Here is a 288,358-nt window from a genome sequence, read left to right as displayed (position 1 = left end):
AGCTTTAGCAGAGGTTACAGTTATGTCATCATCAGGACTGATATTAACTGATGGTAAGACTCATTTTTTATTTGAAATGTAGAGTTCTAACGCGGTGACCAGTTAACAGAGCACTGGGGAGTTATGTTTGGATGCTTCGTTGTTGTCGGTGGAGGATGGTATTTGGCTGTTGTAAGCTGTAAAGTTATAGTAGTGGCCAATGTGCTAACAGGCTAACAGTGCTAATGTGAAGCTAATTGTTTTTGTTTAGGAGTTTAATGTGGGTGTATATTGTGTAACTGACTGTGTGTGTAAGGAAAAGCATGCAGCTTTCATTTTGATACTTTTAACCACTTGCACAAAGAAAAATAAGAGACAGTCTTTGTGCAGTCATTTCTAGGGTCTAATCATGTGTACATGTCTACCAGTCTGTAATAACAGGGTAGTAATTACTCAGGTTTACTGTTGGCTTGGTTTCTACTGTCTCAGTTTTGGGTAAGGTCTAGAAATAAAAATGTGTTCTCAGTCCCGTTTAGTGCAGACTTGTATGTATCGATGTATCACAGAATATCACATTTATGCATTTTGCTGCTGTTAAAATAATGTTAAAGCAAATGTCCGGTAGTTGTTTTAAATGACAGAAATTCTTGAGGACTGCCAGTCATTTTGACTGGGGACAAAAATGTCTAGCGAAAACGCTGATTCGACGGTTAGTTGACTAAAGGCAAAATCTGACAAATCAGATTAGACTATGAAAATCCTTAGTCGAAGATACCTCTAGAAAATAGTATAAAAAGTGGAATGGGTGTGATTTTTGGCCAGTTTTATAACAGTTTAATTAAACATACATGGCATGAATCAGTTTTTATCTTCTCTCTGATTCCTTTAGGGAGTGTCATTAGGTACCTCAGAAATAGTTATTTGTTAAAAATATTTTATATTATTAGCATCTTAACCCATTGAGTGCCAACCCTTTTATAAAATGGAAAGTGGCTTGTGCCAGCGTTTTTGGCCATTTTGAGTCATCTTTCAAGACCCACAGAATCTTTTGTACTATGACTTTGAAAACACCAAATAGCTCAAATAAAAGAAGAAACTCTCTATTTCATCATGGGGAAAAAACGCTTGTTTGCACTAGGGCTGTCGCAGTATACCGGTATTGACGATAATCGTGGTATTAAAAAAAAAAATTCCAATATCATGTTAAAATGTGCATATGATAATATCGTGTAAATGATCCAGTGCTACTCCAGCGCTGTCATAAGCCCTGAACATTTTTAAGAAGTCCATCAATGTAACAGATCATCAACTCCTGCACTCCTCTAACCTCTGTGCCCCCCTTGTTCTGAAACCATTCCTGCTGACTGGGTCATATTTACAGACAACATCCTTTGTTTTTAAGCTGTAGGTGGAATTATTTTCCTGATCATTGTTCGCGAGTGCCAAAGAGCGCAATGCTCTGCCTGCTCTCTCTGAGAGTTCGTTTTTACTTTGTTTGCCCCTTTCTGTTCCTGTCCTTGTCCGTAAATTAAACACTTTATGAAAAGAGGCCAATTTTTATGGATAGAAGGAATTTCCCCTCAAATAACAGTATTATGGCTCAGTATCTCTGTCCCAATCCCTTCCTGTGTGTCATGAGGCGCATCAGAGCAGTGGAGACGCTCACAGGTCTGCAGCGCTATGAGGAGCGTTAAAGCTTCTGTGCGCATTTAAAGAAATTAGACTGAGCTATGTTTACTAACTTAAACAGTTTTAGTGTGAGCAAAAATTAAATTCAGGCCTGATCCCAACACAGCCATCTAACTTGGTTCTTTCAGTAGAGCTAACAGGAAAAGTCTCATTAAAAACTGCTGCAGCTGCTCTTGAAATATGTCTGTAATTAATTATTTCACAATGTGTTTATAACCCTACGTTTCTGACACTGTTTTGGCATTATGATATGTAAATCTTGTGTGGTGGATAAGTTTATCAGTCAGAGGTGGAGCCATGGGGGGGGGCCTGTGGGGTCTATGCCCCTAATGTTGTCTCCAAAGCCCTGAATCTTTAACTTTGGTGAAAGTACGTTATGTCTGATTGCTGATGAATGTAAAAAGAAATATCTTGGATTTTGATAAACAGATTGACCTTGCTGATCACAACATGGAAATTTCATTCTTGTTGCCAAACTGAAAAAAAAACCCAAATCAGATGTTTTTTTGTTTTTTTTTTTAACTTTGAAAAGCTTAAAAGCACATGCTACAGAATAAATAAAAAACCTTGCTATTAATTTTTCTGCATTTTTTTTAAGAAATATGACCCTCTGCAACGACAAAGCAGCTGCAGTACCTCCTTAGACAGGTATTTTGAGTGTAATTCATCTACCAAAAGAGAGAACAACATAAATAAACATAAATAAATAAAGTTAAAGATAAATTTGATTAATTGTCCCATTATTATTTAAATTTTTATTGATATCTTGATAATATCGTTATCGTGACGTTTTTTGCCCACGATAATCGTAAAGTGAAAATCTGATATCGTGACAGCCCTAGGTTGCACCTTGTTCTGTTCTCGATTTATCTTAAGTTGAATAGAGGCTAGTTTCACCAAAAAGACCACTTTTTTCTAGAAAGCTGAGAAAAATACATTTTTGTGAAAGAGAGTCTATCAAGTAAAACAGTGATTTGAATATTATAATATTGCCTTCAATGACATAAAAGACATCTGAAAATTGTATTACATATGTTATTTTATTGTAAAATAAATAACAATGCTTTCAGTCACTGTCATGCCATTCACACTCTGGAACTGGACAGCCTCCACAGAACCTCCCTATACGCTCACGTCCTCTCCTGCTTGCGTGTCCCCTGGCACTGCCTGTAAATTATAGAAGTAATATAATAGCTATATAATATGTTTTATAAAATTAATATATAATCTATGATATAGAATTTTTTTGTTCTTACCTCTTTTTCTGCCAACAGATGGTGTTGTAGAACTGCATGGGGCTTGCTCTTCTCTCAAGTATGCTTCTGAAATCACAGGAGCATGAGTGATGGTTTCATTCGATAAATTTGGCTGAATAATCAGTGAATTCCTAACGTTAACTTACCTCCATCGCTCTGGGACAGAGAACAAGATCCGCTCACTCAGCAGCCATTCCTCAGAGTTTGGGTCAGATAAGTCCGTCTCTGAAGTGTCGTCGCTGTATGCATCCAGCTGGCAAGAGGCTGCCTTATTTCTCCAATGCACGGGGGAGACCTTGTGGCATTCTTTAGCCTCTTGGCCGGCCGAGGCAGATGAATGATGCGCTGATCCCTGGATTCACTGTCATTAAGTTCAGTGTCGGTTTCAGTGAGTAAGCGATTTCTCAGGCAAAAGTTTAAAGTTTCTTCCAGCATCTATTTTTAGAACTTTTAGCTTAGATTACCTCCGTTATGATCGCTCTGCTCTTTGACCCCAGGGCCTCCACCTCTGATCTCTGTGGCTTTGATCTACCGTCTCTTCCGACTGTAGTGCTCCAACTACGTATCCCAGAAGCCCCAAAATTACTCACAGGGAGCGTGAGAGCGCCCCCTTGTGCCAGCAGCCAAAAAAACACTCGCAGGGAGCGTGAGAGCGCCCCCTTGCGCCAGCCGCCAAAAAAACACTGACGTACAAATACATCAATGGCACTCAATGAGTTAATATACATACATAATTTGGATTTTTCCAATTCTTTCTCTTCACCATAGATGGGCATAAACCACATTCAGCCTTGATTTGCAACATAATAATGAAGGGGCAACAAGTGGCAATGGGAAAAAAGTCTTGTGACATCTACCAATCATGCTCTAGTGTTTAAATTTTGAATTTCCAAGTATTTCAATGAGAGCCCTATAAGTTGTTCATAATTTGTATATCACCACATAAAAGTGGAATAAGAATTTTCTCTTAGTTAATCACACATTTTGCACTGGCAATCCTGAAAGATATATATATACAAAGACAGTCATGAGCATAAGTACACAAGTAAACGAGTCAGAGGCCAAGTCTTTATTGTAATCTGCCTCAAAATTCAAATTTAAAGTGAACACACAAAAACCATAAGAAAAAAACTATATATATATATATATATATATATATATATATATATATATTTTTTTTTTTTTTTTTTTTTTTTTTTTTTTTTAATGTGACATTATCTCATGATCGTTTCAGCTTTTGTCAGGCAACTTTATTTGCATACAGTGGCAGCCTGCTTTGCATGTAGTATGTGCTCTATATGAGGGCAGGCTCATTCCTTCGTAACAGCTCTGTCAGCACAGGTTATTGCATGTTCTTTGTGTGTGAGAGAGTGTCTGTATGTGCCAGGCTATGGCAGGTGAAGGTGTATTACATAAATTTAAGTGTTCAGGGAGTGGAAGAGCTTAAAGATTGGGGATATAATGTGAATTGATCTTGCACAGAGTGCATACCCCCAGCTTCTAACCCTGTACTCTGCAGACAGAGCTTTGTTTCAGGGCGAATAGATGATTTTACGGTGCTTGTAATGTTGAGGACTCTCAGTGAGTGTTTAGATTCTATATGTGGATGCAAAAATGTCTGATTAAGCTTGTTTCAAAGTATACTTTCATTCATAATTCTCACATAGTTGGTATCAGTTTCTAACCTCTCACCCCGCGTCTTACCGTGACTCAGGGAGCAGCAGTGGTGGTCTTGACACAGTGCCCTGACTTCAGTCCTCTTTAGCTCTTATGAAAGCTTTTCTCTCTGCTATAATGAAGCCTCACTTTGCACCTGATGAGCACAAACTGTTCTATTCTCCTGGGATGTTAGCTCATATGACCCCTTCTAAGCCATCTACCTGCTGCAGGTCTAAGCAGGGATTCCCCTCATAATGCCCAAGTGTAAATCAAGGTAAGTGTTTAGGGGGCTTAAGTGGGTCTGTTCATGAATGTGGATGCGTGCGTGTCAGCATACACATGTCAAAACCACAGGCAATAGAAAGGATAGTAAGGTAATGACAGGCTGGTCCTGTAGTCATAATTCTCCAGCTGCCTCAGGGTGAGGTGTGTGAGTGTGGGTGGGGGGAGATGTGCCAGGAAAAACACTGATAGGAGCCTCTTTTTTCACCTGTTTGCCAGCAGTCTCACTTTACTCTAAAACCTCCCTGTGTGATTTTCCTACTTCTTTCCCTACTCTAATATCTCCACTGTTATATTCTGAAGGTAAACTTATATTGAAGTACAAGGACAACTATGAAAAATACTCAATTCTAAAAGGATATTCATGCAAAATGATAAAAGTACTGTAACAGTCTTTCCTTTGAAAGCATTAATTCATGATAAGAATATGAAAATATATCCTTTTTAAACAACTATGCTGTAATTAAGCTGAGCATTTGTGCAAAATGAGAGTGCACTTAAGTTATATGCCTGTCTGCAGAGATGATACATATAGTTAAACTAAGGCCACATTTACATGCATACAACGCACTGTAAACAGGACTGTTCTCATTTTTAGTTTAAAAAAGTTGCATGGTCAGGTGACATTTTAAGAACAACTCACATGAATACGTGTTGATAAAAATGACTAAAAGCGTAGTAAACATATCAGGCCAGTAGTTTACAGTGTAACTTTGTCATGAAACAAAGTGCACATACACTCCGACAGATTTATTGTACTTATTACCTCCGCCAAGGAGGTTATGTAATCTGGTGGGTTTGTTTGTTTGTTTGTTCATTTGTTAGCAACATAACTCAAAAAGTCATGGACGGATTTTAATGAAATTTTCAGGAAATATCAGAAATGGCATAAGGAAGAACTGAGTAGATTTTGGGACTGATCGGGATCACCGTCTGGATCCAGAAATTTTTTGAAGGATTCTGTACTATTGGGAGATAGGGCTAATGGCAGAGGTCTGTGCTGTTACCAATTTACACCAGGAGATGGCGGACATGAGTAACATATGCAAAGTTTTGGAGTTTATAGAATTTGAAAGACAAACGCCTGGTCGAGGAGATGAGTCGGAGCGTAACAGAGAGAATGACAGCGAATTCTAGCGAGGATACTCACAATGCTGGGAGAAATAGAGGAATATTCACCCTCTGCCATGACTTCCACATGTAGCAAAGCCAGTGCTTTGCCTCACCGTGTCTCCATCCCATTGGGGAGGGAGTAATCAGCTAATTAGATTTTGGGAGTGATTTGGATCACCATCTGGATCCAGGAATGTTTTTAAAGAATTTTTCACTATTGGGAGATAGGGCTGAGGGCGGAGGAGGTCTGCGCTCTCTGAGTGCTTTTCTAGTTTTCATTTATTTATTTACTTTACATTAATGAACATATGCATAAAAGATGACTGTAAACATACCAGAGATAGCAAAACTGCTAATTTACATCCATATTCCCGTAGCAGGTAACAATAAATATAAAGAACAACAATCTCCATACATCAGGTTCCTCATCACCTCTCTTACTAAGGCCCTTCTCTCACAATTACTCAGTTTGGATGGAAGACCGGCTCATGGAAGAGTCCTGGATGTGCCAAACTTCTTCCATTTGAAAATGATGAGGGCCACTGTGCTCAGGAAACCTCAGTCCAGCAAACTTTGTTTGTATCCTTCCCCAGATCTGTGCCTTGCAACAATCCTATCTTTGAGCTCTGCAGGCAGCTTCTTTGACTTCATGGCTTGGTTTTTGCTCTGATATGTAGTGTCAGCTGTGAGGCCTTCTATGGAGAGGGGTGCACCTTTCCAAATCATGTCTAGTTAATTTATTTTACCACAGGTGGACTCTAATCAATTGAAACATTCCAGAGGAATGGGAGGCAGCTGAGGTAAATTTCAAGCATCAAATTCCTACAAAGAGTCACAAGATTAATTCTAGGGGTTGTCAAGGCAACAGAGGAGGGGAAAAAATCTCTTAAAATGAAGTTGGTTTTTACTCTAAAATCCAGAGTCTAAGTTGCACTGGTTAGCCTAAGTTTGTATTTGAAATCTCCCATAAGGAAAAAGGTTTAAACTTCCCTCTTGTGTGACCAATCAAAGTCATTATGTGCCGTTTCTATGCAGCTTTTTCACTCTGTCAGTACCATCTGTTTTCATTGTATGGAGTTTGCACCAATGACTAGCTACATTATGGTAGTTAAGCTCTCAGCCTTTAGTGATAAGACAGACTTACAGGCTGCGAGACGCTCTGCCCTCCTCCGCCTGTCACTTGTTGAGTATTCTCAACCAGATCAGCACTGCATAAGGTTTATTGACTCAACAGTAAACTTCCCATTATCTTTAAATGCATGGTTATGACCTAAAGAGAATGGAAAAGTGGTTAAAAGTTGTGCAAAGAATGGGGATAGATTTTAATCCGGTTACTGCACTTGTGGTATTGATATTGTGTGTCTCAGCACGTTATGCTGGTACAAAAGTTGCCCTGGTATTTAAGCTGCAGGTAACTTTTAAGATGATAAATGGTATTAAAAGCACCCGATTTCACAGTAATTTTGCATGCTTATGAAAAACTAAATAGTTGAAATTGAAGGGAGTCAAAAAAAAATGAAATACTTGGGTTGCCTTGTTCATTCCTCTCATCATAGATAAATGTAGTTATAAAAAAATTAACTCTCAGAAAAAAGACAAGAAGAAGTAAGTATGAAAAATAAACTCAACTATCCTCATCTTTTACCTTAACACAACCCTTGAATGAATGTACTCAGTTACTTCACTGTCTTCTTCGTCCTTCCACCTCACCTGCTCTGGGCTCCTACTTCCCCTGGCGTTCACTAGTTGCTTGCATGAATGAATAAATGAGAAGGAGAGCAGGTAAAACAAACCCAACATACAATCTGCTGGGGGAGAAAAATGCAGACTTGCATATTTTTCTCACAGAGATTTGTCAGGGTGAATGACTGATGAGTGGAAACAGACAGGAACATGACAGCAGCAGCATGTGTGCATATGAGCTCTGAGCATTGAGCTGTTTCTCCATTTATTATTAAGAAGCTTAGAAATACAAAGAAACACAGGAGCTTGTCTAGTTTAGCAGGGAATTTGTTATTCTTTTATGAGGCTGTTTTCATATTGATGACTATTGTGAGTCAGTGATTTGTAGCCAAATAGAAATAACTTTGATTCTGCTTCATGTGTTGAGAACTTAAAAGTGACCTTTCAGATACTTCTGTGTAGAATGTTTTCACAGTTCGACAGATTAAACTGGATTAGTCAGACTTGCAAGGTAGCAGAAAAAATGCAAGAGTGTGTTTGTGTGTGGCTCTGAGGAGTGGCAGATCTAGGCAGTTGATGGTTGTCACGTCTAATACCGTCACATGGCTACTGGAGCTCTATTATTTATGAGATCAATCCTGAGACTAAGGCAGGCCTGATATAGTAGGATCTGTCGCCCCCTGAGGCTCTTCCCCTCCGTCCCCTCCATCCTTCCGCTTCAACATTTCTCAGAAGATTATTTTCCCCTCACACTTCTCTTTGCTGCTGAGATTGACTTATGGGACTTGTGAACATGAAAACAGGGAGTGTTCACCTCTAGGGGAGGACAGCCGGTGAGAGCATGAGGGAGACTTCTGTCATGACAAGGGAGGCGTGAAACTGTGCTGCATGTCCCATGATTCCTTTCACCTATTTCACTCATTCACACCGATAAGCACTTTGTGGCTAACCTTTAAACAGGTATTGATTATTATTATTAACTGTGTGCTATTTATGCACCACGGTCAAGCTGCCAGGGCAGAGTAGCAGTAGATGCTACTCGCATCTCCCTGCTCCCACAGTTGTGTAAAATAAAGGCTCCGCTGCAGCTTTGAATGTCTCACCTACTTCTAAATGCCTCACTTACATAGTGGACCAGTCAAGTCTGCACAAACTTTTTGTGCATGTTTCAGCTAATGTTGTCACCAACCAGAAGTTTCTTACTTTTTTATCAAAATAAAGCATGGGGTTTATCCAACCAGAAGAAATTTTAGTTTAACCCTTTGATGCGCAACATGGGTCAAAGTGACCCGGATGGGTTTCTATTATCTACTAGTATATCTTTGGAATAAATTAATTTCATCATTCAGTCCTCCAGGTATTCCTCAATTAACTTGTTTTTAATCATCAAACATCCTTTTTTAACTTTCTTACCTTTTGAGTTAAACCACTTTTTTCATCACTACCCCTCTTACTCACAACATGGGTCAAAAATGACCCATATCCATTTCCTGTGTTATTTCATGTATCCACCTTATTCCTAGTCCCCATGAGTCTTTGCGTGAAATATGAGCGCAACTTCCGGTCCCTTCTATCTAAACGGGACTTTGCATTGAATACGAGATGTAAAACCCAATTTTTAGAGCAATTTGGACATTACAATATGCAACTTTCGACTGCTTCACCTCAATCGAGACAATATCATTATTTTTCTGCCCTCTACTAAACAGTACAAAGTGACGACATTACCTGGGATAACCTAGACAAGCATGTTTAGCTAACTTTATTAGCTTCATATCAGTATATTAATAAACGATCACGTTTTGTCAAATGAGTTTGGACACCACATTCAGATAACATTTCTAGTTTGTGGGGTTGCTGAAATCCTTATTCCACCAAATAATCCCTCTTAAAATGTGGAAATTATATTAAATAAAATTATCCATGACTGAAGTTGTCAGGTCTTCAGTTTGGTAAATGTCAAGTTTTGAATTAATGATGAATTAATATTGAAAGAATCACATCCCAAATGCATTTTAACAGTGAACGGCATGTTTAAAACACTGTTGTTAAAGACATATTTAACTTTGTCACGTAATTAGTACCACAACCGAAGCAACAGGTACCGAGCATTACAGAAAATATTTTTTAAACATTCAGCTCATTTAACTTTATCGAGTTAACAAAAATGAAGCAGTATTTATTGCAGCAAATATTTATTTCGGAGCAACCACTGTTGACACTAAATAACTTTAGTAATCCCTTGGAAGACTCGTGTTTTGCTATTATTGCTACTGTAGGGGAAGTTCCAACCACATTTATAGCAGTAGACCCCCCAGGAGTAATGTAGTATCCACCTTATTTACTTACTTACAGCTTACAAAACAAATAATGTGAACGTGTGATTTCAAAAATACATCAGTATTTACAAATTTGCAGTGAATTTCTATCACATAACTGTCGTTCATAGTTAGCATCTATCATTAGCAGCTGTATTAAATTACATGTAATTATGTTCTTCCGCCTTAGCACCGGAAGTTTCGCCCATATTCAGATTTACAGTAGTGGACCCAGGAATAAGGTGGATATGGCTGAGAGTTCCTATGATATTTCTATAAAGATTATTTTTTTTTATCAGTAACTATTCCAATTATGCAGTAATCATCTTGTTTTTGTAATGTACTAATCATTGAGAAATGACCCCCACACATTGAAGTACTTTGTGGGATACTGTAATGTGTTTCACACACTTCACAGCTCAATACAGCTGCCCTTGCACATCTGGTAGATTTATGTATTTGTTATTTGTTGTTTACAATTGTTACAACCTTAACCCTGAAAAATAAAATGACAGTTCTGAAAGATAACTGTAAATAATGTCATTATTTTTAGGTTACCTTGAGAGAGAGAGTACATTCCTTGTCAGAGAGTGACAGGAATAACTATTTGCTAGCTAGCTAGCTTACTGTTGACATAATCCATTTTATTGATGTTTTATTTTATTTTATTATTTAGTTGATAACCTTTGTAGTTAGCATTGCCAGGCTGCTTAGAAAAGTGGCAAGCTAAGCTGCATTAGCTAAGCCAAACAATTAGTTAATACATTTTAGTTAGCTAATTTTAATTTAGTTGCTAACATTTGTAGTTAGCTATCTACTTAGTTAAGTTGATTGCTTGGCTGCTTAGAAAAGTACTGTAGTTAGCTAAGCTATTTTAGCTGATCAGTGCTAATCTATCTTAGTCAAGTGGTTAGCTAAACAATTTCAGCCAAACAGCTAATCTACCATACTGAAGTATTTAGCTAAGCTATCTCAGACAGTTCATCAAATTAAACTATATAGGTGTATGTATTCTGATGTGTCTGGTGTACTGGGATGTGGTGTTCCCAGTGCACCAAGCCAGTGTGCAAGGAGCACAAACAGACTGTGATCCTTTGTGAGGCATGCAAAAATTAGGATGACAGTTTGTGCTTTACTGAAGTGCTATATTTAGTCGAACACAGAACACAATTCAGCAGTTTTCTGTTATAAAACAGTTCAGCTCAGTAGCCGCTTTATTTGTTAACTGTGTTTGTGTGACAAAACTACAAATAAACAAGTTGCAAATAATGATTACAAAAGTGTTTGGCCCCACTTACTGCTAAAGAAATAATAGCCTACAAGATCAAATCATTCAATTATGAATCACACATGGAAGGATGGGTCATTTTTGACCCATGTGTGTAAACTTGATGTCGTAATATAAAAACTAGTTCTTTTCATAGCATAAAGAGGGAAAAAATAAAATAATGTTATATGGTAATAAAAAAAGCATATTGAAAGAATACTTGTCGCAATCAATCATAAGATGAATTTATTTAAAAAGATAGAACAAAGATAAACTCAGCCAGCATTAAATAGCCAGGGAAATGAATGCGGGTCATTTTTGACCCATGTTGTGCTTTGGTGGGGGTACTTATGTTGCGCATCAAAGGGTTAAGACAATTGAAATAAAGTAAACGCATACCAAAGAACAGTTTGCTGAGAAACCTCTAATCTTAATTTTTAACCTTGTATGGGTTTCTTATATGGAGAAGCATAAGCTCACTGTAAAGTGTAAATGCTGTCACTTAGACAAAGGTCTTAGACTTTAGTGAGTCATTTTGTACATGCACTCCAGCTTCTTTCATTTTGTACAACACTGTATAAAATTGTAAGTCACAAGAAAAAAAAAATTTTCAACTTCATAAAATACACCATTTTGCATTCAATAGATTCACATATTGAGGCATTGGAACAAATTGGTTCATACCATCTGTATAGGCTAAAAATATTATTTTGAAATGTAAAATATTTAAATTTTAAACACACTATTAAAACTGCAATTCACCATGATAAACCATTAAAATTCTGTAATTGACTTAAAAAAAAAAAAAAAAACTATAACAACTGAAGTAGACAGTTTCATGGGAAGATTACAAAACTTCCAGATGTTGTCACATCTGAAGTCCAGACCAATAGTTGTGTTTTTCTTTCATTGTATGCATTTGGAATGGTTGCTTTTGGTTTCACACTGTAATTATTGCAAATAGAAAAACAGCCTTACATGACAAACCTATGTGATATCGTCATCAACTACGTTGGTTGCATGTCTCCATAGTTCACATTGATTGGTTAGGTGACCAGCGGGTGTCTGACGTCAGCACGTTCATTAATGCTTGTATGTAGGAAAAAAATGAATGAAATAGTAAATTGCCCCATCATGTTATTGTTGATTTACTACTACCAACATTGTAAGTTCACCTTATGAGCTTCCTCATTTGATGACAACTTTATTGTTGTAGACAGGAAGGAGAATACAGTATGCAATCCTGTGAACCATGGCAACGCTGACTCATGAGAAAAGGTGAGTGGTGTTTTATGGAAGCAGTATTGCACACCTTCATATAGCTTAGTGCTGCTGCAGTTTCTTTATCTTCCAGTAGCACTGTTCTCCCATTATCTTATATCCTCTCTCATTCATCTTTTCGGAAAACAGTTAGAAATTTTCCATATTTGTGGGGTTTTTTTTGTAGTTGGTCCCTAAAAACATCTTCAGACCAAATGTCAATAAGACATCTGGTGTCCTCTTCTTCCCGTGGGCTTTATTTCATTTGGTGATGGATTTCCTTTTTCTGGTTCTCATGCCATAATTTCCTGTCATTGATATGGAGGTCCGAACCTTTCAAAATAATGTTCTTGCACCAGACTTTGGTTTGGTTTGATTCAGATGGGGACCACCTCTTTTGGTCGGACCAAGGTCTGGCTGTGTGGTCTAGACCATGGAAGTTCCAGACTTGTCCTATAGGTTCAGATCAAATGAGGTAAGTGTGAAAGCACCTAAAGTTAATCTAATGGTGTTTTCCCACATACATAAAACATACCCAGACTTTTCCCTGCTAGCACCAAAGTAAAATTTCATTGAGTGTAAGGGCAATCTGACACGGGAAGAAATATTCAGGAAGATCCACTGCAAGCGAGTAAGTGGATGAGTATGAGGATATAATCCCGATCAGATATTAGGGACAGGCTTTCATGAATTTTTCTTGAAAATTCATTAGTGAATGTGTGAAAGCAGCTTTATTTTACTTTAAGAAGAGTATTATGTTCTCTGTTTGCTGTTACATAGTACTCAAGGTTAAAAGTGAGATTCAAATGTTTAAACAAACAATTGTGTAAATGTATTCTTTAACATAAGTTTGTAGGAAAAAATACAAGTTTTAATGTGAGAAAGACAAATGCTACATGTTACACTTGATCCTGATGATGCTTTCCACACATCCTCCAAACTCAACATGCAACAATTCCACCCACACACAAACGCACATTTGTATTCTGCGGTGTGGAAAACGTGACTGTTGTGCCGGGAGCCAGAGCCACTGGGATACAGGGGCTACCCATGCATGCTGATTGGCTCCTCAAAGGCTCATCAAATATGCAGTTACAGCAAAGAATCACTAAAGGTACAGTATAGCACAAAAAAAAACTTAAATTGTGAACCAAGACTCAATCAGTCATTTCCTACACTCACCATGGTTGAGTTTTTACAAACTTGAAAAAGGTTAATGATGTTTTGCAGCAGGTCCCTGAAACTGAAACAGTCATCCCTTGTATAAAGGCCTGAATAAATGTAAACATGCAAGCTGTCTGTCTTTTACAGGTAAAGCAAATGAACCAGGGAGCAAGCAATATCAGTAAAGCAGAGAGCAGGTGCTGTCCATAAGGGATGTAGTCAGGCAGCAAACACATATGAAGGGGGTGGAGCCTTACAAAACCGACCATATCAGTAAAACAAAGGCAATGCCCGAAACCACATAACTTTAGTACAACATATTCAAACATGCATAGTATACACTAGATACTTAGCACAGGGCTAGTATGCCATTCCATCATACTTAAAAGCCTGGCATCTTCAAATACCCTTATTTTATCACTGATACAGTCATGGACAAAAGTATTGGCACCCCTGGAATTTTTCCAGAAAATACACCATTTCTCCTAGAAATTGTCACAATTACAAATGTTTTTGGTATACACATGTTTATTTCCTTTATGTGCATTGGAGCAACACAAAAAAGCAGAAGAAAAAAGGCTTAAATAAAACAGATAAAAAGATCAGAAGTCTACTCTGGGATTAAATTATGTATAGACCCGCTTTAGAAGTAGCTACACAAATGTTGGCTCACTTTAGCCCTGTTAGCTTTAGCTAAAGCTAACCTAGTTATGCTAGTTACTTAATTAACATTTCTACATAAGTTAATGTAGCTACATTAGCTTTAGCAACTTGGGCTTAAGCAAATTAAGATAAAGCTAATGTATCTAGGTAGATAACATACCTACGTAGTTTCAATAGCTGCTTTGTGGGGCACAGGTGGCCTAGTGGTTTCAGGTGTGCCTCACATAGGCAGTGGACCTGGGATCAAATCTGGTCTGTGGCACTTTCCCGCATGTCTCTTCCTGCTCTCTTGTCCTTGTTTCTGATTATATCCACTGTCCTCCTCTATCATTAAAGGCGTAAAAAAGCCCTAAAATAAATCTAGAAAAAAAAAGTAGCTGCTCTGTGAGCTTAGCTTTAGCTTTGTTAGCTATGTAGCTACATTAGCTATATAGCTCCTTTATCTATAGCTAAGTTAGCTATGGCAAGGTGAGCTTTAGCAAGCATAGCTAAAGCTCACTTAGATATGTAGATAAGTAGCTTACAAGATGCTCTGTGAGCTTAGCTTTAGCTATGTTAGCTATGTAACTACATTAGCTATATAGCTCCTTTATCTATAGCTAAGTTAGCTATGGCAAGGTGAGCTTTAGCAAATATAGCTAAAGCTCACTTAAATATGTAGATAAATAGATGTTTAGTTTACGTAGATGCTGTGTGAGCTTAGCTTAGAATGTTTTCATTGAGGATGGGCTTTTTTCCTGTAAGCAGACTGTTTTCTCAGCTTTATTACTTTTTTTTGTTTGTTTTTTGTAAGTTTATACGTTTTACAGGTCAGGTTTTTGACTTTTAATTTCTGGTATCCTAACTGCTACCTTAACCCTTACACCAACCCTAAATGACAGTATATCCTGATTTTATTTCTTAAGTTTTATAGTTGTACTTCTGTTCTGAGATAAACTAACCTTGCAAAGCAGATAAATTCACCTATTTCTGTGTTTCTTACTGGAGAATCCATCTTGCAAAGCTCCCATCTGAACCATTTGGGCCCGGTTAGAAAGTGGCAGGACCAATCAGCGTTGAGGGGCAGTACTTTCGGTTGCAGCAGAGTCGTGATGTAAGAAAGCAGTAACAAGTGGCCTGTGCAACTGTGGCGGAAGAGATTAGCGTGGATGCTGCAAAAGCACCAGTTCCATCAGAACGTGACAACATTTCTTCGTTAAATGAAGAACAAAGAACAGCATTGAGTTTTTTTCATTTCAAAAATGACAAAAGTTGTGTACTGACATGTCTACAGTTACATGGTTCGTGTAGTTCTCTATTGAGATTACTCCTCGGTAGGGGCGCACCTTGGTAGGGGCTACGTCACATGCTTTGTTGCTCTGATTGGCCCTTAAAGATGTGACAGACAGAACGTTCACCCAATCACCCTGCGAGTTTTTTTTTCAAAGGCTCTGCCCTTTCCCAAACAATGTGTATTGAAGGTTTTCCAGATGGATGTGTGTAACACATCGTGCCAGGTTAGAGATATACAGTGTCTCAGGTGAACGGTCTGTAAGAGTGGCCGTCAGATATGAACTTTCTGAAGCCAGACTGTCTTGGGGCCTTGTTATAGCCCCCTCTAAAGAAAATGCACCACCCGCTGCTGCATGTAGGATATAGTAGTAAAATAATAATATAATGATAATAATCAAAGAGACCAAAAAACTTTCCAAGAATTTAGTGTCCTTGTTTTGATAATGCTAGTTTTTTGCTGTGGATATTTTTAAAAGAACTAATGTTAAGTGTTCATTCATTAACATTTGTGTTTGTTGGCCTGAAGCCACACATCATGTGCTTTTAAAACTGCAAATTAACATAGGCTAAGACACATTCATTGATACATTCAATGCTCCCACCCTAAAATCAGACTTTAGCACTTTATAACAATGCAGACAAACTTTAACAAGACCTCTCTTCTTCCTCCTTGTCCCACTAAACATGAGTTTCATAACTCCAACATGGTTCAGTTTGAGTGCCTCACCCCTGAGAACTACAGCTTCCACAGAGAGACGTCAGCATGTCTGTCAGTCGTCTCAGCTATGACGTCTCTGCAGGAGTGCGTATGTGCTGGTTGGAGCTGCATGTAGGTGGACGCCTGTATCGTGATGTCATCACACACAGGACTGCGGCTGTGGTCAGTGAAGTGGGATTGAGGTTTTGGGAGCATGCAGCAGCTGGAGCAGACTCCCCAGGGAGAGCTGGGAAAGTGGCCACAGACCTCACACCCCCCCAAGAGAGGGATGGCCCTGAGTAAAGCAAGTTCACAGCGGATGTATTGTGATGCTGTTTTCTCTTTCTGTGCACCACTTTGTTGAATGTAGTCACTAAAATCATCTCTTGTGTTTTAGTGTGGGTGTTTGACACTCTCACACACCACCCACGACACATATAACAATAAAAAGCTTGAGATATCAAGCCTCCAGCAAACACATGGAAAACTACCCTGGAGTTGTGCTTTGGCTGCACTGGTGAGTAAACTACCTCGATATAGGCTGAGTCAGGACACTTTAGCGTGTGTGTGTTTGGGGACAGAACAGAGATGATGGCAAAGCAAAGTGTTGTACGCACACTCACATGATCCCCTCTTGACACGTGTGAGGATAAACATCGATTTCCTTGACTGACGTTAACACCCTGTTGAGTAAACACACACCTCAAATTGCTCCACGGCAGCCTCGTACGATGGCCCCTTCACATTTAGACAGGCGCACTTAGACTGCATCCACAGTTGCCTGGTTCACAGCAACAGGTCCAACAAACAGCGCCAGTTCAGGGTTCAGAGCAGCTCGATACAGCTCTCCCTCACCGCCGACCGCTAAGCACAACAGCACATACCTGTATTATGGTTTAACAGCCTCTTCACTGTCATGCCCCACAGGGAAAGACACAGACAGCCACAGGTCACACATGAAGACCCACAAACTCTGCTTTTCACACAATAAACGCAGAGGTCATTCTACAGTATTTAAAGAAAGAAAGAACACTATAATAATAAGCTAAAGTTAAAGACAGATGGGGCCCTCTGTTCTGCTTTGCTCCAGGTTTTTTGTCATAAAAACACTGAAAATTATTCAGCCATTATTCTGCCAAGAATTAGACTCCAAATGGGTCTGGAACCCGACCCGAACTGCTCATTTGGCTATCCAGGAACAGTAGGTTCATTGGTACATGCTGTATAGGAGTGTCCAGGAGTTTTCAGTTTGAGGAAGATCATCAGTATACTGATGATTTACACCTAGCTCTCTGGAAACCTCCTCATGATATCTCTAATACTCATTGGCTTCAGAGCTTTTTGTACAATTCTTATCTGGAATTATCAAAAGAGAGAGTCACTGGTACAAAGCAGAGCACAATTTTAATACAGACTGTTTTATATCTGACTCCAAGGATCTTATATCTGAATAGGAATACTTGGACTGAGAACTGGTTGATACCATGTTGACTGGTGGTGGTGGCATGGGTTAGGGGCGGTGGGTTTATTGTTCTAAACCAGTGTTTTTTTCTTTGGGTTATTTTTAACATTTGCCCAAGCAAATACATTTTTATCAGCTGACTACACTTTAATAGCAATAGAATTGACTTTACTGTTAATTTCAACTATATCAGCCAAAATTGTGATCCATTGTCAAGTACAGGAAGATGTAAGTGGTTTCTTTTGTCTTTTTTCAATCCATGCAGCCATTTTTACACAGAGTGGTGTTAATTTGTGCCCCATATGAAAATGCTCTATGCCTATTACATGACATACATAATGTATGGTGGATACCTGACTTCTGTGTTCTAGATGAACACATTGAACATTCAGTTACTTTTGTGAAAACAGTTACAGTCCTGTTTAGGCACAAGACCACCTGTGCGTTTTTAAGAACTGCATCAGTTACATTGCTCAAGATAACCCATGTACATCACATCATAATGAAACACAAATGAAGCAAAGGGACTTCACTAAAGTAGGTCAACATTGACTTTAGTGGTTTGATGACACACGGGACTGGTCTCCATGATGAAACTCTTGTTTTTAGTTTTGCCAACCTGTCCACGCCAACCCTCAGCCAAAACAGGCCTTCTCGATAGTTATGTCGCCTAACCTCTCTCTGTAGTTGTTAAATGACTACAGCCACAGAGGCTACAGTCTCATGACCAATGGAAGAATACTCTGCTTGCAAAGATCACCAATTCAGCTCCATTTTTGATTGAGGTGTTAGTTCCTATTAATAATGTGAGATGACCGAAATGACCAAGATGACAAAAATGTCCAAACAGAAGATTTCATTCCAACTAAACTAATGAATGTAAATGAGGGCTGCACATAAATCACAGTTTTATTGTTATTGCAGTATGAGTATTAGCAATACAAGTATTGCAAAATTCTGAATTTCTCACAATATATCAGAGAAAATTCAGACAAGTAATGCTTTCTCTCTCAGTATGTGTACTTAACATTGTACCTGCTGAATGGAAGCCTGAGTATCATTGCCAATCTCTTAATAGAGTTTTATCAGCTACATGCAGGTTGGATGGCAGCAGTTTTATAGTAAACAATTAAGCCTTTTGGATCTGCTCTGGATTCCAGAGAAATAAACATTAAAAGCTAAAATCGAAGCAGAAAGATCCATTTTCTTTATGCCTTATACCATTGCCAGTCGCGGGTGGGCTGGAGCCTATCCCAGCTGGCACTAGGCGAGGGGCGGGGCACACCCTGGACTGGTTGCCAGTCAGTCACAGCACTGACACATGGAGACAGACAACCAGGTACACTCACATTCACACCGACGACCAATTTAGAGTCACCAATTAACCTGGTGAGCACGTCTTTGGTGATGGGAGGAAGCCAGAGTACCCAGAGAGAACCCATGCATGCACAGGGAGAACATGAAGGGCCTGAACCGGCTACCCCCTGTGCCGCCGTGCAGCCCTCAAGGCAGAAAGATGACTGCAAATTGTTACAAATGCTTTCCAATTCCCTTTCACGTTATTTGAATAATATGGCCTTTGTGTTTCTTTTCTTGCCCCAGTTTAACTTCGGTATAACAAGCTGTTTTGATGAAATGTTTTAGATAATACACAGCAACTATTGACGCAGAGTGAGGCAGAGGTTTTTGGTCCTTTGGAGGCCTGCTCATTTAGTCTGGTTGGTTATTCAACATTAGCTGTATCAGTCACATTCCAACAATTCCAAGTTTTTACTGAAAGAATCCATTGATGAAGTCAGTGAGATACAAAACAACCCTTATTTGTTTTTTTTTTATTTTAACCATATTTTGAATAAATAAAAATGTTTTAAACTCTTATTACCTTCCAGTAAATCACAGTGATGTCAAACTATATCTATAGTTAGTATATTTCTCATAGACTTTATAACATGCTTAAGCATGATTGTCCACCCTTCCCATTCCCCACTCCATCCCCTAACCTGAACTCACTCTGCTCCAGCCCCAACCTGGACTGAGCATGGTTACCTTTTGTGCAAATGTAATAAAATGGTAACACTAGAAAAGCACTTGGAGAGCGCAGACCTACACCATTAGCCCTATCTCCCAATAGTACACAATCCATCAAAAAATTCCTGGATCCAGACAGTGATCCGGATCACTCCCAAAATCTAATCAGTTCTTCCTTATGCCATTTCTGATTTTTCCTGAAAATGTCATCAAAATCGATAACTTTTTGAGTTATGTTGCTAACAAACTAACAAACCCTGCTGATCACATAACCTCTTTGGCAGAGGTAATAACACATATGACTTTTTTTTTAACAGGAAGCATGGTCTTAGAATTAGCACAGTGGGGAACAAAACAGAGGACATGACCACAACTTTGTGGCTTATTTTTGAAGCATTTTGGTCAGATCCATATGGCACATCATGATTATTGAAAGGGAGACTAATTATATGTCATGTCCATGTTGCGCAGCCAGTGCTTGTGAACATGCAAAAGCAAATATACTGTGCTGAAGCACACCTCATCTATCCATGCAATGCATAATAAGGGGGGGGGTAAAGGACAGAGCTTTTTGGGGCCCAGCCAAATCCAGGGCCCATGTAGAGCAAAACCATGGTCCATTGTACGGTTAAGCCTTCTTTAAACGGAAACACTTTTCTTAAAAAAAATTAAAATGGGATAAAAAAAAAAATGGCAGAAACGGATGGAAAAAGTGGCTAAAATGGGCATGACAAATAGTGAAATGCAGTAGAAATTGGAAAAATAGTGAAGGGGTAGTAAAAAGGGTTAATAGTGGCATACAATGATGAACAAAGCTAACCTGACATGCCAGATGGGTGTGTTTCACACATCCATCTGGGAAAGCCTCAATAGGAAACATTTGAGAAAAGGCAGAGGCTTTGAAAAATACTCGGAGGGTGACTGGATCAATGTTCTTTCTGTCACATCTCTATGGGCCAATCAGAGCAACAAAACACGTGACGTAGGCACTATCGAGCTGCGTGTGCGCAGCTACTGAGGGATAACGTGAAAACGGTGACTATAGACATGTAAGTACTCGACTTTTGTTGTTTTTGAAAAGAAAACAACTCACTACTGTTCTTCATTCTTCTTTTAACAAAGAAATGTTGTCAAGTTCTGATAAAACTGCCGCTTAAGCAGGATCCACGCTAATCTCTCCTCCATGATTGCATTTTAAAAGAGTCCACTGTCTGTGGAACCCTAAGGTGCTCAGGGGGGGCGTTCCAAAGACGGGGGGCCGCAGCGTGGAAGGTCCTGTCCCCCATGGTGCGGAGCTTTGTTTTGGGTGGACAGAGGCAGTGGCTGTCGGTACTGCGGAGCTGTCTGCTGGTGGTGTGGGGGGTCAGGAATTCTGTGAGGTAGGGTGGAGTGGTACCATGGAAGCGTTGGTGTGTGAGGAGACAGATTTTATAGTCGATTCGTTGTGGTAAACGAGGACAGACAAGGTGGTGAAAGGGTAATTTGAAGGTAGCAAACTGGGAGAAGATAGTGGCAAAACTGGCTGAAAGTGAGGTAAAGGGGTTAAAATTGGACAAAAATTGGTTTCATATGGCAAAAATGGGTGAAAACTGAAAAATTGATTAATATTGACAAACAACAGTGGCAAAAATGGGCAGAAAAGGTTGTATATAGAGATTAAACGTGGCAAACATTAAAGTGGCAGGAATGGGCAGTAAAGGTGGTAAAATGGGATTGAAAAAGTGGCAAAAAAGGTTTTAAAGGGGCAAAAATTGGTTTAAAATGGCAAACATGGACAGAAGATGTGGTGAAATAGAATTTTGAAGGCAGCAAAAATGGGCAGTGGTAAAATATGGAGGAAGAGTGTGGCTAAAATGAAAAGTGATTAAAAGCAGTTTAAATGTGAAAAGGGGTTTAAATTTGGCAAAAATGTACTAAAACTGGCAGAAATTGGTGGTATTGTTGGTGAAATGGGAAAAGAAAAAATGGCAAAATGGGTAAAAAGAGGCAAAAAAGGGTGCAAATTATGCAAAATTGATGAGTTATGGCAAAAACGGGCAGAAAAGTGGTTTAGAGGATTAAAATGTGGGTACAAAGTAATAATTTCAACATCAGAGCCCAGTGATAGTTTGACACTCTATTTAGCTTCAAAATGAAGTAACTGTTAGCCAGGATGCTAGCACCAACACATCCACAGATACTATCACTAAATCTGACCTAGGGAGGGCCCATTGTCTGAGTTTGTCAGGCGCCCAGCCAGATCTGTGGGCAGGCCTAATCCATGCCAGGACCAAAGAAGTGTACCCTGCTTGAGCACAGTGGGGAGCACTCATACTTACACAAAAGTCCTGAATCAAACACAAATGTTGCTTTTTACTAGACAAGGGCTTCTGTTTGAATTACATTTTGTTGGATTTACATCCAATTTACATCATCAGCCAGTGTTATTTCAAAAGGGAACATATTTATCTATTGAGGGAAAAAAATTCTGGCAGACCTTTGGCCAAGAGGGAGGGGGGCTATTTCAAATCCTCTGAGCCCCCTTGGTTACAGGTCTGCTGTCTTAGGGAAATTATGCTTCTGGTTAAAAATGAGCCTTCTAAAATGATAAAAATTCTTGAGTACGTATAAATTCCAACATTCACCAGTTTTGTCTTAAAATCTGATCCAAACCTTGTCTGTTGTTTATAAAAACACTTCCAACAACCACCAAAAAATGCCTCTGGGGGTGAAAGTCCATTTTTGTGCAGGCAGGAATTAAAAAAAAACTTAATCTGAAAATGGCCTATTGAAACAATTTAACTTGAAGGGAGAAAAACCTTAAATGTTCTCACACGAAGACCACGCAGGAACCTCAGCATGTGTAAAGGAAACTTAAGTTTCAGCAGTTTCTCTTTAAGCCACAGGCTGTGAAAAAGTCTGAGCTCAGGACGTCACTGTGAGTGTGAAATTGTGTCTCTGAGCTATGTGTGAAGTCGATGTGCGTGCTTTGTTAAATTCTTAGTATTTGGATTTTTTGGCCTCCTTTTATAAATAAATGTGATCAATTATGGAACTGGGCTTCTTTCTGAATAGTGAGTGTGTTTGTGTTGTTTATGCCCCACATGATAGCAACAGTGACATAGCGAAGCAGTCCAGAGGAGGCCGTCATCACTCTATGAATGAATCTGTCTCCTACACCACAAACCTGAGAATCAGGAGTTTGTTTACGCAGAAGGACTTCATAAAATGCAGCATGTGAACAGGGCTGGTGTCATGAAGTTGACTGGGATGGCATGGGCCCCATTGTGGCCACCCCAGATGAAAACTATTAAACTATTCGCTGTTGTCATTTGTTACTGTGTCTTACTATTTTGATAAGGAAAAAAAAAAACTTGAACAAGGTTCTGTCTTTAAAGTTAAGTCCTACTTTGCTGACTTTATGTTTTTAGCACCATATCCCGAGTCCCAACAAATTTTAAAATAACACAAAAATGCCCTACTTTTGAAGACTATTGCTGTTTTCAACAATAGAAAAGAAAACATCATTAGGCTGGACAGAAAGACCTACTCTAGCTGAAGTCTTTCTCTTTGTTCATCCTCATTCTTAAAAGATTAAAGTTGGTTTCAAGAACTAAAGTTTAAGGTCTGAACTACATTTACATATTGTATTAGTATCAGCTAAAATAGTATCGTGTATCAGCAAAAATCCCTTGTTATGCATTCTTACTTTAAATGTGGTTAGGCAGTTGCTAACGCAGCTGAAAGGGGGTCGGCATCCTTTGCAGCCAGAGTCTCAGGACACAGGGTTTTCACTGCAAGGACTGAGGTGGCTGAAATGTTGGGAACGCAGTTTTCCTGTAACCTGACACACCAGATGGATTTGTTTCACACATCCTTCTGGAAAACCTCTCATAGACAGCGTTTGGGAAAGGACACAGCCCTTGAAAAAATACTTGTAGGGTGATTGGGTGAACGTTCTGTCTGTCACATCTTTACGGGCCAATCAGAGCAACAAAATACGTGACGTAGCCCCTACCAAGGTGCGCCCCTACCGAGGAGTAATCTCCATAGAGAACTGCATAACACGAACCATGGCGACTGTAGACGTCAGTACATGACTTTTGTCATTTTTGAAAAGAAAACAACTCAATGCTGTTCTTTGTTCCTCTTTTAACAGAGGAATGTCACCAAGTTTACGTCACGACTCCACAGCACCCAAAAGTACTGCCCCTCAACGCTGATTGGTCACTTTCTAACTGGGCCCTAACTGTTCAGATGGGAGCTTTGCAAGATGGATTCGTCATTGAGAAACACAGAAATGGGCGAATTTATCTGCTTTGCAAGGTTAGTTCTCCTGGGCCAAAACAAAGATCCAGGCATTTGGGGATGCCTTGGATGCTGCCATTGAATCTGTGTCTGTGAGAACATGGAAGTTGTAGAGCAGTTCCCCTACCATTGCGGCATAATATATCAATCTGCTGACTGCAAGGCTGAGATTAACCACAGACTTGGACTTGCGCAGGGGGTGATGGGTTTGGGCAATTCAGTGTGGTGTTCCCAGTATCCAAGCATCCGGATGAAAGTCGAAGTCTTTTGGTCCTTGATACTCCCAATCTCATACCCCTTTCCCACTAGCCGAGAAACCCATTTAAACATGCTAACAATCGGCCCCTGTCGATAGTGGGAAAGGCTCTAATCAGCATTCAGACCTGCGTCAACTGACCCTGCAATGGACACAGGTTTTTATCAGCTCACATCCAATCGGCTCCAGTGGGAACGTCACACCCTGGTGAACGCCGGACGTGCCTGCATCATAATATCACGCCCGTAACTTGGGGCAACAAAAAGATGCCTTCAGCTAAGGGACGAGCATTGTTGTTTTTTGGAGTCAGCGTGTGAGATTTATATTTGCGAGATGGCACAGCACTGGCAAGACAGCGAGATCATAGAGCTTCTATTGATCCATGGAGAAGAGGAGATTTGGTGCCAGGTCACAGGAACTGTGCGAGACACAACTGTATACAACAACATAGCTAAAATGTTGTGCGAGTGTGGCAACAACTCTCAGTCACTCACTTTAAAAAGGTTTATCTAAGTTAGAGCGCAATAAATCTGTTTCTTAAAGAGGGAAAGTACTGTACATTCACTGTTTATGTGTTTTGTTGTTGTCGTCATGATCACGCCTTTATTTCACACGCGGGTGCATGAGAGCGATTAGTCCTCCTTGTCATCATCATCGTGCACCTGTGTAATTTCACGGCACATATGAATACTAAAATGCTTTGCTAGATTAGTCTTGCCATAATGAAGATATCCGATGAGATTTTTTTTTTTTTCCTCGGACAGATTTAGACAGCCTTGCTGACTATCTTACAAAGTGCAGTGCATCCTGTCCATGCGCAGCTGGAAAGAGAGCCTTTCAAACAATATAATCTAATAACCTTTCATTTATTTATTTATTGCATTATTTGCTTCTTGGACATGATCACATGGATCCTCTTTTTTTGTTTGTTACTACACAAAAACCAACCTGATGACATCAGCTTGACGCACCAGAGGAAAAAAAACAGCCACGCAGCTCGTCTGCTGGCGATCAGACCTGGGTCTGCTGGCAATGGGAAAGGAGTCACTTGCCGATTGTTAGCGGGTTTACCGTATTAAAAAACCCGCTTTTAAATGCTAATTTTAGTGGGAAAGCGGTATTACTATACTCTTGTGAGGCCTGGACAGTGATTGATGGCCAGAGGCAACGACTTTCACAGGAACCTGGGGTGCATTTTTTTTTAGTAGTAGTCTTCTTGTTCAGTCATCATACAATAATCATAGACAGTATTGACTGTCATTGGCAGACTGCACAACCTGCATATAAAATCATAGGAATTATTCTGTTCCAGTTTTGGCTGCTTTTAGGGGACATGATTTTTTTTGTCTGCTGACGCACGTTATGTGGCGTTGAAAGATGTACTGATGAAAGATCCAACTGTACCATGAGCTCATATGTGTGGGATTACAGTAGAATTAAAGTGACCCTGTTTGGAGATTTGAAAGATGGTCAAGCCGAGGTAAAATGCAAGAGTTGATGGCTTCATTGACAAATGTGTCTTACGCAAGGCTGCATTTACTGGAGAAGAGGAAGAACAGTGAGAGGAAATGTAACACAAGTCACTGAAGTTTCTTTTACTTAAAGTGTCTGCTTGAAATAGACACATGAATTTGAGTCTTTGATATTTATCAGCAAGTCAAATGTATGTTTGGTTAATAGAAGGGGTGAGACTTTAATGCTGCTGCTTCCCCAGCTGATCCCTACTGTGGAGAATTCAGCGTAATGAGGCGCCCATGTCTGGAAGTATTTTAGCTTTACTTTTGTAAAACAAGAAGAGTTGGAAATGCCTCATACATACAGTCAGTGGTGTGGTCACACTATTAGACATACCCTTGAACATTGCATTGATACCCCTTCACTTATCTTGCCTGTTTATTTCCTGTCTTTATGTTTTAAAAGTTGAGTAAAGTTGTGACACAAATCCAGGTCAAGCCGCCCTTTCTTCTTTAAATCAGACATCTTTAAAGACGAGGAAAGAAAAGACTGGAGCAGTGAGGAGGGAATGTCCAGAATGTGCCAGTGTGATGGGGTGGAGGGTGGCTGGATTGGAGCAGGGTGAGGTTGGGTTTGCATTGGAACTTGCTAGAGGATAAGGCGTGTTCCCTTTGGCAGCGGGATGTGGCGTAAATCCATCGGTGCCATCTGACGCCTGCGTTTGTGACGGTGCAGCAGTGTGCGGTGGGCGCTGAGAAAAGATCTGGCAGCTATAAATAGACGCTGTGTTAAAGAGGTGTGTTGTAAATATAGTGCCCTGGTGTGGTGTCACTTTACACCCCTACCAGCCAATCCCACCCCATCCCACTCCACCCGGTCCAGCCTCCACCGGACTCCTCTTAACAGTTTCATTATGCCAAAGTGCGTCATGAGTGCTGGAAAAAAGGAAAACAGACGGAGACAGAAAGAAAAGAAAGAAATAAAGAAAAAAAAGAGGTCTGGCAGGATGGCGGTAATAGGACACATTACACTCAAATGTGTGTGCGTGGTTTGATGTAACTGAGGCCGGGCTCCAAGAATCCTCCGGTGTCTGCAGGTACATGAAAACAGAAGAGAGAGACTCAGAGAGGGGGAAGACCCCAACTCTCCCCCATCTCCTACCTCTCATCTCATGGATCAGCTTCCTTCTCATCCTTTCCTCCTCTTCATCTTCTCTCCTCTTCTTCCCTTCCTCCTGTTTCTACCCTCACCTTGTACTTTGCCAATTCTTCCTTTGTTTCCTCTCCTCTCTTCCGTCCTTGTTTCCACAGCTCTCCTCCTGAAGTGTCTTTCCATTCCTTTTCTTTCCCCTTGCTCCTTTCCTCTCCTGATTCCTCTCCTCCACCTTAAGCCTGCAAGACTCTTAAAGACTTTAACAACATCTTGTATAATAAGAGAGACCCCACACATGGGGACATATAATAAGATCTAATTCTTTTGTTTGTTCAGTGTGCGGTGTGGAGCAAGATGATCAACACTGTAGATCTCATATTTACAGGTTTATTCACCAACTATCAGAGTAGTGACTCTCAAAACTTCAACTATTGCATGGCCAACTGCAACTTTTTTCACATCTGTGCTAACAATTTTGGTTCGGCTCCCTTACTTGTCAGCTCATTCGTGGTCATTCTAAAATTTATGCTTGATGTTTACGAGCTGTTTGTTGTGCTTCCTCCTCAAGTCAGTTTACCTCCTGACTGGCTATTGCTCTTTTCCACATGCCCCCCTTTGTGGCTTTAGCCAGTGCTACTTGCCTTATATCCTCTGCTTCTTTTACCCTCCCTCCTCTCCTCTTCTCTCCATCTTCCTGCCTCACCTCTCTCTTCTTCTCATCTTTCTTTTTTCCATCATAAACCTGTTGAGAAAGTGCTCCACTGGGTGTGGTGTGGTCTGCATGTAGGTAAAGTCCAACTGCTGTGCCCACTGTGTGTGTGTGAGTGGTAGTGTGTGTTGGGGGGATGAATTGCTCCTATCACATATAAAATCCTTCCTATGACATCACACAGTGACGTCCTTTGACATTCAAAGCTCCACTAAGCCCACTTTCAGGGTTACAGTGTTGGAGTGTGTGCTCTCCCACATCTGGCAAAGATTTTCAGGAGCTTTTTCCTCTTTGTTCCTTTTCAGTCTGAACAAGTGACTTCTTTACAGGACACAAGTCGGATACTCTCTCTCTCTTACTCACACAGAACACACACATACACAGACTCACACATACACACACACTGTGACGCAACAGCCACTGGTCATGTTCCCAAGGTCCTGTTCTCAGAGCGGTCTGACTGGAGGCCTTTGTCTGAGCTCACTTTAAAAATAAAACTGGAGCAGGGTTACCACACACACATGCATGCTAACACACACTCACACTCACTCACTCTTTGTGCTTGAACTAAGCCTGACCTGAGGTGGAAAAGGAGCCCACTGCCAACTCATGATGCTGTTTAAGTAAAGTGTGTCTGTGTGCACGTATGTGCTTGGCCCTACTGTATTCATGTGTGCATTATTCCACAGCCTCCTCCTGACAGAGTCATTACAGACATTATAGACTTGTGTAGACCCGCGTTTATTTGAGCACGCACATGAATGAATATGTACCTCGAACATGATCAAACCACCTGTCATTTTACAGCTGAAACCCAATCCCCTAAAATCCCACAAATTACATCACCTGGATTAAATCTCTTTATAACACCTCATAAATTGAGGAGACATTCTGTTCTCACAGCGTTCTTTAATAACCCTCCACCCCCAAGTGGGTTAAGGTTAAACTCTATAACACCAAAACTGAGAACTTCTTCATTAAACCAAAAAAAGTTTTTTTTGTTGTTGTTTTGTTTTTTTGTTTTTTGTTTTTTTTTGTAAAGATGAAAGTCAGGGTGAAAAGTGGGCGAGTTTTGCCATGTTTCAAAATAATCCACATCTTTGGGGGTTTACCGAGCAGCACTTATAAGGCTAAAAGGGCCACAGTCACGGCTAACAAAGCCACACATATGTTGTTTTCCCCTCCAGCTGTAAAAAAAGTGCCAAACATACCTTTACACAATCGATTTCCTTTTGACCTATAAAAGCTAAGATTTGAGCGTTAAACAGCTCATTTCAAAGGGATATTTTGCCGTTTTCACCTTGGATTGTATGGATTGGCCTGATTAGTGCCATTACCCTCCAGAGATTTCAGTGTGTATTGCACCTTCAAACTGCACCACAGATGGGTATAGCTGCTCCACGTAATTTAGCTAGTTTAAGGTAAAATGGGTCAAAACACAATGCTGTCTCAATTGTACCCTACATCGAATATTTTTAAAGTATTTTTCACCCAGAAAGCGACACATTGTTTTCAGAGGGTAAACATGTCACTAATCAGCCATTAGAAATATAAAGCTACACCCATAAACTTACCTGGATGACACATTTCTATTCAGCTTTTCTGGTCAGTGTTTCCAATTTATCTTCAGAAAGATGAAGGACCATAATCCACCGGCATTCAGTAAGGCAGAGAACTCTGGATGGGGAGTGATGCAGGCTGCAGGCATCTGGTGGGGCTTTTCCAGTTTTCTGGCTGAGACCATCCAAACCAAGCCGTGCTGATTTATTTCTCCATCACCAGTTTGGTCCCGCAGTGCTACACTGAGCTGCGCCTAGACCAGGATCCAAGCCTGCCGGAACCGCCTCCAAGCCCACTGCGTAGAAGTCACCGCTGTTCGTTATCATTTGGGGATGCCACACAGACGTGTTTAAGGAGCAACTGACACACAAAACTTTTAAATACCTGCAGGATTACCAATAGAAGAAACTTTAAAGTAGAAAAAAATCGGTGATTCTTATGCATTGTAGCAGAACAAACATAGCGTACTGAAGTGCAGCTATGTAACGTCATTGACTCAAAACGCAGCATCATAGACTGCCCTCAAACTGATAGCTTGGTTGTGGTGGAAAAGCAAATCCCCAGCCGTGCTGGGCTACCATGCCGAGTCAGTAGAGTCAAGCCAGCTGAACTGGTCAGCCTTCTGACATTTTTCGATACAACTATGCAAATTATGCTGCACACGCTGGGATCAAATCCTTCATTGTGCCGTGTTTTATTGATAAAAAAAAAACTCAAGACACTCTTAATTACTTTTTCAACTAACACCAGATCTATTTCCTTCTTCATTATGCATCTACTTCAAAATCATCACAGCCACAAATGAATCACTTCCATCCAGAACATTTGAAGGGTTCATGGTGCCAGTAAGAACAGCTGATCCCCGATGAAAGTCCTCAAAGCAAATAAGCAAAGGTTTGATACAACAAGGCCCCTGAGTTCTTCATTTAAAGGTGGCAAATTGAAAGTAAATCAAAGCTCTTTGAGGAGTTTCTATCTGGTTAGAAAACAGACTTGAATAAAACTTAACTATGTTTATGAGCTAGAAATGCCATAAGTGACCATTTTAATTCTGTTTCTGTTATAATTTTTAATGGCTGTAAACACTTCCGAGTGGTAGGTGTCAGATGAGACATTTTCCAAAAACACAGCTTGTTTATATTTCACCACAGCAATTTTTCACAATGACTGGTACATTTGGATGCAAATAAAAGGCAGTGTGATCAAGATTCTGTGTCAAGGACATACTTTCATCTGTACAGGAGTTCACAGGAGCTGTAAACGCTAGTCTAACAACAACTAAAATGGAAAAGAAATGGCATTTGGCATGCAATTTTTTATGTTAACTTTGTCTTCTCAATATTTTTTTTCTGTTTTCATACAACAAATAAATTATAAGATGGAAAATTATCTCTTCAATAATACTGTAATTTCAACTTTTTGGACCATAAAACTTTAGCTGAAGGCCATTTTGTATCTAGTGTTGAAATGTTTTGCTGATCAGAAGGAGAAACTGAAAGGCTCCAAAAATAAAGGTGAGCTTCAACAACAGGCCAAACAGAAAGACTTAAGCTGGTACGAGTCTTTTTGTGTTGTTAGTCTTTTTTTTTTTTGTGCACATGTTTTGTTTTATGATTAAAGGCCTGTCTTATATTGATGCCTGTCCTAAATAATGGCCAGGTAATGTGACAGACTGAAGTGAAAACAGCATTTGCTATAACAAATGTTATTAAAGTTCAGCTGGTTCTACATTTGGAACTTTTAATCAACTAAACTGAAATGTGGCTACTCGAACAAACTGTTCATCAGGGCTAGAAGCCATGAGGTTATGTCTGTGCTGCATGTACAAATTCTTAAGCAAAACATTTCCCCCTAAGCCCTTGGCTATTTTATACCACAGTCAGGACAATCTGGGCTTTAAGAACATGTGTGCTGCATGTCACTTGATTCAAAAAAAGGTTATGTGGCTTTAAGACTAAAGAAAAACTAAACCGAAATTAGAACTCAAGAATTTTGTGTGACACAGTAAAAAATTATGACTAAGAACTTTCTGCACAAACTTGTTCCCCTATCCCTTGGGACCAAAAAGTAAATAATAATCCTCCTGAGAAAAAAAAAAAAAAATATCGACATATTTACAAAACAGTCCTTGCATTTCTTTGTGTTGGCACTATTTGTGCCATCATTAAAGCAGTTCCTGTCTGCAGTGACACAGAGGGACACATCACAGCTTCTCCGTTTCTCATTCTCTCCATTATGAGCTGGGCGAGCAGGCTGGCTTTTTTATGATCAGCGCAGTTTTTCAAAGCGTGGTGCGACGACACAACAGCCTGCCATTGGTTGTCACAACCCGTCACAAAGCATTGTAGCGTACAAAATAGCATTTAGCATTAGCCACTAGTAGTAAAAACAATCAAAAATTTATTAAAAATTTGATTTTAAAAAATGTTCAATATCGGACATATAGGTGTGGATTTAATCTTTAAAGAACCCAGAAAGTCACCTAAGCTCCAGGCTCTCTAGAAAAGTGGTCAGATCCTAACTCATTAGTTACTGTTTTTCTCTTCTGATCACACTGATAAATACCTAAGAGAATAAAAGGTAGAAGAGACAAAGCAGGGTTACTGACTGCTCAGTGGAGCCAAGGAAAAAGAGTAGAAACCAGGCATACGTATAATGTTTTTCATGCCTGGAGTGCTTGACTTCTTCCTTAATAGGGTTGAGGTGAAAATGATCAGATTTATGGTGTTCATGTGTATCAACACTAATGTGATACCTATTCATCAGCAATGAGTTCATAGATCATGCAGTGGTCGTGTCCTCTCTGAGACCCTCTGCTCCCCGGCCTGTCACACGTCTCCAGCCTCTGCTGCCTCATATCTAACAAGCAAAATGGTTTTGATATGTTGAAGTGATGACTGATAGAGACAGAACAAAGCCAGGTCGCTATGTAGGCACCAAAACCGTTTAGTAGCCAACTGTTATAAAATAAATGCAATGATAAATCAAAATAAACATTCATACGAACTTTGTAGAGTGGCTGTCTCTCTTGTTTTTAGCTTCCTGGCTAATCAGGTGTTGTTCAATAGCCAGCAGTAACTTACTCTAACTGTACTTCAGATGAATATTTTCTAAAGCTAACATGCTAATTTGAAAGCTGTAAATGCCAACAAGAGCCGTACTTCTACTTTTAATTTGGTGACATTAGGAGTATACTTACTTAAAAATGAGACAAATTCCTTTGATTCATGGAGGAGTGCTCCTCTGAGTGGTGTCCTTTCAAAAGCTGTCTTACAAATGCCGAGCTCTCAAAATCACCTACTCCAGCTTTAACTTCCAGGAAAAAGTCAAAACTGTTATCTATTTATGTAAGATAGGACAGCAGCGGTTTGTAAACGATATAAAGTTGGTTTACAGAATGTGGCTAACATTAGCAATGTTGGCACTGCTGGCCTTCAGTTCATTTGGCAGGTTAACATCCACATTCTTGTGCTGAATATCATTACCTAACAGTCCAGTTGTTTGTGAGTATAACCTGACACAGTCTGTGTTCAACTTTATCCCATTTTCTAGATCAAAATAGTGCTAAACAATGCTGTTCCTATGAGATGGAATCAGTGCTATCAGTTTACTGTTGTGTACACTGGATCAAAGAGCTTTATGGCAGCAAGTCAGCAGCCATTGAGCAGAGCTGTAAGGGAAACTAGTAGTGGGGTCCTATTTGACCAGGATTGTGTGCCTGAACCAATAAAACTATATTGATAATTAGTTCAACTGTCAAGTAATTCTGGCACTGACCACCAAGGAGGGGTCTGACTTTGATTGTTTAGCCAGCTAATCGCACGCATCCCTAGTCCAGAGGCTGTTGTCCTCATAGTAGACAGCCCAGTTTTAAATCAGGCCTGTGGCTCCTTTACTGTCTGTTATTCCTTACTCTGTCTCTCCATGTTTTCTGACTCTATCTTCTATTCTATCGGCTAATGAAGGCATAAAAGCCAAAATCACAAATCTTGATTACATCTGTATTAATTAAACAGATTTAATATCAGTAATTACATGATTTATAGGTATTTCTAAGCCCATCCCATATAACAGTCAACCCCCCTTTGACTAAAAGATATCACTTCCCTGGTTTCACATGTTAGGTGTGAGGTTGACCCCTGACAGGTCAGCCGTCTGGCGGCATCACAAGGCAAACCCTCCTCAGGACACCGAGACCCTTTCCAGGGAGCCAGAGAACATCGAGGACATTCAGGGAGGGGGGACACCTGCTGAATCAGGCGCTTCTACGACACAGAGTGTGATGGAAACTGATCCACTAGTATCAGCCATGTGGCTATTAGCGCCCTGTACAAACACACTGCCGTCTATTAATACTGTAACCACACACGCAGCGCTCTATATATGCACACTCACGCGGTGGCTGTCACACATAGCTGATCTGGTTTCAGCAGCACAAACCTTCCCAGCAACACATTATACAAGCGAGTACATTGGCCCACACACACTAGTTGGCTGTGGCTCTCAGTAGTGTCCCGTTCAGCAGACACTTGAAAGGACACCCAAGAGAGGGGTCCTTTTCACGGTAATAGTGCCCAGCAGCACTTAGTGCGAACCTCGTAGCTCACTCTCAATGTAGTGAAGGAGGGGTGAGGGTTCTCAGTTCCATGGCAGCCCACTCCTCTCCTGCCACTGAGTGGGGGGGAGAAGAGTCTTTCATGGACACAGCACTCCAGCGGCTCTGTACTCACACACACTCCAAAGCACTCACTCAGCCACCGTCCACTGTAGAGTGCGAGATCTCCAAATTGAGTGAACGAACAAGTGGGAATTGTGGATGAGTGTGAAATGTTTCTGATTATATTCAGATGGTTCACACTCAAAGCACCGAAACTCAGCTGCCAGAACAGAATGAGTGAATGATAAAGGCCTCGTATACACTTGGATATGAATTGAGGGAAAAATATTAAAAATGGTGTCACTGACCAAGCCAGAGATCTGGGTGTAGTCGAGGACTCAATTTACAAACTCAAAAATTGTCCATGAATTTATTTTCAGTCAACTCCATCAATGTGACAGTGACTCTAAACGTCTGCAGCTCATTTAGGACACTGTTGCACAAGTCCTCAATAAGTATGCAGTCACACCTGAGCTTGTTAATTCATTTGAATCAAACTCTGGTGCACTTTGTTGGAGAGTTTGTTTGACTTGTTGTGGTGTGAATGCTCAAAGTATGGTGCTGACCAAAGAACCAACCTGTGGCCCATTTGATCACTGGGGTCTCCACTTACTTCAAAATGAACCAGAGTTTGGTTCACTGTATGCGAGAACGTGATCCAACCCTTAGAAGAAGGGAAGGGGAACAAGGGAAATGAATGAAAACGCATTGCATAATGAGTTGAACTTGGACACATATGTAAAACACTGTCGGTCTTCAGCACTCATTGAAGGTTAAAGGGATATTTCAGTATTTTTGAAGTTGGGTTGTATAAGGTACTTGGTGATAGTAGAGGCATTAGCCACCAGTGATTTCAATGAGTGCTGCCGCTTCAAACACTTTTGGAGTTACTTCTCTTTGCAGAGCATTGCTGACAGAAAGTTGACTGGATTTACCTTTGACCTGTTCAACCCCAGCTGGCCAACAAGGAGGGGTTAGTTCACAATGGCAGAGAGAAAAGCAACAATACTAGCAGATAAGCTAAAGTGAAGATTTAACTTGAATTTTTTGGTTTTATGCCTGGTGCCCTTGGCCCTCTTCAAATCTTAAGTCATTGGCAACTGGCCAGTTGTCTTAATGGTTAATCAAGCCTTGTTTATGTACTTAATGTGTTCTGAATGATAAAAACATCATAGCCCATGTGCACAGCTACATATAATTATGTGCATAAGTTTCAGGCATGTAGGGCACTAAGGATTCAATGTGCCACAACCCAGGGCGAGAGAAAGTGGGGAGGGCAGCCAGAGTCAAGCTCACATGTGAGCTGCTCGGCAGCCAAGGTAAACTCACTGGCATCTCTTTTGTTCGGGCCTTTTGGCTGTTTTCGGGCCCTTGGGACATCCACAGCATGACCAGGGGCTCACAGAAACCCTACTACCCACCTGGATAGTACCCTAGGCCGTGCTTCCTTGGCATATCCACCCTTTACTTGGCCCTAATGGTGTGGATTAATTACCTCCGCCAAGGAGGTTATGTGATCGGGTGGGTCTGCTCGTATGTTAGTTCGTTGGTTTGTTTGTTAGTTTGTTAGTTTTTTTTTTTTTTGTTAGTTTGTTAGCGACATAACTCAAAAAGTCATTGACGGATTTTGATGAAATTTTCAGGAAATGTCAGAAATTGCATAAGGAAGAACTGATTATATTTTGGGACTGATTTGGATCACCGTCTGGATCCAGGAATTTTTTAAAGGATTCTGTACTATTGGGAGATAGGGCTGCGCTGTTACCACTTTACACCAGGAGATGGTGGACATGAGTAACTTATTCAAAGTTTTGGAGTTTATAGAGTTTGTATGACACACGCCCGGTCAAGGAGACGAGTCAGAGCGTAACACAGAGAAAGACAGCGAATTGTAGCAACAATACTCACAATGCTGGGAGGAATACAGGAATATTTACCCTCTGCCATGACTTTCAGTCGTCCGGTGAGACCATGGGTGCTTCTGCCATGACAGTCCACACGTAGCGAAGCCAGTGCTTTGCCTCACCGTGTCTCCACCCCACCGGGGAGGGAGTAATCGGTGAGTTAGATTTTGGGAGTGATCCGGATCACCATCTGAATCCAGAAATGTTTTTAAAGGATTCTTCACTATTGGAAGACAGGGCTGATGGTGGAGGTCTGTGCTCTCTGAGTGCTTTTCTAGTTATTATTTTGTCAAAAGTTTATTTTCCCATGCCCCTGGTAATATACAAGGACATCCAGAGCACAACCTGGGTTGTGCCAGTCCTGCTTTCTCACCCAGTGGTGCTCTCAGGCAGCTGGCTTGCCATGTCTATGCCTTACTCTGGCCTCAGTTTATAGCCCAAGCATGCAAAAACTGCAGTACTGCATGTTATATTAGGGTTGGCATAAAAGAGGAACTCACTCAACAATGCTGTCTCACATGGATCCCTACAAGTCCTCCATTAACGCTGCCTCCATACTTCACAGAGCTGTTCTGTTTCTGTGTCGAGGGTAATCTAACATCATATATTGTAGTTTCTAAAGAAATGAAAATGTAAATTACCTACTCTTTATTATGCCAATTCTTGCATCTGGCTATTGCAGGATTTTCAAATGTTGGTCTGTATGCCAGCATTTTTTTTTTTTTTTTTTTAATGTTTGAATTCTGATATTAGCTGATGTAAAGGCCTTTTTGACCTTTAGAAAAAGTGCACTGTTGATCAAGTTTAATTACTTACCTAGACTAAGATATTCAAGAAATAAACATGGGTAATGTTTGAGTGTTCATACTTTTGGCCGTTTTTGGAAACTGCCACCCCTACTGGAAGAAAAACCTCTTAGCCTCTAGGCTCTGTTGTCTAAACACAGCAGAGGGCAGACCCTCACTTTACACTTGCAGAGTAAAAATTGACCCTTGAGCAGCATGAGGGTGAGATAAGTGGTGATAGCCCTCTCATCTCCATAACATGCACTTCACTTAAGTGAAGCACCTCCTCTCCTTCTGTCTTCCATCTTCTTATCTCTCCTGAACATATTCTGCATACTCTGTTTCCTCTGTGGTATTCCCATGTGTGCCAGCTCAGCATCATCAGTGGAATTCCTTCCCCGTGGGTTGGCACGGCCAGGATTACAGCAGCATTCCCCACTGCTCAGTCACTAAGTAAATTCAGCTTATCCAAGAGAATATCTTGGACTGTTGGACTGTGAGTGTTTGAGTGTGTTTCTTGGCTGAGTATCTAGACAGGATGAGTATTACGCTAAGCCTTCAGGAATCAGGAAGATAGTTCCCCGGGATGCTTGGAATTCCTTCCGGAAACCTCTGTCTGACACGGAGGGTGAATTAGAGTCCAGTGTGTTCGGTCAGAAACAGCAATTGGAAGTTAGAGTTACGGCGGCTATCTTCTTCATCTCGGTCTTCCTTTTGAGGCTAGAGCCAATGGTATCCTCACAGGGAACTAGAATTATGGGACAGTAATTCAGAGAAGCCTATTATGGTATGAGGACGCACACAAACACACACTCGTAGACAGTTACACCATCGCAGGTGATAGGAATCAGGCTGTTCCAGAGTTATCAGACCAGAATGTGGTGATGCTGCAGATTCCTCAGATACCTAAATGGTCAGGTTTATTCCTCACAAGTCATGCAGACGATCGTCTAATAGCGATCCAATAAAACTAAATCTACGATTTGTCGTAACACTCATGAAGTCATGCAAAGGAAAAAGAAACAGGTTCACAGATGAAAGGAATGCAGAGGAGACCCAAGAACAGAGCAGGGGCTGAATCTGTCAGGACAGTGATAAACTTCAAATACTTACAGGATTTCTCTGTCCCATTAACCCATTTTTTCCATCCACTTTACAGTATGACGACATGAGAGACAGGCCAGCTTTTACTCAAGAATGTGAGGCCAAATTACAAAAACATGCCTTGAGAGATGACTACAGTTTATGTTTATATCTGGTCATAGTTTTTGTAGTTACAACATCATACACACCAGAGTAATGCTGAAACTGAATAGTTTAATTAAACTCAGGTTTACAGAGACATGGTAAACCACATTATGTAATCCTTTTTTATGTAGCAGGAAGAGAGCTGTGTGCTACTACCTCTTTCTTTTAAGTCAGGCTTATTGTGTCTCATATTCTTCTTTTTTTATTATTTGAATTACCGCTTTTTTTTCAAAAGGCTGTAAAATTAAGTTGTACTAATGAAAAACAGCTGGGGGAGCATTAGTCCACTAATGAGGTTAATTGGGAACAGGCCAGTCACGTGGCTGGGTATAAACTGAGCATTTTAGAGATGAGTAAAGATGGGTAGAGATTCACCAATCTGCAAAAAACTGCTTATAAAATTGTGAAACAAATTCAGAAAAAGGTTCCTCAATGTACAGCTGTGAAGACTTTGAGTATGCCACCTTCTGTAGTACATAATATCATCAAAAGATTCAGAGAATCTGGAGAAATCTCTGTGGCCAAGGTAAAAGTTTAAAGTCAGTATTGGGTGCTTGTGATCATCAGGCCATCAGGTGGCACTGCTTTAAAAGCAGGTATGCTTCAGTACTGGAAATCACTGCATGGGTTCAGGAACACTTCCAGAAATCATCGTCTGCCATTATAGATCACCGTGCCATCCACGAATGCAAGTCAAAGCTGTATGCTGTGAAGAAGAAGCCCTATGTGAACACAATCTAAAGACACAGCTGTGTTCTTTGGGCCACAGTTCATCTAAAGTGGACTGAGGCAAAATGGAAAACTGTTCAGTAGTAAAATGACACCATTTGATCTTTTTGAAAACCAAACACGGCGTGTACCGCTGAATAAAAAGGAGAGGGACCGTCCAGCTAAGGCTGTTAGGCAGCTAGAAACCAACATCAGAGAAGAATGGGGCAACATTCCCCTCCCAAAACTTCAGCAACTGGTCTCCTCAGTTCCTTAACATTAACAGAGTGTTTTTTCAAGAGGCAATGCCAGACAAAAGCAAACATGCCCTGTCCCTATTTTTTTTAGATGTGTTGCTGCCATCGAATTCAAAACGAGCTAGTATTTTTCAACATCTGATATATTTTTTAATGTTTTATTGTGAAAAAAAAAATATGGGCTTTATGAGATTTGAACATTATTGCATTCTTTTTATTATTTACATTTGACACACTGCTCCAACTTTTTTGGGTTATGTTTTATTTAACTCAATTTTGCTGAGATAAGCGCATTTGAGTTGTTAAGATCTTGACTTATTTGTCTTGATAACTTTGGACAGCAAAGCCATAATAATGTGTGAATTTCTCAAGATCTCTAGAAACAATAAAAAATAGTATAATAAAATTTCTTCATGCATGTTCTCCCAGGGCTTCCTTTTTCTGTCACTTTGTTCAAGCTTATGTTTTGTTCCACCTAATGTCCAAACTACAACAGTTTTCATCAAATATGTTGGGGTTGTGATGGTACATGATTTTCATATTGGATATGACTTCAGAAAAAATTTAAACATAGCCTATGGTTATCCATTTCAACACCACAACAATAAAAAAAATCATGGGTGCGGTGTATTAGATGATACCTTACAATGAAAAAAAATGCTGGAACTCCTGCGCTCTAACTAAATATGTTTGTTTTATTTGGTACTGACAAATAAAACAAACATGGGGCTACCTTACTCAACCCACCTTAAAAAATACCAAAATATCCCTTTAAACAGTGTTGGAGGCTCCTTGCTGTCTTTTATCATGTGTCTGTCTCTCATCCATCATGATTTCTGTCACAACAGCTGAGACAATAGACATGGATCAGGTTCACCTGGCAGGTACAAACTCATATTAACATGATGGCAGTGACAACAGGGAGGCACACCTTGCTGGATGTTAAAAAGAAAGAACATGATACTTCTGTCTTTCTGTAGCACACACAGGGCTCATGGGAGATCAGCACTGATCATCTGTTGTATGGGAATCCCTTGTCAGATAGACTCACCACACAAACACACTGGCACAGACACACATCCCTGAAACATATCTGGAATTAGAAAAAAGACATTCATACAAAATTTTGGCAAATAAAAGGTTCATCTGTCTAGTTCTAATTAGTTTAACATTATTAAATAACTACACACTCATGCTTCCTTCTCACCACTCAAAACTTGCCTCAGAGAGTAAATCTGCCCCATAACTGTATCCCTCTTTTTCTTGCTTTGTACTTTGACACAGTTTATGCCACTTCCATCTAAGACCAGCTAGTTTCTTGTCTCTTTCATTCAGAATAAAACCCACCATCAAATTCATGTTTCACACCCAGAACTCACTGGAAAGAATCCCTTCGTCACCAGTTCCCACACCTCACCTACAGCAGTCCATGAGGGACAATGGATGCATTCAAATATGAATAGTTGGCAGCTTAATAAAAACTTTCAAACAGGGTGAGAGGATACGGCTTTAAATCCACAGTCAGTCACAGCAAGAAAGATTTAAGTTGATCTGAAAGGCCTTTGTTCATTTTTGTTTCTGCTTCTACACTAATATCAGGCCTGCGTTAGCGCAATAGCAAGGTGATCTATGAGGGCTGCAAAGTTGCGGATTGGCCAGATTCCATTTCTGTCATCAGGAAAATCCATCTTGCAAAGCTCCAGGCTGAAAGACTTCTACCCTGTTTGAGAATAGATGGACCAGTTGGCATCACTTGAGGAGAAAGAGACAGTGGCTTGATTTAACTGCAAACCGGTAAACAATGGCAACTGGTGAATCATTGACTTAGATGGAGCTATTGCACCAAGTTATTAGAACTAGACAACTTTTTTTTCTTCTTTTTTTAATTAAAAAAAAACTATTTAAGACTGAAAGCACTACTTAGTGAAAAAGATCTCTCTGCTGCTCTGGAAATCAGCTTGTTGATCAAGGTGATTTTTTTTTTACCAACTTGTTCAACCAATAGTTAACAGCAATGTGTGGTGTGGTATGCAGTGGGGACATGGCGTCAATTAGACGGCTCCACTAGTCAGCTCCAAGACAGTCTGGCTGCAGACCGTTCATTGCTGATGTCCACTCTCACAGAACATTGATTTGGGATGCGATATATCTCAAAACGGAAATACACGCTTAAAGTTTTGAAATGAAACTGGAGTAAACTTCTGTTTAGGGCTAGGGTAAGAGTTAAAGTAACAGTTAGGATAGCAAAAGTTAAAAGTCAAAAACCTCACCTGCAAAATGTTTCATAAAGCTGATTTAACAGTCTGCCTACAGTGAAAAAGGTCATCAATTAGAAAAACATTCTAACACAGCAAGTGTAGCTCACATAGCACCATTAGCTACGTAAACAGATGTAAGTTATTTGTGTATGGTACGTAGCTACGTTAGCCTTAGCTATGTTTGCTAAAGCTCATGTTGCTCAAGCTAACATAGCAGTAGTAACATTAATTGTATAGCTAGCAGAGCTTTGTCAGCTTTAGCTAAAGTGAATAAAGCTTAAGCGAGCCACCATTGTTACTACTTCTAAAACAGGTTTATACATAATTCAATCCCAGATAAGATAAGATAAGATAAGATAAGATATTCCTTTATTAGTCCCGCAAGGGGAAATTCCAGTTTACAACAGCAAAAAGTGTCTTAGACAAAGCAGGACAAAACAGGCCACTGGCAACAGAAACACAATAGAAATAGAATACAAATAAAAGTAATGTTGCAAGAGCACTAATAAATACAAATACAGAAGACAAAAACGTTGTCTTACAAAATATAAATAGTATTTACAAACAGTTATACACCTATATACACACACACATATATATATATATATATATATATATATATATCTACAAATATATATATACAAATGTGTACAGATTATACATATAAATATGAGTTACTGCACAGATTATTTTGAGCAATTTCTGTTGTAGAGCCTAACAGCAGCAGGGAGGAAAGACCTGCGATACCTCTCCTTCACACACTTCGGGTGTAGCATCCTGTCACTAATGGAGCTCCTTAGTGCAGTGAGTGTGTGTTGGAGGGGATGGGAGTTGTCCGATTGTCAGATTACACTTCTGGCATTTTCTCAGTTTTATCCGTGAAATGTTGCTTAATCTGTAATGATGTTTGCAATGTGGTTACTTCATAAATGTCACAGTCAGACTTTGTTTCTAAAAAAAGTTGAATAAAAAACAAATCTCATACTGGAAAATTGTGGCACTACCTTTCTGAGATATACGGTGTCTCAGATGAACAGTCTGTTAGTGGCCATCAGAAATGTGCAGTAGGCGCCAAAACCCCTCTTGATGGCTCGCTCCTGCGCATGTTTGCCTCCAAATTGCGTCACCAGCTCTAGGTAGTGTATTTTGGCTTCACTTTTGTGCAACAAAGGGGACTCAGGCATGTTTTCCATATCAATATTTAGTCAATGTTTTTTGTGGACAAAGAGTTTATTTTAGAGCATCGTAGAAGTTTTGAGTCGGGGAAAGGGATTTCAGTGTCTTACAGCTGAGTGAGAGGATGCTTTGATAATGAGGTCATTTTCTGTTTCTTCTAATAAATGTTCAGTCACTTGTGATGAATGTTTTCATCTCAAAATGATCATCCATTGTGTATGTGTGTATGTGTGTGTGATATCTGTCACTCGAAGGCTCCCAGCTCTGTTATAACGAGCATACGGTTGGCGTCACACACAGCTCACATTAACCCGTTGGCTCTTTTTGTGTCTGAAAGATTGTGTGTTTTTGCATTGTCCTTTCCATCCTTGCAAGTGTACATGCACATTTCTACGTAGGCGTGCAAGCATCCTCATCCACTAATGGCTAATGTAAGTGTTTTACTCATGTTTTAATGTCTGATTATGTGCAGTGAGTCAGGCAGAGGATGAGGCAAAGTCTTTGGCTCAGAGCTACGACTTGAGTACCGCCTCACTCTCCTCGCTGAGTCTCATCATCCGTCTCTATCGGGCCCGCACCCTCTGGTCGCCGTCCTAAACTTTTTTTTCGCAGTCAGTGCCCTGAGAGAAGTCAGCCATGCACCCGGAAAAACTCGCTCACATACTCCCACAGCCACTCAATGCAGACTATTCATGGCCGATACTAAAGACAGAGACAGAACAGAACATTATGCCTGCATAAGGGTGAGCCAGAGGTGAGAGAGAAACCCAGAGAAGTCCTGATTCAGTTTCACAGAGATTTTCAAAAGAGAAAAATTATTACAGACACAATGAGATGTTTCAAGTGCAGCTTTAGTCTCTGAAGGACTGCAGAGAAACATCCTGACAACACTCCCCTCACTGCCCTCATCCTTCTCCTGCTACAACAAGATCCATGAGTGGCTCCTGCAGATATCTAACCTGGCAAGCATATGAATGTGTGTCTGTGTGTTCCTCGGGCCGTCCCACGGGGAATACGTGCGTCTCGTCTGTGAGTCACAGGCAGGGTCTGTGTCTGTGTAAGAGTCCATCAGAACACATCAGCATCAACATCCGCTGGATCACCTCAGGCGGACCCACACACACTCACACACACTTGTATTGTACATTGTCAAACCTCCCCAGGGCTATGTGCTACCCCTCCCCACACACATACACATGTCCCCTCAGGCTCAAACCTTGGTTTCTTTCCTCCCTTCACTTTCCATGTCAGACAGCCCGTCCCTTCACGCCGGACAACTGCAAGCATATGCTGGCCGCCAGAGAGCTGTCCAATGCTGGATGATACACTTCAAAATATAACAGGGGCGGGACAAAATATCAACATACTGTCCTCCTGACTTATGTGATTAACTATCATATTGTAGGTCCCAAATAGCATTTTCATTACAACATATACATATACGTATACAAAAATACATATCCACATGATCCATCCTGGTGGAAATTATGAGATAAATGAAGGCAACAAACCAGGAAGCTGACAGGGAATTAAAAGAGGAGAAGACAACAGGACAGCACAGTGGGGGCAGCATCATGTTGTGGGGATGCTTCTAAGCAGCATGCCCTGGAAAGGTCATAAAAATAGAGGGTAAAATGAATGCAACAAAATAATGGAAAATCCTGGAGGACAATCTTATTCAGTCTGCAAGAGAAAGACGGCTTTGGAGAAGATTTATTTACCAGCAAGACAATGAACTGAAGCATACAGTGAAAGCTACACAGAAATGCTTTAAAGACAAGGATCGTTTTCCTGAGTGGCCAAGTCAAAGCCCAGACCTCAATCCAACAGAGAATTTGTGGCTGGACTTCAAAAAGGCTGTTCATGCCCAATCCCCATGCAACCTGACGGAGCTTGAGCAGTTTCCCAAAGAAGAATGGAGTAAAATTTCAGTGCCCAGGTCTGATTGACACCTATCCACACAGACTCAGTGCTGTGACTGCAGCCAAGGGTGCGGGGGGTGAATATTTAAGCAGTTTTTTATTTCCTTCAACAAAAAGCTGAATGATATTGACAATGATTACCATATTTTATAAAATCAATAAAAGGGTAAAACATCCAGAGGGGTGAATAGTTATTATAGGCACCGCATCTAGGGCTGGGTACGAGTATTTGAGTACTTGAATACTTGAGTACTGTTGTTTAAAGCTGCAACATTTGAACTGATTTGGAGTTACATGTGTACTCAGCAGAGAGACAGAGAGTCTGGCCATTCAAATAGACTGCAGATTGGGAGGACTTTAGTCAGATGATTGAATAATGATGCATGTCAGGTGTGAAATCAGCTCAAGTTCTGGCTGAAAAAGCTGCAGTTTCTAGTTTTGCAATATAAGCTTTTTATAGACTAATTATAAAAATGGAATTTTCCATCCACTTGGATATCTGACTTTGTCAGTTTTGAAGGAGACAAATCACTGTTGAGATCTCTGAGATTCATTTTTCAATATCATCCCAAATTTTTGTTTTTGCATGCACAATATGAAGATCTTCATTCCACTTGTTAAACATATTTGTAATAATTCTTTGTTGCATTAAGCCTTGGTAAGAGTATCACAGTGCCTTTAAAAAGTATTCAATCCCTTTGATGTTTTAATTGATTTTATAAATCTATCATGGTCTATATGATTTTGCTTTTTTGATGAAAAAACCTCTTTAATGACAAAGTAATTCACTTTACCCTCTGTCTGTACAAGCCTTCCTGGGCCAGCTGCTTAGAAGCATCCCCACAGCATGATGCTGCCACCACCCTGCTTCACAGTGGGGACAGTGTGTATTTGGGGTGATGTGCAGTGTTTGGTGTCTTGTCTGATGACCGTAAAATACCCTTTTGGTCTCATCAGACCAAATAACTTTCTTCCACTTGACCATGGAGTCTCTCACATACCTTTTGGCAAACTCCTGAAATCATTAAAGATGACATATTTTACCCATTTAAGGCAAGTATATATTGTTCTCGGAGGTCCCCAAAACATGCGTGTGAAGTTTATTGTTGAAAAAACACTCCAGTGTTGTTTTTTTTTTTTTTTTTTTTTTTTGTAATTAACTGTCTGACTCCGCCCCTGACCACATCCCTCTCAGGAAATGGATGCAGCACACCTGATTACAGATACTTTTTTTCCAAAGTTTAGACTGGGATTTGAACCATCAATCTCCTAGATTGTAGTCAGTAGGGTAACCCATTGAGCTATCCAGCATCTCAGCTGGAGGATCAGTAGAGGAGGGCGGGACTTTCCTCCAAGTGGGGGAGGGCCAACAAAACCTGGGGGTGGGTGCTTAGGCCCCTGGTGAGGTCACTAGATGTAAAATCTGAGAATGGCTTGTTTCAGCACACATTTTCTGAAAGGTGAAGAAAGAGAGGGAGAGAGGGAATGTTTTTTCTGGTACTTGAGGGGATTGTGGACAGGCCAGGGGCACATGTTTGTGTTAGAAAAGCCTGAAAAAGTGATTTTTGCATTATATGTCCCCTTTAAGTCCTGATTTAATGAGTTTTCTTCAATGGTGGCTTTCTCTTTGCCACTCTCCCATAAATCTTTGACTGGCAGATGTAAATGTGCTATATTATTATATTCCTTCCATTTCTTGATGATGGATTTAACTACTAACTGTGGAGATGTTAAGTGCCTTGGAATTTTTTCTATATCTATCCTTGTCTTACACTTGTAAGTAACACTTCCTTTGAGTTGCTTTGAGTGTTCTCTTATCTTCATGGTGTAATGGTAGCCAGGAATATTGACTGAAGCTTCTGGTTATCCAATTTTTTAATCGTAAATACTCAAAAATTACCATAACTTAATTTAATGTTACATTCCTTGATAATCTTTTGTTTCTTCTAACAAAATAACACTAAAGGGTATACTTTGTCCCCATTTTTTCTAAAAAAATAAAAAATAAATAACATGCAGAAACTAAAATTAACCAGACAAGAAGTTAGCATTTAGATAAGAACACAACCTCTAGAAAGAGAGCTTCACATACAGTTGGAAATCTTACAGTAGATTGTCACACTGATTTGGGATTAATCTGAAACACTGTAAACATTTATTTACAGTTTTATTTAGTTATTTACCCCTCCCCAACCATGAAATAAAGACAACAGAGTTTTTCATCTAGTGTTGATATTACTCCTTGTAAATATATGATATGTGATTTCTGGGTAAAACAAATTCCGCTTGCAGACGAAAAGACAGTAAGCCAACATTTGCTGAGCCATGAGGATATAGACAAAGAACAGAGACAAAGGTAGACAGGGAAACAGACAGAGAATCAAAAAAACAGGGAAACAGACAAAAAGAGGAAAGTGGAGCCTCAGAGGCTGACTCGCAGAGACAGGGAAATAGCGAAAACGGAGACAGTCAGACAAATAAAAAACAGAGAAAGAGACAGAGAAAAGGAGGTGTAGAGTCACATAAACAGAACAGAGCGTGCTGACTGTGAGTGGACAGTTGAGCTTTATGTGTGAGTGCTTCAGTGAGGCTCTCTGTGCTGAGAGTCATTGTGGCTTTATGACAGATGAATGGTACATTAGCATAAGACACATGACAGACACAACTTACTCGCTCTTGCTCTGTCACCTTTTCTGACGAGCTTTCCTTCACCTGAAATACAACCTTGAATTTGATTTCCTGCCTTTGCAGTTTGTTTGTTGACGTTTGATCGTATGTGAGTGAAAGGCTTTAGCATCCACAGCACAGTTCAGCATGTTCAGAGAGGACAGGCCATTGTCTTTAACAGAGACAGCTGTTATTATGGTGTTCAGGGGGATATAAAAGAGAATATAACAGCTCTGCACAGCCTCACTTCACTCTGAGTGTTAGGTAAGAGCCTCTGTATGGACTTGTGGCCTTGTTTGGAGTGTGTTGTTCACAGAAGAGGCTCTTAAAAACACACATGCACTCACTCACTCGCTCTGTCACTACAAATGGTATCAATGGCTTTCTAGCACATGGAAAATGAGCGCATGTTTGGTGGTTGAAGGTCTTCCATCCATTGATTGTTCTGCATTCCTGTTAATAATTTCCAGCGTGTGTCTGTATCCATGATGTTTCCTGGCACGTGATGAGGAGTTTTGCGTAGAGGGAAAGTCTCTTACTCTGGCTAAGCTCTGGGTTTCCGGCTCACTCTCTACATCTCTGCTGACTGCGTAGAAGTCACTTCTTGGCTTCTCCCTCGTCTTTGCTGACTCATCGGGCAGGCAGAGTGTTTGTGTGTGCATGCTGCCACAAAAATAGCAAGGGGATCCTTTGTGCGTATGAGGTGTCCTCCTGTTGCGGTGGCAGAGTGCCAGTTAAGCACCTTTGAGCTGGGAAAACACCGGGATTGCCCCGTCTATCCATCCAGTAATAATTGGATCAGCGTGTGTCCGAGGCGGCCCGGGTGAGTCTGCCACAAACTCATGTCCTAATTGGATTAAGGAGTGTGGCAGTTGTGTGAGTGTGTGTGTGGGAGAGATAGAGAGGGTTTCCCCCGCCTTACCGTGTCCCAGTGTGCATAGTAAAGCTGCTAGAGTAAGACGTGCAGTGTGACGTCACTCCCTGAGGCAGATGTCCGGTCCATGTTGTGACCTGGTGACAGGCTTAAACCTCCAGTGGAGACAACCCCAAACAGGAGATTCCATCAGCAGGAGAGATGCGACGTCACTGTGCACGAAAGGGAAGACACAGACAGGAAAAAACTAATTTACCTGACGGGATTTGACCAAGGCTGTTAATGAGCGGCTAACTCTTCTTACAAATCAAGTCAACAGATGGTGGCAGAGTCATCTGTGGGGGTGTAGCCCCAAAACACCAGAAAGTCAGAAAGTTCTACCTGAAAACATAAAGTACCTGTCTATTTTTTAAATTCAATTATGTATTTTTCACCTGGAAGACAACAAGCTCCATATTTTGGAGAAATATACTATACTCATGCACAGTTTTGGAGCAGTGAGAGCAGCATTTAGTAAATGAGGAAATAAGTGTGTTTTATTACATGTATCTTTCCGAAGGTCCACAAAACCTGCTTTTCAGAATATCCCATCATGCACTGTCCCTAACATCATATAAACACCTGTATAGAATATTAAGAATAACTGCAAATACACAGGTGAGTAGAAACTGTGTATAACCATCAGTGCGGCAAATATTATGCTTATAATGAAATTTTCAATTTTTCTTTCCTTCGTTTCTTGTTACAGAATTATTGTATAAAAAGTATTTTTAAAATTTATCTTTTTATTTCTTGTGGATCCAAGGTCTCAAACTTTGAGGTTTAATCATTCATCTCATTGGAAATACACACCAGTTTTACTTTAGTTGCTGTTGAAGCCATTGTTTTGTTTGATTTGATTTTTGTCATTCGACCAATGCAGTTCTCCGCCCTCTTGCCTTTCTCTTAGGCCTCCTTGAACCTTGCTCTGCCTTGATCTATCCCTGATCTTCAATCCACATGAATTGTTGGAAGTAGCGTTTTTATCATTGTTCAACTAAGTTTCTGCAGCGGTACCGGCAACTTTCTGCAAAGTGCTGAGTTTACAGCTGCATCTCTGTCTCATTTAACGCCACAGCTCACTTCTAGGACTGAACATGGACTTATTAAGCAAGTCAGGGGTTTAAACACATTTCAAACTGTTGTTTAAAAGGAATCACTGCAGCACTGAGCTAAAAACAAACAGAGGCAACCCAACTTGTATTAAAGCCCCAGACAGACTGACAGATCAGCTCTGCAAAGTGAACACGGTCCTTATTATTACAGCCATTAAACTAAGAGAGGAAAAACACAGGTTTAACCTGTTTACTGTATTACAGTTTAAATACAGCGGCACAAGTTAATAGTTAGTTACGTGGCTGCTTTTACTGCTAGAGCAAAACTTACTGCTGATTGGACTCAGACTAAGCCGTTTCCCATCACTTTGCTAGCTAGTGGCTGTGTCATGCCTTGCTTGGGCTCTACAGCTGAACACACCCCATTTAAAAACTGGTAATCAAGGCGATGCAGAAGTTCATTCCATGGCAGAATTTTTACAATTGACAGTATTGATACTGGTTTACTGTCCAGTGCCCGCCACAAGGTTTCAGTGCTACTGACTTCTTTAAGTGTGTGTTTGATGGATGTAGTGGTCTTTTCAATTCCGTAGTGAGACACACTTTCACCACTCGGCTGCATGTCTTGGATTGAGGTGTTGACATTTGCCATGCTGCTTCCTTTAGTTGCCACAGCTTTTAAACAAATATCGCAGCGTGATGTGGTGTCTTCATGGTCCAAAGCTGCAAAGCTGAACCAGGTCCAAACAGCTGACGAAAGTATACAGTTCTTATGGGATGAAACTCAGCATTTGCGCTGGTAAATGCTGAATTGATGTGTACACACCTGTGGTGAAGGAGGTGGAGGGTGTAAACTACGGGAGCCCCAGGGGAAGTGAAAGTGAAGCACGGAGGAATATTGGAAAATCTAGATTTTTATTTTTTAATTCTTACAAAAAAATTAAAATTAACCGATATATCGTACAGGCCTGGTTTGTAGCTCTAGGCCAGGAGGGACTACTCAGAGGAACAGAGAGATTATGCTGGGGTACAGGGGATTAAAAGGTCTCATAAATAGGAGGGCGGGTAAACCATGCAGACATCTAAAAATGAGCATAAAATTTTAAAATGTATTCTAAAATCAACAGGGAGCCAGTAAAGGGAGGTCAGTGATGTGCCCCCGTTTGTGTGTAGTTGTCAAAAATCTGGCTGCAGCATTCTGCATATATTACAGGTGAGACATAAGCTACTTTCACACTGCCTCTCTTTTCCGTGTCTGTTACACCTTCGTTCTGCAACGCCATTATGTATGAAAACGACCATTCCGCAATGGGGGGTCGATCTCGCCCCACCTCTGATCCGGATCGAGAGGTAGTATCAGAGCCATAACAGACTTTTCCACAATGAGTGTGAAAGGACGTCATAGCAATCCGCAACGGCAAGTGTGTGCTGCTGTCTCCATAAACGGGAGATTTAAAAACCAGCATGGTTTAATCGTGCAGCATTTCATCGGAGAAAACGACAGGGGGATAAAACAAAGAATAATGTAGATTAACTGGAGAGACTGCCAGTTTATAGAGCTGATCACACTCTGTACAGGAGAGGAGAGAGCAGACACATCTCTGCTCACAGCAGCGTCTGAAAAGTTCCATGAGCTCGGTACTCTGAAGTTTCTGACCTCCGACGTAAATACGTGCGCTGTGACACTGCTTAAAGTCCGACCTCCAACTCAGAAACATGGAGGAAAAAAGTCTATTGGATCTAATTGATCAAAATAAATGTTCATGTTATTTTCCCCATATTTTATTTAGAAAATACATAGCTTTGAACCAAGAAATCCAGAGTTTCGAGTTTCCTTGAAAGCAGCAGTTCGGGCAGCAGCTGCCATCTGATTACGGGACACCAGAGTGTGTATGTAAGCTCAGGCATGCATGGCTTCATTACACCTTTGTGTGAACTGCTGGTTGGAGAACAGAGAAGGGCATTCCTTTTCTGCGGATCTCTGTGTAAAAACGGCTATAGAGGAATTGCTGATCCCCATATAGAGGAAGTTACAGTAGTCAAGCCATCTATCCATGCCATGTGATAGCATGGATAGTCTGTCTGTGTCTGTATATAGAAAAAAGTTTCTCTTTGGCTATAGTTGATCAAAACAGACTTTCACAATGATGTTGAGGTGTCTGTCATTTAAAAGCAGAATCAAAATTCACACCAAGATTTTAGCAGACTGCTGAAGGTAGAATGATAATGGCCCAAGGTCTTTTGTAGGGAACTAATAGTCAGGAGGGCCAAACAGGACTACCTCAGTTTTTTGTTCTTTTAAAAGTAAAAAGCCAACCAGTCTTTGATTTCTTGAAGCTAGTGGAGTAGTGATTGTTGTAACTGTGGGCTGTGACTTTGTAGTGATAGAACTGTAAGTCATCAACATAACAGGAAATCTAAGCCATGTTTCCCTATAAGAGTACCAAGTGGCAGCATACACACTGACAACAGGAGGGACACTAAAACAGTAACCCCACAAGCAAGGGGGTACAAGGAGGAGGATGAATCATTAAAAAATACTTTATAACATCAATTATCTGGTTATGATTTAAGAAGGTTCTGTTCTTGCCTAACAGCCTGACATGGACAGTGTTGTCTGAATGCACTCAAGGTGAATAGTGAACAAAAAAGCAGAATTCCCCCCTGTAAGTCAATAACAATAAAAACCACCACTGCACAGGTATGCTAAACAGCCTGTTGAATGAAGATTAATTAATATGCATGTGCTTCTGGCACACACTGATTATCATTGGTTTAGCACTCAACTCTTCATCTAGTCTTTATTCAAAGAGATGCTTAAGATATTCTCAAACAAACATTTTTGTTTGTTTTATGAATGTAAAGTTTACGGCCTTAATTTGGGTTGGACTTTCAAGTGAGTGAAGCGAGTGAGTGACTTTCTGAAACCAGTAGGTTGGTGCAGCGAAAGAAAAAGAAAAAAGGACAGCAAAAGTGCATAAACTCAAAAGTTAAAACTGTGACCAACAAACATGTACTAGTTCATATTTTTCTAAGTGTGAACTGAACTTTGAGCTAGCTCATTTTCAGTGTGAACTTGCACATTACTTAGCATAGATGCATGCTTACCTTCTCTTTGTACAGCCTTTGTCTTTATTTCTTGATGTTTGTCTGTTGATTTACACCCCCCCAACCTTATGTTGTCTGAAAAATCTTGCATAAAAATATTTGTTAAAAAAGTAGTGAAAAGGTAGTAAAAGTAGCCTCTTACAGTTCATAAACTGTCTTTCTAAAGTTGCTTTTGCTTTTCCAAGAGTTTGAGAGCCCTATTAGGGATTAAATGGAATTAACTAAATAATTTAATTAACTGATTAAATGCACAACTGTCATTTTAACCTCTTAACCTCTTTATTGAAAGTGTGTCAGTAAAACCAAGCCCGCATGTTGGAAAAGCTTCTCAACCCACAGGTGACTTTTAATCCTCACAACAAATGTTAGAGGACAGTGTTTCCCACAGAATGACTCTGTACTCGAGTGGTAGGGATGGCCATCCCGCCCTGCCTCATTCTGTGCGTTACATTTTTGTTTCTGCTGTCTTAGACAGTATTGATCAGGAGTATTAAAGTGCTCAAATAACACCACTTGCCATATGAAGTGTTAATATTTCTACAACATAAAATACATCTGGAAGTGCCCCACTTGTTAATTTTAAATCTCCTCCTGTCTTTTTTTCCTTTTTTATAAACACATATATTATTCACAATAGGACATGAAGAACATATCCTATGTCCAGTTTAAAGGCCTTTGCATGCTGAGTCAAAATTTTCACACCCTTTAAAAAGTAAAACAATCTTATGTTGTGCTAATCATCTTTGCACATTAGCAACAAAACTTTTGCCCGTCATTTTTTTCAGTTTGATTTTTGTATTTTTTCGCATCCCTCTTAGTCATTTAAATGGTTGATAATCCTTCAGCATCGGCAGCTCCCCGCTCTAAAACTTCACTTTAAACACTGATTTACCAATGTATTATGTGGATATTAGCCATTAATCATTAAAGAGCTCAACAGTGTGGTTCCAGAAGTGAAAATCTCATTTTCTCCTAAGCAGATTTGATTATTAGCCATATTATCCAAAATATTCAAGACAGACTTACCAAAAGTTCCCTAGTGTAAAGCGATCGTATATGCTCCTGTAAAAGACAACAGTTTGTAAGACATTAACCTCTTTTAGGGAAAACATAGTTTACTCACAGTCTCTGCAAAGAATACTGCAGTACCCACAATCCTAGAGTGTGACAGTGACATCTCTCATTGGTGGGGTCTCTGGTAAGTACGGAAATGTTTACTGTGCCCATGAACATTGACTGTTGGCTGGTGATGACGTCCATTTATGTCCATATAATTGATAAAAGGTAATGATGTGATTTTAAGCTTGATAAACTGTCATAAACAACAAACAAAATGAATCGCAAATGGACTGTGGGACCTATAGTCCCTTAAGCTTCATTGAGAACTTGTACTTTTGCCTTCTCCATTTTCAAAGGACATTTTTGTTCAGAATTTAATTTTTTATAGCCAAGAGTGTACAGGTAGCTGGTTAGCTCAGTTCATGTAGTCAGAGCATAATAACAAGGATTTTACAAAATATCTATGAGGGACAGGGTTGCCAGGTTTGGGTGACAAATCTAGCCCAATGGCCAATAAAAACTAGCCCAAAACCAAGCCCAACGCTGAAATTCAACATAAGCCGTCAAAGCCTTTGCCACACCACATATACTGCTTGTGTGCGTACAGGTGTGCTGCTTGGGTATGTCTATGTGCCAGTGTGGCACAGCAGATCTGTCCACAGTAGAAGGGACATTGAGATGGTGACATCTTATAAGTGACTGGGTATTCATCTGAACCATAAACTGGACTGGACTGATAACACCACTGCACTTTATAAAAAAGGTCAGAGCAGACTCTATCTGCTCAGGAGGCTAAGGTCTTTTGGGGTGAAGTCCTGAAGACCTTCTATGGCTCTGTTGTGGCGTAGGCCATCTTGTACAGCATGGTCTGCTGGGGGAGCAGCATCACAGCGGCTGACAGGAAGAGGCTGGACAAACGCATAAAGCAGGCCAGCTCTGTCCTGGGATGCCCTCTGGAACCTATGGAAGAGGTGGGGGAGAGGATGATGACAGCCAAGCTGTCCTCTATGATGGACAAAGACTCCCACCCCCTCCAACACACACTCACTGCACTAAGGAGCTCCATTAGTGACAGGATGCTACACCCAAAGTGTGTGAAGGAAAGGTATAACAGGTCTTTCCTCCCTGCAGCTGTTAGGCTCCACAACAGAAACTGCTCAAAATAATCTGTGCAATAAGTAATACTTATATGTATAATCTGTACATGTTTGTATGTGTGTATATATATATATATATATATATATATATATATATATATATACATGTGTGTGTGTGTGTGTGTGTGGGTGGGTGTGTGTGTGTGTGCATAGGTGTACATATGAATATCTCCACCACACCTAATCTGTAATATATCCAACCTGTACATAACTGTTTGTAAATACTATTTATAATTTGTAAGTGGACGTTTTTTACATTCCATATTTTTGTACTTCTGAATTTATTAGTGCTCTTGTAATACTACTTTTACTTGTCCTCTATTTTTATTGTGTTTCTGTCACCAATGGTCTGCTTTGTGTATACTACTTTTTGCTGCTGTAAATTGGAATTTCCCCTTGTGGGACTAATAAAGGAATATATTATCTTATTTTTGGTTGTGTACCATGTTCTGTGTTTTCCTGCTTCGCTGGTTGATTTAGTTGTATTTGAGAGTAGATAAAGTTGTTTATTGTGCTTTGGATATTAAATACACATACATAAGACATCAAAAATGGGTCCACTCAACCCGAGACAAAAAAATTTACCCCTGGTAGTATGTAAAAAGTAGCCCAATTCAATGGGAAAACTGCACGCATGGCAACCCTGATGGGGGTTTTGAATGGCAAATTTTACTTTCAGAACCAGAGCCGCCAAAAAAGTGGACAGGCACTGTTGAGCTCTATAGATACAGAACAAAACTTGTACTATCAGCTACATTACAAAGACTGGATTGGAAAGTTGTAATCCATCTCTCCAACTTGACACAGCAACATAACGCAGAAGCATGTGTCATCTGAAGGCCTCTGTCGGTGTGGTTGGAGCCACTGTGATTTTTCAAGAGGTTAAAGGGCCACAGCAACATCTTCACTACTTTTTTCACTTTTGTACAAAATCCCTTCCCATTGTATATGAATTTACACAATGAATAAAAAATAAATAAACACATGACTCAGAATGCACAGCTGGAGTGTGTGACGTGTTTTATCAGATTATGGACCCAAAGAACATGCAAAGACTTTTACGCTGATTGTTGACGCTCTAAGAAAATTCTAAAAAAGTAGTGTTCATTTGTGAATATTATCTTAATGAACATAACAAAAAGTGTCAAACTTTATTCACCACAGAGCATATGTGTATAGAACACCTCTTGTCTGTTACAGTATGATTCCCTTCACTGGTGGCCAAAAGTCATTTGAAATGAAGACGGAAACACAAAGGCTCTTCTGATGTATTATTAATAATGTGTGACGTTACCATAAACCATGCTACTTAAGAGACAAGATGTTCATTTAGTCAAACCTAAAGGTCATAAGAACATTCAAGTCTTGCATCTTTATGGCCTCAGGTTATTTTTATGATCCTGTTAAATCTTAAAGAGATGCAGTTTCTCTTCGCTCTTGTTTCTTTAACGTGCATGATGCTCAATTTTTCATACAAAAGAGCTCTGTGTGTGTTTGTCCTTATATTCTCTACCACAAAACAACAAAGTGGTCAACATGACTCCACTATTGTCCAGTTAAAATGGTGTTAAATTTGAACACAATAATGCTCTATCTCAAAAAGTACTCCTGCTGTCACCAGACCAGTGCAACAAAATCTGAACGTGGCTTGCCCCTATGTTTGCATGTGTGGGCGGGCGAGTGGGGGCAGGGACGCTGAATGTGCCGATCCATAAGCCCCATCGACAGTAAAAAAAAAAACTACTGTTCCTCAACCGGAAAGAGCATTGGAGGAGAAACACTCAAATTGGATGTCCTCAGAGCAGTTCATACGCACACAGACGCACACAAAAACACAGCAAGCAGGCAAAGATGTCAATACTGAATTTTGGCAGAGGCAAAATCGGATGGTGGAGTGAGTGGGAGACTGAGTGAGTCAACTTGAGGAAAAAAAGAAACTTTAGTCCATGTAGTTTTATTAAAATCTAGCTCAGAAGCAAAAATACTAAAACACAAGAATTTACAAAGACAATCATGACATCACATATAAGCATGCAGTAATAAAAGATAACAGAGTAGTGGATGGTTGTGTTTGTTGTGTGGTTGCAGCCACACAGTTAGGGCAAAAATTCATTGAATAGGTCAATTCACAAACTTAATATACACATATTTTATCACACAAACTGGCTAAGTGTGTTTGCTGGAAATTTAAATAACATCAACACCACCATGCTAAAGTGTCCTGACTATGATTGTGAGAAGGGTTGGGTATCATTTATTTTCATCACACTACTGGTGCTAAACTGATAACTTTTAAAAGGTGATGATGTCTAAATAATGCCCTAATCAATACTTTTAACAGAAAAGCATTTTTAAAAGTTTGCAGCTCAATAAAAAGCTGTCTCTTATCAAAAATGGTTCAGAAATAAGATGCAAAGACAACATATAAGTAAATGAAACAGGTGTAACTTCTTCACAGAACATTTTTCATGGCAAGGTACTGAAATGAAGCACCAAAATCTGTCTTGTAATTCAGTACGGTAGGTATCAGATGTGTTGGTATCGGATTTCAATACTCATATTTTTGAGTAAGTGTCAGGGAAGAAATCAGCTTGATTACATTAATTCCTATTGTAGTATCTTCCTGACAGCATGCAAGTGATGCACGCACAATGTGATGCAACATTTACTTACAGTTTTCTCAATGTCAGCCTGTTCTCTATTTTTCTCTGTAAGGGGAGAGAAGATTTGGCACATTTTTCATGGGCGCAACTCACATACTCAGCTCCGCTGCTCATCCCACAAAAGCATGTTCCCTACAAATTTTGCACCATCTGAAAGGGAAGTAAACAGGCTTTCCAACAGTATAAGATTTACTGCCAAGAAGTGTTGTTACAACAAAGAAATAATCTACCAAACACAAATTTCCTTACTTTATGTTCTAAGTTTATAGATGTGATATACGTAAATGTGTTATGCTCTGTCTTGTGTCAACACAGAAAGAAGAATTTGTCTTCTGTGATTGATTTCTCTATCAACTCAACAGAAAACAACTGATCTGAAGGTAAGAGAAAACTATATCTTGTGCAGTTCCTTCTGTTTTGTCTTTGCAGATTCGCTGCATCTGCTGTCAAAGCAAGTGTTGAAAAATGTAGCCTGTGGAATTCCTCAAATGTCTGCTTGAGGCTTGCTGAAAAAGACAGAAAACTCCAATTACACCCATGCTGAAATGCCCATTTTAGTCAGGACCACTTTGTCAAGATACACGTGTGATATGCACTTATTCATATTTGATGGTGTGGCTTTTCTGTTATCCCCCTGCCTTTCCATGAGCCTATGTGGACAGCATCAAACAAACAGCAAACGTTCCTGCCTCTCCTGTGCTTACAAACACTCAGCAGGAAGCCTAAGGCAGGGAGAGAAGCACCAAAAAACCCAAGAGCAGAGCAATGACAACAGAATGATAGAGGTAGGATAAAGGAGGAGCTAGGGTGGAGGACGGTTGCAAAAACTGGCTTGTAGTGGGAGCAGCAAAGCATAGCCAAGCTAGAGCAGCATAAGCGTGATCAGCCAATAGCATGCTTAGAGCGAATCAGCTGAGCGTGAGCTGATGAGAGCTTACATGAGATCAGCTGATTTCCTTATATGGCAGCACTTGACTAGATGGGCTGCCTGACCTAATTAACATGCTTAGATTTTACTGCAGAAATAATTTTGTTATTTCGTGCCTGAGACGACCTGAAGGGGGAGTCATAGGAATAATTCATGTTGACTTGTCACAATACATAGGAGATGTGAACATAATTGTGCCTAAGTACTGGGTGATTGTCAACAAGTAGAGTCTTACAGTATATTTTAAACATCTCTTCAATAACCATCGTTACCACCCTTCATGGGACAATTTCATCCTCTGAGCTACACAGCAGATGTTGAAGTACCAAAATAGTTGTTGTTTGTGTCCTACAAATGATAAAACATCCATAGTAGCAGTGGACCCAAGTAGGTGCCATGGTTGTTTCTTTTTTCTTTTCTTGGCAGATTTGTAAACCAACCACACGCTTTCCTTATCTATAGTATCAGACAGGATACATATGCAACTGTGCTTGGGCACATAACATTACTAACGTTAAAGCAGGCCAACGGCAGAAAGGGAACGGGGAAGTAGGGTGCGGTACAAAATAATCAAGCCCAATTTGAAAACGCTTTAAGTATCTTCAAAAAGGGAGGGGAAAAATCAATATAAAGAGTGTTTGACAAACTTGAGCTAACTAACCCTTTAAAATGAGATCACAAAGTACACTGAAAGCTACAGTTTGAGTTTCCACAAAGCAATGCAGTAATTAGTACAGGAAACACACAAAACAAACAGAGGAGAACCGCAGCAGAGCACGTGGTAATTGACCGTTTAGCGACCGTTTATGGCAAAAAAAAGCTGTTAGAATTTCGGGAGCTTTAATGTGAAAGTCTGCAGGTGGGTGCTTGTGCTTACTTGTGATTCTGAGCTCTGGATGCGGCTTGTGACTATAGATCTTTCATAGCAATGTAATTAAACATTTAGCGCTTCATGAAACCGTCATTAAAGCAACAATAACACTAATGTGAAATCAAACATTAGACTTTATCTTTCAGCAGGCTACTTTAGTCAAAGTGGTACAACAAACAGATCCAGTAAAGGCCTCTGACATCACACTGCCCTCTGGTACAGCCTCTTTAATTTTGAACCACGACCCAACAAGCCATGCTCATTCGCACATCAATCACACATCTCTTTCACTTACACACAATTCATGCGGGTATTTAAAGTCCTAGGGTAATTTGGTGCAGGACTGTACAAGTCCTCTGATTATACCATAAAAAAATACATCCTTGGGCACTGTATGCATAATCTACACTGGGGTGGATCCTTTTTGAGTATGTGAGCATATCGGCCTTCCACCAACAGTCCATGTAGGTGTGTTACAGCTTATGTGAAAGTGCTTTCTTAAGTACTTATCATATAATAATAAAGTATTTCCATGGTGCATTAAAGTTGAGGAATAAGCCAAATAATGTTTCTTTTGATCATTTTTTAATATATGTGGAACATACAGTATGATTAACACAATACATATATATATATATATATATATGGGGGGGGGGGGTTGTGTGTGTGCTTTTAACGTGAAAACATAGCCAAGAAATGAAACTTAAAAATACAAGCAAGGTCAAAAACAAGCAAACACAGAGGGACTAATAAAATATTTTTTCTGTGTTTAGACATGAGTTCAGTTTGTTTAAGGGGGAGAAGGGGGCTGTAGCACCTAAACATGCATTTAAATACATTATCACTTTTAATTTTGTAATACCACAATGAAATACCACTGACGGCAAAAAAAAAAAAAAAAAAATCCATGATATAAATTTAAGTTCCAGCCCTGGCCCCAGGTTGTGTGAATAGTAACAGCTGCTTTTGCAGTCATGAGAATCCAGATTTCAAGAATTTCACACCGGTACTGTATATCACTTGCAATAGTATATAGGGCACAACAAACTTTTAAGATGAAAAAATGGGTATCAAAATTGAATAGAATTGATTTTATAGTAAATTAGAGGAAAAAGATGGAAAGTATTTTAAAAAAACTTCATAAAGATAAGAACACCATTACATGGAAATGTTTGAAAATGTGGAATGTCTTTGGCAAACAGACTCCATCGTTTTGTCTTTATGAACTAGTAGAGGTAGTGAGGCAAGACAGCAGGATAGAACACCCCCCTTAAGGAGTCTACACACTGGTGGTGGTGATGGAAGGAGAAGGATTAGATGAAGAATGGACTTCTGAGGAGGAGCTTCTAAGGAGCTTAACCCAGACACCGATGAGATGTAATGAGGAGGTGGCTGGGGTGGGGGAGGGTTGCAGCAGTCACATGCAAATGACTGACTGCACAGGAAAGGAGGTTTTAAAATACTACAGCAGGAGGATGATGAGATTGAAAGAGGTTGTGGCAGACAGGGATTGGCTCAGAAATACCAGCTCATTTCTAGAGCAGGAAACAGAGCAGGGAACAAAAGACACACGGTGGAGAAATTATTAATAAATGAAAGGATAAATGAAAAAGAATCAGTCTTCCTGCTTGAGGTAACATTAGGCTTCATTTCAATCCAAATTTATTTTGTAAAACATTTTTTTCTAAATATTTCCATTAAATTGCAACCAAACTTAAATTTTTCCCAAGGCAAATAAAAAGCATGAATAATGTTTCTACTTCAGGTTTTTGTTGCACAAATGAGTGACGTAAAGTTTGCCACTTAAATTAACACTTCTGTTCCCCATCACTAAGAAAGCTGTGAATGACTTATCTGTGAACATGCTGCTGTCATATTTCGAAATACGAATTTGTTCATTTTGACGTGGGCTGTGTGACATCTTTGGAAAATTAAATCAACTGATTCTCTCCTGTCTTGGAAACAGGATGTTTTTATCTATTATCTAGAGGAGACCCACTGAGACCCCTCAACACTCTGGCCCACATGTAAACACACAAGAAAAGGCATACTGTCGCAACTACCTCGAAGACGCACAGCTTTAACCAGAGAGAGGAGAGCTTTAGCCAATCAGAGAAAGGAGGGTGATAGAGGAGGAAGTTGGTGGTCACACTGTATGTGTTCATCATCATCACTGACAGAAATAGCTCTGTCAGAGTAAACAACACATCCCATTCATAAAAAAGAGCTGACGCCTACCTCACTATAGAGCATAGGGGGCAGATAGACATGAAAGAGACTGAGACAGACAAATACAGAGAGACATACAGATACAGCAGAGACAGACACAAAGACAGACAGAAATATAGACACAAACTGACAAGAAAGAAACAAAAGAGTAACATGAGACGCGGGAGCGACAGCCTGGAGATGACATCACGTCCTCGTCACTGCTGGTTCCACTCCTTTGGTTTGGAAAACACCAGAAACCTACGTCACGTAGTGAGACACCACTTTCCAAGTCACACTTTCTCGAGCTATCAATCAGACAGTGACACATAGACATACTGAGACACATGTAAAAGTAGACACAGATGTAGAATAACAAGTGAAAATATACTAAGTGATTCAAAAGACTTCACTTAATGCATCCATGCATGTTAAACCAGCTGTTTCCCAGCCCACACATTGTGCCATTACACCCAAACCACTTTCCACTTACACACACAGGAAGACACGCAATACCAGATAAGGAAGTTGTTAAGCGTTGTTAAGTTGCATGCACCTATACATGTGCATGTGTTTGCACAACGTGTCAGAAAGAGGAAGTTGTAATGGAAGATGTATTTTTAGAAAAGAGCGGAAGTGTCCATCTCAGTTCTCTTTCCAGGATTAGCAAATAGACATAAAATACAGACAAGCAAACACACATGAGCAGCCAGTGAAAGTGCGCACTTCCTCGCCACAAACATTAGCACACTCTTCCAGCGGTGCACGATGCTGGATGACGAAATATGCAGTCATTTAAATAACAAAGGTATACAGTCATAACTTTAAGGCGCTCTATTATTACCTGGGCGTGCAGCCAAGAAACTTTCCTTACTCCTATTCAGATACACAGTAACACAGTATGCATCACCTTACTGACTAATCAGCAACTTTAAAAGTAACCACGTCCACTCAGGTGAGAATAAAGCTGTGTCATTTCAAAACTGATGTCATCTGATTGCCGTGGCACTCAGTGGAGAGTGGGTGTTCTCACTTCCATTTACATCACATGGTCACAGCATGAAACCAGCAAGTGAGACTCGAGTGGGTGATGTTGTTTCTACCTAGATCACTGGGCTACTAATGTGCTCTCGATGTGACCAGAGGAGTCAGGGGTGGCAATATCTTGAAATGGCACAATGGTGAAGTGATACCAGCTGTACAGGTTAAACCCCAGTTCTCATGGGACAGCGTGAATACAGATGTAAGTGGACCCTCAATTTGCTCTCACATACCTAAACCAAAGCATGAAAATGTCGGTGTTGACCTGTTAACTTCTCTTTAAATGGAAATTGAAATTTTGGTTACTGTTGTAAAATTCTCAGAAATTTTTTCAGTGGCCATGTTTAGCTAACCTGACATGCCAGATGGATGTGTTTCACACATCCATCTGGGAAAGCTTCAATAGTAAACATTTAAGGAAAAGGCAGAGGCTTTGAAAAAAGCTCAGAGTGGGATTGGATGAACATTCTGTCACATCTTTACGGGCCAATCAGAGCAACAAAACACGTGACGTAGCCGCTATCGAGCTGCGCATGCGCAGCTGCTGAGGAATAACGCGAAACATGTCGACTATAGACATGTAAGTACTCGACTTCTGTTGTTTTTGAAAACAACTCACTGCTGTTCTTTGTTCTTTTTTCAACGAAGAAATGTCATCAAGTGCTGATAAAAATGGCGCTTAAGCAGCATCCACGCTAATGTCTTGCGTCATAATTGCACCAGCCTCTTGCTGCTGCTTGCATACATCACAACTCCGCCGCGCCTGAAAGTACTGCCCCTCATTGCTAATTGGTCCTGTCACTTTCTAACCGAGCCCAAGCGGTTCAGATGGGAACTTTGCAAGATGAATTCACCAGTAAAAAACAAGGAAATGGGCGTATCCATCTGCTTTGCAAGGTTAATGTTTCACTCAGTCAATGAATGAAGCAATTCTTATCATTCATTTCAATAAAGAATCACACTTCAGCATTTATTCTACTTATAGTGATTATTCCCAAATTCATTTTACATTCAGATTTTACCTCAGCACCTTACTGAGGCTCTCCTGTCAACGTGCCTTTGCAGTTTTACATTTCACTCGTCAGGCAAATTATTAGCACACTCGTTTGTCATTTCCCGTAGCATTTCTGAGTTGCAAGAGAAGGGATTCACAATATCAGTATGCAAACATGCCATGTTCAAAGTCACTTAAATCTTCTTTCTTCACCATTCAGTTTTTCAGCAAGTCATCTTGACAACGTCTGCATGCCTAAACGCATTGGGTTTCTGCCATGTGACCAGCTGACTGGATATTTAAATATTCAACATGTACTATTTGGTTTGCCAGAAAGTGAGAAAATAAACCCAGACAAAATGTTTGTAATCAACCTTCTCATAATTATAGCCAAATTTCATATTCACTGTTCCAAATTTGCTGACCAACGACCAAATATTATTATTTTTAAAGCCATATTATTATCTTATTCGGAAAATATTAAGAAAAGTTTAAAACCCAAAGCAACCAAGACAAAAAGTTTGTGTGAGAATATATTGCCTGAGCTTTATTCAACCTCGAGCCCTTTTTACTTTGTTTTTCGTTATTTGTTGTATTTCTGTTTCATTGCTATAAGGTTTGTAACTGCCTTTCATCCTGATCATTTCTGCACTTGTTTTGTATAGATTTTGTCAATTAAAAAAAAAAAAATTATAATAATTTTAAAAAATAGCTGACTGGATATTTGTATTAACAAGCAATTGAACAGGTGTACCTAATAAAGTGGCCGGTGCGTGGATATGTTCAGTTCGGTTGACTTCCTTCACTGTTACCCCCCAACACCCTGTGATACAGTAGAACCAGCCAATCAATGGAAATCAGTCAACATCACAGAAAGTTACATCACACCATCTGACCAATCAGCAGTGGCCCAGAGTGTCTCAAACTTCATGTTTACTCCAGAGCTTGCAAAACACAGTTTAATATCTCTTCTAATCCCAAACAAATGGCCCTAAAATCTTAAATCATCAAATAAATGAAACTCACTAATTATAGAGGTGAATAGCAGTGTTAAATGTCATGATAGGTTTTGTGTAGAATAAAGGAACTACAAATGGACATACGCCCTTTTAGGGGTGTAAAATGCTGTCTATATTAAGGCATAAGGCCGTTTCATCCAGCAGCTTTTCTCCACTTTACTCCACTTTTTTTTTTAGGTACATTTAGGGGGGCTCCAAGGGAAAATGGGTGGGAAACACTGCTCTATATTGTCTTTAGATGTTGCCCAAGGTTTGTAAAAAAAAAAAAAAAAAAGTTTTTTAAATTTTAAAAAAGAGTGATGAGTAAATTTTACTAGTTTATAGAATTTTCATGGTGTAAATCGTAAAATAGGTGATTAATGGTTTTATAGTTTTATAACAGTTTTATTATACTTGTGCTGTGTACATCAGGGTTTTTTTTCTTTTTACCCTGAGCTTTATTCCTGCTTAAATCAATTTACACATTTAATATTTGTCATTTTTTATGCTTTCTGATGGAATTATCAAGAAAAATAAGTGGTAGACATAGCAAAATATATGTAATTTAAGTCAGTTTAACATCCATATAACATTTTTATTAAACTGAAATAAATCTGTTTTTATTTTTATCCTGAGTCTCATTGCTACTAAATTCCTTGTTATTCAATATTTTTGATTATTATAGGTGTCCTGTTAGAATTACAAGATAAAACTGGTGGTATAATTATCACTCATACAGTATTCTGAAGCCAGCCACGTCTAGCCGCCAAACAATCTGATGTCCCTGAGTATGTCAGAGAATGCTGAAACCATCTCAGAAGGACCCATGAGGTTTGAACAGTCCCTGTTTTATGCCCCCTGCCCAAAGTTTTATTGAGAAGCAGTATGACTGTTTCCCTTTCCAGTTTCATAATATACCTAAAAAATGATGCATATAAAATAAGTATTTTGTACTTTTCAACATTTTCTTAATGTGAAAGGAAAAATATATTTGACTTTATATGTTTATTTTTCCATTGTTAACATTTAATGTGCATACACTTTATGGATTATGGTCTTTTGATGTCTACCAATACAAGGCCTTGATTCTTGAATTTACAAGTAGTTAAAAAATGTGCCCTTTAAAGGGTTGGATATAATTAACCGATGACCAAATGCAGTAAGAAGAGGACAAACTGCAAGGTTTTCTGAAGTTAAGATGAAGAACATCATCACAAAGAAGTCATGGAGAGCGATAGAAGATGTTTTTCTCTTCAAAATATTTTTTTTTCCTCCCACATCAAACTCCAACCTTCCACTACAGCAAAAGCAAATGCATACAAACACAAACACACACTTCGCCCAAGTACAAGGCCCAATCCTCTTGCCTCCCCACGGTGTTCCTCTGGGGGGGTTAATGGACGCACTCACTCACCCTGATACTTTCCTTCTTCCCTTAAGCTCATCTTCCACTGCCCCCTGTCCTCCCACTCCCCTCTTTTTTCCCACTTCACGAGTGTTTTCCACCCCAGTGGAAACAAGGAGGGGTGGGTGGCAGGGCTGCACATCAGCTTCTGCAGTAAATGCAGGGAAAATGGGTCAGATGGAGGAGTGAAGGACGAGAGGAGGGGGCTCTATCTCCATCATGGAGCAGTGTATGTGATGTTAGGGGCAGGTGGTGCATGTGTGTCTGTATGTGCGTGTTTGGAGGTGACAGGGGTGAGCTGGTGGTGAGAGCCCCCAGGCTTGCTTCACCTTCAGGCACATGCTGCTGGTACTTCTCTCTGCAAGATGCACTCTGATGTTTTCAGGACAAACAGTCGATTCCACCTTAAATAAATAAAAGCATACAATCTGATAACAAGTAGGTTTTTTATGTATTATTTTCCAAATGTTTGCATCTCAAAACAGTAAAAAGATGCACATACATTTTTAAAGAAGCAAAAATCATGCGTCTGATGATTTCTGAGAACATGTTGGTTTCCTCCATACATCTGAATCAGGAACCAGCACACTAATTTTATCTCAAAAACAAGTAAGCGTATTTTGACAGTGTTTAAATCTGTCGTATATGTCGTTGTTCCCGTGGGCGCCTTTGTGTGTGTGTGTGTTTGCTTGAGCGCATGTGTGATGTTGATGCGTAGGAGACAGTTACGTGTTTTGGCTTGCAACATGGTTGTCGATGACTTGAGTTGTCATGACGATTTTTAGTAGGACTTCACCATGGTGACCATGACTGGACACACACACGCATGCACACACACTCACACACTTTTAATCCAGTTCAATGGAATATTTTGTTAAATATGTGAATGACACACTTTTGTCTATTTTTTATTCTTTATACATGCAGCTCAGTCTGACCCACTTTTTTAGACAGGAAAACAGGCTCTTAGTCAAAAGACATCAGGATTGGAATTGGATTTATTAACTGGTCTGCTAAGACCATAAAGGAGACCAGAAATACATGATATACTCCCAATATACTTTTAGATCTAATGATGTTGTATCCAGGCTCAGACTTGCCATGAGCTTTTCTCAGGTGAGATGGAGAGTGATGTCAGAGAGCAGCAGAAATATATTTACTGGTGCTTCTTTCAACTACAGCCACTCTGACTCGATCTAATACTCCTCAGATCTGTTGTGACCATGCCTGACTCCCTTTGGTCCGTTTTTGATCTCCTTTCCATTAATAATTCATGCATGTCAAGATGAAGAAGTTAATCAGATTTCTTAGTAGGACAGTCCAAATGAATTTGACCTTGCATAAACTTGAAGGCACTGCAGCATAGTTTAATTCATTTGACCGGTTCATATTTTTTATTTGAATAACCAAAATTTGGAGGTTTTAAACAAACTCCAGAGTAAGCCAGGCTTTCTGAGTAAAAATAGGAAGCTAATAGAAAAATATTTTACAAGACAGTCCCATTTGAACATCCATCAAACTGCCCAAAGAAATTTCTTGGTTAAACTTGGACCTACTCTGCTTGCCATAGTTGGGCACACACAATAATCCAATGTTTCTCAACTGGTAGGTCAGGACCTAAGGAGGGTCAAAGAGCCTTTATCAGTAGGACGCAAACATGTGCCTAGGAAAAGATGGGGTAAAAAGTCTGAGATTAACACAAGCCCTAGATTCTGGTTGTCTTCTCAACATTCTGACTAATATATTCTGCTACCTTGAGAAAACAAAGCTGGGTTGGAAGAGTTGGAAACAGATCTGCATTTTCTAACCACTTGTCCTTCATACAAGAAAAACACTTTTTGTAAACCTTCTCCCTGTACTGATAAACCAATTTCACACTGCAACAAAATGAAGTTTGATTACAGAAGGGGTTTTCAAATTTTTCAGCCCACAACCCCAAAAATTAAAGTGCCAGAGACTGGGGACCCCCAGTGTACCTGAAGGTGGTTTAAGAGGTAGTTGAACACAGCCATGCAAATTCAAGAATAGTGATTTGCAGACTCAAATTCTATGGATTTTTTTTAACATTACTTTGATTACAGCATAAATGTCACCAAATTACCATGATTATATTTAAAATTTAAAATAAGGACACCTCGACATGTGACTGGGGATTGAACACACAGCCTTCCAGTTATGGGATGACCAACTCAACCTGCTGAGCCAAAGTTGAGAACAAAATAGTGCTGAATTTCTCTGTTCCTACGGGATGAAATCGCTGCTATCAATTCCCAGTTGTTTACATTGTTTTACAATTTGCATTTGACCAGATTGCGGGCCAAAAATATAGTAAGAAAGGATATATATTTTTAGAAAAAGTTTAACTGACTCATAATTCTGGTGCAGATGACAGAGGAATATGTTCTGCACAAATAAATTTGACTTTATTTGATTAAATGCAACATTTATAGGGAAATGCTGGCACTTTGCATTGTGGGTTATGAAGGTCCCAGGGTTTATATTTGTTCTGCTGCATAAATTGTATCTTTTTAACTATTCATTTTGGGTCTGATGCTGTTTTATGCCTGGACTGCTAATCTGTTGGCCTAACTGATGGCAACTTAGATACCCTTGTGGCTCCTTTTTTTCACACCTTCAGCTTTAAACACATTCCCATAAACCCCAATCTCATGGATATGATATTATGACAAAATTGAGACACAAGTTATTTTACTTAATAATAACACAAAAGTTCAGCCATTCTTATTTTTACTTTGATACTACATATGCTTACTGGGTGAAATTATAAAGAGTAATGTTTAAGGTTACATTTGCCCACGTGTTCTCGGTCCCTGGTTTCCCAGTAGCAGTGGTACTGGCCTCTGTGACACAAATAAAGCAATTTCACACTGTGGTGACAAGGCAGATGATAGTATTTTACTGCAGTTGGAGGTTCACAGGTCAGTTGAACATTTTGACCACAAGTTGACGTTCCGTGGCACATTGAGCGAAAGTCTCCCACATAGTATCTCCCACACACACAGGTCGCACTCAGACGTCAGCCAATCACACACAACAAAGCTCTGACATCATGGCTGACATGACAGCTAAGCAGTAACAGCTGTGTAGTAGTTACAGGCCACACCACAGCAGAGTGACGCAACAATGTGTGTGAGCGTAGGAGAGTGTGCGTGTTGCCATGTGTGCACTGTGCGTGACAGTAGGTCAGCGCTGCGTCTGAATGGGATATAGGACAGAGCTGGTGTGGTCAGTGTGGGAGAGATGAGTCACAAGGTCAAACTGAAGTTAAATTCCAGTGAGGGGGGGAGAGAGGAAAAGAGAGAAAAAGTTCAAGTGAGATCAGACAAAGTGGAGAAGCAGACATGACAGACAGAAGCAGTGTATGTTTAAGCCATTTGGTCACACATCAACATCATGTTAATCAACTTTTGGCCTCCAAGCAAAGATCTCACGAACTCTGCCATGAGGCTAAGCCCATGTGTTTCCATGCTTTGCAGTGTTACGTGTTCATGTTGCGCACAGATAGCTGTGTTTGAATGGTCGGCTCCACTGGGGAAAAAGAGGGAATCCTGCCCAGACATTCCACGGCACAGATTCCCAAAGAGTTTCCACTACAAGTACGAAACTCACACACATGGATTTCTGTCTGATGGAGGATGGGAGATGAGGAAAAATGCAGGAGACCAGGACTTAGAAGAGGGACAGCACCAGAAAGCTGACAACTAATAATCTATTGGTTTATTAGTGTCATACAGAGATGCATTAAATCAATCAATCAGGCTGGTTGTTAAAGTGAACTCAAATCCCTACAGATACTAATTGAGTTTTCCATAATGCAAAGTAAGGGCAGTCCTTCTAATGTAAAAGAAAGTGTTGCCTCGGCACACTGTTTTGTTCTTTTGGTTTTTATTAATGCTCTCAATTGCAACATAAAACATCAGGGAAAATTGAAATAGTCCAATAAATATTTGATCTATGTGTCAGTCTTAAAACCTATAAATGCCTGTCGATTGGCTCACAGACTTTAGATCATCTAACATCCAAGGCTTACTGAAAAACCAGTGCTACTTTTACTACATGGATACAAGTACACTTCAAAAAGGCAAATCCAGTCTAATGCTGACATAGTCGCTTTTTTATGCAGAATCCACACAAAAATTACATTTTGATCCACGATGTAACATGAATTAAAAAAAGACTTTGAGCAAGTGTTGTACAATAAAGATGACATCGAATGATCTGATTTAGGAACATCAATGCTTTTGGTATGGATGAGGCCTGTGCCATGCGAGGTAAATCTGCATGTCATTTCACTCTCTCATCTAAGTTTCCAACTTTATCCACTGTCCTATCCCTCAAATAAAAGCATAAAAAGCCCTAAAACCAAACTTGAAAAAAAAAACATCAATGTCAATCTCAATGTGACATAAGAAAGTAGTAAGGGGGGATAATCAGTCATTCTGAGACTTTTAGCTGGTAAATGCAAACATCTAAACCAGTGTTTTGCAACCATTTTTCCTTGGAGCCCCCCCTACACGCTCCTCAGAAAAGCGGAGCCCCCCTAGGACCCAAGAGAGAAGAAAAAGTGACACGTTGCTGCTAAAAATCAACATAGATTTTAATTGTTCCACTGATAAAACCCTAAAAAAGGTCCATGCATACTTTTCTTAACAAAAGACCTCTGTATGAACTACTTTATAACTGCTTTATCATGGTGTTGGTCAATATTTGCAAACCTATTTTTGGCAGCCTCAGAGCAGACAAAGCCTCGCACCCCCCCTAAGATCTCTGGCGCCCCCCCTGGGGGGTCCCAGACCCCAGGTTGGGAACCAAGGATCTAAACCAACTTTGAGCCATTTTTAAAAATTTTGATATAAAGTGCCTATAAAAAGTACTTACCCCTTGGATGTCCGCCATTTTATTTATTAATATATAAATCATAATAGAGATATACTGGCTTTTTTTATGTTAAAGTGAAAACAGATTTCTACCACGTAATGTCAATTCAATAAAATTATGTAATTTGAGATAGTGACAGCATAAGTATTCACCCCCTTCAAGTCAGTATTTTGCAGATGCACATTATGTGGAACCCTGACTGAGTCTGTGTTGATAGGTCTCAGTAAGGCTTGCACATCTGGACACTGCAATTTTACTCCATTCTTCTTTGCAAAACTGTTCAAGCTCTGTCAGGTTACACGAGGGTCGGGTGTGAACAGCCCTTCTCAAGTCAAGCCAAAAAATTCTCCATTGGACTGAGGTCTGGGCTTTGACTCAGCCACTCCAGAACACCTTGTTTTCTTTAAACCATTTCTGTGTAGCTTTCTCTGTGTGCTTTGGATCACTGTCTTGCTGGAAAATAAATCTGCTTCCAAGCTGCTGTTCTCTTGCAGATTGAATAAGATTGTCCTCCCGGATTTTACTACATGTTGACCCATTCATTCTACCCTCTACTTTTACAAGCACTCCAGGGCCAGGTGCTGAGAAGCATCCCCACAGCATGATACTGCCACCACTGTGCCTCACAATGGGGATGGTGTGTTTGTAATGATGTCCACTTGACCATGGAGTCTCCCACATGCCTTTGGGTGAACTCTAGTCCAGATTTAATCTGAGTTTTCTTCAACGGTGGCTTTCTCTTTGCCACTCTCCCATAAAGCTTTGACTGGTGAAGAACCTGGGCAACAGTTGTTGTATGCAGAGTCCCTCCCATTTCAGCTGCTGAAGCTTGAAACTCCTTCAGAGTAGTCAGAGGTGTCTTGGTGGCCTCTCTCACTAGTCTCCCTCCTGCATGCTCACTTAGTTTGTGCAGACAGCCTGATCTATCAATCACTAGAGACATATTCACTGCACTCAGGTAATCCCTGTTTCACTAATTGTGAGACTACCAGCACCAGTTGGCTTGATCTCTGTTGAATTAGTTCAGTCACTTTAAAGAGGGGGGGGGTAAATTTACGCAATCACTTATTTTACTATTAATATTTTACTATTATTGCAAAATTTCAGTGCAGCCAATTCAACAGATGTGTAGATTTTTCAGTGTGACTAAAGTAGCTCACAATAATTGGAAATGATGATGGAAAACCACTAAAAAGGAATATCGGAAGCTCCATCTGCTTGTTTTGGTGGTGAGAAAGCCATCAGTTACTCTGCTCAAATACAACAAAGATAAAGAAACATAATTAACTGTGGCTATTTGACATAAGCCCATCACATCAACTCTGCAGCCATGCAAAAAAAACAGAGGGTCTGGTTTATGTAAGACTGAAGTAGGCACAACTTTTCCCCTCCTCTTCTGCTCTCTCTGTCAGTACTATTTAACAGCTCCTCTTCTTCTTCTTCCAACCATCAGAGCTCCCACTCCCCATTCATCCATGTGTCCGTCTCTCCACCGCTGTCCCCACTGAGAAGAGTGGGGCAGTGGAGCATTTCCACAGCTGCATCCAGGAGAGCTTCCAAGGCGTCACAGACACAAGTACAATCACACAATTGTAGCTCCGCTAGCTTTCCAAATACACACACAGAAACTTAAAGCGCCAGGAATTATGTAAGTCCCAGGCATACCTTATGTAAAGACCAGATATGTTCATGGAGAAAGGGAACATCGTGAATATGGAAAAGGCTTCTTTGACAGCCACACACATGCACACACACAAACAAAGGCTACTGGTCGTGGTCATTGTTGAGGTAATGGCTACTGCTTACGCCACTGTGGTTACTTCATGTATTCTGTTTCTATTCCTGTCTGCTTTGAATATGATAACTCCCCCAGTGTTTCCTCTGAGTGTGAGCACCAAAAAACCTCCAACGTACGTATCTCATCTGTCCATTTATGCTGATAAGAAGTCAATTATAGCAGCTGTCTTTCAGAGGATAATCAGCAACAACACGCACATGGTGACAGATATAGAGCTGTGCTTTGCATGTGGCTCTCCTTTCAAATGTCTGCAGGATGTTGAGCTGCAATTTGAATAGGACTGCCGCTAATGATTGATGGAGGGTTATAAAGGATATTTCTCTCATGCATGTGCTGTCAGGCAATCATTTGTACGGTATTTGTATGGAAGCAGGTAAAAGAATTAAGGTCATTCCTGCATGTTGTGAGAGAGCAGAGTGGAAACCGGCGTGCGTGGATGGTGTGGAAAGTGAGCCGGAGTGGTGTTTCCACAGTGGAAGTCTGTTCCTGGATAGAGGCTGCAGTGGAAGTTCCCCCTCATGGAGCGAGGGAACACAAGAAGGGAAAGACAAGAGGGGAGAAGAGGAAAGATGGAGCAGAGGAAGGACTGAGTGTTGAGTTTAAGGAGAGGGCAAATGGGAGAGAGAACATAGAGAGACAGCAGGAGAGGAACAAAGAGTCTGATGCAGACAATGAAAGTGGGGGTGGAGGAGGGGGTACACAAGCTAAGGTTAAGTGAGTCAGTCTGAGGTCCTGACCTGCCATTGACCTGAGTCTGGTGTGTCGACTGTCTGTGAACTTCAAGTATGACCTTTGTGCCTTTTTGAGACAAAATGCTCAGGTAAAAAAGCTCCTTAAAGGCCTCCTATTTAGGTTGTGGCTTGTTTCGATTAGCATTTTGTTAAAAACCACACACATAAGGATTTGGTGGGTTTAATCTCTACATATTTACAGATTCTATATGAATTCAAACTTAGGCATGTCAAAAGTTTAGGGTACCATTTACAGTACATCTGTGCTTCCAGTCATATTGACTAATCATTTATCAGCAGGCTTTGACAGCAAAAGCAGGCAGAGTACAAAATGTGCTAAAGACATAGCAGCTCCTAATGGCAGTGGTCTGACAATTCATTCAACTCTATAAAACATCAGAGATGTGAATCTTTAAGTATTTCATGATTTGATCTGATTCCAATTCTGAGGTTCACAATTCAATTCAGAATCCATTTCCGATTCAGACTGACTCCTGATACAAAACACATTCCCTATTTCTTATGAAGAGGCAATTATTTCAGCATCTAATCCAGTGTGCATTAAGAAGCAGTAAATAATTACTTTACATTAAAAAGCTTAATAAAATGTGCTCATATTTGTAGCATGTATCAGCTGATTACAGTAACAAAAAAACTGTAATTTGTGCTGAAAGGTCACATATGTAAAATCAGGCTTTTCTAGCAAAAATATATGCCCCTGACCTGTCCACAATCCCCCCCAAGAATCTGAAAAATTCATTTCCTCCCTCCCTCTCTTTCTCCACCTTTCAGAAAATGTGTGCTGGAACAAGCCGTTCTCAGATTTTCCCCTCATGATGTCATATGGGGAGTTAGCACTGCCCTCAGGTTCAGTTGGCCTTCCTCGCTTGGAAGAAAGTTCCCCCCACTTCTCCTGATCACTGAGAGGAGCATCAGGACAGCCACGTCCACTACGCCACATCCATTTCTTGCGAGAGGTGGAGTCAGACAGCTCATTTAGACACAGAAACAGCTCGTTCTAGGGCTAGAACAGAGGGTTTTTAGACATGCAAAAATCCAATACTGGAGTGTTTTTTCAGCAACAAACTTCAAAGGCATGTTTTGGGGACCTCTGAGAACAATATAAACTTGTCTTAAAAGGGTAAAATATGTGACCTTTAAATTGTGAAACATCTTCAAAGGAACCTTGCATGATCAGACAAGTTCATCTTGTTGGGCAGATATTTGTATCTCTCCAATGTGTATTGAACTAAAAAATACTAGATATCTGCATTTTGAGTAAATTTGAGCTTATAAACTCACCAGGAGGTCACCATGTTTTGGTCCGTGCTGATAGTGTGACGTCACCGTTCCCCAACACTCCCTGTGAGTGTCCCTCGCTGTTCCAATGCAGTAACCATTTCTCAGATGGTTTTTCTGCTTGCAGCTGTTGCTGACATAACAGCTTTCATGCCAGACACAAGTTTGCTGCGTGTTGGTTTTGCCTCCCTGCTGTCAAAGCTCTGTCATTCCTCCTAAGTTTTACCTCAGTAAAACTCCCTACAAGTGACTGGATTCAGTATATAGTTGAAGCGTGACGGAAGCTTTTCAAAATAAAAGAATTATGTACATACAAAGGGAGTTTCTCCAAAGAACTGCTAAAGGGAACTTTTACTTTGAAAAGCACAAAACGGAAGTGCTTTAGTACTGTGTTTACCTTTACCTGAACCATGTGGAAATGGAAAGCTTAATAAAGAGTCAAAGTTTGGGGAATAACTTTATTAAACATATGTATTTTAGCTCGTGGCCTTCATCTGGTTCATCAAGAAACTGATTTCAAACATATTCTGCAGATGTGGATGTAAATATTTGCTACAAGAAGGTAAATATGTAAATATGGCTCTGTATTTATTATTTTCCTGTCTCGATGGACAGACAACTGCTCATGGTGCAAAAAATAAATAGAAAAGACCTCAAATTTTATAATTCTCCATGCATAAGACGTGCTGCGTTTCTGAGATGCAGCCCTCATGGGCTGCGTGTCTAAAACAGCATTGCATAAAAATGGCAAGGAGCGCTGTGGAACTGTGACGTCACAGCGTCAGCGCACATCAAAACATGGTGGCATCCTGGTGAGTTTATGAACTCAAATGTCTCAAAATGCAGATATCTAGTGAGTTTTTCAGTTCAATATATATACAAGAGATACCAAAATCTATCCAACAAGATGAACTTGTCTGATCATGCAGGGTTCCTTTCAATATGAATAATATATGTGGGCTTATGCAGGGAAACGTATTAATCAGAAACTCGGCAGTGGAAAACAACAAAAAAGAAAGATCATAAATCCAAAGCCTTCACAGCAAACAGTGCTGTAGGAGAGCAGGTGTTATGTTTTAACAAGTTACTGTGTTATCTGGTGACTTTTCTGCTGAAAATGTCAATGGTTGTAGTAGTTTCAACATCGTTAAAACAATGAACCCTTCTGTTATGTCTTATATATGCTTAGATGATATGAATTTAATAAAAAACTAAAGAAAGGGGACTTCTTAAGTCTGACGTATAGTCACCAGTTTACATGGTCACCTGTTAAACCATGACACCAGTTTTTGACGTTAAACAGGCAGTAGATCCTGTTATTTTTATCAACTGTGTCGGTCAGCAGCTGTTGGCTGATAACCTACTTATTTTCTTCCCGGATGAATGTGTCTGTATGATTTGATCTCAGGCATAACAACTGTTACTAAAGTAGTTCAGTAGTTCAGCACACGCTGATACAGTGAGTGTTAAAACTCTTCAAGACAGGGTGAGTAACTCAGGGCTCCATAAACAGTGTAGGCAGAACTTGAAGTGGGGGTATTATGCCTTTTTTCAAAACTTTACACCATCTCTCTGATACCCACGTAGTAGCTTCACATGCTTTACAGCTCAAAAAACTCCTCATGTTTCACTGCTGTCTCTTTAACACCGGATTTCCAGCTTTAGCAGAAGTTTCAGTTGTCATCATGAGGACTGATATTAGACAACTGATGGTAAGACTCATTTTTCATTTGAACTGTAGAGTTCTGAGTGTCCAGTTAAGAGAGCACTTTTGTTATGTGTTTGGATAAGTCGTTGTCAGTGGAGGATGGTTTTTGGCTGTTGTAAGCTGCTAAGATATAGTAGCGGCCAATGTGCTAACCGGCTAACGGTGCTAATATGAAGCTAACTGTTGTTGTTTCTGACTGCGTGTGTAAGGAAGCACGCAGCTTTCATTTTTAAACTTTAAACCACTTACACAAAAAAATAAGAGAGATTTATACATTTTGCTGCTGTTAATGCAGCAAAATAATGTTGAAGCAAATGTCAGGTAGTTGTTCTAAATGGCTGGAATTCTTGAGGACTGCTGGTCTGGGAACAAAAAACGTCTAGCGGAAACGCTGTTCGACTATTAGTCGACTTCTGTCCTGTGTCTGTGTTTTATTGTTTGTTTTATTGTTTTTAATTTTTACTGTACAGCACTTTGGTCAGCATTTTGTTGTTTTAAAATGTGCTTTATAAATAAATTTGGATTTGATTTGGATTTTGGACTAAAGGCAAAAACTGACAAATAGGATTCGACTATGAAAAACCTTAGTTGTTGACACCTCTAGACTTTATATTTATGTTTTAAAAAATCGGAAAAGTATAATACCCCCTTTAGGTATGTCAGATGCAGCAAAATAAACATTACCAACACAAAGAGCCAGCACTGCTAGTGCTAACAGCTAATGGGCCACACATTCTACTGCTCTATCAGTGATGGAAATGGCACATGTACGAAAAACTTGGAGCAAGTCAATAACATACATTTAAAAGTACTGATTCTTGGAAATTTTGAATCTTAGTAATGAATATATGTGATTCTGACATGAATCGATTTTTGCTCCAGGACCTTTAATATACAGATATCTACAAGAAAGTGCAGCAAGAACTCAGTACAGATTAAACATTCCAAATTGTGCAATTACCTGCCTGACACTACTGTCAAAGACAAAAATTATTTTGATTACACAACTACTTGAAAAGCACCAGAATGATTTATTCAACCTCACTTTAAATAGGGATGCACGATTATGGATTTTTGCCAACATCTGATTTGCAGATCTTTCCAAACCTTTTCTAGCCGATAGCAATACCAATATATACACAACTTTTCTATTGTAAGAAAACACCAAGTATCTCCTGTGCAATGAATCTGAGTCAAGCAGAGCTGAGAGAGGAGCAGGGGAGTAGACAGCCTGACAGATGTTTTATGATGGAGCCAATATCTTGGCTGTAAATATCACCAGAACTTTTGCACCGGCCTCTTGTTGCTGCTTGCTTACATCACGACTCTGCCGCACCCGAAAGTACTGCCCCTCGTCTCTGATTGGTCCTGTCACTTTCTAACGGGCCCCAACAGTTCAGACGGGAGCTTTTCAAGATGGATTTGCCAGTAAGACACACAGAAACAGGCGACTCCATCTGCTTTGCAAGGTTAATGAACGCTGCTCCTGTAAACTGAATTGTACTGTTGGTTTATTCTTGCCTTATTTGTATTTTGATTTTTGCACTTTGTATGTTTATTACTCACGCCACAGTGATTGTATGCACCAATGTCCTGCTGAGCTGTTTTGTTTTAGTTCTTTCTGTTATTTGTAAAAGGAAAACAACAAAACTCAATAAACATACTTGAGAAAAAATTAAATCTCACTTGGTGACTATTAACTTACCTCTTTTCATGTGGATTTTTTATATATATAATGGGTAAAATACACCCTTTGAAATCTTTTAGAAAATGTTCAAGGTAGCTCTTGACCCCCACATTGGGAACCACCAGTTTATCAGACAATGACAGGTGTTCATTTCCACAGGGTAAGAAAAAAGAGTAGAGGAGGCACACTGAGGAGGATTCTTTGAACAGCAAACTGTAAATCTCCAAAGCAAAGAAACCAAGGCAGATATATATGAAAACAGAAGTCATGAAGTGTGTATAGCAGTGTCAAACAGTCATGTTGAACTTGCAATGGAAGATCATCTGTGTGATAATCCTTACAACTGGGCACACCTTCAGACATTCTCTACTCACAGGGATCTGTGGTTAGGCACTAGACACAAAAATGCTCAAAATTTTGTTTCCATCTTTTATGCAGCTGCAAGAAGGATGGAAAAAATAGGGATTTAGTGAGAGGATGAAATCCTGGAGAACTTTCTTGCCTACAAACATCCTGTCGATCACTGGCTGACACAGTTGAACAACTGCCAAAATTGTTAAGTTAATAAAAAGTTTCTAAAAGTATCCAGATCCTCCAATGGCAGCACCAAACCTGGAAATATAGAAATGTGCTAGTGAAAAGAAAAAGGCAGGATATTTCAAAGAGGGATGAAGGCTTAGAGTTCAAAAAGTGGCTTTTCCATTTTTGTTCAAAGCAGCAAATTGTTTTTAGTTCAATTACACTTGAGCATACACTCAAAATAAAACAGTCCTTTCAGGGTAAAAAAGGATTTAGGACCATGAATGATTATTCATAAAGCATTATCATACAGCACTTAATTCTAATTATTGCATTTGTCAAATTAGGACTAGGGTATACAGATACATCTCAAAAAAACAGAATATCATGAAAAGTTCAATATTTTTTGTCACTCATTTCAGAAAGTGAAACCCATATATTATATAGACTCATTACACACAGAGCAAAATATTTCAAGCCTTTATTTCTTGAAACTTTGATGATTATGGCTTACAGATAATGAAAACACAAAATTCAGTGTCTCAGAAAATTAGAATATTGTGAAAAAGTTCAATATTGGAAAGTCATGGTGTCACACCCTAAACAGCTAATGAACTCCAAACACCTGCAAAGGTTTCCTGAGCTTTTCAATGGTCTCTCAGTCTGGGTCAGTAGGCTACACAATCATGGGGAAGACTGCAGAATTGACAGATGTCCAGAAGACAGTCATTGACACCCTCCACAAGGAGGGTAAGCCACAAAAGGTCATTGCTAAAGAAGCTGGCTGTTCACAGAGTGCTGTATCCAAGCATATTCATAGAAAGTTGAGTGGAAGGAAAAAGTATGGTAGGAAAAGGTGCGCCAACATAAGGGATAACCGTAGCCTTGAGAGGACTGTCAAGCAAAATCCATTTAAGAATTTGGGGGAGCTTCACAAGGAGTGGACTGAGGCTGGAGTCAGCGCATCAAGAGCCACTACGCACAGACGAATCCTAGATATGGGCTACAAATGTGGCATTCCTGGTGTCAAGTCACTCCTGAACCAGAGACAACGTCAGAAGCGTCTTACCTGGGCTGTGGAGATCATTTTTGACATTAACTGTATTTATAAAAGCAATATTGTCATCTCCTTTGACGATATATATCTTTAAAACTCAACATGTTGCCCAGCCCTAGCCTGAATCAAATATTCCAGCCTAAACCACAGCCTGTTCTAAAGCAATACAAAAACAGTCCAAGCGCTTTTCAACATATTCAAATTCAAAAACTACACTTACAAAAACAGGCATTTTGTCACTTTGAAGGATTAGATGATTAAGAAACTTTATCCTTGAACCAACTGTAGATCTCATAGTCTTAAAATTTCAAAAGATACAACTGTAGAGTCAAACATACTCTGACTAGTCAGAATGAAGTATTCTCGGCTGTCACAGTGAATCCCAAACAATAACGTCACTGTGTGTGTGCAAAAATATCCCTCACCTCTTAATGACCCCCTCAGCCACTTAATGGATGAAGATTTCAAAGCATGCACAGCAGCCAGCCAGACCTGGGCTCAAACCAAGTTATTTATCTAACAGGCTGAAACTTTCAAAACATTACACAACATTACGGACCAAACATTTAGACAACACAACCCTCTCTGGAGATGAGATAGTTAGGTGAATCACATCCGGTGAGTCAGCAGATTATTCAACAGAGAGAGGAGAGGAGAGCTGTCTCCTTCGTCCCAGTGACAGAGCTGATGGTCACTCCCACTATCACCACAGGATCAATGGTGCACAATCACACATAGAGACATCAACGCACTGGTGACTTATAAGGCACCGCTTACTGTAACGACACTTTTTTAATAATAGCCCTCAAAAGGGCAGCTTGTTTTTAAGGTACCTTGGGTAAATAGGACATCATTTCTACATAAAAAGTTAAGGAAATATATCCTTTTTTGTTTCAGAGGATGGGCTCCTGTTCAATCTACACTTCAAGTTGCAATTTTCATTTTTTCAAACAGGGGTACAGATTCTTAAATTAAAGGGACCTTTTACTATTCAGTGTATTTATGGTAAAGGGCCTCTCAAAAGCTGTGAGAACAGCATTTTTATTTACTATGATTGCAAAAAGACATACTCTGACTTTTTCATGTCATCATATTATTATCATAGACTGTACAAAATACTAGGTTGAGTTTGAGTGACATTAGCAAATTGGTTAACAAAGGAGGCCTTTGACGCCAATCTTGGGAGGCCGCCATATTTCAAACTGCAGCTGAAATTGACTTTTACGCATAACTACGTTCACCAAAACTGTTCTTTGAACCAGGGAAAAATTCAGTGCCTATAAAAAGCATTCCTTGGATGTTTTACCCCTTTTTTGATATAACAAATCAATCATGGTCAATATAATTTGAATTTTTGACTTTAAAAAACTCTTAATTTTAAAGTGAAAACAGATTTCTACAAAGTAAATTCAAATTAAATTAAAATATGTAATATAAAATAAGTGATTGCAAAAATATTCACCCCCTCTAAGTCAGTTTTAGTAGATTCACCATTGGCTGCAATCGCAACACTGAGTCTGTGTGGATAGGCCTCAATCAGGCTTGCACATCTGGACACTGCAATTTTCTTCCATTCCTCTTTGAAAAACTGCTCAAGCTCTGACAGGATGCAAAGGGATCGGATGAGAACAGCCCTGTTTAAGTCCAGTCACAAATTCTCTGTTGGACTGAGGTCTGGGCTTTGACTCAGCCACTCCAGAACACCTTGTTTTCTTTAAACCATTTCTGTGTAGCTTTCTTTGTGTGCTTCTGGTCATTGTCTCACTGGTAAACAAATCTTTTCCCAAGCTGTAGTTCTCCTGCAGACTGAACAGAATTGCCCTCCTGGAGTTTCTTAAGTTTTGACCCATTCATTCTACCCTCTACCTTTCCGACCCTTCCAGGGCTGGCTGCTGAGAAGCATCCCCACAGCATGATGATAGCACCTCTGTGCTTCACAGTAAGGGATTTTGTTCTTGTGGTGCTGTGCAGTGCTTGGTGCCTGCCAAACATAGTGTCTTGTCTGATGGCCAAAAAGCACAATTTTTGACTCATCAGACCAAAGGACTTTCTCCCACTTGACTATGTAGTCTCCCACAATACTTTTGGCAGACTCAAGTGGAGATTTAATATAAATTTTCTTCAACAGTCGCTTTCTCTTCGCCACTCTCTCAGAAAGCTTTGGCAGATGATGAACCTGGGCAACAGTTGTTGCATGCAGAGTCTCTCCCATTTCAGCCGTTGAAGCTTGTAACTCCTTTAGAGTAGTCGCAGGTGTCTTGGTGGCCTCTCTCATTAGTCTCCGTCTTGCACGCTGACTCAGTTTGTGAGGACGGTCTGATCTAAGCAGATTTACACATGTGCCATTTTCTTTCCATTTCTTGATAATGGATTTAACAAATCTCCAGGGGATGTTCAGTGCCTGAAATACTTTGGTATCCATCCCCTGACTTATACTTTCAACAACCTTTTCTCTGAGTTGCTTGGAGTGCCTTTTTGACTTTAAGGTGTAATGGTAGCCAGGAATACTGATTAACCAGTGACTGGACCTTCCAGACACAGGTGTCTTTATACTACAATCACTTGAGACACATTCACTGCACTCAGAAGATCCCCATTTCACTAACTGAGAGACTTCTAGCACCATTTGGCTGGACCTCTGTTGAAGTAGGTCAGTCACTTTTAAAGGGGTAAAAATTGATGCAAATGCAAAGCTTGACTAGAGAGTGTGCGATTTTCACCAGAGTGTGACTTCTTGTGTAGTTGCTGTGGAGGCAAGATATGTGGAATTTGAGGGTAAACATTGCTACAGGGAAGGTGTCAGAATCAGACAGTTAAAACATGCTGCAGTAAACTTTATTTTTTATTTTATTTTTTTTACATTTTCTAAAGCAGATATTCATGGCTAAAAATAAGCATTTGACTGCTGAAAGAAAGCTAGATTGTTTTTTTTTTCTTTTGGTAAAAACACAACTTAAGCAAATGGATGACAAAATCTGCCAAAAGGTAAAATGCTACTTTGACCACAGGGGGCTCCAAAATCAACACACAAACCAAATGTTCCTCACAGCAGCTTTAAGTAGAATGAGAGGATGTACATTATGCAACAGACTGGCTTCAGGCTGCCCTAAGCAATTCACAGATCTCTCACAGATCTATTTATCAGGCAGTTAAAGTCATTAATAAGACTTCTTGAATTTCAAGGTTTTACATTATAGATTGTGAAAAGTCTGAGAATGCAGTACCATAGAAATCCCTGCATCAGCTTCATTACTCTCCACCTGTTTAACATTTTCTAATGTATTAAAACTATTACAGAAAGGTTATCTAACAAAGGCTTTTGGGCAGGGTACATTTTTGTATCCTGCTTACTTGATATTCCGATATTTCACAATTCCAGGAACTTTAAGCTGCAGATCTCAGGAATACAATCAAGGCCTTTTGCAGCAGATCATTATGTAGGCCATGCACCACAGCTCTGAGCACTGAAAAGTAGGACCTTTGTGATCTCGGCCTTGGCAGAACCCTGAGCCTCAAAAACCTCCACTCTGTAATGTGGGCATCTTAGTGTGTGTGTGGGAGGACATGAGGAGCGTAAGTGTTCTTCAAATGATGCAAGAAAAGGTTTCTTTTTTAATATAATTGCACTTTTTGTAATTACACAAGCATGTGGACGTCTGGGTGCTGGCATCCTTACAAACAGATTTTTTCATTTCCAATATTCCTGAAAATTATACATGACGCTGGAACTCCCTGCGAACAGCTTGCATCAGCAGCAGATTATGTCAGCATTTTTGGGCGCTACACTCCCACTCAACAAGTCAGCACTTCCAGTCATGGGGAGCGGCACGCGTAAATACTCGCTCTTCAGGTATGCAGCAGGCCGAGCCATCAGGAGAGAAATCCTGATGCTCCACTTTCACCAGACCAAATGTGTCTTGTGGAAATATCTGGGAGTGTCTCCGTCTCTCTCTGCGCACAGAAGGCTTCTGGGAAGATCACAATGATACATGTGGGTGGTTTGTGATTATTGCCAGTAGCTGCCCACACAGTATGTGCCATGTCACATAGGTTTGATTCCCGTACACAGGTAATTGCTGTGCCTAAAGTTTCAATCATGAGAAGCCAATGAAATTTAAATGTCAGAGTTGAGATTCTGTGAATCATCGGAAGTGAACTTTTTAAAAGGAAAGGTCAAGGATGAGCGGGTGCCATCTAAAAAAAAAGGAATCCTCTTGTGAAACTGACAGTGAATTGTTATACAACCATGTTACCATGTCGGAGCACAGTGATTTATAGTTTCTGCAAAACAACTGGTAAGTTTAAAAGACAAGGGCTGACATGAAACTATGACAATATGAAGAAGAAAAACTTTGTTAGAATTTTAAGAAGATTCTTGTTGCTGTTGATGTGGCAGGAAGGAATGAGGTTACTCAAGGTCAATCCAACAGGAACTGAAAGGTGCTTCTGATCTGCTGTAGAGTACAATGTGCATAAATATACATTTTTTGTAGGGACACATAACAAATTTAGAACTTAGAATAGTAAAGGAGGGCCCAAGATTAGCTCAGCTGTGAGAGCAGGAACCCTTATAATGAGGCTATAGTCCATAACACACTAGTTCCTGGTCTTGGCACATGTTAGGTGCATGTTTTCCCCAGCTCTCTCTCCCCATGTTTCCTGTCTCTTTTCAGCTGTCCAATCCAAGAAAGTGCCCCCCAAAAAAAAAAAAACTTTTAAAAAATAAAAAAAGAGGAGTAAAAGAAACACTGCTTACACCATTTATTGTATCTCATACTGTTATTTTTAACCATCACACCAGCTCGTGTTTTTGCTAGCTTCAGCACTTCTGTTGAGAAGTTGCTATGGAAAATACTGATTCATGCTTCATTAAATGCTTTGTAGGTATCTGATATGGACATGTAAAGCTTTCAGCACTTTCGCTGGACAAAATGTACTCCACAAAGATTAGCATGTGTATGGACAAGACCTTATTCCACCTTATTCCTTGGTGCTCTTCAGTAGATATGATAAGGGGTGAAACTTCCAGTGTTATAGAGCAGTGGTTCTTAACTGGTTGGGCATCAGGACCAACCACCGGCTCCTTAAAAAAAACTCAGTACCCAATTTTTTTTTAATTATTAAATAAAAAAAAAATCAGTTTGGACCCCAAATGAAACAAACACAATTGAACAGAGACACGACAAAACAAACATGTTTAAGAAGCACATCATTACAGATGCATGCATGCATTCATTTTATTGTCCTTCACTTTCCAGAGACAGCATCAAAATTTGGTGGTTGCCTCCGCCAAGGAGGTTATGTGATCTGCAGGGTTTGTTAGTTAGTTTGTTTGTTAGCAACATAACTCATTAAGTTGTGGACGGATTTTGATGAAATTTTCAGGAAATGTCAGAAATGGCATAAGGAAGAACTGATTAGATTTTGGGAGTGATCCGGATCACCGTCTGGATCCAGGAATTTTTTGAAGGATTCTGTACTATGGGGAGATAGGGCTAATGGCGGAGGTCTGCGCTCTCCGAGTGCTTTTCTAGTTTCTTAAGGAATTTCCTTCTTATCTTGAGGAAACCAGCTTTGTTATACAAAGAAAAGGAGATCAATAATTAAAAATCTTGATAAAAATATTGAAATTTGTTCTTCATCATAGGATAACTTAAAAAAACACATGTATGAATTCAGTGTATGTCAACCTAGGGCTTCTGTACAAACATTTGACTTCTGCCAATTTTTTTTTTCCTGGCACACATTTGTGACGCACTGGAGGGAGCTTCGCCGCTCACTTTTGGGTCCTGATCCACCGATTGAGAACTACTGGAAATATGTTTCTATCAGGGACTAACTGTAGTAGCTAACCACCAGTGGTGGTTGTATCAGGAAGAACTCACCCCCAAATTTTGCAAAAACTACTTCATTTTTAAAATTGAACTTTCAACTGAACTATTGTTTGGTTACAGTACCAATACAAAGTATTCACCCAGTTATAGTTTATAAATCAATCATGATCAATATAATTTGGCTTTTTTTAAGTGAAAACAGGTTTCTACAAAGTAATGTATAAACAAAAAAATGTAAGGTAAAATAGGTGACTGCATATTCACCCCCTTTAAAGTGACTGACCTACTTCAACAAAGGTCTAGCCAATTGGTGCAATGAGTCTCACAATTTATGAAATGGGGATCTTCTAAGCGCGGTGAACGTGTCTCAAGTGGCTTTAGTATAAAGACAGTTAATCAGTATTCCCGGCTACCATTACACCATGAAGTCAAAAGAACACTCCAAGATACTCAGAGAAAAAGTTATTGAAAAGTATAAGTCAGTGGAAGGATATAAAAAAAACCTTACACTGAACTGAACATCCACCAGAGTTGCACTGAATACGTCATCGAGAAATGGAAGGAATATGGCACAAGTGTAAATCTGCCTAGACCAGGCCGTCTTTACAAACTGAGTGAGCATGCAAGAAGGAGACTAGTGAAAGAGGCCACCAAGACACCTATGACTTTTCTAAAGGAGTTTCAAGCTCCCAAATGTGGGAGACTCCATGGTCAAGTGGGAGAATCTGAAGAGGCCAAAATGGTGCTTTGTGGCCATCAGAGTAGACACCATGATTAGCGGACACCAAGCTCTGCACATTGCCACAAACACTGACTGTGAAGGACAGTGGTGGCATCATCATGCTGTGGGGATGCTTCTCAGCAGCTGGCCCTGGAAGGCTAACATTCCTTTAACTAAAAGCCAGGTGTGGTGATGAATGATGTTAGGCTCTGAATGGACTCTAAGACTGTTTTAAAGGGCAGATGTCTCAAAGGTACAGAAGTACAAAACATAACCCACCTCATTTAACAAAACACTCCTGAACATATTACTATGTAAATACTGATACTGGGTTTAGAAACTTAGCCTTATTCTTTGAAGACTTTATCAATGAAAACATTTAAGATTTACAAAATTTTTCCTGGTGGAAGCTCAGCTTTTCTTACATACAAAAAGGGTAAAAGGGTTAGAGCTGCTGGCCTAAAGTGTTTTATGTTTTACTGCTGACTGCAAAACAAATAATCTGTGTACATGTTAATAAAGACAGCCTTTAACTTTACTCTGGTGAACTGACAGCAAAATTAAGACGAAATAAGAAGTGAAACTGTTTTGTTTCTGTTTTTAAGTGACTAAAGCATCATGACAGGAGCATGGAGATGGTCAAATACTCATATTCAGATAGAACTTACAATTTTTGAAGCAGTAGTTGTAAATTTGTCTCTGTTATCATTTCAGTGGACTTATGAAAGATGATCACCTGTAGATAAATCAGTAGCCATTATGGGGGAACTATCAGCAAACGTCATTTCCATGTTAATATGCTGATTTTCTGTCTTATTTCTTCTTTAACGCCCACTCAAGTCTCGTTCAGTCAAAGTGAGGTTTCACTGAAACTTCATGTCATGAGGAGCTCTCTACGAACAGGAACAATCAGGTGAGAAAACTCCATGAAGATCAAAATTCAGCTTTAAATCTGACAAGGATGCTCTTGTAAGAGTTCCTTTGATGATCATTTTTTTTTCTGTATATGTAATCAATTGTGAAAGTGACTGTGTGCATTCCCAAAGGCCAATTATGTAAGTTGCCTTTAACTTTTAGAGATCATAGATGCTAAAAGGTTAAACTATACAACTTAATTTAAACATATTAACCACATCCACCCACTTCATATTAAATGCCAAAAGGTTCAGGGGATTTCAACAAATGTGAGTCAACTTCTTTAAAGAAAAGATAAACTTTTAAACTGCATGTACAAGCAAGCTCTGATGTTCTAACACACGCACACAGCCACAGGCAAAGGCGTGAGGAGACAAGTTCCCCCTAAAAGCTGAAATTTGCTGTTCACTCTCCAAGCTTAGCTGCACATACCTGAAGTTTATAAAGCATAAAGACATTATGTCTCATTAACAATAGTCTCTGCAAAGCTTTCCAAGCACTTCATTCATGCACAGAGAAAGACCGCGTCACACTGTGTCAGTGTTTGTTTAGCCTAGGATATTTAATCGAAAATAAATTCACAAAGGTCTTAGTCTGAGTCTTTCTAATCCTACAGAGGATATACAAATATTTAAGTCAGTGACAGATTTAGATAACTGCAACACAAAGACTAACAGATATTTTGTAAATCAACAATCAAATATCAGCATTTACCATAATAATTAAGGAATACCATTATGACTACTTTGTTTCTTTTAAAGTAAATAAATTCACAAATGCATTTATTTTTTATTTAATTTGCTATAGCCGGGGAGTTTTGACTGAAAATGACTTCCCCTTTCATAAAGAACACATTCACTTCACCCGGTTAGATGCATGCACACCTGGAGGCAGCAGCTACAACCACGGCCTGATCAAGATCTCCTGCTTTAGGACACCACAGTGGAAAAAAAGGGTAGGGAAAGACAAGTTTATCTCTTTCTCTTACTCCATGAGATCTGTCCAAATCTAATTTTATCCTGCATTAAAACAAAGGCGATAGCTAACTAGGTTTCAATTATCTTTTGACCAGCCAATTATTAATCATCTTCACAACATTCACACATCAAAAGTAGCTAAAACAACTATCCCAAAAGTCTTAAGCCCAAAAAAATAATTTATCATAAATGATCAAGATAAACATTAAATTCTCATCTCTTAATAGGTAGAACAGCACTTAACATCTGGCACTTTCTTTAAAAAAAAAAAAAAAAAAATACATAAAGATGTAATTCCTAAAGTAAAACACACTGTAAAAATGTATATGAGGGCCCAACATAAAATTAAATCATTGCAACTATTTGATTTGAACCCGCAGAAAATGTTGGATCAACATCATATAACTTGGTTTATATTCAACATAATTTAAGAAACTCAGTATAATGTATCAACTAGTTAGCTTATTAAAGGTGCACCCAATACATGATTTGTTCATGTAACATTATTACCCACGCCAATGAAATTGACAGAGGGTTATGTAAAGGATTCTGTATCTTTGTTTGTTTGTTTCTTTATTTGTTTGTTTGTATCTGTACAAGATAACTCGAGAACGGAAAGTCGGATCTTCACCAAACTTTCAGGGAATATTGGGATAGTGACAGGGAAGAATCGATTACATTTTGGTGATGATCCGCGCACCCGTTTGGCTTTTCTCAGACTTCAAAATTTTGAACACCATAGTAATCAATGGGAGCATGAGTTCCTCGGTGGCTCTGCTTAGGCGTGGGTCTGCCGACTCAGACGGCCTTTCTAGTTTAAGTTGGATTTTTTACAGTGCAAATTTGGCATATTTTACTTCAAATAAGAAATTGATTAGTTAAAAATAACTGACTCAAATTTAATTAAAAAACAGAAAGAATCATTCAAATACAGACTTTTAAAATAAACTTAAATAGGAAATCCCTCTTTCGAAGCAAAATATGAATTATATTTCTAGTCTTGTATAAGTGCTTTTATTGGTAAAATCATGTTTATCAAAGTATCAAAATATTATTATTGGTAGTAGTTGTGTTTGTGGAAGCATTTGTAGAGATAGCAAAATTCGATATTTATTTTTTATGTCTTAGCAAAATATGGGACATAAACATTTTATATTTTAAATTATGGAAGCACAATATTAGATTTTTGCCATTTTCTGACATGAGAATATTTTCACATTGATTTCAGCTGATATGAATAACGATACAGACCTATTTATAAAAAAATCCAAGTCTGTCCTTTAAAACAGTGGTTCTCCAAGTGGGGGACGCATTACAAAAGAAACACTCGAAGGGGGTCACCAGATGTGTTCCAGAATATATATATATATATATATATATATATATATATACATATATATATATGTTTTAGTAATTTTAATAGTATATTTTACCCATTTTTTAAAATAAAAATCTATGCATAAAATTAGTTAAATGGAGAATAAAAACACAGTCATCTGGTGGGATTTATACTGAAATCAAAGTAATGCTTTTACGATCATTAAAATGTGACATGACTAATTTTGAATGTGGACAGCTGGTTTCAGTTATGCTTCAACCACATTCTCTTCACTGTCACTGAAATGCTGTCAGAAGTCTCTCTGTGGTAAAGTGCCTCACCTCGTATGCATATTTGCACTAATCAACTATCTTAAACTATTGCATGTTTTATTCTCTGATCATGTCTAGCCAGTAATCTTGTAACCACACTACCGTTGCACACAGACTTGTATATACTACAATAATACCTAAAAGAGCTTGTACATACCAATTAGTGGGAATCCACACTATTGATATTTATTTTTTTTTAACCTTTCAAGTTAAATTTTATTGTATTTAATATTTAATTTCTCTATCCTGAGGGCGAAGCTAATCTGAGTCAAATTCCTTCTTATGAAAGCGTACTTGGCCCATAAAGCTGATTCTGATTCAGGAGCAGTGGAGTCCCTGAGTCTCTGGCACCTTTATTTCAGGGGTCAAATGCTGAAAACATTGAGAACCCCTGCTTTACAGGAACTGACCTGTCATTAACATTTATGATTGTCTTTGTTTTTTAAACCAACATTAAACGAAATAAACCAATATAATTTCTGTATGACAATTCATTTATTCTCTAATGAATACTGAACTTTTTCAAATAAAATTGAAGTCATCTTGTTGGATTATTTGTATATTATATGTTAAATGTATTTTAACAGGAGAAGTAAAACCAAACTTAATTTGTCTTTTTAAGAAATACAAACAGCTCTGTAACAACTTGCTGACTGACAGTGAGCTTTCTAGTGCTCTAAACATAAATGTGCTAGCAGTTTTGGCACAGTTAGCATGCAAGCATGATAGCTGATGTTAGCATCCTCAAGCTAGCTAACATGCTACTAGCATATTTTTAAAGTATAAGGCTTTAAGGCAAAATAAGTTCATTTTTTCGAGTGAATAATGAATAATGTTAAAATAACTCTATTTACCCTTTTTCAGCAATGCTTATCCCATTTGGGGTCGCAGGGGGTTGGAGCCAATCCCAGCCGTCATTGGGTCAAGAGGTGGGTACACCCTGGACTGGTCAGCAGTCAATCACAGGGCTGACATATGGAGACAAACAACCAGGCAGGCTCAACTCATACCTATGGGAAATTTAGAGACTAGCAGGCCTGGTAGTCATTAGCTGGGACACAACAACTCATTAGCTGTATAACAAGTATCCCTTTCCCTGTAACTATCACACAGTCATGTCAAAGCGGGATGGCAGAAGAGCGACAACATTGTTTTCTTCCTCAGAAAACTTTCCATGTTACTCTCAGCGCTAACTGTGATGAAGAAATGTGTTGGTCTGGCTAAGGCCGAGCAAACGTTCTGCTAGCAGCCATAAATACAAGCACAAAAAGCATCCCTTTCCCCATTTAACTATCACACACTGAAGCGGGTTGGCAGAAGAGCAAAAACACCCTTTCTGTTACAGAATGCTTTTAGTGTTGCTGTCTTCGCTTGTTTTAATAAAGAGTCCAGTTTTGACTAAGTACTGCTGTGACCAATTCAGAGCTAATCGCTCCAAGCAGCCATTGTACACAAGCATTCACACAAGAAATTACCTTTTCCCCCTCAACTTTCACATAGTCATGCCAAAGCAGGTCAGTGGAAGAGTGAAACATCTTTCCCAACATGAAAAGCTTATATTGTTGTTTTATTCTTTGTCATACAGAAATGTGGCCCAGTTCTGCTTAAACAGAGGCTAAAGCTAAATCTGAGGTATTTAGAGCAGTGGAGGCAGCCATTAAAGGGCTTTCAGTCCCACTAAACCCTGCCCATAGTGCAACTCTGTATGTATGGCTCTAGTTAACAGAGTGGAGGCAGCCAGTAGCAACGGCATTCAGTCCAAACAAGCCCAACTCTGTTACGGCCCTCAAAGTAACATCACTCAGTCATTTAGTCAGACACGGACAGAGCCATCTGTAAGGCTGCCTTCAGCAGTCAGCCAAAAATAAGTAGAAGTAAGTGTAAAATAGTTCTGCGTGATCTGGGATGACACTGACCTATGTAGATTGGAGCTGTGTACCGCATTGAAGTATACTGCAGTAAAGTATATTAGCAGGAGTATGCGATTTGGAATACCATATGTGTTTTCCAAATATAAGACATGCACACAGGTAAAAAATACATATCCATGACCAAACAGGGTCTTATGGCTGTGCACTTTCATTTTGATTTCTACAAAAACAGAAATGTAGAAGCTTTGTAAAAGTACAGGGAGTTATTTTGACTTGTATTAGATTGTACAGGTGGTCATAATGTTACGTCTTATCAGTGTATGAGTGCACTGAGTCCACGGTCCACTATAAAGTTCCCCTGTTATTAGAAACACATCAGATACTTCAAAAACTATCAAAGTGTCAGCAGGGGGGAATAGCCCAAACAAGGAAACTTTCCACCTCTGCCCACGGCTGTGACTCATTCAGAAATGCAACCACTTGTTTATCTGTAAGTGTTAGTGCATGCGTGTGCGTCTGTGTGTGCATACCCACGTGGTCACCATTTGACCCCGAGTGACTCGTAGCAACCGCAGCAAAAAGCGTCAATGGCCGAGCGCTTATTTAACCCTCCCATACACTGATTAAAGTCACAGATCAAACACACGCACGCCTGCTGCACGCACACACATTCTGCTCGGTGTTGAATATCTAAAGGGCGACGAAGACACTGACTCAGCTCCAGAAATGTCATCACTCCTTTATATGAAGTAAGCCTGAGCTACAATTACAAGCTGTCAGGCAGATACCTGGGCAGGAGCTGTGGGAGTGGACCAAGTGGAGGTGAACATGGCGTTCAGCCAGCCGGCATTATGGGATGTCTCCACAAAACAAGGTCGAGGTGTGCAGAAATAAAGGGCATTTGTTTCTCACACAAACATCAATTTACTTCTGCCAAACCATGACTGATACTCACCGTTGCATGCAAAAAAAAGCCCCAACTTCATCCACTTTGTGATTTTAGACCTTTATCGCCATATCTGTTTATTTTTAAACTGCATGGGGCAATTCGATTCATCCTTATCACTGCTACACCACCCACCTCCCTACATCTCAGCCAAGAGGAGAGTCTGCCTGTTTGTTGTTTGATTTCTCCATCTAAACACCTCAAGTGGGGGAATCCTGCAATGTTTCAACTCAAAACGATGAACCACATTACACATAACAGCGCACACACAACCAAGCACACATAAATACATGTCCCTGTTTCAGACATCTCCTAGAAAATGGCATTTAAACAACAGCCTACACAAAGGTGACTCATGCACCTACTGTTCACATATTTCCACACGCCATCTTAAAAAAAAATGACACCCACGCACACTTAATTTCAACACCGAGTTAAGTTGTAAACTAAATACCTGCAATAGTCACACTATCAGTGGCTTCCAGTAACCTTAAATAACATGTTACAGGCTTGCCCTCTAATCGGCAGCTGTTAGGTATCGATTGAAAGGATTTACTTTTGCTTCAATGCAAGATTATGAAACTAGCAACACACAGGATGGTAAATGAAATTATAAGAATCTGCATTTTTTTTAAATGATGATTAACCAAGTTCTGAAGCATTTTGATGCGATGTGACTGCTCGAAACATAGACTCAAAATTCTTTTGGGTTCAACATCCTCAGGGGGTTTAAGAGCGTACTATGGCTCTGCTGCCTGCCACTCTATTGTAGTCAGCACACAAAGTTTGATTTGGAGAAAAAAAACAAGAATATCATGGATTTAAATATCCTACCCATATGTTTTTTTCAGATTTTTTGGGGCATTTTTGGGGCCTTTATTTGATAGATGAGGACAGTGGATAGAGTCGGAAACAGGGATCTGATTTTTTTAAACTGAAAAAATCTGTTAAAACTAATAAAATTGCATCATGTCCTTTTTCATAAAAGATCTAAATCCTACAGTAATGCAACATGAATCAATGTTAGATATAAGATGTTTTTCTTGCATATTAGACCATGTTAAAATTCTAAACTCACTTTTAAACTTATTATTTACTTTATATACAGTATCTTTAAAAGTATCCAGCCCCTTGGATCTTTTACTCTTTTATTGATCTTATAAATCAATCATGGTTAATACAATTTGGCAGTTTCACACACAAAAAAAAACAAAAAAACTCATTAATGTAAAAGTCAAAAACAGATTTCTACAAGGTAATGCCAATGAAATAAGAATATGTAATGTAATGTAAGTGATGCATAATTATTCACCCTCTGTAAAGTGGCTGGCCTAATTCAACAGAGGTCTAGCTGCTAGTAGTTTCACAATTAGTGAAATGGGGATCTCCTGAGTGCAGTGAAAGTGTCGATTGTTGTACAAAGACACCTGTGTCTGGGAGGTTCAGTCACTGGTTTATCAGTATTCCTGGCTACTTTTACACCATGAAGACAAAAGAACACTACAAGCAACTTAAGAGAAAAGGTCACTGACAAGTATTAAATCTCGACTAGAGTTCATCAAAAGGCATGCAGGAGACTCCATGGTCAAGTGTAAGAGAGTTCATTGGTCTGATGACACCGCAATGGTGATTTAAGGCAAAATGCTGTTTTGCAGACACCAAGCACTGCACAGCACCACAAACACACCATCTCCCCTGTAAAGCACAGTGGTGGCAGCATCATGCTGTGGGGATGCTTCTCAGCAGCGGGCCATGGAAGGCTCGTAAAGGTAGAGGGTAAAATGAATGTAGCAAAACACAGGAAAATACTGGAGGGCAATATGATTCATTCTGAGAGAGAACAACAGCTTGGGAGAAAATGTATTTTCCCACAAGACAATGACCCAAAGCATGCAGTAAAAGCTACATAGAAATGGTTTAAAGACATCAAGGTGAATGTTCTGGAGTGGCCAAGTCAAAGCCCAGACCTAAATCCAATAGAGAATTTGTGGCTAGACTTGAAAAGGGCAGTTCACCCCGATCCTTGTGCGACATGACAGAATTTGAGCAGTTTTGCAAAGAAGAATAGAGGAAAATTGCAGTGTCCAGATGTGCAAGCCTGATTGAGACCTATCCACACAGACTCAGTGTTGTGATTGCAGCTAAAGGTGAATCTACTAAAACTGACTTGGAGGGGGTGAATATTTTTGCAGTCAGTTGCTGGCATTCCCACTCGCTTCCACTTTGTTATAATACCACTGACAGTTGACTGTGGAATATTTAGGAGCGAGGAAATTTCACAACTGGACTTGTTGCACAGGTGGCATCCTATCACAGTACCACGCTGGAATTCACTGAGCTCCTGAGAGCGACACATTCTTTCACAAACTTTTGTAGAAACAGTCTGCATGCCTTGGTGCTTGATTTTATACACCTGTGGCCATGGAAGTGATTAGAACAACTGATTTCAATTATTTGGATGGATGAGTGAATACTTTTGGCAATATAGTGTATTTCTAGTCAACTGACATTACTTTGTAGAAATCTGGTTTCACTTAATCACAAAAGGTTTTCTTGTCATTTATATCGACCATGATTAATTTATAAAATCAATTAAAGGGTGAAACATCCGAAGGGGTAAATACATTTCTATAGGCACTGTAGATGTATTTGTTATTAAAATTAAATTTGAGCAGTGAAAAAGATTTGCCATCAACAGACTAGAAAAAAACAATGTCCTATCCTGCCCTTTATTGTCCTGCAACATAATTTAAGATAATCGTTTATCGAGGTGGTTCTCAACTGTTCAGGCATGAGGACCCATCAACCCCTCCTCATGAGAAATTGCGACCCAAATATATTGAATGAAAATATAATTAATGAACAAATATCTTGTGAAAATTTTTGCAGGTTTCCCAAGGTAGCATAAAAATCTAGGTAACTTTATGTGGAATTTCTCTGGAAAACAAGCCATGTTATGCCAAGAAACAAGATAAATAACTTAAATCTTGTGAAAATGACTGAAATGTTCCATTATCACAGGAAAACTAATAATAAAAAGGGGAGATGTATGTCCACTTGGGGTTCCTCCACATTACAGGCTTTTTACCCCAAGCACACTTTCGCAGCCCTCTGGAAAAATAAATATCTTTGCAACTCTCTTCAGGGTCTCAACTTAGCAGCACCACTTCTTTGTTCAACTATAAGGGGGGAATCAAGTGTTGCAGTAGCCTGAAGACAAAAGAAACAACTAAATGCAAATAAAAATCTAAATATGAATAGTTAAAAATGAAAATAGAGGGAAAGTACAACTGCTACTATTATGAGCAAAATAACCTATACATTCATGCATTGCCAAACAACCTGAAAGTGATCACCTGTATTCAAACAAAAAAGAAAGACATATTTCTGAGTGCAGGATGATTTTTTTTGTCATTGCGAGTCATCGTCTCTGTCAGTTCTAGCAGGATGTGAATAAGGAATCTTTACATTTGTCTTGATGTTCAAAGCACGGTCTGTTTCACTTTAGTCAACAGTAGCACCTTATAGACGCACCATCACCCTCATGAGATCCTTAGAGTTTACAGCCTGTGTGAGCTGTCTGTACCTGACATGAATGACGAACCATCCATCAACAATCCAAACCCCCACCATGCAAATCTGACTTTAAAGTACTAATGTACCACTCCTACGGTGTCTCATTAAACCAGGCATGACTACTGGTTGCCACTTGGTTGAAAAGAGACGGTGTCTGCAACTGACAATTGTTCCACCCCTGCACATAACTGCAGACTTTCTAATAATGGAAATATATGCCTCGTCTGCCAGCAAACATACAGTTTGAAGGATGTAGGCATTTCCTTTATTCACAGCAACAATGATTACAAAGGAGTCTGGCCTGTTTCAGAAGCTTTAAATCACAACCCCTGACATAAACAAGTTTGATTCCATTTCTACACTACAAAGTTAGATCACATCCAGACAATGCACTCTTGTTTCTATTAAACACCAGCTTAGGACCAATCAGAGGAGATTCTTACTGGGGGAGTGCAATATTCACACACTTATAAAGGTATGAATTTCCACTTGCTCTCATGCATTGAAGCATGTCGGATCCTGCCTGACACACACCTGCTGCTTCAAAAACATGTATGTGTATGATGTGTGTGTGAGAGGGTCATGCACTCATCTGAAGAAGCTTCTGAATTAGCCCTTCAGGAAAGACAGAGTTGTTGTAAAGAAGGGTGCACCACTTGACAACACAGCACCCTTCGACTTCACAGTTTTGCCATAACAAGTCTCCATCCTGAAATGACATATCAAACAACAGCCACACTAATCCTTAATAGGAAATAAAGTTACGAGGTGTTCTGCATATGAACACATTCCTGGTTTGAGCTGGCCTCCACCAGGGCTGCCCTTAATCTCTGATTCTGTTCTCTCAACAGGATCTCAAGGTGCAGTCGGGGGGGGGGGGGGGGGGGATTGGCCGGATGAGGGCTAGCACCTCCAAGTCTGTGGCCATGGTTCTCAGCCAGAAAACGGTGGATTTGAGGGGAGTGAGTCTCTGCCTCAAGTGAAGGAGTTCTAGTATCTCGGAGTCTCGGAGTCTTGTTTACCAGTGAGGGTCAAATGGGCCGTGAATTTGACAGTCAGATTGGTGCAGTACTGCAGACACTGTAAGGGACTGTTGTGATGAAGAGGGAGCTGAGCTGGAAGACAAAGATCTCAATTTACTGGTCGACCTTCATTACGACTCTCACCCGTGGTCATGAACCGAAAGAATGAGATCGCACGTTCAAATGGTAGAAACGAGATTCCTCTCTAAGGTTGGACTCAGCCTTAGAGACAGAGTGAGGCGCTTGGACATCCAGATGGAGCTTGGAGTAGAACTGCTGCTGGCCTGCTTCACGCAAAAAAGAGCTAGTTGAGGTTGTTTGGGCGCCTGCTTAGGATTCCTGTTGGTAGCCTCCCTGTGAATTCTTCCATGTGCACCAAAGTGGGTTAGAGACTCCAGGGTTGGCCCAGAACGTGCTGGAGGGATTGCATATCTATTCTGGCCTGGGAATGCCTCAGAATCCCCCAGGAGGAGCAAGAAAATGTTCCTAGGGAGAACGATGTCTGGGTTGACTTGCTGAGCCTGCCCAGGATAAGCGGAGGAAGACGGACAGATGGTGGTGTTTTGCTCATTTTTATCAACTGTATGCATTTTTACATTTACTTCTATTTTTGCAGTCAAAACCATGTCTGTATATTTTTTTATTTTTTACTGTCTTAAAGGTAATTAATTTCCTTTTTTGGATACAGTCTTTTACTCAAAAGAAAATAAGGAATTAAGAGTAGATCAAAGATTATGAGATGAACTTAATCATGGAAAAAGGAACTTCCTATGGACTGAAAAGGGCATAAATGAATAGTGCAGGTGACTTTTGTCTTGTCCAATGAGCTGTCTGCTCTATTTGCCCTAATTGTCAACCTTAATTAATCTTGGTTAGTGCATTAATGCTGACAACGCTAGAATACACATTAAATTCTCAATTCTGATTGACTGCAGGGTGTCTATTTATTCATGGTAATTAACAGCCTATGAAGTAATATGTTCGCTATGCGTCAGCCTGTTTCTAAAGTGTGTAACTATGGCAAGAGTGATGAGCCTCTTAAAGCCTGTGCTGACCATTAATGCGGCTTGTTTACAAAAAAATCTAGTCTGGGCTTCCATTTGTTATTTTCTTATAATGAACACCTTGCTGGGCATTAAACTTGCTTTACACACAGTCACATAAAGAAAACACACAAGCGACTCTGTCAATCACACTAACACACAGCCTCTTAAATTTGCTCGCTGCACTGAATCATGCTGTCAGCTTTCATTGCAGAGTAATAATATGAGTTGATAAATCTGCCATGATGAAACAAGCGAGGGAAACTACAGTGTTCAGCACAAGCTGCTGCATATCAGCCTCCAGACACACACATGCACAAAAATGCAAAAAAAAACAAAAAAACTCCATGATAGCATCATATAATGGCCCTCGATCCCTGAGTGATATACAGTACACCTCCTGTGCTTCATGGAAACACTCCTCCACACTCGTCTCTCCTGTGTTTGGGCACTGGTGTGATAAGGTACTGATGGGTTGTATTACTTCACTTGGGTACTCCCAGGGGGAATCCCCCTAGTGTGGCTGTGTGTGTGTTGTCTGTGTGTGTTTGTGTGTGTGTCCCCACAGAAAGGGAAGAATGCCACCATTGAGCACCCTGCCATTGCGCCAGCAGTCCTCTCCCCCGCACCCCGCCCCTTCCCGTCCTCGCTTGCACTCTGACGTACAGTTGGAGCAGATTTGGTGACATGAAGATAAAAGCCTTCCTCTGTTTCTCTTTTTTTTCCTCTTTCTCCAGTGTCACCAGAGCGCTGAGTGCTGCTGCCCCGGCCGTACACATAGAGAGCTCATTCAAACTGACACAATCACTTTTCACTTCTGCTGTGTGATAAGCCAGAGTTCAGAGTGTCTCGCTGCAATATGCCCACCACACTGTCAGCGGCTCAGTACAGGAGGTCTAACGATGCTGGAAAATCGGCATAAACACAACAACTGTTCACTGATGAGTGACAAACAGCACCACTGACACTCTTTTTATGCAAAGGACCCCACTTCCTCTTTCATAAATCTGACAACGCTGACAAGCCTGCAGAGGTTTAACAGTTCTGCACAGAGGCAGCAGACACTTAACCTGTCAGAGGAGTACTTTATGGCTGGATAATTAGTTTTGGAGGGAGGAAGAAAAAGAGGAACATAAAAATATTTATTTGATTTGTAAAATTCAATTTGCCAGGCAGGAAGAGAGAGTACCAAAGTTATATGGAGGCAATAATGACTGTTTATGACTGTTTACATGCAAAAACAATCCTGATGACATTTTGTACTTTTTGTCTCTCTTTTTGTAGACCTGCAAGGTGTACAAATAAAAGCAAAACGTTAAAAATGAAACAGCATAAATGGCTGTGAATGCAAGGACCACTTTAGGGTGATCATGTCAATAATACATCCAACTGGTTTTGAACCCTCTCAGAGGTCAAAGTCGAGCCCTTTTTAAGTTCTTTCAACCTGCATGACCTGGTTTTTCTAGCACCTTACTGCCATGGAAAGTTGTATATTTATACAAATACATATACTTTAAAATATTACTTTATTTCCCTACCAAGTAAAGACAGATGCTCTGTAAACCAGCCTTTCTCAAACAGGTGATTCACTTCAGCAGGTGATCATGGAGTCAAGGTCACCCATAAGGGGGGATAAAGGGAAGAGCTTTCTGGTGCCCAGCCATGGAAGTCAGGAAAAACATGGTCCATTGTAAAGTTCTCAACCTGAATAATAACCACTCTTATCAGAGCAACAAAAAAGAAACTTTATTTTTGCTGTAGTACAATATAGCTTGATCGAAATGTAAACCCCGTTTCTCAAACCAAAATTCCTTTTTATCTTATGTTGACAATGTGCATAGGCAAAGTGACTAAAATATTTGGAAAGTAATTTCAGACTTCACAACTAAGACTGATGTGCACAAATGTCAGATGCCAGAGAATAAAGTTGAGGGAAGTAAAATTACTATAAGGGAAAAATAATGAAACTTATTGGGGAAGACAGGCAAAAAGAAGAAGGTAAAGAAAGGATGGGAAAATGATGAAAGTGGCAAAGTTTGGTTAAAAGACACAAAAATGGGTCAAATAGGGGCAAAATTGGTAGGAAAATTGTGGAAAGTGGTTAGAGTTGCTATAATGGGAGCCAAGAGGAGAAACTGGTCTTGAAAGGTAAAAAGGGGCAAAAATGGGCAGGAAAATATATTTCTTTAAAGTTACAAGTTGCAAAAATGGGATAAAAGTGGCAAAGATGGGTCAAGACAAGCAAAAAAGGGCAAAAACAGGTCTGAAAATGGTGAAAAGGAGCAAAATTGGTTAAAAGATGTAAAAATGGGTCAAGAAAGGCAAAATGGGTAGGAAAATGATGAAACGTAAAAAAAAAAAAAAAAAGTACCTACTCAGATAAAAGTGGAAAAATGGGTCAAGAAAGGCGAAAAGAGGCAAAAATGGGAAGGAAAAATGGTGAAAAGTTGTTAAAAGTGGGAAAAATGGGATCAACGTGGAAAAATGTGGAAAAAACTTGAAACAAATGCACAGAAACAGTGATGATGTTAGCCAGGATGCTAGCACCACTTCTACTAATTCAACACACATGCACTGATATAGCAATACATCACAACCTGAGAGGGTCCATTCACTGGGTGTGTCAGGAGCCCCGACAAGTCTGTGGGCGAGCTTGCATGGATTGAGGAACTTATCAAAGTGTGTTCTTAAGGTCTGCATTATCACTATGCATATCTTCCAGGGCATTTAAATTGTTTTACCATAGGGTTTTAGAGATTTAGTTCATTCTATTACTACATAAATCCTTCAGCAGTCAGAGAAATGTAAAATGCTCTTTTCTTTAAAAAAAAAAAAAGAAAAATATCTTTAGTGTGGGGATTTAGGGATTTTTCACAATTTTAAAGGGTGCCTGAACAGAGAAAACGTTGTAAAACAACGTCGTTTGGTAATGGTGATCTATGAAAAATAAAAGAAAAACAAAACAATTTCCTTATATAACCACTGCCCATACAAATCCCATCATTTTCAATCAAATCATGAAAACAAAGAAGTGATGACCCATGATGAAAACTGATACCTCAAGTTGATTTGGTTACTGCTTGGTATTTTTCGACAAAGAAACTGTTTTTCCTAATATTATTTATCACTACTTAATGTGAAAGACTCTGTAACTTATTTCATTTCTCTAATAAGCAAGCTACTTATTCAGACATATTTTTGTCATGACAGGCATACGATTACAATTTCAAGCACTTCTGCTGAAATCCAAGCCTTTTTCAAACCTTGAAAGCACATTAAATTTTAAGCATTTTCAAGGTTTTCACAAACCTTTACCAATCCTCTGCCCACCCTCTTCTTGGTTAACCTGTCTTTTTGACATAAGTGTAAAGAATCCTTGTATTTCTAATACTGTATTTACCACAGCATGCAAAAAGGGAGAAAAGAATCATCATTACACACATGTATGTGTAAGTAGAGTTGGAACAAAAAGGAAAACTGCAAACTGAATTGATTTTTCATTTTAAATACATGGGTCAGGTCTAAGTTTAACTGAAAGTTAATGATAGAGTGAGTCTCTAAAGAAACAACTGTAAATCAAATCAGTATTTCCCTTTGTGAGAAAAACAAGTGCTTGTGCTTGGGTGTGAGTGAGTCACCTGATACGGGATGCTGGTGGACACAGTTGATTACCCACACGTCCAATTCTATCAAAAGGACACGTCATAATCTCTAATCACTTCCACGTCTGGCGGAATAAGGCTGCTGGTTAATCTGGATTACACGTCACCGCGGTGAGGTCACACAGCCCAGGCAGCTGATAGCCCCAACTGGCCAGGAAGAGCTAAAGAGGAAGACACCAGGTGAAACACAAAAGGGAGGGAAAGAAGGAGGGGGGCAGACACAAACAATTAAGCAGATGTTAAGGAAAATGATCGATTCAAACCCAACTGGACTCTAGAAAATTAAAGTTAAGGTACTGACATGAGACAGTATTCATATGAAAGCCCCTTTCAAAGGATATAAATGACCCATTTATTGTCTTACCCTGAATGACCCTCAGAATGCAATCTAATTCTGACATGAGGAAAACCAGCACAGGGCATGCAAAAGAGCATGTGATCTATGCCTATAGGATGTGATTTCCCTCAAAAAACAGAGAGTTTAAATTAGGTTACCCATTTACAGATGATCAAAAGATAAAACACCAAACAGAAAGGAGAATAAGTGATTTAAAAAGAATCAGACATAAGAAGCCTGGATTAAGGTTGAAAGGTGCAATATCAACCCTGTTGGCTATGCACCTGCAGGGCCCCCCCCCCCCCCCCCCACCCACCCACCACCAAACAGATGGAAGAACACAAATGTACAAATTAGCCTATTCAAGACTTTCTAATAAGTGTGAAAATATGAGATGAGATGTTAAGATTTTCTTGAAAATTATCACTGCAGTTGTGTCTGTTTTTATCACTAGAAGTTTGGGATATTGTGGCATGTGATGTGAATACCCTGAAGCTGATCCTTGATTTATGGGACTTGAAACAGAGTACCCAAACATTACTCTTCAGTCCCCCAGAAACAAGCATGTTGTGATTAACTGCGAGTCCATTTATGTTTGTGTGTGGGATGGGCTTTTCTCTTTAATACGCACACGCGCAAATTGCACGGCTTCCTCTCTCTACAGGTCAGAGAGCACGTGTGGCACAGGAGAGGGGTTTCCCCAGGGCGGGCGTGTAAACATTAGTCTACAGGGAAGGCGTAAGGTGTGTAAGCTCGCCTTTCACCTTTTTTTTTTTTATGTTTCACTTTTGTCTTAAGCTCTCTCCCTGGATGATACGACTTTCCCTGTAGCAGAAACATCAGGGTAGCTGACACAAGACAGCCTTTTTCCGTCGGTGTTACAGATTTAAACGCTCAGCCGGTGAAGGTAAAGCAGCGCTGCTATGCTAAGCTGCAAGCCATCACATTTACAAACCTGCTCTGTGTCTGCTCGGTCTCTCTTTGCTCCCGCTTTTCCAGCCTTGTCCCCGGGTAGAGAGGGAACATGTGCCGGTCAGATTTACTCTCGACAGGTCTTACATTTGTTTCTTTCTTACGGTACAATCAGTTGACAGTAAAACTAACCACTTCTATCTGGTATTAGGTTAACACTAAGTGTGCTGTTGATTTTGTAGCCGTAGTTCATTTCAGACTGTTTTCTATATGGCTCAGGTTTCCTTCGCAGAATGAAAACGGGGACACGCTTACCGGCTAAAAATACCTGTCTACGACTATATTTGGCTTGGCTGGATCACAATCACAACGCTAAAATAGTCGGGCCCGCCCGAATGAATGGGCTCTCTGCTATCTCACTCTGCCTCCGTTTACCAGGTGCTAAATTTAGCATCGAGGCTTGCGTCAATCACGAGCCTAGTGCGTCAAGGCTTCCCCCGCCCCCCGGAGCTCGTCATTGGTCAAAATTAGGACGTTGACCGAAAAATACGCGCCTCGTGATTGGCCGTTGTGAATTATTGTGCTTAGAGGCTCCGGTGGCAGTTTTTAATTTTTTGGTTGATGGGTACGCTCAGAAGCTTTCGCTCCTCTTTATATCCTGTCGACAAGGCAGCCTGCCTTTCTGTTTGGCTGTAGTATTTCTTCAAATATATACAGTATATATATAAAATGATCAAACACAATATTAAATGATGTTGGCCGAGATAGCCTTACAGTTTCCTCTGCACTGAAAACAATAGACTTTATAGCCTGAAGCAAGCTTTCTTTTTCTACAGAGAGCACTTTTTTTATGAGGAAAGTATCAACTATAGCACACCATCTGCATTGGAATCACATTTTCTCATATCAAAAAATATTTTTTTAATGGTATTTGATAATCCAACAAAATTTTCCCTTGTTTCAAGACTCTCTTCATCTAAGTGTCAATGTCTGAACAAAATAAGACAAAAAACGTCCCTTCCTTTTGGAGAGAAATTGAAAAAATAATGGTTTGTAATGAGAAAAGTACAGTAATATGAAATTAGAGGATCAAACAAAGTAGAACAACATGGCCTAAAAGTGTAATCAAAATGCCTACCTTCAGTAAATAGGCCATATTCCTATCTGTCACACAGTGTCATCACTAATAACACTTTTTACAGCAGACTTGGGAAAAGACACTCAAATGAACCTCAGACATGGATGCCCCTGTCATCAAGGAAGAATTTAGTGCTGCATCCAGGTAACACACTGGAGGCACATTGACATAATTATAAGAATACTTTAAAAAATGAATTAACCTTCTCTTATCTCAAAATGTAGGACACACATTAGCCACTGTTAATAAAGGAAGACTTTAAAAGAATAAAAGCTGAAGGTTGGATAGTCTGCAGAAATGAGATGACTCAGAGTCACACATAGGCCTTTCAGACTGGCAGGGCTCCGTGCCGGTTCCGGTTCCTGAACCTATATTTGAACCAGCCAGCGCATTCAAACCGGAAAAAAAATTGGTTCTGAACCTGAAAAGTTGGTTCTCAGCTGGAACCGAAAATATTTGGTTCTTTCTTGGGAACTGCAACACAATCAGAGAGCGTATCACTCTCTAGGTTGTGAAGATGAGCAGAAAAACAAAAGAAAAAGTGGTCTGCTGGGGAGACAAATTGTTTGGTTGTGGTCTGGGCGTTGACAGAATTCCAGGTGAAGCTAGAGATTACTACTGGGTTCATCAGAACACCAGACCAAAAAATTGATTTACTCAAGAAACTGGGGGAAGGAATACCGGGACTGCATGAAAGACTTTGGCAGAAGTGGAGCAGGATGTGGTGATACATGTCCATCATGTCCTTCCACTTTGGTGCTGCTTAAATTGGTGTGAACACGGGCTGGTTCACCAGAAAGCACCAAGGTTCGGAACCAGAACCAGAACCGTGTCTGTTTGAAAACACCCACATTGACCCTAATCCTGCAATGAATATAAGTGCAAATGCAAATTTAAAAAAAAAAAAAAAAAAGAGGAAAAAGTTAAACTCATGTTTGGGAAAATTTTAGTCATTCAGAATGTTTTGAATTAATATTCATGAGGCCAAAACTGCAAAAAACTAAAGTGTAGATAAGTAAAATTACGAGTTAGCTTCAAATTGATACCTGTGCTGTCCAAAGCACTTCAAATTAGTTATGTACAAAATTCTATACTCTGTTGTTACATTTTAGACCAGGCTTTATACTCTTACATTTCTCATTACAGAGTGATATGTATTTAAATTTGGCTTGTGCCTTTTAATCTATATGATGAAGCCTTGTAATTTCACTGGAAAAAAAATAGAGTATAGAAATTTTCCAAGGAATTTGATAAATTAGCTTCATACTGACTCTCTGTCATAATGATAGGACTATAATCTGGACTAAATAACCTGACAAACTGGAGTAAAAAGCCCTGCATAATCAGGAACTGCCCCAATAATCGCTTCGGCTCGCCTGCTGGATCCCCCTCCACTTCCTCTCCTTTAACCATCAAACCAACCGTACCTCCCCCTCGCTTTCTATGATCCTCTCTCCACCTCTCTCTCTCTCTGGAACGGAGCCTGAGGCTTATGTGTCTGGTACTGTACGGAGGGAGAAAGAGAGAGAGGGAGAGAGGGAGCTTTGAGTGACGTCACCTCTCCCATGGCGTCACATTGACGTAGCGCATACCAGCCGTTGTATGTGGAAGCGGAGCCCACATAAATGCACTATTTGACTTTCTCCCCCTCAGACGGCGCACATAAACAAAGCCGCGTTACAACTCCACACTTTGCAAAGCACTCAGCAGCACTGAATGAAACATTCGCCGCTCACGAGAACGGACGCAGACACAGTCCTTTACCTGGGAGTTTTTTATTTTCAACTACTTTGTGAACTTTACCTAAAGTAGGGAGAAGAACAAGAAACTTTTTTTTGCTCGCCGATGCAACACGTTTCTCTCTACACTACAGCTAATAGCTTTAAAAATATTTTTTATCTTTCTTACCTCGACTCTTTGAGATTATTCTGGATGGAGATAGGATACTTTGTGGGAGGTTATTACCACATGTAAAGACGGAACCGCCACAGCAAACAGGTAAGAAAATTATGAATGAAAGAGAGAATGAATGAGATACTACTCTGCTGTATGTAGCTTCATACTACCATGTACCAGTCATGCGTTTTGTTGTATGATATTAACCTTTACGTCTAGTCTGTTCAACTTTGAGTGTCCAACCTGTTGATATGTTCTGCTCTCACGCGCTGTTCAGCTGCTAATATTCAGTCCGCGTGTGTGTTTCAGACTCGGTGTGTTTCTTTCTCTCTCTCTCGGGAGCAACTAAAGCTGATTTTGAATTTAATTTGCTCTGGGAAGGTATCATATCCTTTGTGGTTGTCATGGAAATGAGATGCCTCAGAGTCGCACAATGAATAGTGCACCAGTGGTCTGAGTGGAGAGTAGTCTAACCTACATTCAGGCGAGGGCTGAAAGTGAGTTAAAGCGCTTTGATTTCACGCCATGTGCGTTGCACCCCTTCATCATGTGGGATTTCCTGGTTAGATTGTGCTGTAAATAATTAGAGATTTTCGGGGTTTACATGGCATGTTGGATTTTAGTGTATTTAGCGGATAAGTGGGTGTGTTTCTGTTTATATCACTGAGAGTCCAAGTAAGTTCCACAGTTTTTAGTTTGACATATTTGCAGGGGGCTAATATGATTCTCAGATGTTTCTTTTTTAGGATTTAATCTCCATAATTAGGATGTTTTTACAAACAGTTTAATGAATAACGGCTGAGCTGTCACCCAGCTGGTGGCCAGCAGTCTGTCTGTCTGTCTCGTGTCTCTGTAAGGACATGGCCTTTCCTCCCATTCATCCATGAAGACCAGCCTAAACCATTCACTATGAAACCACGTCAAATTCTAAAAGCCCTCTGCGAAAAAAAAATCCTGGAGACATTTAATGACAACTGTACTTCACGGCAGCTGCCCAGTCAGTATAAGACATAAAACGCTGTACACAGCTGATTATACCTGTCTTTCTGTCACACACTCAGGTTTACACGCACGCAGTCGCGCACGCAGGCGCTACTGACAGTCTCCCTCTCAGGGCTGATTTACAGTGCTCACATATTTCTCTGCTCCGTCCATTATGTCCCCTCTTTTCTCTTCCTCTGTTTGCTTGAAGCCCCGCGCTGTCCGGGGCTATTGGTGCGAGGGGGCTACCGGGGGCTACCGGCGCTCCGGGGCGCGTGCTTTGCAGCTCTTATTTCGTTCTCTTGGTTACCGGTGCGCGAAGGGCCAGAGCCCCACCGACCGGCTCGGCCTGAGAAGAAGAAAGTGAGAGCGGAGTCGTGTGTCCAAGCAGACAAAAATACAGACTGATAGTCTCGTTTAGCAGAAAATACGTGTTTTATAATGAAAGTGACAGTTTGTCGTCAGTGTTTTAACCCTGCTCTAAGGTTTGGATTAGCGCGTATTTACGCGCAGTTACGCACCAAACTTCTTAGGTTTATAGCCTAGCAATAAGAAAGACGCTATTCATGCTTTTATCAAAGAATACATTATATCATCTGCTGCGATAACAAAGCACCGTAGATAGGCGCTAAGTTTTTTTCTGCTCTAAAATGGCTCCACACAAAATTGAATAATGGCTGCTCCAAATCAACTCTAACCAAATAAAAGTTGCACAGTCCTGTTGTTTGTTTAGTCGTATTTCTTGATTTCCAGCATATCTAAGGGCTTGTTGGGCTTCACATCAGTATAAAAGCCACAACCTGGGGTTAGAGCCATTAGGTATGTTGTAGGATTGATTTGGAGGTGTTTGCATGCTTAACACAAAGTGCACGAATCTGATCTGCTGACACAAAGACAGGAGATGACAGCAGGCTGCAGGTGCCATTAGGGAAGGTGTTAGGAGTGTGGCTTGTCAACATCCTGTATTGAGATGCATACTTGGCGATAAAGTGGTCTCTTGACTCGCCCGTTTCCCAGAGGGTCTGTGAGTCTGATCGAGAGAGAAAGTGTGTCTGTGTATTGGGGAGCATGTGACAGAAAGGGGGCGCTCTGGGCCTTGAAATCTGGCGGGCTCGATGCGCCCTGCTGCAGTCAGAAGGAGTTGGAGGCGCTTGGCGCACAGAAGTCCGCTGGTTTGGTATCAGGTCCGACTCTCCAGAATTTGCACACTACCCTTTCAGTCTCTCTGGATGAACCCCGAGCGGGCGAACACGGTTCTGATCAGAGGCAAGAGAAGCGATGGGCTGGCGGCTCTGGCACACACTGCGCTTTTAAAAGTTGTGACCTTTGTAGGTGTGTATTTTTGGAAACTTTTCTAGAGTTTTAAACCTGTTAGCTTTTGAGTTTTTGACGCAAAATTAAAATCATAGCGGAACGAGAGGCGCCTAGAATGAAACTTATCGCCCACGTAAGCATATGTCTTGATATGAGCTAAAACTCCTCAGTTGTGGTTCGTAATATTATCTTTGCAGCGTGGATTTTCTGTCATATTTAACGTCTAACATGTTGTATTTCTATATTCAAGTCTCGTTTGCGTCATTTTCCTCTGGATTTACACGGATTACTGGAATGATTTATTCCGTTTCGATGACCTGCATCTTGTTCTGATGAGTGCACTTTCCACTTTCTGCGTATTTTTCCTCTCGTCTTTATCTTTCAGGTCATATTTTTCATTGTTAGTCAGATCTAATTTGAGTTTAAGATGTTTTTCACGGGCGTTTTACTTGTGCAAACATGCAATATTTTATTGTGAGGGGAAAGAATGTTAGCAAGTCGTCTAGAGTATGCTGAACAAGTTTTGGAGATTAGTTGTTTAAGGGGGGGGTAGAAAAACATCAGTTTCATAACCTGCAGGTGCGCTCAAGTCTTTATTGATATCTTTTGATTGTGGCTGAGAGGTGATATCAGTGTACATCCTATCACCCCCCCACTGCATGCTGCCACATCACTGGCTGTAACCCTGACACCTCCTCCAAACGCAGGTTCGGAAGAGCGCGCCCAGCCGAGCTTGGAGCCCCGGCGATCGGACACTTCCTCAGCGACGCCCGCCGAGTCCTCCCCGCTCCAGGAGCCCTGTACCGGCCGCAGCCACGCCACCCCTCAACCCCGGACACCCAGCACCATTCAGCGCGAGGCTCTTTCACCAGGTACGCACACAATTCACCGTTTGAGGTTTCTTTTTCTTTCTCTCTCTCTCTTTTTCTCTCTTGCTAAGCCTGTACTTTTTGAGTCAGTGTTGTACAGCAAAGATCCATTTTGATGTAGTTTGTGTCTGCTTTATTTGTTGGAGGAAAAATGCCTCTAAAAAGTCTTCGTAAAATTGGAGGTTAACGTGGATTTCAAGCTGTATTTTAAGTATTTTTTCCTGTTTTCTCTTTATTGAATTATAAGGCAAAAGTACGTCATAAAGTTTAAGAACATGCTGCTGATTATCTTTCCTCTGGCCGCGTGAGTCTCAGCTCGTGTGCCCTTGTATGAGTGTGTTTGTGTCTTGGCTGGCAAATGCGCAGTGTGTTGACATTTCAATCATTCGACAAACTCTCAGAAATAGAAGACATTAGACACACCTAAATGTACAAACTGTGGTGGATCATATATGTCACAGACAAGCACCCTAATAACTCAACAACCTCTTAAAAGCCTCTATGACTCAAACAGGACAAATTACTGCTTTTTTTTATTAACTGTCTCTGATTTATTTTCCTCTATGATTTTATTCCAAGCTTGGAAAATAAATGTGAAGGTTCCCTTTAATTTCATTTAAGCCCCGATAAATTAAAAAGATGATAAACCTCCCAATATTAGCTCAGATGTGTCTGCTTTTTGTGTATTTGTGTGTATGAAAATGAAGTGTGTGAAGCCGCTGATTTCTAATAATTTATCTCATGAAAAACAAAAATCCTTTGCTGTTGTATTTATGTCTGCACCTTCATGTTTTTATTTGTTAGATCTATGGCATTCTGACAATGAACAAGCGCGCTCAGTTATTGGAACAGCTGCAGTTTGTCCAGTTGAAATGCACTTCTCGAGGTTAGAGACTGTTTCCCTTTGCCTCACCTTGCTGCACCACCTGTGTCTGACTCTGCTTGGGTTGTCTGTCCTATTGCTTGCACATACACACAAACACAAACACACCTGCTTGCATGTATGTGTAATAAAGGTAATCTGATGGTGGTGTTGGAGTGTAGAAAGCTACCTAAAAAATAAAGATGCTCACCTGATAGAATTATATTTGCGCTTGGGTGTGAGGAAGAGAGCATGCACACTTGTGAGCATAGGTGTGCTGCTAAGTGATGGCTATAGGCACACAACCAAAAAGTGAAGCAGCAAGAGGATGAGGCGTTTGCAGAGGCACAAGTGGTTTTTCAGGTTCCTCTCAGGATAAGGGCGCATGTTGTTGGCAGAATGAGCGTATACAGGCATCTGTTGACATCTTGAACATCCTAAGTGATGAAATTAGGCTATATATGTGTGGGTGCGTGTCTTTCTTCACCTGATACACACTGGCAAACATCACAGTCCACACAGTTTGCAGTAACTTTCATCAGTTAAGTATGTTTGTCTGACAGTTTTTCACTACCTTTATCTTTTGTCTTTCATCATTTATCAGGAACATACTCAACTGAAACATTTATTTAGTCTGAAGATATATGCTGTGGGTGCACTAAGCTGCGTCAGACAGGTGCAGACTTAAATATCCCATACACACTCCAGTGCTCAGCATTGATCTGTGGCTTGACCTACTGACACAGCAGAGAGCCTCAAAGTGTACCGCTGCACCCACCTCTCTTTTTTCCTCGCCACCTCTCTTTTTCTTCTTCTCTTGTGCTTAATCACTTCTTTAGGTGTAGCCCACTGAAAACCCCATGACGCCCATAACGCTGTATGTGTGTTTTTTCCACGTGGGTTGAAGAGCTGGTCACTTGTAGGAGAAAAAAAAAAAGTCAATGACGTCAAGTACCCGTAGGCCCCCAGCCTGACTCATATCCTCAATATGAAAACGCAGTTTGATTTTCCCATTCAGAGATACTGCAGGTCTCTCTGTAAATAATTTAACCATAGTAGTTAATAATAAAAAAGAGAGTCACGTCATACTTATTTTATTAATATTATTGCAATAAAAATAATAGTTTTGAGTTATTAAACCGTTGCCAATCAAGCTAACATGGAGAGGTTAGCTGGTTTTCACCTTTTGCCTCGTTCGCTAGCTTACAAAATCACCAAATTTAAGTATGCACGGACACATAAAATAATTAAAAATAAAGATTAGTTGTATACCTACCTCTTTCTTCGTTTTCTCCTTTTTTCTTTCTTTCTTCCTCTTTATTAGTCCTTATTTATTGCCCCCACAGCTTAAATGCTAGCTTACCCCCAGATAGCCTGTAATTCAGTTGATAAAAAGAGCTAATTTATGTGTGACAATATGGACTAAACCTAGTAGGGCTTTTTTTTATTGTTATTTTAGCCTTGATTATTTAAAGAGGGAGACACGAGAGGTGTGGAAGTTACATTGCTTTTGTATAACTTTTGCTTAATGACAAAATAACAAGGCACCAACTATTAACTCTCCGCCTAGCCTGCCTTGATGTTGGTATTTGTGAGTGCTTGAAGACCAGCAGGACCGTAATGTCCCGTATTTGAATAAGCAAACATGACGCGCGAGGAACAGGAGCGATTACGGCAGAGCTCGCGCATGCTGGGCGTCAATGGTAGCAGTGCAGTGTTGACAGTTCCGTGCTCGAGAGCGACGAGTAAACTCCACAGAACTCTGTGCTGACACCCATGACTGATCAGCCCTCGCACACTCATAACACACTCAACCCACGCGCGTGCACTCGCACGCACGTGCCCACTAAAGAGACACCGAGATAGACGCAGGTGGAGTGAACTGCATAAGGGTGGTTGATAAGAGATGTGCACGCGCTGCTGTGACTGGAACTGAATTCAATGAAGGGGGAAACTAAAGACATACCGACTGGCGTCTGCAGCAGTTAGAGTAAATATCCATGTCTGTGTCTGTGTATGGTTGCATCCAGCACCACCATGGGGTACCATTATTGTTTGTTATCTCATCTGCTCCTCCATCTGACTAACCAGAGTGCTGCCACACATACACTCACACAAATTTGTCCAAGGCATAAGTTCGTAGAGTGGACTGGATCTTTGCTTTGACTGCTTGGTCTCAGAATAGTGCACGGATGAAATATAGCTTCTCTAACTAAACTAACTGCAGGAGTCTGAGGTTGTGTGTGCGTGCTCCAAAAATTTCTCCTCCACTTATTCAGTGGAGTGCAAGAAGTGTTACAGCAGGAAATTGAGTAAATGGCAGCAAATGGAAAAAATTGTTCAAAGTTCTTCATATAGACCTTGAAAGGTGCATTCAGAAAATTTTTATGATATTGTGAAATCTCTGACACCTTAAAACTGCCTGTTCCAATAGAGCTGTGCAGAATTATTAACTGGTGAATTTTTGACCCTTTTTATAAGCACGACCTTTGAGCGCATGAGCCTCCAGCAGAGTCTGCCTGTAGATTTACTGTCAGATTGTTCCTGTGTCCTTGTTCTTTAAGTGCTGCTTTTCCGTTTGAATCGGTGGTTAACTAATAGGTCCATAAACTTTTCTCACTGACTAATGATTGTTGCCGTACGGCTGTACTTTACTAACACATAAAAATGCTTTTTGACTGAAATGTTTGTGGTCTGGCGTGCCACACAGCTCTAACCCGTTTGTGTGTGCTCTGTCTCCCTGGCAGACATGCCCTGTGTGCAGGCTCAGTACGGGCCCACCCCTCCAGGCTCAGCCTACTCGGGCCAGTCCTTCAGTTACCAGGGCGACAGCTACAGCTCTGACCTCATGACCTCTGACTATACCAAGCTGGACCTTGGTGGTGGTGACATCTCTGCGGCAGCCGCCACCACCTCCCTCCCCAGCTTCAACGTGTTTGTAGAGGGGAGCTACGAGCCCAAGTCGTCGTGCCTGTACCAGATGCCTCCTCACAGGCCCACTATCAAGAAGGAGGAGGAGAGCTACCCTACTGCTCCACCCCTGGAGGCCATGTCCTCCTCCACAATGTACTTTAAACAGTCCCCACCCTCCACCCCGACGACACCGTCCCTGCCACCCCAGCCTGGCACCTCCTTCCTGTGGGAGGAGCACCCCTTGGCCCCTCCATCGCACTCCCACTCTCTGGGCTCCAGTCTGGAGACAGGTGCCCTAAAATCACCCCGTTTCCCGCACTTCTACCAGCACTCGCCGCCTCACAGTGGCAGCAGCGTGGGGGGCTACGAGGGTCTGGGGGGAGGACTGGTTCGCACCTCATCCTCCTCCTCCTCCTCCTCTTCCTCAGTCTCCCATCCTCACGGCCCGCCCCTGGAGCAGCCCATGTATCAGCTGCACCGTGGGGCTGGTGGCAGCAGCCTCGCCTTCCGCTCTTTGGCTCTCGGGCCCTGTGGTCCTCTACTAGGAGACAGCCTGCCCTCGCCTCCTCCACGCGGCCCCCCAGGAGAGGGCACCTGTGCGGTGTGTGGAGACAACGCGGCCTGCCAGCACTACGGTGTACGCACCTGTGAGGGCTGCAAGGGCTTCTTCAAGGTAAAAACTCTTCAAACATAAGAATAATTGTTTTAATTCTTACTAGGGCTGTCAAAAGATACATCTTTTAATTTCAATTAATCTCAAAATTTCTTTAGTTAATTGCAATTACTTGCATCCCTTTTTCCCACATCATAAACTTCTACTACTTTGCATTCAAAACTGTTTTTGTGTCATTTTAGATTTTTCTACTGTTATAATATAAGGGTAATTAACTTCCTGTTTGGATGTGGACGTGCTGTTGTAGGTAGATAGGTTGAAGATTTACGTAAATGAGTTTAACCATGGAAAAAAGAACTTGTTATGGATTGAAAAGGGAATATTGCGTTAAAAGTTTGATTACAGAAGGTGCAGATGACTTGACTTGTCCACTGAGCTGTCTGTGGATTTTTAAAGTGAAATGAGACATTAAGGGGCAGTGTTGCGCTAATTTTACACTAGACTGCAGAGAGGTGCTGCAGTAGTTTAACCAAAGTGTGCTGAAATGGACAAAAATCATGCAATTAGTCGCGATAAAAAAAAATTAGAGCACTGGTTTTAGACATGAATTAATTATAATTAATGCCATTAATTTTTCACTCATCAGGTTATTTTTCAAGAGCTTAAAACTACAGCATCCCATCCCAAATATCAACGGATATGAAAGTTTTAAAGGAGCACAAACTCACATTTATAATGACTATCCCACCATTAAATACCAAGTGACTTGCCCCACTCTAAATGACATCTCTCATATAAAAATGTTTTCTTGCATTCCTCTTGCTCCCATTCTGCACATTCTCTGTACTCCTTTAATTGTCTTTAGAGTCATCATAAAACACAACCTATGTGGTCCCCTCTCCCAGCAGCTTAGTGGTGTACATGCCGGGTCTATGGGAGTGTATGTTGGATGAGAAAAAAACACAATCTTACTCAGACAAATGGTGAAATTGTCCTGAATGAAAAGGGATCTTATTTGAAATCAAAGTATCCTTTCTGCCTGTTTGTAGTGAATCAAAGGCCACAAAAATTGACCACAATCCACTGTCACAACACTCAGGACGAGATGAGTCAGATTTGGTCCGTCATGTGATTCATCTTAACACTTCTCACATCCCGTTTACCACACATGAGCTCACACATACAACTCATACATTAACATCCACTAGACAGTTTTTAGTCACACAGATTTCTCATCCTTACACAATAACAAACATCACAACAAACTTGCATGTGGTTCAAAACTTCATTCATATTGCAGTGATTTAACACTGAGTGACACTGAAGTCATTTCTTGCTGCTCTGTTTTTGAATTTCAACGTTTATTTGACCGCTTGTTAGGCTTTCTAGTGGTGACAAGAGAGCACAATGAAGAGACAGGGATAAGGAGGGAGCAAACACAGAGGTAATTGAATAATGCCTCTGGTAGGTGGAAATGAATTATCCTTCCTTTCAATTAGTTTCACAATTTGTTTTTATTTAGTAATTAATGAAAGCAGTGTCTGGTGGCAGCAGGCCGCGGGCTGTCTGCTCACTGCAGCATTCAGCAGCCTGTCAGACCTCGCCATGTTTCCTTTACACACACGTGCAGATGCAGCCGAGCATGCACGCACATCACATGCACACAACCACACATTCATACAGAGACATGAACATGTTTGTCACTGCGCTGCACTGAATCCAGGATGCAGCGGTGAGACACTGAAACATTCATCCCACACACCTGCTCTTTTTTTCATATTCACATTATCAGGTCCATTACTTCAATTATCCTGTTGGTTTTATTGTGCCCTAAAAATATGTTCCTGATTATATTTAATTATCCCTGGAAATTTATTACACATTAAACCATTGTAGAGGCTTGCTGTAAATTAATCTTATTTCATTAGAGCAATTTTAGTCGCATTTTCACTGTGAATTAATTTTAACTCCTGAACTCATTTCTGCAATTTTTATTATTTTGTCAAAATAATGTAGTCCATTCACTGGTTTCCATTAATTGAACGAATCTATTCAAAATTAAAATATTGGAATGAAAACAACTAGCTGTTAGGAAAATGTGAACGTGCAAAAAGCATTAAAATTTGCTCTGTTTTATAGACTCACCATCCTCTCACTATCCTTAAGCAATGTGTTATTTTAAATGTGCTTTTAACACACTTTAACACACTTCCATTTACTTGCATGGTATGCAAGTTATAAGATAGGATGCATGCCTATATAGAGATGAGGAAAAACAAGATTAAACATGCAGGTAACTTTACATTTAAGTTGAAAATTTCAACACTCATACATCATGTCAGTGTTTCTGAACTATGAATCAGCTTTTAAAGTCGGGACAAATTATTCAGATTGCATGTTTTGTTAACATGAAATTCCCTTGCATTTTCTCTGCACACAGAGAAAGAGCAAGGTTTGATCGCTCCTGATTAGCACACAGAGCAGAGAAGAGGAGATAGGGGAGACAGAGGGAGGAGAAGGGGGAACACTCTCCCTGAAGGCTTTTAATTTAAGCTGAGGCTATTAGCACATGTTACATGTCAGAGAATCTGCCTCTGCATGCCTCCATCCAGCCCCCGCAGCACCCCCAGCATGCATGTGAACTTCTGCATGAGTGTGTGTGCTCATTTGTGAATGAGCCTCATATGAGTATAAAGCATTGTCTATTCTTTAACTGAGCATTTTTTTAGTTGAATTAAATCCTCGCAGATGGAAATGGCAGCCAAAAATGTTCAGATTCTGACAAAAACAAATAGAATATTTGCGTCTTCAAAATGAAATTCAGTATCTTACATGCAAATAAATTTCAACACGGATTAGATTAGTTCAACCAGAGTAGAACATCCTCACACACGTGCTTATACACTCTTATAGACTCACCATGCATCTAGGCAGAGCACAAGATGGATCTGCAGATTTGTTAATCATGTTGGGATAATTTAATCTCTGTGTGCGTAGATATAGGAGGCTTCCCATTGATGAGTATCAGAGCTCTGATATATAGTGTCTCTGCGAAGACGCCAGTCATGCTCCATGCTGCTTATTAGAAAGCAAAGTCACAAGAGCCCACATACACGCCTGCATTCACTCGTACCAGTTTAATCTATCAGATCCTTAATTGATCATTTCAGAGAAAGGCGCTTATTGTTAAAGAGTTATCTTCTAGTCAGACCCTGAGGTCACAGAGTGTAAGAACTTCCCCTCTAAACCCACCAATAGAGTCCATTCAGCTTTCAGATTTCACCTTGTGTCTCTGCAGGAAAAAGAAATGCTTTCATTGGGGATGAGAGTGGAGGAATATAGTTTCACTTAATTAAAAAAGCTAACTGAAATTCACCAGTCCATTTTTGCTGTTAGCAGTTTAAGAAAGAATTATGTAAACTTCGCGCTGTTTTTAAGTTTTAAAGGTGTAGAGAAGCCGTAGAATGTTTCAGCTCTTTGAACTCTCACTAAACGGATGCTATTTTCCCTCGACCACATTAATGACCATAACTAACTTATCACCGCGCGCACGGGTCACTGACCATTGAAGGGACGAGAGCGAGACATTCACAGCGATCTGCGCTGCCATGGCAACCACTCTCATCCGGGAGAGGCGCCCATTACGCGCTAGTTCCGCGCTCGCGCCGGAGCATATGGAATAATTGGTGTGTTATTGGTCTCCCGGGGGCACGGGCATGTGTGGCGCGAGGGGTTCCTAATTGGATTTATTTGTTTTGATGTGTTTTAGAGGCGTTAAAGAAGAGGAGAAGGCGCGACGCTTTCCGTGGGTTCCGTTTGTTGAGTTTATAGTTTGGTCTGGTGGAGTCACAGGATGACAGGGTATTAAAGGAAGCACTTTGCAAACGAGCGTAATTGTATCGTCTTTAGGTCTGAATAGATCTTTTTGGATGTGACTGTTTTTGAGCAACTTTAGACAAAGTTTTCTATTAAATGAAAACAAACATGGCGTCCTTTTTATCTTGCAGTCTCACTCTGAACTATTTTAGATTACCACCTCAAAAACGGCTCTCATTATTCAAAAGCAACTTTTAACAAATTACTGTTCCAAAGCGCGCGAGACTGGTCATTTTACGCGCGCAACCATCTCTGTTATTATTGTCTTTTATCCACGCGGGTAGCGCACCCTGCCCCACGTGGCCCGTTTCTGATTTCATTTTAATAAGGTCAGTAATAATCGCGCGATCCAGCGGAGGAGAAAACTGCTCCCGCGGGGGTCATTGAGTGAGGCGCCCTGCGCGAGGCCCGGAGATGCCACGAGCTGACCCACGAGCTTCACAAACAATCTGATCAGGCAGCTCTCGTGGACGCTGTCCTCCTTGTCTCGCGGGAGCCGCTTCGGCACGCCATGCGCTCGGTCCCCCCTATTGTCAGCTCCGGCGCTAATAAAATTGTCCCTCCTGCAGGCGAGGCTTGTTGGGAAATTAATTTTATCTAATTATACTGATGTCACCGCCGCCTTTCAGCGCTTAATTAAAATCTGACCTGCGAGCTTCTGCTTTCGGTCTTTGATTGGGAGGGAAAAAAAAACAGAAATTGAATTAAACAAATCAAATATTAGGTGGATGATTGTTTTCAGAGGCTGATTATTGGTATGCCTGTTTCTTCTCTCTTCAGCGGACTGTGCAGAAAAACGCCAAGTATGTGTGTCTGGCGAGTAAGAACTGTCCTGTGGACAAGAGGAGACGCAACCGCTGCCAGTACTGCCGCTTCCAGAAGTGTCTGAGTGTGGGCATGGTGAAGGAAGGTAAGAGAGACAAAGTGACCACACACCTGATAATGTGGAAAGTTTCTAAATAATAGTAAACAAACTATTAATAGCACCACTCATGCTCATACTGTATAAGTTACTCATCCTTTCTGTGGTGGAGGCAGAAAGTAGAAATTTACCACATCAGTTAGTGTCTACACCTTAAAACAACTAAATCTGGATTACTTAAAAGTTTCAAAAAAAGTGACAAAGGTGTGTCCATCCGGCGCAAAGATACTCACACTCCATCTCTGTATTTGTGTCATCAAGTTAGACTGTTGCTATATGATGCCCTCATTTCCCTGAGGTTTCTCACCTGTCACACACTCACTCAGAGGCAGAAACGCTCACAGCACACATGCCTGTCTTCCTGTGAGCACACATCTGAAGCACGTTGAATAGCTCCACTGCCATCTGCTGGCCACTCTCTACCTGTGTGTGTGGAAATTGCAGGAATGTTGGAGAGCTTTTTTAAGTCATAGTTCTACCACAGAAAGATACAGATAACAAGCATTTGGAGAATAGGAGATCTTTGTGCATGCAGCATTAATATAACCAGATTAGAGTGAACAGCCTCCTCATTGTGGCCTTGCTCTTTTTCTCTGCTTCACAGTGGTACGCACTGATAGTTTGAAGGGGCGCCGAGGCCGACTGCCCTCTAAACCAAAGAGCCCCCTGCAGACAGAAGCGTCCCCTCCCTCCCCACCTCTCAGCCTGCTGTCTGCTCTGCTCAGAGCTTACTCCCACTGCTCACCCCGGGACCTTGACTACAGCCAGGTATCCCCTCAATCTGCGACCTTACGTTACAGAAGTGAATGTGTGTGCCATTTTTGACGCTCACTCGCGCTGCTTCTCTCTATTTCTACCCACAGTTCAGCGCTGCAGATCCTCCCACCTCCTCCTCAGATGCAGAGCACATCCAGCTCTTCTACAGGCTGCTCACCATCTCGATGGAGACTACGCGATGCTGGGCTGACCGGCTCCCTGGGTTCTCTGAGCTTCAACGTGACGATCAGAACGTTCTTATAGACTCCGCCTTCCTGGAGCTGTTTGTCCTGCGGCTAGCCCACAGGTACAAAGTTGGGAACACTCACTGTGATTTTTCCGACATTTCTTTGTTGATTTCTTGCCTTCTTGCACAAGATTTAAAAACAAACCTACAACTTTATCATCAGGATACTATTTCTTCTAGTTGCATGTCTGTGTGCGACTGTGTCGTCCAAGTTGCGTGCTGCTGTGTTGGTGTATCTCCAGAGTAGGAGGAGTGCAGCTGAGTAATCGCCATATGAACCAAAATTATGAATGGAGTCTGCAGCTATGACAGCAGCTACACCCACAGAGTTCCGCTCTGCTCCGCTCGTCTGATATCTGACGCACAGAGAGCTCTGTGTGTGTTCTGCGGGCTAAAACTGTGCTAACATTGAGAACTGAGAATTGACGGAATCAATTCCATCTAAAAGTCAGTCAGCTGACCGACTGAAAAGGGCCATTATGGGAGGAAATACATTCTTAATTCAGCTGAAAAGCGAATTGACCAAATAGTTCAGTTTAACTCAGGATGTTTAAGTCTGTGTCTGCTTGTAGATACCTGTGGTGCCATTATGACTGCCAGTGCCCGTCTTTGCCACAGTGTCGCCAAGGGTTACCGGTCTTCCCTTGTAAGGCATTCGGTTGGTTAAATTTATGAGAAGGAGGGGGGCTGGGTCTACAAGCTCATCCTTTTGTCTGTGCTGTCGTCCAGGGCAGAAAACCAACACAGTCACACACACTTAAGCACACTTACTCACACTGATGATGTAGAGTCCCAACTTTTCTCTCCTTCCCCTGGTGGATGTCCAGGTGCAGGGTGGGTAGAGGACTGGGTGGTGGCATCACAGTCCCAGCAGGAGGGGGGACTCTGACTCATGTTAAACTGCACTCTCAGATTGGGCCTTTTTTCAAACGCTCACTGCTCATCTTCTAATCAGCCAAACTCCCACAGCACGCAGGAAAAAACACACAAACACGGCACTGTCTCACTCCGAGCGTCTTCCGTGAGAGCAGACGGATGCAATCCACGCTTGCATCTCAGCGTTGACGCAGCCCCACGTTGACCCCATGCTGAACTCAGATGCCTCGCAGACCCCTCCACTATCGTGCGTCTGTATGCGTCTGCATGAGTGCATGTGTCCACATGTGTGTGTGTTCAGTGTGTGTAGAGTAAATTTGCTCCGCTCTTGTGGCCCGACATTGCTGTGAGCACCCCGTTACCACTCAGTCTCTGTGGTTATTGGTTGATTACCGTGGTGACTGCGTAGTCAGGGGTGAGAGGAATGTGTGGCAGACATCCAGCTGTGTGTTTGTGTGTGCGTATACGCATGTGTCTGCCTGTCTGTCTTTGTAGATTTGCTTTAATCAGACAATTACTGCTCAGTATTGTTATTAGGCTACTCACTGCACAAGCATGTTATTAACCCAATAATGACAATGCAGAGCTTTGCAGCTAAAACCCTCAAATTTAGCTTTTAAGATTATCTGACTTCATGTGTTGTGGTCTTTTCTAGGCATTGACCGGGCTGTTACTGATTATTAGTAGTTCATAAGACGGTTAACTTATATTTGAAATTGATATAAATTGTTATGATGTACACAATGTACTCAATTTCCTGGAGTCAAACTGCATGATCAAAACAATGGAGGAAGATCAACAATTTAGCCCTAGTTCTATCGGCATGAGAAATCGCACGGAGCACATAGGACTAGCAGGAAAACAGGAAATGATGATGCAATACATTGACTGTGTTAGTGGTACCCAGGCTTAAGTGTTGATTGGCTAGTACTCCTGGTGCATCTAGGCCAGCCTTTCCCAATCTTCAGTATGCTTTTGCCCAATCTGATACCTAAAAATCCTCTAGGGCCCACCGAAAACCCTTGTACAACCATAAAATGACACTGAAATACACCCTTAATCTTATTTTGCAAAGGCTTTTCTCCCAGATACATTAGCATTACTCAGAAGTGTTTGTGGGGTCACAAACTATAATTAATGAGCCACTGCTGTTTATTTTGTTTTAATCAGGCATCAGCAAAGTCACTTGAATTGTCTTTTCTAATATTTATCTTTGTAAATGTACCTGATGGCCCAGCAAAGCCTTCCAAAGTAGCAATTATGTCAGAAGAGAATGAGAAATTCTTAAAATCAGGAAGCGAGTCAAGGTGTGTCATCAGTTAACCCAACAGCAGTTTAACCGTGACACTGGTTGTATGCATAATACAAAATGAATGATGAAATGGTGACATGAGTTAAGATTTCTGTCTTTTGTTACTTCTTAGACCTAAAATAATACCATGTGATCAAGGATTTAAGTATTTACGTGATAAATTAATTAATTAGTTAATTTCAACTTTAACTTTTTAGTTATTGTAAATTACCTCTCATATCCCACCTACAGTACCTGGCTCACACTTTGGGAAAATCTGACCTAGCCAATCAGATTGTGTTGTATACAGAACATTTGGTGACACTGTGGTGAGTGGAAAATAAAGCCAGTGGAACCAAAGAAGTGCACTTTTTTATTAATTAATTTTATTGATGTTTGGTGAAATAATATGCAGATACTGCTAATTAGTGAAATACCAAATATCAGCCTCAATAATAGGTTAGGGAGGTATGTAATTCAGTACACTGTACATTCCAGGAATTATTTTGTAGTTAAAGATTTAATAGCATTGGAAATGTTTATATGATAAAATAAATCAAACTATATATATACTTGTGATGACTTAACAGCAGCAACAACAGAGGTCCAGGTCATTCAATACTTGGAACTTTCTTATGTGCAAAAATTACTTAAATTTACATGCACAATATAGTTCGCAATATTTCTCTTCCAAGCACCTTGCAAGATAAATGTTGTGGGATGTTTTTTTTTTTTTTTTTAAGTTTCAGCACTTGGGCACTCATAACCTGGTAGTAATGTCTGCATGGCAGAAAATAAACGTCATTCAGTACGTCATTCTGTTTTCGCCTTGGTCAATGTAAGTCACTTCCCACTCCACGGTCGAGGTCGCTCAATTGTAGAGTTCTGCAGCCAGATCCTCTCGTACGACATTCCTCACTCTAAAAGCATAAAAGATAAATCTTAAAAAGTTGTGAGTTTTTGCTCACATTTTTAAAGCACAGACAGAAAACACAGCATTATTTTAAAGCTCTGTTGTGTAAACAAATTAAAGATATTTCGTATTATATTGAAATTTTCATGGCATAAAATCAAACCAAAAGGAAATTTGATTTATATAAAGTCAATAACTTTTTCCTTCTCCTCCTCTCTCTGTGTTATTCACATCCTCCCTCTCTGTATGCTGAGACTAGATGGTACTTTTGTCATGTATGATTGATGATATGTGAGCGTCTGCGTGTCTTCTGCTGGGGCTGGGTGGGGCTCCCTCTTTAGTAATGATAATTAGATATTAACGCTGTTTAATCCTGTCCTTAAACAATGCTTGTGCAGGGTGTTATTTGAATCATCACCTTGTTTCCTTCTCTTCTGTTTTTTACCAGCATCTTTACTCTCTCTTGTCCTCTTTCAAACCTTTTGTGTCTCCGGGAGCTCTATCTCTTTACCAGCTCTCTGATGAAGGCCACCGGGCTTTTAGGCACCATTAGAGACGAGTCAAAGCTGGCTCACTCTCTCTAGTTGATTTTTAAGGAGCAGGATGTTGTGTGTCGTGAGTAACCGATGGTTAAATACATCTGAGAAGGCTTTTCATTTCCTCATTAAGGCTTTGTGTTTCCATAGCACACCACAGCCTGGGCACATTAAAGCCACAGCTTACCTATCTGCAAACACACAAACACACATAGAGAAGCCCCTGCTCTAACCCTTCACCCCGCCCCCCTGAGAGGAAACAGGAATGTTTTAAAATGCTATAATTTGGAAAACACAACCTTAATCAGTTGCGTGCCTGTGTTTGATGTGTGTCCTGTTTGTGTGTGTGTACACTGCCAGGCTTTTTCATTGTTTTATTGTAATTGTTTCCTTGCCCTGGTATCTCAGGCCATATTTGCAATACATGAGAGAAAACACTGACATTCATTGGAGGAGCGGTCTAACCAGAGTCTCCTTTTTTCTCTCTATGTGTTTCAGGTCCATGCTGTCAGAGGATAAACTCGTGTTCTGTAACGGTTTGGTGCTGCACAGGTTCCAGTGCCTTCGGGGGTTTGGGGAATGGTTGGACTCCATCCGGGACTTCTCCACCCACCTCCAGAGCCTAAACCTGGATGCCTCTGCCTTCGCCTGCCTGGCTGCACTCGTACTGCTCACAGGTAAAAACACACTTCAATTGAAAGATCTCAGAAATAAAAACATGAGGATAAAATAGGTTTAGAAGATAAAAGATGACACAGCAGAAATAAACAGCTGAACCTCTCCAATATTACAGCGCAAGCTGCTTTTGTGCAAATGTATGGAGACAAATCCACACACCATCTCTCACAAACATCGCCCTCCCTTTGTCCAAAGCTTTGCTGGTGGAAGATTCAATGTGACAGCGATCAGGTGGATTCATCCACAGACGTCACACATACGCTGAAACACACCCATGTGCATATGTGCTCTCACACATCTCTGCCTAAAACAAGAACTCGATACCCAGAAGCACCTGCTGCACCTGCCTCACACCTGGCCCTCTAATCAGCATGAATCTGTGAAAAATGGAAGCAGAGCTGCAGCTTTTTGTGCCAAAACACACCTGGGAGGATGCAGAAGTTTCCCGTGAAGTAAATTAAAGATGCATTAACGTAGTATAAGGGGTGGGAAAAGTACAAGACTATTTTACACAAGTAAAAGTGCAGTTTACTTTTTTAACTTAAGTAATGAGTAGCTACTGGGTAGTTTTCGCTATTGGCAGTAACAACATGATTTTTAAAAAAAAGTCTCCAGGTTGTTTAAGTCAGTTTTCCAAGCTTTTTTTCCTTAAAGCCCCCCTACTTGTATCTAAAAAAAGCTATGCCCCTCCAAGACCCAGTAAGAAAAGATCAAACATCAATTTTGATTGCTTTTATTGAGAACACTCCAACATAATATGTTGATATTATGATGTATTCGGGCCACTTTAGAAAAAAAAGTATTATGAGGCGGATATAGTGATTTTTTAAGGAAAAAAAAAAAACCTCTCAAGCTGAACGCATAAATGTACGAGTAAAAAAAAAAAAAATTTTGATTTTATATATATGTCGGTAATGCACGTGAACCAAAACGTAGAATTTTTGAGACTGTAAAGTTGACCGTTTTTGGTTTGGTTTTTTTGAAAATTTTAACTTAACACTGTTGTGAATTTGTGATGCCAAAAACTTGAAGTTTTTAAGTTTTTAATGTCAAATTTTTAAGACTTTTAAAACTCAGAAATTTTAACTTTTCTTGTTAATTTGCATCTTTTTAAACTCTAAAATTCTTGTTTGATTTCTTGTAAATATAAGACTAATCTCAAAATTCTCCCTTTTTCTCAAAAATTAACAGATCCTCTTTATTTTCAGTCTCGTAGAGTGGCCCTAATACATCCTCATTTGTTACTAATCATGATTTTAAAAAATATATGCATCATATAATTATGTACATCTAATTTTGACACATCAGAACAGAAGCATCTGGCTGCAGACCTCTATGTTGGGGCATTTTGGGCTCATCTGTTCCAAACCTTTACAATGGGGCGACCTCGACCCTGGAGCGAAGGTGATGGACTAACCCTTGTCGGGTTTTCCCTTAGTTTTTGGTGTGTTATTTTTAATTCTATCTCCCCTTACTCTTACCCTTAACTTTAGGGTTTTGGTAATGTACATCATTCCAGCCCCACAGTCGAGGTCACCCCACCATAGAGGTCTACAGCCTGGTCCATTCAGAGCAGACAGGGCCCTGTGCCCCTTGAGATTTTTGCCCCTCTCCCAGGGATGCCTGGGCCCAAGGTCAGGATCCATTGGTTTAGGGAAAGTCATAACTTTATAATAAAGTAAAATGCAACAGCTGTTTCAGGATGTGAGGTTGAATCTCTCTCACTATGTTACTGACAGTCATGTGTAGTCAAAACCTACCAACCATGATCATAGCGTTGACAGTTTGAATCTCTGTTTTGTTTATTTTTTACTCAGTTTTTGATGTTTTTTTTAAATGTAGAGAAGTACAACATTTTCTTCCAAATATACCAGAGTAAAAACAATGTGACTGATTTCAAAATGTACTCAGAAAAGTACAAGTGCACCAAAAAAGTTACTCACCTACAATAATTTGAGTAAATGTGATGAGTTACTCTCCATCCCTGGTATTACTTATGGAGGATCCAGGTACAATTAGGGGTAAGATCGGAGTGAGATTCTGTCTTTTTATGGGTAATGGATAAAACTCCCATCCCCCTACACTCAGTTTTCCTCACCTCACCCCGGCCACCTCCTCCACCATCTCTTCCTCTAAGCCCCCCGAACCCATCCCTCGCTCTCTGGGGGAGCACTTAACTCTGTGCCTGATCGACCAACCCACCGTGGAGCACAGCTCTGGAATGGCGTCTGCGATGTTTCTCAGTGGCGCTCTGCCACCTCGGCAAAGCTCACAACGCGCTGCCACGACAGAGCCGCCAGAGCCGCCGGGCCATCGACCGCTTTCAGAGTGGCCTGTGCAGAAAGGCAGCCATCGATCCCTCCCCAGGAGGCCACACACATAGAGAAAGAAGGGACACAGAGCGGCAAGAAAGAGTGCGCGAGGGCTCTGAAAGCCGTGAAAGGAGGGCTGGAGTGACTCTGCAGCAGCAAACACAGAACAAACAAAAGAGGCACATAAACAAACAATAAATAAGCTTCAGATAATGGATACCTCAAAGTGAGACTGGTCTTAGTGACAGCTCCCTGCAGCACCTAGCGGCCCTTGTGTGCGACTTCATGTGCTGGCGTGTTCATGTTTGTGTGTGGCTGGACGCCCTGTTCTCTCCAGAATAAGTTAGTGTCACATTAAGCCTGGAACGGGTGCCACCAGAGTTGCTATGGGCAGCAGAGTGTGTGTATGTGTGCGTATGTGTGTTTCTAATTTCATTTGGCTGCTCACAGGGCCGAATAATCAGCTAATTGTTGAGCACTTTTGTGTCTGTCAATGTCTTAAATTGCTGGGACAATTTATGTGTCTGTGTGTACGTGTGCAAATGCTTTTATATGTGTGTGTGCACAGTGTGATGAAGGCTTATTAGGTTAGACTGTGTATTGATCTGTAGTGAGCGAGACAGGTTAAGGCCTGTTAAGGACATTAGCCATACAGGGTAATGAGGTGGAATTCAATATAAAAGAAGATGTAGCTAACTCTCTTTCAGCTGAATGAGCACTGATGTGTTTGTCTCCGCGTCAAAGTGTGGGCCTCTGTTCCCTGTGACTTTTTTTTTAAAGTTCCAGATTCATTTTTATCATAGTGTCTCATTTTTTATTTTTTATTTAACTTGTATTTAACCAGTTAAACCTTACTGAGATTAAGAACCACTTTTTTTTCAGGTGTCCTGGGGCTTTATTTATGAAACAATGCATAGAATCCATAATAAAATTGCACTTACATGAAACACCCAAAATTGGCATGACCAAAATAATGCAGATTTATGAAACGTTGTGCATGCACATTTTCACGTAATGTTCTTTTTCTATGTCTCGCTGGAAATGTTTGCACTTTGATCTTCCTCTTGTTCCACTCTTTACAAGCCTACATTCAGCCCTAAACAGTCAATGCAGAACTCCTTATGAATGAAAATGCTTATCAGTGAGCCAGCAGATCAAAGGCTTTTGGCCGTGAATCACGACAGCAACTGTGAGGAAGTCTAAGAAAGTAAACTTTCTGACACCGGGGGTAATCGCGAATGAAGAGGTGGTTTGACCAATGGTTCCCAAAGTGGGGGTCTAAGACACTGAAGGGGGGTCACAGGATGCTTTCTTTAAAAAATGACAAACTTAATATGATTTGAATTGAGTTCAATTCAAAATAACAGATACTATGTGAGATTTGAGCTTAAATGTGATTAAAATGTTTAAAAATGACCTAAAATCTAAATTTGTACATTATACTTTTAACCACTTCCAAGGAAGCTGGGGGTCCTTGGTTTCTGATGCTGTAATTGAAGGAGTGTGGGCTGAAAAGTTTAGAACAGTGATTGTTGGTTTGCTACAGTGTGAAGTGTCACAAACTAGAAAAACATTACAAAAAGACACCACATTACTACTGCATCACACGCTCCCTTCACATTGCCAAACATACCACCTTTCTCCATTAAGCACAAGTTTCACTGCAGCTTTTATTTGTTTATGGGGTCCATCCTGATTTCTTCACATAATGTCTGATCTGTCTTTCACAATACGATATGACAATTTTGACGGATCATTACAGAATGATTATATATAAACCTTTGATTGATTTACAAAGGCTTTTGTTCATTTTCATTTTTAAAATTCTGGAGAGAGCTGTCCAGGCTTGCTGTGTCATTTTTTTAAGTGCAGTGAAATTTATTCAAACAAAAATCTCAGTCTGTGAAAACACGTAAAATACTTGAAGCCAGTGCCGCTATGGTGTGCAGTGATTCATGCTTCTTGGTTTTTGTATTTCCTCATCAAATGTCAAAGTTAAAGTTTGGCACCTACGATCAGGGTGAATCATGGTGAGACTTTGATAATGAAACATATGGCAGGTTTTTTGAAAGATAAATATTAACATGTGTTCATATTAGGAAGTGGAATATGGCTCACAAGAGCGTATGCCTATGACGTATTAAAACTCAACTGTCTAGTTTTGATGATGTGGAATAAAGTTCAGTATTTAGTCAAAGTAATTATTTTACCACCTAACTGTGTCGCCAACTTCCCTCTGCCTCCAAAACATTCATACCCATTGGTTATGCTTGCATCTATTGCTGCTTATTTCTCTCTGTAACCTTGTTAACTATGCTGGTGCCTAAATGTTGCAAAATAGGGCCTGAAGTTGGCATGCCCCACTTCATATGCAAAGTATATGATCTATAAAAACAGACTGATGGTCAAATGTGCACACCTGTAAGCAGACTAGAAAACATGAAATAATATTTGTCAAAACTGAAAATCTTGAAACAGATCTATGTGTCTGCCTCTGAATCATACAGCAATCTCTTAAAAGCATCCAAGGGGCTCAGAAGGTGTGCCCCATGTATGCCCACGGCCTGGGTTCAAGGCCGGCCTGTGGCCCTTTCCCTACATGTCTCTCCCCCACTCTCCTGTCCCTGTTGCCTTGTTTTCTACTCTATCCACTGTTCTCCTCTCTAAAATAAAGGCATGACAAGCCCAATACGCACGTAAAAAAAAAGGTCCAATTACATCAAGTCATGAAGTTTCAGGTGTTTTTGTAATTCATTCCAGTAAAGGAAGCAGCAAAATTAAAGGCCTTTTTTTCTGTCTACAGAGCAAGTCCCAGGCCTGAAGGACTCAAAGCGGGTGGAGGAGCTGCAGAATAAAGTCATTTGTTGTCTCAGAGACCACCTTGGCTGTAGCCCCTCTTCCTCCTCATCCAAGGCCACGCCCCCTCTGAGTCGTATTCTTGGTTTGAGGGCGGAGCTTCGCTCCCAGAGGACCCAGGGTCTTCAACGGATCTTCTACCTGAAGCTGGAAGACCTTGTCCCACCCCCTCCGTTGATTGACAGATTTTTGGACACTCTGCCTTACTGAAGGCCTGGACTGACCACACAGAGAAAAAAATGTTACAATGTCACTTCCTGTTTCCCCCACCTGAGAGGAGCACGCACACATATCAAAAGAGAGACTCACTCTCCTCTGGCTGATGCAGAGCAGAGAGAGCCAATCAAATGCTTTTTCACTCAACGGGACAACCATTCAAGAACAGCTTTCACTCAAATGGGCAAAACCAACTTAATGCTTTTAACCCGTACACATACGCTTTATTCCTTTTTATGTGGTCCTCCTGTTTTCCTCATGTGGGGGAGCATGACAAGGCCGAGGTGGATGATGGAAAGACAAATGACTTTTGCTGTCCCCTCTCATTAACGAGCTCTTTTTATCTGAGTTTCGGCCTTGCTCAAGCAGTCTGAGGACTGGTTTGTTCGACTGTTTTCAAATCTGAAGACGATTCCCAGTGAAGCACAAATTTCTGTGTATTCAGTTTCCTCCTAAAAGAGAAGGAAGGGTTGTGTGTGACACTGAGAAGTCAGAGATCAGACAGCGCTGGCATGCAGAAACAGATAATTCATAAACACATGGAAGTGGTTGTTGAGTCGGGGCTCTTGATTCCAAGTGCAATTTCTCAAGTGCTATCTCACAACAAAAAGGAAAAGACAGAGAGGCAACGGTTGAATTTCAAACTCTAAATTATTTTATTAAAAGTCCTGTACTGGTGGTAGATTATACAAAGAGAGGCAGTCTTCGTCTGACTTAAGACAGCAGAGGAGAAACTGTGCACTAACAATTGATGACTGAGTCACACAGACTTGAACTTGTATGTTTTTTATTATTATTATTAATTCATTTTAAAACCATAGATCTGGTAGGGTACAGAGGGTTAAACATGGACAAATTGGCTTTTAAAGCACTTACACCCTAAGAAGGGCTAGAGGCACAGACACACACCCAAACCCCCCCCCCCCCCCCCCCCCAGAGGATGGCAAGTGAGTCACGGGGGGTGAGGAGGGTGCTCGACAGATAGCTGTACATCCAGGGGTGAAACATTCCGCAGTCATGCTCTTTTTCTATTTGTTTCTATATGTGATTGGAGGCCGTGGGAGAGTGTGGAGGACGACCTGTGTTTGTGTGTGCGCTTAGAGAAGCCAGGATCATATGCATGGTGTGTTATCAGAGCTGCCATAGCCTGTCAAAAACAGCTCGACCTGTGTTTGTGTCCCAGACTGTGGCTCTATGTGGGGGGACGCCCCAGGAGCTCCACCATCCACCCACACTCTCACGGCAGCAGTTTGAAATATGAAAAGAGCAAATTATATAGATATAAATATAAATATATATATATACAAAACTAATATTTTGAAGTGTTTTTAGCTTTTTCAAATATTGTGGTACGAGTTGTGCATTGTTTTTTGAAGAAGAGAAACAAAAAAAGAAAAAAAGTTGTTGTTTTTCAATGTCCTTCTTGGTTTGAGTTTCCTGTTCAATTATTATTATTTTTCTTTCTCTTTGGTTCACTGGATTTCTGTTCAGCACTTTGAAATCATAAACTAGTTCTGATTATTCTGCCTGACTGTGTCTTGAGCTTATTTTTTTAGATTAAATCGCTCTGGTTTCAGACAAAGGTAAACAAAAGGGAAATTTTAAAATGAATTTACACAGAAAACTCTTGAGTGCATGTGGTCTGGACACAAAAGTCTCTTGACAGGAAAAGGCCCCATCTCTATCTCCCGAGGGACCTGAGGACTCTCACTTAGAGTAGAGGGGGATTAGGAGGGCGGGGAAGTGGAGGAGGAGGAGGAGGGAGAAGAGGATAGGAGAGCTTCATGTTAGCATGAGGTCCAGATCAGCCTCCAGCCTCGTTAAACACCATCGATCGCCACGGTGACATTTCACAGCACATGTCGTCTACACTGTCACTGCCATCACTCACACACACACACACACACCACACACACACATACTGTGTGTCTCAGACAGGCAGGTGATTGATAGTAACTGTGGCACTGAAATCGTGAACCGCTCTGTCAGTGTTTACGAGAAAGAAGTTGACCAGGTAAGAAGTTCTGGCTATAATACTATAAACAGTCCATATAAAAACAATACACTGGTGCCCTAATAAAAAAATAAGCGCCCAATGAGGGGGGACCCCTTATCTGAATTTCATCCCTTTTCTTCACTGACCAGTTGCATAAACCTCCACGTAGCCATCAGTTGCTACAGCATCATAGGCAGAGCCATGGGGTGGCTGACAGGGCTTAAGCCCCTTATTATTATTTAAAGCCCTGGATTTTTAAAAGAAATATCTGCTGAGACTCATGATAGTTTAATGCAAAAGAAAGAGATGCTGAGAAATAAAACAACATGACAATTTAATTTTCATAGCCAAACTGACCAAATTAAACCATTCCTATAACTTAATATTAGGGCTGTCAAGATTAATCCTGATTAACTTAGATCCACAATTACTGCGTTATTATTTAAATTCCAGATGTTGTATTGTCTCTTTCAGCACTATGCTTAAGCCACTGCTGCGCCTCCCTGCGGCCGCATTGATGTAAAATAAGTCCACTGCTCCTCAATGTCTCATTTCACTTTAAAGTCCCTGTAAAGTGATTGTACATTTTAGTTTCAGGTTTGCTTTATGACAGGCAACAGTATTCTGAACCACCAGGCCAAATTTCAGTCATAAAAAAAATCTACAAGTTAATAAAATTAGGCCTCAAATTCTACTCAAGGATGGTGTGGGCATGTCATTGAGTGAGCTGAAGCCACGCCCACTCACGAGAAATACAAATCTCTCAAATTAAAGAAAAAAAATTCTGATCAGAGCTGGCTCTGTGCCAGAGCAGAGATACATTGGTTGGGAATTATTGTTTTCTGGCACAAATCTCTCCATTGCGATACTTTTAATGACCCATAGTCAACCATGGCTGATAGATTTGGGAATTTTACCTCACAATGAACAAATACATAGTATGTAACTGACTGTTAACTTTCAATGAAGGCAGTGACAGTGGCAACAACAAACTTATTGAGATGTACTGTGAGGTGATTTTATACCGTTGTAGCTTTAGGGGGTGGGGTAATTCCCCAAAGGAACTGGTGATGCCATGGGCTCAGATATTTACCCAGCTCAAATCAAACCAAGCCAGGAAAGAGGTGAACAATTTTCTAACTAAAAAAATCAAAAATGTAGTCTCACATACGTAGATCTCAGTGTTTTCACATGTTTACATCAACTTTATTTCAACATATCTAGTGTGTTAAGACACCAAGTTTGGATGTCACTTTACAGGGACTGTAAAATACTCACAGACAGTTCCGTTGGCAAGTCAAAGGTCACCTGATCTGTGTATTATCAAACATTCACCTTTTCCTTGTTCTCTTATTTCCTTTTCAGTTCATAACAAGGTTAGCTACGTTAAAATCTCTAGCTTCTACCAATAGAAGCAGGTCTGTATTTGATCGGAAATCAACTGTGGCAGCAGAAATATCAAAACTGAAACAAAACAGGTTTAGATGAAAAATAGCAGAATTTTAAAAGGCAAATAAAGGAATGAAATGAATCTCAATAAACAACTGAAACCCTCAGATTAATCACAATTTGAAATGTTAATCATCTGACAACCCTACTTAATCTTATAATGTTTTTAAAAGGCAGAAGTTAAAATTCTTGCTTTCAATATGATTATTACATGATGAAAATGAACAATTAGATTAGAATAGTTTTTAGGTGCAATTGGACATTTTTTGTCTAAATTATTGGTTGAGTTTTTGTCATTTAAAATTTACATTTGCATTAAGATGGTGCTGAAATAGTGCATAATTGCCTGCTAAGCAAATAATTTCCAGTGCAGCATGCCTCTGGACGTTCTTGAATTTGGGCTAAGCCCCAGATGTTCAAAACATTTGGCCTCACCCCTCCACAGCATTACCGCCTTTAGCAGTTGAAGGTTCAGTACATGCAAGCTCCAGGTACTGACATCGCTGATAACCCACCACATTATCCCTATTGGATCCCACGACTCAGCCTTGTAGACTGATTGGAAGCAAGAGCCAGTACATCGCCATGGTTTCATCCAACTGGTCTCATAAGACCACTGAACTGCCCATTGTACCAGCATGCAGACATTATCTTCTGACCTATTCTACCCTCTAGCCATCACAGCCCAAACAGCAACAGCAGACCCAGGCTGTGTACATGCAGACCTAAGGTAGTCACAATGCCTATCCTAAATCACAGCTAATCTTGGCGGCAACATTACACATGAAAAATAGTGACAAGAGGAACCCAAGAAAATAGAAAAAACTGCACAGAACAGTCAATACGGGGGAAGAAGACCAAGGATGAGGCTGTTGCTCTACCTCCTCCTTCTCCCTTACTGTCATTATTGAAGAAAAGGGAAGGACAAAGGAAGTGGTTTCTCTTGCCTTTATTTTGACCCCAACCCATTATTATTCCTCCTGATCCTGACCGGCTGATCGTATAAAAGTGCTTCATCTGACATCTCCCTGACTGTTTTTCACAAATTCTGTTCCTACACCCCCAGCTCTTTCAGAAATGAATCTGCTGAGCTCACAGAGAACTCTCTTCATCACACTTGTACTGGATAATCCCTAACTTTCCACCCTAGCTTTCAGCTTCTGACTCTAAATTTGCATACAGCGCATGAAAATTATTCAACCCCTTGGGTGTTTTACGCTTTTATTGATTTTATAAATCAGTCATGGTCAATATAATTGAGCTTTTTTAATCAAAAATAACTCTTTTATATCAAAGTGAAAACGGGTTTGTACAAAATAATGTCAATTCAACAAAAAATATAATGTAAACTGGTGATTGCATAAATATTCACCCCCATTAAGGTGACTGACCGAATTCAACAGAGGTCCAGCCAATTGGTGCTAATACTCACACAGTTAGTGAAATGGTGATAACATGAGTGCAGAGAAAGTGTCGCCAGTGAAGTTTAAAGACATCTGTGTCTGGAAAGTCCCCTCCCTGGTCAATCAGTATTCCTGGCTGCCATTACACCATGAGGAAAAAGAACAATCCAAGAAACGCAGAAAAAAAGGTTATTGAGAAATATAAGTCAGGGGATGGATACCAAAATATTTTCAAGGCATTGAACATGCCCCGTAACTCAGTTAAATACATCACCAAGAAACAGAAGGAAGATGGCACATGTGAAAATCTGCCTAGACCAGGCAGTCCTCACTAACCGAGTGACCGTGCAAGAGGGAAGCTAGTTAGAGAGGCCACCAAGACACTTCTGAATACTCTGAAGGAGTTACAAGCTTCAGCAGCTGAGTTGGGAGAGACTCTACATACAACATCTGTTGGCTGAGTTCTTCACCAGTCAAAGCTTTATGGAAGAGTGGCAACAAGAAAGTTACTGTTAAGGAAAACTCATATAAAATTTTATAGAGAGTTTGCCAAAAGGCATGTGGGTAACTTCATGGTCAAGTGGAAGAAAGTTCTTTGGTCTGATGAGACCAAAATGGTGCCTTTTGGACATCACACAAGACACCATACACTGCAGATCACCATAAACACACTACCCCCATGTGAAGCACAGTGGTGGCAGCATCATGCTGTGGGGATGCTCCTCGGCAGCTGGCCCTTGAGTGATTGTTAAAGGTAGAGGGTAAAATGAATGGGTCAAAAAATTAAAAAAAATCCTGGAGGACAATCTTTTTCAGCCTGCAAGAGAACTAAGGCTTGTGAGAAGATTTTTTTCCAGCAAGACAATGACCCAAAGCATACAGAGAAAGCTACACAGAAATGGTTTACAGACAGCAAGGTCAATGTTCTGGAGTGGCTGAGTCAAAACCCAGACCTCAATCTGATAGAGAATTTGTGGCTGGACTTAAAATCCCTGTGCAACCTGACAGAGCTTGAGCAGTTTTGCAAAGAGGAACAGAGGAATATTGTAAGTCCAGATATGCAAGCCTGATTGAGACCTGTCCACACAGACTCAGTGCTGTGATTGAAGCCAAAGGTGCATCTACTAAACACTGACTTGTGAAAATGTATGCAGTCATTTATTTTACATTTCATATTTTTAGTATAACTGGCATTGCTTTTCAGAAATCTGTTTTCATTTTGACATTAAAGAGGTTTCTTTTTTTGCCAGAAGGCCAAATTATATTGACCATGATTCATTTATTAAACCAATAAAAGGGTAAAACATCCAAGGGGGTGAATGCTTTTTATAGGCATGTTATAAAAGCTTTTTCCTTTCATGCACGTAGTTTCATACATCTGATCAGGAACCATCTTTCATAACAATCAAACTATCTGCTGACTTGTGGACCATAACAATTTGTCAGGTCTCGCATTAAAACAAACCATTTCCTGTGAAGTTTTCCTCCAATCCTGCATCTCCCAATCACTCCATTCCCCCAGCCAGCCTGACTCCTTAAGTATCCCCCTGTATATTCCTCTCCTTCACAGACCATTGGGATGGCTGCACTCTTTTCTCAGTACCTCCTGATTTCACCTGTCTTCATCTACATTCCATGCTTACAGCTAAGCTTTTAATAAACGTCAATATGTTGTCACATATAATGACTTTGTGACAGGTTAATCTTACAATCTGACAGAATATGCCTTGAAGTAGCTCTGAACAGCATGGTCACTGGTCTACTCAGTGTCTGGATTGATGGTAGCACACCGCACATTGTGTGTTGTCCCTCGCTGGTCCAAAGCCCTAAGTCCCCCAGCCTAACTGCACATTACCTATGATCTCAGCAAACCTAAGAGTTGCTTTTGCTTCTTGTACTGCCTGCCTTGGGATCCATTTCCACCCTCTGGTTGAATTTGGGACAAAGTTACAAACTACTGCATATTTGCTCCCTGATAACAACTGTCCTAATCTTTGTACATTTGACCCCCTCTGTTAATTTAGTAGCAGGTATTAATATACCTTTCCTGTACAATCCCACTTTACCACATCAGAATATACCAATTAACAAATTATTCGAGCCTCTCCACCCTTGATATAGATATTTCATAGAATGACAGCAGACACATCCATCCAGGAAATAATCCAAACTGTAAACACCATGACTTCAACCTCTGTGGGAGCCCTGACTTATCCATCCTTCCTAATCCCTCTGCTACATCTTTCCTAAGTTGCCTAACCTGTTCACTTTCACTAAGTCAGGTTGATACACCTACTTAAGCTTTTCAGCAATGTTTTCTTATCTTTAGAATTTCTTCCTACATCCTCTTAGCTGTCTTCAATATCTTGACAATTAGATACTTCTGGACTTACAGTGTAAGGCTTGATCTACAGTTGAGCTCAGCTACTCTTTTATTGAGCTCTCTTAATGCCTTTTTGTACATGACCCTTTGAATTTGACAGTTGCAACATATCTCAAAAAAGTAGGGACAGGGCCATGTCAGCATTGTGCAGCATCCCCTCTTCTTATAACAACTGTCTGTAAACATCTGAGAAGTGGGGAGACCAGTTGCTGGAGTTTTGGGAGGGGAATGTTGTCCTATCCTTGTCTGATGTAGGAAATCTAGCTCCTCAACTGTCCTGGGTCTTCTTTGCCAGATAAGCCATGCTGTTGTGATGCATGCGGTGGGGTGTGGTTTAACATTGTCTTGATGAAAATATGTAAGGCCTTCCCTAAAAGAGACTGAACACGGACGCCGTAGTTTCCAAAAAGTATTTAAATTTTTTATTCATCCGACCACAGAACAGTTTTCCATTTTGCCTCAGTCTATTTTAAACAAGCGTTGGTCCAGAGAAAATGGTGGCATTACCGGATATATGGCTTATATGGACATACGGCTTCTTCTTTGCATGATGCAGCATTAACTTGCATCTGTGGATGGCACGGCAAACTTTGTTGACAGATGATGACTTCGGCAAGTTTTCCTGAGCCCATGTGCTGATTTCCAGAACAGAAACACGCCTGTTTTTAATACTGTGCAGTCTGAGGGCTCAGAGATCAAACACGTTCAATAATAACCTTCGGCTTTGTTTCTTGCCCTCAAAAAATTCTCCAGATTCTCTGAATCCTATGATGATTTTCTTTACTGTAGGTGGTGGGATATTCAAAGTCTCCCCAATTTTACATGAAGGAATATTTTTCTGAAGTTTTTCAACAATATTTAGATGCAGTATTTTGCAGACTGGTGAACCTCTGCTGTTCTTTAGTTCATTCAGGCACACTTGCCATATATTTTACCATTTTACTGCAAAATGGATATACAGTTTTAACTGCTTGAGAAGGCTCTGGTCAAAAGATGCTCCCTGGGCCACTCAAGCAGCATGCTCTGACTTTTCATGGAGTGCATTGCTATAAACCCCTATATGCATAGATAAATTTATGACAATGCACATTGAAAACAATGAAATTGGTTCAAAAGCAATTAACCTATAGCAGCGTGAATCTGAATATGAGGGTGCAACAAGCTTTATGTTATAAAAGAGGAGGCTGGGGTGGTGGAGGCTAAGCTTTTGACAGGAGCAGCATGGAGCTTCAGCATTAATGTAAGCAGGTATTAGTGAGAAGTATGTCATGTTTAAATGGACCGCTGTGTGGAGAAAAAAAGCTGTGATTGGCTGATCTGCGGATCAGGGTTGGTGTATGACTTCTATACCCTGCATAGACTAATGCTTAGCTTCATTTCCAAGAGACTCTACCTCTCTAAATTGCTCCTTTTATACTCAGTCATATTACAGTGCTGTTCCCAATTACCCTAAATAGTTACAAAATGCTCCTCCAGCTGTTTTTTAACCTACTTTTCCAGCCTTTTTTTGCCCCATCCCTGCTTTTTTAAAAAATGTTTGGCTGCCATCAAATTTAAAATGAGCTACATTCATGAAATGGAAAAAAATCATCTTACATGTTGTGTTCATGAGACTTGTAAATCATTGCATTCTGTTTTACATTCTATTCAGTGCCCCAACTTTTTCAGAATTGGGTTGTAATATAACAAAAGTCCTGGACACTGGAAACCTTGCACTTTGAATAACTTTGCGTACATGTGCCAGTGTGCCTGTGTACCATCTCTGTCTAACACCTCTTCCTCCTGTTGGGACTTCTGATGTCTCTGTGTTCAATCAGCGAGCAGGAAAAGACCATTCACACCATTTTTCACCGTGTTTACGTGTGTTTGGATGTGTGTGCAAATGCACACGTGTTAATCCTATTCATACAACAGAGACATGTCCGAGTGACAGGTAAAATAACATGTCAGCCAAGTAAAGAGAGCTGTGCTTAAAGCTTGAACACACTCAAACTTGCATATGCATAGACACACACACACACACACACACTGAGCTGTCAGTCTGTGAGCCGATCGATCAGTGCTGACAGATTACGGATATCCCGAGAGTTTTAATTAGAGGTCCCATTAGAACATAAATACACAGAAACACAAATACATATGCACATGCACAGGCACGCTCAAAAAGTAGCTTTATTTCTTAAATGTTCATAACTTATTACAGTGCATACAAAAAGGCAGAATAACAGCTTTAAGTCTGTAATTTTGAAATGCAGTGCTCCTTTGATCTGATATATAAGTAAAAGCCCACATGAAACAACAAAGAGCCATTTAGCTCATTTAGTTTTTGTTTCCAGGAACAGCAAAAGAATCAGCAAAGTAATAATGATAAGTGATAACTAAGTAAAAAGGCAAAGTAAATAAGTAATAATTATCAACATAATAATTTATAGATGTAGTAATGTAAAAGTAGAGGAGTCTGCTTTATAAAACAGTCTATATTCACTAAGTTGCCAGGATGTACTGATCACACCTGCTTAGCAAAACAAATGCAAGCTGTAAAACATGAACTGAGCTCCCTGCTGGCCTCCCCTCCTGCTGACAAACTTCCTGGATTAGACTGAAACACAAAACACCTGAGTCCTCCTGATCTGAACATACAGACAGACACACAACACCCACGTGAAGCAAACACAGAAACCCTAACATTTCTGATGACTTGGTATTTACACATTCACTGTCTGCTGGGTTCCTCCCCCTCAGTCTGTTGCTCTGGGAGTCCCCTGGAAGTGGACACACATTTACACACATGTACAGTACCAGGGGAAAATCCCCATGTCGTGAACGTTTCACTGTGGCCTATTGTATGGAGCACGCACTGGAGGAGTGTGTGGGGGGTTTGGTCTGAATGTCAAAGGTAAAAGGTGGTGAAAAACGGAAGTGGAAAAATCCAACAGGCCCACTCACAGCAGCTAATTTGAGGCGGAGGGGGAACCCCAATCTATGTCCCAAAACACGACATGGACGAAACATGTCACACTAAATGTTACTTACACAGGACTAATCCCAGGTTCAAATCTGGCCAGTGGCACTTTCCTGCACTTCTCTCCACAGCTCTCTCATCCTTGTTTCCAATTCTGTCCACTGTCCTTCTCTTTTAATAAAGGCACAAAAAGACAAGGCCGAAATAGACTGTATCACCATTGAGTTAAGTGATTTTCTTTAATAATTTATTCCATTGTATTTTCAGGGAATTTGGAGGAGGTGTTGACATTTTTGACTGACTATTTAACAGAATATAAAAGGACCGAGTGACTAGCTGATGAGAAACTGAAGGTGGCAGTAATGCAACTTCATGGATGCCAGCTGCCCTTAAACACCAGAGAAGGAGAAGAAGTATGCTTGGGGTGGGATGGGGGGCCCACAGTGATAAGTTTTAAGGGGCCACAGAATTCTATATGACACCCCTGCATGTGTGGATAATGATTATAGACTCTTTTCACTTTTATCTACTTTTATATGTTTTCTCTAACAAAAAAAAATCTCAATCAAACAGAATCAAAACGACGGATGAAACCTCAAAATCCTGCAGGATTATTCCACCAAAGTAGCCTGTAACAAACGTCTCATTAGGGGCATTGTCAGGGGTTAATAATGAGGAACTTATTCTGCTGTGGGTGCTGGTTTAGGTCGGAAACTATTCGTGGACGTACTGGGGGGGAGGTAGTTGTTTACAAACAAGGAAAGTGTCAAAACCCAGAGGTAACGTTGATTATAATGGAACCTTGTAGCTATTTTTTTTAAATAGTATGGCGGCTAATAACAGTCTCCAGCGAATATAAGTCTAATCCACACTCTCCTCGTATTTTCGGCGGTGGGTATTGCTGTGTTGTTCCTAAGTTTCTTTAGGCTGACTCATTGTCGACAGAAAAGAGTGTTTGAAGATTTCTAGACTTGAGAAGAAAGCGAGTCACTTTCCAAACACCCTGCAAATATAAACTAGCTTTTAGCTAGGAGTCAGCTTCGGTGTCCTAGCTAGCTTAAAGCTAAACCGTGCTAGTCCGTGTAATTCGCATTTAGTCTCATGTAAGCCTTTTTTAAAACGTGGACTAACACTATCACTTTCTGTTCAGAGGACTGGGGACAAGTGCTACGAAACCAGACTCATGTAGTGTCAGTATTAGCTCATCATTTCTTACTAACCGTTACACATTGGAATAAAAAGTTATTTAAATCATTTAATTTTAATATTGTGATAAGTAACCCAGTTTTATACAGCGGATTATCTTACCAGAACTTCATGAACATGTGACTTTAGTGCATGATTAAGCAATGGAAACGGCATTTTATGCCAGTATTTTTTTTATAGGATTTACTTCAGTCCTCTATAAAGTGAAAATCATTCAGTTGTCAACAAAACAAGCTATAGGATGATTCTCTGTTGGGTTTAGTGAAACCATGATAAAAGAATGTTCAACTTTTCACAACTATTTGGCAGGTAGCCGACGCTGATGAAGACATCTGCATGCCAATAAAATCTTTTCTTCTGTCAGTTTTAACTCTAGTTTGCCTGGAAAACAAAGAAATTTAGCGAAAGATTATGTTTACAGATCCAATGTTTCCCAAAAAACGACCTAACCGTACTGTTTCTGATTAGTAGATGTATTTAGAGAGCTGGAAATATGACGTGTTCGGTTATTGATTGAGGAAAAACTTCATAGTATGACCAATTGATTGTTCCCCATTTTTACAATGTAGCTGTCGGCCATCAGACGTCATTTACTCTTTTGCCTCAAACAGATTATTTTAATGAGTCTCACGAATGTACCAGTTTTAGATGTGTGGGCTAAAAGTTGCATGCGTCATTGAGTTTATTCATTTGACTTGCGTATTTATTAACTCTTACTCTGATGATATTACTGTGGGGGCAGTGAGATAAAGCCGAGCAGGTGCAGTGTCCAAGTTACACAGAGGTGTTGGCTGTAGGCAGTCGGTGGGACACATGGCAGAGGAAAGCAACAAGCTGACACTGAGGCGCCTGGAGGCACCGATCCACAAGTTTATTAAAGTGGCTCTTCCCACGGACCTGGAGAGGCTACAGAAACACCACAATAACATACTGAAGGTGACGGCTAAAATCTGGCTCCCTCCTGATCGCACCCTCACATCCGCTCTGTCACGTCCGGTCCACAGATGGATAACGCATCATTTTGTTATCTTGATTTTTGCAGTACCAACAGAGCCAACAATGGGATCGCCTTCATCAGGAGCACATCAACGCCAGCAGAACTGTTCAGGTATAAGATAATACTCAAACTTAATATTGTCAACAAGTAAGCTCCTCAATAAAATCTTCATCGTACCAGACTTCATATCCATAACTAACATCTTTACATCATCCCAGAGGCAGTTTTTATGTAATTCTAGTCAGAGCCCTGCAGATTTCTGAATGTGGGGATTGTTTGGAAGATGATGTGACTCATTGCCTCTGAAAATTCCTGAAAAAGCATGACCATGCAACTGCAGACTATGCTTTTCCTCATGAATTGCCATTGACCTTACAAACTTAGTTAAAAATGAAAAACAGCTGCAACTTTATTTTCCACTCAGGGAAATTTGCTTTGCTGCTTGGTGAAACCATAACACATAAAAAGTCGAACAGACTCAGCCACACAATTAGAGGACACTGAAAGAAAAACAATCCTAAAATGCATTGTAAGACATCAGTATTGAAAAATGAAATGTTTCTTAAGGCTTCAGTTTGATGTTTATCTGTGTTATCGCTTGAGTGATAAAATAATTTTTAACATGTTGGGTTTTGCCTTTTGCTAAAATCGCCTTACACAGGTAAGGAGCTCAAATTTAGCACGGAGAGGATGCTCTGGACATGACCATGTCTTGAGCTTTAGATATTACTCTCTTTTAAAAGGTTTGAGACACATCTGGTTAATTTCTTACCTGACACACCAGATAGACTGTTTCACATATCTAGTGCTTGGGCATCCATCTAGACAACTACCCATAGTCTGTGTTTGGCAAAGGGCAGAAGCTTTGAAAAAACTCTCTGAAGGTAACTGGATAAATGATTTGTCTGTCTCATTCATTATGGGCCAATCAGAGCGATGAAACATGTGATGTAGTTGGTGTGTGCAGTGCCGGAGTGCAGCTATCATTGCTCACTATTTGTACAGCCAGTTGGTTAATCAAATTCATGTGGAGGCCAGTCAGGAGAAGAGCAAAAGCATCGTTCCCATAAGGAAGGCTTTTAGCGCAAGTCTTTGCCCTTCTTTTAATAAAGACATGTCTTCCAGTTCTGATAAAACTGCTAGCTACACCTGACGTAATAGCTTCGCTGGTCACCAGTGTTTAATGTCGTGCAGTACAACTGTTGCTTCACCTGTAGCTACCACCTGAAATCTCACCAATCCATTGGCTTTTCAGGTTTAGTTATTTTGCCACTGCTTTTATTGGCAAACATAACAATGGGTTCAAACTTTTTCTTCTTGATGAAAGACTGCTAAACAAAGAGATGATAGCAAAGGCTAGGACAGATTCAACAATGGAATTGTTTTTAAAAAGTTAATAATTTGCTTTACATCCCAAATCAGTTGAGCTTCCAGGGAAATGCTTAATTGTTGTGATTTTGTTTACACTTCATCTGTTTTTGTTCATGACTATATGGAAGCATTTATGATTTTGAGCTTGCTCCACGGTGTCATGCTTAATTAAATTACTGTTAAAATTAGTTAATATGACTATATCATTCTGTTGCAAATATGAAGTTGATCCTGCAAAACGTTGGGTGTAAAACCTTTTTCCTCCTGACTGAACCAAGAGACTGACCCCAGCAGTCCTCCATCAGCAAAGTGAACTTTGTAACACTTGAAAAGAATTAAATAAAACAGCAGCTTAAGAGTGAGATTTCCAGAAAAGGTCTGACTAATTTGCAGTTTCTGAAGCTTTTAAAATTTTCTGTTTACTTTTCTCAGCAATGAATTTTGCTAGTTGTAATTAAGGATTGCTTTTTGTGCTTGACAAAAAAAAAAAAAAAAAAAAAAAAACATTTTTACCAATGGCATCTAGCTCTGTTATAACCAAACATTTACATCCACTGAGGGAAGCAAAGGGATGGAATAGAATAAGTCAACCACATTTATTTTCAATCAGCCTACATAAATAAAATGTTTCTTCTGCTTGTGTATGCTATTAGAAACACCCTGCTCAAGCCTAGAGAGATACTTTTATCTATATTATCTATGCTCAGAAACTCAGTCTTTAAAATCAGGGCAGGAAAAGAGCCCCTACCAAACCTGAAACAGATCATCTCTTGTGTGTGTAAGTGCTTGCTTACTTGTTCACATGGTGGGTGTGAATGCCTCAGGGGAAGTTGTTGCCTGGAAGCCTCCATGTCTCTGATGGTGAAATAACTCCAAACAGGCACACACCTATCCTCTCACCATTACCCTGCAGACCCCAGGGACAGATGGCGAGTGCTTTCCCATGTCTTCATGATGTTAATCCAGAGCAGAACATCGTCTATTCTACTTCTCGTGTGTATATGAGCGTATGCATGTTCCATAGTGTAGATAGATTGATAAACAAGAACGATGGGAGACAGATGGAAAGATCATCCTTAGTTTTAATCATCTTCATAGCTCTTTATTGTCCCTCCTCCTAGTAAGGCAAACTGCATGCTCCACTATTTGATTGAAATTTCCTCTTCTAGACCAGCACATGGTTACCCAACAAGAGAGAAAGCTCAGTCAGACTTCCCCTTCATACACACGGTAAAACACTGTGTAGTGGTAGGTACAGCTCTATCATGAATATCTGCTACTAAGTGTGTTTTTGTGTATGGTCATGGTTAATTTCAAGCTCTTTGACAGATTGTTGACCTGGCTGTCTCTGTGTTTATCAGTGTGTTTTTCACTTTTTATTCCTATGTATGTTTATTCATGCTCTGTAATTAGCAGAATATGTTATCGGCAGCACATTGACCCCTGAGTCTGGGTCGTGCCTTGGCCTAGAGGGCTGATGGCTGGGATGTAATCCTTCTGTCACCCTCGGGGCACAAGACGGAATAAGAGGGAGAGTGTTCCCCAGTGTCATATCTGCATTTCATTACCATTTCACATCTATCTCTAGTAGCACAGTTTGATGTTTGACCTACCATTACACCTCTGTCCAACCAGGGTAACAGACAAAAGTGAACGACTTGACTCCAATTATAAGCTAACAGGTAACATAGAAGTATACATTTGTAAAGTAGAATACCTTGTTGTGCTGTCTGTCTCATGGATACAATACTGTCCAGAACTTAAAGGCATGTTTGGGCCAAAAAATGAGGCTGTAGTAAGACATAGATGTGGCAAGTAAGCTGCCTGAGGGCACAGTTAGGCAGGAAAGAGGATTGTAAAAGCCCCAGTCGTGCTCTGGATGTCCTTGCATATTACCAGGGGCATGGGAATAATCTATTGAAAAAATGACAAAGTCCGCGCCTTAGGGGAGACCGTAACTGCCAAGTACCTTAAACCAGTAGTTCTCAATGTCATGGTCAGGACCCCCTTGGGGGTCCCAAGACACTGAGAGGGGGTCACCAGATGCCTTCCAAAAACAGACTATTTTATAATTATTTCAAATTGTTTATTTTACCCATTTTTGTAAAAATATATGCATGAAATGGTTAAATGTAAAATTAAAGCATGGTCTTTTGTTAGATTTATGCTGAAATTCAAGTCAAATTTAAAAAAAATCCTGCAAGCAATTATTCTTAAATTTGCATAGCTGTGTTCAACAATGCTTCAACCACCTTTGATTACATAGAGGGTCCCGGGTCTGAAAAGTTTGAACACCCCCTGCCTTATTTAACTTAACTTCAAAAATGGCAAAATATCCCTTTAACCTTTACCACAGTAATGAAGACTTTAATTAACCATACACCCCAGATAAACTGTTTCATGTATCCATTGCATGTATATTTCACATTCATCAGGGACAGCTCCCACAGAAAGCGTTTCGAAGGGTAGGACTTTAAAAAAAATTCTTTGAAGGTGATTGGATGAACGTTCTATCCGTCACATTCAACACGGGCCAATTAGAGCGAACCGGTAAATGCTACCGTAGTTTAGGAGCTGTGAATTATGATGTGGATTAAAGGCTGCAGCCAGTCAGGAGAAGAGTGAAAATCTCTTCTCTGCTAAGAGGGGCTTACAGTGCGGCTATTTGCTCTGGTTTTGATAAAGTCGAGTTCTGATTAAACTGCCGCTATACCAATGCTACAGCCGAGCTCCGCTCCTCCAGCAGACCCACACCACACACCCCTTTCACTGCTGTTTTTTGCACTTTATTGTATAAAGAAATGTGGTCCAGATGTGATCAAACTGCCATTATACTCCACCGATCTAACCACGAGTAACACGTAAGTTATTGTCAGCTCAATGTACAACTTAAACCCCGCCCGTAGCTACCACACTGTTTTCCTCAAATGACACTGATTGGTCTGAACAGCGTCTGGTTCACCACAAATGTTGCTGAGGAGAGCTTTGCAAGATGGATTTGTCTGGTGAAGGACATGGAGTCTGGCCAGTTCATTTTGCTCTGCAAGGTTAGAGTTTGATAGAACATTGCATATTTTTCATGTGGTTAAGAACTGTCAGTATTCTGAACCTCTATATTGAAAGCAAATGTCTGTAGCTATGCTCTTTGCCACATAAATGTTTACCTGGAATCAGTTCTACTTTTTTTTAAACAGTAGGGTCAATTGACAGAATATATTTTGTTGCTGTGAGGGAAACTGTTCTAAGTAAGAGGAAAAAGTTGATTTTTTTCGCAATACCACACTGTAGGCTGTATCTGAGGCATTTCTGATACATGTATTGGATTCTAAATACTTCTAATCACAGCACTTTGCATTTTCTCCTCATCTCTGAAAATGTCATACCTTACGTTCACTCTGACTGAGACCTCTCTGCCTCTTCTCTGTGTCCCTGCAGCAGCTAAGAGCTAACATCAGAGAGATGGAGAAGCTGTGCGCCCGGGTCCGTGCCGAAGATGCTGCCTCTCTGGAAGCACTTGTAAAGCCAGTCAGAGAAAAGGCCTTAGCTGCCACACAAGACTTCCTGCTCTCACACTCAAACCCAGTACCTCAGCCAGCATCATCACCTTCAAGTCAGCCATCCAGCTGTGTATACAGTAGTCACAATTCTGATGAAGAGCCATTGTCTGACAGGCAAATGCAGCTCTGTCTCCCAGAAATCCCTGTGGATCAGAGTGCAGCGGAGTCCTGGGACAACCTGGAGGAGGTGTGAATGATTGTAGCAGCAAATGTTTTGGCTTTTTTCTAATTGCTTTATTGTTTATGAACAAGGGATGTCCCAGTTGATCTGCCACTGATCATTATAGACTGAAATTCATTAACAATACATTATCAGTAGAAAGGAATAAGTGCTTCTACTCACTGATCACCAAAACCAATCAACTGTTGTTAATACTTTGTCAGTGAGGGAGACACTGCAGACATGTAGTGTAATTATTTAATTGAACTGTATAAGGATGACTTTAGAGCTCCCTTTATCAAGTTACACTGTCACGTGCATGAGGCCTCAGTACACTACAAATTCAAACGCACAATATGAAAATTTGGCCTGATCAAAAAAATAACAAAGATCTCCAAATGAACCATACTCAGGACAAATGTGGGACTTTTGGGCAGCAGAATTCAGAGATGAATGTAGAGAATAATCATGATCCACCAAAAGAGAGCAACTAAAAGATAAGACAGACTTTAATATCCCTGCAGGGAAATTTGTCATGTAGTCTGTTCCACAGTAACAAAGTCAACTAGGGCTGCAAGCAGCACTGATCAGGCCCTAGTACCTTCACGGACCTCGGGGTTTGGTGCACAACGGCCTTGTGGCATAGCTGCTTAATGCATTGTTTTAGAGACATCTTTCAAACACAAAATATTTCCCGGATGTGTCATGTCCATTATAGCCAACATAAAACAGTAATACACAGTGTAGCCGACTAAAGCATGCCATAAAATATTGCTTTGTCTTAAAAAAGGAGGCCCATTGAAATATGCAATATTTCCAGTTATGACAGCACTGAGTCAATTTGCAGCTATGCCCTGTGTAACGGCTGGGTCATATTCTGCACAAACAAAGCAGCAAATCTTCTAGCTGCAGATCAAATTTCAAGAGGATCAGAAGACTCCCTGAAGTTATTTCTAGAAGGATCCCTTGAAATATTTTTTTTTTTTTTTTTTTTTAACAAAAATTAAATTTCAAAATGCCAGACTTCCTGTTGATTTTGTGACATGTGTCAAAAGGCTTTTTGTAGGTCCTGTTATGTTGTGTATGTGTACAAATTTTCAAATGTTTAGGTTGTATGTGGTGTGGGGGCTAATTTTTAAAACAAATTATAGGGGGCACCACTGAGCCATTAAGTCACGCCCACAAACTAAACCCATATGCAACTTTTTTTTTTCTTCACTGTGCTTATTCCCACCTATTTTCATGGCAGTACAAGTCCTTTGGGGCTCTTCAGAACTCTTGACTAGACTACTTTCTCTTTCATTGTGACTAATGGGTAACCATGGTAACAGATGTAGTGTCAGATCTGTGGGCTTGAAAATATATACTATGGGAACACTTAAAGGATGTTTCACACCAATTTCATGGCAGATTTGGTCAAGTTTACAGGAGCTGCATTTGTTTATTTGAAACAAAGTCTGTTTCTATGTCACTTTAGGACATCAAAGTTTGATGAGCTGCCATGGCCACACCCTTTGAGTTTTGTACATGAGCCTCAGAAGTTTTCTTCACAAAGGTCTCTTTTAGCAGACTACTCAGTTTTGAGTCAATCAGAAGAATGCCTTTAAAGGAGATACTCCTGCAAGAACCCCTGGAAAGGGCTAGGGTTGACCAATGTTGTTACAAAGAATCAAAATGGCAGACTTCCCACTTGGCAATGTGGGTCCACGAGGCTTTTTTGTAGGTCCTTGCAAGATACATATACCTTTCATTTTCAAATCCAAGGTTGAACTTGCTGCCAGGGCTGATTTTTTTTTATTTTCTAGGGGGCGCCACTGAGCCATAAAGCCACACCCAAAGACCAAATTTCTATTAATGAACTCTCATGATACGTGAATCATTTCATTCAGTTAGCACTATGCACAGCTAAGTTGTAAGCAATTTCCTTTTTCATAAAAAATATGCAAATTTGAGGGCTTGCCATGGCCACACCCTTTAAGTTTTGTACAAAAGAAGCATACCTTTTGTTCATTAATGTCTCCTCTAGCCATAAAACAAATTTCACATAGTTGTAATGAACGCTGTCGGACAAGTTAATCCCAGAGGGACCACAGGAAACTGCAAAATTTCACACATATTTTCAAAATGGTGGACTTCATGTTTGGAGTTCACCATGACAATAACAGACTTTATTTGTGCATATTAAGAAGCTGAATATGTGTACCAATTTTAATTGCTGTAGGTGAAACAGCGTCTAGGGGCTGTCTTTTTTCATGAGTCTAGGGGGCGCTGCTGAGCCAATTTCCCACACTCGTATTGGGGATCTATAAAATATCTAAATTTCCAGCAGGCCACATGTCCATGCCAATTTTCATGAGTTTTCGTGCATGTTCAGATACTCAAAATTCCAGCCAAGCGTATAAAGTAATATTAATAATCCTAAGGATTTCAATAGGGTCCTCACACCCTCGATACTAGATCCCTAATAAAACATAAGTAGAGATCATACGAAATGCAAAATGGCACATCCTGTAACAGCAGTAATTCCATCTAACAAGATTTCCAACACATAAAAACCTTCTGGCAGCAGTGACACACTGCCATATTGCACGATACCTTGGCAAATCTTACACTTTCTGTTACTCAGAGACTGACTGGATATGGGCACAAATGAATGTTTGTATTAGTTCTGCCTGGTCTGTAGGACCTTACATCTCCATCCTGAGAATGAAGGTGATACTCAGAGTAAAGAATGTGGGTCAACTCAGATACAGCTTTCTTTGCCTGCCTTACAACAGACTGCTCATAGAGTTATTAGCGAGATAGGTGCTTTTTGACAACTGTGATTTTCATTGTAGTCTGCATGAGAGGAGTTGTGAGCTGTGACCATACCAGGCTGTATCTAATGTATGTAATGGTAAAATCTAATGGTACAATAGTACCTCGTTAACAAGTCCACAGTATGGTATTTATTGTGGTATATTTTGATGTTCAGCTGTGAAAGAAGCTTTAACTATTAGATTTATGAATAAATTAACTCTGTGACAGTGACCCAGCATTAAAATCAGGGCCTCAAACTGAAGTAGATAAATGGTTTTCAATTATTTTAGTGATTAAGAAAATCAACTGTGATAAAACAAATAAAACCTTTAAAAAAGGCCTATGTTAAATTACATCAAAGCATAAAATTCAACGAGTACAAAGTTAGTTTTCATTGGTGATCTGTTGCCTTGACTATATTATTTATCAGGATTGTATGGTCATTCAGTGATCTGACCTCTCCTGACCTCCAGATATGCTTACGTCAAACCATACAATCATACATCTAATGTAAATATTCACTGTTGTTAGTTGATTGTGATTGTTAAACGTGCTTTAGATTTGTATGATAGGATCATTATGCAATAAATAAGATGAACTTTGTCTCTTTTCTAGGATCTGAAGGAGCTTTGTGGTTTAGTGACAGAGTTCTCTCTGCTCGTTCATGTGAGTTTGAACTTTCAATTCTTCTGTGTGCTTCCTGACTGTTACATTTCTACATTGTATGTATTTCTCTCTCATACATGTGTGCACAGCTACCCCTGTGAGCCAATAACAATGTGACAGAGGCTGTACGCCTATAGCGTTTCCAGGAAGTGGTGTGTGTGTGTGTGTGGGGGGGTGTGTGTGTGTGTGTGTGTGTGTGTGTGTGTTTGACCGTGTATGCTTGTGTTGCCTGGTTAAGGCTCCTGTGAGAGGAGGTTACACAGATCAGCTCAGCGCTGCTGGGGCCCCAGAGGCCCTCCACCACAGAGGGAGAGAGATTGAGGTGTAGACGTGAGGGTGAGCGAAAGGGAGGATTTGGGGGCAGAGGAGCTGTTGTCCACAGGGGGAGAGGGAAGGAACCAGGGACACATCGGAGCAGGTGGAGAACAGACGGTGCAGATTATCACTCTATCCTGAGGGATGGAGAGAGAGAGAGAAAGGAACAGGGAGAGATTAACAGAAAGAGAGAGTGAAGATGTAGTTAGGCTGAAGAAAAAACAGGGGCAGAAAGAGCATAGACATGTTGTTGTGGTGTCTCGAGGGTGAAAGACGTCGTTATGGGAGAAATATTCCAGAGCTCAGCCACAGTGGAAATACTGAGTTATTGAGAGTGTGGTCGTGTCTGTTCCTGAACATGCGTCATGTTAACGTCTGTTCTGCTGTCTGTATTCTTATCTGCAGGGGTTTTTTTGTGTTTCCAGAGTCAATTCAAAATCTAATATTTTTTTGCCACCTTAATTTATGCAGTACTAAAACTATCATGGCCTGATTGTTTATATAGTAGGCACTTTATTAACCCTGTTATTTTTACTAGAACCATCATCATTACAGAGGGAGTAAATGAGGTTAACAGAGCTGAAGTGTCTGATATCTTTTAATTACTCATTTAGGTTGATAAGAAGTTTAACATGGGTTTTTAATAATGTTTTATCAGATTCAAGTCACAGTTTCCAAATAGAGCATGTTTTTATTAAAACAAAGCAAAGAAAATAAAAAGCACAGATAAATCATTGTTAACATAATTTATTACTTAAAGAGCTCATTGTTTACAAAAGAAAAGATTCAAAGCAGCATATTAACAAAAAAGACAAATCTTTGTTTTCCTTACAAAACTATTTTAGAAAAAAATTTAGTTGCTGTTTTTTTTAAAGGATATGAGGGATGCAAAAGGTACCACAGCCTTTTCTTGCTCAACAAAACAGCCATCTCAGGTGATTTTAGACCCTTATTTCAAGCTCAGCACCCCTAAAATAATAGCAGAGGCATGAGCAATCTTCATTTTATTTTTGAACTATCACTGAAGTAAAGTACGAGTCAATATTACGTATTCCTTTACACATGCTATCATATCTAAAAAAAAAGACAATCCTGTCCTCCCATACAGTTGCTTTCATGTTACTAAGGGAGCTATGATGCGTTATAATACAGCATCCTGTTCAATAGATTATGGATAAAGAGAGTTTATCATAACACATAATAATTCTAAATGATGATTTTATTAGCAGCCTGCATATTTCTCTCACATCCTAGTACACTGTTATCTAAATGAAATATCATCTTTTCTTCTGTTAACCTGAATCTATAAAGGAATAAATGTTTTCAAATTAATGTAGCAGAATAAAAATTACAATTATTAATTGAGCAGAAGTATGCAGACTAGCAGAAAATTAGTGTATAAGTACTAAAATCAATTGGATATGAAGGTGATGTTCATCAGGCAGGTAAAGGTACTAATCTGTGGGAGGCAGGTAAAAATAGAGTAGGTCAAAATTATAGTGATGATGGAAACAATGATGTTGACCTGCAATATGTGAAAACAGTATGTTCCATCTTTCATTTTCCTTAAAAGCTGTAGCTTAGTATTACTGTTTGTAAAATAAGTAATGTTTGTTTATTACTGTTTGCTCAGTGAAACTCGTGTTGCAAGACATGTCGCACGACATGTCACAGTCTCTTTTGAAGATGTTTTGAAGCTGAGCATCCCTAAAGTTGTGGTCCAAAAATCACCTCCGGCTGCCATCATGATGCTTAAGCTTCTCAAATATAAAAATATTCTTCTCTTTTTTTGTATCAAATACAGTGTTTCCCAACCTTTTTCCTAGGGATGTACAATAATTATCTGTATGATATCTGTATCGGCAGGTATGAACATTTCTACTGATACAAACATTTAGCTCTACAAACAGCTGAGTTAATGGAGTTTTAGGCTGGACCAACAGACCTACTTCAGCTGAAGTCCCTTTCTTTATTCATTTTCCTTCCCTACACTATTAAGTGTGTTTTAAGGACTGAAGCTTTAGGTCTTAAGTATATTTAATTAATAATAATATGAAGTACAAGGGTTGCTGACTATGTAGCCTGAAATTTTTACAGTCTTGTCAACAGCCCTTTGAATAAACTATCCAGCAACTGTGTAGTAATATTTGACAGTCTAATTATTGTTCTTTAGGGCAGACAGAGTTCCCCCACAATGATCTGTGGGTCACAGGCAAATCTGTATAAAAGGGCCATCATGGAGTAAGGCAGCTTGATAACTAGCTAAATCTTTCTTTCACAAATGTTGTGGCTGAATTTTTCGGTGTCTGAGAAACTGATTTTAAAAATAAAATAAAGACCACATTAGAAACATAATCTGTGAGTACTGTAGGGATGTGGAGCTGTAAGATAATGTCATTTCTAGTTCAGCTTTAGGAGGTCAAAGAGGGACAGGAGGTGCTGAGGAGACATGAGGAAGAGGAGAAGAAGAAAAGTGCTCTGGTTGTTGTTTGGTCACTGTGTCTGTCCAGCCCTCACATGGAGAGAGACAGCTGCCACTCTGAATATTTCATGAGATTTACACAATGCCACACACACATAGACACACAGACATGTGGCCCCACCCCCTGTTAAATCTCCTTTGAATATACCTACACACCCCTCACTCATCCTTCCTGTGTTATCTTGTGCCATGGAGCAGAATTGAAAGATTAAAAAAACACATGACAGGTGGATGCTCCGTCACACGTGTGTGTAATGTGTGTGTAAATGTGGGTATTTATGTGTGTAACCTCTGTGCATCAGTCCCAGCAGGAGAAGATTGACAGCATAGAGGACAACGTCAACACAGCCGCTGCCAATGTGGAGGAGGGGACCAAGAGCCTGGGGAAGGTGTGTGTATATATGTGTGTGCATGTCATGATGATCTGATGTGTGTGTGGTGTTTGGGAGATCGATGGCACTTTGCCTCCCAGCCATTCCGCAGCGTTTGTCCCTATTGATCGGCTCGAATACGGAGGAAAGATGCAATTAAGGAAATAGAGAGAGGAGAGGAGGGGAGGAGAGTGATAGAGAGGTGACAAGAGAGAGTGTGTGTTTGTGTGTTGTGTGTGTGGCATTAAGGAGAGGTTTGAATGACTCTTTAATAGTTTTTCAAGAGCAGCATTTAGCCTCTATTATCAATTCAATACACTCTTACACAGTGAGTGAAACCAAGGAGGACAACTCAGTGTTCTTCACACATACGACACACTTGAACTGTTGAACTTCTCATCTGTTATACTCTGAATGAATCACCTGTTTGTGTGGATCTACAACATGCATAAAACACACATAAATGCCTGAATAAAGTAAAAAAAAAAAAAAAAAAATTTTCAAACTTTACTGGCAGTGTTTTCCTTAGCAAGAAAGGTTAAAACACTTGTAGTAGTTGAAGAACTTAATTCTGATCTGTTTGCCTTACACTTTTAGGATTATAATGTAGGCGTGAACTCATTACAGTATAATTACAGACTCTCAGAGAAAGTGGTGGTGACAGAGTCGTGATTTCTATGCTCCCTGGACAGCAAATAACCAGAATTGAAACACTGCTTTGCATGTTGAGCTTTTTAAAGGCACTTTTCCTGAAATCACTGTATTGTGACTGTATGACTGTATAATTTGTTCTGGTAACTGTGATTTGATTACCAGATGATTAATAAGATGAGTTAAATGCATTTTGAGGCACTGAAAACATTACAAAACAATTTTTAACCAATAAGTTTGCAACATCCTTTCACAAAGGAGTACTCACGCTGCAAAAGCTCAAGCTTAGCAGGTGTGTTTTGTCTAATGTCTATTTAAAAACAATCTAATAACACTAAATATAAGCCATATTAACCTGTCATGTCAAGATTAACTTCTAATTTCAAGATATTACCAGCTAAACATAACGCCTTACTTTGCAAGAAGTAAAATTGGTTGCCAGTGCAACATGCACGATGTATAAATAAGTTGTTTTTTAGTAAGGTGTAAAAGAAGTGCAAACTCAACACAGTTAGGGAGAAGTTAGGGCTGGGCAATTTATCAATATTTTGACTAAATCACAATATGGCCTGAAAAAAAAAAATCCTACTTTTCTTGTTTTTTGTTTGTTTTCCTTATTGAAAGATTTTTTTTAATTGTTCAGCCCTAGTTTAATCTATTGTGTTTGTTTTGATATAGAATGATTTATTGCTTATGTTAGTTGAAATCTAAGAGGAACAAAAAGACAATTGCATTTTAAATTGCAATAGTACTTTAAAATATATCCAGTCAGATAAAATCAGATAAAAGATTATCACGAATAAATGAGTAAATAATTGTACTGAGGGTGGGGAGGGGCCTTATGTGTTAATGGGCTTTATGGTGGAGGGGCCAAAGCTAGACATAGCATGAGTTGTCCCGATATGATGTTTACCTGGTGGGTCTGTGAGGTGTCCCCGGCCATTTGTAGTCCTTTCTTTTTAGTCTTTAGCAAGACTGCCAGGGGCTAAAGATCCAGCTGAAATAATTCTACAGCCAAATTTAATGATCTTGTTGAGAGCTGTATGTTGTTTTTATTACCAAACTAGGCTGTTATGTTGGAGGTATGTGGTTGAATAAATTGGGTATTATTCAGCCCTGTCTCTGGCGCCTTCTTTTGGGGGGTCCCAGGGTGAAAAGGTTGAGATCCACTGCTTTACAGGGGCTCTAAATCCTAGGATTTGGGTTTAATCTAATTCTGATTTACCATTATGTAAAGACTGCAGCTTGAATAAGTGAATATGTAGGCACATTAAGCCACAACTTTTTTTCTTTATACTGAATGCTTGAAAGAGAAAAATAAGCTTTTCAAATTAGATTTAATTGATCCTGCACTTTAATGTTTTAAAATAAAGTCCTTAGGTTTAATGAATAATTTTTTTAATTATATATTTTTCTCAAAATAAACATAAATCTCTAATATAATTCACCCAAATGGCAATGCACTAAAGGTTGACCACTGTCTGCGCATTAGGCAAAGGGGGGGAGGTGTGGAGAGATAAAGCAGATGAGAAGGGTGTCAGATGTTTTCACGTGTTTGAAAGCTTGTAATCTGTCATCAGGTCAAACTGCATTACACACACACACACACTTCCTCTACCCTCTACAACCTGAACCCAGACTCCTTTTAACTCTGCTCAGATGAAATTAAAATTCCCTCGACTGCCACAGGGGTTGGGACAAGCAACGCTAGCTTTTGAACTAGATTAATTTAATGGTGAAGTGTTAATCAAATGTGTGTCCCTGTGCAAGTGTGTGTATGTCATTAATTGTCATCAGCAAAAAAGCACCTTCCACTCTGATGATAGCAGCCGTAATAACACACAGGCCACATCTCTCTGATTTCTCCTAAATGCAGATAATGAAACAGCTTTGATGTCGCTTGATTTTCATTTGCAGGCTTGTTTGTGTAGCTTTTTTCCGTTCTCCCGTGAGTCGATGTGTGATCATGAAAGTAAAGACATGTCAAAACCCTCACGCAGACTGTCTTGAAGCCTTGACCGATGCTGCCAAAGGTTTATGTTTGTGGGTGTTAAATTAGAACATATCTCTTCTTCCTGTCTCCCTAGGCGGTGGGCTACAAGTTGGCGGTGTTGCCGGTTGCCGGGGCGCTGCTGGGCGGAGTGATAGGAGGTCCTCTTGGCCTGCTGGCTGGGTTCAAAGCTGCAGGGGTGGCTGCCGCTCTAGGAGGGGGCGCCTTAGGGTTTGCAGGGGGGAATCTGGTTCAGAAACACCGTAAAGCTCAAGTGGACCTGCACATGAAACAACTGACAGCACCTCTGCCAGAATCGCCAACGGAACCAGAGTCCAACAAAGACAAATGACATGATTTCTGTGTCCAGTCCTCTGGTATCATCACTTAATAACCACTGAGCAATCAGAAGCACATCCTGATCACACGCCTTAAGGACAATATCAGATGTTATCAACTAGCACAGTTGTTAAACAGTAACAAGAGCCTTATTTAAGAGTTTGATTTTAAGACATCAATGGTGCTCCTCTAAGGACATGAAACCACAAGTGATTTAACTGTGAACAGAGTCGCAGTCATTAACACTACAGCTTGTACTTTCATATGGTTGGTGCAAATTTTCTCTAAAATTATCTGCAGTACCTTATTAATGTAATCAGTTTAACAACTGAGACCATTTCATCAGATGTTATCACTAACAAAGATGCGTTTTTGCCCCCACATCTTATTCTCCTGATAACTCTTCATGCCAGGGTTAAAGTTTATTAATAATCATGCCTCCGTGTTTCTTCATGCAGTATCCAAATGTGAACAGCTGCTTTAGACTACTGTATGATTTTATTTTTCTTAACATCAGTGTAGTGTTATATTAACCTAATAATGTAATGAAAAGGTTTCCTGCTTAGATGTTTGATTGTACTGTTTATGGTTGTATAAAGTATGAGAGCAAATATTGCACAAAAAAGCACCAAAGTGCCACAGTCCAGACCTCTTGAAGGCCTGGAGTAAAAACCCGCCATGTATTGATGTGACTGTTGCTGTTTTTTGCCAATACTTTTTTCAGTAGTCTTATCAGTCGTTTGATAAATAAAACCAAAAATGCCACCATGAATACAAACATCAGACAACACAATATCCTGTAAAATGGTTTTTAATTTACTTCATTTTTTACCCTTCCTCCCCTCTGAGATGATCGGTTAAGAAATGGCATTACGCTTCCCCCCTCATTTGCTCTTCTGTATGTGGGCTGATATGTCACTAAGTTGGCATCTGTTGGCCTCTATGGACACACAGTACAAACTACGTAATGAGTCCCCCACACTCTGAATCTGGCTTCCTCTTAAGACTCATCCGTTTTTGATGGATCTCAGGAATTCAGACTTGTACCAAAAACCTCAGACATATAAAGAGAAAAAACCAGATTTAAAGAACTGGTATAAAGTGGCATACTGTATTGATCACGAAGCCTCTTCCCCTTTGTCACTTGGCTTTTTAAAACCCTGGAACGGACAAAGTCTTTTCTACCTCTGTGTAATGACACATTTATCAACAGGTTAACAGCAAAACAAAACAGCCATTTCATAAAGTCATGATCATGTTTAAACACCATTTCAAACCACTGTTTTCCTCTATTTGATTTGTGGAATCACAACTCAGAGGTGTCATGGCAACAAAGGGCCTTAAAAGGTATTCACCCCACTTTGACTTTGAATGTTTTACTGTTTTACAGAAGTCAACGAGGTCATCAGCATGTAAGACTGCCGTAAACAGGGAGAAAAGCCTAATTTGTACACAATAGTTTGGGATACAGTTAATAGAATTCTTGATTGCATAAGTATGAATGTCCAAACATAAGGCTTATACTTATTAGAGGCACCTTAAGTAGCAGATGCAGGGCTACTTCTATAAGTATGCTTTGCACATCTGAAAAAAAAAAATCTGTTCAATTCACTTTAGTCAAGTTAAGAACTTGTAAAATCCTGACAAAAATTCTGGATGCCGGCCTTTTCATTCCAGCTATTTGCATTGCTGTTCATTTAAATCACTGTAAGATTTGAATTCATGTTTTGAGTCATTCCATTAACTAAGCATACAAAAATATGTCTCTACTGAAATGTTCCTGCATTTAATGCAGAATTGTAACATTCCATGACCCCAGCCTGTCTAGGGCCTGTAGAGAGAAGCCTCCACATGGGATAAACTCCTGACTAGGTCTTTGCTTGTGTTGTACTTACTCTCAGATGTCACTTTGGACATGAGCTGATAAAACCAGCATGCTTGGTTACATGATGCAAAATCGGTTCACATTACAGTATTTACATTGGCCTTGATTTACTGTAAAACAGTAACACATAAAAAGATCCAAGAGGGGTAATTCTTTCTATGAGCACTGTAAGAGACATCATTATGACTATTTAGTACCATGGGGGAGGCTAAAGGTGCACCTCAATAGGGTGGAGTAGCTTTCTCTCCATAACTTCCATCTCCTGAAAACTAAGTTGCGCCCCTCAGAGTTGAAAAATATTCTATTCCTTCAGAGTGTGTGTGTGTGTGGAGAAGATATGGAGATAAAGCTACTTCAGACTAGCATATTGTATTAATTTGTGCTATACAAATGAATTAGAGTTGATCATATTGAGATGCAGCCATGAGGTCAGTGAGACAAAACAAAAAAAAAACCTCCTACCAGAAAGGCTGGACTACCCACAGATAAGAACCATATGACTGGAGTGAAGGAACTGCTCTGGGTTCTCTCTCTACAAAATTCAGGTGATGAAAAAGAAGGAATAAAATAAAGAAAACTCTGTATTTAATTTAGACTGACAATGAGACTCCCATGTAGCACAAACATATTTACAAGCTCCAAAAAAATAAAAGTAAAAACTCTTCTCTTGATGCTCCTAACCCATGCCCACACACATTTTCTCCTTTTCCCCTTTTCCTTTTGATCCAAAATAAAAACTGTACGTGAAAGAGTTATGAAAATATAGGTTATTCCAACAGGGTTGTGTCATGGTCTGCTTTTCTTCTTCCCCTCCTCCTTCCTCTTCACTCCATTTCCACATCTCTTTCTCTTCAGTAAGGGTGTTGGGTGTTGCTGATCTGTCCCGTTGGCCTTTCCCAACCCTAACCCCTTCCCTGACCCTGGGGCATGGCATTGAGTCACAGGATCACCGAAGGGCCGTAGAGGGTCACAGCTCGTCGCGGTCCCTACTGAGGATGGTGTAGCGAGTCTCGCTGGGTGCCAGCTTCTGAAAAGAGCTCTCTGGAGGGTTGCTAGCCACTTCTTTTGCCGTCTCCTCCTAAAGGAAAAATTGAAATTTACAGCAAACAACCAAGTTTGACAAAGTGGCAAACTTTCAGTGTAGTGGCTGAACCTGTCTCACCTGTCCAGGTGTGCTGTCTGTGGGGTCAGGACCGTGATGAAATTCTCTGTGTAGCTTTCCAGAGTGAAGGTCCAACACAAACTGTTTCAGCCTGCCTGGGATACTAAAAGAAAACAGCAACACAAAGGATGTTAGGCAAAAAAATATTCTTAACTTCTTTTTCTGTGAATTTTTTATTTTAACGAGTCCGATTTATTTAACTCTTAACTGCACAAACATGTTTCAGAGGATGTTTGGGTGGAGTTCCCCATCATGCCCTTGGGCAGTGTTTAGATGTATTTTATACATTATATTGCCAAAAGTATTCACTCACTCATCCAAATAATTGAAATCAGGTGTCCCAATCATTTCCATGGCCACATGCGTATAAAATCAAGCACCTAAAGCATGCAGACTGTTTCTACAAACATTTGTGAAAGAATGGGTCGCTCTCAGGAGCTCAGTGAATTCCAGTGTGATACTGTGATAGGATGCCACCTGTGCAACAAGTCCAGTCGTGCAATTTCCTCGCCCCTAAATATTCCACAGTCAACTGTCAGTGGTATTATAACAAAGTGGGAGCGATTGGGAACAACAGCAACTCAGCCATGAAATGGTAGGTCACGTAAAATGATGGAGCGGGGTCAGCGGATGCTGAGGCGCACAGTGCACAGAGGTGTGCAGCTACATCCAAGCCATACATCACACCAAGTGCAATACAACGCGTTGGGTGCAGTGGTGTAAAGCATGCCACCACTGGACTCTAGAGCAGTGGAGACACGTTCTCTGGAGTGACGAATCACACGTCTCCATCTTGCAATTTGATGGACGGTCCTGGGTTTGGTGGTTGCCAGGAGAACGGTACTTGTCTGACTCCATTGTTCCAAGTCTAAAGTTTGGTGGAGGGGGGATTATGGTGTGGGGTTGTTTTTCAGGAGCTGGGCTTGGCCCCTTAGTTCCAGTGAAAGGAACTCTGAATGCTTCAGCATACCAAGAGATTTTGGACAATTCCATGCTCCCAACTTTGTGGGTACAGTTTGGGGGTGGCCCCTTCCTGTTCCAACATGAATGTGCTCCAGTGCACAAAGCAAGGTCCATAAAGACATGGATGAGAGAGTTTGGTGTGGATGAACTTGACTGGCCTGCACAGAGTCCTGACCTCAACCCAACAGAACACCTTTGGGATGAATTAGAGCAGAGACTGAGAGCCAGGTCTTCTCGTCCAACATCAGTGTGTGGCCTCACAAATGTGCTTCTGGAAGAATGGTCAAAAATATCCATAAACACACTCCTAAACCTTGTGGAAAGCCTTCCCAGAGGAGTTGAAGCTGTTATAGGTGCAAAGGGTGGACCGACGTCATATTAAACCCTATGGATTAAGAATGGGATGTCACTTAAGTTCATATGCGAGTCAAGGCAGGTGAGCAAATACTTTTGGCAATATAGTGTATGTTCTCAAAGAAAAAATGGTAAGATATAAAAGAAAACAGGTAAGTGCAACAACTTCTCTGGAACCCCCCACACTTGTCATTTCAAAGGCAGCCTCTGTCTGCTAGTATTTCTACTATGAGCCATACTAACTGTGTCTGACAAAGACATTCCTACACACAGAGCTCAGCTTTAAAGACAGACCTGCTGCACTACAGAGCTGGTCAGAGCTGATATGAGACAAAACAGCTGGAGGCAGCAGCAGAGGACATTAGTCTCTGTGGACGTGTCATGGAGTAGCATTAATCCACATCAGTGCTGTCCTGTGAAGTGTGCTCATTAATGACAGGTCAGGAGCTGTTGTCGTATCACACAGGAGGAGCTGGTCCACAGTCACAGCCAACCCAGTGTGTGTCAGAGCAGCACACACATATAAACACACAAATATGTATATATAAAACATACACTGCACTAATGTAATTACAAGGCTTGTGCCACATGCACAATGTAGCACACTTTATGTGGTGATGTGATGTAATTAGGTTGAGGAAGGCTGGTCAGTCCTCAGGGCTTCTGTCTATCTGATCAGACTCTGATTGGGGGTGGGGGGAGGTGGAGTAGAGGGGGACAGAATAAATAAGATTAAATTAGATTAGACTGGATTAGTTTAGCACTTATTGCACGTGCCAAATCATGTCACATTAGCTCTGGTGTCCTGGCCCATTCATAAAGGACAGATTTTAGGAGGTGTGACATTTCTCTGGTGTTCAGTCAGAGTGGGTTATTGTGTGTTTGAGTGTGGAGTGTGTAATGAAATTAACTTAATCTTAGGAGACCTTGTTATGAGCAATTTTCAAACACATGCATCAGGTAATAATTGCTCAAAAATGTCCAAAAGAAAGCTGCATATATCTGACCACTTTGACATTCACATGATTCATTTCTTAATATTAGCTATCAATGTGGGTCTTCATTTACTGTATATTTCAATGTTTCTTTCTGGAATTTAACAATCACCAGCAATTACACTAATTTATAAAAACTGCTTCGATTTATTACACAGAATAATAGTGTGTTTTTTTTTTTTATCCAGTGTATAAACCCTACTTTTAATACCTATTTTTTAATCTAAAAAGTTGGCTGAAGCACCAGGACAACTTGAAAAGTGCTGAGACATGCAATGTCTTAATCTTAAGCGCATGCAGCTGCCCCTTGCACACGCTGCATGACACCCAACGCAACTGAAATTGAAGGCATTTATTGTATAACGCAAAAGACCACTTCACTGCTCAGCAGGCCTGCACACAGAACTGACAGGGCCCCTGAAAACCCAGAGAATGGGCCTCCCCAGCTGTGATTTATTCATGATGTCAATGCATGTGTGCTGGACCAGTAGCATTGGTGCTAGCGTCCTGGCTATAAGTTAGCTCATTATGGAGCTGAAAAGTGTTTTAAGCTATTGCTGGGCTCTAGTGTTGGAATTATGTATTTGTGCTACTTTTAAGCCCATTTCACTTCTTTTTCTACCCATTTTTGACACTTCTTTTTGCTACTTTTAACAGATTTTTTGCTACTTTTTGCCCTTGTTTTTTTTTTTTTTAACTTTTTTGCCATTTTTTTGCCACATCTCTAAGCCAATTTTAACCAATAATTTATTTTTTTACTCTGTTTTGCCCCATTTAAGCAAAATTTACTACTTTATGCCCATTTTGTCACATTTTTGCCACTTTAGGCCAATTTTGCCATTTATGACCCAATTCTTCCCATTTTTCACGCAACCTTGCTATTCCTTGCCACTTTTAATCACGTTTTCCCGCTGCTTGGCCTCTTTGCTCAAATTTGCTGCTGTATTGCTCTGATAAGAGTGGTTATTATTCCGGTTAAAAATAAAATAGGTCGGCGCGCCGGTAGTTGAGTGGTTAAGGCGCATGCCATATACGCAGGCAACCCGGGTTCGAATCCAGCCCGTGGCACTATTTCCTGCATGTCTCCCCTGTTTCCAACTCTATCCACTGTCCTATCAAATAAAGGCAAAAAGGCCAAAAATAAATCTTTAAAAAAAAAAAAAAAAAAATAGGTCTATCACAGCTTAACAATGAACCATGATTTTGCTGCCCTACATGGGCCATTGTTGAGTATGGCTGGGCCCCAGAAAGCCCTTTATCCCCCTTATGGGTGGCAGTGCTGCTCAGAACATGCTGGAATACATAATGGAACTAGTGATGCACGATAACTATTTTTTTGAACCAATACCGATAACCGATAATTTCCTACTCCTGATGGCCGAGAACCGATAATAACCGATATATTTTTTTCAATTGTTGATTTAACAAAAGAAGTTTATTTGATGTGTTTATGCACATCTGGGGGTAAGAAGGGGTTAATATGTAGTGAGCAAAGATATTTATAGCTAATTTTGACTAATATCACTCGTGTTTTTCAAAAAACAAAGAACTATTCTGACTTTATAACTGTTATTATAGTTAACTTTTTTTAGTTAAAAATTTGTGTACCAAGTACAACATACACAAACAACTGACAGACGGTTTTCCCCCATAAAACCAAATGATAACAGGCTGTTATGCTTAACAAATGGACGTGGTCTGTGGCTAATTTCTGTTCATAACGTCGATCAGACTGAATGAAACCACGTCAAACAGAGCAGGCAGGTACACGTCTATGAAAGTAGCGGTGGATCAGGAGACTGTCAGACTGATTTTGTTATAACGGTGCGCCTTTTGGCTCTTGGAAGCTTTCTGCAGTTTTCAATGCCTGCTAATTCCCGCGGCTGAGGCTAGTGGCTGCTGCCGCTTCGTTTTAACGTCGTTAGGATGATGACTATTAAGTGACTTAAAAGATCCGTCGAGGACTTCTTTCTACTCTTTGCGACCTTTGCAGGGCAAATTCTACACACACGGTCGTGTTATCCTCCCCGTAAATACTGAATAACGCCACCGTGTTGTTAGCATTTTAGCACAGGGGCTTACTTTCTCTTCTTTTTTGGTGCTTTAATAGCAGGTCGTGTACTGTTGCGCCACCTGCTGTTTCGGAATGTGTAGTCTCGTGAGAAAGAAAACAAATGCCAGCACTGCTGTGCTGAAAAAAATATAAATGTTATCGGGGCTCGTCGGAATGATATTGGACCGATAAGAATGACGTAATCATTTCCTGTTATCGGCCCGATAGTTATCGTGCACCCCTAAATGGAACAGACCAAAGCGGTGGAGTTTGGTGCCACTTATTAATCACTTTTCTTTCTCATAAGGTCATAAAGCTGCATTTAAAAAAAACAGCAGGTATACTGTTAGTGTTACCATTACTGTTGAGTGCTGGTTTAACTAGAAACCCTTCAGTAAGGAGGGAGACAGGTGAAGGAGGGCACGGCAACTTGTAGGCTATGAGATTGTCTCAACTACCATACATTAGCTAGTAGATGTGCAAACTCGATACGGTGAAAACAGAAGGCACTAAACAAGTAACAAAGCTGCACAGAGCTTCTATTTTAGATTTTATGGTAAAATGTAACCACTGAATAAAAAAGTGAAAGATGTTACTTACCCAAGGTCTTGGAAGTCTGGGAAGACATACATGTGTCTGAATGAGTCTATAGCGATGACAGGACAGTCAGCTGGAGTTTTCTGAATGTGAAGCAGCGGATGGCGGAACTTATCACAGTCCGCGTGAAGGAAGTTAATAGACCCTGAGGAGGAGACACCAACATTATAAACACAACTTCACAACACAAATGGCCCATAAATCACTGACATTCCTAAAAACAACAAAAACACATGCACACCTTTCTCGCCGATAAGCTGGCGAGCCACTTCATGTTGGAACCTCTCTAAGCTGTTTGTGTCTTCTTTAGCATGGAACAAGATGAGGAATGGGATTCCTTCTTCAGTCAGCTCCTGGATAACACACAGTGTCAGAGACAGAAGGAGTCAAGATTTGATAACACTGACAGATTGATATGTCTAATTCATGTTATAATAATAAGAATAATGTAAAGCAGGTGACAAACCTCTCCGTTTTCAAAGGTGATCTCCCTGACCAAAGGCACACACTTGTCCTGCGCCCAGGTGTAGGTCAGGTCGAAGTTGGTGAGTGAGCTGAGGTAGACCATGTCAGGGACGTTTTCCCCCACAGGTTTGTAGATTATATTGTCTCCGCTGATACGCTCAGGCTCAGATACCGCACTGTAGGAGGGAACCATTTAATCAAAGTTTCAAATACAAATGAGTTTATTTTAATCATTAAAGGATTTTTTAAAAGATGTTGCTGTTTCTCACCCAAAAGCAGCAAGGAATGTGCAGTCATCACGAAGGATGTTGGCAACTTTTTCATATGTGTGGTAATTATCAGAGTCCTTTGTTTCAAAGTAAGCTATGATGTTTCTCTTGCTTCTCTGTTGAATATAAAACCAGAGGGAGAAAAAATGTTACCTGTTTCAATAAGAAAGACAATACTGCACAGATTTATGTGGGAGTTTCCAACTCACATCTAAGGCATTAATCTCCTCCAGTGAATGTATCTCTTTCACGGGGTCGACCTGCTGCTGACGGATAAAGTCTGCGATGGCTGCTACAGACCTCTGACCCCTGTACTCTCTCTTCATCATCATTCCATTGCGGAACAACTTCAACGTTGGATACTTAGTGATGCGGTACCGCTGGGCTATGTCCGCTGCAGAGGAAAAGTTAAGTAAAGAAGGACAAATCAATTGATGAAGAGGCAAGAAGTGGAGTAAAAAACACATGGGGATGGGTGGATGAGGAGGAGAGCGGTTACGGAGACAGACAGTTAGACCTCACTCTGAAAACATTGCCTTCAGTCAGCTCTGAGCTCTGATCTCCCACATGAAAGCTGCCCCCCAACCAAGAGTAAATATTCTCTCTGCACACAGTGAATGAGTGTGTGAGTGTGTGTATGTGGCAGGTGTCAATCTCCCTGCGGGGTGTCTCTAAGCCTCCCGTCTTCACAGGAAGCAGCAGTTTTGTCATTAGTCTTCAAACAGTTTGCAGGTCATCAATAATTCTCTTTAATTTGCTTTATCTCAAAAGGCTGAAGCTGGCCGTTTATGTGTCTGTGCTTTGGTGTGCAGGGCATCTATGTGTACATATGTGCATCAAATATAGTAGCAGAGTGTGTATGTGTGTCTGTTTCTCAGCATATGGATTGTGGCCATTATAATGTAAAGCAATAGATTACCATAATAAAAACCTCCAACCCTGTATAGTAATACTGAAACCAAGAATTGCAAATTCCTTAGGTTTGCTGTGATGTGATGACATTTTTAACTCAGTAATTTTTCCAACTTGTAGGTGGAACAAACAAAAACATGATCTATAAATACTGTGATATTATCTGCTTGGGGAGTCAATTTGTCTTCAAACAACTCATTTCAGTGCTTAAGAACATGAATATTGCATAAATGGCCAAGTTATACTTACAGTGTTGGTCACAGTCGACACGAGCGAACACCACCTGACTGGTGTCAGGAAACTCCTCCCTCACAGTGTTGGATGCTTCCTCAAAGATTGGATGGAGCATCTGACTGAACCTACACCTGCAAAATAAAAAAGGAGGAGGGAGTTTAAGGACAAAATAATTTCCATACATTTTACATTAAACATTTAGATTTAAAAACAAAAAGGAAAAACACTAAATTTGGCAGTATTTTACACCTGCATTAACTGACAATTAAAAAGATAAGCTCAATAATATACTAAACTAAAACACAAAATTGTAGTGAAATAAATCTATTAAATCTATCTTAAATGAGAGCAATGTATAATTTATGACAGCCATCACCCCACTTAGATAAATCAGTGGTTGCTGGGTGAAATCTCGACATTACAAACAGGTTTAATGACTTTAGGAGTGAAATTAAAGACTTACCAGTCAGCATAAAAATTCACTAAAGCTACCCCAGCATTATCTGCAAGGAAACAAACAAACAGGAAAGACATAAGCCTCTATAGACGCTTAATACATCCAGGACTGTAGGGTTTGCCAGTACAATGAACTAATTATCCTGTAAGGCCTCACTGAAGGAAAGACAAAAGAAGAAAGGTCTTATAGAACATGCAATAACAGGAATTTATACACCCCTGAAATTATATTCAAATTAATATTCTTGACCTGTGGTTAAAAAAAAAGGTTAAAAAATTCTGTAATTTACAAAGAATCAAATATATTTAATTAAAAAAAGTTGTAGTTTTGACCTTAGATTGGACTAAACTTGAGTGAACTAAGAGACAGGACAAAAGAAAAAATGTGTTTAAAAAGCAAATATTAAAGATACTCGTTAACATGTCAATACTGAGAATAAAATCTATGATGTCTGCTTTTTTTTTTTCAGATAGACACTCATGACCCACTGAAAACAGTTCTGCAACCCACTCTGGAGTTCTGACTGACCAGTTGAGAATAACAGCACTAGACTATAATGAAGTATTTATTTGGTATAAGGTGAGCCACTGACTGCAAGAGAGGTCACACCTTCAACAATGCTAAGATAATCATATAAAACATATAAAAAAATTAAATAAAAAAAATATTAATACACAAATTTCCAAGTAATGCATATATTTAGGAAACCCTACCTTTACCTCATTAATAACTGTAGTCTTTCAAAGGAATAAACAGAAACTGAATTTAAAAAGGGAGAAAATACTTTAACAAAAACAAACAGTCTCAAAATACCAAGAAAAAAAGATAAACCTAACAAGGCCAATACTAAATTAGATACTTGCCAATATTTGGAGTTTCATCTAAAATACATTACATTATTACTATAGCAATGGACTAAGAGACAAAAAGATCTCCTTTAAGAGGGAATGCATACAATCAGTCATTCCAACCCCAGCTAAGTGTGCTAAAAACCAAAAGAGAGACAACAGGACTTTGAGAAAAACTTAACAGTTATACTCTTGGAAAAAAAAAAAAAAAAAGCAGCAGAAACCTTGGTCATGAAACAATTGTTAGGCTTTCCGGATATGCCATCTGCAGTTATGGAGTAAAATAAATAATACAGGAAATTATAAAGGAAGAGATCAGCAGACTTTTATTGAGCCTAGAAAAACAAAGCACGGGAGGGGATCGGTTTTCCCATAGGATGTTACAATAATTTAAGAGTTTACTTACATTTTTACTTCTAAAATGTTTAACTATGTTCTTTAGGGTGTGCCTGGACAGTAGGGATGGCCATATACCTCCTGTGCTTTTGATGAAATTTATCAGCAGTACGCTGTATAAAGACCTTCAAATAGTATTACTCGCCCTCTAAAACACTTCACTTCACTTCATATTCTGTAATTATGTGTGCATGTGTGAAGGCTTCTTGTTGATAAGGTAGTGCCTTGCAGCCAATATAGCAGAGTACAAAAATACGAGATCATGTTGGCAACAAGACGCTGATTAAGCTATTGACACAGCAGAACACAACACTTATTTTTTAACATGAGACATGGCATCTCAAACGTTGCATATATGGGAGGGATGTCACTAGAGATTGCAAATACTTAAATAAATAAAAAAAAAAAAGATTTGAAAATGTACTTGGGTGGCTGTAAATAAACTTGGGCAGCCAAAATTTGTTTATGTAAGGGGTCACACTGACAATCTATTGACTCAATGAATGCAAAAAGACCAGAAAACATTCCAGTAATTCCTGATTTAATCAACACCAACCAAACAGTATTTGTTAAAGACAGACACAGATAACGAGAAGTGTGCTATACCTGGTTTATAAAGTTAAAATCTCTAGCAACAATTCATGTGTTGCAATAGTTTTTGACTCTGTGGAAAGTTTTGTACTTAATGTTGCAAATTTTGACAAATATTTGCCCGAAGGGATGAGCTGGCTAACTGATATGATCTTGATGTTATCTGATTCTGTGCTGGGCCTCTTCTCTTTCACCAGCCTGTTTGGCTAAACTATGGGGGAAGTAACCCTTTATTGAGAGTTAACTACAAAATACAAGCAATATTGTATCAAGCATGATAACCTGGCTGTTCAATCGTACAGTTTCTGTTGTAAAAATACAAAACTTCAAAATAAAGGATGAAAAATATATCTTTTGAGTATTGGATGAATTTCTGTTGAGTTAGTTTGAAATTCTGAGAATGCAGTAAAGGATGTGACCAATAAAGACACAGTAAACTCTAACCCCATACCTAATGAAAATGTCATCCGTGTTTTTCCATGGTAATCAAACTTAAGTGATGTAGATTAATTTTCTACACATAATTGACAGGAACTCATGTAGTCTCTTTGACAAAGTTGGCTAAAACATCACGTCTTTTGCAGAGGTAACTGATTTGAACGATTAAGCTCCTGTATCTCTTCAAATAAACAATAAAAAAATGCGAACAACCGAGACCTACATGACATTACAGGATTATTTTGACATTTTGGAAAATATTTACCTCATTACCAGGAAGTAGATTAGAAAGAAAAACAAGGCATTAAGCTGTTTCTTGTGATTCACGTCCAGACTAAAGTAAGAAAACCAGTTGTTGGTTGTACCGTAGTTTTATTTTGAATGAACAGACTTGAACCGTACAGGTCAGTTAGCAAAAAAAGCTCTTTCTATGACTTTAAGATACTTCTGAAGAGTGTTGTCTTACTTAGGATCTCATCAATGTTACCAGCGTCCAGACTGGTGATTTCTGCTTTGCCAGGAGTAGAGAGGCCCATCGCCTACAGACACAGAAGGAAAAGACTGATCAGCAACATAAAAATGAAACTCTCTTTCAGACATCTCAGTGGGGAGAGGGATAAAAGAATCAAAGGTATTTGACAAACATGAGATGAGTTTAATGAGTACTTAAGTGTTCTTCAGGAAAATATGACACTTAAGACTCAGACCCAACAAAGTGTCACTCAGCACACTGCTAAACAGACTAAAATTGCATCAAAGTAGAAAAACTGCTAATATGACCTTCATTACTTTATAGGTCTTGCTGAATGCAATGCAATGCAGTAGCAATGATTCTTTTTTGTGTTGTTGTCCCCTGCTAAATATACGGAAAACCATGTAACCTCTGCCCTGTCAATCCTGCAGAGAATCATGAAAATAACACTCATTATTTCTAACAGCACTTTACAGACACAGTATTTATGGCAATGCTCTGGGTCCAGAAACAACACAAAATATGAAGGAAAAGTGTGTGTTATACTTTTGTTGTACATCTTCAGCCGTCCTGTTATGAAAATTTGTCAATCCAAGATCATCTATAAAAGTTTCCTGTTTGTCCATGAACAGCTGGCCTTTTCCAAATGTGTACAAAACAGCTAAATGACAGATTTAAATCAATCACCGGGGCAATTTAAAGTCCCACCCTGATCATTCAACTCCTAACAAATGCTAGAATAAGCCAATATCTGGCTCAGTGTTTGCTCTACCGTACTGCTGTGCTGGATTCGAATATTTGCTCAGTAACCTTTATTCAAATACCGTGGCCATTGAAATTCACTTTACTGTACAAACTTTTGCCAAGAGCCTCTTTTGTCAGAGATCTTCTCTGACAACTTTTCTGCTAGAGGTAAAGTCCTGAGGCTGTACAAGTGTAATGCAACATACCAAAAAAAAAGTAGGCCAAGATTGCCAACAGGCGAGTTTGAGAACCAGTTATTCAACATTTTTTGATGATGATAGAAAAAAAAAAATTTAAAAATAATCAGCGTACATTGCAGTCAATAGGAGGTGTAGCAAACGATAATATCTTTATACAGCAGTTCTGTGGTAACAAATATATCACAAAACTATACAATTATAGATTATAGTTTTATATAATGACAAAGCAAGATACCCGATTAACTGAAGAATAATGATCTTGTAAGAGAGCCATTATTCATTTAAACAACAATACTGAAATACTTAAATACTGAAAATATACTAAATTTGGAAAAGATGATTTTGTAATTGTATCACAATAGTTAGGGCAATCATATGGTGCTGACATAAAAGTTATTAAACCCTAAAATCCAAAAAAACAAAAACAAAAAAAAAAAAACACATCATTGTCAGAGGAAATATGCGTATGATTGATAAGTTAAGAGTACATTAAGGAAGGAAAGTTATGTACATCATCAAAGACTCATAATGCAGTACCTGCATGGGAAACAGATATTTGTGTGATAACATTTTTGAACATTAACAGTCTTTGCAACTAAATTAAAAAAGACCCAGGTTATCACTATAATGTAACTATCAAGAAGGGATTTCTTAAATCAAGACTTGTTCAAATGTTACACAAAATAACACTGTCAGTAAAGATTGAAAAAAATGAAAATTAGAGGATTTAAAAGATGTCTAACTTGGAGTTAAACAAAGAAAACACCACTGATGAATAGATGCTTCATGGTATCTGTAAATAGAGAAACTCAAACATAAAACCATTTTATAAAATGGGCTTGTGCCGTGTCAAGACCACAAGACAAAGAAAGCCTTCTTCATCAAAATATTCATTCTTTTAGTGAGTACTAACTAAAGGTTTTAAATGTAGTTCATGTGTTCTCCAACATAGAATCTACAGTCTTATATGATGTAAGTGTCTGAGTTAACTGTTCTGAATTATTAAACTTATTTACAAATGTGCTTGCCCTCTCTATCTTTCTGCTGTGATCACAAACTGAAGCAAGTCCCTCCTCAAACAGGATATCCTTTTAACAAGCATGGCAAACACAAATAGAAGTATGAGATATGAGGAATACTCAAACTTGAGTGCAAAACTACCCAAGCCAAAAATGCCTCGTGTCTATGGGTAACCTAAATATATAACTGAACTTTCCTTCTGTAACAATCCAACAGTCAGTCAATGTCACTGTCCACTCCTAAGTTAAAGACTTCCTGATCAAAAACAATGGTAAAAAGTATTGTATTTATCATCCATTACTTTGTTAAGCATGTCTTTGGATGATTAAATATATGTCCAGTGATGTGTTTGAAAGGTAGAAAATAAATTTTATGCTCTGAGCACCCTTAGTATCTTAAAATGTCAGGGATTTTTTACATTTTATGTATGAACATGACAGCTCTGCAGTGAATCTTCGCTTTTAGGAGGCTGTGACAAGAGAAGATACAAAACCTTTTCATGGCAATCATACAGGCACCATTAACTGAGATTTTAAAAGTTGCTGGAGTATTTCTGTAAACACTAATTCATTTCAGCTTTACTGGGAAATTGTGTTTCATTTTAAAAGTTAATCAACTTCCACATTTAAGGATACTATCGTTACATTGGTAAATACAGTGATCTGCTGCTTCGAGAGAAGTTTAAAGTTTTCATTGCAGGCCCAGACTCTCATACAAGCAGAACTGCTCCGCTTGGTCTAGTTCCGGGTTTTCAGCCAATAAGAATGAGCCACAACAGAGGAATTCACCAACCGGCGAGCCTAATTTAGAGGCACTTACAGTTACCCCAACAGCTTGACATAAATTCGTTCATCCTTGTTGTAACAACAGTCGAGCCCAATCTATCAAATCCGACAAACACATTAAATAATCAAACATTAATCTAGCCATGCTAGCAGGTTGCCTTTAACTAGCCGTATAAGTCTTAGCATCTCATGCTAACTGGATGCTCGTGGCTCCTCAACAAAGTTAACACATGTCCAACTTTGCCTCTTAATCTAGAAACGTCATCAGAAACTGCAGACAGCTAAACGAGTAAGGTCTCTCTAACTTTGCGTGAAGAAAGATTTTCAAAGTTACTGCACTACAGCTAACGTTAGTGAAGACTACCGGCTAAGTTGACATTGCAGTTGGACAACTTGTTATGGGACTTGCTTGGTGTAACCCAGTAAATGCATTTACTGTGATCCCGATGGACAAGTGTACTTTAAGCAGAGAGTGAGTAAACTTGCTATTTATTTAAGCCACTTTAAAAGCCACGTCTCATATCATCAGTTAGCTAGCAGCGAACTATCAAATGGCAGGCTAACAAACGTTCGTTGCTAACATTAGCTGGTTGATAATGGCTTTAAAAATCCGTTTGCCTTGTTCTCGGACTAATATAAAAATGCTTACCAGCAGTATAACTGTGACGAAGCGGATATCTGGAGAGGGAGATACTGCTAACTGGTTCATTGTATAGTGCGGTTGGTGAAGTGGTGGTGTTCAAGCTGCCCAGTCTGTCTCGACGCCGCTCTTCTCAGTATAGCAGGAAACCAACGGCGAACCAATCTCACGGTGACCACGGAAACGTGAGGGGCACTTCCTGGTTCTCGCTTAGCATCATGGGTAATGTAGTTTTTAGAGTAGATAAATGGCTGCGCACAATTATGAGAAAAACTTCAACCATGGCAATTTGCTGCTTTACAGCAGTAACGGGAGTTGTAGTGTTTATCACGTAAACGGTGGGGATTCAACGGGACTACTTGTAAGAAAACTTTCCTGAGATTTTCATCGGAGAGAAAGAGAGGCAAACGGTAAATATAACACTGTCAAAAACGGAGAGCAGGCAGCAGCTTTTCTGAAATACATTTGATTTAATGCTATCTTCAGTTTTTGCACTGTTACACGTTTGTTTTCTGTTCTTTTTCGCTCATGAATAACTGATTTCTCTCAAACACAGATGAGTTGCATCATTATGGCTTAGTTTTTGCAATACTCTTGTAACACCTATTTTAACTATAAAGGTATGTACGTGAAGTTTTTCATCAAAATCCTTTCCAATAGAGCAACACTTGTTTAGTAACAATCTTTTTAGATGCTCTGGTGCACAACTCTGAAAACATTCCTCTGATTTTACCTCTCAATACCAGGAGCTCAATCAAACACTGTCCCCACAAGTTAAAGCAAAATTTTTACTTAATTGTTCCACCTCATCAGATAAGTTAAAGCCCCTGGTTCACTCAGACCAAATGTCAATCCGAGGCATCCTTCCTCTGTACCTGAAATCACGACAGCAGCAGTGTTATGCTGGCAGTTATTTGTGTGAACAGGTGGGTCAGTCTCGGTAGGTGAGTGATCCTCTTTCTTTGCCCCTGCAGGAGCCAGGATCAGGATAGGAAGGGGACCTGGATGTGGATCTACACCCTCCAAGGATGCTCTAAACTGTGCAACATCTGCTGAAGTGTCCCACTCATCGGTGTTATGGTAAGAATCCAACACAGGCAGAGCAGCTATCCAGATTCAGTGGAGGATTGTAAATCCTGAACGGGTATTACATGTAGCCTGGATTGGTCTGTTGTTTAGTTCTTTGGTCTGTACTTAAAAATTATCTGTAGGCTATACCTGTTTGATGTGTAATTCCCCCTCTAAAGTGAAAATCATTGAGACTTTGTGTAACTAACTTAATTGTGTGTGTGCTGTTGGAGCCTAATTGTTAGGAGATTAAGATGGAATGTTGAATTGAATCCTAGCATTAATATTTTATGAGCTAAATCTGTCCATAGGGGGTAGGGGGCTCACAGTGTGTGAGTAACTCACAGATGGAGTCAGATAAAGATCTCTCACTCTCTGTCTAAATATTAGAGATGGAGTGAAAGTACAAGTACAGTTTCCTTCACATAAATATTAAAATATCCATTTGCCTTTTTAATGATATATTTCTGTAGAAGGATATTAAATGTTTCGTTGACTTGTCTAAACATTATTTTCTTTAATAATCTACATATAAACTGACTTGTAAATATTTTATGGTGAAATTCTCAGGTTTGTTAGATATCCCTTTTACACAACAAAGTTATGTCTGCCCAAGCAGTCAATACACCAAATACCTAATCTTAATTAGATTAAAAAGCATCATTCCTCTGTTTTGATATTTCAGCCTTATCTGGTAGTAGACGTAAAGTGGCATTTTGATCAAATGTGCACTTCATTCAGAAAGTCAGACGGGAAAACAATGACAACACAAAAACAGAAAAAAAATGTAGATGTACTAAAGATGAAAGAAAAACTGAAAATCACATTTACATAAGCATAAGCAGGCCCTGTGCAACAACACTTGAAATTTCACTCAGGTTTCTCCTATTTCTCTTGATCTTTCCTATATTTCTACACCTTGATTGGAGTTCACCTGTGGTAAATTTAATTGATTGGACATGATTTGGAAAAGCACACACCTCTCTAGAGAAGGCCTCACAACTAAAAATGTATATCAGAGAAAAGAACAAGCCATGAGGTCAAAGGAACTACCTGCAGAGTTCAGAGACAGGATTGTTGAAAGGCAGATATATTGAGAGGGCTGCAAAAAAATGTTGTTGCACTGAAGGTTCCCAAGAGCACAGTGGCCTCCATAATTCTCATTCTTTTAGAAAGGTGACCAAGAGCTTGATGGTCACTCTGACTGAGCTTCAGAGATCCTGAATCATTGGCTCTCACATGGAGTTTTTTGCAAACTCCAAGTAGGCTTTCATGTGTTTTGTATTGAGGAGATGCTTACATCTAGCCATTCTGCCATAAAGCCCAGATCAGTGAAGGGCTTCAGTGATGGTTGTGCTTCTGGAACTTCACGCACACAGAATCTCTGGAACTCAGTCAGAGTGACCACCAGGGTCTCGGCCACCTCTCTTACTAAGGTCTTTCTTCCCCATCTGCTCAGTGTGTCTAGGTGACCAGCTCTTGGAAGAGTCCAGAGCTCAGAGACAGGATTGTTGTCTCTCCTCAGTGCAAAACACATGAAAGCCCACTTTGAGTTTGTAAAAATAACACACGAAAGCCATTTCTTTCTTGAATAACTTACTCAAGAAACAAATTATGTCTTTCACATATTTTCCATTTTTACCACAATGGTATAGCATACTGCACACTGCATATGTATCACTGTTCCTAAGTTTAAGTTGTCCTAATAATATGTGTTATATATTTCCCACATTTATGTGTCTTTAAAAGACTAACAGTGTTATCTCAGTAAACGAGACAGAAACAGATGTGTAAACACTTAAATGTTAATTGTAAAGTCCCAGTTTGTCTTTATGTTGTATAATTATAATTTCATAAGGTTCTGATGCTGTTTTCCAACAAACCAGAGCCAAACTGAATGACTTCATATCAAATGCATTATCTAAAATCTTAACTAATTCAGTAAACAGTATTATGAGGCCAAGAAAAACAAGCTCGTTGATATTTGAGAAGCCATCACCAGCAAATATTGGCTCTTGTCTAATAAGGACTATTGATCTATCATCATTTTTGTTGTAGTTGAACAAACTAAGAGAGAAAGTAATCATAAATTACAATCTGGTGTGCTGTATTAAAATGAATATTGAAAACAGAAAGTAAGAGTAGAAAGAAAAGAAAGTAGAAAGCAAATGTTGCCAAAGAAGTAAGCTTCAAAAATGATGTCTTCTTTAGAGCTTCAGTCATTAAGAGAGGTTTCATGTTACAAGGACTTTAACTCTATTATGAGCCAGTTTTTCCTTTATGCATGATAGGTTATATGTGTCAGCGACGGGACAATATAAACCTTGTAATGCACAGCTATCTGTAATGCTACATGCAATCCCTGTAACCTGATTCATCACTCAATGCTTCTTCTTTTTTTACTGTCTCCCTCTTTTTCTGTTTACTCCATCTTTCTTCATTTCCAATTGCAGCCATTGATTTTTATGTTTGTTTTTCCAGCTGATTATGTCCCTATACTGTGATTTGCCGGTGGGCATATTGCTCTCTGCACTTTAATTGGACATTTAATTAGATCACAGTTTTAGTCCAATTAGACTCAGAGGTGTTGGGAAAAAGGATACGGAGGGGATGAGAGGAAAAAGTCCCCGAGCTGGTTACTGTCTCTCTCACCCCGTTTCTCATCCTCTACCCTCCAATTCTTTCTCTTTTTTTCTTCATCTCGTCTTTTTCTGTTGGCCTTGCCTTGGTGCCCTCCCCTCTCTTCCCTCCTGAGGGCGGCTCATTAGTGATATAATGGCATGACACAAAACACACAGCTGCACTAACTCAGTGGCTCAAGAAAGGCCTGAACCGCACACAGACACAAAGGAACACACATTAATTTGTTTTCAGGATATTCTTTACAAAATGTTTCGCTCTTTTGGTGAAGAAGGGCACAGAAGTGTTTTTAGTGCATCTGATGAAACATCAGCAGTGCTGCCAGCTGCAGCACTGACCACATACACAAACATTAGCAGCATACTGGGCAGAAATTATCAACTCAGTGGAGTGCTCCAGTGTGATATCACTGCACCCAATGAGACTAAGATAAGCCTCATTATTAGCAGCACATACTGACATGCCACTCAAATCTAGGGCTGTTATGCACATAGGCTCTGCCCTATTTGTTGTCATTGTCCCCACACACACCTCCAACTCTGAACATAAACAACACTGTGCCCCTGTGGTCCAATACAGAGGGGCAAATGTAAACACAAATAAACACATGTAGATTGTATGCCAGTATGCACACAATTAAGCTCAGGTGTGACTCCTCAGAGGACACGAGTCAATCTCTGAGTCCCTGAAGCAGTCACACACCACCTCCTCTCTGACTCTCTCCTACCCTCCACCCCCAGGAGAAAGATAAAAACCCAGCCTCCACCGAGTCCCCTCTCCTTGCACGCACTTCTACATGCAGTATATCCATGCAATATGTGTATAAATGTATGTGCATGCATGTATAGAGAGTTTGTGTGAACGTCAGGCAGCAGGCAGGGGTGTTTAAGCCACAGGCATCGCTACCTGACCCCCACGGCTGTGAGATTGACAGCTGAGGTCCCGCCTAATTGCATTACTCTCCCAGGTGATTGGCTCACACCCTGGGGGCTCATTTGTCGGGATGCATTGTGGTAATGATGTAAATTAGCAGATCTATGTGTCACTCAGCCTTCTACCCCCCTGCTGATTGGCCCTGCTGTGCCCCAGGGCTGGGCCCCCAGTATAAGGAGCCAGCTCATTGGTCCTTGGGGAACCAGGAAGTCCCCCAGAAATAGGGCTTTACAGATTGGGCTTCCCTGTGGGCTCATATTATCCTTCCTCCCACCTCTTTACCTGTCAGTCAAAACCCAGGGACTGATCCCTGCAGCCTCTTTCTTCTAGCTGAGACTTAGAAACACACACTCATAGACACACATAGAAGCATGTGGATGGTGTTGGCATCTGTAATCTCCCCATGCTTCCACACTCTGCTATAACTTTATAAAAAGTATATTTGTGTTTGTGTGTTTTGTGTACACTGTCTAGAACTGAAATAAAGGCCACAGGCATAGACCCTGTTCCCCACTGCTTACCCAGCATGCACTGGCTGTGTCCTCCATCAAAAGCAGACGCCTTCACAGTGACAGACAGCTAGGGATATGCAGACAACATACTTTACACACTTTGACTCCCGCGTCTCTGTGCTTGTTTGTCTCAGTAGCATCAGTTGAAGTATGGGTTAAAGCACAAGACTGTATGTTTGTGTGTATTTGTGTGTGTAGGTGTGAGAGAGAGGCAGAGGTGTGTATGAACTCCGAACTCCTGTCGTGTTGCTGAAAGGTTTCATGGCAGTGTCTGGATTCTTTGTTACACTGGCTTCGGTTATATGAGACCAAATATGAATAAAGACTAAATAATGTCAGCATCAGCATGAATCAATACTGATACAGATGCACAATCCCTTGGTCTGGACCTCAGCCTGAGATCAATAGTTTACTCTGAGTTATTGTCTTCATATTAACAAGTGGAGCACTCCCTGAGGAAGGCATATGAATGGCTAAATGAGAGCAATCCGACCCTCTCAACAGGACCTGGCGTTGTTTTTACACCCTCCTTTGTTTGGTCGCAGACACCGCATCGCAAAAACCTTTTTAGCCAAATTTGGGTGCACCGTAGGTGTTTCCAAAACACTCCAACAGTCATGAAACTCTAATTGCCTGCTCTTGGCAGTGTGAATGTCCCTCACAAAGATTCAGATATTGACTTTTGTGCCTCATATCAGTTGTTCAACCAAATTCAGATCTTTTTATTCTGCCACTAAGGTTATTAATAAATCGATTCATGTTATTATTTTTTTACTGCAGTAGCTTGAGGCTTTCATATTGACTCAAACCCCCCCAAAAATAAAAATGTTCTAATTTTAAAAAAGAAAAGAGAAGTTTGAACTTCTGTAAATCTCTGACTGTTGTAGTTATTTTTGTAAGAGGATATTAAGGCTCAAGTAAGATACATTCAGTTTATGTCAGTTTTGGAGCACCTGGTTGACAAAGAGGTTCAATTTATCCTTAATGTTATTTTTCTGCAGTTTTTGCAGTTTTAAACTCATTCCACAAATCTTTGCTGTAAAAAATCTCTAACAAAAATCCTCCTGACAGCATGCACTTAACTGAGTCTGATTCCTACCCGTGGCTGCTCACAATGTCTGGGCCAGCCCACCGGGTCCTGGCCACCCAGTGTGTGGTGAGCTGGATCAGGCCTGGGGAAGTGCCTGTGCCCATAGAAGCTGACCATTACTATCCCCGTCTCTTGAGCAGATCAGCGTTAGACACACGGTCTTGCCGACAATACCCAAAAATGTGCTGTAGAGAAGTCATCTCGAAGGACTCTAGCTGGCACCTCTGGCCATCATTCAAGGTCCAGGCCTAACAAGACTGACTTTCGTCCATATACTAAGATACCAGGAGTGCCATACCATCTTGCTCAGCAAACCCATCACCAAAATCACGAGCCCAAGTCTGTGGTGGATCTCAGCCTCACTCTCAGTGGATCAATGGATTATGCTGCCGAGAAAGGTAAACTGCTCTACAACTTCAACACTTTTACAATTCACAGATACAGATTTGATGGCAGCATCCAAGGTCCCCCCAGCTGCCTGGATCTTTGTTTTGGCCCAGGAGACACACATTCCTGATGCTTTAGCCTCCTCACTCAGCTATTTAAGAACCCCCACAAGGACATCTATAGTCTCAAGGATCACAGCATCATCAGCAAAGTCCAGATCAGTGATCGGGATATCAACATATTACGCTCGACAGTCCACCCCTATAATCCAGCCCATACAAGTGCTCTTCTGCATCACTGCCTTTGAATCAACTAGGAAGAAGTCAGAGGTGGAGCCACTACACTTAACCAGAAAATAGGGCAGATATCAGCCGGATGAGCAAATATGGGACCTCACAGAGCTCCAGAATCCTCCAAAGGGCATCCCTGCTCACTGGGTCAAAAGCCGGACCCCAAATGCCAGGATGGGGTCTACCATAGACCTCTTAAGTGTAATTCCCGTCTGTCTAAGCTGCTGGTGTTAAAGCACCAGATCATGGATCCTGTTTGGCAATATCAGTGCAAGGACCTTACCAGGCACCAAGACAAGTGTAATACCCCTGTGGTTGCTACACACATAATAATGGCCCATAAGAAGTAATCAGAACAAAACAGTAGTGAGGTACAGCAACAGAACAGTAGCTTCCAGCAGTAGTTTACACATCCTTGTGTAGCAGTCTTTCATCTAAAATCCAATGTTTCCATGGCAACGATAAACATTCCATGGCTGTCAAAGGGACTCTCGAGACATGTCTACAACTACAAAAAAACTGGCTTTGAAAACCATTGGAAAAATTGAGGTAATGTTAGTACTCAGCTAATAAATACGTAGGAGTTGTAATTTTTCATTTGGTTGATGAAATTTCGGAGTATAATTTCTACATATTATATCTTTTAAGTCAGAGTCATATTAGGTACCTTCCTTTAAGTGCAGCGATGGCATCTGTGCATATGTTAGATATTAGCACATCCTCGTGCGTGTGCATTTCTGACTCAGTAATCATCGTAAATTGGAGATGCTTGTGGTTGATTTTGGTAAAACCCCTGTAAAACCTCCCTCTCACGGAAAATCACTTCCCATGACATGACACATGTGCCAAACACAAACACACAAACAATGTTACGCGATCACACACCTTTAAGTGTGGCATCCCTCCTGCCTCTTTTAAGCACACATAGACCTACTTTGCAATAAATGTATTAACTAACTACTATATTAAGTCTCCGACAGTACTTGGCAGAGCGTGAGAAAGCAGCAAGCATGATGGGTAATTGCCATGCTGCACGCAGTGTCTACAGGAGCACTGTTTATGAGGTGATGGCAGGGGGTTGATAGAGGACACTAGAGTCTTTTCGCCCTTTAGATCATTCAGGGTACTTTTTGTAACATTTTAGAAGTTCTCATGACTCAGATGTAATCAGCATGTTATTCTGCATTATATTCTATGCCAATATAAGCCGTATAGTATAAACCTCTTTATTAAACAAGCTTCATGATCGGATCAGTTCATGTGATAGTTAATGAAAATGTCTTGGAGAAGTCTCAGATTGTGGCATAAGTTTGTGCCTCCAGCGTTTATGTGTTTAGGGGCAATAATTGATTTCTGTGTTGTGCCCCGCAGGGCTTGTTCCACATCTCTAAAACCCCTACACACATGCACCCACGCTTATGAACGTACACACACACAGCAAGGCATGCTGCAGTATTAATGAGACATGAATAAGACATGAAGAGAGACCCCCCTCTTACACCGCTCACACAGGGTCTCCCTCCTCCCCAGCTGCTTCCTGTCTGCAGATTACCCAGCTTTCGCTGGGCTCTGGTTAAGTGGGGCCAGGAAGAGATTTAGCCCCCTTAGTGGGAGAAAATACACACAAAATCGCAAGTGCACATTCAAGCGTGAACACACTGTCTTTTCTGACAGCACACACTATTAAACAAATATCTGATTTGTTGTGAGGTTGAATGCTGACAGAGCTTCAGGTGTTTTTCAAACTCTTTCTTTGTCCTCATTGACTTTTATTGGTTCATTATGACCCAAAAAAAGGAAACTGCCTTAGGTTGAGGAGTAAAAAGTGTAAATAGCATATTTTATATATATATATATCTATGAAAAAGCAGGTTAATTAACTTTTTGTCCATTTGTGTTCCATTTAGGGTGACTTAAAGTCATTATGAAATACTTAGATGAACTTATTTCATCAGTAGCAGGGATTTAAACATGACTAAATAAGGCATATTTCATGGATTTATGCATTAACTGTGTAAGTGCTGCTGTGTGAGTTGTTGGGTGTGCTTGGAGCTAAATTAGGGTAAAGGAAACTGTCTAGACTTGGCTGAATGTCACTGTATGAAACTCTTGATAAGTGGGCCGGCTGTGTCTGAATGTTGCTGCAGGTTTTGACCTTCTATCTGTTTATGTTGCAGGCCTCAGCCACGTCTGGCCCAGGACCCACCTCCTTGGGCTCGCAGGTCCATGCTGCAGCTGTCAATGGAGATAGGAGCGCCCTTCTCAAACTCATCACGGGTATGTAACACGTAAGCTTTTAAACATATCAAAGGTTTATTCACCACATTAGCATAGGTCGAGTAGGCAGGCTTTGCTGAAATCCAGAGTGTGGCATTGTGTTTTTTAACTACTAGGTCTTAAAACATCCCAGACACGGTTTTTGGCTTTCATCAAGATGTATTAATGCATTGTTTTAATAGTTTATATTTATAAAATGTCCTGTAATTCCCCCATCTACATTACTTTCTGACTGCAGGGCCAGCCCTGGAGCTGGTTGAGTTTTGCACCTGAAAAATAGTCATTCCTCAGCAGCACAGAAGCTGGATTCACCGTTTTGAAAAAGTTCAGAAATTATTAAGGATATTTAGCCTTGTTAATCTTTAGATAAATTTGCAAAATTTCTAAAATTATGTCTTCACTTTGTCATGATGGGGTACTGACTGCAGATTAATAAGAATACTTCCTGAATGCACTGTTAAAAAGTGAATAAGATACATTGGGATACAATGAAGAGAGTGGTGAAACTGACATGAAATTGCAGTGAATAAAAACATCAGTTTAGCACTTTATCCTTTTAGCAGCATTTTAATCATTCGGCTTCTCAGATATCATGATGTAATATCATATGATTGTCTTGCCATATATTTGTTATCACATCGTTATTGTATTATTTTATTGTTAGTGTAAGCCACATGTAGTTCTGAAAATCCTACCACAAGTACCACAGACTTGTTAAGAAGAGTGGGGATAGAATTGACAATAAAACTAAAGTGGGAAAGCGTTGATTCCAAATTTAAAAAGCTGCCTTTAAAATGTAAGAAAGGTGTGAAAAACATATTTCACCATAATCTGCATAATCCCACTTCCTGTTTTATGTTGATCTAAAAAAGATTAATTGTTTCAAATATTCCTCTACCTTCTTCTCTTTCTCAAACCCTCCCCTGCTCCTTTTTTGGTCTGTATATGTGTGTATTTAGCAGATCCTTCTTTGCGGGACTGTGAAGACCAGTTTGGTCGGACCCCTTTGATGTACTGTGTGCTGGCTGACCGCCTGGATTGTGCAGAGATTCTGTTGAAGGCCGGAGCTTCGGTTAACAAGACGGACCACAGTCAGCGTACGGCTCTGCACCTTGCTGCACAGAAGGTGTGGACACAGTCTTACACAGTAGTTAGAATAGTGATAATTATACTGTATTTATTTGTATTGCACTATTCAAAACTGAGTTACAAATTGCTTTGCAAAACATAGAAAACTTAGTAAATACAACAAAAATATATTAATTGAACAAGAGGACATGTAAAAGAAAGAAAAACAACTAATGAAAAGAAAGATAACTAAGACCTCACAGCTTAAAATAATAGGAGAGCCTCTGATCAAAAATCATACATGAGAGATGAATATGAGGTTTAATGGAAGAGACTCAAACTTTGTGTCAATCAGCTCCAGTAGGAAGCCAGTGCCCCCTAGTGGCTGCACTTGTTGCCTAAGGCCATAAGGGGTTGGAGCCATAAATCAAGCCTCACTGTCCATGTAACTGAGTTAGACGTACTCACATTGTACCAAAGATTTACTCTGCATGGGGAATATTTCACCACAGTTTAGCCCAGATAAGGATTTAAGATGAGGTTCTTGATGTTCTTTCCACATCTGCCAAGACAAAGAAGTCAGAAGAGATGATGATAATGATTAAAACATCTCTGGACAGTGTGGTGTGTTTTGTCTAGCAAGGGGACAGGCAGATGTGGAACTTTTATATTTCTTAAGAACTTGTTTTTTTGTTGCTGCCTTCTTCCATGAGAGTCTACTGATACACAATGATCATATCATTTAAGGAAAAGGGGGAGTGTTATGTTATTGGGGCCTGTATTAAAGATAGGGAGGGTGTGTGTTTGTGAGTGTGTGTGCTCCTGTGTGTGTTAGGGGATGCTAGTGATGGGAAGCCCTGTCTCTTTGACATCTGATCAATAAACGGCTGAGACAGGCAGAGAGGCCAGGGATTACAGATCTAATTGGACTGAGAATAGGGAGGACGGGAGCACACACACACACATATCCACACACTCACAGCCTGATGCATGCTCACACACCAGATAGATCTGTCAGACTGTGGCTTTGTGGTCACAGGATAGCAAATATACAAAAACACTCACACGTTTGCATGTTATCTCTGGGTTATTATGGTGACTGATGTTGCACTAAACATCACATTTGGTGTGTGTTTACCAATCAGCCCGGTCCAGTTTTATTTGGTTTGATAAGCTTAACTAGAAAAGTTAGGAAAGGTACCAAAAAAACTAAACTGTGTGGTTCTATTCTTTTGGCACCCTGAAGTATGGAACTAGACTGGCCTATACCCCCAACGACTAAGAGGTCTGGCTTTGGGAATGAAAGCAAGAATAGAGAATATGAACCAGGGCTGGGCAAGTAATCAAAATTTAGCTTTAATTGCATTATGTCCTACTGCAATTTTCAAATCGCAGAGGGTGCAATACTTCTTTGACCTGAAATGTGTGTCAAAATACCAGTTTAACACATTTTTGAGGCAGAGCTGTTCTGCTCTTTGTCAGTGGTTCAACCACTTAAATGTATTTAAGGAAAAATGTTACAGTAGGACCATAAGAGATGGAACAAAATAATTACAGTCATGGACGAAAGTATTGGCACCCCTGGAATTTTTCCAGAAAATACACCATTTCTCCCAGAAATTGTTGCAATTATAATTATTAATTATACATGTGTTCATTGCCTTTATGTGCATTGGAACAACACAAAAAAATCCAAAGAAAAGCCAAAATTGACATAATTTTACACCATACTCAACAAATGGGCCAGACAAAATTATTGGCACCCTTTTAAAACTGTGGGTAAATCATTTTACTTCAAGCATGTGATGCTCATTTAAACTCACCTGTGGCAGTAACAGGTGCTGGCCATCTAGAAAGCTAGTTAGAATGTATAAAAGTTGACTCAACCTTTGTGTTGTGTGCCTGTGTGTGTCACAAAAAGCATAGAGAAGAGAAAGAAGAGCCGAGAATTGTCTGAGGACTTAGGAAGTAAAACTGTGGAAAAATATGAACAATCTCAAGTTTACAAGACCATCTCCAGAGATCCTGGAATTCCTTTGTCCACTGTGTGTAATATGATCAAGAAGTTAACAACCATGGAACTGTGGCTAATCACCCTGGACATGGACGGAAGAGAAAAATTGACAAAAGAATGCAACGCAGGATAGCTGGAATGGTGGATAAACATCCTCAGTCAACTTCCTCACAAATTCAGGCTGTCCTGCAGACTCAGGGAGCAAAAGTGTCAGCTCGGACCAGGAGAACCCCACTGCTGACAAAGAGAGATAAAAAAGCCAGACTGGAGTTTACAAAAATGTACCTGAGCCTCAATCCTTCTGGGAGAACATTTTGTGGACAGATGAGACTAAGGTAGAGCTTTTTGGAAAAGCACATCATTCTATTGTTTACAGAAAACAGAATGAGGGCTACAAAGAAAAGAACATAGTACCTAGAGTCAAACATGGTGGAGGTTCAAAGATGTTTGGGGTTGATTTGCTGCTTCTGGCACTGGGTGCCTTGACTGTGTGCAAGGAATCATGAAATCTGGAGACTATCAAAAGATTTTGGGCTGCAATGTAGGACCTAGTGTCACAAAGCTGGGTCTGCGTCAGAGGTCATGGGTGTTCCAGCAGGACAATGACCCCAAACATACCTCAAAAAGCATCAAGAAATGGTTGGAAACAAAGCGCTAGAGAGTTCTGAAGTGGCCAGCCATGAGTCCGGATCTAAATCCCATTGAACACCTATGAAGAGATTTTAAAATTGCTGTTGCAAGAAGCACCCTTCAAATCTGAGAGACCTGGAGCAGTTTCCAAAAGAAGAGTGGTCCAGAATTCCAGTTGAGAGGTGTAAGAAGCTTGTTGATGGTTACAGGAAGCAATTGGTGTCAGTTATTTTTTTTCCAAGGGTGTGCAACCAAATATTAAGTTGAGGGTGCCAATAATTTTGTGTGGCCCATTTGTTGAGTTTTGTGTAAAATTATGTCAATTTTGTCTTTTTCTTTGGATTTTTTGTGTTGTTCCAATGCACGTAAAGGAAATGAACATATGTATACCAAAAATATTTGTAATTACAACAATTTCTGGGAGAAATGGTGTATTTTCTGGAAAAATTCCAGGGGTGCCAATACTCTCGTCCATGACTGTATGTTTTAAAAAGCACATCATTACAGAAGGACATGCCTGTTTTATTTTAGTCCTTTTTCACCAAGACAGCATGAAAATTTGGTAATTTCTCAAGGAATTTCATGGGAAAACCAGCTTTGTTATCCAGGAAAAAAGATTGATCAATTGAATTCTTAAGTAAAAGACTGACATTTACTTGCCATCACAAGAAAGCCTATAAAATGTATAGATGTTCTGTATGTGCACCTACAGCCTTTATACATGATTAACTTATAACTAAATAACTTTTCCTGGCACTCATTTGCACCAAAAGGTGGAAAGTAACCAATTATATTTACTCACATTATTTCAATTAAGTATTTTGGGGTACCCGTTCTTTTTTGAGTACATTTTGAAATCAATACTTTTAGATCTGCTTAAGTCAATTTTAACCAAAGTAACTGTACTTTTACTTGAGTACATCACTCTTGTACTTTTTCCAACTACACAGTAGCACAGAAATAGGGAATGATTCCACATTGCATCCCAGAACAGCTGTTGTACACAACAAAAACGGAGCTGTTATTTTTGATGTGAGACACATTTTTTTTTGGTTTGCATTGCCTTGCGATGAGTTTGGCTCTCTGCTTTGTTCTTGCCTGAGGAGACCCACAGATTTGCAAGTGTTACTGCAGCTCTGTTATTTTGTAAAATATTTAATCCTCTCAATAGAGTAGTTATTTGCAGTGGGGAATACTTTTAATATTTTAAATTTTCCAGTGCATTTTACTTAATATAGAGGCAAAAATTTGCTCTAAGTCAAAATAATTACAATTGGATATTTTTCAGAATCATTCACCCTTAGTTTAATCTACCAAATATTGTGTATTTATTGCTTGTTTGTCGCAAAATATATAAGATGAGGAATTTTAAGAATACTCACATATAATTGGGGGGGGGGGTTGCATATAGATTATTTTCCTAAAATCATTCAGCCCTAATATATACCACAATGTGCTTAGCCAAAACAGGCAGCTTGGTAGAAATGCACCTATTGCAGCACAAGGTAAAGGGCCAAAGTTTAAGATGATGATGGTGATGATAGGACAGGCTTTTAGCTGGCTCTGGGTGCCAGGAGAAGAGCAAAAAGATTGATTACCTGTGGACTGAAACAGACATTGCTGAAAGACTGGTTGTTGGTTGTGCAGGAGGGTGCGTATCTGTGTCATTGGTCATGATTAATATTGACAAGAATCTTTAACTGTATTTCAATGTTTTGAATTGCAGGGGAATGTCCGTTTCCTAAAGCTGCTGCTCTCCAGGCGTGCTAACTGGCTGCAGAAAGATCTCGAAGAGATGACGCCCCTCCACCTGGCCACTCGACACCCCTCCCCAAAAGCCCTTGCCCTCCTGGTCAAACACATTGGCCCTGGAGAGGTTGACACACAAGACAAGAACAAGGTAGCACAGTGCAGAAACATGCAGATTAGAGTGTTTGTCTTCCCAACAGTCAGAAACCAGCTGGTCTGCATGTCTGACCAATAACCAACACAGAGATAACAGACTGACTGAAGACGGTTAAGCAGAAGCAGCTGGAATTTGAGGTCAGACGCACATGAAAAACAGAGAAGCACACTCATACAACAGTAAGCCATTAAACAATATGTGGCTTTGTCCTGTGTTCTGCTGATAAGGCCACAAACACACAGCCTCCTCTGTCTATTGGAGCTGACGTGTATCTGACATCAGTTAGTTTTGTAATAATCCAATATGCATCATCGTGTCAGATGATAGTGGTTTCAGTAAATCTCAGAATAGCTCATTGGCTGTTCTGGAGGCAGTATCTGGGCTACAATCTCAGCTGGATATTTAGTTTTAATGCAGCTTGTTCCCCTCGTATGTCCTGACCACTACAAGGGGAGTTACCTTTTTCAGTTTTTATTTTTACAAACTTAAAAGCTTGAGCCAGAGATGCTCCCACTGATTCTACTCTATTCATGATCTATGTTTATTTCTTTATATGTATGTGCAGCAAACTGCCCTCCACTGGTCAGCATTTTATAACCGACCAGAACATGTCCGTCTGCTGATTAAGCACGACTCCAACATCGGCATCCCAGACAGTGAGGGCAAGATCCCTCTGCACTGGGCAGCACACAGTCAGGAGCCCAGTGCCACTCAGACCGTCCGCTGTATACTGGTACACACTTCAGTGCTCACTCACATATATGAAGAAAAATCACCCTTAAACTTCAGCATTCATCAATGTGCATGTCTTTTTTGTGATCTTGCTTGTGCATGTGTGTGCATAGGAAGCAGCTCCCACTGAGTCCCTGTTAAACTGGCAGGACTATGAGGGGCGGACACCCCTGCACTTTGCAGTTGCTGATGGTAACGAGGCGGTGGTGGATGTGCTGACGTCTTACCAGGGCTGTAATGTGACAGCTTATGATAACCTCTTCAGAACACCACTGCACTGGGCAGCCCTGCTCGGTGCGTAAACACACTTCCTGTGTGTGACCTATCGCAGCCTGAACGATTACTACACTCTAGCCATGTCCCAGTTTGCGAGATCTTTACCCTGTTCTTTATCAGTGTTCACATTTGAAGACCAATTACATTACAGATGTAAATTGAAGGATGTCCCATTGCAAAGGCTTTCTTAATTGCAGACAAAAATGCTTTCCCCTATCTCAAGGCAATGAAGGATTCATCTGGTGCATTCCTCATTGCTCATCATACCCCTAGGTTAAATATGCCCCAATTCAATTAAGCTAGCAGACTCTCAAATGACTAAAGTAATGCACTTTTAAATAAATTTAACAGGTTTCAATTCAGCCAAATAGCTAGCAATGCTAAAGTCTAAAAACTGCCACTGAAACCTAACATTTTTCTTTCAGTTATCAGGTATCAGGTCAACTTGTGAGACAGTGCAGCTGTTTAGGTTGTTAACCAATAAAGGCCTTAGCCGTCTACACAAATCAAGGCGAGTGCCATTATCCACAAATGGAGAAAACTTGAAGCTCCCCAGAACTGGCCAGCCTACCAAAATTACTCCAAGAGCCCATCAATGACTCATCCAGTAGGTCACAAAAACACCCAGAACATCTAAAGACTTAGTAAAGGTCAGTATCTATGACTCAACAATAAGAAGGAGACTGGGTGAATCATTGGAGAGTTTCAAGGCCAAAACCACTGCTGATAAATAAGACCATAAAGGCTTGTCTCACATTTTACATAAAAAAATCCCAGGGATCCCCAAGACTTAGAATAAATGAAATCATTTTTTTAAATACTGCATTTTGAATTTACTCTAGCTATTTTTGTCTAATATCAAAATTTCTTTGATAATTTTCAAGATCTGGCAAATCTGAAAAAAAAAAAGAAACCAGGCAGGGTGAAAGACTTTTACATGAAGGATTGAAGGTAAATTAGAAATCCTGACCTTTCCTAAAAAGCAAAATTAACAATGGTATTTGTGTGAAGTTAGCACAATGCTAAAGAAGACAAAGCTTCTCTGATTGTTGCTCTGGATTGTAATATTTCAACAGCATTGAATTTTCAGACTCAAACCTTTTCCTGTGATTCAAGGACTTGTAGATTTAATTAACACACATACCTTTTTTTTTTTTTTACTTGCCATTAGCCTCAAATTTCATATTGGTTAGTGCTAATTAGCTTATCCTTGCTGTCAGTTTACATTGGTTAACATTACCTCTGCTTAGCTAGCATGGTAGCATCAACATTGGGAGCACAGGATGGCAGACATTTAGCTTAAGTCCACACTGTAGCCAAGGGATTCTTTATTTTTCTACAGCTTGTTTCTGAAACCAACAAAGACGCAAGTTTAAGAAACAGCCTTATGTTTACTGACAGTTATGCGTTTTTTGCTTTGTAAAGTAAACTTAAAAAAAACTGAGGAGTCTTTGTAGGACAGTATAACTGAACAATTGTTCCAGCTCTGTAGTGTTGTAATTATCTCCCTCACATCCCATCAATGTAAACACATTTTCCAGGCCATGCCAGAATTGTTCACCTGCTGCTGGAGAGAAACACATCAGGAACAATTCCCTCAGACAGTCAAGGGGCAACACCTCTGCACTACGGCGCTCAGAGTAACAACGCAGTGAGTCCCATATACATACACGCTGACACAACAAAGCACATTTATCCAAAACAAAATGTGATTGGTAGGTTAAAAGTTGTCTCATTCTGTATGATTTGCATCCCTTCAGGTTTGGGTGCTAAAAAATGTAAGAATTGTATTCTATTTTTGGCCAGAATATAAGATTTTAGATTATGTGTGTGTTTAAAAAAGAGTCGGGCTTGACAGATGTCAACACGTTGAGCTTGACAGCTTCTCTTTACACTGTAAAAATGAATATGGAGGCACAACGTCATAGTCCATGTTGCCACTTAGTGGACATAATATGCACACAACTAAAAAAGTTGAGCTGGCTGAAATGTTTCCATTTAAAATATACTATACATATCAGTTGGTCCAACTAAAACTGTAAAGAAAATGTTTGCTCAGCTTAAATCTTTATATTCACTTGGTAGGTATCTTACATAGTTTAACTCTATATAATCAGTTGTGTGAGTTAGTTCAGTTATCAAAAGTGCATCCAATAATCATAATCTGTTTACTCATTATTAATAAAACTAGATTTTTCAGTATTTGTAAAATAATTTCTTCTCTGTTTGTGTGTTTAGGAGACAGTCGGTGTGTTTTTGTCCCATCCATCTGTGAAGGATGAGCCTGATCTAGAGGGGAGGACAGCCTTCATGTGGGCTGCTGGGAAGGGCAGTGATGATGTCCTTTGCACCATGCTGGACCTCACCCCTCATATCGACATTAACATGGCTGACAAGTACGGAGGCACTGGTGAGAACCTGACAAGAGGAGTGAATGATTTTACAACACTCTTCCTCATCTCGCTGTCTTAAAGCAGGGCACTGTGATATAATGACACGTTTAAACTGGTTTATTTCAGTTTATTTTCATCTTTTTTGTGTGTATGCTCTGCCACCTTTTTTGGCTCACTCTGATGATGTCACAGGGGGTTCCCCCTAAGGTGCTAGACCAACTAAGAGAGAGAGAGAAGTGATACTGTCAGCAAAATTAGTACAAGCTAGCTGAATAGACTCTCACTACTGCCAGCACTGTTGTCTGACACACATGACTCGCTGCCACACTCTGACCCCCGGCTTATAATCTCCATGGGCGATAGCCCCTCTGCTCAGCCAGGCGGTCGTTGTTTATGCATGCATAACATGCATCAGTTGAGTCATGCTAATGAGACAGTGTGAGGGGCAGTGAGGCTGACTGGTGCCTGGATCACTTCATGCACTTGATTCTAGTTTGTAGCATCTGGGGACTGGACAGAGGGGGGAGGGGGCTTAAGTGCATGCTCCTCATTAAAAATGTCTGCCTGTTTAACCCTACAATTGAGCAGAGAGACAAGAGGATGTATGAACTAAAGCGAGGTGAGGGAAGAAGGAGTCGGCCCACGTGTTTTTATTGAAGAGAATCCTGCATATAGAAACTGTTGACTAACAATGGTGTAACAGTGCCTCTGTATGTACATTATATAAAGAAACCTATAGATTTCCACATTTAGATTTTTTTTTTATTTCACCTGTAGGCTATCTCTGGGGTAGTTATGTCATCTGGCTCTTCTTTTTACATCTTTTGAATTTTTCTCTCCTACTTCTACAAAGTAATGTGAATTACATAAAAATATGTATGTATAATAATAATAATAATAATAGTAATATAAATTAAGTGACTGCATAAGCATTCACCCCCTTCAAGTCAGTATTTAGTAGATGCACCTTTGGCTGCAATCGCAGCACTGAGTCTGTGTGGATAGGTCTCAATCAGGCTTGCACATCTGGACACTTCAATTTTACTCCACTCTTCTTTGCAAAACTGCTCAAGCTCTGTCAGGTTACACGTGGATCAGGCATTAACAGCCCTTTTCAAGTTCAGCTACAAATTCTCTATTGGATTGAGGCCCTGGCTTTGACTCAACCGCTCCAGAACATTTACACTGTTGTCTTCAGCCATTTCTGTATTGCTTTCGTTGTATGTTTGGGTCGTTGTCTTGCTGGAAAATAAATCTTCTCCCGAGCTGTAGTTGAACTGAATAAGATTGTCCTGCAGGATTTTCCTATATTTTTCTGTATCATTTTCCCATCTACCTCCACAAGCATTCCAAGGCTGGCTGCAGAGAAGCATCCCCACAGCATGGCGCTACCACTATGTTGCTTTACAGTGGGGATGGTGTGTTTGTAGTAATGTGCAGTGTTTGGTGTCCTTCAAACATAGCATCTTATCTGATAGCTAAAAAGCACCATTTTGGCCCATCATCAGACCAAAACACTTTCTTCCTCTTGACTATGGAGTCTCCTACATGGTTCTTGGCAAACTCTAATTGTGGCTGTCTCTTTGCCACTCATCCATAAAGCTTTGACTGGTGAAGAACCCAGTTAACAGTTGTTGTAAGCAGAGTCTCTCCCATCTCAGCTGCTGAAGCTTGTAACTCCTTCATGGTAGTCATAGGTGTCTTGGTGGCCTCTCTCACTATTCTTCTTGCACGGTCACTCAGTTTGTGAGGATCCAGGCAGATTTACACGTGCCATATTCCTTCTATTTCTTGATGATGGATTTATCTGAACTCCAAGGGATGTTCAGTGCCTTGAAAAGTTTTTGTTTCTACCCTCTGACTTATACTTTTCAATCACCTTTTCTCTGAGTTGCTTGGAGTGTTATTTTGTCTTCATGGTGTAATGGTGGCCAGAAAAACTGGTTGACCAGTGACTGGACTTCCAGACACAGGTTTCTTTATACTACAATCACTTGAGACACATTCACTGCACTCAGGTGATCCCAATTTCACTAATTGTGAGTTTACTGGCATGAATTGGCTGGACCTTTGTTGAATTAGGTCAGTCACTTTAAAGGGAGAGAATATTTATGCAGTCACTTATTTTACCACACGTCTTTGTATAATTGACATTCTTTGTAGAAATCTGTTTTCACTTTGGCAAGTTTTCATTTTTTTTTTGTGATTCTTTTGTCAAAAAACGTAAATTACATTGAAAATTACATGACTACTCATGTAATTTACATTTTGTCATGTAATTCATGTGTAATTTGTCATGTAATTTACAATTACATTGTAAATTACATGACTAATGGATGCTTCTTTTAATGTGTTTTTATGTGCACACAGCGCTCCATGCGGCCTCCCTGTCAGGCCATGTTAGCACAGTGAAGCTGTTACTGGAGAGAGGAGCGATGGTCGACTCTCTGGATGTGATGAAGCACACGCCACTGTTTCGTGCTTGTGAGATGGGACACAGAGACGTCATAATCACACTCATCAAAGGTGGTTCATAAACTCAAGTATGGCCACAGATTCTGTTTGGTTATTAAACTTCCCAACTGAAATGTATATATTACCGATCAAGGTTCTGCACATGTGGACCTGGTGGACGTGGATGGTCACACAGCTCTGCACTGGGCAGCTCTGGGGGGCAATGCTGAGGTCTGCCAGATACTGATGGAGACTGGGATAAGTCCAAATGTACAGGTATGACTGCATGAACTTAAGAAAACAAACGCTACAATAACACAACTTATTGTTCATACTTTGTCAGTATTTGATTTTACTCATTTTTTTGTAACAGATATGAGCATTGTGTTAGCTTTTTATCCACTAACCCCTTTTTGAGCTCCTATGATCAACTTTCAGTTGGTGTTGTTTTGAGCACCTTTGAAGAGCTTTCCTTGGTGTGGAAAAAAATATTTTTGCTGCCCCCTTCTGCAGAGGTGACTTTCATATAAATGAAGTATGACAAAATAATCAGTCATCTAAGTAATGGTCAGGTTTGCTTTTGTAGGTCATAGAGAAGCACCAGCAGTAGTTTAAGCTTGTTTCATAACCTGCAAGAAACTCCACAGTGGCATTTTAAATGCAAATATTATGATTAATAAAGCTTAAACATTAAGTTCCAAGCTACTAATTTAACTGCTCTGCATGTGTTTGTTAAATATAAAACTCCTCTTGGACAGGACCAGGCAGGACGCACTCCTCTACAGTGTGCAGCCTACGGCGGCTACATCACCTGCATGGCTGTCCTCATGGAGAATAATGCTGATCCAAACATTCAGGACAAGGAGGTCAGTCAATCTTATACATTCAGAGATATTATCTGAGCGTTTGGATGTCCACATAGATAAATAAGTTCTCTCTTTTTTGTGTGCACAGGGGCGGACGGCTCTCCACTGGTCATGCAACAATGGCTACTTGGACGCAGTGAAACTGTTACTGGGCTACAACGCCTTCCCTAACCTCATGGAGCACACTGAGGAGAGGTGAGCAGAAGTGACACAGGGGAAGGGTAGAATTTGATTAAAATAGAATCATAAATGGTATGTGTTTGGATGTCGTACAGGTACACCCCTCTGGATTACGCTCTGCTAGGGGGGCACAGCGAGGTGACTCAGTTCATGCTGGAGCACAGTGCTTTGTCCATAGCAGCCATCCAGGACATCGCTGCTGCCTCCATCCAGGCCGTCTATAAGGGCTACACTGTACGCAAGGCCTTTAGGGAAAGGAAGCAGCTCCTCATGAGGCATGAGCAGCTGCGCAAGGATGCAGCCAAGTAAGATACAAGCACATTTACATACCTATGTTTATATTTGTGTGTGAAGATATTAAGAGACACATTACATCTGTAGTTAGACTTTTAGAACTTGGTAACAGTACTTTTTTTGGATTTCAGATGCATGAATTTGGGCTTCTTCCTCTTCTGCTCTCTCCATTATTTGCCTCTGTCTGCTCCTGCTCACCCATATAGGAGAATTCACACTCCCTACATATCTATCTTTATCTCTGTCATCCCTGCACACATATACATCTTCTTCCTGTCTCCCCCCTCTGGCTCACTCTCCTTTTGTCATTTGCTAACTACTTACACCTTTGTTCTGTCTTAAACAGTGGTTTTGATTTGTTTTGAGAACGCACACTGCCTTCAACATCTAGGTATTTTAAACAGAGATTTTTCTACTCTATAAGATGTTTTTCTTACAAATATTTAAATATATACCTCCACCTATTGTCCTCTTTTAGACATTTTACATAAAAGATGATCAAGTCCTGACTAGATGTATCGAACTTTTTACTGCTTCTAAATTAAAGAAAAAACTCTCTTGGCAGTTGTATTTGCTTGTATCGAAAAACTATATGTTATGTCATGTGAAATGCCTCTCCAAAATCTTTAAGGATTTATTTAAATTTGCCTTGACAGCCACTAATAGAAATTGGTGATGCAGGTTGTTTTTCTCTTTAAGTAAATCCAATGACTAGTTTTTAGCTCCTTTTGGATTGGCTTAAGTGTCCAGGTTATTCTTATATTTTCCTGAATGTGACCTTCAGTCAGAAAACTTTTAACACCTATTCTCTAAGCCATCAGTTTCCCACAACTACAGTGAATTTAAAAATGTCCACATACTGAAAAAACTACTGACATTAAAAAATGTTCTTTTCCAAGTTAATCCTATGAGGGTATTTTTAAAGAGATCTTATTCTTTACTAGGGTTGTTTTTATGGAAGGTATTTTAAGGAATATTAATTTTCATTCTCTTTATGAGTGCAGGTGAATGAGTAAAAGACAAATACAATCTTCAGTCTTGGTTTTAAGCTTTATGTGTTATTTTCCTTTTGTTCAGGAAGCGGGAGGAAGAACAGCGGAGGAGAGAAGCTGTGCAGCAAGTGTCTGCAACCTCTCCAGAAAAACAGGGAGTTCCTTTGGTGAAAACGGAGCAGGAAAAACGGTCCTTAGTGAACATGATGGAGGACTTATCCATGAATGACTCAGTGGTGGAAACTAAGAAATCATCTAAGACCAAAGAGGAGAGACACAGAGGTTGATGTTTTTTAACTTCAAGATTGTTCTTTCACTTAAAGTACATTTTTACAGACTACCAAATATTTTGCACAGTCTTTTACTCTTTTCTTTGCTTTGTTCTTTGTTTCTGTGTCAAGCCCACAGGAGGAAATCTGCCAGAAGAAATAAAGCAGCAGAACATCATGAACCTCCTGATGCTTCAAGACGCCACTGTGATAATCCAGGTGATACTGTCCCTGATAATTCCACCAGATTAAAGGACCTCATTTCTCTAACCAGCTGCAGCCAGCCACCCACCCTCAAACCTAGACCCCCCTCCATGCCCAAAGTCAGGGAACGACCCTCCTCAAACACAAGTGTGACAAACCAAAGTGACTCTTCACGAGAACGTGTCCCTCTGAAAAGGAGGGATGCTCATTTGTCTGTGAAGATGCCCCCCACAAATACTGATGCCTATACCTCGTTAGGAAGCAGTTCATCTTTAGACCACAAAAGTCCTTCCAGGAAAACTCCGTCAGCCACACCTGAAACTATCTCCACACGCAAGCACAGGGAACTCAGCATGGAGCAGTCCAAAGCGAGGAACAAGGCGGCACTCATCATCCAACGAGCCTGGCGAAGGTGAGTTTACGCATTTTAGTACCCAAGGGATTTTCAGTAGCTGAAGCCTTTCTTGCTGTGAGAGATTGGCACTGCCATGTGGTGCCCACATGTGCTCTCTTCCCACATACTCAACACTTTTGGGGGGTGGGGGTTGAGCGTGGGAGTGGTGAGATATGTAGGCAGGGGACAGACGGGCTATAATCTGGAGCTTTCATACTGCTTTAACAAGAGGCTAAAAGTTCAGCCGCACTGCTCTAATAGCTCCCAGCAGCCTCTCCTCGCTGCTCTCTCTCTTGTACACGCTCTATGTTTCTCTAAGAAGCTGCCAGTCCACCACAGGATGTCCTCTGTTTCCATTCAGCTTCACGATTATATTGTGTATGTGCTGCCTATAAACTGCCTTGAATAAACTCTTGTTTACTTAGTTCATGCTTCATGAGTGTTAGCGTGAGGACTTGCCAGCTTTTAGGCCTTTGAACGTTGTCTGAGATATTTTTATTGAACACTAATGCGTGCATGAATGCGTGTCTGCAGGTTCCACGCACGCAGGCGGAGAGAAGCAAGGAGCAGTCAAGAGGTTGAGATAAGTCAGTTGAACCACGCCCAGAACAGGAAGAAGATGGAAATACGGAACCAATCCACAAAAGTGTTGCCCAGTAAGACCTCAGTGCTACAAAGTATCTATGGTAAGATCATTGCTTTTTGTTTTGTAGGGGGTTATTGATGACAAATCACAGGAAATTAAAGCAAATGTAATTAAAAAAAAAAAAAAAACCTCACATATCCTTTTGGACATGCAGGTTGTAAAAATGGGCGACCCCATGCCTTTTCTCCAATATAATCTTCACACCACCAAAAATTTGGACTTATACTTCTAGACAAATCTTATTGGAATTGATACAGGATAAAGAAACAGAATACTTGTTTAGGTTTTTGCCTTTATTCATACTTGACAGTGGATAGGGTTGGAAATCAGAGTAGAGAGATGACATGCGGGAAAGGAGCCAAAGGCCAGACTTGGACATGGGCCACCTGCTTGGAGGACTTAGCCTCCATATATGGGGTGCAACCTAACCACTAGGCCATCAAGGCCTTACTTAGTGTGGACTAAAACAAAAAAAACCCAAGATGAATTAATCTGTCAAATATAACCAATAAAACCAAATCCAAACAGTCTAAGGCTGGGCTGACACTCTAAGCCAGTGGTTCTCAACATGGGGGTTTCCGTATCCCCTTGGTGGTCCCGAGACACTGAGAGGGGGTCCCCAGAGGTCTTCCAAAATAAAAAGATAATTTTGAATTATTTTATACTGTATATTTTTCCCATTATTATAAAAATATATGCATATAATTAGTCAAATTTAAAAACATGATCATTTGGTGGGATTTCTGTTCAAATAAAAGTTCTATTTAAAAAAACCCTGTAAATGTAAGTCTGCACACGACTTGTTTAATTTGCACAGTTGTATTCAACTATGCTTCAACCACCTTTAAGTACAGTGGGGGTCCCGGATCTCTGGCACCTTTATTTTTGGGGTTGTGGGCTGAAAAGTTTGAGAACCCCCTGCTCTAATGATGCTCGATACTGTTTTTCTGCTGCTATTTTTTGTCTCTTCATGTTGCTTTTTAAACATGGACTGTATCAGACTCCCATCAGTCCTTCATGGATCTACAAAAAAAAAAAAAAAAAAAATCAGCATCAGGTGACTATGGCCTGCAGAGTAAATGCAGCCCAGTTGTTCTAACACATGCCAAGCTTCCTTGTTGCACAAGAAAGACATTAACATGGCACACCTTCCTCTCTGGCTAGCATGTTCCATTATTATGGGTAAGGGTACTGTAGATTTGTTTTCTTTTTTAAATTGTAGTCAATTCTGTATTCTTTCTCTTGCTGACAATAAATGCTTACTTTTGCAATTAATTTTTGATGAGCAATACAGTGGCTGGATACTTTAGTGGTTTACATCACTGAGTTTGGTACAGGAGATCAGGGCTTCGAATCCTGGTCAGGGCACAATCTGTATCCAGTGTGGGCCCTTAAGAAAAGGCCCAATACCATGAACACTTATCCCAGATGTACGTCATGTTGGACAAAAGCATGACGTTGTTGTAGTCTGCAACACGATTAGATTAACAAGTAGATTAACTTCAACATATAAAAAACAGATCTTAAATTAAGTGCCAGAGTTTTTATTGCTGTTTTAAAATCCAGATTATATCCGAGTTATACTGATGTTGGACTATCCTTTCAATAATGGACTAACTAGGGGTCAGTTGTGCTTTAAAAACTAATTGTGTATTGTGTTTATCAGAAGTCATTTGCTGGTAGCAGGATATATTATTACTTCCACCAAATTGTACACAGAGAATTTCCCTTTATAATTTTCCGCTGCTCTTGGTAAAGTCAGCGTAAAAAGTTTGAATGATTGTGTTCACACATTTAGCTTAAACATGGAAAATTCTGGAGTTAAGTTGGAGTTTTTGGTATATGTGAAAGCAAGATTTATCAAAGTCTATAATGGTTTGTGTGTTGGTTGATGACCAGCCTTTAAAAGATTTTTCTTGTTGTTTTTAAAGCAGTATAGGTTGATACCGAGTACCCTCTTATTCCAAAGAACATTGTTTACATCCTTAGACTTTTCCTCTCATCTCTTTGGTATGAAATGTACAAAGGCGTATTAGGGCCACTCTAAAAAAAAACCTAAAGAGGGACAGATAATTTTGAGATTTTTTTTTAATATTAAAAGTTAAACATTTACAATATTTTTTTGAGATTGAGTGATACATTAACAAGAAAAATATCATATATTTTATAGTTGTACAATTGTAAATTCATGAGTACAAAAACAAATATTTTAAGTTATTTTCAACTTTATAATCTCAAAAATGTCAAATTTTTAAGTCACACATTTACAACAGTATGTGATTTATTCTGAACAGCTACAGTTTATGGCAATGTCTCGTCAAAATCCAGACCCTACAGTGTTATAAAGCAGACACTTTTCCAAAGCAACATCAGAAGTGACAGACAGGTATTCATGGCATTAAGGACCTTGCCCAAGGTACTGATCATGCCTTGACTGGAATTTGAACCCCCAAACTCCTGTACCAAAGTCAGCGATGTCCACCAGAGATATCAAGCTTCCCAGCTGCAGATCTTTATAATCAAGTGATGATTTTGGGCTGAAATCACAGATATTCAGCTTCATTTGGTGGAACTCAGTAAACTGGAAATAATGAATTAGATTTCTTGTAAATTTCTGACTATGTATTCTCAAGTATTTGTCATTTTTCTAAAAAATTAACAGATCCTCTTAACTTTTTTTGAGGGGTCTCTAATGTGCTGTCATACATATTTAAACAAAAATAAACAGAGATTTTGAGTAATAAAAGGCAGAGGCCTTGAATGAGGATACTCGTCACACCAGTTTAAAACATGCAGTAACTGACTTATTCCAGGAACAGGTCCCCCATATGTTAATGTCTAAAAGACACTTCAGTCCACATACCGGGACAGTATCAGCCTGGTAGGCTGTGTTGAACCTCTGCCGGGGTTTCGCCCCACAGACAGGCCTGACCTTCATCACACATCACCAGGTGATGATGGGAGAGCAGGCAGAAACCTTGCTGCGCCAAAACATACGTACATGCACAGACAGACAAATAGTCCCCCCTCCCATATCCTCGCCCCAACTTAAACCTTCCTTCTGACGTGGTTGTCCCCTCCCCCTCCCCCTTCACCTCACCTCCCTCCCTCTCTCTCTTTTTTGCTCTCTGACAGTCTTGGCACTGTGAAAAGTTCAGAGCTGTCAGGGGGAATGTCAGACGACTGCGTAGAGCAATCAGCTAAACACACACACTCGTACATATGAACCCCAACAGGGTGCCACACACATATTACAAGACTCATTCTCGCTCTTTTTTTGAGATGCCATTGGACACACAACTGTGGACTGGGTCAAACTGCTCCGTTCATCACCAGAAACTATGTTTTCAATTCCTTTTTGAACTATTTCATCTAAAGTATTGGTAGAAGCACGTGCTGAGAGCGACATTTATTTTAGTACAGTGCTTAACAAATTTATTAGACCACCAACCAAAGTAAGGTTTATGCCACAGCTGCCCGAAATTAACAGCATTGGTAATTACCGAAATCATTTTTTATGTTTCTGCAATGGTTAATACACCAATATGTAGAAGCTCTTTAACCCAATTGATATTTTTAATGCTAAAATATGATGATTATTGTTATCCATGAATTTTCAAATTTACTGATTTACAAAAAAATGAAAAAATAGTAAAGCACATTCATATTTCTTGATTAATATGTCAAATTCTAGTTATTTACTTGCATTCCTGAACAGAAAAAATCGTTTTAGTAGTTGAATGTTATGCTTGATTAATTTCTGACTTCTCAGAGAAGCCCAGTGAGCCGGCTCAAATTTGGGTATAAAAAGGTGAATTCAGTTTGAAATTCCTCATTCCTGTTCAAAATCGTAAAACGTAGAGAACTCAATGAAAATGAAAGAGTCTGCATTAAAGCACTACATGATGCTGGATGGTCTCTGAGACAAATATGACAGTTGGTCTAATAAATTAGTTAAGCACTGTATATTAGAAAACAAAACTGTTGAGGACAAGTTTAGTTTTGATTGAAAAAAATACCTGTCCTCTGCATCACATACTAAAAACATAAAAAACTTGAGTAATTCATCTTCACTAAGCTCCTCAAACATTGGAAAATAACAGTGTTAACGATACCTGTTGCAGACTTTCTTCTTGCAAAATCAGGCCACTGATTAGCAGATACAATTTTCAGCATAAGAGATTTAATAATCATTAACTTTTTTGTATTTCACTGCAAGAAATTAAAATAAAACCCACAACAGAAGAGTTTAAATGATTTAACTGCCTCTCTGAAATACCCATCACAGATTGAATTCATTTTAGATACTTCCTGTGATGTATTGGGCATTTTCTATCGATTTACTTATTTATTTTTGGTCCCAAAAGATGAAAATTGGTGATATTTAGGCTCCAGTGAGGTTCGAACTCACGACCCCTGGTTTACAAGACCAGTGCTCTTACCACTGAGCTATGAAGCCTGTGTTATAATCTGTAAAACCAAATTTACTTTATGAAGACTACACCTTAGACAGTCATAGGTGCCGTCAGACTAGATGGACCAGTTCCAGGAGTGTTGTGTGCTTTGTTACAGAGAGTTCGTTAGTCTGGTAGAATAGTGATTAATACAGTTCATAGCCATCAACTTTACTATAACTGGGAGAACTGAGATTTTGTGGAAATCTCTTTTATGTGAACCACAGCAGCTGGCACCTGTTTGAAAACCAGTTTCCTTTCTTACAATTTTGTTATCTAATACACGCCTAAGAAGCCAAACTGGTACCAAGTGAAGAGCTGTTTGGAAGCCAAAAGACCAGCTCTAATTGCTGGACTAAGCCAAAATAATCCGGATCTCTAAAAGAGACAGATTCCCATCACAACAAGTGAGGCTGGACCGGCACTGGCAAGATCAAGGTTTATGTTGTCAATGATCAAAAAATGGTGTTGACAATGGTAATATTAGAAGTTCACTTTTATGTGAATGTTTAAGATATCCATCCATTTTCTTTACTGCTTATCCTGTTTGGGGTCGCGGGGACTGGAGCCTACCCCAGCTGTCACTGGAGGATAGGTAGGGTACACCCCGAACTGGTTGGCAGTCAATCACAGTGCTGGCATATAGAGACAGTCAACTAGGTACACTCTCACACTGTACAACACCTATGGCCAATTTAAAGATTTATTTCTGGGCATTTTTGTGCCTTTATTAGATAGAGGAGGACAGTGGACAGAGTTGGAAACAGGGTCAAGAGTGGGGCAGAGGCATGCAGCAAGGGGCCCCAGGCCGGATTTGAACCAGGGCCACCCGCGTATGTGGGGAGCGCCTTAAACCACTAGGCCACCTGCTCCCCACCTATGGCCAATTTAGATTCACCAATTAACCTAACAAGCATGGTTTTGGGGATGGGAGGAAGCTGGAGTGTCTGGAAAGAACCCACAATTGCACAGGGAGAACTTTCAAATTATGCACAGAAAGCCCCTTACCGGGAATCGAACTAGGAACCTTCTTGTTGGGAAGCACCTGATATCAACAGTTGTTTGTACAGTATGTGGATGTAAGTGTATGTATGCACATACCCATATACAGTATATGTGGGTATTTTTTACATAATTCCATAATTATTTACAATGTAGGTGCAATACAACTATTTGTCTTGGAAACTTGTTCATAATTTCTTGTGATTCTCTCCTCTTTCAGTTTATTTTTATCACAATGTTTTTGTGGATTGTATTCCTTGTTACAAAGTACAATTATAATATGGTGAGGTTTAATTACAAGCTCCTCTCCAGCAATTAGTAAGCCAGTAGCTTAATGAAGATATTTATATTATCTTAATTATTTTTTCCACAATTTGAACAGCACACAGTTTGAGCAGCACACAGTTTTGGCAATTTGATAGTGCTTCTCTAACAACTTAATAATGTTCTTCTTTAACTAGAGTACAATATCTTTGTACTCTTTCCAGCCCACTACTGTTGGCAACAGGAATAGCTGCATTTTGGATTTTGGGGGCCATTTGGTGGGGTAAGTAGTGCCAGTGTCATTTATCCTGGAGTTGCATGAGTGGAGCCTGAGTTTATTGAAGGTGCTGATGGTTTTTGGGCCGTGGTGTCCATGTGGTGAGTAGGTTTTAGGAGGCCATAGCTTACTGTCCAGCCTTCCTAAGGTGCCGTGTCATACCGGGAGATAACACTGGTGAGGGGTGGTTCCCATTCAGCAACCCTAGGGCTGTCTTGCTGCATGGTTGATTTGTGGGGGCAAGTGGGGGCCACGTGGTAAAGAATCATGAATAACTGGTGAACTGGCATACACAAAGCCTGAGTCTGCTGAAGGTTTCTACGCTGTGTGAAAACTAAGGGCCAAGTTGTCAGTTATGTATCTTATCAGAAGAGCATAATTTTGATGAGTTTTCATCACTGGGAACTTGTCATCAGGGCACAAATGTTGAAAGTTAATTAGTCAAACTTCCTCTCTCGAATACCTTTCACAGGTTTGATAAATTTCGAGTACTTTCCCTGATTTATTTGACTTTTTAAAAATATAATGAAAGCTTGTTTGTTGCCTAGAATGATTAAAATAACACATTTTGAGGTCTCAGGGAGGATTAAAGTCACAACTCTTGGTTTACAAGACCAGTGCTCTAACCACTGAGCTATGAAGCTTTTGTCAGGACGTCCTTAACAAGACTGACCTTATGAAGACTACACTCTGGACAACCATGGGTGATACTGACTAGATGAACCAGTTAGAGGAGTGTCCTGATGGTTGAAATAACTCACAAGATGTAAATGCAAATCTAAATGACAATAATATTTGTCGTTTTACTTTTCTTTCCCGTCCTAGGAAACTCAATGGCCAGACGAGGGCGTTCACTCCGAGGCTCTCAGTCTCAGCTTTTTCTGGACCTTCCTCTACGCACGCAGAGCCAATGTAAGAGCAAAAACAAATACAAACACACAGTTTTAAAACATTTAAAGTCTCTAAAAGGTCACTCCACTTGTTGATTTTACAGTGAGCGGTATAGACTGTGTGCATCTAACTGAGGCTGTGAATCAAGCCAAGCAGTTCTCCTACCATCTAAGACCGCAGAGCGCCGGACAGGGGAGCAGAGGTCGAGGGAAGCATTAAAACCGCACACACTAACACACATTTAGTGTTCTTTGATGTTTTCTCAGCTGGCTGGCAGCCTCACCTCTATAGAATTACTACACATATTGTTCGCTCAGTGTGCCAAGCTTTCTAAAATTAAGCCATATGACATCAGAGGCATGACCTCACAGGGTGGGGTTAAGTCTACAGAAATGTTGTGTGTAAAAGATAACCTTTCATCCATTGTGGAAGGAACATACACACACGCCATCCCCTTCATTCTCCGCCGCTCTCGCACACACACTGAGATAACCTTTCCTCCTGTTGTGGAGAATGAGGCGGTCTATCAACAGCCGGTCATACAGATAGCCCACCTGCAGCCACAGAGCCACACACACACACTATTACACAACAGTCTGGTCTATAAGTGCTTTCACTCTCTGGAAAAATATTTGCTTTTACCTGCAGTTTTTAATCACTCTGATATGCATTTGCACAAAAAGTCCATATTGTGTTGTTTTAGCTGTATACCTCAGTGTCTGATGTTGTTTCACTGTTTATTAATAAAATAAAACAAACACAAAATGCTGGTTCACTTAAGTTTACATTTATTTTGCTTGCTTTTTTTTCTTTTAAGTTTCACTTTTTTAAAAGAAACTTTGCCTTGTGCCTTTTTAAGCATTGGACAAAAATCAGAAACAAATGTCAAAGGACAAAGAATAAAGACAGATTGTTAACAAGCTTACAAAAAGCAATAAAGAAGCAGCTTAAGCCACGGAAAAATCAGTTGTATAAAACATGGATGTTGAGTTTTTTTATGCACTAGGATTGAAAAACACTAATAAACTGTTCTTTCATTGAGAAATTTTAGATGTATGGACTCATCCCTAATGAGCTGTGTAAGTGTTCTGTATGTCTTCTATGAGGTGAGATGTAGTGAGGGTAAACTGATGGTCAGTACATGTCTCGAAGGCCCAGGTTTCCACGACGAGCAGAAGACCCGTGGGTCACAGTGACGCTGTAACAGTAGAGAAGGTCTGTCAGCCACTGCTCCCTGGTTGCTCCTCTTGAATACCTCTGAAACACAAACAGAGGGAATTAAATTGACATATGCATTTCACACAGGGGTATTAGCGCTAGTGATTAATCTTGAAACCTTAACGTGTTAAAAAAATAGTAACGCAATTTAATCATATGGCTAAGTTTGACCACAACTTGCTCCCGTAGTCCTCCAGCGCGGATGTTTACATGCCTGGGGGTAAAGAGGTGAGAGGTGGGCCAGACACAGCCAGCAGTGATGAGTGAGGAGACAGACCCAGGTCTATTTAAGGGCAATTTTCTTTTTAAAAAACTGGCTAATGTTAGTTAAGATAAAACCAAGATTATAAAAAGATAAACATCTTTGCTAATGTTCGCAAAGACTGTAACAACAGCATGGGATCAAGCCATGGTCATACCACTCTGCTAAGCTGCTTCAGGACAGTTTTCTTCTTCAGCTGCTCAGATAAATGCTGAAAAATGCTCCCAAACTTTGAGCAAGTCCTGTTTGTTAACAATATTAATACAGAGTAGAAAACCACAGTGGAATTGGCATAAAAGTGGGAAAATGTAGTTTTTGATTAGAAACTTCAATAAATACAGTGTGAATATGTGTTTATATTTGAGGGATATACAATAGATGTGACAGACTGAATCACAGCTTTTTAACTCAAGCACTACTCAGCTAAGACCACCTGAAGTTTAAATATTTGCCCTCATTTTGTCTTTCCACCAACAATAGAAAGTGTTGATAGTGGTATTAAAAACAACTCAGATCAGCACTTTCAATGTAGTGTACATAAGATAAAAAGAATAAAAATAAAACACTTGATAATAACAACCTTTAAAAATCTAAAAAAAATAAAAATATACTTAAACTTTTTTTTAAAAATGCTGTCATTAATCATGATTAATCACAGTGTAGTGACATGATTAACTTGATTAATTTTTTTAATCGAGTAACAGCACTAATTTCGCATATTTAAAACTCATCCCTGTACATTGTTTATAGTCTGGGCTGTGTTAACTATTTAACACATAATTTTGGTCCCATGAGTTAAAAATCATGATTATTTGTATTTCACTGCAAAAAAAATAAATATAACTTACAACATACTCTATAAGAAGAGTGTTTACATGGTTAAGCTGCCTCTCTGAAATACCTGTCAAAGATTGAATTAATGTTAGGTACTTCCTTTGTTTTAATGGGCATTTTCTATCAATATACTTGTTTATTTTTGGTCCCAAAAGATACATAATTGGCAATATTTAGGCTCCAGTGAGGTTCGAACTCACGACCCCTGGTTTACAAGACCAGTGCTCTTACCACTGAGCTATGAAGCCTGTGTTATAATCCATAAAACCAGATTTACGTTATGAAGATTACACCTCAGACAATCATAGGTGGAGTCAGACTAGATGGACCAGTTCCAGGAGTGTTGTGTGCAGAGAGTCAGTTAATGACTTACCTTAGACAATCATACAGTCATGGACAAAAGTATTTGCACCCATTATTTTCCAGAAAACACACCATTTCTCCTAGAAACTGTTGCAATTACAAATGTTTTTGCTATACACGTTTATTTCCTTTATGTGCATTGGAACAACACCAAAAAACATTAGAAAAAAGCCAAAATTGACATAATTTTACACAAAACTCAAAAATGGGCCAGACAAAATTAACGCCACCCTTTTAAAACTGTGGGTAAATCATTTTATTTCAAGCATGTGATGCTCATTTAAACTCACCTGTGGCAGTAACAGGTGCTGGCAATACAGAAATCAAACCTGAAGCCAGTTAGAGTGTATAAAAGTTGACTCAACCTTTGTGTTGTGTGCCGCTGTGTGTCATACCAAGCATGGAGCAGAGAAAGAAGAGCCAAGAATTGTCTGAGGACTTAAAAAGCAAAATTGTGGAAAAATATGAACAATCTCAAGGTTACAAGACCATCTCCAGAGATCTTGAAATTTCTTTGTCCACTGTGCGTAATATAATCAAGAAGTTTATAACCTATGGAACTTTGACCGTACGTCGTCATCTGAATAAGATGAAGCGCTATGGCAGGAGACCGAGGAGAACCCCACTGCTGACAAAGAGACATAAAAAGCCAGACTGGAGTTTGCTAAAATGTACCCGAGTAAGCCTCAATCCTTCTGGGAGAACATTTTGTGGACAGATGAGACTAAGGTAGAGCTTTTTGGAAAAACAACTCATTCTGCTGTTTACAGAAAACAGAATGAGGCCTACAATGAAAAGAACACAGTACCTACAGTCAAACATGGTGGAGGTTCAAAGATGTTTGGGGTTGTTTTGCTGCCTCTGGCACTGGGTGCCTTGACTGTGTGCAAGGAATCATGAAATCTGGAGACTATCAAAAGATTTTGGGCCACAATGTAGGGCCTAGTGTCACAAAGCTGGGTCTGCGTCAGAGGTCATGGGTGTTCCAGCAGGACAATGACCCCAAACATACCTCAAAAAGCACCAAGAAATGGTTGGAGACAAAGCGGTGGAGAGTTCTGAAGTGGCTAGCAATGAGTCCTGATGAGTATAAATCCAAGTGAACACCTATGAAGAGATTTCAGAATTGCTGTTGCAAGAAGGCACCCTTCAAATCTGAGAGACCTGGAGCAGTTTGCAAAAGAAGAGTGGTCCAAAATTCCAGTTGAGAGGTGTAAGAAGCTTGTTGATGGTTACAGGAAGCAATTGGTTTCAGTTATTTTTTCCCAAGGGTGTGCAACCAAATATTAAGTTGAGGATGCCAACAATTTTGTCCAGCCTATTTTTGAGTTTTGTATAAAATTATGTCAATTTTGGCTTTTTTTCTTCTGCTTTTTTGTGTTGTTCCAATGCACATAAATGATCATAAACACGTGTATATCAAAAATATTTGTAATTGCAACAATTTCCGTTAAAGACTTAGAGCTAGTCTGGTAGAACTGCGTTGAAGAGGGAAACTAGAAAACCACCTAATGGTTTAACTGTTTTGTGTGTTAACCCCTTTGATGTCTTTTGCAAACCCTGCCCACAAAATCCCAGTTCTCACAGAAATCGAACAGCGGATGAAACCCTGAGCTCTGCTTACCGTTAGCTGTTGTATGATTTCTTGAAGCAGAGCGGCGTTGGCCAGCAGCTGGTTTTGGATCGGTGTGTGCTGAAGCAGCATGGAAAGGATCTGTCCCAGCTGTGGAAGCTCATCCTCGCTCAGATCTCCAACTCGCAATAACTGCAGAACCATCCGCAGCAGGCGAGGGACAGTGCTCAACGCTGACACGCACGCACCCCAAATGGCCTCCCTGCACATGTGATATAAGGGTGTTTTGCATTTCTGTTAACAGAGCCTAAATATTGCTGGGCCAAACTTTGTATCTCCATTGTTCATTATTTTAATTTTGTTTCATAAATCAGTGCTTTTGGCCATCTTTCACCTCTGTTTGTGAGTTTTAACAAATCCAAGGCAATAGAAAGTGTCAAAAACATGCTGGCTATGACCAATTATTGTTAAATAATTGGAAAAATACTGCTTTTTTTCAATCCCTAAAGAGTGGTGATTTTGGAGATAGGTTTTGGCTTGACGACATTCATATTTCTTATTATTTTACTTATTATTTTAAAAAACAGATCAATAGAGTTTGATCTCTCTACCTTTTGTGGTTGGTTTCAGCTGGCAGTTCTTGCTGCAGGGTGATGAGCAGAACCAGCAGGCTGAGGCAGCACTGAGACAAAAAGCGCAGCACAGGCTCGATGGGCAGAACGGACAGATCCATTAGTCTGGATACAGCTCTGAGCAGCCCAGCTGCCATACTGTCAGGCACAACCCCCAACTTTGTCTGAAAGAAACAACTTTTTCTTAAAAAGGCAGCAGTAGAAATGAAAAATAAATACATTTTATGATTTAAACTAAAGGATTTAAGATTATTCCAGCAATTTCTTACCAGGTATTTGCAAATGCCATTTTGCAAGATGTCAAAGCACTGAGACTTTGAACCCAGGGTCTCCAGACTGTGGCAGACTTCCTACAAATGAAATCGTAACATCATCAAAAAATGAACTTGTATCCAGCATATGTGCCTTTTCATTACAATCCTTTTGCAATAATTTTATTTTAGCAATGTAATGATCAGCATAGCTCAAACCTTTTACTTTTAACAAGTGATTCTTGCATTTAATTTAATAAATTGACAGTTTTATCTTATCAATTGAGGATTTACAAAATTTCAGACTTGTCATAGTTCTTATGATTTTCAGTCATGGAGTCATTGTCCCATCATTGTTTCATGATTAAAGTAAAATAATGGCAGGAGTGGGACATCTAACTGCAGCTGTGCCAGTATGAAGTGACACATTCAGAAATGTAAGGAACACCTTTCATCTCAAACAGTGTTAACCTCCATTTAAATTGCTTAAAGCACAAAAAAATAAGCCACGGTATTTCTAAATTCCTATCTGGAGACTTTATTCTCACAGTGATGTGGAAAAGATGCAGTTTACACCCAAGAATATGCCAGAAACTTTGTAAAAGTAAAAAATAAGGCAGTGTTTCCTCATTAACTTCAAATCCTAATCAAATTTCTCATTAGCTTTTATCAATTTGATTTGTGTGTGAGTGTGCTGAAGTGTAGAAGTGAGAGCGAGCCAGTGTGTGTCAGAGCGCTGCACCTGTTGGCATTCTCCCCGTCATTAAAAACAATCCCGTCTCATTAGTTGAAACGGAGTTGACAGAGTCCGTCCCTTAATGCCTTCCCCCTCCTTCCCCTTTCGCCACCACATATCCCCCCTTCCTCTTCCCCGCCACTCGCCTGTGATTGACTCGGACAGGGAGATGAGAGGGGCAGGATCTGAGGGCTTAATTGAGGAGCTGAATTAGTGATTAGAAGCCCCCCCACTTGTTCACACACTCACACACTCTTGCCCCAGGGCATAGTAACGTTAACTGTAATTTCTGTGTAGAAATGTCACACTCCCATCATGCCATGGGCTCTCATTAGCATTTGTGCATATCCACTATGCCCGATAACCATGCATCTCCAACCTGCGCAACGCGATAAAGGTTCCCCCCTCAGCCGGAGTGCAACGATACAGCTTCCACCCTCTGAGCTCTCGATGAGAGACAGCGAGGCACCAGGGGGGCCTGAACGACCACTGCTGTGTCCAGAATATCAAAACTTTTCAATTTCCAAGCATTGTCTTTTCTGCTTGTCCTCCTCTCTCTCACATTTTTTTTCAATACTTCATCAAAGTTCTCTGATCAGCACCAACTTTGGTAAGAGTTAAACGTAAACGCACCTCCACAACATCCCAGTGATGTGTGAACTGCTCGAGTGGTGTGGGGTAGAGGCTTAGGGGTGACAGAGGGGTCGGAGGCAGGTAATCGTCCTCGTCCTCCTGCAGGGATGCAAGCCTGTCAGATGAAAAGCCTGTCAGTGTGGAGAACAGGAAGCTGATGTAGTCCACATCCTGCAGAGCTGCTTCCTGACACCCAATGGACCAGCCACTCAGAGATGACCTGGAGAACAGATTATACAATTACAGACATCATATCTTTGTGTCAAACACAGGCTTTTTCTAAGAACTAAATGTCATCCTTTGATTTTTTGTAATGCATTTTGGAAAAAGCATTACAATTTTTAAATTCCGTTTTTCTGCATAAAATTCTTTCTGCATCACTTTGAGTTACCCATGATGCTGGGTTTTGTAACAGCAGAACATTGAGGGCACACACTTATCATATATCCCTCCCTTGACTTAAGGGGAGGATAGATCTGTTACAGAAGGAAATGAGAGCAAACATTACGAAGCCCAGCACGCACATGCAGACACAAAACTCCTATTCTGTGACGACACTGCATTCTTGCGCCAAAAGAGCTCTTTGTGTTATTCCCATTAAACACACTCACTTCTAATTCCAATTTACTCAGCATTTCCTCAGCTGAAAGTTTGTATAACACTGCCCCACTGAAACAGGCAGAAGATCACACACCCAAGGTAAGCTGTGGGTGCATAATAGAAAATAACCATTTGTTGTAATCAGTTAGAAAATATCAACACACTGGGCTTCTACATCAGCACCTGTCAACGGGCCAGTAAGACACCTGATATGTTTCAATTTCAGCTGAGGGTTGTGTTTGGAAGTGCAACACTGCCATCTGGTGGTGGCAAGGAATAGATCTTCCACTGTAGAATGCCTGTCAAGCTTTTTAATCGAAGAGTAACGAACATCCTCGTCTGGAAACAAACTGAGTTCATGAGACCTGACAGTGGGGGAATCAGAGTTTGAATCTCACCTAAAGTGGATGATACGTATCAGAGAGGCAGCAAGGCTGGCAGAGATCCGTCCAGCAGTGCAGCAGCAGCTCAGGTTGGCCAACAGGGACTGGGACATCTTGGGCAGGAAATAGAGCAGCTGCACCATTTGCTGCTGGGACTCTGCTGGTAACAGAACCACAACTCCCTCCTGTGGATCTTTACACACAGAGATACCACACTGTACATGTAATTAAATATGGACAGAAATGCACTGCACAGAAATTAACTGCACCCTCTGGGCAAAGAAGATTAATCGATACAGGATAACTGGCCTGGTATCAGACAAGTAAAAAAAAAGAAAAAGACAGACAGACATAGCTTATAGTGAGGGCTCAGATAGTGTGTGTCGTGTTCTTTCTCTGACGCACATGCTGATGTCAGAAGACTTCAGACAAAAGGAGTCTTGTGATGCAGACTTGCTGGTTCTGCGGCAGTTTCTATCCATATGCCCACCCCCTCCCTTCCAGGCCCCTTTGTAACACACCAGCCTCATTATTTGGACATATTCAGAGAACTAGACATGGTCTAATTCAAGCTTCAGATGAAGTTCAGTTTCATAAAGTCCTAATGGTTTGAAACATGGAGCTCTATCGCCCCCCGCCCCCCCCCCCCCGGGGAAACTTTGGAGTCACTACTGACTGTGCAGTTTAGCTTTTAACATTTTTTATCTGGGATGTGATTGGAAAAAGAAAAGGCCAGGTGTTTGCTTCTCAAACTCCATCAGCAGTATACTTCTAAAAGTTTCCCAAACCACACGACGACTAGTTTAACGTTCCACTCACAGATCTGCAAGTTTGCAGAGTTTACACAGCAGTTGGACCTTGAGAGGGGAGGTTTGTTCTACATGACATAGCAAAACTAGCATGTATCAAATGCTACTTGTAACACAAACTGAGAGCAAGTGCAAATTTTCACCTTGTGTGTCGGTCTTAGATGGAAATCATACACTGTTAAAAAACATACATAGGGATGCATAAAAAGGTTATCAGATATGTAGACATTTCCAAACTTATTCCAAACTTATATAAGCCTGTCTTCACACTATGGTGTGAAGACAGGCTGAGTAAAGTAAAGCTGAAAGAGGAGCACCAAAGTAGACAGTCTTGTAGTTGTTTTACGTTTGGGGCTTCATTCAAAATGTCCAGGGCTCAAGGTGGCCCCCCTCAAATGCCCTGGGACCTAGGCAACCACCTATACTTCATGGTGCAGCTGTACCTTTTGTCAATATTTAAGGCCAATATATGATATATACTGCAGATATGTTGATTATTCCACTACAAATATCAGCAGAAATCTTCATGTCTGCCGATAAAATATGTCAAATTTTTTCACTAATATTAGTCTGTATTGGTATCATGTCGATAGTATTATGCATCCCTAAAAAATGAACGGATATTGAGCAAATCAAACCAGGCAGTCAGAAGCACTGAAGGATTTTCAGTCAAGACATCTTCTATTAATCCATCAAGGGGAAATTACTCTCTGTTGTTCAGACATGCTACACATGTTTCATTTATCTGGTTACACTTCATCTTTTCCTCATTTCTATTTATTATGATCATTTTCTTTAGTATTTCTATAAGAAAATGTGCAACATGGGTATGTGTAATATGTGTGGGTTGTGTAGTTGCAACTTCTTTATGTGCAACTCTGTACACAAAAGTAGTTCACGTCTTCCCTGGGGAAGTTCCCCCCAGTATCTTATGCTCAACACTAAACCTGCTCAGGAAATGGTTATTTTGAGGATAGGAGATCAACCTGTATGAAACGCTTTCCTACTCACCACTCAGAGCTCTAGATCACATTGGTCTGTGAGCAGATCAATTGAAGGGAAGAGAGACTGACAAACACTTTATGTTTCTGTTTGATTTTCATGTGAAATATGTGACCATAACAGGCATTAGTGCTTTACATTTATCATCCTACAACAGAACAAAGTCTAAGGACTGAAGCCGTGTACTACACTTAATAGGGCAACTGTGTCCCATGTCGTGTGTGCCCTTGGCAAGACAATTCATCCCAAATTGCTCCCCCTGCTGGTACAGAGGTGTGCAAATGTGTATGGATGCTTATGAATGGAATGTGTTAATACTGATGACCACTCTACATAGCAGCCTTTGCCATCAGTGTGTGATTGTGGATTGAGGCAGTATAAATGTGTGTAAATGTGTGTATCTGTGCAGTATTAACACTGACTAGAAGAACATTACATGCTCATTTATCATTTACTAAATATTACATCTTGAACTCTCAGGCATGCCAGATATGAGAAAATAATTAATTAAAGGAAGGAAAAGGTCATCATAGGTCTAATTTGAACTAATAACAGCTAGACAATAAAATATGCTGTTAATTTCTTGCCAAGTTCATCAATGCAGCTGTGATATTGGTCTAGACTAGAGTATGTGTTCTATGTCTTCAGATGTTTTATTGTCCATGTTTAATGTTTGCTCTTAGTAGGAGGATATAATGACAACACACTATATTGCCAAAAAATATTTGCTCACCTGCCTTGACTCGCATATGAACTTAAGTGACATCCCATTCTTAATCCATAGGGTTTAATATGACGCTGGTCCACCCTTTGCTGCTATAACAGCTTCAACTCTCATGGGAAGGCTTTCCACAAGGTTTAGGAGTGTGTTTATGGGAATTTTCGACCATTCTTCCAGAAGCGCATTTGTGAGGTCACACACTGATGTTGGACGAGAAGGCCTGGCTCTCAGTCTCCGCTCTAATTCATCCAAAAGGTGTTCTATCAGGTTGAGGTTAGGACTCTGTGCAGGCCAGTCAAGGTCATCCACACCAAACTCTCTCATCCATGTCTTTATGGACCTTGCTTTGTGTACTGGTGCACAGTCGTGTTGGAACAGGAAGGGGCAATCCCCACACTGTTCCCACAAAGTTGGGAGCATGGAATTGATAACTAATAATTCAAAACAGAGAAAATGTTCAGTATCCTCCATAAAAATCTTAGGGCTGAAAGTTTCCAATTTCCCACCTCTTTCCCTATTGAATAAAGGGCTACCACATAAGTAATTTTCCTGTCTTTGCATAGCCAGCACTGACTAAAAGTGTGTAAATCTAATGTAAATAACATCTTATGTTACAAAAAAAGCTGTTCATAAAAACTTTAATTGCTATGATCACTGTTCCATAGTTTTTCTCTTACCATAGAGCTTGCAAGCATGTGTATGCAGACTGTTGAGCAGGTCTTTGTTTCCCCTGGAAGCAGCAGCCTGGATGGACAGGATGAGTCGTGCAGAGAGAGCGGGGTTACGATGGCCGAGCTGGGACAACTGCACAGGAAGTGATGCCAACCAACAGCAAAGCACCTTACTCCTGCAGAGAGAGAGAGAGCAAGAGAGAGACAGTTACAGAACAGCATCATGAGTCTGGACATAAATCATTCAACAGGAGGTTATTATCCTAAGCTGATTTATTTGAATCTCAGTAGACCGACTGTGTGCAAGAATATTTGCAGATCTGTGTTTATTACAGACCTACCTAGAAAGCAGACCAGAAGATCTGAACACTGAGCTTGTATTTGTCTGCTTCCACTTAAATTATGAGCACAAATAAGGTACGCATTTTCAGAAAGGGCTCATGTTAAGCCTGAATAAAATATTTCCTTATTTACACTGTACAGTATATGGCTATAAACTCTTACTAAGGTTGACTGAGGGATCAAATCGCTACTTAAGCAGTTATTGGTGTGTTCTTATAACTTTAAAATGAGAAAAATCCTTGCAGACACTCCTAAGGGTCCCACTTTTAAGAAAAAAAAAACTTTGATTCTATAAAATATAGTATATGAAGAATTAAAAAACAAAATAACATTTTAACCTTTCTAATTCTTGTGTTTGCCAATTAATGATGCAAATCAGATAAATTAAATTATTTTATTTCCACATAATTGCAGACAATCATGTATCCACTGTATTGACAGTAAAATATTTTAATGTGACTCATCTTGTGAAAGTTAACGTAGTCATAGAATACAATACATTTCAAATTTGTACTCTTTTATAGGGAGCTAATGCTATAATTATGTTCAACCCAAGGACAATCTATAGTATGAAGGCCCCACATGTTGAAAAGAGCAAAAGATACGTTTACCTTGCTATGTGTGTGTGTCCTTGCTCCTGCAGGTAGAGTTTGCTGTAGAAAGACAGCAGCAGAGATCGTGGCTGTAGAGTCAGGTTCCTCTGCTTGTAGTACACATACACAGCTGCCAACAGTTCCTCTGTCACTGCTGCTCCAATACAAACACACCCAGAGCAATGGTTAAATGATTAATGTTAACAGACACTTAATTCTTTAACATTTTTGTGTGAAACCTCGTTACTCACTTTTACTCCTCTGTGTGAGAACCATCTTCCACACTGTACCCAGAAGCATATGGAGCTGTTTGTAACTCAGTTTCACTCCGCTGCTCAGAGTGTCTCGAACAAACGACCTCAGAGGTGTCAGCCAGTCTCCATCTGTCTCTCGGCCAACTCCCTGCCTCTGGCTTAGGGACACCATGACCTGGCAAAGTGTGATGTTTAGGGCCAGGGGCTCCACTGTCAATCCTGGCACAGCTGCAGTCTGCTTACTCCTACAGGAAAGGTAGCATTATAGATAACAGTATGATAGTTAAAACAGAAAATAATACAGTAGCTCTGGTAGTTTTAGTTACACTGTTGCATTATACATGTATAGACTGGAGCAAAAGCAAAGCCACACCTTTCCCAATAGATAATATGTTGGTAGACCATTTAAGTAAAGAAAGAGGAAATTTTTCTTCAAGACACGGCTTACACATACACAAGACAAATTTAGCACTTTTCCACAGAAGGGTCATCAAATTCAACAAAACTGAAAGTAGAGCCCACCGATATGGGATTTTTGGGGGCGATGCCGATACTGATACCGATATTGGGGGCTAATAAAGCCAATATCCAATATATCGGCCAATAACTGATATATCGGCCGATATATGAAAGAAGAACATTGATATACACAGGATATACACTGCCTGGCCAAAAAACAAGTCGCCACCTGGATTTAACTAAGCAAATAGGTATGAGCCTCCTATTGGATAATTACTGCATGGGCGATTATCTTTCAGCTGGCAACAAGTTATTTAACCCCAGCTGATGCAATGAGTAACTTCTCATTTCTTAAACAACCATGTCCAAAGACACATCCTGTGGTCATGGAAAAGATGTTAGTCTGTTTAAGAAGGGTCAAATTATTGGCATGCATCAAGCAGAGAAAACATCTAAGGAGATTGCAGAAACTACTAAAATTGGGTTAAGAACTGTCCAACGCATTTTTAAAAACTGGAAGGATAGTGGGGAACCACTGTATTCCAGGAAGAAATCTGGTCGGAAAACAATCCTGAATGATCATGATCGGCGATCACTTAAACAATTGGCCAAATCAAATTGAAGAAAAACAACAGTAGAACTCAGGGGTATGTTTAATAGTGAAAGTAAGAGCATTTCCACACGCACAATGCGAAGGGAACTCAAGGGATTGGGACTGAACAGCTTCAGTTTGCTAGGGAGCATGAAGATTGGACTCTGGAGGAATGGAAGAAGGTCATGTGGTCTGATGAGTCCAGATTTACCCTGTTCCAGAGTGATGGGCGCATCAGGGTAAGAAGAGAGGCAGGTGAAGTGATGCACCCATCATGCCTAGTGCCTACTGTACAAGCCTGTGGGGGCAGTGCTATGATCTGGGGTTGCTGCAGTTGGTCAAGTCTAGGTTCAGCAACATTATGTGCCCAAAGAATGAGGTCAGCTGACTACCTGAATATACTAAATGACCAGGTTATTCCATCAATGGATTTTTTCTTCCTTAATGGCACGGGCATATTCCAAGATGACAATGCCAGGATTCATCAGGCACAAATTGTGAAAGAGTGGTTCAGGAAGCATTAGACATCATCTTCACACATGGATTGGCCACCACAGAGTCCAGACCTTAACCCCATTGAGAATCTTTGGGATGTTCTGGAGAAGGCTTTGCACAGTGGTCAGACTCTCCCATCATCAATACAAGATCTTGGTGAAAAATTAATGCAACACTGGATGGAAATAAATCTTATGACATTGCAGAAGCTTATTGAAACAATGCCACAGCGAATGCGTGCTGTAATCAAAGCTAAAGTTGGTCCAACGAAATATTAGAGTGAGTGACCTTTTTTTGGTGGTGACTTTTTGTGTGGCCAGGCAGTGTATATTGTACATGAACACAAATGTGGACATGTGAATTAACAGTTGCATTTATCTTTGTTTATTCATTAAGATGCAACTTAAACAACATTGAAACACTGTATAATAGTCTTATATTGTGGCTGTGGACCATATTAGACAGGAAAATGATAAATGGAGAGCCATATTTACATCATTGTGGAAAATATGCACATAGAATATGTTTATAATGTGTTTCTTGATAACCCCGAGGAAGGCCACAAGCTTAAATGCGCCTGTTTAATAGAGTTGTTCTCTAAAGATCTACTATTAGTGCAACTTTCTGTCTCCACACTGGTAGAATATTTCACAGGAAAGATAAACACAGTATGAATGCTTTTCTGGTTTGTGCTTTTCAAAGTAAACTCCCGGTTTAGCATTTCTATAGAGAAACTCAGTTCACTTTTACAGAATGCTTTTATTTTGAATAGTTCCTCACAAACTTCCACTGTACACTGAATCAAGTCGCTTTTAGGGGGGTTTATTGAGGTAAAACTTATGAAGAAGGACAGGGCTTTGAGAGCAGGGAGATTCAGCTGACAGGCAGAAAACTCATGCCCTGTGTGAAAGCCGCTCCGACAGGAACCGGAGCTGACACGTGCGGCACACGCAAGCAACAAAAAACGGCAGCCAAGTGAGTCCAACTGCAACAGGGACTGCTGTGCAAGGACTGGTCTGCCTGTGAGTGCTTAGGGACAGGGAGGGGCCCACAGCAGCACCCGCTGCTCACTGAGAAGAGCAACAACGATACATGCTTTCACATCAGAGTCTCCAAAACTCTCCAATAACACCAGAAAAAGTTGCTAGATTTGTCACTAGTCGCTTTTTTGAAAAAGAGTCACTAGAGGGGCCTGAAAAATCGCTAAATATTGTGACTAAGTCTCTAAGTTGGCAACACTGAGTGGGGGAGAGCTGCTGCTGAACTCACTTGTGTCTGAGGGGGAAGGGCCAGGCACTCGGGCTGAGTTCAGCAGGGACACACAGAGCGAAAGAATCCCTGCACAGCAAAAAGTTAATATATCGGCTACATATTTGCCGATGTTGATTAATCTGTGATACGCTATAATCAGCCCGATTAATCGGCCTGCCGATCAATCAGGCTCTAATTGAAAGTTCTCCACACTTTAATATAAATAAAAATGATGATGAAGAAGGATGTTTGCTTCATATGTAAGCACTGATATTCCTCACCTTTTAAGATCAACCTTCTTTCTGTGTTTGGGTGTATCCCGAGCACCATAGGGGAAGTTTTTCATGAAGTGTTGTTTAAACTCTCCCAGGTATTCTTTATAAAACCATGCATCCTATGAAAAGATAGAGAGTTGTTATCATTTATTCTATTAGAAAAGGAAAAAAGAGAGAAGTTCTTTGTACCAGTGCATCCCGGTGCTCCTGCTGTGGCGCCAGTTTTCTGAGTAGCTGCAGAATAGACAACACCTGGAACATCACCGACATTGCATCTGGGGTGAGCAGGTGAGTGCCCTCACTGCTGTTCCAGGGACAGTCACTGGTACTGGCTTCAACCCAAACCTCTAACAGAAGAGGCACCAGGGTGGATGCAAAGCTCTGAACAGAATCAGATGAGTCCAGACACTCGCCAACTGTGGGTGCAGGCTCCACCTCTGGTCTAATAAAATAAAGTGTGAAAATGAATCAATGAATATTATTATTCAACTGAAGCATGATTGATTTTTTACACGGATTGCTGGTGTCTATTCCTTGTTTTTCAGGGACTATTTTGTATCTTACCTGAGTTTAAAGGTAGACCGTGGAGTTGGTTTGGCGCCAGAATGCTCATACAGCCTGACTCCAACCTTGTTGTAGGAGAGCTCTTCCCAGTTGAGATAGAGAGGAGTGAGTGTGCCCTCTCCACTTGAGCCAAACACTCCTTCATTTTGGGTAAAATTATCACTCTCTTCCATTGGTCTCTCCTCAACCACAGCCTGCAGAAACCGTCCAAGCCTGAAATACAAATGGCAAAAAAGGTTTAGCAAAAAGAATTATTATTCAACAAATGCACTCAGTATCTTCAGTTACAAGGGTCAAACCTGGAAAGAACAGAAAGACGCCACTGCTGGCTTGTCACAGTCCTGCTCGGGTTTACGGAAAGTGCCCATGTCCGTCCCTTTGCATCCTGCGTCTTTTTGGCACTACTACTGCTTTGTTTGTGAGAGATCAACTCCAGGAAGTTAGTGAGGAGTACTGCAGACCTTGCTGCAAGAAGCGCAGGGTAGTGCTCCAGCAACACATCAAGAACCTTCATAGCATCCTCCTGGATGCCTGGCTCGATGTGTGTCATGGCACAAGACAGGTGGGCACTGAGGAGGGGGAAAAATGGAGATACGCGTTCTGCAGGCACAGACTGTGCAATGAACCTGCAAGACATGCCAGAAATGACACAGCTTAAGAGACCAAGGAATAACATTCAAGACTTAATCTATACTGTGTTTATGTGTTTTCACAAATTCTTGGCTGACCTGAGCACACGGGTAGCTGCCACACGAACATTTCCATCCTTGTCTGAAAAAACAGCTGCCACTTCAGAAAGCAGGCGAGAGAGATGTTGGTCTAACAGAGAGGGATTTAGAGACAGCAACTCTCTCAAACCCAACAAGGCACTGTGTTTCACATTGGCATTGTAATGATGGAGCTGGGACAGGAGGTCCTGGTAAAACAGGAGGTAAATGAGAGACGGCAGAGGCTATTGAAATGAAAGCCTGCAGGATACTTAATTAACACAGTGTTGCATAGATGAGGGGCTTACATTGATACCAAGCTGTCGGTGGGTGGTAGGACCACTGGTGTCTCTCTTCAGCTGTTCAGATAGATGAATCCCCTTTGTGCGGAAACTTGTGATGGTGGCATTATCGGCTTTGGGCTTCGTCTTTCCAACTTTTAACTTCACCTTCTGGAAGTCATCCTGTCTCTTCTTCTTCTTAGACTTCATTACTGCAGGCTATATGGTGTCTGTGTGGTCAGAAATGCAGGTAAATTGATATGAATAAATCTCACCAAAGCCATACTCACAACATTAATAGGTTTTGATTCTGCAGCTGAAACATGAAAACAAACATATAGCAGCACAAACAAAGGAAAGAGGGAAGCTACACAGGCAATATTCATGCCCGCTCGCGTTATGCCAGATAGCTTGTAGCTAACCGTTACGCTCACTGGTGAATAACGGTTATTGAATTTACTTGCAACAAAAAAGTCCTGGGTACCGTCAGAGGCTCACACGGCATGAAATACCCACCCAACTTCTTGTGCTAACATTTATAAATGTATACATCAACAAAATACTGTGCCCTCATACATCTCGCACTTGTGCGCTGGGTCCTTCAGGTCTGTGTGCACATGTTTACAAAGTCTTTTGGATGTGCCGACTTCAACTGCTGCGGAGACCACGACGTTAAATACCTGATTGTGACGCCGCAGTATCATTTTCAAGGACTAATACAATCCTTTACACGCCCTTAATGATTAATCAAATGAATAACAGAAAAATGTGTTTTAATTTAATGTTTTGATTTATTCATTCCCGAATTAATGGTGATTTGATTTGAAACATTCAACAATTCTGGCGTTGCAGAAATTCACGGCACACCCTGGGGTAAAAAACGAACGCACTATAGAGTTGTCCGCAAAATTGCCGAAATACTTTAATTTTCTTTATGTCTAACACCCACCTATTCTCGGGTAAATGGGAATTTTTTTAGGTTGTTCTGCGGAGAGTGTTTAATTTGGCTTGTGAACAACCCGTTAATCATGGCAAATTGTAATGTTTTTTTAAACTGGCAAACGCACAGCTCACCTTGCTCGCTGACGCGTTTTCCGCGGCTCTCTCGCATATCGGCGTTGTGTTTTAGCATTTAAGCTAGTCTGCCGTCTTCCCTTGGCCAGGGCTCGGAGGAACCCGCACTTTGAATTGAAATACATTGAATACGGTAGTTGACTGTATTTTTATACCTTATTAGTCATGGCGTACATATTTGCTGATCGTGCCCGTCTAGAAATAGTTCACAGTTCGTGTAATATTGTAAAAAAGAATGTTAAATGTGATTTGATGCTCGCTAGGCCTGAGACAAAGAACGGCCGCAGTCAAACGACTTACCATCAGTTAACATTAATCTTAGCTCTCTTTTTTAAGGGGAACACATTTTTAAGTACTATTTTCTCTTTCCCCACAGTCTTGAAGGCGAGACAATGGAGGCTCAGGGTCCAGTCAACAATGGGCCGCAGAACATTCAAAGGCGAAATAACAAGGTAAGTATCATAATATCACTGTGCTGCCAAACACGATTAACAACTTATGAACCATTTTTAACATCCCAGTTAGAGGGATTATCTCCCTTTTCTATCTTTACCATCATTTTCTTGTGCACTGGCTCTCGTGGAGAGCCAGGCGACAGCAGTCCTGTGCAGTTGGACTTGGTGTCCGCCTTTGTGCTCTGGTTTTGTTTGTGTTTGTACTCTGATTTTTAAGACCAAACTCAGTGGTGTGGACCCCAAAGCCGTGGGCTGTTTCCACTTCTGGGATTTGGAGGAATTTTCTCGGATTGCGTTGTCGTTCTCTGATATGGGCAGATACTCAGTTTTTACCTCTGAGTGCTGTCACTTTGCCACAAAAATATTCAGAAGATTAAAGGCGGTTTCATTAATCTGACATTTGAGCCTTCTCTGAGCCCGTTTGAATCTTTCTTGTGCTTGGCTGCTTGTTTCTGTCTTCTGCGTCTGGACTCGACTATAAAACCCTTTCAACAAAGGGAATTTCACAGCCACCTCCAGGCTTTAAAATAAAGCAGGAACTACCTTATTTTTCACGTCTTTCTAAGTGAAACTGACATCACTCCCCTCTCTTCTCTCTTTGAGAAGTGGGTGATTGTTTCTGAGTTTTCACCGTATGTCTTTATGCTGCTTGTATCAATCACACTCAGATTCTGGGCCCCCAGACAAACCACACTAGATTAAAGGTCACCATATAAAGTGGTAAATAAGAAAGGACTTTCTGCATCTTGCTTTTTTCCTTCAGAAATTGCTGAGGCTTGGACCTCAGTGTTTGTATATTGCAACTTGTCTTTCAGCATCCCTTCTGTTATATATTCTTATAAAACGTGTTTCAGTTTAATATTCTCATGTAATGAGAATTTAGATAGGTAACAAAGCTTCATGATAAGACACCAATTACACACTTGTGACTACCGCTGCTTGTTGCAGGGGTCATGAAAAACAAGGAAATCATTGACTCTATGGCAGACATAGGGTGGCGGACATGAACAAGGAGTTCAGTCCTGTGCTAAGTGTCATCCTGTCACTAATGCCTCTGTGTCTCTCTCCTTCATGTGGGTTTATTCCCTCCATTGACAGAGAAAGCAGCCGCAGCATTCTGCTGATATAGGTAAGTCCTTAATACATGGTGGCACTTCAAGTGCTGAGAGTCGAAGTTTGAGATTGTGACTTCTCTACTTCATATCATGGGGTGGTGGCATATTCACCATTCTTTGAGACTCTCACTCACCGAGATGGGATTGTGGTGCCATGATCTGTGCTTGTCACTCGACAGAGAATCTTGCAAAACATTTTCCACCATGTTGCACTTGTATTGATGTTAAGAAAGCCACTTTGCAATATTTAAAAAATGGTTGGACTGAACAATTCCAGAATGACAACCCATTCTCCTAATATGTTGCTAAATTGAAGACAAGCATTGTCAGCTCCACAAGTCCTAAGAGACTCCTACACATGGTCTCCAAAATGCAAGACACACAACTGAGGGTTTGTGATGTTTGCTGGTGAAGTAATAGTCCACTATTGTGCTGTGGTGTTTTTTTTCTCCCTGTAAACATTTTTTAACACAGCTGAGTACAGCATTCTTTTTTGTTTGTACTACACTTTTTGAGAAAAAGTTTTGGACATGCTTTCTTAATCTGCATTGATCTTGCAGCACACAAATGTATTTTGAATCATAATAGGAACTTAATGTTCCAGTAAGTTACAGTTTGTTACTGTTAACAGTCTGATTGCTTCATTTATGTGACACAGAAGTGATACCTCTGTGGTCAGCCATAATTTGGAGCAATGCATCTTGGAGCTGGTATCCTGTGGCTCCACTGTGGGCTGTGGTAGAGAACTGTGGTTCTCGGTCTTCTCCCTGTCTCCAAAAGCACACATGAGGAGTTTGGGTTTCTAATGGTTGCTCAGTTAATTAAAAAAATAACACATTGGCTCTCAGACAATAAAGGTGCTCTCCCTCTCAACTTCAGTTTACCATGATCATTAACATTATAGATTTCTTTAGTGAAATTGACAAAGTGGCTCAATGAACCAGTTTTTTACACATGAACCCTTTACTCGCATTTATCAGCTGCGTACCATTGTAAAACTTCTGCTTTTGGCTGACAACTGTTGTTTTCTCAGTGTTCACCAAAGGCACAGCTATTCAGACTATGCCCAGTCTCAGCAAAGTGTTGAAGGCGGCCACAGAGAACATCATTGGTGAGCAGCAGCACATTTTTCCCCACACACATCTTCCTCTCTTGTGTTGGAATACAAAACTAATGATCAGTTTGTGTTTACAGGTCTTCAGTATGTCTGGGAGTATCGAAGCCCCAGTAAATCTGTCCCACCACACTACCAGTGCAAACTCTGTGCTGTCTCCCGCTTGCAGCATGATATGGTTGCCCACGTGAAAGGCTGGAAACACAGTTTCAGATACCTGGTAAGTATCTTCTTTTTACCTCATTAAAATTCCCCTAGCATCGTTCAAAGTAATTTGTTTGATATTATATTCTTTGTGCACAGAAAAAAGTCCATCCTGACAAGGTTACCTGTGAAGAGGAGGAGGCTGTCAAAGACCCTGCTGTAAGGAAAACCATTAGAGAAGCTGCTACTGAGGTGGAGAAGTCTGAAGGCAGGGGGCAACTCAAGGTGAGTCTTTGATACTTCAGTTTGGGGGGAAAAAAACTGAGATATTAAAGTGTTCTTCCTATAATGTTCATAAGTGCACATTTGTGTAAAGGTAAGCAGGGTGTCATTTGATTCTATATGTGTATGCTTTGGTCACTGTGGCTGAGGGTGTAAATCTGTCCTGAATATTTAAAAGCTATCCATCAGGAAAATGATTAAAGGCTTTTGAAAGTTTTCCATGCATTGCATAAAACTTAGAATTGGTATGGTTCTAGAGCACTGACAGACTGATTCACATATTATTGACATGACCTTAGGCAGCAGTGCTGTTTAGGACTGAACTTGATTCAGTTCTGTCAGCGATTTTGGATTTAGCAGGCCTCTAATATTTGTTCCTGTTTTTAATTTCAGTTAGTAGGAGAGTTGATAAGAGGAAAATAATCATTTTTACACAGTGTCGTGAAAAAGTATTTGCCCCCTTCTGATTCCTGATTTTTTATTTTATTATTATTATTTTTTTTTTTTTTGCATATTTATCACACTTAAATCTTTCAGATCATCAAACCAATTTTAATATCTCTCAAAGACAACCCAAGTAAATACAAAATGCAGTTTCTAAATGATGGTTTTATTTATGAAGGGAAAAAATCCAAACTTATCTGTCTCTGCCAGACCTTGTTTTTCAAGGAAGCAAGTTATTAATAAGGGAGGCCTTAAGATTAAATTGAAATGATGTCAATGGATTGAACCAATTGGGAGCCGGTTCTTGATTCCATTTTTTTTTTATTTCAGTGCCCTTCAAAGTTTGTATCAGTTCATAAGCTATTGTAAAGGCCGTTAAACACTGCCTGGCCAAAAAAAAGTTGCCACCAAAAAAAGGTCACACATTAATATTTTGTTGGACCGCCTTAAGCTTTGATTACAGCACGCATTCGCTGTGGCATTGTTTCGACAAGCTTCTGCAATGTCATAAGATTTATTTCCATCCAGTGTTGCATTAATTTTTCACCAAGATCTTGTATTGATGATGGGAGAGTCTGAACACTGCCCAAAGCCTTCTCCAGCACATCCCAAAGATTCTCAATGGGGTTAAGGTCTGGACTCTGTGGTGGTCAATCCATGTGTGAAAATGATGTCTAATGCTTCCTGAACCACTCTTTCACAATTTGTGCCCGATGAATCCTGGCATTGTCATCTTGGAATATGCCCATGCCATTAAGGAAGAAAAAATCCATTGATGGAATAATCTGGTCATTCAGTATATTCAGGTAGTCAGCTGACCTCATTCTTTGGGCACATAATGTTGCTGAACTTAGACCTGACCAACTGCAGCAACCCCAGATCATAGCACTGCCCCCACAGGCTTGTACAGTAGGCACTAGGCATGATGGGTGCATCACTTCACCTGCCTCTCTTCTTACCCTGATGCGCCCATCACTCTGGAACAGGGTAAATCTGGACTCATCAGACCACATGACCTTCTTCCATTCCTCCAGAGTCCAATCTTTATGCTCTCTAGCAAACTGAAGCCTTTTTTGCATGCCAATGATTTGACCCTTCTTAAACAGACTAACATCTTTTCCACCACCACAGGATGTGTCTTTGGACATGGTTGTTTAAGAAATGAGAAGTTACTCATTGCATCAGCTGGGGTTAAATAACTTGTCGCCAGCTGAAAAATAATCGCCCATGCAGTAATTATCCAATAGAAGGCATATTTGCTTAGTTAAATCCAGGCAGCGACTTTTTTTTGGGGGGGGGGGCAGGCAGTGTATATCAGCCTTTTTCTACTTTTTCAACTAAACACTAAATAATTGCCCTTGCATATCAACAAGTTGTAACACTTACATTGAAATGCTTTATTTACATTCTCATCAATTTGCCCTTCTTCTGTCTTTAAGGTGATTCTGAAGGAGCCCTGTGAAGTAATTGCATTCAAAGGACTTCGTAAGTTATCCTGTGAATTAGTTAAAGAATATGTATTTCCAGTTGGTTGGTTAGCAAAGTTTTAAATATCTCATCACTCTCAGGTTCTGCAGCTCCTAAAGTTCCTCCACTAGCACCCATGATGGGACCAATGGGACCTAAGGGACCACCACCATTTGGTGAGACATTTCTACTGAAGCGTATTAGGGCCATTTTTGATAGAGAAAATAATTTTGGACAAGTCGAGATTAAAGTCAAAATAACGAGAATAAAGTCAAAATTTCGAGAATAAAGTCGAAAATACAATTTCGAGATTAAAGTCGAAATGACAAAAAGTCGTAATGATGAGAAAAAAGTTGAAACGTTTTATTGCTAACAGCGGATCATAGACGCTGTGTTCATGTTGCAGAGAGAGAATCTCTGTGTTGTTACATCCAATAATGAGGTATAATTTCACATATTCATTGATATGAGGCGCATTTTGTAGAGACAGTTATTCTCTGTCATTGTCTTAAATACTCATACATTAACAGGAGCACAGCAGCACTCGTGTCTCTCTTCCTCTTCTTCTCCGTCTGATCACCTGTAGAGACGCACAGGTGACAACCTTGTTACATAATGGGAGGGCAAAGGGAGATTGATCGCTCGTTTATTGATCATAGACAAGTTGCTGCTAATGACAAAATGTTAAAATTGGCAAAAAAGGAACACTTTGTCACTTGTTGTCAGTTGGAAACTTAAGTTAACAGTATTGAGTATGATACATAAAGAAAACATTACCTGCAAAACGCCATGTACATGATGTACATTAAATTTTGTATGGAATTTAGAAATAAAAATCCCCATGTTTTTATTTCTGCTTTCATGTAGCACCTCCACACTTCCCTTCAGATATGTCAGTAAAGTTGTTTATATTGATGTTGTCTATCCCACCACAACAAACACTGATCAATAAACGAGTGATCAATCTCTCTTCGCTCTCCCATTACCGAGGTTGAGCCTGTCACTTGTGCATCTCTACAGGTGATCAGAGAGGAAGACGAGAGCTGTTCTGTCTTCTGTTAATGTACGAGTATTTAAGACAATAACAGAGAATTGTGACTGTCTCTACAGTATGCCTTATGCCTCATATCAATGGATATGTGGAAATTATACCTCATTAATGGATTTAACAACTCTTTGCCACATAAACACACAGCGTCTATGATCTGCTGTTAGTAATAAAAAGTTTCGACTTTTGTTCTCAAAATTTCAACTTTATTCTCGTCATTTCGACTTTGATCTCGACTTGTCAAAAATTATTTTCTCCTTTGAAACTGGCCCTAATCAGCTTCCGTACACTTCTGATACTGCAGTGTAATCTTTATAGTGTACATGTATGTAATCACTGTATTTAACTAGTGTCAGTGCTTTTTAACTCAATGAACGTTCCCTTTCCCAGGTCCCAGGTTTCCTCCTCAGGGTCCTCCAGACTATCCAGTGGGAGAATATGGGGATCCCAGCTTTGGAGGGTATTCAGCAGGAAAAGATTTCCACGACCCTGGTATGAATCGAAGACCTTTCTCAGATGGTCTTGGTCCACGCCCAGCTGGAGATGGTTATGGACCAGGGGGTGGGGGAGATGGTTATAGGAGAGGTGGACTACTGGAGACCCCAGGAAGAACGTATCCTGATGAGTACCGGGGCAGCCAAGTGGGGGGTGGCTTAATGGACAGACCAGCAGACAAACCACTGGAGAGGCCAAGCCTGATGGGAGCAGCTCCAGAAAGCAGCAACCTACCCAATAAACTTCTGCACTACCTGGTATGTCTACCTTCTCTAGAGATCCATCCCCAACTTAGCATAACTGTTCTTTAGGGTCTTGTAAAATGACTTTGACACTCTTCCACCTCATGTTTCATTAGGACTCTTTCCGGATAGAGAATGAGAATGACGCACAGCTGGTGCTGAAGGTGACACAGAAACTAACAGATGTGCTGATGGAGTACAGACTGAGAAGCGTGTCATCGGTACTGTGTTTGGTTTTACTACAGAAAGATTGTTCCAAATGTTGAATCTTTAATTTTAAATTGTCTTGAGCAACATGTGTATATGCTTTTCCCTGATTTTCCTCCTTTTTCATTTCTGGTTTAGGGCTCCAGCCTGAGTAGCTTTTCAATGAGCTCAACCAATTTTTCTTCTACACCCTCACGGCTGCAAAGCAGTGACAGATACTCCAGCGGCCTCTCAGGTTCGTAAGCATGCATTTCGTTTTATCTTTTCCAGTTGTTGCAGCCATGACTCAAACATTTGATTATGTTTTATACTTCAACAGGCAGTCATCAAGTAAACACATCTGTCTCAAGAAGTCAGAAATTAAGCATCTTTCTTTGAGGTGACATTTTGTTTACTGTGTATGATTTCTTTCCACAGGTCCTAACAGGTTCTCTGATGGTCCATCCAGGTTTTACAAATGAAGATGTCACACCTTAAACCTTAATCCATTTGTCCCATGCATGCTTGCATCAAACTAGAAAAATCAGAGTTGAAAACTTTATCCTTTTTTTTTTTTTTTGCTTTTAGGCTATTTTTTGTTGTGTAGTATTGTTTTTGACCTCTCTGAGAATCTTAAATTTGGAACATTTTACAAAAATGCTTGTGCATGTTTCTGCATCTTTAACTGGTAAGTAGTTGCCCGCTGCAAGTTACCATCTCCTACTTCCGTTATTAAAAGTATTAGAGAAAATAAACTGTTTTGACATTTCTTTACTTTTTTTTTTTTTGCTATATAATTGCTGTTCCATGTCTTTGGTCATATTTCTGCAGGAAAACAATTCCTGATTGATACTATTCAAGCATTTCAGAGTCTCATGTAGAGCCTCCTCTCTTTGAAAAACTGGAGTTTATTCATAGGCCAATAAACAGTTCAAATATATTTTAATTGTACAAGATGCTCACTGGAGGAATGTTCAGGAATTGTGAACATTAACCATGAAAAACCGTCACAAGAACCAATGCGATAGGTTTACACAATTGAGTGTAACAGTTAAGAATGAACTTTATGGCAAAATAAAGACAATCAGTCCTTGGTTGTGGGGTATGCACTTGATCAGTCCTGTTGAGATTCCTCGTCAGAGACATTCATTGTCCCAAGATGTCCTTCATCTGCTTTACATTTATGGGTGTGATTAGTAATGTGGACCCCAGGAAGTCCTGCCTGTGTAGTCTCTGAGCAAGAGCTGCATGCTTAGACGACTTGAACTGAACCACAGCCTCACCAATGCCATTGCCGTCCTTGTCACGCAGCAGGAAGATATTTTCCTTTGCCAGTTTATATTTGCAGAAGAGGCTTTTGATTTGACCTTCCTGTACATCTGCTGGCATGTTTCTGACAAACAGGCACGTCTTTGCTGCTGGGTCTGGGGTCCTGTTTGGTTCTTCCTCCGGTACTTCCAATGGATCTGATTTCCCTCGTCGATTTGTTTTACTGTTTGTGTCCTCCTTCTGATTGCTATGACTGGTTTTAGCCATCATTTCCTTCATCATTGACTTTGTGACTGATGTCACCTCAATGGCAGAGGATCCCACATGGCAACCATTGAGATTCATTGCATAGTCATAATCTGCAGTATTTTTAAAAATAATAAAAGCTGTGTCTGTTCTGTTGCCATCCGGATCAAGATAATGTTGGACATGTTTGTGTGGAATGGTCGTGCATGTAAATAACTCCTTAATTTCAGTCTTGGTTATTGTTGGGGGTAGGTTGCTGACCTTCACAACATACTCTATTTTAGGTGACCTGGGGGGTAGGTTATCAAGTCTTACTTTTTTGGCAGCTTTAGATGAAAGTGGTTTGATGGGTCCGCTCTTAATCCACTGTTCTGAAGGAGATTTTCTTCTTTGGTTAGGAGTTTCCCTAAAAGGGTAACGCTTATGTCCCACTCTTGCTCCATTGTCCAGAGAATTTTCACATTCTTGCAGGGCACTGGTCCACATCTTCTCTGTTGCTCCACGAACCTCCACAGTGACATTGCCCCGCTGATACTGATTGAAGAGAAGTGCATCACTTGCATGTTGCATGGTTGCAAACTTCACCAGGCAGCCATTGTTAATTCCCAGCTTCACATTCACAATAACTTCCTGTACAGTCAACCCTGTGAAAAACTGGCAGATGTCATCTTTTGTGGTTGAGGATGGCAGTCCAAAGAGCCTTACATAGCCTGATTCCAGATTTTGCTCATGCGTCTTCACATCACTGGACACAATGTTGTCAGTCATTGGAAAATCAACATGTGGCACTGTCTCATTTTTGTCCACATGGGATGACTGGAGGCCTTGAAGAACAGTACATATTCCAAGTAGAAATGCAGTGCCTGAATCAAGTGAGGGTGTACTTGCAGCCTGCAGGGTTGTAGTACAATCAGGATTAAGGGGCTGTTTTCTGGGATCTAGTGGCCTCGTAGGTGGTAGATCTGCAGTTTTAGGGCTACTAACCCTTCCATTCAAATGTGGATTTGAACACCTTGAGGGCCTTTTTCTCTTGGCTGTGAGCAACGTGGGGGAGGGCTTCTTCCTCCTTAACAATGATTTGAGGTTGCGCTCCAACTCTCCCATGCTGCTTATATGTAGAGTCACCTTAGACCCTTTAAGGAACGTCCCTGTTTGCCGCATAGCAAGCTGGGCATCTCGTTCAGAGTTAAATGCAATAAATGCCTCTCTTAGACTTCCTCCAAGAATGTAGACTCCCCCATCTGGGATGTGAAGGCATTCAAAGAATGAGCGAATATCCTCAATGCCTGCCTTCACATCAAGGCCTTGCAACCGGATGATAATGGGCATTTTTCAAAACGTGTCAGGTTTCTGAAAATAGAGAAAACAGACAAAAATGACAAATCCACACATGCATAAAAAGACCATACGCCAGTCCGATGCGAGGGGGTTGTTGCAGGCTAATGAGACAGCAAAAAACACGTGCGTCATGCACAAGCTGTGAAAGGAAACTAACCGCGGGAAATGGAAAAAAAAAAGTTTTGTCTCTCCCTGAAACACACAACAAAAATACTCACGTTCACAACCGCGATGCATTGATGAATACAAAGGGATATGTGTTTGAGAGCGAAGTCCTTATCCTGCCTCACATTTACAGTGGGAAGCTACTATTGAACGTTGTCCCCCGTTGCTCCCCGATCCACCTCTGTCTGTCTGGAGGTCTGGAGGTAGGCGTTTTCCCCCTCTCACGCCCATCCGCGCTCAAAGGTGCGACGCATTAGCGACAACTACTGGACCGGAGTTAGGACTGCACCCCACATGGTATGCTACCGCTTGCTACCTGATTTTAAAACGTAAACACTTTAACATTTACTTTCCCTGTAGTGCCCTGCTTTGTAACAAAATCCCGAACGTACTAAGCTGTCTACCATTTCTGACATAAAAGGCACCAATGATGTGACTAAAAAGTCAACATGCTGTCGTATATCCGTACAATAACAGAACTTGTTTTTTCTTAAAAAATGACAACAAACAAAACACTGAATACAAAGGTCTAATTAAAACTCGAGAGGTGATTGGACTGTCGGCGTAAGAGGACGGATTTCACCAGTGTGTCTAAAGCTGACCTAATTTTTACCTACAGCTTAAAGAGGTTGATGGTTAATGAGATCAATCATAAAGTAGCAACACGAAATGTCTTTATAACCATAGTCACCTCATTGCATAAGCAATGACAGTAATCGTCCAGTCTAAAGTGTGGTAGCTTACTTACTTTCTAATTTCCGGTGCCCTCGAAAGACCCACAGATAATGAAAACATACCACCTTCTGTATAACGAGGAAGTGAACAGCTCCAGCATTACATTTCCTGTTGAAATCCCCTATGACTCACACAACGGAACATGTCTAGGCAAAAGCAAAGAAGAAAAGCAGCCCTTTCTTGTTAAGATGAAAGGGAAAATATTGTAGGTCTTTCTGTGAAATGCACCCTGTGACTCTCATCAGTTTTTACAAGATATAAAAAGCTCCCCTGTAATCCCAAAGACAAATTCGTAATCCAATCTGTATTCTGAGAACATTATTTTTGGCTTTCTTGACTATAAAATGAAAGATGATGATGCTTTTTTTTCATCAATCTGATTTTCTTTTTCTTTTTTTTTTTTTTTTGTGCCAAGTTATAACCTCTATTCAGTGTTTTAAATGAACAAGATTAAATTATAATTAAATATTGTATAACATTTATATTGTACAGATGTATAGACACATTTGCACAATATATTCTCTAAACAAAAATGCAGTTAAAATGATAAATATTTGCAATTTGTGTAATGTCTTCAACTAGTACAATGTCCTCTGGACTCTTGTACTCTCCCTGTTTTTGTGTGCGTGTCAGTGCATTCTGTACATGTTCTTTGTTTGTGTTTTTTTTAACTACTTAATACTGTTCAAAAATATGTCACATTCGCTTTGTTAAGAGAACATTTCCATCATTTCCCCGTCAATCCCCTGAATCCATCATTGAAACACTACTCCAGTCCGACCCATTGAAAAAAAGGATCTATATCCAAAATACATGACACTCTATTTCAAATAGACTGTACAGCCACACTGGACCATCTAAGAGAAGCCTGGCAGGAGGATCTAGGAGTGGAAATCTCGGACAACCAATGGACAAAGGCCCAGGACAATGTATACTCCTTATCTGTATGCATAAGACATACAGCTACATAAGGCAATTTAAAATACTACACAGACTGCACCTGTCCAAATTGAAACTCTCCAAGATGTTTTCTTCAGTGAGTCCATCCAGTGACAGGTGTGGACAAGGCCCAGCCTCTCTGGCACATATGTTCTGGGGTTGCCCACGAATAATTAATTATTGGAATGAAATATTTCAAACTCTATCTGATGTTTCACATAAACAGATCTCGCCTGATCCAGTGCTAGCCCTGTTTGGAGTGATACCTACTACTGTACAGCTCTCAAGTAACCAAAACAACATGACTCGGTATGTGACACTGTTAGCAAGACGACTGATCTTGTTAAATTGAAAACAGAGAAAACCCCCAACCCATGCTGCTTTATTAAATGATGTAATGCAATACTTACAGTTAGAAAAAATAAAATACTCATTAAGAGATAAGGAACACATATTTTACTCTATATGGCAACCTTTTATTGATTATTTTAACAAGACAAACCCATGAAGGAGAGAATGACTGAAAGAAATGATGTAACATGATGCTCAGTTTCATTTTATTCTATTTTATTTTAATTAATTAATTTTTCTTTATGATAATAGTTTTGTTTTGTTCTCCAGAATGACAGAATGTTTATAATTATACATTTGTATATCATTTTCTGTATTGTTTTGAAAACACAAAACCCCAATAAAAAGATGTTAGAAAAATAATTTTAAAAAATGTCACATTCCTTTGTTTGTATGCACAGTATGTTATTTTAATACAGTTCTTATTTAAAAAAAAAAAAAAAAACAGCCTTTCAACAACAAGCTTTTCAGTAGAATTGTTTGTTTGTTGAAAAACAAATCCTTTCCCTACAAAATTGCAGCTATTTAAAAGCAACAAAGGTCACATTTGTTGATATTTTACACAACACTCCCCTCTGCACATGCCGGGTGGGGCAGTTGAAGGTTGAGATTGTGCAACTCTTTAACCCCTTTTCAACACAGTTTCTGCTAATTGTTGCTATTTTTTTTCACCACTTTTAACCCATTTTGCTGTTTGTTGCCCTATTATACACCCCTTTGCAGCTGTTTTGCCACTTTTTACATTTTTGCCATTGTTTTTTAATTTACATTCAAAGTTTTACCACTTTTAAGCTGTTGTTGCCCCTTTCTCAATTTTTGCCACTTTGTACATGTTTGCCACTATTTTTTTGCCAGTTTTAATATTTTTTGCCACTTTTCCCACATTATTAAATTGCCTCTTTTCATAATTATGAAATTATTCTCCTTAAAAGTTTTTTTTTCTGCTTTTCCTTCTGACATCCTGACATTGGTGCACATCATGGCTTAGCTTTGAAGTCTGACATTACTTTCCTCATGGTGCAGTTCAATATGCCCATCCACATTATTAACATCACCAGTAAAGAGGTAGTTCTGTTTCAAGGAAGGAGTTTCATTTTGAAAAAGGTTAGAGTGTACTATTTTGTACTATACTGTACAGTTGCTTTGTTTCTTGAAACAAAGTGGATATTATTCAGGTTAAAAATCAAATTAGGTCACCATAGCTAACTTTATGGTAGACATGATTTTGCTGACCTATTTGGCCGCCAATTTGGCTGGGCCCCAGGAGCTGTCCCTTTTATTTATCCCCTCTTTTGGGCGGCCTAGCATTGAAAGCACTCACCACTTAAATTTATGTGCCATGATATGAGTATTAGTGCTCCAGTTTTTCCAGCTTTAAACAACACATCACATTTGAATCTGGTCAACATTTTAAATAGAAGGGCTTAAAATATGTGTAAAATATTTAAGATTAACACCGGTGCTTTTGTATTAAATCGAGAGCAGTTCAATGTAAAATCGCCCTCTCTGGCGCTGGTTTAATATACAATTAAAATGGATTTCTAACAAAGAAAGATGTTTCATTTTTTTCTGTGACGCACAGTTTATTTAGGCAATCGTCATCACGCAACCGAACAGGATTGTGGGTAAAGGGACCGTTGTTTACCATGGCGACGGGGACGCTATCGTTAACTGTTCAGAGACTAGAGATGATTTTATTTGTGTTTCATTTATTTTTTATTGAAACAATCTACTGTGAGAAGTTCATCATAGCATATAAAGCTCCCTCAGACTGCACGGTGGACGAATTTTTCGATATCTCGAGTCTCTCGTGTGTGAGATGCGGTCCAAATCAGCGGCGGAGCACATCAGGTCTGTGCTAGCACCCAGCATCACAAGCACTGATTTACGGAGGCTAATAATATATATGCAGCGAGAGTCGATAGGCATATAAGTACGCAAAATGATTTTAATTATGAGGCTTTCCTACACACAAGAAAAATAACTCTCCAATGTACGGAATAACACTGTTGTGCGTCTATTTCTAAGATATATATAATGAGGAAACCTAGCTAGCTAGTCGGCTAACATTAAAGGGTAAATCCACTCTAAACAACAATGCTGAGTGTGCTCTATGGCTTAATATTCCGTAGGTACAGCCTATTTAACTACTGTTAAATAGAACTGTTGAGTAATATGCCTCAGTATTTTACTATCGCATTATGCATTTCTACGTGGACCGTGTTCACATTTCGTGGGATTTCCTGTTTAATCTACTTTTAATACTAACCCAACAACTATTTTGTGTCTTTCTTTTTGTGCTGCAGTGTTTCGGGGCAGTTTCTGATTCAGTTGTTTCTTTATAATTCAGAAGGAACATCCAAGCTATCTCAAATCTAGTATTTTTTAAATATTTGTGCTTTAACTAACTTCTCAGTGTTTCCTTACTTCTTCAGGATTGAAATGCATTTGCAAAACTGGCTACCAAACCCTCATCACAGATAAAGCATCCACTTCTTGTCGCCAGTGTCCTTCAGACAAACCAGTATGTGCTTACCAAGAATGCATTTCATTTGCCTTTTATCTCACAGCATAGTGCAGATAATTAAAAGTGCCATTTGTTATAATGCTTTTATGACATATGGTCTTTCCTAACAGGCAGTAACTAATGATGGATTTGGGTGTATTCGATGTCCAGGTAGTATCAGCGATGATGGAAAGTGCCAGTGCCAAATAGACAATGTCCTTGGTGAGTGACCTCTAACAGGTCTATTCTGTTAACAGCAAAAATGGCTCCAATAATCAGTCTTTAATGTTAAATGTGTTTGCTTTCGTATTGGGGTTGAAATGTCTTTGTTACACTCTTTCTTTCCAGTGGAGAGGGACATCAATGGAAATATTTTGGATGAGGCAAAATGTGAAAAATGTAATGGAAACCCCCCTGCTTGGTCTGTCCGAAACCCCAATGGAGACAGGTGTGTTTATATACAAACCTTACAGAGATCACACAAATTAATCCAGCAGATCTACTCCCAAAAGTTGACATCTAAAACTACACCTTTTAGAATTATAAAATCTGCAGCAGTAAGTCGACACATGGTTGCTGTTCAGACTTTGACTTAAATGTTAAAACTTCATACTCCTAGAATTAGATTAAATCCTTAGAGTAAGACAGATAAAAATCAGTGCAGGTAAGTTTATATAACTGGTCCATTATATTACAGTAAAAACTGAATAAACAGTCTTTTGATTGCATATTTATTGCACATGTAATATCATGCTAAAATAATAAGTTAATTTTTGTTAATTTTAAAGGAATTGAATACAGCGTTTAAATGTAATCAGTCTAATCTTCTCACAGTATATTGCAGGTTTGACCTGCAGTGTTTGCATAGATTTTAAATCTAAGCCTCCTCTTGTTTCCCTGTTAAAACTTTCTCTTTGCCAACCCATGCAATGATGTATCAGAAAAAAAATAAATCTATAGAACAGAAGGAAATATAAGACACGTGAAGCAGTTCTTTTTTCTTGCTTGTAGTGTTAAATCAGACTATTAAAATGCCCCCTGATGTTTTTCGGCCACTCCAGGGCAACTTGAGTGAGATATGCACAAATATGCACATAGAGTTTAAAAGGGCATTTTGATAAGCGCTCTTTTTTCAGTTTGAAGAGTCTATGATTATTGTCATGAAGTTGCATTGTGTGAAACGTGGAATCCAATAATCCCAGCTTCTTTGTCTTCCGTGATCCCCATGTAATGAAAATAAAAGCCCACAAAAAGCCCTACTGGACACCAAATATAAAAGAAAAACCTACCAGATGGTTGATTAAAGAAAGGCACATATTCATTAACATGTTAATGATTTTGGCCCTATTAAACTAAAGCCAAATATGTTTAGATAATATGAGAGGTGTATAAAAAATTTATTTTGTAATAGGTAATCTGTTGTAGTGATTCCATCTCTCTGGCACTTCATACCACTAGGGCTCTAACTGATGATTTTTTACACCTGTCATATCTACTGTGTATCCTACCCGTCCTTCATCTCTATGTGCCTCTCAGTAACACCAGCTCATGACCTTCATCACTGCAAGAACAGATTAGATTATTTCCAGTGGCGTCTTTTCTTTGTCTGTGTCTTTTTTTTTTGTTGTTGCTCTGATGTTTTGCTTGTTTAGTTTCTCTTGTCATAACTGCTACTTAGCATGAAATGGATGACTTGATTCAAGGCTGCCTTTGAAAAAAATAATATGTAAATGCTGGAAGAGTCTGAATTGTTTTTCAGATGTGAGCGATGCCAGGCCTCCTTTTCTAACACCTCCTGCTCATGTAAACCCCCTCATGTCTTGGTGAGTCCTGCCCTCCTTCTCCCCTCATTCCCTCATCTCAACATGTCATGAACCCACACACACACACACACACATGATTCAGTAATATAATCATAGACAAATTGATGATTTTCTAGGCAGGAGGATTGTGTTTCCCTCCAAGCAGCCTCTCCACCAATGTAAATCCCAGCGTGAATTATGCTCAGTTGGTAAGTGTCCTTCTCCTCCCTTAGTGGCCCCCCTGATTTTATAGGATGTGTTTTTATTTGTTTTCTGCTCCGTTCCCCTCACAGAAGTTCAGCGTATTGTCTGCCTGGTTTGTCCAGAACCTCTACTCCTCAGCAGCAGCCTGCCTTGTAATCCCAGTTTATCTTTTTGTAATATCCCAGGAATTGTCAGTATTTTATGCTAAAATCAGATGGTGTGCATAAACAAGTCGTGTTGTTGCAGGTTTTCTCCAACCTGACAGCATGTCAGGCTCTTGGGAACATGTGTGTGATGAACATGCACTCCCTCAGTGGAGTGTCCACTGATGCCTGCGGCCTCTTTAACACCATATTCAGATCCAAGGCTGCTCTAAGCTCAGTTCAAGACATTTCATATTGGTAAACAACTCCCCCATGACATATATGAATACATAATGTGATGTCTTTCCAGATATAACTTCCCTTAAACCTGTGTCAACCGTTCCTCTAGGAGAGCTAATTTGCCGTGGCTTTATTATGGGGATGTACCAGGACTGGCCAGCTGGGTGCTTCGGACTGATCCTGTTCCCATTAGGTTCAGTTTCAGAGGGAAACAGAAGGTATGTGATCAAATTTAATGAATTTTTGTTATCAGAGTGAAAATGGCATTCTGGCAAAAACAGGCAATGAACCTGAAATGGTACTAAAATTTTCCTTTTTTGAAATACAGAACACTGAAATTAAGCTGCTTGCTGCAGTCTATAATGTCAGAGGAGACTTCCTCAGATGGGAACCTGTAGGAGGGCAAAACCTCCAGGTAAGATATCAAACAACTGCTGATGACAGAATACAGGAGAGGTCTGTAAATTCAGGTAAATACTCAACAATACCTCTGTTCTCCTGCCCCTCCCTTATAGCTTTGTCCAGACACAAAAATCAAACTGGCAGCAGCATTCAGCTTTGGAACCACCTACCAACAAAGCGTGAGTGACATTTCTTCTTTTATTCACCCCCCCAAAACAGTACGAAAACTTACTTTCCATGCCTTTTTTTGTATTAAAAGATGTGTGTGTGTGTCTTTGTGTGTAGTGTGATCTGTCAGTGAAAGAGCTGTTGAACACTTATCCCCAGCCATTGTTCTACGATGTATTTATGGAGCTTGATGGAGGAGAGAACAAAAAACTTCTCCCGCTGCCTACACTGGTCTATAACCAGCAGCACAATGGACGGTTCATCAACCAAGGTGGGACTTCATGTTACGGCAGAATTGTTTATATATGTGTGTGCTTTGTTTCAGTAGGGTTAGAAGTAGGCACTGTCAGGCCAATTAAAGGGGAGTAACACCTGGGAGATGCAGGTAGATTTTTTTAGGTAAACAGAAAGTATTGTAACAGCGAGGTTGGAAAGTCAGGGTTTGTCTGGTAGGAGTGGGATGTAAGAGGTTCATAGCATGGTCAGCAGTTTCATTACTCAGTCATGTAAGAGTTCAGTGAAAGACAGCTAAGGATGAGGAAGAATAATGCCTGCTGGGGGCCAAAATAAAGGTTGACAAGAACCTCTAAACTTCTCTGTTTCTTTTATCATACCCTGTTCTGTTTTCTGTTTTCTCTTCCCTCTTGAAAACAAGGGAGTAGGGGGAGGTAAAGCCCATGTCCAGTCAGAAAGGGGTGATTTCTAGCCCCAGTCAGGGCACATCACTCCATCTCTGCTTCCCCCACCCTGTTTCTAAGCTCTCTCATCACACTTTCCTGTCTTTATAGTTTCACTTGTGTTCTCTTTGCAGTTTCATTTGTAATGTCAGCGTCAGGAATTTGTTTAACTTGTCAGGCTCCCTCTCTGAAATGCCTGTAACAGATCTAATAATGTCAGGTAATTTCTTTGATTTATTAAGCATTTTCTATCAATTTACCTGTTTACTTTTGACCCAAAATGATAAATAATCAGACACATTCAGGCTCCAGTGAGGTTCGAACTCACGACCCCTGGTTTACAAGACCAGTGCTCTTACCACTGAGCTATGAAGCCTTTGTTAGGATATTAAAAACCAGATTACCATTACGAAGACTACACCTTAGACAAATATGGGTGTGGAGTCTGACTAGGTGAACCAGTTACAGGAATGTCCTGGGTTTTGTTGCAGAGAGTTAGGGTTAGTCTGGTAGAGTCATGATGAAGAGGGTTCATTGCATTCAACCATCCTGTAACTGGAAGAATTGCGATTTTGTGGGTGGTATGTAAAAGATGGTAAAGGAGAGAACTCATGATGCTGTAAAAACCAGCAAGTGGATTTTCTGTAATGACCCTGCTGAAGGTGGCGATGCTGATGAGGTTGTGATGGCCATGAAGAAGGGTAAGTAAGGTAAAGAATGTCTGGATGAATGGAGGGGGTTGACTCTGGGACACTGGAGATGACTGTGCAGCCCTCTGGAGGTGCAGTAGGACTAATTTAACAGAACGCATGCAAAGGGGTTCCCACTTGACAACCCTGGCAAAGTGCTGGCTTCTTGTTGCCCAGTAATCTGCATGGTGTTCTTATCCTTTTAGTTGGACATAAGTATCTTGTGTTTACTTCAGATTTTATCTTTGTATAGAGAACATGAAGGACTGGTACCTGTCCCGAAGAATATTTCTTGTGGATGGACTGAGCGGAAGAGAGAGGAGCTTGAGTGCCCAGCCTAAAGTCATCCGTGTTGCCAGCAGTGTTAAAATAAAGTGGGTTTCTAAACTAAACACCAACAGCATGAAAGCTGATGAAAGATAACCACTGCTATGTGAGGTGGTTGTGACCTGATGTTTTTAATCAAATGTGTGTTTGATAGGTTCCAGTTGGCCCCACGAACACTGGAGGGACAGGTTTATCCTCCTCTCATAACCATGACCTATAGAGATGTTCTCATCACAGATATCAGTTCTCAGACTGTATCTGTAAGTATAGCCCACACACACTCACAGACACATACACACTGTATGACTCAGTCATTTTATTTCACGTTTAAAGGTTATGTCGTTAAATAGAAGACACTTCAGTCAAACAAATCAGCTTTCTTCATTTCAGAAGCAAACAATGCAAGTTTGGCATCCAGGCTCCAGCTTCATCACGTCCTAACATATTTTACACGCTGGAATTAAGGAGTGATGACATACTCATAACCCTGTTGTAGCCTGCAGGTGGATGCTGGGGTGGCAGGGGGATTTAAAGACCAGCAATGGCAAAGAAAATGCAAAAGGAGAGACTGGAAATTTTGCAGTTTAAATAAGCTGCCACTTTAGGAGTATGCTTGTGATAGGAGAATGTGACCGTGTTATATGTTAGATATGAATCCAGGAGGCTCGATTTGTCTGCCTGAACTAACTTGCGGGCTTTGCTTCATATGTGGAAAGATGGTTGGACTGATACTTGGAAAAAGGCAAAAGGCATTAAATGTTTGTAACCAAGTGAAAGCAATTCAACTCAATATTGACTGCCATAAATCCATGCATTTTCTGCACCGCTTATCGTATTAGGGGTTGTGCCCATCCCAGCTGTCATTGGGATAGTCATTCTAAGTTTAAAAAAATTGAACTGTTTTATATATTCAGTTGATGGAACATGGATTTAGAAGGACCTAAATATAAATATTATGTTTCATTCTTACCAAGTTTGTTACGATAAATGCTAGCAGGCTAAATATTATACTTAGCACCTTCAAGACAGATGGTGATCTTTCTTTTTTGCTGCTCAGTATATCTTCTTACAGGTATTGCATGTGCATAACTCTTTATGTTTTAATGTGTAAGATGTGAATTCAGAGCCTCTTGCCTGTATTAATTTGAAAGTGTACATATATGTGCTAAGTTCTTTTTAGTTCTCGTCAGAGGTTGTTTCTTTGCTGCCTCTGAGATTTTAAAGTTGATGGCCGAATACTATATCTTTCAATTCTGATAGGATGTAAGAGCTTTTTGGTTACAGGCAACTGAACATTTTCTCAAAAAAGCAGAAAAGACAAAGTCTTTAAATATTTCTTATACAGCATAACAACACAGATAGAGTAATACAAACCAAACATTATCATTTTGAGCGTAATAAAGGTTCAAAATGATTAAAAGAGTCACTTTATTTTTGCTTTTCTTAAAAAACCTAGCTGTTTTATGTTTTTTTAGGTAAGTTTTGCTGTGGAGTATGAGATGGAACAGAATGATGCTCAAATGAAGACAAATGTAAGTAGAAGCATGAATGACACCTATTTTCTAAAAGGATTATAATAACATAAAAATATAACATTTTAGTGCTTCACTGTAGCTCTTTGGTGTTTATGTGACAGTGAGTGTTGGTGCAGTATTACCCATTGCTCTGATGTTTTCATGTGTGAACAGACGGCTCTTGGTGTGATGGGTGGTGTGGCCGTGCTCTACTCCATTCTGAAAACAGTCAGCTGGAAGAGGAGGATTGCCTCTCTGTTCATTGATGCAGAGGTACTGCCTTTTCGGCATGTCATACTCGTGCATCCTCAATCAGCACATCATGTAGGGATTAATGTTCTTCTCTCCCCCTTTCCGGTCAGACAATGATGAAGTTTTTGTTGTTTTATGCCGGAGATCTGGCCAATGTTTTCTTCATCGTCACTGTTGGAACTGGACTATACTGGCTCATCTTTTACAAGGTTGGTCTGATTCATTTAATGTAGGTTTTCACCAATCTCATTTCTGTACATTTTTTAGGTTTGCTTTTTAAACTTTCCCTCTTTTCCAAACTCAACAAGGATTTCTTTTGTCTTTGCATGATTTTTTTTTCTTCACTGCACTGTTTAGACATTTAAGGCAAGTCTTTCCCTTTCTGATCCTTCTTTTCTTTATTTTTCTTTAATGCATAGATTTTGAATTAATTTGTATTATTTGCTATGTGGGATTCATTTTTGTGTCTGTTCAGGCTCAACAGTCTGTATCAGTGCTTCTACCACTGCCTGCTCAAGAGGAGCAGTTTGTGACGTATATCGGCTGTGCTTTTGCTCTCAAGGTTAGAAAAATAAAGATCAGCTTGCACTAAAAGCATGAGGTTTTGCTTCCATTGAAAAACAACTGTTTTGGTCTTTATATCCAGGCTATCCAGCTTCTCCACAAGCTGATTCTTCAGGTGTCAGTGGATATTTTTCTGATAGACTGGGAGAGGCCACGAAGCAAAGCCAATAGGGGTGTGCAAGGTACACTTACACTCTTTACTCATGTTTTGCACTGTTTATAAAAAGTTAATTTCTTCTTTTTCTATTTTACTCTGTTCATTCAGCTATGAGTGAGTCTAAACGTGACCCCGCTCCAGTCAGCATATGGAGGACCTACTTTGTGGCCAATGAATGGAATGAGATTCAGACCATCCGCAAGATCAGCCCAACTTTTCAGATCATAGCCGTGCTGTTCTTTCTTGAGGTATATATCTTATCTTAACACACACTGCTCTATTCTTTTATGCAGCTTCTTACCTTGTCCACAATGCTGACATGTCACCCTGTCTTGCTCAGGTGCTGGGTTTCTCCAACCTGGCCCTGATGGACCCCTGGCCGACCTTGGAGCGCTCCCCTCAGGCATATACCCCTCCATACAGCCTGATTCTGCGCTATGGTGTGGCATCCACACTGTGGCTCTGTATTGGACTTCTTCAGGTAAAATTGCCCCCCCCCATGTCCTCCTCCTTTTAACGTCTTTGTTCTTGTGTGAATTTCTGAGCAAATTAAAAATGTGAGCAGATTCTGTCAAGTACAGCAGGCTCGTTTTGAAATTATTGTTTATCCTGCAGGTGATTTTCTTTACTGTGTTCTATGAGCACTTTGTGGAGGACAAAATACGTCAGTTTGTTGATCTCTGCTCCATCAGTAACGTGAGTAATGAAGTGTAAGATAGAGTTTTAGCCAATTATATGCCTGTAAAGTTATTCATGAGACTATTTTTCTGTTCATTTCTGTATAGATATCCATGCTGCTGTTGTCTCACCGTTGTTTTGGCTACTACATTCATGGCCGTTCAGTCCATGGGCTTGCAGATACAAACATGGAGGAAATGAACAACAATCTGAGGAGAGAAATGGTAATGATAACACACCAATAGACTATATAAAGATTTTTACAGCTGATTCATATTTATACGATAGCCTTCACATTATATCCCCTACATATTTCTGTCTCAAGGAGTCCCTGTGTGGGAAAAGAGGTCTACTTCCCAACACAGACACCCAGACTTTCCAGGTCGCCCTCACAAGCCGTCTGCGGTCACATTATGATAGGATACGGGAGCCCCTCAGGGTGTGTTTTACCTCTGTTACATTATTATTCGGCTATTTAATGAAACAAAGACAGAAAGTAACTCTTGGTTTACTTTTTAAAGGGTAACTTGTTTCCTGGACTCCATAGAAACGGCCCATCACGGTTGATGGACGCAAGCTCAGCTAATGGGTTTGAAGTGCAAGCCAAATCTTACAACTCAATGAACCACTTTCTGGGAGCCTTTATCAATAATGTTAGTACAACTGCACATTTACAGAAATGACCATGAATTTAATTTCATGTGACATTTTATCAGTTAAATGACATGTTAGTTAATTTTATTTAACAGCCTGTTTTGTCCTGCATTTGCATTATTTCTTTCAGGCTTACCCAGACATGGAATTCATTGTGAAGGACAAGCTGATGTTTGAGAGGGTCATAGGGATGGAGTTCCTTGAACCCAATGATAAAAGCATCTTTTACAATGGTAATGACCCCAAAGCACAGACACACTGTAGCCTACATCTCTGTTTGTCTGTGTAGGTATGTATATTTAAGTGTGTGTGTACATAATGTCTGTTTGCGTTTCTTAATGCAGATGAGGCCCACTCCTTCAGCGATGTGCTGTATTATGGAAATGAGGGCACTCTGCTGATCTTTGACACTTTGTTCTTCTGTGTCGTCGACCTGGGATCTCAGAGCTTTGTGCTTGCAGCTGTTCTTACATATCTACAGCAAATGGTACGTTTTTAGTGGGATACAGAATGTGGTCTTCGCTGAACTAAAAGTATTTCAATTTTAAATCATGCCATTCATTACAGATTCTTCGCTTGCTCCGCAACACTCTGGGAAGAAAGAACCTTGTCGCCAAGACTATGGTGGATGAACGATTTCTGATATGAAATTACTTGTTGAGTTATGTCGGTGTTTTTTTGAGGCATTACTTTCAAAGATGTTTACTTTTCACAGCGTGTACAGCTAGTTTTTGTACTTTTCTATAAATATTCAATATTTTGACTGCTCTTTTGTGATGTAAATATGATTTTTAAATAATTTTAATGTTTTTATGGATTAAAGTATTGATATAAAAACAGCCTTATTTGGAGTTTTTTTTTTACTTATTGCAATCATAGTCAAGTGTCTTTTATATATCAGTGGAAGTGGTAGTGTTACTTCACATCTTGCTGAGATTTCTTTTTTTATTTTAACCAACACAAAAGAAAGAAAAAGTCCATCATCTAGCTGTAATGATAAACTTAAGCTAGACTGGAGGGAAAAAAAAAGACACAAAGACCTAAACCCTAGGAAATCCAAACAGACAATGCAACATACACCTGATCTTGATTAAACTTAATATCATCATTCATTGATATCTCTCTGACAAATTAGGAGAGGTAACATCAAAAAAAGATCCTCCCTCCCAGTTACTCTATAAATTATCTGCTCATAGCTTGCCATTGTGCTCAACACCTGTATTCATTCTTTAAAAGTGGACATATGAGATGACTTCCATTGGAGTAAATTAATCCTAGAACCAGATCAAAGATAGATAATATTTACATTTTGATACTTCAACATTATCCAGTTATATACCCAAAAGACATAAAGACGGATTTTTAGTCAAATTTATATCAAACAGCCTATTCAAGAAAGTAATGTAGTTATTCCACATTTTTTCTGTTTTATCACAATGGTATATAACATATGCACCAAGGTTTCCACCTCTCTCACAGATCTCCAGCATGTGTCACTGTTCCTAAGTTTAAATCATGCTTATTTGTAGGGGAACCAGTAGGATCTGTTTGGAATCTTATAAATATTATTTGTGATTGTGTTTTACGTGAATGACAAAACCACGGCGCAAAGAGTTTTTTTCCATTTATCAGCAGAGATCTCCTGATCCAGATCTCTCTCCAAGCACATCTTCCTCCCATCCAGTTTTGGCATAGCCTTTACCGTAGAGGCGTTTTCTGTGCGTGTGGTTTTAACCTGACGTCAACGCTACTGTCAGAGCTCAGCCAATCAGCGCCCACTGTGAGGTGCGGCGCTCCAGAATGATACAGACCAGAGGGGTCGGTGTTCAGCAATGAATCCCACTAACTTCTTCCCATCCCTTCATTAAGGTGAGTCCAAATTTTGCTCTGCATTCTCACTGTTGGGAAGTTAAATCTACAGGGTTTGAGCTAGCGCTGCCAGGTCGCACATGAGTCGACATTATTCAGTTTGACGACAGTTCGTGGGTGCTATCCGTGTCCCACTAGCAACCATTAGCATGCATTTGGCTGCCCTGCCTGATGGACTGACGCACGTCTTCTCCTTATCTATTTAAAGGCACGTTATCTGTTAATGTCTCATCACGATAGCACCGCTGGGAGGTGTGCTCAACTTTGAGACTGATGCTCTTTGCTGGGAGTCCCACTAAGTCGTCTGTGGTTGTCTGTGGAGTCTTTCTTTCCTGCTAGCCTGGAGAAGCTAATGTCAATAGATATGGCAACTTTCTTGCAGAGCTCAGAGCTGGGACGGGCCCACTGTGTTTTTTGTGACTCATACATAGTGTGGATATGTGGCTGTTCTGTTCGCTTCTACACAGCGGGGTTAGCCTGTAGGACATAAAATCATGAAACGTTTTAGCAGATTTTCTCCTAAGTAGTCGTCCCCTGTGGTGCTGCTGCAGAAACAGACTGGCACTGAGGAGCAGATACTCAAACTATGCATCAGTGAGGACAGATTATATGAGGAGACCCAGCCACATTTCAGTTCAGCGGGTCACCGTGGCCAGAACATTTCTCAAGAACTAAAATGTCAGGGCTGAGATGCTTGCCAGGGCTATTTTGGGGAGAGCGTGCAGCCCTACTGACCTGCCTGTGCAGACGAGAGTAGAGTTGCAGCTTAAACAAGACTGTCACGCCAGGACATATTATTTAAGTGTCATCTACTGGCACGGTTTTTGTCTGTCCTTAAAAAATCAGAGTTTTCTGAAATGTTATTCTCATAAATTATTCATAAGTGCGGTAAGCGTCCAAATATGCAACTGTAGTGAAGGTTGTGACAATCTCCTGGTCTGACAACATGCATGCTGTGTAATGTATTTGATTATAGATTAGCACTTTTGGTCGATTTATTTTAGTCTTTCTGTACAAATATCATCTGTTGATATTCAGGCTCACTAAACTGAAATGAATAAAATATTCAAACTAACTGTCTTTTATAGTCATTTTCGATGTGGTAGCTCTGGAGCTGTTGAATTTGACCATATTACAGAAAGGATTATTTTACGGACTACCCTTAATGTTATGAATAGACCAAAATTGCACAGCAATAAAACTTGAATGAACATCTCTGTTGGACAGTTTTAACCCAAAAAAAGATAATCTTCTAAAGTATTGGTTTGCTACTGATGGGTCCCAAAACTGGTTCACAGCTCTTTTTTGAGAATATTATGAATGTGCGCCTGAAAGCGCAAAAGTCTGATATACTTAAGCTATTGGTGATAACAGGTCAGTTGTAATGTTGTCTCAGTATTTCAACATCTGACCCCCTTTTTTTTTTTTTTTTTTTTTTTTTTTTTTTTGTAATAAATCAGCATTTGCCCCGTCTGTTAATGAGGTAATTCCTCAAGATCTTTATCAATTGCCGAAAATGTACTTGTCATTAGGGCTGTCAATATTTATCTACAGTCCCATTCAAATTTCATTTAAGCTATTATTTTTTTCAGATTTCGAATAATATTAGATTAGGCTATTTATGCACGTTTTTTATGTAAAATGTTCAGATGCTTTAATCACCGTGTAGTTACACATTTGCCCACTAGAGGACCCTCTAATGTTACGTCACAGATTGCAATGAAGAAATAATGAGCTAAAAGCAAAAGTAGTTAATGTTCATTTTTATGTACTTTTTCAGTGCAAACACAGCCATCTGCAAATGTCTCTTCTTTGTCCTGTTTCTTTTTGGGGGGGAAATTTGGGTTGTGATTTGTCATTAAAGAGACTCTAATTTCACAAGGACCAGCTTTTTCTCGACTGATGCAGTGGGGGCCTGATATGAAAGAAAATGAAATAAAATCTATATTTTTGTCAAATTAAAATATTCTTGGAAAAGTATTTTTGCCTCCCAAAATTATTGGAACATCAAGCTTTTATAACAATAAGATCAGTCCCTATCCCCTTTACTCCAGCCAGCCCTAAGGGGGTGATTGAGATATTTTAGCTACATATTTCTGGAGCCCTCTCGATGTCCATCATTGAGTTTGATGCTGTGTTGTGATTTTTCAAAAACACATGCAGGAAACAGATCTGGGAAAATTCTCAGAGGAGGGAAATTGCATTCTCAAAGAGCCTTATGTGGAAAATTATAGCTTAAAAAAGACAACAATAATAATTATGTGTTTACCATGCCAAATTACAGAAATACTTGTGTGCTTCTTGTCTGATAAGGTTCTAGGTTGATAACCTTGAAAAGCAGATGGATATGCCCATTTCCTTGTTATTCACTGGTGAATACATCTTGCAAAGCTCCAATCTGAACCATTTGGGCCCAGTTAGAAAGTGACAGGACCAATCAGCTACAAGGGGCAGTACTTTCAGGCGCAGCAGAGTCGTGACGTAAACAAGCAGCAGTAAGAGCGGGTGAAGTTATGGAGGAAGAGATTAGCATGGATGCTGCTAAAGCGCCAGTTTTATCAGAACTTGACAGCATTTCTTCTTTAAAAGAAGAACAAAGAACAGCAGTGAGTTGTTTTCTTTTCAAAAATGACAAAAGTTGAGTACTTACATGTCTATAGTCGCGATGTTATTCCTCAGTAGCTGCGCACGTGCACCTTGCTAGCGGCTACATCACATGCTTTGTTGCTCTGATCGGCCCATAGAGATTTGACAGACAGAACGTTCACCCAATCATACTCCAAGGTTTTTTCAAAGCCTCTGCCTTTTCTCAAACGTTTCCTATTGAAGCTTTCCTAGATGGATGTGTTTCACACATCCATCTGGCATGTCAGGTTACTAGGGTGGTGGTTTTTTTCAGACTTCAAGAAAAAAGTTAAATGATAGCATGCCTTATTTTTGCCCTCTCAAATTTTCTGAATTTAATAGTCCTCTGGGGGCCAAACGGGAAACTGTGGGGGGCCTAATGTGGCCCCCGGGCCTCCAGTTGATTATCACTGCTCTAAGGAGTTCTGAGGACCGCTAGTTGTAGTTGAGAACAACTGTTCTAGAAAAGAAGGGCATGGGTGTGGTACACTACACAGCTTTTTTTAGTTACAGTAATTGAAAACGGTTGACCCTTATTGGTTTTCAGGGCCTGTATCAATACAGATTATTTGTTGTGCATGTGACTGAAATTGATATACATTTGTTATGATAAAAAATGTACGTAATGTAGCAAAAGTAAAACTGCATGTAACAAAATTAAGGAAAATAGCACAGAGCAACACAGGAAACAGGAAGTGATGCTTTACACTCCCTGGGCCTTCACAGAACTGTTCCCTGGTTACTCACACTCAAACTGTGGAGTGAACTCTGTTCAACGTTGGGTTTGTTCAAATGTTAGATACAGTCATGCCCTAAAGACAGAAACCATTTTTCAGTTAATCAACAACTTTTTAAAGCCATTGATGTCAGTTTTACTGAATTGACACAGGCAAAATAAGTCATCGGTAGCCTGCGGGGATGGAAGGTAAATACCAAAGACTGAAAAGTGAGTTAATATTAAAATGCAGTGAGCTAATGTGAAAAGTCACTCTAGCCGTTTTGTGGATTGGCATTTTTGTTTATTGAGACATCCTGTGTTCAAAGCCTTGATACTCTTGACCTGTTCTAGCTTTTTTAGACCTCACTACACATACTGTCCTTCTGTTTTCATAGTGTTTGCCTAATGGTGGGGAGAGAGTGCTCTCAAATGCATGTTGTTCGTCTCGTTTTGCACATCCAGCTGTTGTTGTCTGGCTGCTTTGCCTCCAGGCTCTGTATAAATCCCTCCTCAATAGGTGTGTAAACATCAGTGCTCTGCTGTTTGTGTCTGCAGTGCTCCTTCAGCCATGCCTGTGACATCTCAGCTGCTCAGGGGTCTGCCCCGGGCCAAGGTCCTGGCATCCAGGGTGTTACCATGCCAACACCACCAGTCCCGGTTAGGAACCACTTCTCACAGACCTGCCTCAAAACGGCCCTCTCACTTATGGCAGAGCCACCACCACTTAAGAAGTTACCACACAGCCTCGGTGCTCCACAGCTACATCCTCACACCCCCACAGGTCAACTCCATTCTGAAGGCCAACGAGTACAGCTTCAAGGTTTGTCAGAGTGAGCATTCAAAACACCTCTCACCATCTCCTTATCCCAGTACTTAATCTAAATTTTATATGTTGTTATTCCAGGTGCCAGAGTTTGATGGGAAGAACGTGTCATCAGTGATAGGTTTTGAGAGCAATCAGCTTCCAGCAAATGCTCCTATAGAAGACCGACGGAGTGCAGCCACATGCCTGCAGACACGAGGAATGCTGCTGGGTGTGTTTGATGGCCATGCTGGCTGTGCCTGTGCACAGGTAAAGCTGGCTTGTTTATGACAGATGTCATGTTTATGAAATGCATAATGTACTGTTCATTATAGGAGCCATGTATTATTTAAACTTGCAACACCAGTATGAATGTTGTTGATTATTCAAGTGAGGTATTCTTTTATAGGAGCAAACATTTGGTTTGCTCAGGTCACTTGTCATTTGTTAGAATATATCAGATTCAACTCACGCCTTATAAAGATATACAAACAGAAAAGTTGTACATGAGAGCAAAATATCAACAAACACAATGGAGAACTAACAGGAAGGGGTGTGCCTCTGACTGATACTATAAAAACATTTTGCATCTATGCAGAGCAAGTAAAACTTTGATATATAGTGCTAGCATATCAGTAAAAAGACCTGTTCTTGTTTTGTTTACTTTATAAACAGCAAGCTGGTGCTCCCACTGACATTTTTTCCTTTGCCAGGCTCTGAGTGAGAGGTTGTTTTACTACATAGCTGTGTCTCTGCTGCCCCACAACACACTGTGTGAGCTTGAGGCAGCAGTGGAGGCCGGCAGGGCACTCAGTCCAATCCTTCAGTGGCACAAACACCCCAACGACTACTTCAGCAGGGAGGCTCAGACGCTCTACTTCAACAGCCTCCGGACGTACTGGCAAGAGTTAATAGATCTCACCAGGTGAGGATGGGGAAATAGCAATCATTACACAGCTTAATAAAGCAAATATATGTTTACCATTTTTTGTCCTTTTACCTCAAAATGAAGAGGAAAATTCTTCAGCTTTACAGTACCCTTTTCAAAAAGCTCTTATTTGCTGCTCAGTGTCTTGATTTTTGTGAAAATCGCAAATTGGACTCCAAACAGGATTTCTTATTTTATCTTCATGTGTATCTTCTAGCAGCATGCCCACACCAGCACTGGTCCATCTGTTGTTTTGTCAATAATGCTGTTGCTGGTCTCTGTTCTCTACCTCAGGCTTTCTTACTGCCTGTTTACCCTCATTTCTCTGTCTCTGTTTGCAGCCCAGGTGAAGTCCCAGACACCCGTGAGGCCTTACTGAACGCCTTCAAGAGGCTGGATAATGATATTTCTCTGGAGGCTCAGGTGAGATTCCTTTTTTAAGATATTATTTTGGGGGCTTATTTGATGAGAGGGACAGAAGTTGTGATATGATATGCACCATATAGTGTCAGGACCAGTTGTTGAGTCTGGGAACACTGCAATAAAGACTGTAGCCTCTGTACATTGGGCCGCTGCTCTGCTGATTCAGTTAACATTCACCCACCTCCTTACCGTCTTAATTTGAAACAGAGCTGCTGGTTCTTGTTAAAGGACCTCAAGTAAATGAGGAACTCAGATGTTTTTCTTTTGACTTTCAGACATCTCTTGTGCAAAAAGATATCTTATTTTAGCCCATATTTGCAGATTTGGCACTTATGTTGTTCCCCATAGAAGATACAGAGCCTATTAAATTATTTACCCCCTTGGATTTTTTATCCCTTTATTTATTTTGTAAATTAATCATGGTCACTGTAATTTGGCTTCTTTAACAACAACAAAAAAAAACAAAACAAAAGACTCTTTAATGGCAAAGTAAAAACAGATTTCTAGAAAGTAATGTCAATTAATGTCAAAGTGATGTGTGGCCTGACCTAAGTGCCAAGTCATCAGCACCCCAACCAACCTTGTTTTGAGGCCAAGGTAGGGCACTGTGTAAACCATTGGTTTCCAAGCTGGCATCTGGGGGATGAAGGTCCAAGAGGAGCCATGCAAGGCTCTGTCTGCTCAGAGTTTGACAAATCAGATTTGCCCATAAGAACTAAGATAATGATAACAAACTCAGCTGTTAGTTCATTCAGAGATCTGTAGATTAAACTGTAATATACAGTATTCTTGCTGAATATTCATAGTGAAAACATGAGGCTACTTTGTCAGCCACACTTGCCATTCAGAATGTAATGACATTTAATAAAAAGTGTGCAATGCATCACTTTCTTCATGTGGGTCCTTGGGAAGGAGGATGGTTCATCTTCAAGAAAAAAAAGGTTGGGTAGCACCGGTATATCGGACATGCTACAAAAGATTGACTGGGCTGTATTCTGTCTGTTATGATGTAAGCCTGAATTATAAAACAGCATCATTATCAGGCACGGGTCCAGTGCAATGCTTTAGAAATGTGATCCCCTGCGTCATGGACCCAATCAAATTGCATGCCATTAAAGTTGTCCTGAATGCAGAACTCAAGTGCTGTGTCACACATTAGTAAACAGCATATTGAATGTCATCATAGCCTCATGGCAGCAGTGCATCAAAAATATGAGGGTCTAAATTTAAACTTTGTTGGACTAAAGAAGAGCTCAGGTGGCTCTCCATGTCATTTAAACCATGCACCACATCTTTTCTAGAGGCTTAATGTGTTATTCTGCATTCTGCAGGTTGGTGACCCCAGTGCCTTCCTGCACTACTGGGTTCTGAGAGTGGCTTTTTCTGGAGCAACGGCCTGTGTGGCTCACATCGATGGACAAGACCTGTATGCAGAATAAACACATGGACACATTCTTGATATAACTGTACCTGTTACAGTCATGATGAGGTGCTAGATTCTTCCTTAACATTTTCTTCTTCCCCCCTTTGTCCCTGAAGGTATATAGCCAATGCAGGGGATGCTCGGGCAGTGTTGGGGGTCCAGGAGGAGGACGGTTCATTCAGCGCTTACACTCTATCTAATGACCACAATGCTCAGAATGACGAGGAGGTGGCTCGGATACGGGGAGAGCACCCTCCATCAGAGAGGAAGACGGTTATCCGACAGGTACTTAGACCTACAAATGTGCCCAGTTTGTTTGTTTGTTTGTTTTTTTTCAGCACATATTTAAACCTCCTTTCCTCTTTCTGTTGTCTTCTTTGTCAGGACCGCTTGCTTGGCCTCCTCATGCCATTTCGTGCATTTGGGGATGTGAAGTTTAAGTGGAGTATCGAGCTGCAGAAGCGGGTGTTAGAGTCTGGACCTGATCAGCTCCATGAGAATGAGCACACCAAGTTTATCCCTCCAAACTACCACACACCACCCTATCTGACCGCTGAGCCTGAGATCACATACCACAAACTACGGCCACAGGATCGCTTCCTGGTGAGAGAAAATTGCTTCCTGGTGATATATTTCTGTTTCTGTGTGCAAAAGGAAATAATGTAAGCATTCAAAATAAAACTAGGATGTTTGAAAAAGCTGTGTTAAAAATTCATCGCTACAATTACCAGCATATTAAAAATATTACAATGGGAAATATTAAAAAAACCCTGAAATATTTATAGGGGCTAATAATTTTGTCCTCATCCATGACTAGAATGATTATGCTTTTTTACTGAAGAATCTTCTCTGTTTTTAAACTATGGACTAGTGACTTTTCTTGTTTCATGGATGACTTTTTGAATTCTGTTTGGTTTTTCATGCCAGTAATAGTTTTCATTATCAGTTTCTCGTGGTAACTTTTCTCTTCAATGGATATGAAGCAACTGAACCCCATGTTCTGCCTTCATAATACATACTGAACTTTGCCAATCTGTTTCGTAAATAAAGACTTTTCTAATCTCTGCTCTCCTCAATTTCTCCCTGCAGGTGATTGGCTCTGACGGCCTCTGGGAGACTCTCCACAGACAGGAAGTGGTTCGTGTCGTGGGCGAGTATTTGACAGGCGTGCACCAGCGTCAGCCCCTCAAAGTCGGAGGCTACAGGGTCACCCTGGGACAGATGCAGGGGCTGCTTGAAGAGAGAAAGGCACGTATATCGTCAGCATTTGAGGATCAGAACTCAGCGACTCACCTGATGCGCCACGCAGTGGGAAACAACGAGTTTGGCACGGTCGACCACGAGAGGCTGTCAAAAATGCTGTCACTGCCTGAGGAGCTGGCTCGCATGTACCGTGATGACATCACTATCATCATCTCTCAGTTTAACCCTCATGTGATTGGAGCACAGAGGGAGTCCTGAGATGAAGACGGCTATTTACTGCTACAACACTCAGGCATTCACAAACACACTTGTTTATCAGTGTATTATATATGTACACATAAGCACACTCTGTGGACAAAGAGGATATTTAAGAAAAAACATCTGTCCAGCAGTCTGAATGAATTGTTTTAACTCTATTTATGGAAGTTATTTGTATGTTTGTAAGCAGTCATACAGAAGAGCTTGTTTCCTAAACAGGAGGGAAGTCTTTGATAAAACAACACATCATTTATGCGTCAGATTTCCTCTGGTCACTGTTTCATACCCACTTCTCTGCGTGCCGGTTTAAACGCTGTTACAGACTTTGTGCCAAAAGATCCAACCCTGTCGTGAGCTGACTAATAGGGTTGAATTCAAGAAATTCCAAAGAGAGTGAAGGTTTTTCACAGGAAGAGGTCTCTGTGGACGCCGCACTAGCTCAACGCCTTTTGTACAGACTCTAACCGGGCTGTCCTTATAAACTAACCTCTCTCTTGTCATGTTTCCCTCCATGGCTTTAAAGCTGATCCTACAACACACTAGGCAACTGTTATTCACTGTACATGTCAGTCCATTATTACTGTTCAAACACACATGTTGTTCTGTATTTACACTGCAGCCTGTCAATATTTGGATGATGATGTTTACTCCAGCATCAAGTTTAAATGCTAACTTTTAGCTATTAAAGGGCATCTGTTTCAGGAAAATTAAACCTCAAAGTAAAGTGGTATCTGATCTGGGGAAGTCCAAATTCAGTCTCTTCTGATTGTGTCAGAAAGAAGAAGAAAAATCTGTTACAGAATAATAATATCTGTGTGTTTTTTTCTATGAATAAACACCAGTTGCTTTTACTCTGATGATATTTACGATATCAAAAGTGACGCTTCTTCCTTTTAAGGGTCAAAAGCCAAAAAACAGAGGTTTTGTTTTTCTTCCAGACCTTAAATGCCGGAGAACCGAGCCAAAACATACCTTTCCAAATATTTTAAAGACTGCACTGTCAAATATGTGAACAAATGTGTGAAGACTTGCACTTTTAATATTTTTGTAAGTCTGCATGCTTTTTATTTATTAAACTTCCTAACAGACACATCAACTACAATTAGAAACAGACATCACATCTGGTTACAGCTGTGTTGAAGTAAAGCATACATATCCAAATTTTAAGGCTGAAAGGGACACTTTTGGGTAAATTATCTTGCCTTATTTTTTTTCCTGACAGGTCATTAGATAGCCATGTTGGTTTCACATTTTATTATTCATGACAGTAACAGTAAAAGCATAGACGGTATATTCCTGGTTCTTTCTAGTGAAATACTAATAACTGAGGTTGTGTCTGCATTTTTAAATGTAACCAAGCCCAAATTAATGACCAGAATGTAAATTTGAAAGCTGTTTGAATATTTAGATAATTTATTCAGCTTTTACAGTATGTTACACATCTTTATCTACGGTTGTATAAAATTGTAACTTATGTGGGTTAAGTTTTATATATGGAATGGATTAATAAAACACTGAATATGCACTGGTTAGTTTAGTCCTTTTTTGTTGACCAGGCCAAAGGATACTGAGGACACTGGGAGTCAGAGTCTAGCTCAATACATGTCAACACACGGGACATGTCTCGGCAGCCAAGGTCAAGCTCGACAGCATTTCTTTTGTCCAGGCCTTTCAAGCTCTGGAAATATGTTCAGTGACCACCAGCAGGCCTCCACTGGGACATCCACAGCACGCCCAGGGGCTCGTGGCAACCCTCCTACATGCCAAGACGGTACAATAGACCTTTCTTATTCACCACATCCACCCTTTGTGAGGACACCAAGAGCATGACTGGGGTTGTGCCAATACCCCCTTCATGCCTTACTTATGTCTATATATATATATATATATATATATATATATATATATATATATATATATATATATATATATATATATATATATATATGCTGCCCTACATTAACAGCACTGGTAATTACCAAAATCATTTTTATGTTTCTGCAATGGTTAATACACCAATATGTAGAAGCTCTTCAACCCAAATCATATTTTCATTGCTAAAATACAAATATTATTGTTATCCATGAATTTTCAAATTTACTGATTTCCAATGGCAATGGTTGAATTCATTGCAACAGAGAACATCCTACAGGAGAGGATACAGGGAGTACTGGCTATGTCCTCCTAGGCTGATAGAGAACAAAAAACAACCACAAAAAAGAATTAATGATAAGCAGTACAATTCTGAGCAAATGGCAAACAAGCCTGAGCATTTCTTGTTTTTTTCTAATGCAAAAAATACAGATAAGAATTAAAGATGACTGTTATGATAGTTCGTGGATAATCCATAATCAACAAAATAATTCATTCAACCCCAATGAAAACAGTTTAAATAAGCTTAGTCAATGAAACTGTATTTTTGGCTGAAACACTAATTGATTTATTTTGATCCCAGTTATATTCTCAGGGAAAGATTTTTGTTTAAGCAGTGCTACTTTCTTTCCTCAACTTTTGAATTGTCACTGTTTCTTATCTGTTAGAAATTGTTGTGAGGAGAGAGTCAGAAAAGATCCACTAGATGATGCTGTTGTAAAGACCAAATGTCTGATGGGGCAGGATAAAAAACATAAAAGGCAGCAGTGGGAAAGTTCAATGTCTTTATATTTGAGTGGTCATCAACATTTAGAGGAGACAATATTATTGGGGTGATTCTGTTTTAATATAACCTTTCACCTTAAATACTGCTGTATAGGATGGTTAGCTGACTCATTTATAGGGAAAGGCAAATATTACAAAGTGTACACTGGACTTCTTCATGATTGAAGAAGAATTCTGAGATTAAAGTCAGAATTCGGAAAAAAAGTCAGAATTCCAAGATTAAAGTGAGAATTCAGGGATTAAAGTCAGAATTCTGAGATTAAAGTCAGAATTCTGAAATTAAAGTAGAATTCCAAGATTAAAGTCAGAATTCTGAGGTTAAAGTCAGAATTCCAAGCATAAAGTAGAATTCCCAGATTAGAGAAAAATTCCGAGATTAAAGTCAAAATTCTGAGATTAAAGTCAGAATTTGTCAGAATTCTGACTTTTTTTCACAAGCAAAAAAAAAAAAAAAAAAAAAATTGCAACTCAAATTTTTTTCTTTCAGTGGCCCTAATCCTCTTCCGTATATTTCCCACTCCATGATAGACAAATATATAAATAATCTGTTAAATATTCATAAAGTGTTAATAAAAGTTATAAAATATACCCAAGGCTCTATCCACTTCATTGTAGAAATCTTAACATAAGAAAAGAAAAAACATTTCACTAGAGCACAGATAACCTTGTGCTGAGGTCATGCTCCATGCACTCAGGCAGGTCAGAGACTCACTTCACCAGTAAGCCTCTGAGTTATTTAAAAACCAAAAAGCATTTACAGACCTCAGTTCAAAGATTTCAGCTTTTGCACTCACTTTTATAAGTTTCAATTGCAAGTTTAAGAAAGTTGAATAAAAAAGGAAACTACCTCATTATGTCAGAGTGCATCTCACTTTACAGTGCTCGTGTGTAACTGTGACAATATCTGATCATGGTGCTGAGTATTGCAGCTTAGCTCTCTGCACAGATATTATAAGAACAAGATTTTGGTCATCAAACAAGATAGAGTTCACTGTATACTGGCATAAACCCACACACTTCCTGAGGGATGTTTTGATGAAGCATCTTCTCTTTTGTATAAAAGGAGACTAGTGGTAAGAGAAGAATGTGTTATACTTGAAGCCAACGTCACATTTTGATCGTAATCACACTGACAGGCTGTGGGCGTCCAGAATGACTACTGTATTTGTTTAAAGGAGACAGTTTACTGGAATCAAACTTCTCTACAGCACTCTGGTCAGTGTGCCTCATTTCCGCTGCTGTGAGGACGTTTTTCCACGACTAGTTCGTAAAAGCCAGCTGAGTGACATTTGCTTACAAAGTCTGTTTGCATGAATGTACTTCTTGGGACGATGAAGACGCAGAGTGTGTAACAAAACCCATCCTACACAAACAATAACACAACAGAGGAAGGATCTTACTCGTGCAGTTTGACATCAGAAAGACTTTTTACTACACGTCAGATTTTCCAGTTCTTAAAGAAAATAGACATGTTGTTTATCTCATAGAATTATATTACAGCCAATTATACTGACATCTGGTTTGAATGAAAATGTTTTACCTTTACTCAGAACAGAAATGTCAAAAGAAAAAAACTTCTCCAAACTTTGCTCAAATGTCTTCTCTGACTCAAGGATGAATTGATTCAATTTTTGAGCTAACACACCCAAAAGAGGGTTGGCATCCCTTGCCTTCAGAGCCTCAGGGCACTGAATTTGCACCCCCACACCCTTAAACTACTAATCTTGCAAAGCAGATGGATACACCCATTTCCGTGTTTCTCACTGGCGAATCCATCTTGCAAAGCTCTCATCTGAACAGTTTGGGCCCGGTTAGAAAGTGACAGGACCAATCAGTGTCAAGGGGCAGTACTTTTAGGTGCTTATCCAGTGGATGTCTGCCCTATATTCTGGTACAGAGTGTGCTGTGAAGTGTGGTTGTTCCAACTCTCACTTCTTCCCAATTGGTTCTTGAGGTAGGCAGTGTTGCATCTTAGCCCCTAAGCTGTTCAGTACCAGTATAGACTGGGTAATGGGTGGGGTACAGGGGCAGCAAACTGTGGAGTGTCATTTGGCGACATATAGATCATTGAACTGGACTTTGCCGATAATGCTGTGATCCTTGCAGGGACTATAGATGTCCGTGTGAAGGCTCCTAACTTACTAAGTGAGGAGGCTTAAGCTGTAGGAATACATGTTTCCTGGGCCAAAATGAAGATCCAGGCATTTGGGGATGCCTTGGCTGCTGCTATCGAATTTGCTTTAGTTTTAGAGCAATTCACCTATCTTGGCAGAATAATCAATCAGTCCGCTGACTGCGAGGCTGAGATCAACCATAGACTCTGACTTGCACCTGGGGTGATGGGTTCGCTGAGCACTCCCAGTATCTGAGCTTACAGACCAAAAGTCAGTCTTTCAGTCCTTGGTCCTCCCGGTCTTATTATACTTTTGTGTGGCCTGGATATTGACTGATGTCTAGAGGTGCCGGTGGGAGTCCTTTGTAACGACTTCTCTTTGCATCTTTGGGTGTTGCTGGCAAGACTGTGTGTCTAATGCTGACCTACTCAGGAGAGCAGGGATGGGAAGGCTCATCTGCTTGGTACAGGAACGGCAGGCACTAAGAGCCCAGGACTTGGTGGGTTGGTCCTGATGCCGGGGGGCGACCACATGCATCATGGAGGGGGCAGCTGGGAGAGATCAAGCATGGGTCTGGAGGATGGTAAGAGCAGTACAGGACCAAGGTTGGTGTGGCAAACTAGCATATGCTCCTATACCTGACCTGTCTTGTGACTGGATTATTACGCATGACCTTTATGAAATCAGCATAGCTCAAGTTGTCTGCCTGAAGTAGCCCACAGGCAGCGCTCCATATATTCATTTTTTTGTTGCTGTATAGGCCTGCAAAGCAGATGATACGCCTGTTTCTGTGTTTCTCACTGGCGAATCCATCTTGCATAGCTCCCGTCTGAACCATTTGGGCCTGGTTAGAAAGTGACAGGACCAATCAGCATCAAGAGACAGTACTTTCAGGTGCGGCAGAGTCGTGACATGAGCAAGCAGCAACAAGATGTCAGTGCAGAAAAGGCCGGAAGACATGAGCGTGGATACTGCTAAAGCGCCAGTTTTATCAGAACTTGATGAAATTTCTTCACTAAAAGAAGAACAAAGAACAGCAGTGGGTTGTTTTCTTTTCAAAAACGACAAAAGTCGTGTACTGACATGTCTATAGTCGCCATGGTTCGCGTTATGCAGTTCTGTATGGAGTTTACTCCTCGGTAGCGGCTACATCACATGTCTTGTTGCTCTGGTTGGCCTGAAAAGATGTGACAGACAGAATGTTCATCCAATCACCCTCCAAGTTTTTTTTTCAAAGCCTCTGCCCTCTCCCAAACGCTGTGTATGAGAGGTTTTCTCAGATGGACGTGTGAAACACATCCATCTGGCATGCCAGGTTAGTATAGGCCTAAATCCCCTTGATTTCCTCTTCCTGCCCATTGTACATGAAACTGATGTATCCACATCTGTGAAAGCTGCTTGTTTTGTGTGCACATTTTCAGTTTCACTGCTGATGATTTTCTTCAGCATTTTGATGAATAAAGTTGTTAAAACTCTAATAAGAAAAAACGAGTGACCATTCGAGAGTGGGGAACAGCAACAGAAAATCCCCCACATCACCTGACTTTTCAGTTATTTTAGTTTTAAACAGAAAGCTAACAAATTGCTGTTTTTGTGGAACATACCTGCTGTTTAAAATAAATCTTTGGGTGTCTGGCTCAGCTGACTCTTGGCTCAAATGGCCAATCCTTTAATATTTCTATATTAGGACAGAAGTTTAAATGACAAGATTTAGAGCAAAAACAATCCTGTGTGTGTCTGTGGTGATCACGTGGTCTGATATCCTTAAGCGGTAGTCGGATTATCCATCACACCGATTACTTTACCTGTCCTCTTCTCATCTGTCCCTCAACCCTTAAACTTCTGCCAACACTTCTCTAGGCCTGTTTTGAATGTGTTGTTGTGGAAATTCTGTTGCCAGGATACAGGCAAGGAGAGAGTGCAGACATAAACAGTGGAGCGGCTCCATGTTGAGTTTGTCATTATGAGGCAGCAGCTCTGACACCACTCCACATTTTGCTTTGGAGGCTGCAGCAGATCTTGTTATGACTCATCTCACACACGGCACATGGGCTGGCAGGCTGCATGGCTGTGGCAGCACATGTGAAGGCCACATCCAACTCTCAATTGTGCGAATGAACGTGTTTCTTTGGACCCCCTTTGTGTCACATAAAAAGCGCACAATCACTCCATCCTCTTTTCAGCAGCGCTCACAATCTGTGGCCCGTCTCCCGCCGTCTGCAGGGTGACTCACAACATCACTCTCCGCAGCCCAACTGTGGCCTTGAATGCTCAGCGACAGGCTGGCAGTGACAGGGAGAAAAAGGAGGGAGGATGTTAGTCAGAAATCTGAACACTCAGCCACCTGTGTAGAGAGCAGAAAGGAAGTAGCGTGTATGCTCATGTCTTATATCACAGACCATCTGCAGCAGCACATTTATGTCCTGCAAGCACAGAAATACACAATAAAGATGTGGAACCAAAAAGTCTTTCCCAGTTTTTTTGTTTATTGGGAAATACAGCAGTAGTTGACAGATGTTTGCTTCAATGACATTCTTCTCTTAATGTCTCATAAAGATTATTCAAGCTGTTATACAGAATTCAACATGGTCTGAGGAGTCGAGAAAAACAAACAAGCTGTGGGTCAACAACAAATTAAATCATGAGGAGATGATGAAACTGCCGAACAACCAGCTGAGCCTGGGAGAGTAATTTAAATAAATTACAATCAAGCTTGATAAATGTACGATTAGCATGGGACCACCACAGTTTAATTTAGCACCACATTTATTAATCAGGCTTTCTTTTAAATATAAAATAAAATAAGCTAAAGTAAATAAGCGTGTATGTCTGTCTTTGTAAGATTTTACACCAGAGGTGCCCAAGCTTTTTCATTGAGGGCCACATACTGAAAAACGTAAGGATGACTGGGCCACTTTGATATACGCCGCCTTTAGTGTATGGTGTGCAACAGAGTGGTTCCAGAAGCAAAAATCCCATTAATTTTCTCCATAGCAGATTTGAATATTAGCCATATTATCAGAAGTGCCCAAGCTGGACTGAAGATGAGCTACCTGAGTGTGAAACAATGGTATATTCTCCTGTAGAAAACGAAGGTTAGCAAGATATTAACCTCGTTTTAAGAAAAACATTCACAATCTCAGCCAAAAATACTACAATACCCACAATCCTTGAGTGTCACAGCAATATCTCTAATTGGTGGGGTCCATGATTCTCTGCAGCACTGCAGGAAAAGTGGGCAGGCACTGTTGAGCTCTATTTGGGTTGGTAAAACCAATCTATTGTAGTTAAAGACCTGCTTAGTGATAGACTAAGATTAGAGGAGAAAAAACAACTTATATCACAGCTTTTTATTAATGAATGAGAAAGCAAATAACCAATCTTTGTTACGGATTTTCAAATAAGACCTCAGGGGAGCCCCTGGCTTCACCCCTGGTCAGGATGATAACAATGCTCTGTGTAGCAGAGAGGGGAAAGACTAACAGCTAATCTTCAAATTCAGACACAAAACAAAAAGCTGCCAAACTTCAAAGGAGCTTTGGTGTTTGATGATGATTAGTGGGATATGCTTTGTAAAGCGGACCTTGAGATGGAGCAGGTAATGGTGCAAGTGAGAAACATTCATGCTTCTGTTTGCTGTTGTGGTCCTTTTGTCTGTATTCATCAGGGCGTGAAGAAACCAGATATTACTATTGTAATTATGAATATGTTTAGCATTTATGTTGTTGTCTCTATTTAGTTATGAAAAAAGTTGATGAATTCTTCATGTCAAAGTGTTTGTGTACAGAATAGTCAGAGCAGCAGTGTCTACTGTTCAAGCTTAAAGGTTCAATACAATGAAAAACAAGCATCATGTTCCAATGTGGGCCATATTTATTTTGTTTTTGGATTTGCCGTAGGTCAATTCAAAATAGGCCTAGGGCCACAGTTGGCCCTCAGGCCATATTTGGACACTTCTGCTTTTGGCTTTTACGTAGAAGACATTATTGGACAGTCAATTCCTGATGTCTGTTCCAGCATCAGTGATATTATGTTTTTCACTTAACAGACTCTAAGTCAGAGTTATGGTTGTAAAAAGGAAACCCCTAAAAAATATAACACAAACTTGGTATTGGACTTAAAAAATGGCCTTCAAAAACATAGAAATAAAAATGTGTATGTATTTGCGCGTAGTGTCTACATCATAGCGTTCCTTTCTCCCTCTTCAGCTGCATTTTTCTTCTTTTTTCCTTTTTCGATGCGTTTGATTACTACGACGAAGACAATAACTGTAACAAGACAATTGAAAATCAAGTCAGTACAAGAAGAGCGCAAAATAAAGTCCTCATCAGTGTCACACTGGAGAGTCATGTTTAAGCTGTGACATAATAGAGGGTTTATCAAACTTACTGCAGAATCCCATAATGCCGACCAAGATCCCGACAGTGGGTCCCACTCCATAACTGAAGCCACGTACGTCTGGAGGCATGTAGCAGTAACCCAGCTCTGTGCAGTTACATACTTTCACTGAAATAGGAGATCGAGAGCAAACACACATCTGTTATATATCTGAGACCTAACATGAACAAACTGGAACTGTATGACAGCAAGGTATTTCTTATTGTTTAAACATCTTGCAGATAATACAAATTCCCTAAAGGCAAACTAAATCAGTCAAAAATCTTGTTTGTGCCCACCTCTGTGCTGTATGGATAACGTTAAAGGGATACTTCAACATTTTGGCAAATTCGTCCATTGCTATAAACCCTATAGTCATAGTAATAGGTTCATTACCTTTAGTTGTTGGTGCAAGCTATTTTTAGATCGCCACTGCCGACTCCGGACCTGCTGTGCCAACTCAATGTAAGCAGACGGTATTTCGGCTTTCCCTCATCAAACTCATCAAATACACAATCCAACAACTCCTAAACGCTCTCGTGCACAAGTTGTGACCTGCATATTCTCCACGCTATGAAATAATAACGTATAATTATGTAACATTACGACGCATGAAGCAAATACTCTGAACTATTTCTTGAGTAAACCACTGGGTGGCGTGACACAGTGCAGCAGCCATGTCTGGAGTGTAGTTCCGGCTTTGCATTTTGCTTTAAAACATCTCCATCTCGTAATGTTCCATTATTATTTCATAGTGTGGAGAATGTGCAGGTCACAACTTGTCCACAAGAGCGTTTTGGAGTTGTTGGATTGTGTATTTGATGAGTTTGATAAGGGAAAGCTGGAATACCATCTGCCTACATTGAGTTGGCACAGCAGGTCCGAAGTCGGCAGTGGCGATCTAAAAATAGCTTGCACCAACAACAAAAGGTAACGAACCTATTACAACGACTATAGGGATTATGGCAATGGAGGAAGTTGCCAAAATGTTGAAGTATCCCTTTAAGATATGTTCTTGTGTTCTGCACTGGTTTGTGCTTCTCTGTTTATATGTGAAAAGTGTTTGGATCTGTTGTTTAAAGTCCCTGTAAAGTAAAATTGAAAATTTGTGTTCTAGCATGCTGGATATGTTGGAATAAGGTTGCTGCAAACATGTGAAAACACTGAGATCTATGTGTGACTGAATTCTTTATTTAGTCTGTTCGAGAGTTTACCTCTATCCTGGCGTGGTTTTATTTAAGCAGGGCAAATATATGAGTCCAAGACATCATTGGTCTTTACGGGGAATTACACTGCCACTGAATGCTACAATGATATAAAATCACAGAGCAGCTCATCTCAGTAAAGACTGTTGTTAGCCAATGTCACTGCCTAAATTGTGAGTTAACAGCCAGCGACATGCTTTGTTTTTGTTCTTTGTGTGGCAAATACCCCCAAACTATCAGCCACAGTGACCTATGAGTCATTTAAAATAACATAACAGAGAGATTTGTACCAGAAAACAGTAAATTTAATTACTAACTTCTGTCTCTGCTCTGGCACAGAGCCAGGCAGCTGCTCTCTCATCAGAAGCATTTTTCAAATTTGAGAGGACTGTATTTCTCATGAGTGGGTGTGGCTTCAGCTCATTTAACGGACACACCCACACCATCCTAGAGCAGATTTTACCGCCTCATTTTTCATGATTTTGAAACTTAATTTTATAAACTTATGAGAGACTTATTAAAGATGTTTTTCCATTATTAAAATCTGGCCTGGTGGTTCCTCACACAGTGGCTTGTCATACAAAAACCCTAAAATCATTTTTTATATCACTTTACAGGGAGTTTGATTTCACTGACTCTCTGTAGTTGTACAAAAATGTATTCAGTGCTTTTAGTTGAAGGCAAGTTTTCCTAAGGGGACAATAAAGTGGATCATATTTTACAATCCTACATTTTACATTTGTTTGTGAAGTTCTGCCTTTCTTTGTCCTCATAGTTTGTTCCAATTTAAAAAAGAACTAAAAATTAGCACCCTTTCCACATCAAAAACAAGAACAAAACTGCCACAACATGTAATTTAAAAACTTAACCTCTATTTCTACAGCAGCTGTTGTTTTTAGCATTTGGTATCCAAATATAAGAAACTACTGCCTTTGAGGGATACTGTTTTTAGCCATAGATCAATACAAATTTTGTGCTTGTGAGTACTTAATGCAGCAAAGTGACAAATGGAATAGGACTAACCCCAAGCAACTTTATTCATGGTAACGACTGTTGCTATGCATTCTGAATGGGCATAATACATGTCTATTGAACAGAGGAGTAAGCAATAAGGGCTTTAGCTACACAGACATTTGTTTATTAAACGTAGAAACCTTTATTGCCCATGCTGACTTTTCCTTACACCAAGAGCGTGCTAATCGGTCCTCAAAAATTAAGCCAATGCTGAAGTGCAAAAAATTGCAATACCACAAATGTCTACTCGAGGCTGGCTGCAGGAACACCCATGCACAACATGTTAAAAAGCTGTTTTTTACACAAGAGATTAACTGGTTTACAGCCTGGTTCAAAAAAAGAAAAATGTCTTATGAACTAATGTCTTCATGTCCTCTCATTGTACGGGGGTTGAATTTTTTTGTACCACAATCATTCTGATTATATTTAAGAAAAACCTCAATGCGCACTGATTGGCAGGTCTCATTTGATTGACAGATAGCTTGACAGGAAGAAGCTACCTCTCCAGAACCAGAATGCTAGCGAGCTAGCTGACAGGAAGTTGAGTTAGTGGGCAGGCTGTTAGGTTGATCCAAAGTTTGGCTGAGACAGCGATTTCAATATGGAAGCCCCCGCAAATTGGCTTCAAAAGCTGTTTGAGTCCGCCTATTACAAGCAGACGACTGACGTCACAAAGGCTTTGTCCAATTCTTTTTACAGTCTATGGTGATAACATAAATGACAAAAGATGTGGACAACCATACAAGAAAGCCCATATTAACATAAAACTACACCGTGAAGAAACATTTCAAAATACTCCATAGAAGCAGGATGGTATATCAGACCAAAGGGGATCTGCTGTAAGCAGGTTTTACTGCACTGTCAACCTGGAAATACTGCACACATTGGTTGCCCCATTATCTTACTACCTAGTGTATCACCCATGTCTTATTTTATAGGGAATTTTATCTTCTCAATGCTCTCTCCATCACTCAGACCTCTTGTGTGCATGTCACCACCCCTCATCACATTCATAACTTCAATTTTCATTCTTTGTATTTTTAGGGCAATGGTAATAAGACTTAGCCTTTAGATTTAAATTATAGAATGAATTTACCTTCAAATAACTGTGTGACTCCCAAGCCAGCGTTGTCCTTGATGTTGATGGGAAGTTTAAAGGTTTTCTCCTCAGTTGATTTTTTAATCAGGGAAAGTTTAGCTGTTGTACCTGCAAGCAAACAAAAAGAAAACAAGAAAAAGGTCATAATCTGTACATAAAACTTCAAGTTTAAAACCAACTTAGGATGTATCACCACAGCAAGATAGCATACCGTCAATAATTGTCAGAGCCCAGTTTGGAGATTTCTTGCCAGCACCCAGGGTGAAGGTGAAGGGCTGTGCAAAGGGGGCGCTGTCTGAATCCTTGGCCCTGAGGATGACAGGTTCAGGCTTCTGCATACAGATGAAGGCCTTGTTCTCAATAAGTTTGGGGATGTTGTCGTTAACATCAAGTAGCCTTACAGACAGGACACGATCAGAAGACATTTCTGGGTTTTCTGTGGAGAGAAGTTAGGATGAGATACTGATCAAGCATAACTTTGTTTTATAACATTAAACAACATTCTGGTTTAATTTCTGGTTTACAAAAGAAAATGTTTAAGAGTTGTGTATCAAACTGAGTAATGCAATCCAATGTGTTTACTTTTTAATGTAATCAAGAGTTGATCAAAAAGTTGTGTTATCTTTGCAAAAGTGTCACAATGTTTTTAAGATGATAAATGAGTGTAATGTCTCACCCTTCTCAAACACGGTGACAGTGACTTCAAAAGTCTCCAGGGTTTCTCTGTCCAGCTTGTCTTTGGTCTTGATCTCTCCGGTGGCAGCATCGATCTCTAGCCAACCCAGAGTGTCACCGTCCAACTTAAAACTGCACAGCAAACACATACACACAAAAACACACAGTGAGGCAGATATCAGAAATCATTCATGATACACCAGACTCTGAGCACGGGCCCAGAGGACAAAATGGTCGTCAAAACAAATCCATAGTCTGTTTTTGGTACACGTGACGGTCCTGACAGGCAAAACTCAAAACTAGCTGCCAGGACAAACCATTAATGTAAAAGATGAAGCCTGTGCCAAGTTAATGGAACAATTCCTGAGTTATAATAGTCACACTCGGTGTTTGTGCTCAGTTTGCAATCATGCGGAATACTGTGCTAGAATTCAGCTCAGAGAAAAATGATTTAATGTCAGTGTTATCTCCTGAACAGGAGGGTTTGCAGTATATTTTTAGTTACAAACCAAACATCCCACAAATCTTAACAAGAGTGAGGATGCAGGTGATGTATTGAGCTGAAAAAGAAACCAGCCATGGTAAAATGTAACAGAAGCCTTTTTTAAGTGTAAAAACAGAAACACACCTCTGCTTGTTGCTTTCTAACCTTTTTAAGAGAGATTTTTAAGGACTGAAGCCACATGAAGTCAGAAAATAGCTTGACAGATGAAAGTGAAAGTGGCCTCCTTCTTATTCAGAAAAAATCATCAAAGTAGACCAACATAACTTGCACCAAGCTATCAGATGACACTTGCCTGTTGACCGGCATCAGTCCACTGGCATATAACATGTCATGCAGCTGCACTGTATCTATCGTGTAACATTAATTTAATGCTCAAAGATGGTGAAGCTTACTGCTGATTCAGAGAAGACTTTACAGGCAAAGGAAATCAGCTGTTTGAAAAACATCTGTTTTGTCAAACATGAAAAAAATGTAATCTGCATGGGAGTCTTACAACGTACATTATATTGCCAAAAGTATTTGCTCACCTGCCTTGACTCACATATGAACTTAAGTGACATCCCATTTTTAATCCATAGGGTTTATTATGACGCTGGTCCACCCTTTGCAGCTATAACAGCTTCAACTCTCATGGAAAGGCTTTCCACAAGGTTTAGGAGTGTGTTTATGGGAATTTTTGACCAGTCTTCCAGAAGCGCATTTGTGAGGTCCAACACTGATGTTGGACGAGAGGGCCTGGCTCTCAGTCTCTGCTCTAATTCATCCCAAAGGTGTTCCATTGGGTTGAGGTCAGGACTCTGTGCAGACCAGTCAAGTTCATCCACACCAAACTCTCTCATCCATGTCTTTATGGACCTTACTTTGTGCACTGGTGCACTGGTGCACTGGTGCACAGTCATGTTGGAACAGGAAGGGGCCATCCCCAAACTGTCCCAAAGTTGGGAGCATGGAATTGTCCAAAATCTCTTGGCATGCTGAAGCATTCAGAGTTCCTTTCACTGGAACTAAGGGGCCAAGCCCAGCTCCTGAAAAACAACCCCACACCATAATCCCCCCTCCACTAAACTTTAGACTTGGCACAATGCAGTCAGACAAGTACCGTTCTCCCGGCAACCGCCAAACCCAGACTCATCCATCAGATTGCCAGATGGAGAAGCGTGATTCATCACTGCAGAGAACACATCTCCACTGCTCTAGAGTCCAGTGGTGGCGTCCTTTACACCACTGCATCCGACACATTGCATTGCACTTGGTGATGTATGGCTTGGATGCAGCTGCTCGGCCATGGAAACCCATTCCATGAAGCTCTCTACGCACAGTTCTTGAGCTGATCTGAAGGCCACATGAAGTTTGGAGGTCTGTAGCGATTGACTCTGCAGAAAGTTGGTGACCTCTGCGCACTATGCGCCTCAGCATCCACTGACCTTGCTCCGTCATTTTACATGGCCTACCACTTCGTGGCTGAGTTGCTGCCGTTCCCAATCGCTTCCACTTTGTTATAAAACCACTGATAGTTGACTGTGGAATAATTAGGAGTGAGGAAATTTCACAACTGGACTTGTTGCACAGGTGGCATCCTATCACAGTATCACACTGGAATTCACTGATCTCCTGAGAGCGACCCATTCTTTCACAAATGTTTGTAGAAACAGTCTGCATGCCTAGGTGCTTGATTTTGTACACCTGTGGCAATGGAAGTGATTGGAACACCTGATTTCAATTATTTGGATGGGTGAGTGAATACTTTTGGCAACATAGCGAACTCTTTTTAAAAAATGACGGAAGAAAGTAAAAAAATATCACTATCAGCATTCATCAGGGGTGTCCAAATTTTTTCCACAGAGGGCCACATACAGAAATATATTAGGATGGGGGGGCGACACTTTCACATTCCTCACCATGTGGATTTTAAAGTTAGTAGTAAGACCAATCCAATGTAAGTTAATACATGCTTCGTGACTGAGTATGCCTAAAAGGCAAATTGATGGCTGACATGGCTAGTAGACAGTCATTTTCAGGATTTTGGGGAGCCAGTCAGATTTTAGGGGGGGCTGTTTAGCCCTGGCTCCCACTGGCTCTGCCCTCCAAAAGTTACTATTGCTGCTATTTGCTGTGATAATCCATCAGGACATCGTTAATCATGACACCTTCTTGTCAAAATGTTTGTTTACAGAGTTAACATGGTAGCACTGCTTTGAAGTACAATGCAGTTAAGCACAATCTTCATGTTTTGATGTGGGCCATATTTCATTTTAGCTCTAGAATTTGCTGTGGGCCAATCAAAAATGGGCTGTGGGCCGTTTTTGGCCCCCTTGGCCACAGTTTAGACACCCCTGGCATACATTATAGATGACATTAATGAGAAAGAGAAGAAGATTAAAGATGAACTTTGATAAAGGTTTACACCAGAATAAGAACTATGCTACCATTTGAGACAAACATAGAATCTCAATAGTATTATGCACTTGTAGGCACTATGATTGTTGTTTCTTCATCTTTCCTGTGTCCTTTGTATTCGTAGATGCATTACTGTTTGTAACTGTTGTAACTGTGCTCTTACATAGCATCGGGCTCTCTGATGCTTACAAGAAGACTTTGATATTGTGCAGGACACTGAGTGAGTTAAAACCCGAAATTTATGATGTTTTCAAACACACAGAAAAACCTCTGAACCTGCCTTCTACTCCTACATCTCAGGGTGTTGTCACTGAGTCTGTCTTCTTATAAAAACCTTAGATTCTTGACCATTCTTTGAGTTTTTAAGCTTCATATTGAGCAACTTGTAAAGAAATAGAGTTGTAGCTGGGTTTTTATTTCAGAAACAAGTCTCATTTTTTCTGCTAAGAAAAGACGTGTTGCTGCCATTTTTATGCCTCTGATTGATTATGGTGATGTTATATATGTGCGTGCATCTTCTTAATGCCTTAAAGCTTTGGATGTATACCATGGGGCACTGTAACCTGACACGCCAGATGGATGTATTTCACACATAAGCGTTTGGGAAAAGGCAGAGGATTTGAAAAAAACTTGGAGTGTGACTGGATGAACGTTCTGTCTGTCACATCTTTACAGGCCAATCAGAGCAACAAAGCACGTGACATAGCTGCGACCAAGATGTGCGTGTGCAGCTACCGAGGAATAACGCGAACCATGGCAACTATAGACATGTCAGTGCATGACTTTTGTCGTTTTTGAAAAGAAAACAGCTCACTGCAGTTCTTTGTTCTTCTTTTAATGAAGAAATGCCATCAAGTTCTGATGAAACTGGTGCTTTAGCAGCATCCACGCTAATCTCCTCTGCCATTATTACACCGGCTTCTTGTTGCTGCTTGCTTACGTTATGACTCCACCGCACCTGAAAGTACTGCCCCTTGTCGCTGATTGGTCCTGTCACTTTCTAACCAGGCCCAAACGGTTCAGACAGGAGCTTTGCAAGATGGATTCGCCAGTGACAAACAAGGAAACAGGCATATCCATCTGCCGCAAGGTTAGAGGCACTGAGGTTTATAACAAATGTAAATTCTTTACCTCATCATTGCACACTGTGTGACCAAGTTGGGTGGCCTTCTTTGACCACACATAGGGTATATCTTTGGCATATTCTCACTTTCAAGGCTATACTTTATCTGCTTCCCTCATACTTGTGCGATTTAATTCATGTTATTTATTCAGTCTTCTCTCTGTAACTCACTCACAAGATTTACTTTTGCTTTCTGTTCCCAAAGTCTGTCTTGAAATGGGTAAAAGGAGGTTCAGGTATGCTGCTCCTACAGCCTGGAATCTGCTGCAGGAGACGCTGTGTCTGGGGGAGTTGGTCTCTTCAAATGTTTTCAGAGGCAGACTGAAAGTGTTGGAGGAAGATGCAACAGGTTGTAGATGTTTTTGACTAATGGCTTTGACCACTGTAACTCAGGATTGGTTGATCTGTGTTTGTAACTGCAATGTGTCATGACTGTAACTCTGTGAATGTGCTGCTGTCTGTCTTGGCCAGGAACTCTTGTAAATGAGATTCTTGACCTTAATTTGAATAAATAAAAAATAATAACTTATTAACTAACCTAATGAATGAATAAATAATTGAATAAATAAATAGAATGAAGTTTTGAAAATTGTATTTACACAATATCTTTTCCCTCTGGGTCCTTGGCCTCCACAGTGAGCAGCACTGATCCCTTGGTGGTGTTTTCAGGCACAGTCACATCCAGGATGTCCAGGCTGAACTCTGGAGCTTCGTCTACATCAGTGACAGAAACTTCGACAATAGCTGTGGACTCAGCACCGTACTCCAGACCTGTCATCAGCGGCTCTGGGTTACGAGCATCAATCTGCAGCTTGTAGGTGGAAGAGGCTTCAAAGTCCAGAGGCTGGAAGGGAGACAAGCAGGCTGATTAAAGAGAGCAGGAATAACTGCTGTCGAAGGTCTTGTGAAAAGTGACTACACCGTTGTGATTCTGTTATATATCTCAGAGATAAGACTATTAGCTATCTCCTTTTCCAGGCCAAAACACACTTAAATACATTTGACATCACAAAAGCAATATTTCATACTCGTTCACTGTAGAATTCTCTATAGTTTCAATACAAATGGTAAGCAGTCATATCCAGGAGTAGAAAGAACTACTGAGTTGTATGACAATCATGTGCATTTGTGTTTAGGATGGTGATATCGTACCTTGACTATGACAAGCTGGCCGACACCATTTCCATCTGTTTCCACAGCAAAAATGTTATCATCGTCACCCTCAGAGATGTGAAACTCAATTCTAGAGCTGCCACTGTCTGGATCATCAGCATCTGATGCTCTGATGGTCACCACTGTGTGTCCCACAGGTATGTCCTCAGCCAGAGTGTAAGTGCCGTACTGTACATAGACACACATAAACATGCTGAAACATCAGCCAGACAGCATGAGAGATAAACAGAGAAACAGTCGCAGCATACTCACATCATCCATCTCAAACAGAGGCATCTCATTGTTGACATCTATGACCTTGATGATGACTTTACACTCTTCACTGAAATCTGTGAGACAAAACTCATTAACACTCAATGAAACTCTTAAACCTTACCTGTGTTGATAGGTGTGTTGTGTATTAGAGCATGTGTGCTACCTGCGTCGTTCACTTTGACATTGAGGTTAAAGCTCCTCTGGTCTCTCCTCTGCAGCTGACGCAAGGACTGAATTCTTCCAGAGGCGGCGTCAATGGAGAAAGCGTTGGGTTCGGTTGGAGGGTCTTGGGACACAATGGTGTAAGTCAGCTGAGAGTTTAGTGTGCCAGGTTCATCGTTATCATGGGCCACCAGCTGTCCAATCAGGCTACCTGAGAACACAAGAACAAGAATTAAAGAATGAAAGCTGAAAATGAATTACTTATATGTGCTACAGACCAATCCATGACATGTTATAAAGAAGAGCCTGATGTTGATTTGATTGTGTTTTCTTATCAGAGGAATAACACATTTCACATTTGTAATAACTTTAAGATATATACAGCCATGTGCATAAGTTTTAGGCATGTAGAGCACTAAGGATTCATCACAGGCCTGATGTCCCCCAACCTAGGGCGGACACAGGGGGAGGGCGGCTAGAGTCAAGTTCAACATGTTGGCACAAATATTTGTTGCTCTGCAGTCAAGGTCAAGCTTGATAGCATTTCTTTTGGTGATACACCTGGAAACCAGTGGCGGTTTTCAGGCCGACATCCACAGCACAACCAGGGGCTCATGAAAACCATACTATCTACCTGGATGGTATTCTAGGCTGTTCTTACTCACCATATTAACCCAGTATTCTGTCCTAAAGGTGTGGACTTTATTTTTACCCTACAGATTACTTCCCCAGCCCCTGAGGATATGCAAGGGCATCCAGAGCATGACCTGGGTTGTGTCAATCCTCCATCCTGCCTGATGGTGCTCCCATACAAGCTTACTTGCCTTCAAGTTTTTGACCCAACATGCCTAAAAGTTCTGCAGAGTAATGTATATATTTGGAATAAAAAAATAAAGCAGATGTTACATAAATACCTGTCTCTTTACAGTAGACATGGTAAATTATGTGAACATTTCAGTGTTTTTATTGTTATTAGTAGAAGCAGGTCACTTTGTTAATAGAAAGAACATTTCAACATTTCCAGCTCATTATAATTTAATTTCTCGGTACTTTCATTTGAATTTATTTATACTAGAAAAAATGCTACACATCTGTATTCCACAGATCTAGTTACTTTGCAGATTCAGAAATAGAAAATACCATGCTAATGAATTTTGAATGATAGCTTTTGCCACTGGAGTTATCAAGCATTCTCAGTCTCAACTCGCATAAAACTAACAATCTTGTTATCATTTTTATAAGGAGGTCAGCCAGCACATGGGACCCCTTGCCATCAATATAAAGTCCCCTGCTAAAATTCTTGGTGTTGTATTTGACAATCATTTAAACTTTGAGTCTTAGATTAATAAATTTGTTCAATCTTACATCTTAAAACACTGCAAAAGTCAAACCCATATTAAAAGTGAAACATACTGAAATCTTAATACACACCCAAATTTTTCCCAGTTGGATTACTGTAACTCTCTCCTCTCCGGCATCACTCAGTCTTCTATTTAGTAACTTAAAGGATCCATGAATTATATACAAGGCCCTGCACAGCCTGGCTCCTAAATATATCACTGAATTCCTGACTCCTTATTCTAGCAGTTGCCACTTCTGATCAGGGCCTTCAAACAGTCCCTCACTGTTTTACGGTATTGCTATCTAACCAAATCCCCCGGTGAAGAGTGAAGACACAGTCGACAATCCGTTCATCAAAGAAGCCTCAGTTGAGTTTTTAGCTCAACTGATCGAACTATACACCCTCTGAAATTACACTTGTCATTTCCTTGAACCCTGGAAATCAGCCCTAGTATCAATGATCCCTAAACCCAATAAAGATCCCACCGGCCAATCAACCACAGAGTCACTGGCCTTCTGAGCAACCTTGCTACTGAGCTACTAAACTGCTGGAGAGTTTTGGCTGATTACAAAAAACTTTGATGGGACTGGAGTGTTAGGTCCTCCAGGCAGGATTCAGGAGGGATAGATTTACAACACTCTGAGAGTGGCAGAGGACGTACAAAGAGGTTTTAACAAAAAATAAATTGCAATCGCTGTTTTCTTTGATGGCCAATGCTGATCGGTCAGATGGAGTGATGTCACTTTTATGATGTTGACTGATCTGCACTGATTGGCAGAGAAAAATCGTTCTGGTTCTACAGTATCACAGAGAGTTGGGGGGAGACCAAGAAGGAAGTTGACTGAAATTGAATTGTTGAGTACTGAGTGTTTTTACCTTGATTTATAACTTGTAAAGCACTCTAAATAACCTTCGTTTATGAAATATGCTATGAAATCATGTACAATTTGGACCCAGGAAAACAGAAAGCTGAATGCAAAGCAAACAGACAAAGCAATGGTGTGATCAAAACAACAGAACGTAGAATGAGAAATATATTTGCTTACTGAGGGAACATGAATCACACTTGAATAATTATGTAATAATCACACGGACATCTTACCTACAGGCTCTCCCTCCTGCACCTCAAAGACACTCTCCTCTTGATCACACACTGGTTTGTTGTCATTCACATCTTCTACTATGACTTGAATCTCCATGGGAGGATCAACTTCTCTGCCAGTGTGATCCTCGGCCAGAACCACCAGGATGTACTGAAACACAACCAACACAAGTTCAGTCATTTATTTCTAATGAGGATAAGAGCAGTCTATTGAGGATAAGAGCGGTCTATTGGGGATAAGAGCGGTCTATTGACCAGGCCTATTGTTACCATGTCCTTGTCCTCTCTGTCGAGCGGCTCTGTCAGGAGGACTTCTCCGTTTTCTGTGATCTGGAAGGGGAACTTCAGCCCTCGCTCCTTCTGCACTAATCTGTAGATGGCGTCTGGATCATTAGACGTAACCTGGATTGTATGAAATGGTTAAGAAAGAGCAAAGATGGTGGTAAATGAAGATCAGGTTCAGTGCATGTTTGTGCTTTAATGCATTTTTGAGATCTGTGTTGAATTAACAGATGCATTCCTGCAAACCTTTGCGATGACTAGAGGGTACACTCTCTCTAAGTTTTCTTTCATAGTTATTGGTCCAGGGTTGACCCACAGATTTTGCTGCACAACAATGTGCACTCTGGTGTTTCCACTTAGTGCAGTCTCTGATGCTCCTCCCAGGTCCTCAACACGGACAATCAGGGTATAATCTGGGTCCTCAATGGGGTCCACATTTCTCCTCCTCAATTCTGAAACCACACAAAGTTATAAAACAGCAACATAGAGAAAAAACCTGAAACTGTTCATTTAAATCCCTGCTTTTAATAAACTGAGTCACAGAGAAATCAGCAATGGCATAGCCACTTCACCCCACAGAATTAATCAAATTTACACCCAATAAATCACATGATCAGCATTAATCGCTGAGAGTAAGAGTTTGCTGTGATCCTAGAAAAACTTCCAAAATAAAAGAAACTGGTAAAAAGCCTTATCAAAGATGCATTTTATTACTAATGATTTCCAAAGACTTAATGTGATATTCTTCACAAGATTTCAAACTTTTGAAAAGGTTTTTTTTCTTCAAAAAGTGCAGAGTGCAGTTTAATGAAGACCATAAAGAAGAAGTCACTGGGATGTAGACTGATGTGAGTATAATCAAAGATGTGGCAAGAATAACAATGCAAACAAAATCACTACAAAGAGGCAGCCTACACATGAATCTATTCTTAAACTTTCTCTTAGTGTAGAAATCTTTCTCTTTGTAAAACAAACATAAAAAGACACGTATTCGAATGTTTAATAAGGCATGTATTTCTTAACTAGGGTTGGGCATCTTTTTTTTTCTGATACTGGTGCTAAATCCATACTTTTTATACGGTACCGGTGCTTGAGCAGCAGTGTTGGGGGTAACGCGTTACAAAGTAATCTGTTAGAGTACTCAGATTACTTTTTTTGGAGTAACGAGTAACGTGTTAGTTTTACAATTCAAGTAATCCCATTATTAGTTACATTTTCATAAAAGTAATCCGTTACTGGAAGAAAAAACCCACATTTCCTCTCTCTTCCGTGGCTTCCAAAAGAGAGAGAAAAAATAAGTTCCTTAGAGCATCTGCTCTGTTTGTCCTTCTCTCTTCCTGTAGTCACGTTGGCATGTAGCGCCGTACCAGCAGAAGGTAAACATTCTGTGCCATTATGCGCACATTGTTAGCTTGTTGAGCCAGCATGATTACAGAGAGGACAGCAGGCTCCTGTGGAATTGTCCCCATTATGATAGATCTTTGGATAAAAAGGACAAGAACAGCATCATGGTGAAACGTAAGTTTAAAAGCTCTGTTTGCTTTCATTGAATTGGCTGTGCAGCCATTCCAGTTACGCGCTGTTGTTGTGCACAGCGTTTGAGTGATTCTGTCTGCCTCTGCTTAGCTTGTTGTCTGATTGTGATCATGTTAAAGAGCTGTAAACGTTTTCCTGTCTGTTTAGCTGTGTTCTCAGGCTGCAGAGATACAGATGATGGGCTGTAAGTTAGGCTGTACATTGGCATTAGAGTCTGCACATTCAAATGCAGACATGTGTCGTTATCTGTCGTTTTTACAACCGCCAAATGGAATGAGTGGTTAAAGGGTTTTAATTTTTAGTAACGCAAAAGTACTCTAACGCGTTACTTTTAGAAGTAGGTAACGCAGCAACGTAACAAATTACTTTTCTCTGTATGTTACGCAGTAATCTAATGAGTTAGTTTCAAAAGTAATGCTACCCAACACTGGTGAGCAGTGCCAGGAATACTTTTGACAGGAAAAAGTATGTTAAAAGTCAACAGGAGATTAAAAGCTGTCTGGGTATCATGAAGGATTCATAGAAATATTTTTATAAGATGCCAATCAAATATGGTAAGAAAAGGAAACTGGTGTAACCTAACATATAAATTGCACAAATTCCATAACATATTTCTTGCCTTTCATTCATTACAAAAGGTATTGAGATGAAGTACCGTTACCTGTGTTGTAATTCGGTTTGTTTGGTATTGAATGTGCTGGTACCACTATAATGTTGGTACCAGATTTCAGTACTCATCCCTTGTCTTAACCTCCTAAGAACCTACATGCTCATATGAGGACATTGCATTTTGGCTTTCCTGTATCATAGTAATGATTTCTGCTGTTAGAGCTTTTGATTTAATTGTCCAGAATGTCCATTGAATTTGAAGTCATTTGCTTGAAATGTTGGGATAATTTGCTGTTTGGATATTTTGGGGAATTTGCTTGGAAATTATTAAGTGTTTTCATTGAAATTTAGGGGGGTATGGTTTTATATTATGGAGAGTCTAACTGGAAGACTTGAGGAAATTTGATTTGATTTTTTCTATATTTTGTGGCATTTTCATGGGAATTCAGGAAATTTCTTTGTAAAATTTTGGGATTGGATTTGGAAATTGGGGGTAAGGGTTGCTGTCACTTGAAATTTTAGGGAATTTGTTTAAATGTTTCTGTCATTTTCATACAATTTTGTGTGTTTTTTAATTGCTAAGAAATTTTAGGGGGAATTTGTTGTGAAATTTGGAAACATTGCTTGAAAATGTTCAGTAATTTACATGGAAATATTTGGTGAAAATCTTTATTGGGATGTGCATGCTTTATGATAGAGTTGCACTGAAAGGTTTCAAAAATGTTTTAAAGAAGATGTGAGGTAATTTTTACGAGGTAATTCAAAAATATGTTTCAGATTTTTTTTACAGAAATTGTAGGGAATTTTTTTAGATTTTAGAAAGGAAAATTTTGAAGAATTGTATTCCCAACAAAAGCTTGGGTCTGAGGAGGTTAGTATGCTCAGCCTGAGAAATAGTCTAGGTTTTTTTTTTGTCACATCAGCTGTCCAAAAACAGCCTCACTACCACCACAGAAGACAGGAGAATAAAAACGTCTCATAATCCAAACCAGTGGCTCTCAACTGGTGAGTCAGGACCCAAAAGTGGTTGGCACAGTTGTCTCCTGTGGGCCGTCAATGTGTGCCAGAAAATGTGGCAAAGGTCCATTACGTATGGAAGTCCTAAGAGAACATACAGCACATCCATACATTTTTAAAAATGTTTTTCTATGATGGTGAGTAATTTTTTTTTTTTTTTTTGGTCTTTTTCTCAAAATTTCAACTTTTTTTCCTTTTCCCTGCATAACAAAGCTGGTTTTGCAAGAATATAGGGGAAGCCCTATAGAAATGTCCAACTTTATATGGTATTTTGGGAAAATAGAGTAAGATAAAATGGATGCAAGCATTTCTTTCTGTAATTATGTACTTTATTCACATGTTTGCTTTGTCCTGTTTATTTGTTCAATAATGTATTTTCCGTTTAGGGTCCAAACTGCAATATTTTTCTTTGTAAAAATTTAAGTGTTTAAACATTTTCTAAAATTTGGGACCTGTTTTCTAATAAGGGAACTGAGGTGGGTCCTGGTGCCTGAACAGTTGAGAACCATTGATCAAAACAACGTTTATGTACTAAAAGTATTCTGAGATTTAAAAAAAATGTTAATTATGCTTAATCATCAGATTTAACAAGCATAACACAACAAAGTTTTGGATTGAAAAAAAGAGATACCAAAATAACATTTAGACACTGCTGCAGGTTATCTATAATCCTAAAATATTTGTGCTGCCTGATTAATGTTGTCAACTAAAAGATCTTTATATTTTAGATATTTGAAAATGAAATATAAGCTCTACTTTTATATAACATGATACAGAGGCTGACTAAAGTGTACATACTTGAGATTTAAATTCTTTTTGTTAAATAATTAAATAATTTATACACTTAATAAACACACTTAAGCATTTTGATCTGAATGAAGACATTAATTTACTATATATATTCCACCAAACTGATTATACTTGATTTCCTTGAACTTTTTGTACCTTACCTTTAAACCTTAAGATTAATCTGCTGTTCAGATTCTGATGGCATGCTTATGAGTTTTTGCCCTCTGATTTATGAGCTCATAGATTTGAGATAAAGCTCTAGTTTGCTGATGTGTGTTTTCCTGATATCTATGTCTGTTGTCACTCTGATGAAGGATTTGACAAATCGATCAAAAAAAGTCCTTGCTGCAGCTGTTCACTTGACACATCTGGAAACAAACCTGCTCTTTCCACACAGGTGAAGAAGGGGTTGTCTTCAAAGGGGATTCTCGGCGCTGGACAGTATTCAGAAAACTTTGCCTTCAGAGTGTCCACGCTGCGATCTTCTCCTCTGCCATAGTGAATGCCTTCTCTGGCCTTAAGGGCTCTTTCTCCTGTTAAACAGCACACATACAGTACATCACACAAATGCAGACAGGTGAACATTCACACACTACAGCAAATCCAAAGCACTGAAAATCCCCCAAAGTTCAGTTAAATCCATCACCAAGACGCTATGTTTGGCGGACACCAAACACTGGACATCACCATGAAACACACCATCCCCACTGTGAAGCATGGTGGTGGCAGCATCATGCTGTGGGGATGCTTCTTGACAGCCAGGGCTAGAAGGCTTGTAAAGGTAGAAGGTTAACTGAATGCAGCAAAATATAGGAAATTCCAAAACTAAAGTTTGTGAGAAGATTTCTTTTCCAGCAAGACAATGACCTGAAGCACACAGTGAAAGCTAAATAGAAATGGTTTAAAGACAACAAGGTGAATGCCCTGGAGTGGCTGAGTCAAAGCCCAGACCCCAAACCAAAAGAGAATTTGTGGCTGGACTTAAAAAAAGGCTGTTTACACACAATACCCGTGCAACCTGACAGAGCTTGATCAGTTCTGCAAAGAAGAATGGGGTAAAATTGCAGTGTCCAGGTGTGCAAGCCTGACTGAGACCTGTCCACAAAGACTCAGAGCTGTGATTGCAGCCAAAGGTGCAGCTAATAAATACTGACCTGAAGGGGGTGATTATTTATGCAGTCACTTATTTTACATTTCATATATTTATTCAATTGACATTTTGTGGCATTTTTGTCAAAACATTTTGTCAAAAAAGCCAAATTATATCTCTTATATCTGCATGTTAGACACCTTGTCACTCTGGTTTTGAAAGGTGCTCTATTAATTAAATTATTGTTATTATCACATATATCAATGTGACTGAGCATGTTCCCACACCGTATAAACACGCTGTCATCCAGATCACAGCAGTCTGCTGTCTGAGAAATGTGACCAAACTTTCTCTCACAGATGTTCAGGGGCATCTTCAAACTCACTCACATGCTCGTGCACACTCGGCATAATCTGCGATCAGCATCACGCGACACATTTAGGCAATCTGCCTCCCATCAGTGTTAATCTTGAGCACACAAGATGAGCTGTGTAATCTGGATTTACAGTGGCAGTATACAGTCAGATTACAGGCAGAGATGTACAAACTGCAGACTTTCTCTGCAGTCCATCCACCATGTTTTGTGATGATGTTATCACCTTCTTCAGTGGTGGAGATCTCTCCAGTATTAGGGTCGATCTGGAACATGAGGGTGTTGTGTTTGCTGGGGATCTGGCTGACCAGGCTGTAGTGCAGATGAGCGTTGGGGGTCTGAGGGTCGTCACGGTCCAATGCGAACACACGCGTGAATGCAGCACCTAGAAAAAAGAGACAAAAGTGAAGTTACAACAGAGATGATGGCGTTTTAAAGCAGATAAGTCAATGAATATGACAGCTTCAGCTATATGCATGCATATAAATCATAAGATTTAAACACAGTGGTGCTTATGGATTCTTTAGCTTGTAAAGCACACACCCACAGTAGCTGTGTAGGAGAGTTTTTAACATTCAGCCATTGTTTCACTTGATCTTGCCTTCATTTAATAGTGACAGCTTTACAAGAACAGCGTGAAGAGGGGGGCTTTCATTTTAGTTTAGTATGAAAATTACAGGCCGTCCATCACAAAGAAGTGTTTTCTTTTTTTTTTTTGGTCAAACACAGGGTATAAATGCAAAGTAGCACAGCTTTAATAAGTTCTGGTGGATGTATTGCAGCAATCTTTATCTAACATTGACCAAGTGCTACCGTATGTACCTGAAAATAGTGTGCTCATTTTTTTTAACATCTTTTTTAAGGACTGTATGGTGGTGCAGTGGTTTGTGCTGTTGTCTAACAGCAACAACCCTCCTAGCTTGTATCCACATTTGACAAGGCCTTTCTGCAGAGTTTGCTCTCCATGTGAATGTGTAGATTCTCTCCAGATACTCCAGTTCAAAGATATGCTCTCTATGTAAACTGGAGAGACTAAATATCCGTTGATGTGGATGTGAGCGTGCCTGTTTCTTTGTCTCTGTATGTCAGCTCTGTGATTGACTGGCACCAGACCAGGGTGTACCCCAACTCTCTCTCAATGACAGCTGGGACTGATCCAGCCCCCTGTGACTCTTAATGGGATAAGCAGAATAGATAATGAATGGATGGATGGGTGTGTTTTAAGGTTATTTAAAAGTCAGAGTCTGCGGCTCAAGTTTATGGCTTTTTGCACAGTTTAAAAACAGAAAAAAAGCGTACACACTCACAACTTCAACTGTGCCCAGCCTCAAGGTCATCAACTAAATATGTACAAGTGCCAGCTTTTTTCTTGATAGACAGTTTGGGGGCCACACTTTCAAAGAAACAAATATAAACATGGCCCAAGTAAAGGCCTGAGTGAAGGGGTTTAAGTATCTCAGGGTCTTGTTCAAGTATGAGGGTGGAATGGTCACAAGATCGATAGATGGATTGGTGTATCATCAACAGTACTGGACCGTTGTGATGAAGAGGGAGCTGAGCCAGAAGGCAAAGCTGTGATACAGGTCACCATAAGGTCAAGGGACAGGCTGAAAGAATGAGTTTGTGGACTCGTTGGAGAGATTATATATCCTATCTGGCCTGGGAATGCCTCAAAATCCTCCAGGAAGAGCTGGAAATGTGACTGGGGAGAGGGATGTCTGGACTGACGTGCTTAGCCTGCTGCAACTGTAAACCAGCCCTGGATAAGCAGAAGAAAATGGATGGATGACGTAAATATAAAAATTTAAGTCCAATTAACAAATTATGTTTAAATATTTTATTTACTGGATGAAATTTGAACAATTTTCAGCCTTTGGAATTGAGATTGCCTGAACTTCACTGGTGCTGTTGTGCAGCCAATCACAAGGTTTAATCCTAACTCGCTGTGTTTTGATTGGTAAAAAATCTATGCAGGAAACTTAGGCAGTACTCTCAAAGACCCTGACATGGAAAGTTGATGCAAGAAATGGCAGCTTTAAACAAGAATAACTGATAAGTATGCAGTGATTGTGCGCCATATTTGGCTGATAGGTGGATTTCTGTTATTCTTGATCAAACTGTTCCAGTCTCTGTTGTTTTCAGGGCTGTTTGAATAGCTGTAAGGATTAAAAAAGACCCCCTAATTACCACAAAATATTTTCATCATCATATTTTCTGAATTCAGTAAAATTCTGAGGAAGATGGAAAGCTATGGGCGGCCTGGTGTGGCTTCAGGCTGCCAGTGGATGATCACTGCTCTATAGTAACAATACAAACAATATTATCTTTGTATCAGGAGTGTTTCCACTCTTTTTATACAGTAACACACAAACCTGCTGGGCTGTGTTCTCTCACCACAGCTGCATATTCACTCTGGTTGAAGTACGGAGCGTTGTTGTTAACATCTAACACATTTATTGTTACATAAATTGGGCCGTCCACAACTTCATCATTCGCCAATGCCTCCACCTGGATATGATCAAACACAAGTAAACATAAATAAACAGTGCATTAATGGTGTCACAGAGCATAGCTTTATTTTTCTGTTTATAAGACAAGAGAAGAACAACTCACCATTATTATGTAATGGTTATCTCGAGACCAGTCAAGAGGCCGATCCAGAAACAGCCATCCGTCCTTTGAAATCTTGATGTCCTCCCTGCCCTCTCCACCAAGTCTGAAGTTAGTTACACTGGGATCAGTCATGTGAAACTACGGAAAAAAAGATGGGGAAAATGAAGAGATTCGTGACAAATAATCATAAGCCAACAGAAGGCCTTTTTAAACTATTTAAATTGCATTAAAAGAGTACAATATTATTGAAAAAATATTGTATTAAAAGAGTACAATATTATTGAAAAAATATTGCATTAAAAGAGTACAATATTATTTTTCAATAACATTGTACTCTTTTAATGCAATATTATTGAAAAATGAAAAAAAATGGTTTCAGTTTGATTGTTTAGAGCTGTAAATATTAATGCATCTGTTTGTGTCAGATATATTTATTCAAAGCTTGTCAAAAGTGTAGTCAGTTTCATGGCCACTTTATATACATGTTTATTGACTTAACATGAAAGCAATTTCCCAAACTAATAACTCTCTTAAAATCATCATCATCCTCAATCTTCATATGTATAGCGCCAATTCAACACTGAAGTTATCTCAATATACTTTACAAAGAGGGCAGGTCTAGACCATACTTTGTGTTGTGGTCTATTATTATTATTATAAAGACCAGTGCTAATCACCAAGAGCTCAGCACTAGCAGTATTTAGCCTTGTTATAGTGGCAAGAAAAATCTTTCCTTCTGAAGGGCAGGGATCTCAAGCAGAGCCAGAGTCATGCTGACAGCCCTCTGCTTTAAATACGGTCAGTGGTACCAAACCTTGGGTTTGCCCTCCTTCAAAGGTTCCAGATTAAATCTTAGGGCCATGAGAAGAAAAAAAAAATGAAAGAAGCACTTGCAAACATTTGCTTTAATATTTCTCACAAGTGCGATTGTTTGGCTTTTTCCTGTCCATTTAAGTGGCCTTTTAATTTTAAAAGAGTTGGGCGCAGATGGTCAAGTAGTTAGTTGGCACCCCATGAAAGAAGGTGCCCTGACTCGAGAGGGTTCTGGCTGCAGATCATACATCTGAGACACCAGATCTCTCAGAAAGGATTGTATTTAAAGTATTTTTTTAAAGATTTGTTTTACTTCAGCTTCATTATTGAAGAAACTGTGTCAGTTACATTCATGAAATAACCACATTGCAAACACTACAGACTAAGAAACATTTCACAAAATTAAAAAGAGAAAAAGATCAGCGGTCTTATCTGGGATTCAATTACTTAAAGACCCATTTAAGAGGTAGTTACACAAACAGTGACTTGTTTTAGGTTTGTTAGCTTTAGCTAAATCTAACATAGCTATGCTAATAATTAATTTTACTACATAAGCCAATAGCTAAGTTAGCTTTAGCAACAGGAGCTTTAGCAAACATAGCTAAAGCTAACAAAACTACCTACATAACACACCTATGTAGCTTACATAGGCTCTTTGTGAGCTTAGCTTTAGCTGCGTTAGCTATGTTAGCTCCATTATCTATAGCTAAGTTAGCTTTAGCAATGTGAGCTTTAGCAAATGTGGCTAAAGCTTACATAGCTACACAGATAATGTACATACATAGCTGCATTTCTCTCTAGAGTATAGCAGAGAAGAGAAGAAAGTACCATAAAAGGAAATAATACAGGAAAGTGCAAGTACTGAGGACTGTAATGACATTCAGAACTGTGATTAATGCTCTAAGATCATTTTTAATACCTGGTGGATGGGATAAGGCACTGGAGTCCCCTCGGGCACATCCAGCTCTGTGTTCTCAAACGGGCCTTTCTTTTCTTCCAGGTCTGTCCCAGCAGCCTATCAAAACACAGAGGAAGACGGCAAAGGTCTATGAGTACAGTACAGACTGAGGTCAAGTCACACATTCAGGCTTACTTTTGCCCTTTTTTGCTTCATCCCCGTTACTGTAACTGAATGAGTCAGGCATTAGCAGTAGGTTTTTACAGCTCAGTTACTTATTGAACCAAAAAGAGGGGAGAAATGAGAGAATACTTGTTTCCCACTGTATGACAGGAGAGCAAAGTCTACAGACAGAGGACAAGGGCTTACTTTACACTTCCTTTTGGTGTTTTAAATAAGTCACTGAAGGTTTTCCTGTACACTTTAACTCTGAACACAGTTGTGTATTTTTTTCTCATAAAAGTACATAAAACAAGCATTAATTTACACCTTTACAGGTTCATGTATTCGAGTATTAACTATGAATATGTATTGACAACAGCAGGAGCAGTTGAATGTATTATGTACTCACAATGCTGAGCAGGAGTGGGAGCAACAACAGCTGCACCATGGGAGTCATGATCACAGTCTGGGAGAATTGGAATTAAATAAAAGGTTTAAATTAAACAGGCATCATTCACACTTTCCTCTGCGAATATATGCACATTTTACTCCTATAAAAATAGGTGTGGGTAATGAAGAAACAATTAAACCCTCAGATCAATACCTTTTCTATTCAGCAAACAGAGTTATTGATTCAGAAAGATAAAGCTTGTCTGTCCTTGAGTTTCCAGTTTCTGTTATTTCTAATGCTATGAACTGAATAGAAACTCAGAGCACTCTGATACCGCTAAACAAGCAGGAAAAACACCTCAGCTGTAGCAGAAACTGAAAGCTCTACACATTAAACCTGGGTAATATTTAAAGTCAGCTTTTAACAGATGGTATCAATACGATGTACGGACCCAAAGGTCAGAGTACATAACCCTGTAGTTTCTAAATGAATATAACAGCCTTTGTGTAGGGATCCTGAAAGTTTTGAAGTTGCTAAAACTGCTTTCTGACATCCAAAAAAAACATATGGGGCATTTATTTAACATCTTGCACGACATGTGTAAGAAGTCTTGTTTGTCTTACACTACATACTCTTAAGACAACAGAGTATGTTTGTAGTTTATCTTGAATCAGCATGACACTGTCTGGATGACAAGGGAAAAAAAGCAATATCTGCCAAACATGACTAATGTCACATGCATGGGTAAAGTATTCAAATGTATGGGCATGTTTAAGATTCGTAGAAGGAAGGCTGAAGGCAGCTGCAACAGAGAAGTGAAGGTGACATTGAGTCACTGCTAATGACCTCCTTGTAGCATGGCACACTTTAACCCTGCTACCTGCTACACCCCGTAGTAAAACGATTACAATCTTACTTCAAGTTTCCTACATTCAATGTCTAGTTAACTTCATCTGTCTCCACATTTGCCATTACCTGTGCTGTCATATTAATTCTAATGATACAAATGTCAAGCACCTACATGCAATAATATTTGAAAATGACCTTGCAGTCAGAAAAAGTCTCCTATAAATAAACCATCTGCTGTGTTTTTCCAACAAAAAAGATCAAAGTGACAAAGCTGTATGACAAAATGATCTGGGCATTCCAGGCCTTCTCTCTCCCCTTTTGCGCAATGACTGAATGACCTTTGTAAGTCTGAATTTGCTCCTATCGTGCTCCCAAAACTAGTCTTCCATTCATGTTATATCCCAGTAAAAACAGGCAGTAACAAGAATTCAGGAAGTCCCAAAGAAAACGATACTGGTTCTCCCAACACCCAGCACCAAGGCCTCGCCAAAGTCACGTCAAGATCACAGCACATTTTAGATCAACTGAAAGTATCAATATTAATAAATCTAAACCAGATGAAAGGACAATAATGGACATTCAGTTTGTGCCCTAATCACATTCATAAAGTCTATTTAAAATACAGAACTTATCTGAAATAAACTGGGCGACAAAGGAGACTTACCTTACTGGAAGGATCGAGTGAGACACTCCTCAGACTTCAGAGTGATCTGAGCAACTCTATCCTGTCTGGTCAAACGTTAACCAAGTGTTAACCAGTTATGTTTTATTGGATCTAATGATTGTCTAATCACCCTGCCCTCATGGTCGTCTGGCCAATAGGGGAAGTAGCTGACAAGAGAGAAGGAGACAGGAAGAACAGGATAATGATACAGAAACTACTATAAAAGGCAAATATTTATACTCTACTTAATTCCAGACTTTGAGTTTGCATAAATCTTAAAATACCTTAAGTGTCAGACCTATCAAAGGGTTAATGTTGCAAAAAACAAACTGAATGAAGGTAACAGAATGTGTTAGGTTTTGGACTTCCAAACAGAAAATACATGTAGGAACAAAAAGAGAGGAGCTGGGCTTTAGAATTAATAAAATGTCTGCAAATCTGCTTTTCAGCTTCTTGTTTCACCCCAGACTTTGACCTCTGCACTATTTCCTGTCAGATTTTCATTAGTAACACGGCCACTGATATGGAGCTGTGTGTAGACAATGGGAGTAACAGCATGTAAAGATAATCGAGTGCATCAGTAGCATGTAAAACTATGCAGTTATCAGCTGATTCAATAGGTTAATCCACACACAGTGAAGCTATTAAATATAACTTGATCCCTCGGCTCTCTTTACATTAGCCACCTCTTGATGTGAATGTAACATAAATGCTTTAATGGAGAGCTAAATATAGGATGTCTGTGTATGTTGTGCCATTGAGTTTTATCCTCTATCTCTCATATAACTGGGATTATCTTGCATGCATCCTGAAGTACACGCTACCATCCTGAG

The 288,358-nt window shown here is 40.1% G+C and overlaps 10 protein-coding genes, 1 long non-coding RNA gene and 3 other non-coding genes across 24 annotated transcripts; 6 read left to right on the top strand and 8 right to left on the bottom strand.

Moving 5' to 3' along the window:
- Positions 1-47,785: 47,785 nt before the first annotated feature.
- Positions 47,786-102,544, bottom strand: LOC121514324. Its single transcript, XR_005992279.1, has 3 exons — positions 102,401-102,544; positions 101,085-101,269; positions 47,786-47,879 (listed from the first exon to the last, which is right to left on the bottom strand). It is a non-coding gene; the product is annotated as an uncharacterized LOC121514324 (long non-coding RNA).
- A 2,574-nt stretch (positions 102,545-105,118) lies between these two features.
- On the top strand, positions 105,119-129,940 carry nr4a3 (nuclear receptor subfamily 4, group A, member 3). 2 transcript variants are annotated; one of them, XM_041792412.1, is made up of 9 exons: positions 105,119-105,493; positions 108,394-108,558; positions 109,360-109,441; positions 112,165-113,003; positions 117,600-117,729; positions 118,346-118,509; positions 118,605-118,804; positions 122,859-123,037; positions 128,154-129,940. In XM_041792412.1, exons 3-9 carry the CDS (start codon positions 109,378-109,380, stop codon positions 128,414-128,416), a joined length of 1,839 nt encoding a protein of 612 aa, XP_041648346.1. In that variant the 5' UTR covers positions 105,119-105,493; positions 108,394-108,558; positions 109,360-109,377; the 3' UTR covers positions 128,417-129,940. The 2 variants fall into 2 exon arrangements, with proteins under 2 accessions (XP_041648346.1, XP_041648347.1); XM_041792413.1 differs by lacking the exon at positions 109,360-109,441.
- A 9,369-nt stretch (positions 129,941-139,309) lies between these two features.
- On the top strand, positions 139,310-157,884 carry stx17 (syntaxin 17). Of its 2 annotated transcripts, none has more exons than XM_041793227.1 (7): positions 139,310-139,394; positions 140,564-140,757; positions 140,864-140,929; positions 145,625-145,933; positions 149,321-149,371; positions 152,471-152,557; positions 155,278-157,884. In XM_041793227.1, the coding sequence occupies exons 2-7, from the start codon at positions 140,635-140,637 to the stop codon at positions 155,530-155,532; spliced, it is 891 nt and encodes a 296-aa protein (XP_041649161.1). In that variant the 5' UTR covers positions 139,310-139,394; positions 140,564-140,634; the 3' UTR covers positions 155,533-157,884. The 2 variants fall into 2 exon arrangements, with proteins under 2 accessions (XP_041649161.1, XP_041649160.1); XM_041793226.1 differs by having other exon boundaries at positions 139,337-139,506.
- An 88-nt stretch (positions 157,885-157,972) lies between these two features.
- On the bottom strand, positions 157,973-172,146 carry erp44 (endoplasmic reticulum protein 44). Its single transcript, XM_041793225.1, has 11 exons — positions 172,009-172,146; positions 168,605-168,677; positions 165,872-165,911; positions 165,424-165,539; positions 164,472-164,656; positions 164,263-164,378; positions 163,995-164,169; positions 163,770-163,881; positions 163,532-163,673; positions 158,567-158,669; positions 157,973-158,482 (listed from the first exon to the last, which is right to left on the bottom strand). The coding sequence occupies exons 1-11, from the start codon at positions 172,066-172,068 to the stop codon at positions 158,372-158,374; spliced, it is 1,233 nt and encodes a 410-aa protein (XP_041649159.1). The 5' UTR covers positions 172,069-172,146; the 3' UTR covers positions 157,973-158,371.
- Positions 172,147-172,283: 137 nt separating this feature from the next.
- On the top strand, positions 172,284-204,149 carry invs (inversin). Of its 3 annotated transcripts, none has more exons than XM_041792920.1 (19): positions 172,284-172,409; positions 172,974-173,079; positions 181,097-181,196; positions 182,159-182,322; positions 186,635-186,808; positions 187,380-187,547; positions 187,660-187,840; positions 189,364-189,473; positions 190,061-190,232; positions 192,586-192,741; positions 192,824-192,945; positions 193,428-193,535; positions 193,624-193,730; positions 193,811-194,020; positions 195,087-195,283; positions 195,403-195,886; positions 196,403-196,554; positions 203,337-203,423; positions 203,506-204,149. In XM_041792920.1, exons 2-19 carry the CDS (start codon positions 173,077-173,079, stop codon positions 203,619-203,621), a joined length of 2,811 nt encoding a protein of 936 aa, XP_041648854.1. In that variant the 5' UTR covers positions 172,284-172,409; positions 172,974-173,076; the 3' UTR covers positions 203,622-204,149. The 3 variants fall into 3 exon arrangements, with proteins under 3 accessions (XP_041648854.1, XP_041648853.1, XP_041648855.1); XM_041792919.1 differs by having other exon boundaries at positions 182,156-182,322; positions 203,506-204,148; XM_041792921.1 differs by lacking the exon at positions 203,506-204,149 and adding an exon at positions 202,459-202,517 and having other exon boundaries at positions 182,156-182,322.
- Positions 200,901-200,973, bottom strand: trnat-ugu. Its single transcript has one exon. It is a non-coding gene; the product is annotated as a tRNA-Thr (tRNA).
- A 46-nt stretch (positions 204,150-204,195) lies between the features above and the next one.
- On the bottom strand, positions 204,196-220,546 carry tex10 (testis expressed 10). 5 transcript variants are annotated; one of them, XM_041792915.1, is made up of 16 exons: positions 220,388-220,506; positions 219,931-220,133; positions 219,644-219,831; positions 219,215-219,541; positions 218,916-219,128; positions 218,541-218,793; positions 218,358-218,470; positions 215,277-215,524; positions 215,044-215,179; positions 214,097-214,266; positions 210,903-211,080; positions 209,905-210,124; positions 208,554-208,634; positions 208,264-208,448; positions 207,704-207,914; positions 204,196-204,659 (listed from the first exon to the last, which is right to left on the bottom strand). In XM_041792915.1, exons 2-16 carry the CDS (start codon positions 220,111-220,113, stop codon positions 204,537-204,539), a joined length of 2,829 nt encoding a protein of 942 aa, XP_041648849.1. In that variant the 5' UTR covers positions 220,114-220,133; positions 220,388-220,506; the 3' UTR covers positions 204,196-204,536. The 5 variants fall into 5 exon arrangements, with proteins under 5 accessions (XP_041648849.1, XP_041648850.1, XP_041648851.1 ...); XM_041792916.1 differs by having other exon boundaries at positions 220,420-220,498; XM_041792917.1 differs by having other exon boundaries at positions 220,368-220,490.
- trnat-ugu lies at positions 205,892-205,964 on the bottom strand. Its single transcript has one exon. It is a non-coding gene; the product is annotated as a tRNA-Thr (tRNA).
- A 452-nt stretch (positions 220,547-220,998) lies between the features above and the next one.
- si:ch211-197h24.6 lies at positions 220,999-228,724 on the top strand. Of its 2 annotated transcripts, XM_041793636.1 has the most exons (12): positions 220,999-221,110; positions 221,354-221,429; positions 222,531-222,561; positions 223,581-223,658; positions 223,742-223,881; positions 223,965-224,090; positions 225,971-226,016; positions 226,100-226,174; positions 227,437-227,798; positions 227,900-228,004; positions 228,129-228,225; positions 228,408-228,724. In XM_041793636.1, the coding sequence occupies exons 2-12, from the start codon at positions 221,370-221,372 to the stop codon at positions 228,449-228,451; spliced, it is 1,164 nt and encodes a 387-aa protein (XP_041649570.1). In that variant the 5' UTR covers positions 220,999-221,110; positions 221,354-221,369; the 3' UTR covers positions 228,452-228,724. The 2 variants fall into 2 exon arrangements, with proteins under 2 accessions (XP_041649570.1, XP_041649571.1); XM_041793637.1 differs by lacking the exon at positions 222,531-222,561 and having other exon boundaries at positions 221,043-221,110.
- Positions 228,725-228,850: 126 nt separating this feature from the next.
- rbm12ba (RNA binding motif protein 12Ba) lies at positions 228,851-231,902 on the bottom strand. Of its 2 annotated transcripts, XM_041793634.1 has the most exons (3): positions 231,736-231,902; positions 231,041-231,303; positions 228,851-230,834 (listed from the first exon to the last, which is right to left on the bottom strand). In XM_041793634.1, exon 3 carries the CDS (start codon positions 230,811-230,813, stop codon positions 229,116-229,118), a length of 1,698 nt encoding a protein of 565 aa, XP_041649568.1. In that variant the 5' UTR covers positions 230,814-230,834; positions 231,041-231,303; positions 231,736-231,902; the 3' UTR covers positions 228,851-229,115. The 2 variants fall into 2 exon arrangements, with proteins under 2 accessions (XP_041649568.1, XP_041649569.1); XM_041793635.1 differs by lacking the exon at positions 231,041-231,303.
- A 2,746-nt stretch (positions 231,903-234,648) lies between these two features.
- On the top strand, positions 234,649-244,752 carry tmem67 (transmembrane protein 67). The gene is made up of 28 exons (XM_041793599.1): positions 234,649-234,863; positions 235,448-235,536; positions 235,650-235,740; positions 235,867-235,966; positions 237,278-237,341; positions 237,458-237,529; positions 237,614-237,676; positions 237,771-237,925; positions 238,017-238,125; positions 238,236-238,322; positions 238,423-238,488; positions 238,595-238,748; positions 240,097-240,217; positions 240,325-240,430; positions 241,646-241,702; positions 241,859-241,957; positions 242,047-242,145; positions 242,412-242,498; positions 242,583-242,682; positions 242,766-242,905; positions 242,998-243,138; positions 243,273-243,353; positions 243,443-243,559; positions 243,661-243,774; positions 243,857-243,988; positions 244,120-244,222; positions 244,334-244,476; positions 244,557-244,752. Exons 1-28 carry the CDS (start codon positions 234,659-234,661, stop codon positions 244,635-244,637), a joined length of 2,976 nt encoding a protein of 991 aa, XP_041649533.1. The 5' UTR covers positions 234,649-234,658; the 3' UTR covers positions 244,638-244,752.
- trnat-ugu lies at positions 239,458-239,530 on the bottom strand. Its single transcript has one exon. It is a non-coding gene; the product is annotated as a tRNA-Thr (tRNA).
- Positions 244,753-245,761: 1,009 nt separating the features above from the next.
- pdp1 (pyruvate dehydrogenase phosphatase catalytic subunit 1) lies at positions 245,762-255,763 on the top strand. Its single transcript, XM_041793979.1, has 9 exons — positions 245,762-245,858; positions 249,757-250,021; positions 250,106-250,273; positions 250,717-250,928; positions 251,273-251,354; positions 252,686-252,780; positions 252,894-253,062; positions 253,162-253,380; positions 253,867-255,763. The coding sequence occupies exons 2-9, from the start codon at positions 249,770-249,772 to the stop codon at positions 254,236-254,238; spliced, it is 1,569 nt and encodes a 522-aa protein (XP_041649913.1). The 5' UTR covers positions 245,762-245,858; positions 249,757-249,769; the 3' UTR covers positions 254,239-255,763.
- Positions 255,764-261,487: 5,724 nt separating this feature from the next.
- cdh17 (cadherin 17, LI cadherin (liver-intestine)) lies at positions 261,488-287,590 on the bottom strand. Its single transcript, XM_041792611.1, has 19 exons — positions 287,526-287,590; positions 286,031-286,087; positions 285,481-285,576; positions 283,749-283,886; positions 283,508-283,643; positions 281,362-281,520; positions 280,053-280,205; positions 275,968-276,173; positions 275,710-275,841; positions 275,440-275,590; positions 272,997-273,206; positions 272,831-272,907; positions 272,558-272,746; positions 272,005-272,249; positions 267,382-267,512; positions 266,917-267,141; positions 266,703-266,813; positions 263,400-263,516; positions 261,488-263,278 (listed from the first exon to the last, which is right to left on the bottom strand). Exons 2-19 carry the CDS (start codon positions 286,076-286,078, stop codon positions 263,187-263,189), a joined length of 2,616 nt encoding a protein of 871 aa, XP_041648545.1. The 5' UTR covers positions 286,079-286,087; positions 287,526-287,590; the 3' UTR covers positions 261,488-263,186.
- Between the last annotated feature and the right edge of the window lie 768 nt (positions 287,591-288,358).

This window comes from Cheilinus undulatus, linkage group 8 (genome assembly GCF_018320785.1).
Source record: "Cheilinus undulatus linkage group 8, ASM1832078v1, whole genome shotgun sequence".
NCBI classification, from domain to species: domain Eukaryota; kingdom Metazoa; phylum Chordata; class Actinopteri; order Labriformes; family Labridae; genus Cheilinus; species Cheilinus undulatus.
The sequence above is the reverse complement of the archived record's forward strand: the minus strand, read 5'-3'. Positions and strand labels throughout refer to the sequence as shown.

Bases quoted from the DNA above. Each gene is read 5' to 3' on its own strand.
- nr4a3 (XM_041792412.1), top strand. From the start codon at position 109,378: ATGAACAAGCGCGCTCAGTTATTGGAACAGCTGCAGTTTGTCCAGTTG. The intron at 117,730-118,345 runs GTAAGAGAGACA...TCTGCTTCACAG, and splicing joins TGTGGGCATGGTGAAGGAAG to TGGTACGCACTGATAGTTTG. The intron at 118,510-118,604 runs GTATCCCCTCAA...TTCTACCCACAG, and splicing joins GGGACCTTGACTACAGCCAG to TTCAGCGCTGCAGATCCTCC.
- stx17 (XM_041793227.1), top strand. From the start codon at position 140,635: ATGGCAGAGGAAAGCAACAAGCTGACACTGAGGCGCCTGGAGGCACCG. The intron at 140,758-140,863 runs GTGACGGCTAAA...TGATTTTTGCAG, and splicing joins ACCACAATAACATACTGAAG to TACCAACAGAGCCAACAATG. The intron at 149,372-152,470 runs GTGAGTTTGAAC...TCTGTGCATCAG, and splicing joins AGTTCTCTCTGCTCGTTCAT to TCCCAGCAGGAGAAGATTGA.
- erp44 (XM_041793225.1), bottom strand. From the start codon at position 172,068: ATGAACCAGTTAGCAGTATCTCCCTCTCCAGATATCCGCTTCGTCACA. The intron at 163,674-163,769 runs GTGTGCATGTGT...TCTCCTCCTCAG, and splicing joins CCAGCTTATCGGCGAGAAAG to GGTCTATTAACTTCCTTCAC. The intron at 158,670-163,531 runs GTAAGTAACATC...GTTTTCTTTTAG, and splicing joins CCAGACTTCCAAGACCTTGG to TATCCCAGGCAGGCTGAAAC.
- invs (XM_041792919.1), top strand. The intron at 181,197-182,155 runs GTATGTAACACG...GTGTGTATTTAG, and splicing joins CCTTCTCAAACTCATCACGG to CAGATCCTTCTTTGCGGGAC. The intron at 189,474-190,060 runs GTGAGTCCCATA...TTGTGTGTTTAG, and splicing joins GCGCTCAGAGTAACAACGCA to GAGACAGTCGGTGTGTTTTT.
- tex10 (XM_041792913.1), bottom strand. From the start codon at position 220,113: ATGAAGTCTAAGAAGAAGAAGAGACAGGATGACTTCCAGAAGGTGAAG. The intron at 211,081-214,096 runs GTAAGAGAAAAA...CTGTGTGTAAAG, and splicing joins ACATGCTTGCAAGCTCTATG to ATCCACAGGAGGGAGTTGTG. The intron at 207,915-208,263 runs GTAGAGAGATCA...TCACATGTGCAG, and splicing joins GCTGAAACCAACCACAAAAG to GGAGGCCATTTGGGGTGCGT.
- si:ch211-197h24.6 (XM_041793636.1), top strand. From the start codon at position 221,370: ATGGAGGCTCAGGGTCCAGTCAACAATGGGCCGCAGAACATTCAAAGG. The intron at 226,175-227,436 runs GTGAGACATTTC...TCCCTTTCCCAG, and splicing joins TAAGGGACCACCACCATTTG to GTCCCAGGTTTCCTCCTCAG. The intron at 227,799-227,899 runs GTATGTCTACCT...ATGTTTCATTAG, and splicing joins ATAAACTTCTGCACTACCTG to GACTCTTTCCGGATAGAGAA.
- rbm12ba (XM_041793634.1), bottom strand. From the start codon at position 230,813: ATGCCCATTATCATCCGGTTGCAAGGCCTTGATGTGAAGGCAGGCATT.
- tmem67 (XM_041793599.1), top strand. From the start codon at position 234,659: ATGGCGACGGGGACGCTATCGTTAACTGTTCAGAGACTAGAGATGATT. The intron at 235,967-237,277 runs GTGTGTTTATAT...ATTGTTTTTCAG, and splicing joins CGAAACCCCAATGGAGACAG to ATGTGAGCGATGCCAGGCCT. The intron at 243,560-243,660 runs GTAATGATAACA...TTCTGTCTCAAG, and splicing joins ACAATCTGAGGAGAGAAATG to GAGTCCCTGTGTGGGAAAAG.
- pdp1 (XM_041793979.1), top strand. From the start codon at position 249,770: ATGCCTGTGACATCTCAGCTGCTCAGGGGTCTGCCCCGGGCCAAGGTC. The intron at 250,022-250,105 runs GTTTGTCAGAGT...TTGTTATTCCAG, and splicing joins CCAACGAGTACAGCTTCAAG to GTGCCAGAGTTTGATGGGAA. The intron at 253,063-253,161 runs GTACTTAGACCT...CTTCTTTGTCAG, and splicing joins GGAAGACGGTTATCCGACAG to GACCGCTTGCTTGGCCTCCT.
- cdh17 (XM_041792611.1), bottom strand. From the start codon at position 286,078: ATGACTCCCATGGTGCAGCTGTTGTTGCTCCCACTCCTGCTCAGCATT. The intron at 276,174-280,052 runs GTTTGTTTCCAG...GTGTGGTTTCAG, and splicing joins CACCTGTGTGGAAAGAGCAG to AATTGAGGAGGAGAAATGTG. The intron at 267,513-272,004 runs GTAAATACAATT...TTTGCTGTGCAG, and splicing joins CCAGAGGGAAAAGATATTGT to TTTTAAGTTGGACGGTGACA.